Source organism: Piliocolobus tephrosceles, chromosome 5, assembly GCF_002776525.5.
Source record: "Piliocolobus tephrosceles isolate RC106 chromosome 5, ASM277652v3, whole genome shotgun sequence".
NCBI classification, from domain to species: domain Eukaryota; kingdom Metazoa; phylum Chordata; class Mammalia; order Primates; family Cercopithecidae; genus Piliocolobus; species Piliocolobus tephrosceles.
In genome coordinates, this window is record NC_045438.1 from 164,254,350 (window position 1) to 164,460,222 (window position 205,873).

Sequence of the window (205,873 nt, forward strand, 5' to 3'; positions counted from 1 at the left end):
AAGAAAGAAAGAAAGAAAGAAAGAAAGAAAGAAAGAAAGAAAGAAAGGAAGGAAGGAAGGAAGGAAGGAAGGAAGGAAGGAAGGAAGGAAGAGAAAGAGAGAAAGAAAGAAAGAGAAAGAAAGAGCTATAAACTCAGAATTCTGTGAAATAAATACATTCTTACATGAAGGAAAACTAAGAGAATTCATGACCAGTGTACCTACTTAAGAGATTTCCTAGATAAGTTTTTCAGGCTGAAAGGAAATGATCCAAGAAGAAATCTCAGAACTTCAGTAATAAAAGGGAACAACAGAAATGGTAAGTATCTGGGTAAACACAACAGACTGCTCTCTTTTTGAGTACTTGAAAACATATCTGATGTTTGAAAGCACAGGGTATAACATTGCCTGATGGAGTTTTCAATGTGTGCAGATGTAACACATAAAAAAGTAACGAAACCTAGTGGTAAGTTTTACACACTCCAATTAAAGTGATAAAATGGTGATTATAAATTGTCATTAAAGTGTTAAAGTTTGTATTTTTTTAAATACCTAGAGCAACCACTAAAAATGTTATATGAAAAGATACGGTTAAAATCAAAATAAATTCAGATGGAATGCTAAAAACAAAAAAGTTCAAATAATACGAAAGGCAGGAAAGAGAAGACAGACAGGAAGAAAACACAAATAATAAAATGGAAGACCTAAATTCAAACATATGATAATTACATTAAATGTAAATGGTCTAAACAACATCTAGTTTTTACCTCAACTTTGATCCCCATTTAGGGAATCCTAACTAAAAGGTTTTGGAGACTTCCAGAAACCACTGGACCATACTTTTAGAATCACTGCATTTGAATTTTTATCATTTAAAAATAACTAAAAGTGTTGAAAATGGTTGCCTCTGGAGAGTTGGCATTGTGATGGCTTTAGGGAGAGGTCGGAAAAGGAACTAATTTTTTGTTTAATCTACATGATCTGACATAGGTTGCAATACTTAAGTTAATGTCTTTTACTACCATACAGTTTTCAACTATTTCTCTAGGATGGTGGTGGGCACCTGTAATCTGAGCTACTTGGGAGGCTGAGGCAGGAGAATCACTCGAACCCATGAGGTGGAGGTTGCAACGAGCCAAGATTGTGCCATTGCACTCCAGCCTGAGAAACAAGAGTGAAACTCTATCTAAAAGAAAAAAGAAAAAAAGAAATCAGACTTAATCTGCACTATAGACCAAATAAATCTAACAGATATTTACAGAACATTTCATCAAACAGCTGCAGAATACACATTCTTTTTCTCAGCACACAGATCATTTTCAAGGATAGACCATATGTTAGGTCACAAAACACATTTTAAAACATTCAAAAAATTGAAATCATGTCAAGCATCTTATCTGACCACAAAGGAAAAATCCTGGAAATTAATAACAAGAAGAATTTTGGAAACCATACAAAAACATGGAAATGCAACAATATGCTCCTGAATGGACAGTGGGTTAATGAAGAAATTAAGAAGGAAACTGAAAAATGTCTTGAAACAAATGATAATGGAAACACAACATACCAAAACCTATTGGATACAGCAAGAGCAGTATTAAGGGGGCAGTTTATAGACATAAGCGCCTACATCAAACAAGAGGAAAAACTTCAAATAATCTAATGATGCATCCTGAAGAATTAGAAAATTAAGAGCAAACCGCATCCAAAATTGGTAGAAAAGAAGTAATAAAGATCAGAGTAGAAATAAAGAAAACAATACGAAAGATCAATGAAACAAAAAGTTGGGCTTTTGAAAAGTTAAACAAAATTGATAAACCTTTAGCCAAACTAAGAAAAAAGAGAGATGATGCAAATTAATAAAATCAGAAATGAAAAAGGAGACAACACAAATGATACTGCAGAAATTCAAAGGATCATTAGTAGCTACTATGAGCAACTATATGCCAGTAACTTGGAAAGTCCAAAAGAAATGGACATACTCCCAGATACATACAACCTACCAAGACTGAACCAGGAAGAAGCCTAAAACAGACCAACAACAAGTAACAAGATTGAAGCCATAATAAAAAGTCTTTCAGTCAAGAAAAGCCTGGAACTCATGGCTTCACTGCTGAATTCTACCAAATATTTAAAGAACTAATACCAATCTTACTCAAACTCTTTCAAAAATAGAGGAGCAGGGAATACCTCCAAACTCATTCTACGAAGACAGCATTACCCTGATACCAAAACCAGACAAAGACACATCAAAAAAAAAAGAAAACTACAGGCCAATAGCTCTGATTAGTATTGATGCAAAAATTCTCAAAAAAATACTAGCAAACCAAATTCAACAATAGATTAGAAATATCATTTATCATGGCCAAGTAAGATTTACCCTTGGGATGCAAAAATGGTCCAACACATGCAAATCAATGTGATACATCATATCAACAGAGTGAAAGATAAAAACAATAATCACTCCAACTGATGCTGAAAAAACATTTGATAAAATTCAACATCCCTTCATGATAAAAAAAAAAAAACCTCCAAAAACTGGGTATTGAAGGAACATACTTCAACTGTAATAAAGTCATATATGTCACACACACGGCTAGTGTCATTCTGAATGGGAGAAAAAATAAAAGCCTTTCCTCTAAGATCTGGAACACGACAAGGATGCCCACTGTCACCACTGTTATTTGACATTGTACTGGAAGTCCTAGCTAGACCAATCAGACAAGAGAAATAAGTAAGAGGCTTCCAAATTGGAATGGAAGAAGCCAAATTATCCATGTTTGGAGGTGATATGATCTTGTATTTGGAAAATCCTAAAGACTCCATACACACACACAAAAAAACTATTAGAACTGATAAACAAATTCAACAAAGTTGCAGGATATAAAATTGACATACAAAAATCAGTACCATATCTATATCCCCCACTATGAACAATGTGAAAATTTGAAAAGTAATACCATTTACAATAGCTACAAATAAAAGTAAATACCTAGAAATTAAAAAAAGAACTGAAAGATCTCTACAATAAAAACCATAAAACACTGATGAAAGAAACTGAAAAAGGCACCAAAAAAAAGGAAAGATAATCCATGTTCATGGACTGGAAGAATCAATATTGTTAAAATGTCCATACTACCAAAGCGATCTACAGATCCCATGCAATGCCTATCAAAATACCAGTAACATTCTTTACAGAAATAGAAAAATACAATCCTAAAATGTATATGGAACCACAAAAGCCAAAGTTATCCTGAGAAAAAAGAATAGCCAAAGCTATGCTGAGAAAAAAGAACAAAACTGCAGGAATCACATTACCTGACTTCAAATTATACTACACAGCTATAGTAACCAAAATAGCATCGTACTGGCACAAAAACAGACACATAGACCAATGGAACAGAACAGAGACCCCAGAAACAAATCCATTCATCTACAGTGAGCTCACTTTTAATAAAATCGAGATCATTACGTCAGGTAAAAGAAGCCAGGCACAGAAAGACAAACACCACATGTTCTCACTATTTCTGGGAGCTAAAAAATCAAAACAACTGAACTCATGGATATAGAGAGTAGAAGGATGGTTACCAGAGGCTGGGAAGGGTAGTAAGTGGCTGACAGGGAGGTGGGGTGGTTACTGGGTACAAAAACAAGTCCTTAGAAAGAATGAATAAGACCTACTATTGACAGCACAACAGAGTGACTACAGTCAACAATAACTTAATTGTACATTTTAAAATAACTAAGAGTGTAACTGGATTGTTTATAGCATAAAGGATAAATGCCTGAAGGGCTGAATACCCCATTCCCCATGATGTGATTATTTCACTTTGCATGCCTGTATCGAAATATCTCATGTACCCCATAAACATATACACCTACTATACACCCAGAAAAATTAAAAATAATTTAAAAAATAAGTATTGGATTGCCGGGCACAGTGGCTCATGCCTGTAATCCCAGTACTTTGGGAGGCTGAGGTGGGCACATCACTAGGTCAGGAGATCGAGACCATCCTGGCTAACATGATGAAACCCCGTCTCTACTAAAAATACAAAAAATTAGCCGGGTGTCGTAGCACGCACCTGTAGTCCCAGCTACTCGGGAGGCTGAGGCAGGAGAATCACTTGAACTAGGGAGGCGGAGGTTGCAGTGAGCCGAGATCACGCCACTGCACTCCAGACAGAACGAGACTCTGTCTCAAATAATAATAATAATAATAATAATAATAAATAAAAGTATTGGCAAGTTTGTGAAGAAATTAGACCTTTTGCGCACTGTTGGTAGGAATGACGCAGCCATTACGGAAAACATTATGACAGGTCTTCAAAAAATTAACAGTAGGTTTACCATATAATTCAGCAACTCCACTTGAGTATATACTTCCCGAAATGGAAAACTAGGAGTCAAAGAAGTATTTGTACACCTATATTCATAGCAGGTGGAATCAACCCAAGTGTGTCCATCAGCAGATGAATCAACAAAATGTAGTGTATATACATATATATATATGTAATCAAATATTATCTAGCCTTAAGAAGGACTGAAATTCTGGCATGTGCTATGATACAAATGAACCTTGAAGACATGCTAAGTGAAATAAGCCAGCCACGAAAAGACAAATACTGTGTGATTCTACTTATATAAGATACCTAGAAAAGTCAAATTTATAGAAACAGGAATAGAATGGTTTAACATTAAGAAATATATTAGTTTTAGGCAAGGCATCACTAAAAAAACAGAATCTTTTCGTGAATACCAAGAAAGTATTCAATAAAATCTATCATCCATTCCTGTTGAAAACTGTTCAAAAATTAGAACCAGAGTAATAATGCATTAATATGAAATGGCTCTCTCCTAAACCAAAAAACCAACATCACATTTAAAACCCTAGAGGATATCCTCTATAACCATTACTAATTTATGTTTTGGAAATTGTAGCCAACACAAAAATATATAAAACAAGTAAGAATTATATTTATAGTAAGAAAAAGAAAAAGAAAACATATATCATTGTTCGTAGGCAATATTTCTAGTGATCTAAAAGTATATTCTACAGTTTACAGAGAACCCTTCTTTCTGTTCGTCTTCACTCCTCCCACCTTGATTCCAGTTCATCTTTTATCTGAACATTTATCACCCTTAAATACTCGTTCTTGCTTTAATCCATTTTAAAATATTGCAGCCAGTTTGGACTTTTAAAGACATCTTTCTGCAGGCAGTTATCCAGGTGACCTTGAATCAACCCAGTTCTTCTACTTTTCTCACTTGTAGTTTTCAAGAATAAGTATAAAATGTTCTGGGAATGCAATGTCCTGAGATAGGGAGAGGCTGGCCACAACAGCCTGGGCTGTATTCCAGTTTCCCTCCAGAAACAGGATGTCCTTCAGTGCTTTGGTCCAGTGACCCCCCAGGACTCCGGAGTGTAAAACACAGAGCAGGGTGCTTTCTGGGATCCCTCACCTGCAGTGCAAGTGGAGGATGTACAGCCAAGACTCCATCTGCCTAGGGCAGCTTTCCTGAGCCTTGAGGGACCAGCTTTCAATGGACCTTAGGCTTCGGTTGTTCCTGGTTACCTTTCTGTGAGTAACGAACCCACTTTGTGTAACCTGATGTGTGGGTGGACGACAAGTTGATAACCAGTGTATAGTGAGCCTGCTTACACTTTCCACTTTAAATTCCCAGTAACTTCTCTTGTTCTTAGAATGAAATCCAAACTCTGGCCGGGCGCGGTGGCTTGAGCCTGTAATCCCAGCACTTTGGGAGGCCGAGACGGGCGGATCACAAGGTCAGGACATCAAGACCATTCTGGCTAACATGGTGAAACCCCGTCTCTACTAAAAAATACAAAAACCTAGCCGGGCGAGGTGGCGGCGCCTGTAGTCCCAGCTACTCAGGAGGCTGAGGCAGGAGAATGGCGTGAACCCAGGGGGGCAGAGCTTGCAGTGAGCTGAGATCTGGCCACTGCACTCCAGCCTGGGCGACACAGCAAGACTCCGTCTCAAAAAAAAAAAAAGAATGAAATCCAAACTCTGAACACACCCTATAAGGTTTTAAATGAGCTGGCCATTTTCTACATAATATTTAACAACTGCAATTATTTTATACATTTATCCACCTATTACTTTTGCCTTCCTCCACTGGAATGTGACCTCCACAGAAGCTAGGCATTTATGTGTCTGGTTCACCTCCATCTCCCTAGTACCCAGGACAGTTCTGGTACATAGTCACCACTCAATAAGCACCTCTTGGAGACATAAAGGAATGAATTTCAATTCTGAGCATCTATAATTTATGAAATAAAGTAAAACTTTTTCTCTGGAAAGTTTCATGAGGAAAGGTTTTATCACAGCACTCGATAGCCAAACATTTCAACATGAAATTAATGAAAAGAAATGAAATTACCCAGAACACAATGGAATATTTTTAAATGGGTTTGAGATCAGCAATTGTACTTAATATGAGTTTTTGAAAGTATGACAGCAACAGAAAAGTTGATCTTAGCTTCTGAAAGTTAATAAAGCTGAGTACAAAGTTTTAGAGATTACTGCCTAGAAATCCACAATTAATCAAATTAACTCCAGCCACATTAAATAGATTTGTGGCCTTAGGCATATCTGCCATTACTTTATTTAAGTTAGGAAGGAATTTATTGCGTTTCAGTAAGCAGGGTCAGTGACAGAAAAGCTGAAACATCTATGGATCATCTCATGTTTTTACCCACTATTTCTTTTGAATGAGTAAGTAGATGTTGTCAATTTACTGCTCCTATAGTTTGATACGGTTTGGTTGACCCCTCCAAATCTCATGTTGAAATGTGATCCTCAGTGTTAAAAGGGAGGTGTACGGATCTTGGGGGCAGACTCTTCACGAAGAGATGGAGGATGGGGGTAGTAGGTATCAGTGAGTTCTTACTCTGTTAGCTCCCAAGATAACTGGACATTAAAAACAGCATGGCACCTCCCACCTCTCTCTCGATTTCCCTCTTGGAAGAGATCTCTGCACAAGTCAGCTCCCCTTTCCCTTTCACCAGGAATGGAAGCAGCCTGAGCTGCTCACCAGAAGCAGATGCTGGTGCCATGCTTCTTGTATAGCCTGCAGAACCATGAGCCAAATAAACCTCTTTTCTTTATAAACTATCAGCTACATGTATTCTTTTACAGCAACAAAAACAGACTGCAACACCAACCTTGCCAAATGCTGCCAATACCTTAATGAAGTAGGTGATCACAGCAGATAAATGGCAGATCATTTTACATAATCATGTTGTATTATTTGTCTTAATCTCACGTGATTAATAGCAGCACTAATATATTAATTCCATCTGGCCTGGGTACCTGTGGAGTCACCGTAAGGCATATAATTAGATTTATAAGGGCTGCCTGCAATTATAATTTGGCTTAAAACATTTGGAGGTATGAAATGTGCACTACATTTCTACTCCATGAAATTCTACAGATGCTTTAGAATGAAAACAGTTATTCAAGACAATAATCACACTGTATTATTATAATGAAGTGTTACATTGGCTGAATTGAACCTGTGATTTTTCTGCAATTTTTCTATTAATGAAAGGAGTTACAACAATTTAATTCAGCTTGCCCAGCATGATCAAAGATACTGTTGAGGGAGAGGAATCAGCAAGGATCCTAGCCTAGCTGGGGACTCAAGACATGACTTTGACATGATATTGTCAATTGCAGGCCACAGCAGTGAGGGTGGGGAAGTCCAATGGACAAGTGGAGTCCCAAAACAGGTTCACTGGAGTCATAAAAAAATGCAAGGGGTCAAGTGCAAGAGACCAAATGCATAGGGGTCAATAATTTAAAGCAGTCATTATGACCTTCCTCTATGAGGTGAATGTAAGCACTTCCAAATATAAAAGAAAGACATGAGTAGTCAGCAAAGAAAGAGAAACTATTTTTTAAAAAGCCAAATAGAAATTTAAGAATTGAAAAACAGAATACCTGAAATTTAAAAATGCACTAAGTGGGCTCAATAACAGAATTGAAATGAGAGAGAATAATGTCGGTGAATTTAAAGATAGATCAGTAAAAATTACCTTTCCATAAAACAAAGAGAAAAAGGATTAAAAGTAGGTAAATAGCCACAGGAACTTGTGGGACAATCCCAATATCACTGGAGTCCCTGAACAAGAGATGAAAGATATCAGGACAGACAAAATATTTGACAAAACAATGAACAGAAATTCCTCAAATATGGCAAAAGACATAAATGCATAGATTCAAGAAGTCTAGAAAAAACAAACAAAATAAACTCAAAGGAAACCATGCTAACACACATCAAAATTAAACTGCTGAAAACCAAAGATAAATATCTAGAAAGCAGCCATAGCAAAATGATATATTTTGCATAGGAGAGCAACAACTCAAACACTAGTGAATACTAACGATTACTCATCAGAAACCATAAAGGCAGTGGAGTAAAATCTTTAAAGTGCTAAAAGAAAAAAAAAAATGTCAACTCAGAATTCTATATCCAATGAAAATATCCTTCAGGAATGAATGTAAAATAAGGATATTCTCAGACGAAGGAAAACAAAGAGAATTCATTGCCAATGTATCTAAGAAAAATTCCTAAAGGAAGCTAATGTGGAAGAAAAATGTTCCTAGAAGAAAACCTGAAACTTCAGGAATGAATAAAAAACAGGAGAAATCATAAATATCTAGTTAAATAATACTTTTCTAAGTTATTGAAACTATGACATTTGAAAGCAAAAATTGTAACACTGTTTGGGAGGGTGTCAATGTATCCAAATGTAATACAGATGACAACTATAACGTAAACAGGGAGGGTAAAGAAAGCTATATGGTTGCCAGTCTTCAACATTTTACTTGAAGTTGTTAAATATTAAATCCAGATAAACTATATATATGTATATATGTGTGTATATATATTCATATATATACATATGTATGTGTGTGTATATATATAATATCATAATATTATATATTCTTTGGAACAACCACTGGAAAAAAATACAAAGAGATTGATATGGTTTGGCTCTGTGTCCCCACCCAAATCTCATGTTGAACTGTAATCCCCATGTGTTGAAGATGGGCCCTAGTGGGAGGTGATTGGATCATGGGGGCAGATGTTTCCCTTGCTATTCTTGTGATAGTGAATTAGTTCTCAAGAGATCTGGTTGTTTAAAAGTGTGTAGTTCTTCCCCCTTCATTCTCTCTCTCCTGCTCTGCCATGTGAAGATGTGCCAACTTCTCCTTCACCTTCTGCCATAACTGTAAGTTTCCCGAGGCCTCCCCAGCCATGTCTCCACTACAACCTGCAGAACCATGAGTCAATTAAACCTCTTTTCTTTATAAATTCCCCAGTCCCAAGTAGATTGTTTGTTTGGGGTTTTTGTTGTTTTGTTTTGTTTTGTTTTGCTTTGTTTTGTTTTACAGAGTCTTGTTCTGTCTCCCAGGTTGGAATGCAGTGCCACAGTCTCAGCTCAACCTCTGCCTCCTGGGTCCAATCAATCCTCCACCTCAGTCTCCTGAGTAGCTGGGAGTACAGGCATGTGCCACCATCTCTAGCTGATTTTTTTGTATTTTTTGTAGAGATGGGGTTTCACCATGTTGCCTAGGATGGTCTCAAACTCCTGAGCTCAAGAGATTCACCTGTCTCAGCCTCCCAGAGTGCTGGGATTACAGTTCAGGTAGTTCTTTACAGCAGTGTGAGAATGGACTAATACAGACATAAAGCAAATAAATAAATAAATAAAATAAAATAAAAATTTTAAAAAAACCACCCTAATGGATAAATTAAAATGGAATACCAAAAATAATTCAAAGAAGGAAAGGAAGGAGAAGAGCAAAAACAAACAGAAAAATAACAAAATAGGAGGTCTACATCTAATAATATCAATAATCATATTAAATGTAAATGGTCTAAATATATCATTTAAAAAACAAAGATTGTCAGATTGGATTTTTTTTTAGAAAAACTAACAACAATATGTTGTCTACAAGAAACCTACTTTAAATATAATGATACACATATATTAAAAGTCAAAGAATGAAAACAGATAAACCACGCAAACACTAATCCAAAGAAAGTTGTGTTGTCTACATTAATATAAAAAATAGACTTCATATAAAGGAAAATTACTTACCAGGGATAAAAAGGGACAGTACAAAATAATAAAGGTCAATTCATCAAGAAGACGTACAGTCATCAGTTTATATCCACCTAACAACAGAGCTCCAAAATGCACGAAGCAAAAACTGATTGAACTGAACAGAGAAATAGTCACATTTACAATTACATATGGCGACATCAACATTCCTCTCTCAGTAATTTATGGAACAAGGAGACACAAAACCAGTAAGTGACAATGAATGATAGGATGCACACTCTTGTGACGACACATGGAATGTTCACCACGATAGGTCACATACTACTGGGTATAAAACTACTTTAACAAATTTAAAAGAATTGAATTCATACAAAGAATGTTCTTGGAATACAGTTGAATTAAACTAGAAATAAGAGAAAGATCATGAAAAATCCCCAAATACGGCCGGGCATGGTGGCTCACACCTGTAATCCCAGCACTTTGGAGGCGGATCACGAGGTCAGGAGTTTGAGACCAGCCTGGCTAACACAGTGAAACCCCATCTCTACTAAAAATACGAAAACTTAGCTGGGCATGGTGGCGGGCACCTGTAGTCCCAGCGACTTGGGAGGCTGAGGCAGGACAATGGCTTGAACTCAGGAGGCGGAGGCTACAGTGAGCCGAGATCGCTCCACTGCACTCTAGCCTGGGTGACAGTGTGAGACTCTGTTTCATTAAAAAAAAAAAAAAAAACCCCAAATATTTAGAAATATCTTACCTTTCCTCCCTTCAGGAAGGACACCTGAGGCACATGTTCTTCACTGGCACCCAGGATACTACAGTAGAATTGAGTGTCAGTTGTCCACAGAGGTAACTTGCTTGATGATTTTACCCTTTAATGCCTGCCTTTCCTTGCTCTTTTAATTCTCTACTCTTACAACAAGGTTTCCTGGAATCATTCCCCAAATAAACTCCTCTCTTGGGGTCTGCTTCTGGGAGACCCTAACCTAAGACAGCTACATATACAGTTAATTCTCATTATTCATGATAATTAGATTTTCTAAAGTCATAGCAAACACTGAGTAAGTCAATACTGAACCATTGTTTCTAGGGGTAATACAGGATTAGTTTCTTTTGAGTCTCTGGTTACATTTTCATCATCCAGTCAATACATAAGCTTATCTGATGTGTGTTTCTGTTGAAAGACACATCATTTAAAAAAAAAAAAAAATATATATATATACACACACACGCACACACACATATACATATAGTTGATTCAATAATACTGAATTTGCTAACAGCATTATAAACTCAGGCCTGAATGAAGTCTATCTCACATTTTTCTCTATGAGGCACATCACAGCCTTATTGCTTTTATACTAGATAGCAATTCAGCATTAAGCTTGCAGGCCATTTTAAACAGCAAATCACAAAAAAAAAAAAAAAAAAAAAAAAAAAGCACAAAAATATGAAAAGATGTGGCACTAAGTAAATCCCAACAAGGATTCCTGTTTACAGTGTGACAGTTGAAAGAAGAAGGCAGAAGGTCACCTTGTTTGACCTCAGCCGTGAATATGTGCTTCAGGCAAGTCAAATTTGCCAACACTCCGGACATGTTGCAAATGCCCCATGAGTATTGATTTAAAGTTTACAAATAGGCTGGGTGCAGTGGCTCACACCTGTAATCCCAGCACTTTGGGAGGCCGAGGCAGGTGGATCACCTGAGGTCAGGAGTTCGAGACCAGCCTGGCCAACATCGTGAAATTCCATCTCTACTAAAAATACAAAAAAATTAGACCGGCATAGTGGTGCATGCCTGTAGTCCCAACTACTCCAGAGGCTGAGGCTAGAGAATCACTTGAACCCAGAAGGCGGAGGCTGCAGTGAGCCGAGATCATGCCACCACGCTCCAACCTGGGAGAGAGAGCAAGACTCTGTCTCAAAGAAAAAAAAAAGATAAATAAAAAATAAAGTTTACAAATAAATTTTAGCAAGTAGGCAAATTCTCAAATACACAAACTGCAAAAATAAAAAATAAGGATTAACTATGTTTTCCTAACCTTATTTGAAGTCAAGCTGGTGATTTGTGGATGAAAGTTTAAATTTACTTCTTTCTTATACGGAATGGAGAAAGCAGGAGCACCTCTGCTGAGTCAATAAGGACACCATCTGCGTCTATGAACCAGGGATGCCATTCTTGAACATTCTTCTCAGCCCTTAAATGCATGTAAATTATATAACATTGTGCTGAATACATATAATTGTCTTTGTGGCTCTCTGTGGTTGATTACATTGTAGGAATTGTTCTTCTCCTTATGTATTCATTAGGACAGGTAAATTTATTTAAACTGTGGTGTAAACAAGAAAAAAATGGAATGACTCCAGAAAAAAAACAGCCATTTCTTTTTTTTTTTTTTTTTTTGAGGCGGAGTCTCGCTCTGTCGCCCGGACTGGAGTGCAGTGGCCGGATCTCAGCTCACTGCAAGCTCTGCCTCCCGGGTCCATGCCATTCTCCTGCCTCAGCCTCCTGAGTAGCTGGGACTACAGGCGCCCGCCACCTCGCCCGGCTAGTTTTTTTGTATTTTTAGTAGAGACGGGGTTTCACCGTGTTAGCCAGGATGGTCTCGATCTCCTGACCTCGCGATCCGCCCGTCTCGGCCTCCCAAAGTGCTGGGATTATAGGCTTGAGCCACCGCGCCCAAAAACAGCCATTTCTTACACAGTGTATCTATCAGTTCCAATCATTTTCAGAGGGAGAGTCCTCCAAAAATGACTTTTTTTGCTACAGAAGGATAGTTGAAAAGTAATCCTCAAATACAAGGTCAGGTTAATGCTTGTGCAACATACAGAAAGAGTGGATAAAAGAGCCTCGGATGAATGAACAAATCACACAGGTGTAAAGCACTCAGACAGAGGTGATAAAATGAGTCAAACGTTTACTTTTGAAATGACTTTATTCTCTGAATTATGACGATGGGAAATAAGAAAAATGCCCCAAAGCAGGTAATATTCCAGCATATTATTTTTAGTATCTCTGACATATAAGGTTGTGTAGGAAGGCGACACAAAACCTAGCTAGGAAGAAGAAAAGAGGATTAATTTTGTAAAGGAAGCACAATAATGCCACAGGTTTAATTTATCTCAAGCTGTCACCCAACTAAAGCAGGAAACAATTATGAGACAGAACGTTGAACATGGACTAATCATTTTAACGACTAATGAAAAAAGCTATAATAGATTTTTCACCCAGAAATTTATAGAGTTAAATATCACCATAGTTTCCTTCGTACCACTTTTCCCAGTTCATTTCGGCACAGGAATTTGGCAATAGTCAAAGTCCTTTGCTTTAGCTACCACTCACTGAAAGAGCAACATTTCAAACCACAAAAAACACTCAGGTTAACACCTTCTGACAACTTAATAAAAAAGTAGCAACTGACTCACGACTTATTATCAAATGTGGAAAGGCACGCTCTAGAAGGAAACTTTCAACAGCTCATCCATCATCCAACAAACCTTCACAGAGTGTTTCTGTCAAGTAGTGTGTCCGGAAATGAGAAATGGGGTTGGATATAGGGTAGAATTCTTCCCAGGATATGCCCCTTGTAATAAAAGAGATTACTAATCAGACATAAAACACAGTGACACAGGGGCCAGAAGAAACACCCAAGAGACTGCAGGAGCTCAGAAGAGAAGTAACCAGTGGGTGGGTCAGAGGAGATTCCTGGATATGCCAGTGCCTGGAACGAGAGAACCTGGAAACTCAGAGAAACTGGGCATCCCACGTTCACCTGAAATGGGAAGTTAACGTGTGGGCTGGAAAGAGGTGCCTGAGAAGGTAGGCAAGGGAAATCTTCTGGGTCTCATTTGCCAGCGCTAAGCAGCCTGGGTTTGTTTAGCAGGCAAAGGGGCTCACTAAGAGATGTCCAGTCTTGGGGAGAGACCGGGGAGAATCGTGTGGGGTGTAAGATTTAAAATTTAGGGAGACCAGCCAGGAAGCAGGGAGAGAATGGATTGCAGAGGTGGTACTAAATTAGCAACACTGGGAAGTGGCTGCTACAGGAATCCAGGTAACAGTAATCTCAACATCAATGAGGGCATGAATTAAGAACATGTAGAGGGATATGAGATGAGGGGGGGGAATTAAAAAAATATATTTAGGAGACAGAATCACTAGTATTTGGTGAATGATAGATGTGAGGCGTCAGTGAGGTAAGGGAATCAAAGACTCTTCCAGATTTCTAGCTTGCCCTGTTAATTGGACAGTATCAGAATAGTTCCTCAAGACTGAACGTGACAAACTTTGTATATGCTGTAATAACAGTATCTGATGATGGAAATATTGGAAATAAAAATGATCATGACTGACAGAGTCATCATGTAACATTCTACTCTGATATAATCTACTCTGTGATCTCAAAAAGGAAACATCGCACTACCACTGAGCACAACACTGTGAGGTTGATACCCTGACCCAAAGATTCATTGTAGCCGGAGACAACATCTCCCGCGCACCTGCTAAAAGAGTCTGAGATTCTCTGAACCCAAAGAACATCAACAGCCCTCCTAGGCAGCATCAGTCCCCTGTAATTCTACCACTTCAAGGCCACCGCCATGTTTCGGTTTTTTTCCCTATACACAGGTTAGACAGGATCTAACCAGACTGGAGGACCCCCTCCCCAAGGTTTTCATAAGCTCCAGAGGAAGCTGGTTATATAACAGGGTGAAGATTAGCGCTCTAGAGAGGTCTCGACTGAGCTTCTGCCTTTCGTACTTATCCAGAAGCATTACACCCTGAAGATGTATCTGGAGTCCAGGATTTCCCTGAGAACTGGACAGCTGGGCATGCCAACTGTATCTTCAATGGCTCTCTGCTTGCGCTCAGCACGGAATCCAAACTCCTTAGCACAGATACGAAGATCTTCAAGCTCAGGTGGAGCATCTACCCAAATCACAATGGTTCCCTTTTGCTGCAACTGGCCCTCCCACCCACAGGGCCATGGCAGCCATGTTTACAAGGCATAGTCTGGAGACCTCTTAACAGCTTAGTAAACCAAACATGGACCCAAGACGACCCTCTGCCAGGAATGTCTGTCTCTTCAACCATCTCCTTTCTCTCAAATGCTGGATATAATGGGACTTTAGTAAATGAAGCTGCTGGAGGTGCAAACGATTTACCCAACAGGAAAAACATTCCTCCCGAGGTCATGGTTTTATTGCTCTGTAGGATATTAACCAGTTTTGTTTCTAACTTTGCAATCTATTCCAGCATTCTTTTTTTTTACATTGACTATATATTAACTAGTCTTTTAACTTCTTCTTTAGCACCCTGTTGGTTCCCTAATTAATGAGCTAAGTAAATCTTTGACACATGCTCTTTCTATATTTTTTAAATTATACTTTGAAAAAGATAAGCTAATTTCCCACACCCCACTCTTTTCTGTGGTAGGTATAAGCCTGAGAGTAGTTTGCTTGTATTGCAAAAGGATTCACTATCAAAATATGCTTACCAGTACGAGATTTTAAAAATATTTCCATGACAGCCGTTTCGTCTTCTGGAAATGAATGAGTCTTGTATTATCTGCAATATCTGATTACTGCATTTCCATTACCTCTGAGGGTCACCTAACAGCCTTAGAGAGAGTCAAGGTCTCTGAGAGAGGCAGCTCTGCCTACCAGCTACCACTTTGTAGTATCTGGAGAGGCCAGGTGTGGTGGTTCACGCCTGTAATCCCAACAGTTTGGGAGGCCGAGGCGGGTGAATCACCTGAGGTCAGAAGTTTAAGACCAACAAGGTGAAACCCCATCTCTACTAAATACAAAAAATTAGCCAGGCCTGGTGGTGCATGCCTGTAATCCCAACTACTCGGGAGTCCGAGACAGGAGAATCACTTGAACCCGGGAGGTGGAGGTTACAGTGAGCCGAGATTGCGCCATCACACTCCAGCCTACGCAACAAGAGGGAAACTCCATCTCAAAAAAAAAAAAAAAAAAAAAATCTGGAGAAAGTCTTTGGGATAAGCCCAAATTGTTCTATGTGACTTTCGGTGTTGCCCCACCTACACTATTACCCAGATCTACCTGATGAAACTTAGTGCTAAAGTTACTTGAGACTTGGATTCTGCCCACCTGCAAGCCTCATGTCTTTGGAGAATTCACCAGGTTAATCTTTCTGGGTCTCAGTTCCCACATCAGCTCAACAGGGCATTATGCTCAACAGGGCAATTTCCACATCAGCTCAAACGGGCAATATCGTTTTCCTCACAGGGTTGTCAAAAGACTTACAATTAGCCTGGCTTACTATAGGTGGTCCACAAGTGTCAGCTACCTAACACTAAAACGCCTAGGCATGCTTGGATAGGACAACTTGGGCACAGAATTTAGAGGGGTGGTTTTGTTTTGTTCTGTTTTGTTTTTTGGTTCTCTGGGAACTGGACAAGGTGACACAGCCAAGGCCCTTCCAACTCTTAAGAATTCTTCCCCAAAGAAAATACTTTGCATATGCCTCAGCAGAACTCAAAAATATCCACGAACTCTTAGCTGACACTAAAAAGTTGGGTACCCAAAACTCACTTCTGATCCCCTGGTGTCCTACCAGGTCTGCGAACCTTCGATGTGGGGGTGCATGACCTAGCTGCTCTTAAGCGTACGCCCTCAATTGTTACCCCACCTCTCGGCTCACGGCTGGCCCTCGGGATGCAGCGACCCCTCCTTGCCAGGCTCCGCGGGACCCCGGGCAGGGCGCTCAGTGCTCCGGCAACCGCAGGGTTCGCACTGCTGAGGTCCGCTCCAGAGAACCGCCGCGCCTCCAGCTCGCAGTTCCTCGGAGCCAGGCCGGGGAGCATCTGTGCCCCGCCCCACGCGCCACGCAGATCCTCCCCAGATCACCGTCCCCGCACCCAGCTCCTTTCCTCCACTCCCGGGTGATACCCGGCCTCGCTCTGGCCCCGCCCCCGCATCTCAGCCCCGAATCCTGACCGCCTAGAGACCCCGCCCCGCCCACGCCCCGACCCCCGGCCCCACCCCCGAGCCCCCGCAGCCCCAGAGCCGCGCACGGGCTAGTGACGCCTAACGCGGCCTGGCTACGTTCTCAGCCTGGCCAAGTTCTCAGCCTGGCCCCGCCCCAACCCTGGCCCCGCCCATGCCCCCGGCTCCTGTCTGGGGCTCAGCTCTCGGCCCCGCCCCGCACCCAAGCCCTGGCCCCACCCCCAACCCTCCGCTTCCCTAGAGCCCCGGCCCCGCCCCCGAGCCCCGGCCCCGCCCCCGAGCCGCCCACGGGCTAGCGATGGCGTATTTGGCCTGGGGACTTGCACAGCGTTGGTGCCCGAGGTAAGCTTGGAGCCCCGGCCTCCCGGCCCAAGGTCGCCCGCAGGATACCGCTGTCCGGGCGAAGGCCGTCGCCGTTGGAAGACCCTCCTTCCCTATTGTCTAGGTGGCAACAGGACTTTCTTTGCTGGTTTTCCAGCGAGGCAGTACTAAAGGATATAACCACCTCACTGGCGCGCCCTCCTGCACCGATGGGCCCAGAGGGGTCAGGATGGGCGCGTCGGGAGGTCAGGGCTACGGTTCTCTGTCCGCTGTCCCCGAGGTCTCCGCCTGCGTTCGCGCACGCTCCCCTCCTCCTGGGGCCGGACTCCGGGCGGGTGAGCCGCCCCAGCAGGGCACGGTGGTTCCCCGGGCACCCGGGCCTGCACTTCCCAGCCGGGCTGCCTCTGGGATGCAAAGCGTTGCTTGCTCAAAGCGAGGTAAACGCAAGCCAGCCGTTACCACTCACGTGGACTTCACACTCTGCTCTTTGGAGAACTCGTATGCTATAAAGTGAAATGGCCGGGTACGCAGTAACGGCTGGGAAGCACGTTCCACCTCCCTGGGGTCCCGGGAACCCCGCGCGAATCTGTGTGTAGGGAACAAAACCGAAACACGGTGGTGGCCTTGAAGTGGTAAAATTATTAGTGATTTTCCCGACTTTATGTATTTCTTAAATGGTCGTGTTTTTGCTATTTGTTTTTAAAAACTCACGCTTTATTTAAAAATAAATAAATTTGTTCCACATTTTGTGGAAACTTGTACATTTCGGCTTTCTGTGGACATTTTAAATTTTTCTTTGGTTTTCTACTTGGAATTTGCCATATAAGATGCAGTTTTTCCCTTTACAGAAAATCATTTTAATGTAAAACTTACTGTAGGCTCATCTTACTGAATCAGTTACTAAAAGTCCAAAGTTTGAACCTAGAGTTCATTGTACCATTTTCGAGTTACGTAATTGTGTTTGTGTGTGAGGTTTGGGCTTTGTAACCTGTATTATTTTAATCATCTTTGATGCCATTAACTCTACTATTCCGGATCATCGTCATGAACATCCATTTTTTGCCTGTGGCCTGAGTCCTGTGCGTTGAAGTTTGCCACCCCACCCCCGCTCACTATGTGTGCTTGAAAACCTGCTGATCACCCCGCAGTGGTTGCTGTTTCTGCTCTGTTCCTGGCTGGCTGGTTAAACACCCCCACAGAAAGGGGCACGTCTGCTGAGCCTCCTTCACTGACTCCCTTCCACTGCAGGTCATTCCCTCCCGTCTGCTGAGAAGGCTGTGGCTCTGTCCGGAATGCCAGCAACTGTTCCTATGCCCTTTAGAATGTTTCTTGTATGTTCACATCCATTCTCCCGTCCTTCCACCTGTGTGTATGTTGGAACACCGGTTTTCCAGCAAAGAGACAAGAATTGACCTGATATAGTTTATGGCTTATCAGTGAGTGCAGAGGCTGTTTCAGGACTTTGGGACACTTTACAAAATTCTGTGCACTTTAGCTTTTTGGTCTCCTGCTGTTCACTGTCTTGCGTGCGCTTCACTTCTTGCCTTTGGCAAAATTTACATGGTAATTCCTGTTCTGGCTGTTTTTATCTTAAATTGCTTACAAATACCTCCCTGGATGGTTGTTTACTTTTCCTTTTATTTAAAGTTAGTACTGTTAGCTTCCGTATTGAGTTACTATCTTGGAATCCTTACAGCCAATTATTTGCAGCCAGTTTGCTGAGGCAAGTATAAAGAAAATATGGACAAACATGGCATTTTAGTATGTATGGGATGGGAACAAATAGAAATCAATCTGCCTAATTGTAGTTCTCTGCAGGTCATTAGTTTCCCAGTAGTTCAGCTGCACCTCAATAGAACAGCAATGAGACTCAGTCAGAAGGACTTTGAAAGTGCAATGAATCAAGTGAAACTCCTGAAGAAAGATCCAGGAAATGAAGTGAAGCTAAAACTCTATGCACTGTATAAGCAGGTAAATGCCTACGGTCTGACATTTAAATAATTTTGGGCAAATGACTCCTTAAGTAGATAAACTGTGTGTTTACTAAAATGTAGCCTTAATATTTTGGGTTTGTCTTGCTCCCTCTTAAGAGTGTATATATATACACACATATATATATGTATATGCGCACAAGTTTTTAAATATTAGACCTTGAAATATTATCAAGGCACAAAGTGCCTCAGTGTCACGCCAGAGTAAAAGAGACTTACGAGATGTAATATTCACATTTGTAGACCTTATTTAGCTCTTGATTAGAATAAATCAATTGAAAACGGTATTTTTAAGATAATTGGGGAAGTTTTGAATAAGGTCAGAGTGTTAGAAGATACCTAGAAATCATTGTTAATGGTGTCAAGGTTATATAAGAAAATGTTGATATTTTTAAGAAGTGCATACTAAAGGATACAGGGGTGAAACAGAATGGATAGTTGAAGTTCTCTAAGCGAAAAAAGAAAGAAAAGGATAGATGAGGCCAGGCATGGTGGCTCACTTCTCTAATTCCAGCACTTTGGGAGGCTGAGGCTGGCAGATCCCTTCAGGTCAGGAGTTTGAGACCATCCTGGCCAACATGGTTAAACCTCGTCTCTACTAAAAATACAAAAATTAGCTGGACGTAGTGGCATGCACCTGTAATCCCAGCTACTTGGGAAGCTGAGGCAGGAGAATCGCTTGAACCTGTGAGGTGCAGTTTGCAGTGAGCCAAGATTGCGCCACTGCACTCCAGCCTGAGTGACAGAGCGAGACTCTGTCAAAAAAAGAAAAGAGAGAGAGATGAAACAAGTAAGGCAATTTGATCATTGTTGAACCTGGATGATGGGTATTGGGAATTCATTATCGTATTCTACTTTGGTATGTTTGGAAATTTTTATAACAAAATTTAAAAACTAAAGCTTTGAAGTTTCAATGCCAAAGACTTCCCCAACATGTCTGCCTCTCTGGGCTCCTGGGTTATCTATTTTTCTGTTCTATGATGGGTATGAACTTCTCTTTCATATGGGTGTGTATAGTAAAAAATTTAACCTTGTCCCAAAGGAGGTGTGGCTTTGTCCTCAGCTTCTGGGAAGTGAATCTCTAAAGCCTGATAGGAGTGTCTTTATTTGCCTGGATTGTCTTAACAATGTGATTTAGGGTGGGGGCTTCAGGTTATACAGTCAGGCACAGGTGATGGAGCCCCACTGAAAACTCTGGACACTGAGACTGGATGAGCTGTGCGTCTCTGGTTGGCAGGACTCCCTGTGTACTGTCACATCAGTTCGGGGAGAGGTGCCCTGTCCTGACTCCATGGGGAAAGGACAGTGGAAATTCCATGTTTGCTACTATCCCAGACTCCCTCCTGTGTGTGTCCTCCCTTGGATGATTCTCATCTCTATCCTTTCCCTTAATAAACTATTAACTGTGCGTTTAACAACTTCATGAGTTCTAGGTGTCTTTCTAGTAAATCATTGCACCTGAGGGTGGTCTTGGGAGCCCTCCAGCCTTGCAATTGGTGGTAGCATTGAGGACAGTCAGGAGACAAGGGCAAGCCCTTATCCTGTGGGCTGTGTTCCCTCTAACTTCTAGGTTGGCTAACTCTTGCCAGATGACACTATCTCTATCTAAAGAAATTCATAGCCTCCTTTACTGCCTTTTTCTTTTTTTTTTTTTGAGACAGTTTTGCTCTGTCACCCAGGGTGGAGTGCAGTGGCACCATCTCAGCTCACTGCAACTTCCGCCTCCCAGGTTCAAACAATCCTCCTGCCTCAGCCTCCCGAGTAGCTGGAATTACAGGAACTCGCCACCATGCCTGGCTAATTTTTGTATTTTTAGTAGAGATGGGGTTTCACCATATTGGTCAGGCTGGTCTTGAACTCCTGACCTCAGGTGATCCACCCACCTCAGCCTCCCAAAGTGTTGGGATTACAGGTGTGAGCCTCCCGGCCTGTTTCCAAAGACTCTTTCTTCTTTCCTCTTTTAGCTAACTGTATTATAAAATTTTAAAATTTTAAGTGGAATTTTAAATTGCCATTTCTGAAAAGTAGCTGAATGGGATATAATTATTCATCTCAAAATACCCACTCCGTCTAGCCTCAAAAATAAAATTTAATTCCTTTTTGCATTTTACTTACATGTTTTTCAGTTAAGTTTCCTAAGAACCAGTGGCTCTGACAGCCCCACCCTAGCCCCTCAGCTACAGTTTCGTTGCCCAGGTACCAAAAGTCCACCACTGAATTCGTGGTGTTTTTTTGTACCTTTAGATGGGCTTTTGGAATATGCTGTGGGTTTCCAAATATTTGTTGGCTAGTTCATTTTAAAGATTGTTTGCTTGAATATTTTGGTTGTTTGTGGAAAATATGATTACCAATATAAAACTAATGAACCATTAGATTTTTTTAGAAAGTACTTCCCCAAAACCTTTATTTTCATAGACAGGCAGTTATTTATTTCCAGTCTTTATTCTGTTGTTTGTGCATTTTTGGCAATAACACCAAAAAGACTGGAGGGAAAAATTCAGATCAATTTACATACCCTGTGAAAGGATTTGGGGGAGGCATTCATGCGCCTGTGGATTTTATGGGTCTTAAATATTTAGGGGTCCAGTTTACATGGACACTTGACTATATTGCCCCTCTCCTTTTCACAGGCCACTGAAGGACCTTGTAACATGCCCAAACCAGGTGTATTTGACTTGATCAACAAGGCCAAATGGGATGCATGGAATGCCCTTGGCAGCCTGCCCAAGGTGAATTTACTAGTTACTCTGCTTTTATTTGCTGTAATTCTAAAGAAGATTGGTGCTTCTCATTAAGCCATTATAAATGGAGCCTTCAAGATCTTGATGTGCTTCTATTCTTTCTTCATTGCAAGGTGCTAGTTATTAGTATAGTAACTTTCTCAACGTCCTTATTCATTGACCATGGGCTGAGGCTGTTTGTCATCTTCCATTCAGGAAACTGCCAGGCAAAACTATGTGGATTTGGTGTCCAGTTTGAGTTCTTCATTGGAATCCTCTAGTCAGGTGGAGCCTGGAACAGACAGGAAATCAACTGGGTATGAAACTCTGATGGTGACCTCCGAAGATGGCATCACAAAGATCATGTTAAACCGGCCCACAAAGAAAAATGCCCTGAACGTGGAGGTAATGCTACCTGTCCTTGGAGTTTGTCCTGCTTTTCTTTTCTTCTTCTGTGTGTTTCACCAAAAGCTGTAGAGTTTCAGCATCATTCCTATTTTATGGTATGTCTTGTTTGATTTGGTTGGTAATTGTGGCTACTTCATACAACAGAGTCGAGTATTCATTGTTTAGAGTTTGTGAACTTCAGGTAGGTTCTGATATACCCAAAAGGCACCGTGATTTTCCTAATGATGGAAGCACAAATAAATTAATATAAATGAAACATGTTGCTGTGAGAGAATTCACATAGAAGCCATCTGTATTGGTGTAGACTGCTCCCAGAAGTACCTTCATGTCACTTAGACGTGACAGTAAGTCTTTCTGCTTGCATGGGGGCTTCATTTTTTACAAGTATAGGGAGAAAGGAGAGAAGGACTTTATCTTAAATCATTACCCAACTCAGCTTTAAAGTAGCTGCTTCACTCGGCAACTTCAGTCTTTGAATCTCTCATTGAACTAGATTGATAATAAAATAACCACTTTAGCCCCTTCTCCTTGAAAAAGATTATAGGGAATTAATTGGATGCTTGGTGCTCCACTGGGAATAAAATTTGAGAGGACTATAGCTGTTGGGTCAGTAACCTCCATTGTGGCAGAAAGAGCATACTCACTTTCAAATCATCTTCAGAATTTCCTGAAGTGGGATATATGTCATTCAACTCATAAGGCATTTAATGCTCAAACTTTATTTCCACTTTCCCCTGACTCATTTCTCTACAGCTATGGTAATAACAGCTGCTCTGTACAGAGTGTCTAATGAGTGGCAGTACTCTCCACACAAAGGTTTCTTTAATCCTCACAAGAAGCCTACTGGTATCATTTCTTAATAAGAAGATAATTAGATTAAGAAGTAACTTGCTCAAGTTCACATAACAAATAAGCAGCAAAACCTAAATTGAAACCCTGATAGCCAGTCGTGGTGGCTCACTCCTGTAATCCCAGCACTTTGGGAGGCCAAGGTGGGCAGATCATTTGAGGTCAAGAGTTCAAGACCAGCCTGGCCAACATGGTGAAACCCCATCTCTACTAAAAATACAAAAAGTTAGCTGGACGTGGTGGTGCGCGCCTGTAGTCCCAGCTACTCGGGAGACTGGGGCAGGAGAATCTCTTGAACTGGGGAGGTGGAGGTTGAGCTGAGATCACGCTATTGCACTCTAGCCTGGGCCTCGCAGTGAGATTCTATCTCAAAAAAAAAAAAAAGAAACCCTGATAATCCATCTTCTAATCCTGGTCTCACCAGTTGCCCTGCTGTGTTGTGTTATAACTATAATAATGATGGAGTGAGTTCCTTATCACTTCCCTCAGGAGAAATGCTTAGATGCTTATTCATGTACAGTCATCCCTTGGTATCTGATGGGGATTGGTTCTGGGACCTCCTTATGGACACCAAAATCCGCGGAACCTGTAGTGCTCCATAAAAAGGCATAATATTTGCATATAACCTCTATATACACTTTCATATACTTTAAATCATCTCTAGATTACTTATAATACTGCATACAATGTAAATGCTCTATTAAAATAGTTGTTATACTGTATTGTTTAGGGACTAATAAGAGAAAAAGTCTGTACATGTTCAGTGTAGACACAGAATTCTTTTCCAGATATTTTTGATCTGTGGTTGGTTGAATCCATGGATATGGAACCCGTGGATACAGAGGGTCAGCTGTTTTATGAAACATGAAGTCCATGTTTCTTTTGCAGTGTATTTGTATCTATAAGTATCCACCCTCTTCATTCTTTCCCACACTGAAATCTCATCTAAGGTTGAAACTGCACCTGTTTTAAATGCATGAAAAGCTATACAGCTGCGTGTCCAAGATTTTGAGAAATGTTGCTGATTTAAAATTCTGAGGCCCCTTCCTTGAATACCATTACAGTGTCTTGAAAATTCCAGCCAGACACTTCCCAGACTGCCAGGGGCTTCCTTGAGGTCACAACAGAGACACTGCTTTGTAGAAAGTTTTCTCTGACCACCTCTCACTCTGCCCACGCTAGATAGGCCTCAGCACCTCCTCTGAGTTCCCTGCTGCTTCAGGCTTTCCACCCCCCTCCTTATTTGAACATGATAGTCCTCTGTTAATTCCAAAAGCTCAAGGACTGTTTCTTTCTTGTTCCCTTTTGGAAAAAAAGTGGTTTATAGCCGGCAGCAACTACCATAGCACCAGGTACATAATATGCACCAAGTAATTGTAAAAGGAATGAAAATTCTTTCAGGTGTATCGGTCCACCTTTTTTGGTTATAAAATACAACCAAAATAAATGTTAGGCACTTTGCTGAGAGCAGGCTTCCAGCCTGACATTTGTGAGTCCATTGATTGATGATTCCTGTGTTCAGAGTTCTTTTCTTTTCCCTGTCTTCCCATTACACAGATGTATCATGAAATTATGCATGCACTTAAAGCCGCCAGCAAGGATGACTCAGCCATCACTGTTTTAACAGGTAAGAGATTCTCTTAGACATCCTAATTAAATTCCTATTTTGAGGGGCATCTTAATAGATAGGAAATTGAATTAAAAAGCTCTAAGACCCGCAGGCCGAGGCGGATGGCTCACGAGATCAGGAGTTCGAGACCAGCCCGACTAACATGGTGAAACCCCATCTCTGCTAAAAATACAAAACTTAGCCAAGCATGATGGCACACACCTGTAATCCCAGCTACTCAGGAGGCTGAGGCAGGAGAATCACTTGAACCCGGAAGGTGGAGGCTGCAGTGAGCCGAGATCACGAACCACTTTTTTTCCAAAAGGGAACAAGGAAGAAATAGTCCTTGAGCTTTTGGAATTAACAGAGGACTATCATGTTCAAATGAGGAGCAGGGTAGAAAGTACAAACCAGCAGGGAACTCAGAGGAGGTGCTGAGGCTCATCTAGTGTGGGCAGAGTAGGAGGTGGTCAGAGTACTGCACTCCAGCCTGGGCAACGGAACGAGGCTCTGTCTCAAAAAATAAATAATTAATTAAAACTCTAAGTTCTTTTCCAATACTGTCATACTCTGATTTATAAATATACAAAAAATATTTTTAAAAACCCACAGGTATCCACTTCTTTGCAATTACCCAACATAAATTAAGACACATAATGTCCACAAAAAGACTTTTACAGGCGCACTCATCGTAACCTGATTTATAACTGCCAAAACCAGAAACAACTCAAATGTTCAAAAACGCATGGATAAATAAACAAATTGTTGACTATTTGTACAATGGAGTACTCAGCAATAAAATAGAATAAATGATACAAGAATATGGATGCATCTTTAAAACGCAGTTCGGCAAAATAAAGACAGGAGTTTACGTATTTGTATGAGTCCTTTTGTAGAAAGTTCTACAGTAGGCAGAAGTTCTTCTCTATGGAAATTGAAGTCAGAAAGTGATTGCCTTGGAGCAGGTGGGATGGTATGGCTAGAAAGGAGCCTACGGGAAACTTCTGGGGTGATGGAGATGTTCCGTATTTTGTTTTGGATGGTGATCTTGTGGGTATTTAAAAATATTAAAACAACTAAATGAACATTTAAGAACTGGTTGTTTTATCATATATAAATTATATTTTAATTAAACACACACACTCAGAAGCACACTTTCAATGGCTCTTAGAATAAAGGAAAAACTTCCTCATGGGATCTACAAAGCACCGCCAGGTCTATTCTGCCAGTCCTCACCCTGCACCAACTTCCCCCTGGCTTTCTCTGAGTCAGCTACAGTGGCTCTTATTTCGTCTACACTGGGGATAACCTCTCCGAAGAGCCTTTGCACAGATCTCAATTCAGTTGTCCCTTCCTTGGGAAAGTTCTTCCCTGAACTCCCTGATTAGACCAACCCTCCTGGTACATACCCTCATTTCATGATGCACCTCTCCTCTGTTTCAACAGTGGCATTAGCTACATTTATCTGTGTGTTTTTATAGATCAGTGTCCAGTGTACTCACTAGTTTGTAAGTTAGGGCAGGAACCATCGCTGGTTCTCCAGTGTATTTCCCGTGCCTAACCATAGAGTTTTGCATGCAGTAGATACTCAAGAATTTTAGGATGAATGAATGAGGGATCTGTTGATTTTCTTACTTATAGGAAATGGTGACTATTACAGTAGTGGGAACGACCTGACTAACTTCACTGATATTCCCCCTGGTGGAGTAGAGGAGAAAGCTAAAAATGGTGCCATCTTACTGAGGTAAGAGTAACTGACCTTCCTGTGATCCCAGAGGGCCCGTTCTTAGTCATCAAAGTGGTATTTAGTTGAGCAAAAGTGAAATATCTACTTCCCTGTGTCAGTGCAGTGAATTGTGACTTTGGACAAGCATATTTCTCTAAACTGCCTCCATCCATAGGTGGGCATTCATTCTCTCTCTTTGACCTCTGTTACTTGTTCATCCTGCTGGTCTCATGAGATTTGACTGGAAAACATAAAAGAGCTATAGTTGTAAACAAAATTATCTTGCATTGAGGTAGAGGAATGTAGCAAATTCTCATCGAGCCAGAGGAATGGGCGATATCCATGAATGCTGAAAACATGAGACTTGGAGGTGTCTTATAAAACACAGGAGGAGGTCATGAAGGCTTTCCTCTTTTTTCCGGCCAAATCTATCATTCCCACTTGCTGTGATATTGCAGCGTGTGCTCAGTCATCCAACCTCATCTCTAAGACTGCGACTGGTTTACAGCCCTGAACTCGCTGTCCAAATACAAGATTCAAACCAGGGTTGACCCGTAGGTCTCTCTGGTTCGTCTTCCATCCACTGCCATTCAAATGGATGTCCTGGATGAATCTGGTGCGGAAGATCAGGGAAGTGGCAGGACAGGGAGGCACTGCCCGTGGTGGCAGTGGAAATACCCAGGCTGACAAAAGGCTTTATCTCAGAGTCAGACTGTCTTGCCCATGCTTCAGTCATGCTGCTTTGGCACATTTCATGATTTTGTGTTTCCATTTCTGCAGGGAATTTGTGGGCTGTTTTATAGATTTTCCTAAGCCTCTGATTGCAATGGTCAATGGTCCAGCTGTGGGCATCTCCGTCACCCTCCTTGGGTTATTCGATGCCGTGTATGCATCTGATAGGGTAAGTCAGCTCCCAGAAAGCAAGAGGGCAGGCAAGCAGCATGAGACGGGGGCCTTTGAATCCTCCTCCAGTGTTGCCAGTCATAAGCAGGTTGCATGTTGTTTGTGGTAGAATTAACTGAATTTAGATTTTTCCCAAAGCATTAGTCTAATTTGACTGATTTTATTTTTCCTTCATTATTAACTTGCAATTTGTTGTAAACATTGTTCCAACTCGGATTGTTCTAGATTCTAATCAAGTTCTACAACAGGTATTCAGTTTTCATGTTACTCTGAAATATTCAGGAGACACTTGAAAATTTGTTATGGGAGGGAGGAACAGCATCTTTGCAGGTTGTACAAGGGATTATTTAATCCTTTTTACTGAGTAAATGCATTTAGAATTTTAGAATGAGAAGGAACTGTGAGCATTATCTATTCTCACTCTCTTTGCAGGTAAGAAAACTGAAGCTCTGAGAAGTTCCTTGCCCAGAACACAATTCAGCCTTGTGTTCACCATTGCATTATATAGATTTTAGTTTTTATTTTTACTATAGTAGTAATATATATATATATATCATAGTGGAAAATAAAATTTTGAAAGATATGAAAAAGTACCAAGAAAAGCTACAAGGTAAAAATCACTCCTTACAACCTAGAAATAACCAGTCCTAACATTTGGGTTATTAACTTATCTTGTTTAACCAGTCCCTGCCTGCTGGAACCCTAGGCTGTTTCCAATTTTTATTGTTACAAGCACCTAATAACCACCTTTAGGGCATCAGATTGTTCCAGTGACTTATGCTTATGTGATGGTAAAATGTGCTGATTACAGCCTTCTAGGAAACATGGTTTTTACCACTGAAGAAATTTCTAGTTTTGTTCAGAGGTATTTTCCCCACTGATACACAGGACCATATTCTTTGCATTTTCTTTTGCTGAATTCCATTGAACCAGATTGGATGTATTGACAGACCTAATTCTTATGAATAATTTTCCCGCAAAAATAGCAAATGAGATTCTAGGTGCCAGGCTGCCCAACCCTTGTAGGTGGAGGTTTCTGTTAAAAGGCAGAAATCAGTGTCTTTGTTCACAGTCTTGTGTTAGATGACTGATTAGTCATTGACCTGCTTTTAACAGGGACTGGGTCAATAGTTCCTGACCTAAAATTGGGGATCTCTTTCTTTAATATTTGGAGGGCAAATATTGTATTTGAATCTCGTTCTGATTCTCCCACTGAATTCAAAATTACTTTCAATATACATCATTTTTTTTTTTAAGAGATGGAAGTCTCACTCTGTCACCCAAGCTGGAGTGCAGCGGCATGATCTTGGCTCCCTGCAGCCACCACCTACCGGCTTCAAGCGATTCTCCCACTCAGCCTCCTGAGTAGCTGGGATTACAGGTGCACGCCACCACACCCAGCTAATTTTTTTGTATTTTTAGTAGAAACAGGGTTTCACTGTGTTGGCCAGGCTGGTCTCAAACTCCTGACCTCAAGTGATTCGCGTGCCTCCTGACCTCAAGTGATTCGCGTGCCTTGGCCTCCTGAAGTGCTGGGAGTACAGGTGTGAATCACCGAGCCTGGGCTACATCATCCTTTTAAAAATTTTGATGACTTCCGTCTTATGATATAAATTATAATAAATGTTGAAATCAGAGAAGATATACACATAATATATATAAAACATATCTATTCTATATATTATAATGTATATTGCATATATATATTAAATGTTAAAAAATTTGGCCAAAAGTAAAATTTATTTGTCAAATAGTATCTGCTGATAAAAGTTTACCCAACCTAATAAACCAAGCATCAATTTAAAATAAAGGAAATTAAGGTGGGCAGATCACCTGAGGTCAGGAGTTCAAGACCAGCCTGGCCAACATGGTGAAACACCATCTCTACTAAAAATATAAAAATTAGCCGGGCTTGGTGGCGGGTGTCTGTAATCCCAGCTACATTGGAGACTGAGGCAGGAGAATTGCTTGAACCCCAGGAGGTGGAGGTTGTAGTGAGCCGAGATCGTACCACAGCATTCCAACCTGGGTGACAGAGCGAGACTCCATCTCAAAAAGGTATATAAGTAAAAAATAAATAAAATAATGGAAATATGCTAAAGGAAAAGGCTGTAGAAAAAAATCGTTTTATAGGATTTATCATTATTGGTTTCAAGAATAAATATATTAAATGATGGGTTAATATTTAACCCATATAACCAAAATATTAATTAGTACATTTTATCTATTTTGTACTGTGGGCAATCGTTACTAATGCCTATTAGCTCTGTCAGCAAATGATACATTTCCTGTATGAGTTAAGGAAAAGGTAGAAATCATAACGATAAGAAATCTTTGGTCACTGTTTAGGCACTCTGTTAACATGCATTGTATATAAGTATACGCATACATGCATACATATTCACGTAATGTACAGAGCAGCCCTATGAAAGAAGGACTTGGCTGGATGCAGTGGCTCACACCTGTAATCCCGGCACTTTAGGAGGCCAAGGCAAGTGGATCACCTGAGGTCGGGAGTTCAAGACCAGCCTGGCCAATGTGGTGAAACCCCATCTCTACTAAAAATACAAAAATTAGCCAGGCATGGTGGTGGGCGCCTGGTGGTGGTGGTAGTCCCAGCTACTTGGGAGGCTGAGGCAAGAGAATTGCTTCAACCCAGGAGGCAGAGGTGGCAGTGAACTAAGATCACATCGCTGCACTCAAGGCTGGGCAACAGAGTGAGACCCTGTCTATAAAAACAAACATTCTCCTCCAGTGTGGCAAAAATAATTTTTACAATCTAGGCTGGGCATGGTGGCTCATGCCTGTAATCTCAGCACTTTGGGAGGCCAAGGCAGGTGGATCACTTGAGGTCAGGAGTTCGAGGCCAGCCTGGCCAACATGGTGAAGTCCCATCTCTACTAAAACTACAAAAATGAGCTGGGTGTCGTGGCACATGCCTGTAATTCCAACTACTCGGGAGGCTGAAGCAGGAGAATCGCTTGAACCCGGGAGACAGAGGTTGCGGTGAGCCAAGATTGTGCCACTGCACTCAAGGCTGGGCGACAGAGTGAGACTCCATCTCAAAAAAAGAAGGTTCCCAGTTTACAAATGAGAAAACTGTGGCACAGAGAGGGTAAGAAACCTTCCCAAAGTCACTAAGTAGTCTGATGCCAGAGCCTAAACCCTTAACTCCATCTTCTGCTCTTTCTGAAAATAAGCATTTTAAATGCTGCTTATTGGCAACTTTGCATGTACCTGTTTGTGTCCCTTTAGCTGTTGTTGACAGTTTTCTCGGTTTCCTGCTTATATTCCTTAGGCTGTGTCTTCTGGGTACATTTTTTTGAATAAGTTTTCTTTTGGATAGAAAAAGAAGATACATGACATTAACAGAAACTTTTAAATACTTTGATTTTTTGATTATTTTTATTTATATGCTGCATACATTATAGATTTATATCTTCTAACAATTATGCATTAAAAATAACACATGTCTGGTTATAGGAAATGAAATCTAAATATTCTTTTACATATTATAAATTTTAAATTAACATTCTTTCATAATTCATCAAGAAACACAAAAATGTTTCTTAAATGTAAAAAAACGGAAAAAACGAAAAATGACTGTATACTGAATAACCAATATTGAATTAATTCCAGTAGTTAAAGCCAATCAAAAAAACCACTGGGGCAAAATCAAGACAAATGACAGATTGAGGGAACAGTTTTTCAACTCATGTAACAAAAGCTGATCTCTCTACAGTATTTTTTAAAGTTTGTCTATAAAGCTAAAATAAAAATGGGCAATGGTGAGGAATGAATAGGTTAGACAAAATGAAATGTAAAGGGCTATTAAAACCATATGAGAGAAACCATTGAGAAAATGAAAAGATAAGCCACAGACCAAGAGAAAAGATTTGCCTGAAGCCACAGAGCAGGAGAAAAGATTTGCCTGATGCTCTAATAAAAGACTTGCAACCTGAATGTGTATCTTACAACTATATAATAAGAAAGTAAACAGCCTAACTTAAAAAATAGTGAACCAAATATCTTAACAGTTGCTTCACCAAAGAAAATATACGTATGTCTAATAAGTACATGGTAAAAGACTTCATACCATTAATGGTTAGGGATGTGTACATTAAAACCACAGTGAGACCTCACTACACACCTACTAGCATGGTCAAAATGAAGAAGACTTTTGATAGCTAGGTTTGGTGAGGATGTAGAGCAGTTGGAACTTTCATACACTGCTGGTGGGAATGTCAAATGGTACAACCACTCTAGAAAACAGTTTAGCAGCTTCTAAGCTAAATATCCATTTACCACACAGCCCAGCCATTCCACCATTTAGGTATTTACCTGTGATAATTGCAAACACTCAGTTTTCACCCAGCGACCTGTACACAAGTGTTCCTAACTACTGTTTTGTTAAAATTATCCGAACATTTTTATTTTTTAATTTTTTTTCAGTTTCATTGAGGTATAATTGACAAATAAGAATTGTACAGTCAGGTGTGGCATAACATTTTAGTCAATGACAAACTGCATGTAAAACGGTGGTGCCTTAAGATTGTAACACCATATTTTACTATACCTTTTTCCCCCCCCGTCACCTAGGCTGGAGTGCGGTGGCATGATCTCGGCTCACTGCAGCCTCCTCCTCCCGGGTTCAAGCAATTCTTGTGTCTCAGCCTCCCGAGTAGCTGGGACTCAAGGTGCACACCACCACACCAGGCTAATTTTTGTATTTTTAGTAGAGACGGGGTTTCACTATATTGGCCAGGCTGGTCTCGAACTCCTGACCTCAGGTGATTTGCCCACCTCCGCCTCCCAAAGTGCTGGGATTACAGGGGTGAGCCACCACACCCGGCCTACCTTTTCTATGTTTGCTATATTTAGATACACAAATGCCATTTGTTATAACTGCCTAGAGTATTAAGTATAATAACATGCTGTCCAAGTTGGTAGCCTGGAAGCAGTAGACTGTACCACATAGCTAGGTGTGCAGCAGGCTGTAGTGTCCAAGTATATGTAAGTATACTCCATGATGTTGGCACAATGACAAAATTGCCTAATTAGACATTTCTCAGAACATATCCCCATTGTTAAGCAACACACAACTATGTATATTTAAGGTGTTCAACTTGTTTTTCATGGCAGCCTTCTAGTAGCCTTTCACACATTGCTGGTGGCAATGTGAAATGGTACAACCATTTGAATACTAGAAACACCACCTATGGCATTAACTGGTGAATGATAAACGTATTATTGTACCTCCATACAAAGGAATACTACTCAGAAATAGCAAGGAACAAACTACTTATGCAACAGCATGGTGACTCTCAGAAGTCAGACTCAAAAGGCTACAGAATGTAGGATTCCACTTACACAACATTCTGTAAAAGTCAGAATTGTGGGGACGGAAAACAGATTAGCAGCCGCCTGTGGGTGGGAGGGAGGGACTGACTACAGAAGGACCCCGGAACCTTTCGGGGTGGCTGAAATGTTCCACATCTCAGTAGCAGTGGTGGCTACATAACTCTGTATTTGTTAAAACTCATCCAACTATACACTTTTAAATGGTGAATTGTGTGTGCATATTAACCACATAATCTTAATTTTTAAATAAATATTGTTAAGTATTGTGAAGTTATAAGCAAATCGTGATTTTTTAAAATAACACATGAAACCAGGCGCGGTGGCTGACACCTGTAATCCTAGCACTTTGGGAGGCCGAGGCAGGGGGATCACCTGAGGTCAGAAGTTTGAAACCAGCCTGGCCAACATGGCAAAACCCCGTCTCTACTGAAAATACAAAAATGAGCCAGGCATGGCAGCACATGCCTGTAATCCTACCTACTCAGGAGGCTGAGGCAGGAGAATCGCTTGAACCCGAGGGGCGGAAGTTGCAGTGAGCCGAGATCACGCCACTTCACTGCAGCCTGGGCAGAAGAGCGAAACTCTATGTCAAAAAAAAAATCACACATGGAAAGATGGTTTTCTTTTCTCTCCTGCCCCTGCAGGCAACATTTCATACACCATTTAGTCACCTTGGCCAAAGTCCGGAAGGATGCTCCTCTTACACTTTTCCGAAGATAATGAGCCCAGCCAAGGTAACTTTTGGAATGTTTAAAAATACAATTTTATGGGTCTCTCCGTTCTTTCCCTTGCTAATACGGACAAAAGAGAAGCTAATTGTTTGCTCTTCAACTCTAAGAGTTTTACCAGTGGAGGAATCAGGCTATGGGAAGTATCTGCTATGCAGAAAAATTAGACATTCTCTCTGCAACTCCCAGAACTGGGATCCTCCTCTTTCAGCTGGCTGCTTAGTGCTAGCTGCATTGCAAGCAGCACAACACCTCAGCCTTGCAGCTGTGTGGCATTAGTCCCTTGAAGGACCAGGGCTGTGCCAGCCTCCCTTGGTCCCGAGTTTGGAGGCCACTCGGTTCGTTTATGGATGACCAGTGTCTCCTAAGGAGAAACATGATGTCTTCATTTTCAGAGTTATAGTGAGTACCAACAGATGGGAGGTGTTGGGGGCTCACTGCTGCCAGAGCCACTCCCAATCACCGCAGCCCCTCCCTCAGCCTGCCACACAGGTGTATTCTCTCCCAGGCTGGCTCAGTGGCTGCTCAGGTCTTTCACTGTGTTTCCTTGTTGCCAGTGCCCTGTGGCATGACTTAAAGGGGATTGTGACAAGACTAGAAGCTCAGTTATAGGAAAAGGCTTGGCAAATATGCCAAGATCGCAAAGTGGGGCAGTGGGAATTGAGCCTGTTTTCATTGCCTATTAGGATTCTGTTAAAAACTTGTATGTTTTTACTCTCCTTAGGCTATCACATACCCTGAATTGAACTTGGGAAGGGGGCAGAACTGACTCTACAAGTCTTAGAGCATTTAACTAATTAGAGCATTCCTTGGCTGGGTGCAGTGGCTCACACCTGTAATCCTAGCACTTTGGGAGGCAGAGGCTGGTGGATCACTTGAGATCAGGAGTTCAAGACCAGCCTGGCCAACATAGTGAAACCCCGTCTCTACTAAAAATACAAAAATTAGCTGGGCATGGTGGCAGGCACCTGTCATCCCAGCTACTCAAGAGGCTGAGGCAGGAGAATCATTTGAACTCAGGAGGTGGAGGTTGCATTGAGCCACGATCGTGCCACTGCACTCCAGCCTGGGCAACAGAGTGAAACCCTGTCTCAAAAAAAAAAGAAGAGCATTCCTTTTCTGGAAAAGAAATTGCAAATGTAGAGAGGATATCCACTTAATGTCTTCAGTTTTTTCGGAAACTTAACTATAAGTCTTTACTTTCCTTCAGTCAAATAGAACTAAGTTGACTACCAATGCAGGTAAAGAAAGCTCTCAGAGCCAGATCACTGGGTAGAGTTTCCAGAGAATGGCATTTTGAAAGTTTCTAAAGGTTGACCGAATGATCGCGATTTTTCTTTCCTTTTTGCCTCTTTAAAGTAATAGTTTATAGTATATAAAATGGAAAATCACAGTTGCTGTGGGTTATAGAATCAAGCATCTGCTTCAGATCATTTCTGTCCTGGGCCCCCGATCTTGCCCCTCCAACAACGACACACACAGAAGCAGCAGCCCTTCCAGACCTTCCCAGGAGCCTGTCTCAGCACACACTTTGCAAACCATTGCCTATTGAGGTCATCAGCTTCTCGCTTACTGAGAAATACCAGCAACCTCAAAAGACCATGAGTAAATCTCTCTAACGGAAGCCTTGTTTTATTAAGTTAGTATCTTAACCTTGCTTCTTGCTTTTCATTTCAGGCAACAGAGATGCTTGTTTTTGGAAAGAAGTTGACAGCAGGAGAAGCATGTGCTCAAGGACTTGTTACTGAAGTTTTCCCTGATAGCACTTTTCAGAAAGAAGTCTGGACCAGGCTGAAGGCATTTGCAAAGCTTCCCCCAAATGTTAGTATTTATCTTTTACTTCTAAGAACCTTGAAAATGATTTCCTAAGGGAAAAATGTATTTGCCTTCAGAGAATAAGTCATAAAAAACACAAGACACATCTTCAGTTACCTCTAAGCACATCGAAATTTGGGATTAAAAAATAACTGTAGTAGTGTTGGAAATACAGTACTGATTTTTACAAAACTTACCAAATAGACTTTCCATTTCTGTGTGAGGACGGAGGGGCAGTTCTTTGTGGGGATTACTTGAGCAGGATGCTAGGCAGTATTTGCTGAGCACTTTTACTTTGGAATCCAGGTGAGAAGCGTGGATTTAGCTACTTTAGGAGAGCCTTACTGTGTAGCACTTTTGTTTTTATATGTGGTAGCGAGTGAGTGACTGCTTTTATATTCTTGCTATTCAAAATGTAGTCCTGGAACCAGATGCTTGAGCAGCTACCTAAGGCTTTTTGGAAATGTGTTATCACAGGTCTGCCCCACGCCTACTGAAGTGATTTATATGCACACTGAATTTTGAGAAGCCCTGTCTTATATTACACATGCAGCTTAAGATTTAACAGCATGAGGGCCGAGAACGGTGGCTCACGCCTGTAGTCTCAGTACTTTGGTAGGCAGAGAAGGGCACATCACCTGAGGTCGGGAGTTCAAGAACAGCCTGACCAACATGGCAAAACCCCATCTCTATTAAAAAAAAAAAATACAAAAATTAGCCAGGCATGGTGGTGGGTGCCTATAATCCCAGCTGCTCTGGATGCTGAGGCAGGGAGAATTGCTTGAACCAGCGAGGTGGAGGTTGCAGTGAGCCAAGATCGCACCACTGCACTCCAGCCTGGGCGACAGAGTGGGACTGTGTCTCATAAAAAAAAAAAAAAAAAGATTTAACAGGATTCATTAAATGAAAATGGGAGAAACAAGAACCAGAATCATAGAATAATCCCACTCCTGTTAGATTAACTTTTTTTTTTTCTTTTTGAGACAGAGTCTCACTCTTGTCACCCAGGCTGGAGTGCAATGGTGCAATCTCAGATCACTGCAACCTCCGCCTCCTGGATTCAAGCGATTCTCTTGACTCAGCCTCCTGAGTAGCTGGGATCACAACCATGTACCATCACAACCAGCTAATTTTTGTATTTTTAGTAGAGATGGGATTTCACCATGTTGGCCAGGCTGGCCTTGAACTCCTGACCTCAACGGATCTGCCCGCCTCGGCCTCCCAAAGTGCTGGGTTATAGGCATGAGCCACCACCTCAAGCCTAGATCAACTCTTAACCTTATTGTTGGTTTTGTTTTTCCAGGCCATGAGAATTTCAAAAGAGATAATCAGGAATAGAGAGAAAGAAAAACTACATGCTGTTAATGCTGAAGAATGCAGTGTCCTTCAGGGAAGATGGCTGTCAGATGAATGCATGAATGCGGTGATGAACTTTTTATCCAGAAAATCAAAACTGTGATGACCACTACAGCGGAGTAAAGCATGTCCAAGGAAGGAGGTGCTGTTACCTCTGATTTCTAGTACTTGAACTAAATAAGCTTCATTGTGCCTTTTGCAGTACTAAAATATCAGTTACAATGATGATATTTCACTACAGCCCTGATGAATAAAAAATTTTGTAAAACAAGCTTAAGAATTCATATAGGTTTTTGGTAGCAGAGAGTCTTACGTCTTTTGACATGAATCGTTGTTGCCAGGAACACTGGAACATGGTGCCTGGGGTCCTACTTTGAAAAGCACTCACAGCATTACAGGCTGAAGTCATGTCTTTGAATGCCACTATAGCACTTTGACGTCCACAAACAGTGACTGACTGAATTGGGCCAAACGCGGACAGCCTACAGATCACTGACTTGAGGTCTTCGGAGGGTTGCATGTTCTTTTTCAGCCATCTAGCAAGGGAGCAAAATGGAAGGAATAGTATTACTAGAAAACAAGAATCTTAGTTAGGTTTTTTTTTTTTTTTTGGACAATTTAATAAAGAGGCATGAAGGGAAAATTGGGTCATTTCATTGGAAAGCAATGCTCTGCATCCGTGATTGTTTTCTTATTTGTTAGAGAGTCCCATTGTTTAATGTGGTAGTTTATGGAAGGCATACCTGCAAGCTCCCTTGCAACATCCTGTCTTGATTTCGTAGCTATCACTTGACAAGGACTGAGGGTGTAATTCCAAGGGCTACAGAAGAGGATGGGATATTTTGCTTTTCCTAGTCTTCCTTTTGACCTTTCCTTCAAGGTCAAAGTTAGCTAACTCACCAGATCTCTTAGCTTTTTAGTTCTAAATTGTTTATTCCAGTAACTATAATCCCAAATGTTCAGTTTTATCGAAAATAGAATAGAAATAAGCATTAGTTTCGATCGAGCAGTTACTAGTACTTAATGCCTATTATCATATTTTATCCACCAAAAACAATGCCAAAAATTAAAAATGAGGTAGGTCTGTTGCTGCTACCCATTTTCAAGTAGGCATCCTGAGGCATAGAGATTAGCTTCTCCAGAGTCAAATTTCCAGTGAATGTCAAAATGAAGATAAAAACCCAGGCAGAGTTTTCATTCCCCAATAGCAGCACAAGCCAACTACTGCCCATTCCTCCCACAAATTACAACTAAAATCTCTACATGAAATATGAAAAAGAACTACTTGAGCATGCTGAAATTAATCAAAAGCAGGTGGATTGTGGAAGGGTGTCAAAATACAGAGAAGCGACTGCACAAGTACGTTTCCCAGATTACAAGAAATAAACACAATTGCTGGAATCTGTCTCCTGAGCATGGCGTTAGAAGTAATGGCAAAAACTGCAATTACTTTTGCACCAACCTAATACTTTTGCCTCAAAGGCACACCCCTATTGTGGAGCAGTGCTGCAATGACCATGGAGTGGCCAGCTGAATAGAAGCTGAGGAAAACAAAAACACCTTGAAAAGGAAGAGGGCCCTCTGGGGGCTAAAGAGTGAAAGCAAGAAGAGAATCCCAGAGCAGAGAGAAAGAAGTTCTGATTCTGCGTATGAACCCATATAAGTCTGATTCATAAGTGAGACTCAAACCAGCATAGCAAAGGCTTTGTGAAGTGTACTGGGATTTTAACCACCACCCACAGAAGATCAAGACAGCTTGTAGTCAATCTAACCAGATTTGATTTCTTGCCAAAACAAAAACAGCATTTTCCAGATGATTGTAACATGATCCACAAAAACATAACTTCCATCCAATGCCACAATATAGTAAATATTAAACCTTGTGGATCCTGGGATCCCTGTGCAGTTGCTTCTCTGTCTATTATGTCATATGGATCCACAATCCATCCATACAATAGAATATTTAAGGCCCTAAGAAGAAGATCCAGGATCCATATGACATAATATTTACAAAATTATGTGACATAGAAACAAACATGGAAATGTGAACACTTGGGTGAAATAGACAATCTGCTCATGTCAATCCTGAGATGACCTGGACTTTGGAATTGTTACACACAGTCTTATAGTTCTTATTACTACATCCCATGAGGTCAAGAAAAATACACTAGAAATGATTTTAAAATATATGAATTTTCAAAAGAGAAATGTTGAAAAGAGAACCAAACAAAATTTAGAACTAAAAATGTAAAAAATAAAAATTCACTGAAGAGACTCACTAGATGCAAACTAGATGAAAAAGGAAGGAGTCAGTGAACCTTGAAGATATATCAATAGAATTTAATATGAAGAACAGAGATAAGGAAATACAAGGAAAAAATGAATTAACAGTGATATCAGCAAGATGATGAAAGAGGAAGTTCTAAGCCCTCATACTCCCATGGAAACATCAAATAAATACAGACTGACTAAAATAACTTTATGAGTTCTGGAAACTAGTCAAATACCTCCAGCAAACAAGTGAATGCCCAATCAAGAAAGTCACCTTAAAAATGGTAGGAATTGGCAGGGCGCAGTGGCTCACGCCTGTAATCCAAGCACTTTGGGAAGCCGAGGCGGGCGGATCACGAGGTCAGGAGTCCGAGACCAGCCTGGCCAACACGGTGAAACCCCGTCTGTACTAAAAATATAAAAAATTAGCCAGGCTTGATGGCACACGCCTATAGTCCCAGCTACTCAGGAGGCTGAGGCAGAAGAATCGCTTGAACCTGGGAGGTGGAGGTTGCTATGAGCTGAGATTGTGCCACTATATTCCAGCCTGGATGACAGAGTGAGATTCCGTCTTTAAAAAAAAAAAAGTAGGAATTTGTGGGGAAAAGAAAGATCAGACTATTACTGTGTGAAAAGAAATCGGGGAAATGTGGGGAAGAGAGAGATCAGACTGTTACTGTGTAGACACAGTAGAGAGATCACAGTCTGATCTCTCTTTTCCCCACAGGAATTTTTGTAATATTTGCTCTTGCCTTCGTCCCTGTGTGGCGCAGTCAGAGGCAACTGGCCCAATCCCCTGTTCCCTCCCTCAGGACAGAAGGAGCAGAGTGAAACTTGTTGCAACATCCTGGCCTGTCTGTGGGCTGCCTATGGAACTGGTGTCTATAATGTCCAACTCAGATATCAGACAGGAAACAGCAAATAGTTTTGATTTCAGGCTGGAAGCCACAGAAGGCAGTGGTGAGCAATGCAGCACATGAAAATTACACAGGGATTGCTGCCCTGTGGGCTTCTGAGAGCAGGAGATTACAAACAATACAATAGAGTATCTAAGGCCCTAAGAAAAAGCTGCCGTGAGAGTCTTTAGGAAATGAAAACCTTTAAAATCACCTGTGATGGGGAGGGGGCGAGCACAAACACATTCACAGGAAGGAAGCATGCCTAGAAAATACCTGAGAAGACCTGGACTAATCTCAGATTAGTGAAGGTCTCATGGGCTCACAAATCAGTGAGGTCTTACAAGCCAGTCTGCAAAGACTGGGAGAGTGGCCACATTTTTTTTAAATACCCAGTTTTCAAAAAGAGATCATAAGGCATGTTAAGAACCAGGAAAAGATGGCCCATTCAAATGAAAAAAAATACATCTCCAGAAACAGTTCTGGAAGAAACACAGGCATCAGGCTTACTAGACTTTAAAACAACTGTCGGCCAGGTGCAATGGCTCATGCCTGTAATCCCAGCACTTTGGGAGGCCAAGGCAGTCAGATCACTTTAGGCTAGGAGTTTGAGACTAGCCTGGCCAACATAGTGAAACCCCATCTCTACTAAAAATACAAAAAAATTGGGGCATGGTGCTGCACACCTGTAATCCCAGCTACTCAGGAGGCTGAGGCATGAGAATCACTGGAACCCAGGAGGCAGAGATTGCAGTGAGCCAAGATCCCATGACTGCACTCCAGCCTGGGCAACAGAATGAGACTCTGTTTCAAAACAACAAACAACAACAAAAGAACCCCACAACTGTCAAATATACTCCCAGAACTAAATAAAAAAATTAACAAAGAACCAAAGAAAGGAAAGCATATGAACAAAATGGGAATATCAACAAAGATAGAAATTATAAAAAAAAATTCTTGAGCTGAAAAGTACAATAACTGATTTGAAAATTTTATTAGAGGAGTTCAACAGCAAACTCAAGTAGAAGAAAGAATAAGCAAATTTGAAATCAGTTCATTTGAAATTACTGCATTTGAGAAGCATACAGAAGAAAAATACAGTGAACAGAGGCTTAGGGACTTATGAGATGCCATCACGCTGACCAATATATGCATAATGGGAGTCCCAGAAGGAGGTGAGAAAAATGAGAAGAGAGACTATTTGAATAAATAATAGCTGAAAACATGGCAAATATGAGGAAAGACATGGATATACAAATCCAAGCTCAATGGTCTTCAGGTAGGACAAACCTGAAGAGACCCATACGAAAACACATAATCAAAGCTGGCAAAAGTGCCAGATAAAGAGAATCTTGGAAGGTATCAAGAGAAAAGTTACTCATTATGTACAAGAGATCTGCAATAAGACTATCAGTGTATTATTTCAGTAAGAACTTTGGAGACTAGAGGCAGTGGGATGATACATTTAAAGTCCTGAAAATTTAAAAAAAAAAAAAAAAAACTGTCAACTGAGAATTCTATACCTGGTAAAATGTTTCTTCAAAAATGAGGGAGAAATTAAGACATTCCCATAAAAACAAAAGCTGAGGGAGTTTATTATTACTACACCTGCCCTACAAGAAATGTTAAAAGAAGTCCTTCGGTTTGAAATGAAATAATGCTAGATGGTAACTGGAAGACATATGAAAATATAAAGTTCTCCAGCAAAGGTAAATATATGAACAAATATAAAAACAGTATCAATGTAATATTTGTTTATAACTCCACTTCGGATTTTCTACAGGATTTAAGAGACAATTGCATAAAATAATTATGAATCTATGTTAATAAGTATATAATATTAAATGGTATAATTTGTGACATCAATAACATAAGGGGAGAAGAGCTTTAAGGAAGTAGAGTTTTTATATGCAACTGAAGTTAAGTTGGTATCAATTAATATAGATCATCATAACTCTAGGATATTATATGTAATGCCCAAGGTAAACACCAAGAAAATATACACAAGCAGAAGTGAGAAAGGAATCAAAATGTGCCATTACAACAACTTTAAACATAAAGGAAGGAAGGCAGTAATCAAGGAAATGAGGGAGAAAAAAAGCTGTAAGGGACAGAGAAAACAACAAAATGGCAAAAGTAATTGCTTTCTTAGCAATTACTTTAAATATAATTGGATTGAAAACATATCAAAAATCATAAGTTGGCAGAGTGGATATAAAACCAGAATCAATTGTATACTGTCTAAAAGAGTCTCACTTTAGATCTGAGGATATGAGTAGGGTGAAAGTGTAAGGATTAAAAAGATATTCCATGCCAACAGTAATAAAGAGAGAGCAGAAATGGCTATACAATTGATAAAATAGACTTTAAGTAAAAAACTGTTAAAAGAGACAAAGAAAGACATAATATAATGCTAAAAGGCTCAATTTACCAAGAAGATATGACAATTATAAACATATACACTAAATATTAGAGCTCCAAACTATATGAAGCAAACATTGACAAAATTGAAGAATAAATGGCTCTGCAATAATAGTAGAAAACTCCAATACCTCCACTTTCTTCAGTGGATAGAGAACCAGGCAGAAGATCATAGGAGAACATAGGACTTGAAAAATATTATAGACCAGCTGGACCCAACAGACACATACAGTACACTGCACTTAATGACAACAGAATATGTATTTTTTAAGTGCACATGGAGCATTTTCCAAGAAAGATCATACGTTAAGCCATAGGACATCTTAATAGATTAAAAATTGAAATACGAAATATCATTTCTGATCACAATGAAATGAAACTAGAAGTTAACAGCAAAAACCTGGACAATTCACAAGTATGTAGAAATTAAATAACACACTTTTAAATAACCAATGAGTCAAGAAAAATCACAAAGAAAAAATTTAAAATATCTTGACATGAATGAAAACACTACAAACCAAAACTTATGGGAGGATGTGAAAGCAGTGCTAAAATGGAAATTTGCAGCTGCAAACACATTAAGAAAAAAGAAAGATTTCAAATAAACAACCTAGATTTACACCATAAGAAACTAGAAAAAGAACAAACTAAAACCAAAACGAGCAGAAAGAAGAAAAAAATAAAGATTAAAGATAAATAAATACTAGCAATGAACATTCCAAAAAGGAAATTGAGAAAAACCATGCAATTTATAACATCAAAAATAACCAAGTTTAGGAATCAGTTTATCCAATGAGGCAAAAGACTGTGTGAAAACTAGAAAACATTACTGAAATAAATTACAGAAGACATAAATAAATGGGAAGACTTCACATGTGATTCATGGATTAAAAGACTTAGTATTATTGAGATATTAACACTACCCAAAGGGATTTGCACATTTAATGAAATTCTATCAAGATCCCAACAATGTGTTTGCAGATACATAAAATGTATTCTAAAATGCATATGGAATCTTAAGGAACCCCAAATAGGCATAATTACCATACGATCCCTCAATTCCACTTCTGGGTATATCTTAGTGCATTTTTGTTGCTATGATAGAATATCACAAACTGAGTAATTTATAAAGAAAATGTATTTATTTGGCTCATGGTTCTGGAGCCTGCCTGGGAATCCAAGATTGAGGGGCCACATCTGGTAAGGGTCTTCTTACTGCATCATATCACGGCAAAAGGCATAGCATTTCAAGGAACCACACATGCGAAACAGAAAAAGGAGGTTGACCTTCTGACATACTAACCCACTTCCACAATAATGGCATTAATCCCCTCATGAGAGCAGAACCCTCATGATCTAATCACGCCTTAAAGGTCTCACCTTTCAATACATCACATGGCAATTAAATTTCAACATAAGTTTTGGAGGAGACATTTAAACCACAGCAGAGAATATACCCCAAATAATTGACTAGCAGAGACTTGAACAGATATTTGCATACAAAGCATTATTCACAAGATAGAAAAGTAAAAACAACCCAAGTGTCCATCAACAGATGAATGGATAAACAAAATGTAGTCTATATGTAGAATGAAATATCATCAGCCTTAAAAAAGAATAAAACTCTGATACATGCTACAACAAGGATGAACCTTGAAGACATTATGCCAAGTGAAATAAGCCAGACACAAAAGGACAAATATTGTATGATTCAATAGGCAAATTCGTAGAGTCAGAAAATAGAATAATGGTTACAAGGTGCTGAGAAGATAAAGGAGTAGGAAATTATTGTTTACAGGAGAAACAGTTTCATTCTGGGATGATGAAAATGTTCTAGAGAAGGATAGTGATGATGGTTGCATAACAATGTTCGGAATGTACTTAATGCCACTAACTTAAATTACACTTAAGCACTTAAAATGGTAAATCTTATGTTATGCACATTTTACTGTAAGGAATATTTTTTAAAAAGCAATGCAATTCACCATATTAACAGAATAAAAGAAACATATTAGTCATAGATACAGAGAAAGCATTTGACAAAATTCTACATTCACGTGTGATAAAAACAACTAGAAACAGTAGGGAATTTTCTCAAACTTATAAAAGGAATCCGCAGAAACTTAGAGTAAACAAAACACTGAATTGTTTTTTCTGTGAGATTGAGAAAAAAATGAAAGATGTCTGCTTTTACCACATCTATTCAACACTGTGCTGAAAATCTTAGTCATTGCAATAAGGCAAAGAAAGGAAATAAAAGAATAAAGAATGGAAAGGAAGATGTAAAAATGTTTCTGTATTTGCAGATAATATGACTATTTACAAAAAAATCCCAAGGAATTATATGATCCAGCAATCCCACTTCTGGGTATTTATCCAAAAGAATTGAAATCAAAATCTTGAAGAGACATTAACACCTCTATATTCATTGAAGCACCATGCACAATAGCGAAAGTATGGGAAAAATGTAAATGTTTGACAGAGAAATGGATAAAGAAAATGTGGTATACACATACAATGAAATACTTGTCAGCCTTTTAAAAGACAGAAATTCTGTAATATGTGACAGCATAGACGCACCTTGAGGACATGCTAAGTGAAATAAGCCAGTCACAGAAATAATGCATGATTCCATTTATATGAGGCATCTAAAACAGCCAAATTCATAGAATCAAAGGGTGGAATGATGGTTACTAGGGCCTTGTGGGAGGGGGAAATGCGAGTTAATAATCAACCGGCCTAAAGTTTCATGTAATCAAGATGAATAAGCTCTAAATATCTGTTTACAACACTGTCCACAATAACGTATTACATGCTTAAAAATTGTTGAGAGTTTTGTGAAGACCTCATGTAAAGTGTTCTTATCACAATAAAAGAAAAATCCCAGAGAATCTAAAAAATAGCTACCAGAACTAATGCATTAATGTACAAGTTTGCAGTATACTATGATAATAAACAAAAATCAATTGTATCCTTATATTTAGTATTTTTCATTTACAGTGGTGCTATAAACTATAAAATACCTAGTGTCGAGGCTCAGAAAATGATACTCTAGAGTATGGCACTTTGGCATGTTGAATGCTTTGAATTAAATGGAAGGCCTCCAAACCAAGGTCTCTCTAACCTTGTTTCTTCCCACAAGTGCAGGAAGGGGCTCTCTCTAAAGTTCCCGGATCTGACTGAGGGAAGTTATTCTCAAAGAAAAACAATTGCCTTTAATATTATGTCTGAACTCTCATTAACCAGGAAAGATTAATCACCAAGGAAAAAATAAAGGTTGTCACCACACCCACCTAGACAGACTTTTCATATTCTCTTCTGAGGGCTATTCTGAGAGACTTTATCTGCATAAGGCAAACTTTGTTCATGGTGCAGTTCCACCCCTCACCTTCCCATAATGTTGCCATCTCTCCCAGAGCTCAGAGGGACTCTGTCCCAGGCTATTGTCTTTTTTTTGGGCCCAGTCATCTCCCCTAAATATAATTTACTTTTCCTCTAAAATTCCTTACATCCCCCACCTTCCTCTCCTCTATGAAGGGGGCATTTAGTCATCAACCACCTGGCCCTTCTTTGAATTTTCATAACTTGCGTGACTCTCATGCACTTGCACCTTAATAAATCTGTATGCCTTTTCTCCTGTTAATGTGTCTGTTGTTGAGTTTAGCAGACTGCTTTCATCAACCTTCAGAGGGAAAAAGGAAAGCTCCTTTTACCCCTGTGCTAGTAATAAATGTAACAAAAAATATCTAAGACTTCTTCACTGAAAACTACAAAACACTGTTAGGAGACATTAAAGAAGACCCAACCAAAGGGCAAATATATCCTGTCCATGTTGAAAGTCTCAATATTATTAAGATGGAAGGTCTTCCCTATTGATCCTGATTCAATTCAATCCCAAACAAATTCTAGTAGTCTTTTTGTAGAAACTAACAAATTGGTTCTAAATTTTTATGGCAATGCAAAGAACCTAGAATAATTAAAGCAATTTTTAAAGCAGAAGATCAAAGTCAGATAGATGCCTAACACTACCTTATTTCAGGACCTGGCCACAGTAAGAAAGTCTTGTTTGGGCAAAGACATATAGATAAATGGAGCAAAATAGGATCCAGAAATACACTCAAATATATGTGGAAAATCATTTTTTATGAATGTGCCAAAACAGGCTGGGTACAGTGGCTCATGCCTGCAATCCCAGCACTTTGAGAGGCCAAGGTGGATGGATCACTCTCAAGTGAGTTCGAGACCAGCCTAGCCAAACATGGTGAAACCCAGTCTTTACTGAAAATACAAAAATTAGTTGGGTGTGGTAGTAGGCACCTGTAAACCCAGCTACTCTGGAGGCTGACACAGAACAATGGCTTGAACCTGGGAGGCAGAGGTGGAGTGAGTCAAGATCGCACCACTGCACTCCAGCCTGGGTGACAGAGCGAGACTCCATCTCAAAAAAGGGGGGGGGCCAACCCCCTTTGGGTCTCCTGCCTTTGTATGGGAGCTCTGTTTCCATTCTATTAAATCTTGCAACTGCACACTCTTCTGGTCCATATTTGTCATGGCTCGAGCTGAGCTTTGGCTCGCTGTCCACCACTGCTGTCTACCACCATCACAGACCCACCGCTGACTTCCACCCTTCCGAATATGGCAGGGTGTCCGCTGTGCTCCTGATCCAGCAAGGCACCCATTGCCACTCCTGATCAGGTTAAAGGCTTGTCATTGTTCCTGCATGGCTAAGTGCCCAGGTTCGTTCTAATCGAGCTAAACAGTAGTTGCTGGGTTCCACGGTTCTCTTCTAATAGAGCTATACCTCTCACCGTATAGCCCAAGATTGCATTCCTTGGAATCCATGAGGCCAAGAACCCCTGGTCAGAGAACAAGAAGCTTGCTGCCATCTTGGAAGCAGCCTGCCACCATCTTGGGAGCTCTAAGAACAAGGACTCCCTGGTAACATTTTGGCGACCACAAAGGGACTCTCCAAAGCAGTGAGTAATATCGGACCACTTTCGCTTGCTGTTCTGTCCTATCCTTCCTTAAAATTGGAGGAAAATACCGGGCACCTGTCGGCCGCTTAAAAACTATTAGCGTGGCCACCAGACTTAAGATTCAGGTGTGAGGCTGTCTGGGGAAGCACTTTCTAACAAACCCCAAACCTTCTAGGTTGGGAGCGTTTGTCTACCTGGAACCAGCTTCCTCTTTCAATTTTCCTGGGGAAGCCGAGGGCCAACTAGAGGCAGAAAGCCATCATCCCGAACTCCTGGCATTAGCTGGTTGAGATCATGGCACAGCCAAAGTCTCTACTCAACAGTCTCTCATGTGTGTGCCCTACTTTTCCTTCTGACCCATACCTCGTGGGTCCCAACCACGAATTTCTTCAAAGTGTAGCCCCAAAATTCTCCTTACCTCTGAATCTACTTCCTCCGATCTCTGTCTCCTAGGTACTAATGCTTGAGACTTTTACTTCCTCTCCCAAGTATTAGAGCAAGTTTTATCTCCAAAGGGATCTAAGGAAGCTCTACGCCGTGTCCTTGGGCATCTAGGCTATGAACCCAGGGAGTCTTTTCCCTGGTGTCCCTCCCAATTTAGGCATATAGCTCTAGACATGGGCAGTTATGTGAGACCCATTCCCCACCACCCTTGCCTTAGAACTGATGACCCAGCACTTTAACAACTGGAACTGGGTCTAAGACAACATAATAGATCAGGATGAAAGCAAATTGAGCCGGGCGCGGTGGCTCAAGCCTGTAATCCCAGCACTTTGGGAGGCCGAGATGGGCGGATCACGAGGTCAGGAGATCGAGACCATCCTGGCTAACACGGTGAAACCCCGTCTCTACTAAAAATACAAAAAACTAGCCGGGCGAGGCGGCGGGCACCTGTAGTCCCAGCAACTCGGGAGGCTGAGGCAGGAGAATGGCGTAAGCCCGGGAGGCGGAGCTTGCAGTGAGCTGAGATCCGGCCACTGCGCTCCAGCCTGGGTGACAGAGCAAGACTCCGTCTCAAAAAAAAAAAAAAAGAAAGCAAATTGAGTAAGTCAAGGAGGGGAGAGACAGAGAGAAAAGAAACAAAAGAGAGGGAGAGAAAGAAAAAGAGAGAAGTAGTAAAGAAAAAACAGCATGCCCTATTCCTTTAAAAGTCAGGGTAAATGTAAAACCTATAATTGATAATTGAAGGTCTTCTCCATGACCCTATAACACTCCAATACTACCTTGTTGTCAGTGTAAACAAGGGTGTAGCCTGGAAACACGGAGACCACTGACAACCAGTAAACTTCCTATCAAAAATCCTTAACCCAGAAACCCGCGGATGGTCCAAATGCATTCAATCTGTAGTGGCAACTGCTTTGCTAACAGAAGAAAGCAGGAAAGTAACTTTTAGAGGAAATGTCATTTTGAGCACACTTCACCAGTTCAGAATTATCCTAAGTCAAAAAAGCAAAAAGGTAGCTTACTAACTCAAATCTGAAAGTATGGGGCTATTCTCTTAGAAAAAGGTGATTTAACATTAACCACTGAAAATTCCCTTAACCCAGCAGATTTTCTAACAGGGGACTTAAATCTTAATTACCATACAAAGGTCCAACCAGACAGAGGAGGAGCTCCCTTCAAGACAGAACAATAGATGGTTCCTCCCAGGTGATTGAGAAAAAAACCACAAGTGTAACTTAATTGGTAAGTGTAACTTACTCTTGTGGAAGCAGAGTTAGGAGAATTGCCTAATAATTGTTCTGCTCAAAAGTGCAAGCTGTTTGCACTCAGCCAAGCCTCAAAGTACTTACAGAATCAGAAAGTCTCTATCTCAAACCTGACTCAAAAGGTTACCTACACCCTCTCTGAAATGAATTTGCATAAGAATTGTTGTTTATGGGAATGCATCTTGATGGGGCAGCTGGGTTGTCATGAAATACTCAGGAACCCAGCCCAGGTCTAGAACTCACCTCTGAGAACAAAGGCAATGCTGGGCACGCTGGTAAAAGACCACTAGAATCCAGCAGCCCGGACCTCTTTCTTTGTGATCAAGAAAGGCGGGAACACAGGTGCAGGACTGCTACATTGGTGAGTGTAACTAATCCAATAAGCAGAGGTCCATAGGTGGTTACGCACCCTGGAAGGACCGTAGAGGATGCTCTAGGACTCATGCTCATCAGAAAATGACTAGGGGTACTGGCATCCCTATGTTCTTTTATCAGATGGGAAACATTCCCCGCCAAGGTAAAACGCCCCTAAGATGTAATCTGGAGAATTCGGCCCAGTCAGAGTGTATGTACCTTTTTCCCTGTCAGACTTGAAGCAAATTAAAATAGACCTAGGTAAATTCTCAGATAACCTTGATGGCTATATTGATGTTTACAAGGGTTAGGGCAATCCTTTGATCTGACTGGAGAGATATAAAGTTACTGCTAGATCAGACACTAACCCCAAATGAGAGAAGTGCTGCCGTAACTGCAGCCTGAGAGTTTGCCAATCTCTAGTATCTAAGTCAGGTCAATGATAGGATGACAACAGAGGAAAGAGAACAATTCCCCACAGGCCAGCAGGCAGTTCCTAGTGTAGACCCTCATTGGGATGCAGAATCAGAACACGGAGATTGGTGCCACGGACATCAGCTAATCTGTGTGCTAGAAGGACTAAGGAAAACTAGGAAGAAGGCTATAAATTATTCAGTGATGTCCAGTATAACACAGGGAAAGCAAGAAAATCCTACTGCCTTTCTGGAGAGACTAAGGGAGGCACTGACGAAGCATACCTCTCTCACCTGACTCTACTGAAGGCCAACTAATCTTTTTTTTTAGATTTGTGGAATAAAAATATTTATTCACATAATTTTAAATTAAAGTTGAGGCTAATAAATCTTCCATGGTAATGATTTAAGTGCAAGTGATGCTTGGCTTTCTTTAACATTCATTTCTTTTCTTCTGAGTGAAGGCATGTCAGTTATTCTTGAACAAGTCAATACAGCTTTGCAAAAGAGAGACATTGTTCTGTGGGGAAAAAAGTCAAGGCAGACCAACGAATTATTAAAACTTGCCATATACCTGTAATGACGCAAGTCCACCAACATAGCTTTTCACAGGAGATTTAAAGTCAGCCAGAGCAAGCTGGCCCTTCTCTTCATTAAATCCCAGATGAACTGCATCATACCACTCATCCCAATTTCATGTGGGAGAGCTCGTCTCCCTCCGTGGGTAAGGCCACCAGCCAAAGAGCTTACATTTGCTCCAGCACCTCTGCCCTCACCTGCTTGCTCCTAAATGTGATCCTGCTTACTGCAACTTCTTAGATGCTATGTCAGTGCGTTGTTTTATGAAGGCGAGGGCCTTGGAAAGATTGCATAAAAGTTGCTAGAAATTAGGGCTGGAAGCCGTAGCTCACACCTATAATCCCAGCACTTTGGGAGGCCAAGGCAGGTGGATCGCCCGAGGTCAGGAGTTCAAGTCCAGCCTGGCCAAAATGGTGAAACCCTGTCTCCTGGCATGTTTTATTTTCAGTTCAGACGTTTCAATTAGATTCTTTCTAAATGCTGCCACTCCTTTCCATTTGAAATTTATCAGTTCTTCTTCTGCAGATTCGGAAGGTTGTTCAAATTTCTGGCAGCACTCCTGCTGGTGTGCCTCAGCCAACTTGATGTCTTTGCTCTTTAACCAGACCTTATCCAGAGATTCGTTTGCATTACCATAGTCAATGAGGGCTTTGGTGCGTCTGTGTAAGAGATCCTTAGCAACTTCGACGTTGAGCGTGTAGTATCAGAGGAGCTCTGTTAGCTTTAAACCTTCATCTGATGAAACTCGACCCTCTACTCTCCTAGGTTTCTCAAATAGCTCGGCAACCTTCAATAGGTACTTTTTGATGACTGTGGCCTCTTCTAAAGCCAGGTTATGTAAGCAGGCTGCAGGGTGGATATAGCCATTGGCAGTATTTTTATGAGATCTGGTCATTTTGTCAGCTTTCACACAAGAATCTTTGATCCTGTTGTAATCGTTAATGAGGAAGTTCTTCTCTTGCTCAGAGAAGTCATCTACCTCCTTAACTCCAGTAAAAAGGCCTTCAGCACTTTTCACCACACTTTTGAAGAAGTCTCCAAACATCCCTTTAGTATTTTTCTGCCTAACACTTAGATCCTGATCATATTCTAGGAAAACACGGAAGTGGCGATCTTTACTGAGAACAGGGTGAGACGAAAGCCATTGAAGAAAGACTTCATGGGAGGACAGAGTCTTCTTAAAAATATCGAGCACTTGGACTGGTGAAGGGGAACATCACACACCGGGGCCCATCACGGGGAGGGGGAGGGGGGAAGGATGGCATTGGGAGTTATACCTGATGTAAATGACGAGTTGATGGGTGCAGCACACCAACATGGCACAAGTATACATATGTAACAAACCTGCACGTTATGCACATGTACCCTAGAACTTAAAATATAATAATAATTAAAAAAAAAGCAAAACATCGAGATACTCAGCTTCCAGTTCTTGTATCATCTTGGCAAATTCTTCTTTGGTCATAGACCCTTCACCTTCTCCCAGTTTCTGCATCTTCTCTTGAGGACCATCAAAGTCAGGCTTCGTAGGAGCAGTTGGAATCTGAAGCAGAGGCAGGAGCTCAAGAGCCTCTTGTCTCAGCAGTGATGTTTTCTAGTTGGTGCCTCATTCTACTCTTGCTGGTTCACAGGAGACAACCACTCCACACTTGTGGGGCTACTTAAAAGTCAACTCCTGCTTTTTCTTAACCTTCCTGATTTCTTCTGGCCGTTTAGAATGAGGTGTCTTCCTGAGAGTTGCGTATTCACTTTGACGGCAATCATTTGTTCAGTTTATCCATTACAGACAATCATTCCGAGCACAACCGTGTTTATACTGCTTCAGTGTTGGCCTAAAACTAGTACAACGAATGCTAAGCACCAACAATTAGCTGTCAAGATTATAAAGTCTCCAGTATTCCAAAGGAATTTTTTCCTAATCCTAAAGGATAATCGAGGGCTCTAATTTTGAATGAACAGAACATATCTAAATATAAGCTTTGGTACTAATTTTGTTTTATGATTAAGAAATCATCATTTGGACAGGTTCTTCAGTCTGCCTGGCAGGACAAAATGCAAGGAAATCTCCTTTAAAATCAGTTAAGACTCTGTTCCTGCAGCCAAGAATTAACAAACAAGGGCTGAAAACTGCCTCCTGGAGCACTTTTTTTGTTTTTGGTAGACAGACTCTTGCTCTGTCACCCAGGCTGGAGTGGAAGGCCAACTAGTCTTAAAGGATAAGTTTATCACTCAGTGAGCTGTAGACATTACAAAAAAACTTCAAAAGTCCACTTTAGGCCAGGAACAAAATTTAGAAACCCTATTGAACTTAGTAACCTCAGTTTTTTTATGATAGAGATCAGGAGGAGCAGGTGGAATAGGACAAACGAGATAAGAAAAAGGTCACTGCTTTAGTCATGGCCCTCAGGCAAGCGGACTTTGGAGGCTCTGGAACACAGACAGCCTGGGCAAATCGAATGCCCGATAGGGCTTGCTTCCAGTGCAGTCTACAAGGACACTTTAAAAAAGATTGTCTGTAGGCCGGGCGCGGTGGCTCAAGCCTGTAATCCCAGCACTTTGGGAGGCCGAGACGGGCGGATCATGAGGTCAGGAGATCGAGACCATCCTGGCTAACACGGTGAAACCCCGTCTCTACTAAAAATACAAAAACTAGCTGGGCGAGGTGGCGGGCGCCTGTAGTCTCAGCTACTCGGGAGGCTGAGGCAGGAGAATGGCGTAAACCCGGGAGGCGGAGCTTGCGGTGAGCAGATCGGCCACTGCACTCCAGTCCGGGCGACAGAGCAAGACTCTGCCTCAAAAAAAAAAAAAAAAAAAAAAAAAAAAAGATTGTCTGTATAGAAATATTCCGCCCCCTTGTCCATGTCCCTTATGTCAAGGGAATCACTGGAAGGTCCACTGCCCCAGGCGACAAAGGTCCTCTGAGTCAGAAGCCACTAACCAGATGATCCAGCAGCAGGACTGAGGGTGCCTGGGGCAAGCGCCAGCCCATGCCATCACCCTCACAGAGCCCCGGGTCTGCTTGACCATTGAGGACCAGGAGGTTAACTGTCTCCTGGATACTGGCGCGGCCTTCTCCATCTTACCCTCCTGTCCCAGATAACTGTCCTCCAGATCTGTCACCATCCGAGGGGTCCTAGGACAGCCAGTCACTAGATACTTCTCCCAGCCACTAAGTTGTAACTGGGGAACTTTACTCTTTTCACATGCTTTTCTAATTATGCCTGAAAGCCCCACTTGCTTGTTAGGGAGAGAGATTCTAGCAAAAGCAGGGGCCATTTATACACCTGAACATAGGAGAAGGGGAAACCAAGCCCCAGTACTCAGCAGGAGAAATAGAATGGGGAACCTTATGAGGACATAGTTTCCTCGCCTCAGGATGGCTAGCCACTGAAGAAGGAAAAATATTTTTGCCTGAAGCTAACCAATGGAAATTACTTAAAACCCTTCACCAGACCTTTCACTTAGGCATTGCTAGCACCCATCAGATGGCCAAATTATTATTTACTGGACCAGGCCTTTTCAAAACTATCAAGCAGAGAGTCAGGGCCTGTGAAATGTGCCCAAGAAATAATCCCCTGCACTGCACTGCAGGCCATACATTTCAATCCCTGTATCTTTAACCTTGTTAACTTTGTCTCTTCCAGAATCGAAGCTGTAAAACTACAAATGGTTCTTCAAATGGAGCCCCAGATGCAGTCCGTGACTAAGATCTACTGTGGACCCCTGGACCGGCCTGAGAGCCCATGCTCTGACGTGGATGACATCGAAGGCACCCCTCCTGAGGAAATCTCAACTGCATGACCCAAATCACCAGGAAGTAGTTAGAGTGGTTGTCAGTCAACCTCACCAACAGCACGTGGGTTTTCCTGTTGAGAGGGGGGACTAAGAGACAGGACTAGCTGGATTTCCTAGGCCGACTAAGAATTCCTAAACCTAGCTGGGAAGGTGACCGCATCCACTTTTAAACACAGGGCTTGCAACTTAGCTCATACCTGACCAATCAGGTAGTAAAGAGAGCTCACTAAAATGCTAATTAGGCTATAGCAGGAGGTAAAAAAAGAGCCAATCATCTATCACCTGAGAGCACAGGGGAAGGGACAATGATTAGGATATAAACCTAGGCAATGGCTACCCCCTTTGGATCTCCTCCCTTTGTGTGGGAGCTCAGTTTTCACTCTATTAAATCTTGCAAAAAAAAAAAAAAAAAAGTGCCAAAACAATTCAATAGGGAAAGGAAAATCTTTTCTTTCTCTTTTTCTTTTTCTTTTTGTCACCCAGGCTGGAGTGCAGTGGTGTGATCTCGGCTCACTGCAAGCTCTGCCTCCCAGGTTCATGCCATTCTCCTGCCTCAGCCTCCTGAGTAGCTGAAACTACAGGCACCTGCCACCACGCCCGGCTAATTTTTTGTATTTTTAGTAGAGATGGGGTTTCACTGTGTTAGCCAGGAGGGTCTCGATCTCCTGACCTTGTGATCCGCCTGCATTGGCCTCCCAAAGTGCTGGGATTACAGGTGTGAGCCACCGCACCCGGCCAGGAAAATCTTTTCAATACGTGCCAATGGATCAACTAGATAGCCAAATAGAAAACAGAAATTAACATTAAACCAATGAATATCAAAACCTATACAAAAATAAAGTAAAATGGCCTACCAACCTAAATTTAAAGCTTAAAACTACAAAACTTCAATAAGGAAATATAGGAGCAAATCTTGGCAACCTTGGACTTGTCAAAGGATTCTTAGAATATAAAATGCAAAAACTGTAAAAGAAAAAAAATTGATGAATTGAGAATGTAAAACCTTTGTTCTTCTGTATTATCATGAAATAATGAAAGGCAAGCCACCATCTGGGATGAAATATTTGCAATGCTTGTATCAAAGAATTTGATATTGAAAACAGGCAAAAAGCTCTCACAACTTAATAAGGCAAAGAAAATTTAAGCAGAAGATGTGAACCAGTCACATCACAGCAAACGTTTGAGACATCTTTTCTAGTAGGGGCGTGGAATGATGCTCCCCAAGATCAGAACACACAGGCGTCCCTTCCACTGAAATCAGCAGGGATATGTGAAAGTCAGCAGGGGTAGGAAGTGTCAGCAAGTATTTGCTAAGACCTGCCTCTAAATTCCAGAGGGATAACACATGACCAGCCCAATCACCTCCATCCATACATAAAATCCAGTGACAAGTCCCCAGAAGGAGGTTCCACACCGTACGCCAGGTCTTTTTCTCCACACCTGTCTCGGTTCCCTTGTACCGAGGCACCCAAGCGTTGTTTTCCTGCCTTTCCATGTAGATTGGCTTGCAGCTACTGCTGCAGGATTCCTGGCCCCACTTCCGGGGGAACACTCTTTTTATCGGGATCTAGTCTTTCAGAGTCCTTCTTTTCCTTCTGTATTTTATTTTCTCAAACACTTGTGATGCTACATTTGACTTCCCAGGACACCAGGACTCTGTTTCTAGGTTTTTTTTCCCTGGATCATTCTTCCCATTTTTGTGGGACCCCTTTATTCTCATTAATGGCCTTGAGGGTAGAAAAGTATTTTTCCAGGCTTACTTTTCCCTGCAAGTGGTCAGGCCAGCTGTGATTACTTGTGAAATGCTAAAAATATCAGACTCTACACATCACAGAAGAACGATTTCCTCCTGACTTGGAAGGGTTCAATGGTTCTCACCGCTGGCTGTGCATTATCATCTCAGCTGGGGAGCACTCTGAAAACAGCGAGGCCTGGCCACCGACCCTGAGATGATGACTCAGTGGGTCTGGATGGGCCAGCAGGCATGGGTGACGCTCATACGCAGCCAGAGTTCAGAGCCACTAGAAGGTTGGCAAAGAATGGCTTCCTCTGACAAAGACACTTTGCTTGGGCAAACTCTAGTCAGGCTTCGCAACCTTCTCCTAGGCCCATGTTCCCTGCCTTGTTAAATCCAGCTTTAGCAAATAACACTGCTAAGACAGTTTAGCGAGAATCCCCCACCCTCAGTACCCAATCACCCTCAATATTTGATCAAAATTCTGCAGTCCCCATCCTTGGTGTCTGATCACCCTGGCCTGCCTTCAGCAGGAATTCTGCGAGGCTGATTCAGCCAGAATTTCCCCCAGCCTTGATGTCTCCTCTTAGCAATTTTTCATCCACCAATCTCCTGCTCCTTGGCTATACATTCCCCCTAATCCCTGGTGTGTTCGAAATGGAGCCAAGTTTTATACCTGGTATCTCTCTTCCCCTGTTGCAATAGTTTTTAGTAAAGTTGCCTTCACAACTGTAACTTCTGTCCAGCTCTGGTTTTCTGTGACACCTCCGAGATCTTCCTGCACACTTCCTAAGTCGGGTCTGAGATATCTCATTACAAAGCATTATCCTGAGGCTGCTAGTTACTCTCCGCCTCCCCACGGTGCCCAGGGGACTGCTGCTGCCTCCAGGTGGACAATGCGGGTCATGGAGGCGGGAGGTGTCACAACAGAGTCCCTTCTTTCTTTACAAATGCACACTTCTCCATCATCAGTCTTCCCCAGACAATTTTGCCTATATGATTAATTTCCATCGTGAGCTCATTCTTCTTAAACTATGCAAAAAACTGTCCTTAAGTCCCTTTGGAATTCCACAAATGCTGAATGTATGGAATGTGTAAGAGTTCTCCAGAGAGACAAAACCAGTAGAATATACTTATGTATCTATATCTATATGGAGAGAGAAAAACAGAGGGAGAAAGGAAAAGATTTTAAGGAATCGGCTCATGCAATTGAGGCTGACAAGTCTTGACATTTGTAGGACTGATCAACAGCCTGGAAATTGGAACAGGGGTCAATGCTGCTGTCCTGAGTGCAAAGGCTCTCTGGAGGCAGAATTCCCTCCCCTTCAGGGGACCTCAGCCTTTTCTCTTACAGCCTTTAGTTGACTGAATGAGGCCCATCCACATTATGGAAGGTAATCTGCTTTTTTCAAAGTCTGTTGATTTAAATGTTTATCTCATCTGAAAAACATTTTTACAGCAATGTATTGGTTTGTTTGTTTGTTTGTTTTTGAGACTAAGTTTCGCTCTTGCTGCCCAGGCTGGAGTGCAAGGGTGCGATCTCGGCTCACCGCAACCTCCGCCTCCTGGGTTCAAGTGATTCTTCTGCCTCAGCCTCCTGAGTAGCTGGGATTATAGGCATGAGCCACCACGCCCAGCTAATTTTGTATTTTTAGTAGAGATGGGGGTTTCTCCATGTTGGCCAGGCTGGTCTCGAACTCCTGACCTCAGATGATCTGCCCACCTCGGCCTCCCAAACTGTTGGGATTACAGGCGTGAGCCACTGTGCCAGACCTACAGCAACATCTTTACTGGTGTTTGACCAAACAGCTGGATACTGTGGCCTAGCCAAGCTGACACATAAATTAAACCATCACATGGAATGTCCATCAGTGCAAGTTTAGCCTACAGATAAACCCAAGAACCTTGATGGGCACATCAATGTTGGTGAATCAGAGTAGACTAGGAACCCAGCATGTTCAAGGGTGGCTCTAGTCCTTGCTCTGCCACTCCGACATGTGCACCCCTGAGAAAGCATCTGTTTCTTCTGGACTCGGTTTCTTTTTCATTTCACAAGGACCACGTGGCTGTGCCAAGAGTTTTTCCAGCTCTCAGAGTGTATGTGTTCTGCCTCGGTTGAAGGAGCAAGTAACAAAAGAGAGGGAAAAGAGATGTGAGAGTCTTTCGTTTGGCTACATAGAGTCAGTTGTATTTTTAATTTATCTTATGATATTAGTTTAGAAAACATTAAATGTGGCCGGGTGCAGTGGCTCACACCTGTAATCCCAACATTTTGGGAGGCCGAGGCAGGCAGATCACGAGGTCAGGAGTTTGAGACCAGCCTGGCCAACATGATAAAACCCTGTCTCTACCAACACAGAAATTAGCCGGGTGTGGTCCCAGCTACTCGGGAGTCTGAGGCAGAAGAATCGCTTAAACCTGGGAGGAGAAGGTTGCAGTGAGCTGAGTCGCGCCACTGCACTCCAGCCTGGGCAACAGAGCGAGACCCAGACTCTGTCTCAAAAAAAAAAAAAAAAAATATTTAACCAGGTGTGGTGGCGCATGCCTATAATCTCAGGTACTCGGGAGGCTGAGGCAGAAGAATTGCTTGAACCTGAGAAGCAAAGGTTGCAGTGAGCCGAGATCATGCCACTGCACTCTAGCCCAGGTGACAGAACAAGACTCCATCTCAAAAAAAAAAAAAAAAAAAAGAAAAGAAAAATGGCCAGGCATGGTGGCTCATGCCAATAATCCCAATACTTTGTGAGGCTGAGGCAGGAGGATCACCTGAGGTCAGGAGTTCCAGACCAGCCTGACCAACATGGCAAAACCCCGTCTCTACTAAAAATACAAAAATTAGCTGGGTGTGGTGGTGCATGCCTGTAACCCCAGCTACTCGGGAGGCCAAGGAGGAGAATCGCTTGAACCTGGGAGCCAGAGTTTGCAGTGAGCCAAGATTGTGCCATTGCACTCCAGCCTGGGTGACAAGAGCGAGACTCCATCTAAAAAAAAAAAAGGAAACATTAAACATGTCTATGGCAGAGAGGTTGGCAAAGTAAAACCCACTGACTACTAGCTCCCGTCTTTAGTTGCTACCACACTGATGCAACAAAAACATTACAGAATCTAAACTAAAGTTCTCACATGGCACAAACAGCCCTCTTCTGTTCAAGTACTGCTTTTGTCACACTTACCAAGAGAAAAAAAAAATTAAGCCCTAGAGTTCATATAAATATGGCATATTGAGCCAGTAAATACAGTTTACAAGTAATTATAATTTACATGCAGTACCCAGTAGGGATTTACAGTACTATAGAGCTGGGAGTTGGAATCCTGCCAGGTTCACCAACAGGGATAAGACACCACCATCTGCAGCTCCAGACTTAGAAAATCTGTTTACCAGCATGGTCCCGGGACTCCTGGCTTTTGTGCCTGCTGATTTGTTTACATAGCATAGCACTGAAGGAACTTTGTCAAAGTCAGCAGGCCTCATGTATGGTCTGCCTGTTTTGTGGCCCTAAAACTGCTATTGCCATGTGAGAGACAGGCCTTACCCTCTCTGTGCTGGTGGATTAACAGCATAAACTGAGCAAATGTTTGCCAGGGCAGGTTCAAGGTTAGGACCTACAGTTGGCTCAATCTAACATGTGAAAATACTGTACAATGCATTCAAATAGTACTTCATACTTGTCAAAACTCAATTTCACAGTCATTGTTCTATCAGTGTCACAACTCTGATGCAATATGAGGTATTAGTAGCACCATTTTACAGGTGGTCAAGGACATGAATCAGTAGTGTTCAGTAGTTGTTAGATAAAAACAAAGCTATTCTTCTATTAAATTGACATAATAATTGCACATATTTATGGGCTACAGTGTGATGTTTTGATGCATGTTTACAGTGTGTCATGATCAAGTCAAGGTAATGAGCATATCACCACCTCAAACAATTTTCATTTCTTTGTGTTAGGAACAGTCAAGATATCCTCTTCTAGCTATTTGAAAATAAACAAAAAAAAATGATTGTTGGCTATAACCACCCTACAGTCTTATAGAACACCAGAACTTATTCCTCCTGTCTAGCTGTACTTTTGTATCCGGTAACCAACCTCTGGCTATCCACCCCTCGCCGTTACCCTTCTCAACCTCTGGCAACCACTATTCAACTCTCTGCTTCTGTGAGATCAGCGATTTTGGCTTCCACATATGAATGAGAGCAGGCAGTATTCTTCCCCACTTTTTCTCCCTGCCCCACTACCCTTCCCAGCCTCCAGAAGCCATTCTTCTACTCTCTACCTCCATGAATACAATTGTTTTAATTTTTAGCGTCCACAAACGAGTGAGAACAATGTGAAGTTTGTCTTTCCGTGCCTTGTTTATTTCACTTAATATAATGTCCTCTAGACTCATCCATGTTGCCTCGTATGACAGGATTTCGTTCCTTTTTATGCTAAAAAGTATTCTTTTGTGTGTATACACCACATTTTTAATTCACTCATCTGTTGATGGAAAGCCAGGTTGATTTCATGCCTTGGCTGTTGTGAATAGTGCTGCAATGCACACGGACGGCAGACAGCTCTTTGACATACTGATTCACTTTCCTCTGGGTTCATACCTAGTAGCGGGATTGCTGGGTCATATGGTAGTTCTAGTTTTAAGGACAAAGCTATTATTGATGATTCTTAATAATAGGCTTGCTTTGGCTAAAGAATGAATTCTCTCAAGGGTGTCAGTTAAGTCACAAAGAATTAAGAATGATAAAGTTATCAAATGATGATATTTGCTGTGTTACCAGGTAATAGGGGAAGAATCATTAATGCCAGGAGGCATCCTCAGAACTAGAACAGTTAATTCAGCAGATCCTTCAGGAATCTGGAGTCACAGCAACCACGACAAGGTTCATGATTGACTGATTGCAAAATGGGCCTAATCCTCCAACCTTTCCTGTACCCAAGCCCCCTGCAACACGACTTTGCAGCTCCTTCCACTGAGGCGAAGCCTGTTTCTCCACCTCTTGAATCCCTGCCCGATACTGTTTTCCCACTTCCACTTTGATGCAACACCACTCCCAGGAAACCTTTTGCATTCTTATTTCTGTCTCGGCGCTTGAGACTCCAACTTGTAACACTAGGAATACAAAAATAAATAAGATAGGCTGACAGTCCTTGCTTTTAAGGAAAGCAAATAAATGTTTGTAGAATAAAATGTTTTAAAAAAAAGAGTATCATTTCCAGTGTTCTGATACTCTAGCTATATTTTCAGAAACCAAACTAGGATGTAAACATCTAGAACTTCAAATGAAGACATCAGGACCTAAGATTGAGGTGTATGAACTTTCTATGGTTGTGAAACTTGGATTTTTAAAAATAGGCCTTGTGTTATTCTGTCTTCACATTGCTATAAAGAACTACCTGAGACTGGGTAATTTATGAAGAAAAGAGGTTTAATTGAATCATAGATCCACAGGTTTAACAGGAAGCATGACTGGGAAGCCTCAGGAAACTTACAATCAGGGCAGAAAGCAAAGGTGAAGGCAGGCACGTCTTACCGTGATGGAGCAGGAGAGAGAGAGCGAGCGAGCGAGCGAGGGGGGAGGTGCCACACTTTAAAACCAACAGATCTCTTGAGAACTCACTCACTATCACCAGAACAGCAAGCAGGAAATCTGTCTTCATGACCCAATCGCCCCCCACCAAGCCCCTCCTCCAACATGTGGGGATTACAGTTCAAAATGGGATTTGGGTGGGGACAGAGCCAAATCATATCAGGCTTCCAAAGCAAGGTCAAATAATCTTCCTTTGAGTAATCAGATATCATCACTTAATATAACCTTTATCTACTTCTGGACAAAAATGTAGTGTCTTTGCATTGTCCAGAAAACATCATGGTTCCACTGACCACCTTCTTTTATAATACATCTTTGCCTTCTTTGGCTACGAATATTTAAATCAAATTGGCAAATTATGCCACTGAGGACACTGAAAAAAATCTAGACAAGGACTCTATTTCACCAGTGCAATGATCCCAGGGGAAGCTTCCAGTTCAGGCAAATTCATGAGCTGGGACTGTCTCCCGGTTATGTTACCTTCAAGTCAGAAATGATCCTGTCTTTGTAGCAACGTATACATTTATCCTGTCAACCTGGCAAAATTGCTTGAATACCTACTATGTTAAAAGTGTAGGCATCATTGCATTGTACAGCAATACGTGCAGCAATATGAAAGAAACAAATATAGACCAGGCATGGTGGCTCACGCCTGTAATCCCAGCATTTTTCAGAGGCCAAGTGGGCGTATCAGCTGAGGTCAGGAGTTTGAGACTAGCCTGGCCAACATGGCGAAACCCTATTTCTACCAAAAATACCAAAAAAAATTAGCCTGGTGTGGTGGCACGCGCCTGTAATCCCAGCTACTCGGGAGGCTAAGGCAGGAGAATCACTGAAACCTGGGAAGCAGAGGTTACGGTGAGCTGAGATAGCACCACTGCACTCCAGCTTGGGTGACAGTGTGAGACTCAGTCTCAAAAAGAAAAGAAAAGGAACAAATATAGAAACACCATCTATCTGGCATAAGCAGGCAAAGAAGGGCACCAAAAAAGATAATTTGTCAAGGAACCGAAGCTTATGAGTTTGAGCACCAGAATCCAACCAACTCCGCATCCCCACTGTTACCACCTGGGCCACCATCCCTTGTCCGTAGATCTGTAAAATCTCCCAACCGCTCTCCTCCACCCAGGCATTCCTTGGGAGGCCAGAGAGGGTTTGAGTCAGATCATGCCAGTCGTCTTGTTAAGACTGTCCAATGGTGCTCCAGTTCTCTCCACGTAAAATCTGGCAGGCCAGGGATAAAGCAAAAGCTCCACTACATCCTGCTCTGGTATCCTGGCCCCTGGTCATGCCAACGGTGGGCACGAAAAACCAAGTTGCTTCTCAACGTATGCAGCCAAAAAGCCCCACAGCTCAGTGGTTGGGTTTCTCTCCAAGTATCCCACTCTGTTCTTGCTAGATTTCTGCTCACTATTCTAGACTGCAATGGGCCATGGAGGACCCCCACTCCCGCTCCCACCTCCATGAGTTTACTCCCAGTAAGGGCTCCTCTAGCAGCTTGGGGGTGGGTAAAAATGGGGCCTATGTGCTTTTATATAGAGCAGTGCTTATCATTTTTTAGCTAAGGCATGTAGAGATTTTGTGATCACCCTGTGTGTCTCTAAATATATCCACATAAGGCAGAAATTAGAGTCTACCTGACAACTATGGTGGACATTGGAGGCTCTTTCGTGTTTCTCGTCAACAAGTGACATTTCTTCCACCCGTCTGTTACATTGTTGATGATTTTTCTTTTCCACAGGGGCATTCTGTTCGGCTTTGGGGTCAGATTAATCTCTTTTGGCAACTGATGTCTTGCTAAGATTCTTTCCAAGCCAGAGAGTTCAGGATTCTCACCTGGTAATAGAATAAGCATTAATACATTCAATGTTCCTCTCCATCTTTGCATAGCAAGAGTAACAAGGCACTGATTTGAAAACATATATATGCAGCTTGATAATCCCTATTTAGCTTTGTCATTCCTTTATTCCAACAATATTACTGGGCACCATTTAGATCTTAGCCTGGTCCTAGACATCTAGCAGATACATTGTAAGTAAATAAAAGAATGAACAAGGCCAGGCGTGGTGGCTCACACCTGTAATCCTAGCATTTGGGAGGCTGAGGCGGGTGGATCATGAGGTCAGGAGATCGAGACCATCCTGGCGAACACGGTGAAACCCCATCTCTACTAAAAATATAAAAAATTAGCTGGGCGTGGTGGTGGGTGCCTGTAGTCCCAGCTACTCGGGAGGCTGAGGCAGGACAATGGTGTTAACCCATGAGGCGGAGCTTGCAGTGAGCTGAGATCACGCCACTGCACTCCAGCCTGGGTGACACAGCGAGACTCTGTCTCAAAAAAAAAAAAAAAAGAATGAACAAACAAGCAAACAAGCTGGCAGGCTGGGACCACACAAATAGAGTTGGTTATGTGTGCATTCTCAAACTAATGGCAAGTTACATACAATTATTATTAGTGTGATTCTCATTTTCCCTTTAATTGCATACTTAATTGGAGATGCACAGTTTCAAGCTTCCCGGAAGAAACAGGGTGACTGTTATTGTCAGGCTGCATAACTTGGGGCCCCCTTCTATTGGTGATTTTGCCTGAGCAAGGGTTACAACATGGATTGAACTTAAAACAACAGCATGCTCTGTCAGTTAGAATGTGGGAGTGTAACTTACTGTTCTTTTTGATTCCACAAAATTCATTTCTGGCCAGAAATGAACTGTTTTTTCTCTCTCTGTTATAAGTGTATCTATTTTCAGCTATGTCAGTGGGAAATGCCTTCCTTCTTTTGGGTGTTCCAATAACTGAGACTTGAGGTTTGGATTGCTGCAGCCTGCGTAGGAACTCTGGACGGCCAGTGGTACAGTTACAACGCATGGTAGAGCCACTTGGAGATGAAGTCAATACCAGAGGGGCTTAGATCCCGTGTTATCAGAAATGGACTAGCATCCCTCCCTGGTCAGCCAGCACCTCCATGAGAGCTCCAGGATGGAGTGCAGTGGTGCATTCATACCTCATTCCAGCCTCCACCTCCTGTGCTCAAGCGATCCTCTGACCTCAGCCTCCTCCGCAGCTGGGACTACAGGCATGCACCACCACACCCGGCTAATTTTTGCTATTATTTGCAGAGATGGGGGTCTCATTTTGTTGCCTAGGTTCATCTCATTCCTAACTTCAAGTGATCCTCCTGCCTCAGCCTCCCAAAGTTAACTTTATGTTTAAAATACAAAAGAAAAATCTGGGGTTTTTTTTTTTTTAATTATGGATGTTTAGTTCTTTTTCTTTCTTTCTTCATGTAATCATTTCTGGGTAACCAATATAGAGTAATATAGGCAAAGCATCCTTCAGGTGAAGAGGAGATTGACAGGAAAAGGAACGAAACCTATTTTTAAGGTCAAAAGAAATTTCTTCTGGAAGGAAGGTTTCGATCCAGCAGCAGCAAGACAGCAGCATCCATTTTTAAATTCTTGGTCTGATGGATGAAAGTCAGAGAAATAGGGCCATGTCTTCAGGATGCATATGCAAGGAAATCACTATATGTTTGGAAATGGCATCTTGGCAATGGAGCAAACTTTTAGTGATGAATTCAAGACCTCAAAGGCTAATGTGTTCCCAATGACTGACTGGACTCAGCCTGAGGCCAGGTCCCTGAAGGCACAAACTCAGGACTCTGAGGAGTCATTTCTTACCCCTTAATGCCGTTCACCTCAGCCCCATGAACCCCCTTAAACTGGCTTCCAACCATAGCAAAGAATCACTGCACCCAAATACCTCTGAAACAAAGGCACGCCGCTGCTGCTTGGCAGTTGCACATGGCAGGAATTACCAGCTGCTAAACCTGTATCGACGTCTATCACCGTCTACATTGGGAGGCTACGGAGACAAAATCTAAATCAATATAGAATGGGAATGTCTCTAGAAAATCGAAACCCATTTCTCCAACTTCACATAAATAATTACTGCATTTTTCAACGTTAATGTTGCATTTTAATTACAAAAGTAAAAGGTTTTCATTGGAATAATTAAAATGAAACAACTCAGCAAAGTCTACATAGTAAAAAGGGAAAGTTTTGCTTCGTTTTCCTTCTCCAAGCTCTATCCTTTCTCTGGAGGTAGCCACTGTCCTGAATTTCCTAAGTCTCCTTCAAAACTCTTTTCTATGCATTTATAGACACACATATATAGGTACAAATGTACAGTTTTCTTTTGGCATACATGGATCCATACTGTGTATCTTCCTTTGCAGCTTATTAAAACTCTATAATCCGTACTGGAGATATGTTAATGTCAACCTTCTTTTTAACAGTATTCCACTGTAGGGATATATGCCTTCATTTAATTATTCAGCTACTGAATGTCATAGGTTGTTTAAATTTTTTACTATTATAGACAATGCTTCAGTGCACGGCCATGTTTATCTATTTTTGTGCTCAGGTACAAGTTATTTCTGTAGGATAATAACTAGAAGTGGAATTGCTAAGTTGAAGGACATGTACATGTAACAGGATGTGAAAATATACATTTTTCTGTTGGGTCTGTTTTCTCCAAGGCCCCAAAGTCTGAGAAAACTCAAGTAGGTGCCAGACACCTATTCATGCACAAGATTATCTATCAATATGTGAAGAAACGGAGCATTCATTCAGGATTCCTTAAGGCACGTGAGGATTTCTTTAGGCACAGAGTCGGGGCAGTGCTGTGTACTATGTCATTCCCCTTCCCGCTCTCGGCTTTAAGGGGACTTTAGAGAAGTACCTGGGGAATGGGACTATGTCTCCTAACACCAGTGCGTCAGTCTCCTAGGGCCGTCCTAACAGTACCACAAAGGGGGTCGCTTAAAACAACAAATTTATTGTTTCACAATTCAGGAGGCTGGAAGTCAGAAATCAAGGTGGCAGCAAGGCCATGCTGAAACCTTGAGGGGAGAATCTTTCTTTGTCTCTTCCTAGTTTCTGGTGTTTGCCTGCAATCCTTGGTATTCCCTGACTATGGATGTATCACGCCCATCTCTGTCTCTACTGTCACAAGAGATGTCTCTTTCTTCTTATAAGGACACCAGTCATACTGGATGAAGAACCCTCTCTATACATATTATGACCTCATCTAAGTCTAATTACTTCTGCACCCTGTAAAGACCCTATTTCCAAATCTAGTCACATTCTGGGGCACTGGGAGTTAGGACTTCAATGTATCTTGTTGAGAGACAATATATGTTGTTGAGGGACATCTATGTGTTTTGTTGAGCCCACAACACCTGGAAACATAATGGTGAGTGGCTGGGATCACAGCTGCCTGTGGCCACAGAGAAAACAGGGCAGTGTTGGAAGCCAACTGTGCTTTCATTAACCAGGTGAAGGTATGGGGAGCAAGGGCACAGATTTTCTATGAGCTAAATGTAAACCCCAGCCAGGCTTGGTGGCTCATGCCTGGAATCCCAGCACTTTGGGAAGCCAAGGTGGGTGGATCACTTGAGGTCAGGAGTTTGAGACCAACCTGGCCAACATGGCAAAACACTGTCTCTACTAAAATTCAAAAATTAGCCAGGTGTGGTGGCACATGTCTGTAATCTCAGCTACTCGGGAGGCTGAGGCAGGAGAATTGCTTGAACCCGGGAGGCGGAGGTTGCAGTCAGCCGAGATCATACCACTGCACTCCAGCCTGGGCGACAGAGTGAGACTCTGTTTCAAAACTAAAGAAACTAACTAAATAAATAACTAAATAAATAAAAATGTAAACCCCTTAGAAAATACAGTTGACCTTTGAATAACATGGAGGTTAGGGGCTCTGGCCCCTGCCCAGTTGAAAATAAGCATATAAGTTTCTTCTGTTAAAGAGTCTTGGCTGGACTCGGTGGCTCATGCCTGTAATCCCAGCACTTTGGGAGGCCGAGGCGGGTGGATCACAAGGTCAAGAGATCGAGACCATTTGGCCAACATGGTGAAACCCTGTCTTTACTAAAAATACAAAAATTAGCCGAGAGTGGTGGCGCATGCCTGTAATCCCAGCTACTCGGGAGGCTGAGACAGAGAATTGCTTGAACGCGGGAGGTGGAGGTTGCTGTGAGCCAAGATCGCACCATTGCGCTCCAGCCTGGGCAACAAGAGCAAAACTCTGTCGCAAGAAAAACAACAACAAAAAAGTCTTGCTATGTTGCCCGGGCTGGTCTCGAACTCCTGGGCTCAAGCAATCCTCCCGCCACAGCCTTCCGAGTAGTTGAGCGTGGTAGTCTAGCACCTGTACCATGCCACCACATCCAGCTACTTTTTTGACTTTTGATTCACTCAAAACTTTTACTAATAGCCTACTGTTGACTGGAAGCCTTACTGTTAACATAAACAGTTAGTTGATTAACACATATTGTAAATGTTATATGCATTATACATCACATTCTTAAAGCAAGCAAAAAAAATGTTATTAAGAAAATCATGGCCAGGCGCAATGGCTCATGCCTATAATCCCAGCACTTTGGGAGGCCGAGGCAGGTGGATTGCTTGAGGTCAGGAGTTCAAGACCAGCCTGACCAACATAGTGAAACCCCGTCTCTACTAAAAATACAAAAATTAGCCGGGCATGGTAACGGGTGCCTGTAATCCCAGCTACTCGGGAGGCTGAGACAGGGAATCACTTGAAACCAGGAGGTGGATGTTGCAGTGAGCCGAGATAGCACCACTGCACTCCAGACTGGGAGACAGAGCAAGACTCTGTCTCAAAAAAAAAAAAAAAAAAAAAAAAGAAAATAATAAGGAAAAGAAATACATTGACAGCACTGTATTTATCAATACTACAAGCTTACACCATCTGTTTACAAGAAAAATTGTCTGTCTGAAGTGGCAGGCAACTATTCAATATACAGTACATATCAAGCAACTCAACTTTTTCTTATAACATCATGACTTTTCTCTGCTTCTTGGGAGTACTTCCAGCATCACTAATGGCACTTTTTGTGGGTCCCATGGTGTTATTCAAATTTTATGGTATTGCACTAAACACAAAAAAATGCATGAGAACTGTGAAATCACTTTACTGTGATATGTAATTTACTAGAGAGATGAGCTGCTCACACAGAGATGACTGGCATCACATGGCATTTTAAGAGGCTATTCACACCACTTGAGCTCACAGCAAGAGCAACGGGAGGTGGCTATGAAATTACCACAGCACTACGGTATTGCTACAGTTACTTTTCTACAGTTAGGATTTAATACTGCATCTTTTTTTTTTTTTTTTTTTTTTTTGAGGTGGAGTTTTGCTCTTGTTGCCCAAGCTAGAGTGCAATGGCATGATCTCAGCTCACTGCAGTATCTGCCTCCCGTGTTCGAGAGATTCTCCTGCCTCAGCCTCCTGAGTAGCTGGGATTATAGGTGCCAACCACCACGCCTGGCTACTTTTTGTATTTTTAGTAGAGACGGGGTTTCAACATGTTGGCCAGGCTGGTCTTGAACTCCTGACCTCAGGTGATCTACCCCCTCGGACTCCCAAAGTGCTGGGATTACAGTCATGAGCCACTGCACCTGGCCTAATACTGCATCTTTATTCTCATTTACATTTCCCTTGACTGTGAATGACACCAAATACAATCTGTAAGTGCTTGTGTAAGTTTTTATAAATTTTAACTTTTCCTAATAGGTGTGTGTACATTTTATGGTAGTAAATCATAAAGTAGACTAGTATCTACACATATTCTATGCAGTCACGACATCCCTTTCTCTCTCTCTTTTTTTTTTTTGAGTCTCACTCTGTTGCCCAGGCTGGAGTGCAGTGACACAATCTCAGCTCGCTGCAAACTCCACCTCCTGAGTTCAAGCAATTCTCCTACCTCAGCCTCCCAAGTAGCTGGGATTACAGGCGTGTACCACCACACCCGCCTAATTTTGTATTTTTAGTAAAGACAGGGTTTCACCATGTTAGTCAGACTGGTCTCGAACTCCTTACCTCAAATGATCCACCTGCCTCAGCCTCCCAAAGTGCTGGAATTACAGGCATGAGCCACCATGCCCACCACCTTAATTTTTTCTTAATTTTTTTGTTATTTCTGGACTATATGATTGGTCTACAAATTTTTTCAAATTGTGGCAAATCTTCAAAAAAATTTCCAATATATTTATTGAAAAAAATCCACCTATTGTTGCAGGATCAGGAGGACCAGAGAGAGACCCTGGGGTGTATACAGAAGGATATCTTTATTATTGAGTGCACTTAGACCTAGCAGATTTAACGTTCAAAGACTAGGTGCAGAACAAAGACAGTACTTGACTTTTATACTTCATAAGAGGGGGTGGGCTAGCTTGAAGCAAGCTTACAGTGGCGTGAAAGCAGGGATACAGAGGCAGGATAAAGACAGTTAATTAAGTTGTAACAGGTTCATAACTCAGGATTACACATGACCATTGCCAAGCAACCCAGATGTCTGTTATCTAGATTTTGCCTAGGCATGGGCTTATCCTATAACCTTCATTATGGTGCCCAGGTGGCCACAACTCAGGCCTGTTTAGAGGCTCATGACCTTCACTCTACTGCTTAGACAAAACAGAATTACTTTAAGTTACTATTTACAGAGAACAGGAATCTATAAACTTATTCCATAAAACAAAGGAAAATTTGTTTTTCTTCTCCCTGTGTTGAGGGAGTGCTGGGAGAGTTTCCAGAGCACATTAGATAGTATTATTAAAACTTTTTCTGGGTCTGGGCTGTGCCTGTTGCTGCCTTTGGGAAAAGTCAGCCTAATCCAGGAAAGTTTATTTCTTTTTTTCATTGATTTTATTTTTCTTTAATCTCCTGCCACACCATAAGTGGACCTGCACAGTTCAGATGAGCTGTTTAAGGGTCAGCTGTAGTCGTTTGGAGCCTGCTTGAATAGGAGGATCTCAGGAGGGTTTCCGTCAAAAGATGATGCAATTTCCGTTGAAATAGGATGGAAGTGAATCTTACAAAAGCTGGAAAAGGTGGTGCTGTGGTCTGAATGTTCATGCCCCTCCAAATTCATATGTTAAATCCTAACCTCTAAGGTGATGGTATTACATGGTGGGTAGGCCTTTAAGAGGTAACCAGGTCATAGGGGCGGTGCCTTATAAACTAGGCCTGAGAGAGATACCTAACCCTAACCCCTTCCACTACATGAAGACGCAGCAAGAGGTGCCATCTACGAACCAGAAAGTTTTCTCCAAACATGGTATCTACCTTGATTTTAGACTTCCCAGCCACCAGAACTATGAGAAATAAATTTTTCTGTTTATAAGCTACCCAGTCTATAGGATTTGTTGTTATTTTTGTTTTTGTGAGATGGAGTCTCACTCTTGTCGCCCAGGCTGGAGTTCAATGGCACAATCTTGGCTCACTGCAACCTACGCTTCCAAGGTTCAAGCAATTCTCCTGCCTCAGCCTCCCGAGTAGCTGGGATTACAGGCACCCATCACCACATCCAACTGCTTTTTGTATTTTTAATTGAGATGGGGTTTCACCATGTTGGCCAGGCTGGTCTTGAACTCCTGATCTCAGGTGATCTGCTCATCTTGTCCTCCCAAAGTGCTGGGATTACAGGCGTGAGCTATGGCTCCTGGCCTTGGAATTGCATCTTAATCTCTGTGGCAGCTGCTATTTTGTTTTCTAAATTCATGAGCACAGTTGGCTGCCTCTACCTTTGTCTTCCACTTAAACAGGAACAATTTAGGAAGCAGACTCCACCCAATGCTGCAAATTGGCCCCATTATCAATGACCCTGACAGAATTTCAGGAGTGGCAGGCCACTCCAAACTGCAAAAAGTACAGGTTGCTTATAATCCCCAGGAGAAAAGAAAATATCCAGCTTCTTCATGGTGCAACCATGGCCATAGGAGGAATGAATAGCAGGAAACAGAGCAAAGGAACAAAGTTCACAGCCTGCCCTCTTTCCACTTGGAAGTTCTCTCCCTAATCTTAAAATCAAATATAAAGCTTAAATTGTAAATTGAGCAGCATTTCCCTCAGTACCCTTTCCATTTTCCCACAGGTAAGCTTTGCCTAATGAAGAGGGTCAGGCCTGGCCATGCGCAGTGGCTCACGCCTGTAATCCCAGCACTTTGGGAGGCTGAGGCAGGCAGATCACGAGGTCAGGAGATCGAGACCATCCTGGCTAACACAGTGAAAACCCGTCTCTACTAAATATACAAAAAAAAAAAAAAAAAAAACTAGCCGGATGTGGTGGCGGGCGCCTGTAGTCCCAGCTACTCAGGTGCCTGAGGCAGGAGAATGGCATGAACCCAGGAAGCGGAGCTTGCACTAAGCTGAGATTGTGCCACTGCACTCTAGCCTTTGTGACAGAGACAGACTCTGTCTCAAAAAAAAAAAAAACAAAAAAAAGAAGAAGAGGGTCAGGCCTAACTTGGCTCACAAAAGACTATTTATGCAAAAGGAACATGAAGAAGCAATGGATAATCAGCACGAGTACATTCCGGAATAAGCTTGGAAGCCCATGGATGGGGACATGTGTCTAGAGGACCAATCACCCTGACAATGTAAAGAACGAGGCTTTGCAGACGCTGCCGCCGAAGAAATTCTTGTACTACTAGCCATGGTCAACCCTACCGTGTTCTTCGACATTGCCGTCGACGGCGAGCCCTTGGGCCGCGTCTCCTTCGAGCTGTTTGCAGACAAGGTTCCAAAGACAGCAGAAAATTTTCGTGCTCTGAGCACTGGAGAGAAAGGATTTGGTTATAAGGGTTCCTGCTTTCACAGAATTACTCCAGGGTTTATGTGTCAGGGTGGTGACTTCACACGCCATAATGGCACTGGTGGCAAGTCCATCTATGGGGAGAAATTTGAAGATGAGAACTTCATCCTAAAGCATACAGGTCCTGGCATCTTGTCCATGGCAAATGCTGGACCCAACACAAATGGTTCCCAGTTTTTCATCTGCACTGCCAAGACTGAGTGGTTGGATGGCAAGCATGTGGTCTTTGGCAAAGTGAAAGAAGGCATGAATATTGTGGAGGCCATGGAGCGCTTTGGGTCCAGGAATGGCAAGACCAGCAAGAAGATCACCATTGCTGACTGTGGACAACTCGAATAAGTTTGACTTGTGTTTTATCTTAACCACCAGACCATTCCTTCTGTAGCTCAGGAGAGCACCCCTCCACCCCATTTGCTCGCAGTATCCTAGAATCTTTGCTCTCACTGCAGTTCCCTTTGGGTTCCATGTTTTCCTTGTTCTCTCCCATGCCTAGCTGGATTGCAGAGTTAAGTTTATGATTATGAAATAAAAACTAAATAACAAAAAAAAAAAAAAAAAAAAGAACGAGTTCTGACCGGGTGCAGGGGATCCCACCTCGAATTCCAGCACTTTGAAGGCAAAGGCGGGCGGATCACTTGAGCTTAGGAGTTTGAGACCAGTCCGGGCAACATGGCAGTGTGAGGGGCTGGGGGGCATCTCTACAAAAATTAAAAAATTAGACATTGTGGTGGCAATGCACCTGTAGTCCCAGCTACTGGGGAGGTCGAGGTGGAGGATCACATGAGCCCAGGAGTTTGAAGCTGTGGTGAGCCATGATTATTGCACTCCTGCACTCCAGCCTGGGGGATAAAGCGAGAGCCCCATTTCAAAAAATAATAAAAAGAAACTAAGTAAAATAAAGAGTAAAAGTTCTTACTTACGGCTTAAAGTAGAGGCAGTTTGTATCAGGATAAAGTGTATGCTTACTGAAAAGAACTCATGCCTACCCTCTACCCACATACATTTTTTCTTGTCCTCTTCACTCCTGTAGGAATAAAGCGTCTCCATCAGGTGATTAGGAAGCAGCTTGTGGAGGTTAGACAGCATGTCAAAGGTGTGACACAAAACTTCTGGCTGGGCATAGTTTTTCGGCTTCTCACACTTGTCAAGGAGTGAAGATTTCATCACGCTGGAGCTGCTGCTGGCTGTTCTCATGATGCTGGTTGCATCACAGAGAGGAACAAACTGAGAACATGAGGAGTGGAGGGATGTGCGATTGTTCTCCTGGCGAGCTCTCCTCCATCTCAAAGATGCAGTGGAACCGGCTTTCTGATCTCTTATTGCCTGGCATTCTGAGAGTCACAATGGCCCAGGTATTGGTCCGGAACCCTGAGTGCTCATCCTACGTTTTCAAAGCAGAGAAAACCAGCCCATTGAAAATATTCTGCCAAGTCATTCAGGGATTTTTGGCAGAAACTCCAGTCTTGTGTCTGGACATGGACCATTTCTGGGGAAAACTGAGAGCTTTGCTAAAAGGAAGAGGGGAAAGTGGGGGCGCGCATATCCGGTGATATTTTCCCATCTGGTACTTTGTGGAAGCCTTGCTCCCAGTATGTACCTAGTTAAGGCTCCACAGACCTACCAGGCCCCAAGAGAGAGTGGTTACATCAGTGCAGTCCTCAGCATAACCGAGGAAAGAGCTTCATCATCCAAAACTGAGCGAATGCCCAGATTAACACAGGTAAGAAGCCAAACTGCTTCTTATGTTCTTATCCAAACTAATACCAAGAAAACAAAGTAAACAAATGCTCAACTGGAGCTTTTCCAGTGAGAAGCCGTTCTTCACTGCAGACCAAAACGCACACAACAATAGAAGTATTAAATAGTCTTAAATCACCACACTTGATAGCACAGCCCAGAGCAAGATAGAAGCTGCTAAGAACTACTATCAGATTTAGAACAAAAATGCAAATAATAGAGTTTGTTACAGCTACTTTTGGATTTCAGCATGCTCTACCAGGAGCCAGGTTCCCCATAATTGTTCTACTCTTTATGAACCAGCTGGAGAACCACACTGCAGGCTGGTGAGAAGCAGAGAAGGCGTGTGAGCCTAGCATGCTATGGCAAATCTGGGAGCTTGGACCAGCTTTTCACCAACCTTAAAAACATTTGGCCAAGACTATTAAAGTATCACTATTACACCATATGATACATTAGTGGCCAGAGCGGCAAATATAAAATTCCATTCATATATGCATATATAAAGATCTATACAAGTATTTATTATTTTTTTTTTTTTGAGATGGAGTTTTGCTCTTGTTGCCCAGGCAGGAGTGTAATGGCGTGATCTCGGCTCACCACAACCTCTGCCTCCCAGGTTCAAGCAATTCTCCTGCGTTGGCCTCCCGAGTAGCTGAGATTACAGGCATGTGCCACCACGCCCGGCTAATTTTGTATTTTTAGTAGAGATGGAGTTTCTCCATGTTGGTCAGGCTGGTCTTGAACTCCCGACCTCAGGTGAGCTGTCCACCTAGGCCTCCCAAAGTGCTGGGTTATAGGCCTGAGCCACCTCACCCGGCTTTCTTTTCTTTCTTTTTTCCCTTCCCCTCCCCTCTCCTCCCCCTTCCCTCCCTTCCCTTCCCTTTCGTTCTCTTTCTTTTTGAGACAGAATTTTGCTCTCTGTGGCCCAGGCTGCAGTGCAGTGGTGTGGTCACAGCTCACTGTAACCTCGACCTCCTGGGCTCAAGCAATCCTCCCACCTCAGCCTCACAAGTAGCTGAGTCTATAGGTGTGCACCACTACGCCCAGCTAATTTTTGTTATTTTTCTTTTGTAGAGATAGGGTCTCCCTATGTTGCCCTGGCTGGTCTCCAACTCCTGACCTCAAGCAATCCTCTTGCCTCAGCCTCCCAGAGTGCTGTGATTACAGGCGCAAGCCACTATGTCTGGCCTATTCCATCTCTTAACTTTCAACTTGCAAACTCAAAAAGTCAAACTAAAAAAAAAATACTTTAAATGCAAGGACATATTTAAAATATGTTATATAACTAACAAGAACCACTGGAATTCAATCTGATTCTCCTAAGTTTACAGGTGTTTTTGGTGGGGAGCAGTGGGGTAGAGTATTCTGGCAGCCGGAAGACATATCCCCGGCTTCTTTCTTCCAAGCAAAGTTGAGCGCATTCCTCTAAACCTTCATTTATATAAATAGCAAACAACAAACCATGTTTTAAGTAATTCAACATGCCAAGGAAGTGATCTACTAAAATGTAATTCTTTACACTTCATGTAAATGGACTCATATGTTCTTAGTCAATGCTCTCAATGACTATACCAATGCAACTGATGGAATGTTTATAGTTATCTGATGCATGCTGACCTTGGTTGAAATCTGAAGTCGGTCACAATTATTAAATTTTGTTTTTAAATAAACTATCAGATGGATATATATTTTTTACACACACATATATATATTTACAATGAATAACACTTTTAGGAATCAATCTCATTCATTTTCTCTAATTACAGTGTGATTAAAGAACACTGTTTAGGAGAGACGTGTCATGAATGACGCCTGGCAAATATTCTGCTGCTAACTAGCTGTGTGATCTTGATCTGTGCCAACCAGGCCTCAGCCCATAGTACTAATATTCCTGGATGGAACAAATGCTTTCATTTTGTATTCTGTTTTGTATTCCTCTTACTTCCAATTCTAGTATTCAGTGGCTAATATATTTACCTTTTCAAAACTGGACTTTTAACATATTATTATTTTCTCCTAAGTATTTTCTTGTTGTGATGCGAGCTGCTATGCCGGGCCAGCAGCCCACAGAGGTGCTAGCAGTGTGTTATTAACTAAATTGATCCCGCAGCGCAGCAGCTGCAAGACTCTGGGTTGTTTTTCTACTTAGGCTGATCTTTTATTCATGACTTTCAGGTAAACGCAATTCCTTTTTCTGTTCCTAAGAGGGTTTCTGTGTCTCCTGAATACCTTCTTCTTCCCCCCTGCCATGGTGGGTGTGACAAGATCAGCTGGCTTCCAGAAGGCAAGGTGTTCAGTAATGTTCAAAGACAGAAGATGATCTCCAAGTTTTTTAAGGAAAGCATTCTAAAGAAAGTGTTCCGTTCACAACAAATGAGGTGGGAGGGGTCTGACGACCAGAAAGGGACTTCAAGTTACACCTTTCCTGGCACCAGAAAGTAAGTTCTGACACTGAAACGTTAACCAAAATTTAAAGTGAATTTGTGATATAAGGCTAGGAAAATAGAGTTACAGCGTATAGGTATCTGAAAAATAGAAAGGCTTATGAAGCAATTCAAATGGCAGAAATCAAGTCTTAAATCAAAACAAAGGAGAAAATACATGATTGAGAATTTATTCAGAAGCACTAGCTGCAACATATGCAGATGTGAAATTCAGTGATTGATGTGTTTATTTTGCTTCCTTTTGGAAATATGTTCATATACATCACTATCACATGTTCTAGGAATAAATAGTTTTTAAACAATATTTCTTAACTATTTGCAACAAAACAATGGCCTCCCAAATAGGACATTGCTATGGGAGCAGAGTGTTAAAGGTTAATTTTTAAAACTTCAAATTAGAAATATTTGCATAGATATTTCTTAAAAAGGAACTATATAAACACAAGAAGGTATATTTAAGATGAATGCTCATAGAATCGAGTTCTAAATCAGGATAAATTAGCCACTACTGAAAGACAAAGCAGTTGCTCAAAAAGCAAAAACAAAAAAAAGACTAGATTGCTAAACCTTATGTGAAATACAAATTGCTCATAACTGAAATGAAATGTTTCCCACTGACTTAGCATCTTATTTGAGAACAAAACTGCATATTATTAATTAGAAAATACTGTCCTAACTTTCAGAAAATGTTACATAATATATTGAACAAGATTCTGCTGTAGGCTGGGCACAGTGGCTCACAGCTGTAATCCTAGCACTTTGAGAGGCCGACACGGGTGTACCACCTGAGGTCAGGAGTTTGAGACCAGCCTGACCAATATGGTGAAACCCCGTCTCTACCATAAATACAAAAAAATTAGCCAGGCGTGGTGGCATGTGCCTGTAGTCCCAGCAACTTGGGAGGCTGAGACAGGAGAATTACTTGAACCCGGGAGGCGGAGGTTGCAGTGAGCTGAGATTGCACCATTGCACTCCACCCTGGGCAACAGAGTGGGACTCTGTCTCAAAAAGGAAAAAAAAAAAAAAAAAAAAAAAAGACTCTGCTATACATGACCAGTCACTACCTTGGCAATTCTAAAGGGAACAGCAAAGGAAGATGAGGACAAATGCATGGGTAATATCAAAAGGTGAAAGATACTGAAGGAGGCAGACTGAAATAGAAGCCTTTTCCCTCCAGAATAATTAGAAACTAAGTAATGTTGCTACTGACATATCTTTACGTAATTCAGGACAATGAAAAGCAATGTTATCGCAAGGTGCTTTCCAAAGTATTTACATGGTAGTCAATGTCATCGCCTATGTTATAGGAGGAGAAACTGAGGTGGGCAGCAGAGCTTGCTAAATGCCTGAGATAGCATCTGCCTCATCCTGTTGTGTTTATGAAAGAATGGTTTCACTCAGGATCAGCTAAAGAGGTGCAGATTTAAAGTAAGGGAAGCTGAGGCTACCACTAAAATCTGAATCCTGGGAATGGCCACGAGATGGCTGGAGGTGCAGGGGCCAAGGGCTTGGCCCTCTGAAGATTCGCTGAAAAATCAACATGCAAAAGGCAGAGTAATTGGGGAAAAGGCATACAGATGTATTTAGCATGTGTTTATACATGGGAGTGTACAGAATGAAAACTCAGAAATACAGGCAAGAGTTTCCATTTTTATGCTTAGGTTCAACAAAGGATGGAGAGCTGTGTAAAAATACGATTGGACAAAACAGGTTTGATCTAATGCTAATAGCCTGAGTGGGGGCACCCAGCAAAGCCTGTCTCTCTAGACTATTCTTGGCCTCTCTGAGCAGTATTCCTTCCTTCTGGGTATGGGGCAGGGTACTCTCTGGAATGGGGGTCTTATGACCTACAGTCAAACAAGGTAGGTCAGATAATTTCTTTATGGCCAGTTTTTACACAGAAAGGCAAAGGGAAAATTAGAGTAATATTTTTAGGTTTCATGGCTGGCTTTGGGAAAAAAGCATTCTGATTTCTGTAAGTTGCATTGGAAAAGAGGGATTCTAGTTCCTCAGGCTAGCCTCGGAGGGAGAGTAGGACTGAGACACAGAAGGGCAGAAGGAGGTCAGAGAAAACCTTTTGCTTCTGAGGCTATTTCCTAAGGCTTCATTTTGGGGAACTGTTTTCTGAGCCCCAACAGAAGGAAGGTGCATTTTCTTGGCCTTGGGATTGATGTTAAGCTGGGTCTGAGCTGCTGTAGAAAATGACCCACTGTCCAACCCCCTACACTGGGCCAGAGCCAGACCACACCCAAGGGTTTGGAGAGGGCACCATTTCCAACTTGTTGCTTTCCTATTTCACACCACCACGGCCGTGCACATTGAGCAATGAGGGAAGGGCCAGCCATGATTTTGATGCTGATGTCAAAGCATTCAAAAGTCTCCAGAGAAAGGAAGACCAGTTGAGTGGGGGTGATAATATGAAAGGAACATTTTTAAGAATAAGTTCTGTTAAGGAAAAGAATCTTAGACGATGCATTTATGGATGACAAACCTCAGAAGGACTCTAAGGGATCAGGAATCAGTTTGAGTTCTGAAATAACAGAAAAAAGGCATGAACAGAAACATAAAGCAAGGAAGATGGGAAAAGTGTAAGCCAGATATGTGGAAGTCACACACATGCACACGTAATTTCTGTCTCAAGAGCGGGGAACATTTCCCAGCTAGATATATTTGTAGAAAGCAATAGCTGGAAATACATGAACCCCAATATTTCTAGTAATTGTAAATTGGGAAACATTACATAATACATCTAAGGCTCAGGTTACTCAATTATAAAATAGGAATAACTAGGCTGGGCTCAGTGGCTCATGCTTGTAATCCCAGCACTTTGGGAGGCTGAGCCTGGCAGACCACCTGAGGTCAGGAGTTCGAGACGAGCCTGGCCAACATGGCGAAACCCGTCTCTACTAAAAATACAAAAAATTAGCCGGGCATGGTAGCAGGTGCCTGTAATCCCAACTACTAGGGAACTAGGGAGGCTGAGGCAGGAGAATTGCTTGAACCTGGGAGGCAGAGGTTGCCATGAGCCGAGATCACACATTACACTCCAGCCTGGGTGACAGAGCAAGACTCTGTCTCAAAAAAAGAAAGAAAGAAAGAAAATAAAATAGGAATAACTAGTGGTACTTGCTTCATTAGATTATCAGGCATATACATTGGTTAATCCATTTAAAATATTCAGCACTATGCCTGGCATATAGTCACCACACCATACATTTCAGAGAATACTATTTTTGCAATAATTAAATCAATTCGAACATTTATTGAGTGCCTTACCTACTACATGCCAGGCACTCTTAGATAGAATATGGGCAGATATCACCTTCAAGATGTTGAAAAGAAAGTGATTGAGATGTTGTAAATGAATAATTATAATGTAACTAAGGGACTGTAAATAAATCATTATAATATACATACATATATTATAATGTATGTATATATTATAATGATTTATTTATATATACATTATATTTATTAATATACATTATAATATATCCCAAGTAGGGATCTTGGAGGAGATAGCAACTTACTTTTGTCTTCTTTTTCTTTTTCTTTTCTCTATGTTTTCTGGCAATTTACTGTTCCTGAACAATCAGGAAAAATGACTTGTGAGTTAGAACTGTATGACTAGAATTTAGGCAGGTTAAAAAAAAAAGGAGATAAAGAGGAGGTACTATGACAGGAAGAGTAACAACGATGTATGCCCTGGAGGAGAGTGTTAGGAAAACTGTAAAATGTCCGATGTGCTTGACATGAAGTGGGCGCTGGGAAGATGACGAGCAGATACCTAAAGGATGGCTGCAGAATTTAGGTTTCCTTCTTCAGGCATTAGGAGGCAGTTGAGCAGGTCTGTATTTTAGAGCAGCAGTATGGAAAACAGCCGAAGGAGGAGAGGGCCTAGAAGGGAAACCTCCAAGGAGCCTGCAAGGAATGAGGCCTGCACAGATCTTGTCCATTCACTTACATCGATTGTGCTTCTACGACTGTGCTTCTACTCTGCCCAGCACCGTTTGAAAGGGTTGGGGATGTAGAAATGAACTAGACAGGCAAGGCCCCTGCCCACATGGAGTCTGATATTCTACGGGGGAGAGACAGGCAATACAAAAACAAGTAAACAGCTACATTCTGAGGAGTACAAAGAAGAAAATAAAAACAGGGTGTCACGAAGTAGAGTAAGGTAGGCGGTAGGTGGGAAGGGCTTCTTTAGAGGGAAGGTCTTTCTGAGGAGAAAATGGAAATGCAGAGGAAAGAGTCAGGGGTCAGTGATCAAAGAACCTGAGAAACCCTTGAAATTGTGTTCAACATGTGGTATATAAGTGCATTTTTATGGGGAGATTCTCAAAGGGGTATGGCCGTGATCTCATCCCCGCCATATGATATTTAGTATTCATTTGCTGTACTTACATATAGAATTAATTTTGTTTTGAATTTTTCTGTGTATCAAAAGGTGGGGGAGATAGCTATGTAGATATATCTAACTAGATATACAGATATTCTTCCCCCACCCCTCCACTTACTTCATGGAGCTGTAATAAGAGATACGCACTTAGGGGTACAAAATTGGGCTCTGTGATTTAAATGTATCCTCTACATGAAAAAAGAAAAAAAATTATCTTTTGTTCTTCCTATTGAAAGGCGGACGACGGACCTGAAACTGACTGGATGGGCTTGGTGTCAACAAGGATGCCTCTTCTTCTATGTTAATTAATATATTGCATAAGCATAGACGTAACTTTTACATTTTAGCGTAGTCTGGAGGAGTACGTACGGGGCGGTGCCCCTGGCTTGATGGGAGTTGAGGCGGGTGGGCCAGGCCCCGGGTCCCGGAGGCCCACTGGCCGTCTTGCAGAGAGTTCAGCCTGGAAAGGCCCAGGGAAGGGCCCGCAGGCCTCCGGAAAGGCCCGGGGAGGGTCAAGGAAGCCCGAGGAGGCCCAGGAAGGCCCCAGAAGGTCCAGGACGCCGAGTGGAAAGTCCGAGAAGGCCCGGGAGGCTCAGGCTTTCCCGCGAGGCCCGGGGCGGCCTCCCCAGGCCAGGATGGCCGAGTGGGCTGCGCAGCCCCAGAGGGGGCCGTGCGGGGCGCAGGGACGGGGCCTGAGGCGTGTTGTCCTCCCTGGGCGGCGACGTGCGTCCCGCGGGCTCGGCGGCCGGGTGACCCCCGAGAGGCTCTGCGCCTGGGCGGCCGCCGGCGACCCCGCGGCCCGCGGATACCGGTGGACCTGGTGGAACGCGAGGCCTCCCGGGACGCCCCCGCTCTCTGGTAGTTGCTGGGAGACCCGGCCGGTGGGGGAGCCCGCGGAGCCGCAGCCCCGGCCCCGGCAGGTCTCTCTGGGCCCCGCCTGGGCCCTGGGCCCGACTCCCACCCCTGCGCCGGCCCGCGGGCTTCGCAGTCCCTACCCCGCCGACCCGGCTGCGCTGGAGGCCGCCCGCCGCCCTCTCTGTCCCCCGCTGCAGGAAGGCCGAGGCAGAGGGGGCGCCCTCCAAGCCGTCAGCCACGCACGCGGAGGCGCTGGGGCCTCGGGGCGGCGCACTAGGAGAGAACGCCGGGGAGGACACTTCGGCCTTCGGCGAGGTGGGGTAAGAGCCCCGGCACCGGGGAATCCCGCAGCCCCCTCCTGCTACCCCTGGAACTGGGCTCCCCACCCAGTCCGGCCACAGCTCAGGAGGAAACGGCGATTCCTCTTCCCGGGGGCCTCGCAGCTCCCTGAGACACGCGCCTTCACGCACTCCAGCCCCTAAAGCTCCAGTCCCCCAGCTCGCAGTACCCAAGGCGTCCTTTGTCCCCAGGGCCGTCCCTCAGGTGCCTTTTCCAGGAACTGGATGCCCTCCTCCTTGACACACACCCAGTGGCCCCAGGCAGCGCCAGCTGCTCAGCAACGCCTTCCTCCTGCATTCAAACCCAGTGTCTGGCACGCACGCAGCCGGTGGACCCATACCGGTGTTGGCTGAAAACCTACCTAAACTAAATCTTCCATTTCTTCCTACACTTTTCTGTAGGAGACAATCAATTGTAAACCATTAGCAGATAGACCGATTAGTGCGGTGGCTTTAATTTGTGAGTCTTGGCCAGACGCAGTGGTTCACGCCTGTAATCCCAGCACTTTGGGAGGCTGAGGTGGGTGTATCACGAGGTCAGGAGTTCAAGACCAGCCTGGCCAACATGGTCGATTGAACCCAGGAGGCAGAGGTTGCAGTGAGACGAGATCACGCCACTGCACTCCAGCCTGGGCAACAAAGCGAGACTCTGCCTCAAAAAAAAAAAAAAAAAAAAAAAAGTTATTCTTTCCAGATAGCCGTACCTTAATCCAGTGACTGTTTTGCTTGTTACCTTAGAGTTCTCTAATTCTTTTACCTTAAAGAGCAGTGGGTTAAAACGTTTTAGGTACCTTGACTGGTTGGTATGGAAAATATTGTTTGGTCAAGGGGGCGATTTGGTGTCTCCGAAATATGCACGAGGTGCTTGCCTGGCCTAGTTGTAAGGGCTCAATCCTGCTTTCAAATGGAGCAATTGTTTTGAATGATTAAAAGGAGACTTTGTGCCCCTGTTTTCTAAGTTCTGGATAATTCACCATGGTTTGTTCCAATTTGTATTTCATCTTCTTAGCTGGTATTTACTTTCTCACCTCTGATCTCGATTTCCTAATCTTCTGTTCTGAGATCTGCTAGTTTGCTGTTGTCTGTGCTCCCTTTGAGTCAGGCTTACCCCTTGTTTCTGGTTGGTTTCGTACTGTCACCCTCACCCTGCTCGCCTAGCCCCTCTCTTCTGCTTTCTAAGCATTCTCTTACCTCCTTTAGATGGGAAATCAAAACTCACACTTTTTCTTTTTTATAAATGTTGACCCTTACTCATAAATGTGCCTGTCCCACAATCTGTATAGGATTTTAAGGAAACAGAGCTACAACAAAATGGGGAGAAGAAATGAGAACTGTGCTAACAGCCTACGTGTGTCAAACATCTCTCAGGAGGTATGGCAGACGCTGTTGAACTTGAGTGGGCAGCGGCTCCTGTTGCTAAGACAACTCCCTTGGAGTTTTCTTGCAGTGATGCCCTTGCTGCTTTTCCATCGTGGGCAGTTTATCCTGTGTTTTCCTTTTGGCACGTTTGGAACAGCAAATGGAAATTTTCTATTTCTTTTAACAAAGGAAAAATTAGCCAGCTCTTCTCCAAATGCCAAACATTTCAAGTTGCAATTTGGCTTCATTAAAGGTGCTACCTTGTTATCCACCAGGCAGTGCTCACTTCCTTTGTTTTCACACACACGCCCTTTGAGAAAAATATTGGTAAGGCAGGTGGGATATCACAAAGCATGATCAAGTCCCAACTCTTAAGAAATTTGCACACTGTCAGACTTCATGTTTAGTTAATGAACCTTCTTTACCAGTTGATCAATTTGGTTATGTTAATTTTTTTGTTTTGTTTTGTTTTTGTTTGTTTGTTTTGGAGACAAGACCGTCTTCCCCTGTCTCCCAGGCTGCAGTGCTATGGCACAATCTCGACTCACTGCAGCCTCCATCTTCCAGATTCAAGCGATTCTCCTGCCTTGGCCTCCCGAGTAGCTGGGACTACACGCATGCGCCACCACGCCCGGCTAGTTTTTGTATTTTCAGTAGACACATGTTGGCCAGGCTGGTCTCGAACTCCTGACCTCAAGTGATCCACCCGCCTTGGCTGCCCAAAGTGCTGGGATTACAGGTGTGAGCTACGCATGCCTGGCCTGGTTACATTCGTTTTATTTTATAATTGCAACAACACAGTTTCATCAACTGAGGATGTTTCTTTCACATGTTCATTTCATACAAGAGTACCAGGATGTATATAGCTGAAAAAAGCTTAAAAATCCACCAGATACCGTAAAAAGGTTTGAAGGGGCACATCTCACACATGAACATAAAAACCCAGTCATCATGCTGTGAACTACAAAAGGATCTTTTAAATACAAATAACTGGGACTCACCCTCATGTTTTTTTTTTTTTCTTTTTTTGGAGACAGAGTCTCACTCTGTCACCCAGGCTAGAGTGCAGTGACACTATTGCAGCCACTGCAACTTCTGCCTCTCGGGTTCAAGCGATTCTCCCCTCAGCCTCCCGAGTAGCTGGGATTACAGGCGCCTGCCACCACGCCCAGCTAATTTTTGTATTTTTAGTAGAGATGGGGTTTCACCAGGTTGGCCAAGCTGGTCTAGAATTCCTGACTTGAGGTGATCTGCCCGCCTTGGCCTCCCAAAATGCTGGGATTACGTGCTTGAGCTACCGCGCCCGGCCCTCACTGTCATTCTTTAAAATCAGGATTTTTTTTTCTCAACAATTATTTTTAAAAACCTCCCCAGGTGATGATTCTCATGTAGAGATTAGCCCTTGTACATATCATGTCAGAGAGCAGAGTATTAGTTGTATTATATTTTTCATAAATCTGTAGAGAAAGCTAATCTGCAGCCTCCCTTCCAATGTTCAACTACCCTTCCTATCAGGAGATATCTCTTTGTGGATAAATTAAATCCTCAGGCTGTTTTGAAGCTTATTTCTCTCTGTTCCTCCTTAATGAAGAGATTGTATCTAATAATACCTAACATTTCATTTGCTTAGAGTTTAATTTACAATGCTTTTTTGAGACAGAAAACAATTGGGTTCATTCCTAAAAAGTTACTTTCTGATAAACGAATCACCTCTTCACTTTCTGTTTTCCAGAATGAATCGTTACAGTCTTCTCCACACCTCCCACATTTTCCCCCGTAGTGCTCTGCACAATGTCTGGAACATAAATACTCAGTTGTTATTAGTACATTTCCCCTTTTGATTTTTGGCTTTCTTCTGAATATTTCCTAAGTGTTTCTCCACACCTGGAAGCCAGAATGAGTAGTGGGCTGGTTAGTGCGGAATATAATGTGAGGGTTAGAGACTTCCTGTGGTTGATGGAAAGATTTTTATATGCTTTCATTTTTAAAATTTTATTTATTTATTTATTTATTTGTTTGTTTGTTTGTTTATTTATTTATTTATTTATTTAGAGACAGAGTCTCACTCTGTGGCCCAGGCTGGAGGGCAGTGGTGTGATCTCAGCTCACTGCAACCTCTACCTCCTGGGTTCAAGCGATTCTCCTGCCTCAGCCTCCCAAATAGCTGAGATTACAGGTGTGTGCCACCACCCCCGGCTGATTTTTGTATTTTTATTGGAGACAGGGTTTCACCATGTTGGCCAGGCTGGTCTCGAACTCCAGACCTCAGGTGATCCTGACCTGCCCCAGCCTCCCAAAGTGCTGGGATTACAGGCATGAGCCACCAGACCCAGCTTTTTATAGGCTTTTAGATCTGATACTCAGATATAGAAAGTTTGATTAATGCACGATTGTGTTCCAGAGACACACTGAACAGGACATTTTATTCCATTTTAAAAATCAATTTTGAAAACCTGTGTGTTATTATTTTTAACAAAATGTGAATGAAACCACAAATTATTGTAAAAGCCTTTCTAATTCCTCAACAATAGGTGTTATCAAGCTGATAAGGGCTTGGTTAAGAGAAAATTGCTTTCTCCTCAAAGATGCTGAGAAGTTCTTTATAATGAGGGGTGAGAGTCATGAAGCTTTGTGCCTTTTGTCATACTTTACCCAAAGAACGTGTGAAATTATTGAGGTTTTTATGTTTTCTTAATGTTAAGTTTATCCTAAAACAAATATTGTTTTAGAACTTATCTCACTGGAGTTTGGATTCAGAAGTACCTGTTCCTGAAAATAAAAACCTCCCAGCTGGAAGGGATAGAGCAGCAGGTGGTAAGAAATCGTAGCTGTGTCTACGTATACTGAAAGAATCACTCATATGAAAAGGGGGTTTGTTTTGAATATAATCAGTTTTACGTAAGTATTAATTGTCATTTTTTATACACATTTCAGGCAAAATTAACAAGGTAAGGATAAACGTTTGGTTTTAAAGTATTCATAAAACATACTATTTTAAAATTATAAGTATGTTCTTTAAAAAATTTTCCTTCCTGAAAGTTAAACTTTAAATTTCATTTCTGTAGAGTTCTTCACACAAGTCAAAGTCAAATGTTTTACAGAGTTTCAAATTGGTTATTACATTAATATTTTGTCATATTAAGTATTTTTATAACAATACTATAAATGAAACAGTACTATAAATGTATAACAATACTATAAATGAAAATTGAGTATAGTCTTTTTTAGTTATTGTCAAAAAGGAAGTAGTCCTGTCCTTTAAAATGTCTTGAAGCAGGCTGGGTGCAGTGGCTCACGTCTGTAATCCCAGCACTTTGGGAGGCTGAGGCAAGTGGATCACTTGAGGTCAGGAGTTTGAGACCAGCCTGGGCAATATGGTGAAACTCCATCTCTACCAAAAAAAAAATTAGCCGGGCATGGTGGCACATGCCTGTAGTCCCAGCTACTCGAGAGGCTGAGCTCAGCAGGAGGATTGCTTGAGCCCAGGAAATGGAGGTTTCAGTGAGCCAAGATTGTGCCCCTGTACTCCAGCCTGGGTGACAGAAGGAGACCCTGTCTCAGCAACAAAAACAAAAAGTCTTGAAGTAGTTGAAATGACCAATATCTTGTTCTGAAGTAGTGGAAAATTAATCTTTTTGTTTATCCTTTTTGATCAGAACATAAAACATTTAACTGCAAAATAAAGACAATTTTAATGATATTCAAGTCTTATTAACAGTTTAGTTGGTATTTATAATAAATAGGTTATACTAATTTTTGCTGAAATCAGTAAAAACAAAAGATTTCTTTATATATAAACAAAGTATCATTCAATTTTACCATGTATTCCTTGATGAGAACAAGAGCTATACATTGTTAGAACAAGAATAGGGAACAGAGGCCGGGCGCGGTGGCTCAAGCCTGTAATCCCAGCACTTTGGGAGGCCGAGACGGGCGGATCACGAGGTCGGGAGATAGAGACCATCCTGGCTAACCCGGTGAAACCCCGTCTCTACTAAAAAATACAAAAAACTAGCCGGGCGAGGTGGCGGCGCCTGTAGTCCCAGCTACTCGGGAGGCTGAGGCAGGAGAATGACGTAAACCCGGGAGGCGGAGCTTGCAGTGAGCCGAGATCGCACCACTGCACTCCAGTCTGGGCGACAGAGCAAGACTCCGTCTCAAAAAAAAGAAAAAAAAAAAAAAAAAAAAGAATAGGGAACAGAGATCTATTATGTTTAAAAGTCTTCTGCTGCCTTATAGAACTATTTGGAAATTCCAGTGGAGCAGCTGACGCCAGAACCTAATGTGTCGGCACATACTCAAAAAAGTACACAGGTGGGATTTGATTCATCATACCCTTAAAATATTATATTTTACAAATATATGCAGCTACTACACTATTACCCATTATTTTTCTGTCATCAGAATAGTAAACAAGGGATCTTTCAATTATGGAATTGTCCTCTTAATGAAGGAAGTACCATAGAGAAGAGGTAAGTGAATAGTTATTTCGTAACACCCTAAATTACTGAAATAAATTTAAATACACATGAGATAACTACTTGGAATACAAGGACCATGAACAACCAGAAGAAAATAGTATTCTGTGGGAATAGTGGGCAATGATAGAAATCCACCCTAAAACAGGAAGTGGCTGCAAATACCACGAGACAATTAGAATAGGTGGGAATCAAGAGTTTTACTATGGTCTGACAATGAAGATTTTAGATGGATAAAGTATGGGCTTCCTGTTGAAAGCAAAAGGAACTGTAATAGGAAAGTAGTATTGCATTCCAGGGACTATGTTAATTCCTTATATGTAGTAGTTCATTTAACTCACAACTGACCATGTAAGGAAGGTAGTTATCATCATCCCTGTTTTACAGTTGAGGACACTTGAGGCATGGTGACAAGTAACTTGCTCAGAGTCGCACAGTATTAATGAAAGGTAGAACCAGGATATGAAAGTAACCTGGCTCAGGCTCATAGACATTACAGTATGTCGCTTCTCAGACCTTACCTGAGGTATTTTTTTTTTTTTTTGAGATGGAGTTTCACTCTTGTTGCCCAGGCTGGAATGCAAAGGCGCGATCTCGGCTCATTGCAACCTCCGCCTCCTGGGTTCAAGCGATTCTCCTGCCTCAGCCTCCTGAGTAACTGGGATTTCAGGCATGGGCCACCATGCCCAGCTAATTTTGTGTTTTTAGTAGACACAGGGTTTCTCCATGTAGTCAGGCTGGTCTCGAACTCCCGACCTCAGGTGATCCACCCACCTTGGCCTCCCAAAGTTCTGGGATTACAGGTGTGAGCCACCACGCCAGGCCACTTTATTATTATTATACATTTTTAAGTTCTGGGATACATGTGCAGAACCTGCAGGTTTGTTACGTAGGTATGGTGGTTTGCTGCACCCAGCCTTACCTGAGTTTTAATTCTTTTTTTTTTCTTTTTTTTTTAGACAAAGTTTCGCTCTTGTTGCCCAGGCTGGAGTGCAATGGCATGATCTCAGCTCACTGCAACCTCCGCCTTCCAGGTTCAAGCAATTCTCTGCCTTAGCCTCCCGAGTAGCTAGGATTACAGGTGCCCACCACCACGCCTGGCTAATTTTTGTATTTTTAGTAGAGACGGGGTTTTACCACCTTGGCCAGGCTGGTCTTGAACTCCTGACCTTGTGATTCACCCACCTCGGCCTCCCAAAGTGCTGGGATTACAGGCATGAGCCACCATGCCCGGCTCCTGACTTTTAATTCTTATTTTTTGATTCTTAAACTTTACCTTGCATTAGGACTAGCTAGAAGGCTTCTTAGAAACCCAGATTACTAGTATTTGGAAATGAATGCTTATTGAGGACTGCTTTGTGGAACTTTTACATAGTGTCTTAGCTCATGGATCCTGAATTTCATGGTTCTTTTGTGTAGTTTAGCAGGAGAGTGGTTCACTGGATATCAGCCATGTCCTAGTCAGAGGATTTTACCTCTGTGAGGCCTGGGGTGAAGTTCACTTTATGTTAAAATTCAATGGGGAAATCAAGTTCTATGGCAGTTGTGGTGACTGATGACCTAAAGCAATGTTGGTGCTGATAGGGATAAAAAAAGGCTATTTTTATGAGAAAAAACCTCAGCTGGGAAAAAGTATTTCAAGATAAGCGGTCAAATGAAGTGAATTGAATTTTTTCACAGTAGCAGAGGAGTGAACAAATGGAGGCAGGAGAATGCAGTGGTTAGGACCAGGGGCATGGGAGTCCACCACGCGGAGTCACTTCCGGCTCTCCCACTTCCTAGATGTGCGACCTTAGCCACTCTACACCCCCGTTTTCCTTATCTGTTAAAGGTGGAAAATAAAAGTGCCTATCTCATGAGGTGGTGAGGACTAAACAGAACAATGTGTTTGATGGGCATTTGCTATTAATATTGGATAGGTTTAATAATGTTGCAGAAATGGAGGTTTGGTATCAATGAAAGATTTTTCTCCTCAATAAACCATAAACAAGTAAAAAGAATAAAAGTAGTATCTTAGTGTTTAACATTTTGCAAAGCACATTCATATAAATTCTCTTGCTTCTCAGACTACCTCCAACGTAGGTATTATCATTTCCATTTTGCTCACTCACTGGTAGCAAAGGGGTTCAAACCTAGGCCCTCCCCTTCCGGATTTCACACTCTTCATACTACATGTACGTGTCTATTAACACTTGTAGATTTAAAGTGATTTTCCTGTAGTTTTTCAAAGGCAAGGCAGTATACCTAGTATTAGCTACATGAGTATTTTTTCTTTTTCTTTCTCTTTTATTTTGCAACAGGGCCTCATTCTGTCACGCAGGCTGGGGTGTAGTGGTGCAGTCATGGTTTACTGCAGCCTCAACCTCTGAGGCTGAAGCGGTCTTCCCAACTCAGCCGCTGGAGGAGCAGGCACTACAGGCGCATGCCTCCATGCCCAGCTACTTTTTTGTAGAGATGAATTTTGCCATGTTGCTCAGGCTGGTCTCAGAATCCCAGGTGCAAGCAGTCTGCCTGCCTTGGCCTCCCAAAGTGTTGGGATTACAGGTGTGAGCTACTGCGCCTGGCCTCGAAAGTATTTTTCAAAACTTTTCCAGATTATTTTGTTATCTTTAATATCAACTGGCTTAAAAAGAAGCAAGAGGATATCAAGCCTATATGTCAACTAATGCATCAAATCTTTCAATCTCAGTATTTCTAGTTATCTTTAAAAAATCAAAACTAACTAGAAGCTCAGTATTCTATGGCTTTTTTTGTAGTTTTCATTTTACCATAATACCTAGAATTAGTCCTAAAATAGAAGAACATCATTACATGAAAATTACTAGGGACTATATCTGGGATAATTTTTGATAGACATTGTTTGCTTCCTTTGTTGTTACAGTAATTTTTAAAAACCACAGTGGCTAACATAGAAGGCTTTTTAAAGTAACCTAATTACATTCTTTGAGTTTCCTTTTATCTAAGTCTGGATCAATAAACATTTCATTTTAATTTCAGTTTGAGTTAGATATTCTCATTTTCAAACCTAAGAATCGCATGTACGCTATCGGCAAACATACAGTTATACACCTTTAACCTATTGTCTATCCACAGCCACAGTTAGCCATTTTAGGTATCATAATCTAGTCACCTGTGCTTGCACAAAGGGATGCCCAGTTAATATTTTAATCTATATTTTTAAAAATTTATGTAGTTGTATATTAGAGCATTTTTGGAAACTAACATATTTCTGTTACAGGTAGCTAGATTCACATATGCCATTGGGAACTACACATTAACCAGCCTTTGATAAAGGGTACTTAACCTTAACACATTTTCACAGCATTTTAATTCTAGTCAATAAACCATTCATTGAATTATTTTTTAAAGGGAATTCAAAAAATCTTCAGTGGAAACTTGCTTTAATGTAACCACTAATCCTATCAGGGTCTTCACTCTGAGCCACCCATTCACAAGCACTTCAGCTGATGAGCAGGTTGGTCCTTACCCTGGACTGCCGGTGCCACTAGGTCTCTGCTGGCCCCATGCTGATGGAGACTTTTTCAAGAACAGAAATGAGATTCAGTTTAGTTCATATTCAACTATAGAAAACAACGATGGTGAAACGTTACCTGCTCCAAATTGGAATTTGAAACACGGAAGCAGCAGTGTGGAAGAAAATTTAACAGATGGAAGTGACTTATCAGAAAATGAGAAAGCAAATGATACTTTACTTAGCTCTTTTAAAAAGGTGGACCTGAACCTGAAGCCAGAAACAATAAAAAATGTTGAGGAACCTTTCACTGAGGAGCCAAATGAAGTATTTCCATATCCTGATTTTCTCCCTCCTGCTTTCAGTACTCTAGACTTGCACAATTTAGCCCTCTCCAAATCTGACAATTGGAAAGCGACAGTGGAACCTGCAGAAAGCTCTATTGAACACTTGATAACTCGTTTACTGGAACTAGAACGATTACAACATATGACTATTCAAAAAGAGAGGCCAAGACTACCAACGACTTTCTGTACTCCAGCAGTTACTGAACGACCCTCTTCCTCCAAAGCTACACCAAAAGCGAGACAGCCAAAACTTTGTGACTCTTTGAGTCTTCAGATACCTTGTGTAGATAAAAGTCAAGAAAAAAGTAAAAACAACTCTGGTTCTTGCAAACTTGAGCAAAATACTTTAAAATGGAATTGGAGCAATGCTGGCAAATATAAATGGAATACTAGACCACCGTCTCTAAAAAGTTCTTCCACCACAAAACAATTGATTGAAACTTATGATAAGAATCCCAAAAGTTCTATTTTAAATCCATGCCAAGAACTTTCATCCAAGCCTACTACTGGCCAAACAACTCAATCACTGGTTAAAATGGTCTCCACAAGATGTCTGCCATCGAGGTCTCCAATGCCAGTTTCACCTATACCTCTGTCTTTTCCCGAAAATCAGAAGGAAGAAATTAAGGCACCAAAGAGAAACTTTGGGACCAAAAAGAAACTTTACCGACAAAATACAGTGTTGAATAGACCGTTCTCTATTCAGAAGCTAAACTGTTTGTCACCTTCCCTTATTGCTAAGGATAAGTGCTGCTCACCCATTGAACAAAAATAACTCTTTTCTTTCACACATCTCAATATGAACAGATCTATTCTAAGAAGCCCAACTAAGATATGGTTAATTATTCCAAGACACAGGTACTATTAACAATCCCCCCAAATTACCAAACGGTTGCTTGATGTGATATGGAGTGGAACTTGTGAAAAGCACTGCTGAGATGTCTATATAGAAACCCACAGGCTTCTATACTGACATATTTGACAATCTTTTGCATGTTGTGTTTCAAATAAATGGCTCACTTCGTAGACTATTCTATTCAAAAGGCTATTCTTTTTTCAGTGATTGTTTTCCAGTACCATTCCATCAATAAATGGTATAATTGACTTATTGCAGCTATAGTTCTTGTTATGTAGTCATGAGTTGATTTTTTAAAAGGTCTTTCTCACTCTGGTGTCATTTTTTTTTTCTTTTTTCCTGTGCCCTCATCTCCCCAGATCTATCATTTTGACCTATCCTTGGGGCATTTACTTAGCCCTTAAAAGCTAAAGTTGTTGTTCTATTAATGTACAAGATCCTCTAGATCCCCCTAGCTCCTCCCAAATCCTTAGAAATTTTCTATGTCCCCGGCCTTTCTTTGTCATATACATGAAAGATTGTTCTCTTTGGGGCCGAACTACAGGTTTAGGCATGAAATAACCCTCTTCCACTCAGACCCAGTACTTTTTAAATGTTGAAGGAAAAAGTGGATAAGATCACTGTCCACAGGGAGCCAAAATGTCATGTTACTAGAATTTTTTCCAGGCTCTGCACTGCTGGAAGTCTTAAGGCTGGTTGGTTGAAATTCATTCAGCCAACACATAACTCATTAACTAGTGAACAAGGAAAACTATATGACTGACAAACTTACTGCTCCTAAGAATCAAGGAAACAAAATAGAGTCCTAGCTTCTATTGCAGGCCCTCTGAAACACAGTCTTTGGAAGTGGGACCCATGGACACACATTATAAACAAACATTCCAGGTGATTTTAATGCAGGTGGTTCTTGGATCATACTTTGAAAGATGTGATGAAAGGATTGATGTAACATACATAAATCAGGGGTTCAGATATATGGGGATATACTGTGTTTGGGTTTTAAGTGGATGGTTGGTGAATTCAAATTAATTTTTCTGAAACTTTAAAATAAATACACTAAAACTTCAACCATTACCCAAAGGTACCAAATGAAAAGTAAAAGGCAGCTGGGCACAGTGGCTCACACCTGTAATCCCAGCACTTTGGGAGGCTGAGGTGGGTGGATCATGAGGTCAGGAGTTCAAGACCAGCCTGGCCAAGATGGTGAAACCTTGTCTCTACTAAAAATACAAAAATTAGCCAGGCATGGTGGCAGGTGCCTGTAATCCCAGCCACTTGGGAGGCTCAGATGGAGAATTGCTTAAACCTGGGAGGTGGAGGTTGCAGTGAGCTGACATCGCCCACAGCCTGGGCGACAGAACAAGACTCTGTATAAGAAAAAAAGAAAAAGAAAAAAAGAAAAAAAAAAGGCCTCTCCCCCCATAACCCCACAAACAAAGACAGCCACTAAATCTTTGGGTATCATCCCTCCAAATGAGATGGACTATTTGAGTTAGGGATGAGTGAATTAATGGATAATTCAAATAAATGCTGAAGAGAACAACTGTAGCTTTTCCAGCTTTAGTAGCTTAAGGCTTAAAGTTTTCTTAGAGGCAGGGGTCACAGAGAGCATGCTTAGTTTTTAGTTTAATTTCAAAGAATTTTCTAGAATCAAATAGCACAGCAATAGAAAACAAACATAATTGCATAATGAAATTTCACCTGTATGTATCCCACACAATTCAGTCTCATTAATCCAAAGTGGTATAATATCCCTCTCATAAAAGTATATGCCGAAGTGGACTTACATTTTCACTAAATTCCAACTCTCAATGACCCGTTTCCCACAAACCATCTTTAATTCTTACAATTCCTTCTAACTTGTGTACTGAACCTTTTCGACAAGCCGGCTGCATCCATTCTCATGTCTACTTTCCTTAGCTACCTGGATTCTTCCCCTCACCCCGAGGGTCATGACATAATTTTTATTTGTAAAACCTTCAGAAAGGACATGCCTGTTTTGCTCGCCCCTGTATCCGGGCAGGTAGTACTTGACTACCAATTGTCATGCATGACATAATGGTTACAAGCACTAGCTCTGTCGCCAGGCTAAAATCAAACCGACTCTTGCCACTGAACACCTCCAACACCTTCAGCAGTTTCCTCAACCTCTCTTGCTTCATTTTTCTGCTGTGTAAAGTGGGTAGACTGTCTTTATCTCATGTAATCATGTGAGGGTTACATGACTAGCAGCAAAAGTACATGGCATATATAAGTACTCACAAAATGATTAGGGAAGAATGACACAGGAGGGCAGACCATCTTGAGAATGGAGGTCCTTAGCATTAGTTAGGTGCAGGAACAATAATTCCTATCAATGTCCTGTTTCTTGCAAGGCATGTGCCAAGGACAGGGAAATGGCATGGTGCAACAGACACAAACCCTTCCAGTGAGACTAGGAGTGGGAATGGGCATGGGAGATGGGACTGGAACCAGAAGTGAAAGTTTTATAGGGATTAGAGATGTGTCATCTCCTTTATTCTGTAGACTGACGGGGAAAAATACCTGGTTCAAACAGGTGAAGTTGGACCCACTTGTCCACGTATGTAGTGGACAAAACTGGAGACATGAATACAAAATATATGGCTATTTTTCATTCTTGGTGGAAGTCAACGTCCACTATTATCTTCGAAGAAGAAAACATTTGGCAGTTTATAACACACATGTAAATTCTGTTCAGGAAAACTTAGACTTGGTTTGCTCGTAAATTCCCACGTTTAGGCCGGGTGCGGTGGCTCAAGCCTGTAATCCCAGCACTTTGGGAGGCCGAGACGGGCGGATCACGAGGTCAGGAGATCGAGACCATCCTGGCTAACACGGTGAAACCGTCTCTACTAAAAAATACAAAAAACTAGCCGGGCGAGGTGGCGGGTGCCTGTAGTCCCAGCTACTCAGGAGGCTGAGGCAGGAGAATGGTGTAAACCCGGGAGGCGGAGCTTGCAGTGAGCTGAGATGCGGCCACTGCACTCCAGCCTGGGCCACAGAGAGAGACTCCGTCTCAAAAAAAAAAAAAAAAAAAAAAAAAAATCCTACTTTTAGCTCTCCAGTCATTGATGGTTCTCAGGTCACAGGATCTTCATGAGGTTGAATCTTTCTAATTAGATAAAGTATGTGTGGCCGAGTGTGGTGGCTCACGCCTGTAATCACAGCACTTTGGGAGGCTGAGGTGGGTGGATCACCTGAGGTCAGGAGTTCAAGACCAGCCTGGCCAACATGGTGAAATCCTGTCTCTACTAAAAATACAAAAATTAACGGGGTGTGGTGGCAGGCACCTGTAATCCCAGCTATTTGGGAGGCTGAGGCAGGACAATCACTTGAAGCCAGGAGGCGGAGGTTGCAGTGAGCCGAGATCGTGCCACTGTAGTCCAGCCTGGGCAAGAGTCCATCTCAAAAAAAGAAAAAAAAAAAAAAAAGTATGTGTGAAAGGTCCTCAACCAATACATCCTGCGTACTATTTTCCCTAAAATGTATCAGATACGATAACCTCATAGCCACTTTGGATGGTTATGCAGTCCAAGAAAATTGTAACTGGGGCCTTTACATGAAGACTATCCAGAGCCAGTGTCATCTGACCATTTCTTAGCCCGGATTCAACCAGACTAGCTTCTACCTGCCACTGTGATGGTTAGCTCCAACAGGGTCGGGGGGTGAGTGCATTCTACAAGGTCATTCTGATTGCCTTTCTCCAATCCTGCTTTGCATGCACTAAGATTCACAAACTACACTGTCTTATTTTACTCACTATTTTGAAAAGCTGAAAACAGTTCCTTAAAAGAAGAAAATAAAGAGTAGGTAGACTTGAGGATAAGAGCCCAAGATTTGTCAAGCTATCATATGGGCAATGAACTAATTTATGTTTATCGTTATATAAAAGGGAGTTGGCTCATTTATCTGTTTCCATTACTAGGAAAATCAAAGCAGAAATGTATGTAACAGGAACATGAATATAATACACCCTGTGGGGTACACTGCACCTAATGCTCTGAAAATGTTTTAATGTTTGTGAGGAAAATCTGAACTCAAGCAAAGAAAAAAACCAGGAGACAACATGATAATAAGAGGTATATTTTATTCAGTTTCCCAGTAAGTCAATTAGAAACATGCGCTGCTAAAATGCAAGTTACAATTCAAATGGTACCACAAATAATTAGAATATACATTGAGCATTTTCAGAAATCAGCTTCCATATCTTGATCACTAAATGGAAAGGTTCTTCAGAACAGTCCCTTCCCCTATATACAGAAGGAGAAGAAAAATTAAGGATGCCATAATGACATCTATCAGAATAACTGGAAAACATTTTAATTTAGCATACATTATTGACATGTAAAAAACACAAATGAATTTGTCATGAACATTTCTATAAGGAAGACATTCCATTAGGAGGAAATGATAAAATTCATGTTGAATATATGCTGGAAATAGGATACTATTAAGAAAGAAACACATTTATGAAGCCCAATTGGAAAAGATGTCAATTATAACTAAAGGAGGAAAATTACATTTGGATATATGGCTGCTTTCCTATCTTCAACATTCAAAAGGGCCATTTCTTAACTACTTTGCCTAAATTTTATCATGTGTGATTCCTTTGATTCATCTCAGAGATTTTATTTCTATCCATATAGCTAGAGTTCTGCTTACAAATGATAAAATACAGGTAAAGCATAAAAGGAATGCAAATATGGAACAAAACTGAGAACATTACATTTCACTTCCTCTACCACATACCATAAAACATTACATAAATATTTCATATTGAAAAAAAGTCCTGAGTACTTATTTTTTTTAGGAATAAAGTGGTACTTAATAATGGCAAAACATTTCTATTATTTTAAAACAAAATTTTGAGAGAGTGAAATGAGATAGCTATTGGGGAATGAAGAAAACAGGATGCATTAATACCGATTTAAGGGTGAATATAAGATGCTCCCCCTGCTCAAAACCTCGAAATTCCAACCTCATTTCTGATGACCTTCAAGAATAAAGTCTATCCACAGTGTAAAAAATGTCTGTGCTTTCTAGATCTCAACTATTCTCCCAACCCTAGAAAAAAATGTAACATCTTTGAATAGTAGTCCATACCTAAGACTTTTATGAGTCCTCAAGTCTGACAATCACTTGATACCATTTTTGCCATAAAGTATACTATGGCAAAAACTTTACGGCAGACAGCATTTGAAAACTATGCCATAAAGTATAATAAAAGCAAAAACTTCATGGCAGATAGCATCTGAAAACTATACAGCTACTCTAAAAGATGAATGCAAATTTATTAAGGAGCATTCACTAAAGAAATTCAATCTAGTAGGTCTTTCAGAGTTCCAAATTGCACCTCAGCCAAATTACAGAGTGTAAGAAAATCATGTATACGTACATAAGACAGTTTATAGGGTTCCTTTCAAATAGGTAGTCTAGATATACTACATCGGGGCATAAAAAACCCACAGTATCATCTTCATTTCCCTTAAAAAATAAATAAATAAAACCAATGGCTCTGAATATTTTGTCTACTTTAAGACTGGAACACTGGTTAATAACGAGGTTCCTAAAGGGTAAGTTGGGGAATAGATACTAAAGGAGTTGAACAGTATTCTTAATATTCCAGTTTCTATTCTTTTGCATCTGCCTAAAGCTGAAGACTACTTTTAGATATATGCTATTCTGGTGGTTGCTGTTTTTCTAAGATCCTTAGGATCCAATTTTGACAACCATGTGTTAATGTGGAATCTCAGCATCCAACAGCCTTTTATATTACTAAAGGTGACCACTATTTTTATTTTAGGGAAGAAGAAACTGGGGGAGGGGGAGAGGCAGGAAGTATGATAAAACAAGCACTTTACAGATGAACACCACAATAGCACTACTATTCTAAATACCAAACACCAATAAAACCCAAATCATAATGCTGAAAACTAAAAAATTAGACAAAAACTAAATGAAGGATTGTTTTTTAATAAATCTTTTATAGGACAGAAACCTTAGCTCATGTCTTCTGGTTGTCATCATCTTCCACTGAGCTGCACCTAAAACACAAAGAACAAGTAACAAGCAACTTCGTTTTTAAAGAACAGGTAATAGTTTTGAAGGTATAAGATGAACTGTTTCTAGTGGAACTTACTTAAAAAATTATATAAAATGAAGCCATAAACATCACCAGAAGCATCAAATTGTCAACTACTTTGGGTGAAAATAACTACAAAAGACTTGAATATGCAGCATATTATCACCAAAATAAATAATGGTGGGAAAATCACTACCCGTTTCATTAAGGTAGAATAGCTGCACCTGTGACGCCTTATTTAAAAGGCTTCACTCTACCTGAAGATGAAAATCACCTTGCATTTATTTTAGTAAGTCTAAACCGTGAAGAGACGGGGTGTAGGTTCAGAGGTGGCTTATTATATCATCTATCACCTTCCTGGCTGTAGTTCATTTCATGTCTTTAAATGGAGCAAAACCCACCAGAAGAATGCTGCTATTCTGATTTTCCATTCTTGAATGCACCAAAATGTGCATGCTTGTTGTAATTAGGTGCCTGGGTGAATAAAAAAATCCCATTTACAATTTAAAAATATTATTTATACCCCTAAAATCTGATTATTTTCCATATTCCTCAGGGAGACAAGCAATAATTTTACCCCCCAAACAGAAAGGATTACATATATTTCTGAAAAATTCTCTTCTACCATGTTAATAATACAAATTCCTTTGTGTTGCAAAACCAAGTTGATTTACACGATTTTGTCTTAAATTGTTGCTAAATGTTTATCTACACATGCTGTCAGAAATAACCTTGTTAAGAAGGTGAAGCTGGTGTCTCAGCAAATCAGACCCCTTGGAGAAGGCGTTGAATGGCCTGTGCCCCGTTTTCCTTTTTCTCTTTCCGCACCATCAAAAGGAAAAGTGAGAAAATAGCAGAAACATTAGTTAAATCCTGAATTATACCCCATAACCTACAGGAATAATCTCACTACACTGAAAGCTGACAATATTTGTAGGATTTTTTGAAATAATTAGGATCCTAATTATTAATAAACTGATAATTTTGGCTAGGTTTACATCTTTAACTAATAATACTTTCAATTAAAAACTTTCAGGAAAAAAACAAAAGGTTGCTTTTAATAACTATTTATGGTTTACCTGACTTACCAGCACTGAAGACAAAAACTTTTAAAAATGGCTACAAATGCCTTGTTCACAAAAGACTTTATTATCTAGTGATGCATACTGAGAACATACAGAAATCTGCATGGTCCACTTCACATGCAGTAGAACAATCTTCACTTTACAATAAGTGAGTGTCAACTGTTTTATGCAATAGACAGCACTTTAAAGTCACATTCTTAAAGAAAAGCTTCATTTACAAAAGAAATAAAAGGTAAAGAAGCAATTACCGCTTTTAAAAAGCAGCTGCTTTGTTCAAGAGTGGAAGGTTTATGCCTGTATTGAAAGACAACATGATCACAAATAATGAAAACAATGAACAAATGAAAAACACTTTTACCATAAAGCAGTACACTTTCAAAATGACATACAAATAGTTAAAAATTTCATTACGTTGTCTATCTAGCCTTTAAATATGAGGACTTTCAGAATTAGGCCTCAACATCTGTAATTAGTAAATGAAAACTACGCATTGTTTCTATGTCACTAGGAACTATATTTAACAAAATGTATATAAAGTCTATAGCAAGTTGATTTTAAAAAAGTAAAGTTAATAAGAAACAGTACACTGAAGGCGCTCTATCCATCAAGCGCGTTCTCTTCCAATTTTAAATGTGATGAACAAACAGAAATTGTAACTATGCCACAGTTGCAATGCCAAAAAATAAAACAAGATCAGTTATCACACATGCAGGGAATTCTGCCACAAAGCTAACATCCCTCATTTGTCAGTTGTTCCAATAAAATAACATCTTAAAACACCAGAGATGTTGATGGTTTAGCTTACCTTCAGTGTACTGAATGCTGCACACAACCTGCTTTAAAAGGAGACCATCCCTGCAGGCAGGCTCAAGAAGGAACAGACCCCTTTCGGCACTGACTACACCAAGGGCATGCTGCTGTGGCCTGCACACACACACCTAGGAAAACGTGAATATAAACAGCATTTATGCTGGCCATTTTATCTCAAGACCAAAATGAAGCCAAGTCTGCTAAAAACAAATCAACCACCCAATATTACTACTCATTTTATAACAGATGCTTTTGTCTTTATGTGAACTGCAACCATATACATTAGCACTGTAATTTTGTGCAGTCTTGGCAATTTAAAACAGTTCTACAGTGAAATTTCACGTAAGACACAAAACAGATTAACTAACATTTCTAAAAGAAATATCACCCTTGGTGTTAATTCAAATATATCATGCTTCCTCAAATTTGCTGGAGAAATATTTATAAGTTTATATACATTAATAAACTGCTGTGAAATTTCTTCAGTCTTTGTATTTACTCAAACCCTTGGAGTTTCTTCATCTTGTTTAAATTTTTTCCTGGATGAAGGCATGCTGTAGGGCCTGGTTGATGCTAATTCGTTTAGCTGGGTCCAACATCAGAATCTGGTCCAACAAGTCCTTTAGCTGGTGTACTTTCTTACGTTGGTCTTCAGGAAGTCTCTGGCACCCAATCAAGTCAGCCAACAGGTCCTTAGTTGGATTAATGGTGCTCATAACAGTAACTTTCTCCTAAAAATAATTTTTAAAATGCGTATCTCTAAATAAGTTACTAAGCATATATAACTTAAATCAGATTGTTTTGGGGTCAGTCTACAAAAAATATTAAAAATATACATATATAAAAAATATATATACATAGTGCATAACAACATTTTGGATGACGACAGACTGCATATGTGACAGTGGTCCCTTAAGATTGGAATACCTTATTTTTGCTCTCCTTTTTCTATGTTTAGATACACACATACACTTACCACTTATAAAAGTGCCTATAGTATTCAGTCCACCAACTTACGGTTCAGGTGTAGAAGCAAAAGGCCATACTACATACCCTAGGTGTGTGTGAGTGTATTCTGTGGTTATGCGATGCATGACTGTGTATCATCATCATCTATTCATTTAAAACTTTGCTGTGGTTTCCTCTATGCTCTACATCTTTTTAAAAGGTAACCAAAAAACTTAAATGAAAAAGTTGACGTCAACTCTCGGCCGGGCGCGGTGGCTCACACAATCCCAGCACTTTGGAAGCCCAAGGTAGGTGGATCACTTGAACCCAGGACAGGAGTTCAAGACTGCCTGGGCAACATTGCAAAACCTGTCTCTACTAAAAATACAAAAATTAGCCAGGCCTAGTGGCACACAACTGTAATCCCAGCTACTCAGGAGGCTGAGGCATGAGAATTGCTTGAACCTGGGAGGCAGAGGTTGCAGTGAGGCAAGATCGTGCCACTGCACTCCAGCCTGGATGACAAGAGAGCGAGACTCAGTCTCAAAAAAAAAAAAAAAAAAAGGTCAACTCCAAGTTAGCAATGAAAATTAACAATAAGCATTTGCTGTTTACATTGTACTTTCCCTACCCTGCAGTGGTAAGTGACAGACATGCGAATAAGTTGATACCATGAAGGGTTATTAAGTGCTCCAGCAAAGACAGGGACATATGACATAATAATGGGACAAAAATAAGGAAATCATTACTTCAATCTGGGAGTTTTCGAAAGGCTCATACAGAATGTGTATTTCAGCTGAGGCTTGAAGATAAATTTTTTAGGGGGTTGGGGGTGAGGCAGCACAGGAAATGACTAAGCTCAGGGAGGTCTGTTAGCAAAGGCACGAAGGTCTGAAGCAGCATGCCTTCTGGCCAAATGTGGAAGGGTGGGGGTTCTGAGTGTACTGAAGAGAGGTTTGAAAACCAAAGAAGGAAGCGGGATTTGTCATTCTGAGGAACTTAAATTTTATTATTTCATAGGTAACAGGGAGCCAACAAAGGTTTTTAGGCAGGGACAGGAACATGATCAGATTTGTTTTAGGAAACATCACTCCAGCAGCAGTAAGAAAGCTGGATGGGAAGGAAGCCAGACCAAGAAAGTAATCCAAAGAAGATGTAACGAGGGCCTAAATACGACCTAAAATAAAAACAAATTCATTATGCTAGAAAAACATTTTAAAATCCCTCCATCTTTTCCATGGCCTAATGTGTTTTATTTAGGAATTGGTCAACAGCAAAAAGGAAATATTTACTTTTGTGTTTTTGTTTTTGTTTTTTTAATTCACCAGCTCCTAGTATGACTTAGTACTCAGTTAATTAACAATAAAATAACTACTGAATGCTGCATTTAAAACACTTACCCTCTCTGTTACTTTATCGACTTCTATGTACATGAAGTTGAGATTTTGATCAAAATGCTGATCTTTGAACACACCTTTTCGAATCATCTACAAAACAAAACAAAAACTTGGGTTTTGAACTATTATGAAACAGTCTGGCCTACTAACAATTTAACATACAATAAGTCAAGTAAGTATTTCGTCTCTGTAGGTTTGTTTGATCTCAGATTCCCTTGATCCCAGGAATTCATTAACATCTTTGGAAAAGCAAATACAAATGGTCTACCTAAAACTACTTAATAACATGAAATTATATTTGTCCAGGCAGTGACTTAAAACAATTATAACATCAAATTGTGCTTTCACTACTTAAAATTGGAGAGTCAACAAAGACTTTAAATTATTTGTTCCTAAAAATATTACAGAACTAAGGTTTTTTCTCCTTGGCAGTTAGGTAACCTAATGCCACTTTACAAATTATGTTCCAACGGCCCTAATGTGATACAGGTCAGACTTCATTACAATCAATACGAACATAGCTCATTTTTATGTAACTTATTCTAAAAAAAGTCCAACGTAATAGAATTTGGACAATATGTAAAAATCAGCCTGGTCAACGTAGCAAAACTCCACCTCCACAAAAAAATTATTAAATAAATTAGCTGGGTGTGGTGGCACATGCCTGTAGTCCCAGCTACACTGGAGACTGAGGCAGGAGAATTGCTTGAGCCCAGGGGTTCGGTTCGAGGCTGCAGTGAGCTATAATTGTACTCCAGTCTGGGACACAGAGCAAGATCCAGTCTCAAAAAAAAAAAAAAATTAAAAGCCATACAGGCTTCTGACCTTTACGAAAAACGTGTAAATCTTTTAGAAATTCAGCAAATAGGCTGAAATCTTAAAACGCTAAGTTATGGCCGGGTACGGTGGCCTGTATACACTTTGGGAGGCCGAGGCAGGCGGATCACAAGGTCAGGAGATCGAGCCCATCCTGGCTAACACGGTGAAACCCCATCTCTACTAAAAATACAAAAAATTAGCCGGGTGTGGTGGCGGGCGCCTGTAGTCCCAGCTACTCGGGAGGCTGAGGCAGGAGAATAGTGTGAACCTGGGAGGCGGAGCTTGCAGTGAGCCAAGATTGCCCCACTGCACTCCAGCCTGAGTGACAGAGCAAGACTCCTCCAAAAAAACCAAAAATAGTAATAAAATAAAAAGCTAAGTTATGGCCCTCAGACACTTTAATAAATGCTTAAATGCTTGCTTCATGTTAAACAGAAACTAGTATTATAGCTGAAGTATCAAGGGTGAGTTAGAAAGATATTAAATAAATTTTCTTAGTACCTTTCTCAAATAACCTCCAATCTTTAATTAATTAACATCAAGTTCCTCTTACAATATCTAATATTCACCTATTCATTCTCTGACCACTAAGCACTTTGTTATATTTAACCTAACTCGATCTACATCTTTTTCCATTCTGTCTTCCAAACATTTTGAAACTTTTACCAATAAAGGTGCATCCCCAAAATATTGCTGCTCTCTGTCCATCACTGAAAAAGTTCTCTTATCCTTAGCTCTCGGCTGATTAGAACCACTAATTTAAACACCAGAAAAGGGAAAGACCCTAAGAAATCATGATAGCCATCTACCCACCTTTCTGAAATCGTTGTTTTATAGTTCACTAGTGATGAGCAAGTGTCAGCAGTCTGTCAGTTTATAAGAAACTAAGACCTCAAAGCAGCTCCGGCTAATGTCTTACCTTATTTGGCATCTTTCCTTTGAGATCCATCGCAAGCTTCAGCATATGGTTATTGGTTTTGCCGGGGAATAAAATTTTCCCGGTATAGAGTTCGTATAGGGTGCAACCCACAGACCACATGTCTATGCCGTAGTCATAGCTTTTCCCTATAACTGGAAACAAAATCCAAGTGTTGACATATGAGGACAAGGAAAACCGACTACTATTAATTTTTATTTCCACTAATGAGGGGCTGCCTTAGCTTGGACTCTCATCACAATCTGAATGCCTTAGTTTGACAATTAGTTTTGTGTTCTTTCCCACTAATTCTTAACAGACTCAAACTTAAAAACCTTAAAAAATGGAGGTGTGGGGGAGGAACTTAAAGGGCAAAAGAAAAGATGTATTTCTTCTCTTTTCTCATTTCACCTTTGGTGGAGGTGCTAATCAGCCTCAACCAAGGCAACAGGAAAAAACAAAGGTCCCATACAATCCATAAATGTGATAATCAGACCTTGAATAATCAAGAGCAGTCTTCTAAAGTCGAGGATTTTCCACAACTGTTTTGCTACTCTTGCCCGACATGATCAAGACTCCTGTCACAACTACCTTCATTCCACCTGAGGAGGATGAACTTGCTATGGTTCCCTTCCTCATGAGTGAACTCGTGCAGCTGCTGAAGTGTGATGGAAAACAGTGCTTAGACATTAAGTATGCGGTTTCCACCACATATGATGGCCCAGGTCAAAGAACATTAAGAAACTTACTGATTTCAGGAGCACGATAAAATCTACTGACAAGATAAGGTGTTATGTCATTATCCGCAACATGTGAAGCCGACCCAAAATCGCAAAGCTTTAAAATAGTTTTTGATTCATTAACCTGCAAAACAGTTTTTCAAGGGAATTTAATTCAAGCCAGGAATAATTAATACAAATAAATAAAAATGATTGGCTTTTAAAAGTTATATTAATTCCAATACTGACAACAAAGACACTCATTTAAAAGTTCCCTGTCTATTTATTTTTAATTAAATTTCCTATGAAAAGTTAATATGTATCAAATATTCATTACATTGAGTAGAAACTGTTTTCAGTGAGGAAATGGATACCACAAAGTACATTTAATTTTAACAACTGCATTTTTAAAAGGGTGGGGTACTGACAGAAAAATCTAATTTTATGAAGCAAAGCATCTTCTAAAAAGACCCTGAATACCTGAATAAAGTAAAGTTTTATTACCAAGGACTCATATTTAAGTTAACTTTCAGTTGCCAGAGAATTACGATGGCAATGAAAGCAGAAGGGTGATTCAGATTAAACTTGGACAAAAACAAAACATTCTTCATCCGAAGCTGCTATATATCATCCCAAATTTAGCAATCACTTCAAGTCTAAAAAATATTAGCCCTTAAATATAAAGAAGGTATTTGTCAAGAAAATGTTAAATATATCTGGCAAAACTGATAAACACGAACTCTATATTAGTCATTTGTTTCTTTTTTCCTTTGTAAATACTTCAACATACACAGTAATAGTGACATCTGCTGAGAAAGGCTGGAGTTGCTCCCATGACTGCTGCCACTCATGAGTCAGAAGCATGTTCAGGATTAACAAGTGAAGATAATTCATATTCCAGAGTCCCTTCCCCCCTTCAAAAGAGACACACACAAATTCCGAGTTGGGACTTGAACTTGGCCTACTGCTCCCACCCCAAAGCAGCATTAACACTTTAGCCTTAGGCAGTCTCTGTGGGGAGATTGGACTATTATAAATGACACCCAGAGTTAAGCTATTAATAGCAACAGAAATGATTATTTTTAACTCCCACATTGATTACCATTCTTTTCGTCTTGGGAATCAGAAAAGCAACTTAAAATAGAAAAGTTCTTTTAAAACTTTTTAAAGTATAAGCTGAATTCAGCTACTTAAGCAGTTTCAATACCCACAGAAAACTTAAGCAGCATTTTAAAATTAGAATCTTATCAGTGGAACTCTTGGGCTGGCTAAAATGCCTTAAATAATAGCAGGGTATCCATACTCATATGCACTTCAGTTTGCTGCACAACTTCTACTCCTGCCACGAGGAATGTGGTACTTAAAAACCACACTGATGCCTGAAATCACGAGTTAAAGGCTTTGGATTTTCATTAACGAAAATCAGCTCCGTCACTGAGGTCTATTTTTCCCTTCCCCAGGAAGAAGGGAAAACATTTCTTAAATGTATGTGAAAACCTATACTAGTTTAGCATTAGGTTTTAAAAACAAGAGCTTCTTCTATGACACTGGCAAATGTGTTATTATTTTACTTCCACAATGGTTACAAAGATGCTCACTGAAAATGACCTTTTAAATTGTACATGTTTTGTATATTCTTTGACATGAACCATGTATTTTCACAATTAAAAAATGAAAAATCAGCCAGGCACAGTGGCTCACACTTGTAATCCCAGCACTTTGGGAGGCCGAGGTGGGCGGATCACAAGGTTAAGGAAATCAAGACCATCCTGGCCAACATGGTGAAACCCTGTCTCTACTAAAATACTAAAATTAGCTGGGCGTGGTGGCATCTGCCTGTAGTCCCAGCTACTGGGGAGGCTGAGGCAGGAGAATCGCTTGAACCAGGGAGTCAGAGGTTGCAGTGAGCCAAGATCGCGCCACTGCACTCCAGCCTGGTGACAGAGTGAGACTCCGTCTCATAAAAAAAGAAAAAAAAAATTGAGGTAAAAATCAACTATGAAATTGGCCACACAAATTTACAATTCATTTTTAATGCACCTACCATTTCAATGTAATTACTCAGCTCCCCTAACTCCCAAGTTACATTAGATGTACAATACAATAATAATTCAGACCAAACATAAAAATGGAATGCACCTCACTACTAATGTAGTTGTCTGGAAGGAAATATTTTAAGATATTAAGAAAAAAGAAAAAGAGAAATATGAATTAAAGAGCTTAGTTATTGATAAAAAGTCCTTAAACTTCAATGAGATCACCATTTTTTAAAGAATTTATTTTGGCCAAGTATGGTAGCTCACACCTATAATCCCAGCACTTTGGGAGGCTGCAGCAGGAAGACTGCTTGAGCCCAGGGGTTTGAGAGCAGCCAGGACAATATAGCAAGAACTCATCTCTAAAAAAATTTTTAAAAATTAGGCAGTCGTAGTAGCATATCCCTGTGGGTAGTCCCAGCTACTGGGGAGGCTGAGGCAGGAGAACTGCTTGGGCCTAGGAGTCTGAGGTTACAGTGAGCCATTATGGCATCGCTGCACTCTAGCCTGGGTGTCAGAACAAGACCTTGCCTCAAAACAAAACAAAAGAAAAAATAAAAAGTATTTATTTTGTTATAGTTCCAACAGTTCCCAATAAAGAACACCCTATTAGTCTTCAGGATCTCTCCTAGGCATCAACTGTAGGAGAGTTGATAAAAAGAACCCATTTTAAAAAAATGAAATGCAGAATGTTACCAGAAGATAAGCTGGAATTCTCCAATTTGTGAACACAACCAAAACTGAAGGCCACAAAGGAGGGTGAAGTAACGGGGCCGGGGAGGGGAGGAGTGTGTGTGTGCGTACATTAATCACATCACTGTGATAATATGTATGTATTTCAAAATTTCAAAAACATATACATTGTGAAATCTGCACATTACCACCAGAGGTCATTAGTGGAAGAGGATTAAGATTTCAAAAGGTGAGAACACACGGACACACAGGGGAACAATATACACTGGGGTCCGTCAGAGGCTGGAAGGTGAGAGGTGGGAGAATCAGGAAAAATGGGTACAAACCCTCCATGACACAAGTTTACCTGTGTAACAAGCCTGCACACGTACCCCTGAACTTGAAAGTTTAAAAATAAAATAAAAAAACTTCAAAAGCGATGCCTTTAAATAGAATACCTAACCACAACTGAGCTTTACAGTGTTTGGGCCCCCAGGAGCCACAGCTTAGGGAGCTATAAAATTAGCAAACAGAGGAGTAGGAACACTCTTTATTTCAAAACAGCAACACGTGCAGCATTTTTTTAAGATAACAGAAGAAACTCATTATTACTACATTAAAGAATTCCAGGATTGGTGCATCCTTTAAATCCATCAATGAAAAGAGAAAAAAAGGGACAACTGCACATTTCCTTTTTCTTCCTACTTGTCAATAAAATTTCACTGTCCGATTTCCAAGAAAGATAAAAATTATTAGTCACCTGAAATAGGTTATTAATATACTGAACTATGCTTCTGTCATTTCTCATAATAATCATATTGCTAGTAAGAAGTGATATGGATGTATAAGATGTACAATGCAGCTTGACTGTTTGACTTACCAGGATATTGTCTGGCTTGATATCTGCATGTAGGATATTGCATCTTTTAAGGAGTTTCAATGCCAGGAACAACTGCTGACTATAGGATCTTACAGCTTTAATATGAAGACCAACATCTTTACCATATTTTTTCAACACCTCTCGTAAGTTCATACTTTTAGGAGAAAATAAAACACAAAAAACAAAATAGGAGTTAAAATGCAAAATGGAAATATAAAAAGGCAAAAACATTTGCAAGCGTAAAGTACAATCAAGTGCAGAATACAAACAATAAAAATACCTAAGAACCGTCCCCACATTTGATAAATTATTTTATACTGAAAGGAGAGCGTATCAAATTGTATGTATATAACACAGTTTCCCAATAAATTCAATTTTCTAAATAAGTATGAAGAAAGATAGGCAAGGTAAAACTCCCATTTCGATTGCAGAATAGATTCACATTTGAAAACACAACAAAGCCATACTGTTGAAGATAAACATTCCTTGAAATATTTCATTTTAAGAGACTCTCTCTGTTGACCTATGGGCTCCATAAGAGTAGTGCCTGGTGTACAGTATACTCAACTAATGTTTGTAGATTCATGATTCAAAAGACTAGCTGGGATTACGATGGCTCACACCTGTAACACCAACACTCTGGGAGGCCAAGGTGGGCAGATCAATTGAGGTCAGGAGTTCAAGACCAGCCGGACCAAGATGGTGAAACCCTGTCTGTACTAAAAATACAAAAATTAGCCGGGTGTAGTGGTGAGCACCTGTAATCCCAGCTATTTGGGTGGCTGAGGCACGAGAATCACTTGAACTCGGGAGGCGGAGGTTGCAGTGAGCCAAGACTGCACCACTGTGCTCCAGGCTGAGCAACGGAGTGAGACTGTCTCAACAACAACAACAACAAAGACCAGCTGTTAACCAAAAGTTAAACAACAAAACCAGAGCTGTGTGGATAAAATAAATCAAATACCCAGAAAATCTGTCACAGCATTTATCCAAAATGAGATGGTAAAGATGAAGAAGTTAACTTTTCAATGTAATGCATAGGTTTTGACATTGTACCTGAGAGGCTCGAACACGAGACAAAGATGCTGTTTGTGATAGAAGTGCCTGAAGAGTCGCAGACAATGAAATTTGTCATCAGGATCAGCATCATTAAGTTTTTTCAAGAACTCCAGTTCTTTTAAACCAGTCTTTTGCCTAAAACAAAAAAAACAAAAAACTTGCGTTAAAATTGAATATATATAGAATTTAGGAGCACTACATAATATATTTGCTAGCCCCAGTCTGATGATCAGGTGATGTGTGGGAGGAGTCTGTGTATTTTTAACTACTAATAAATCTACTGAGAAATGATGTCTCTATATATCATTCACATAATACTTTGTATTTAGTCAACTATCATTATCATAGTTAATTTCCAAAATAATCAATGCACAAAACAGAAACATTGAGGAACAAACCCATCTTTATTTTGATTTTTAAAAAATTTTGATTTTGCCTGAAGGAATATCAATATTGTATATTTTATCTCAAAACAGGCCAGGCACAGTGGCTCATGCCTGTAATCCCAGCACTTTGGGAGGCGGAGGTGGGTGGATCACTTGAGGTCAGGAGTTCAAGATCAGCCTGGTCAACATGGAGAAACCCTGTCTCTACTAAAAATACAAAAATTAGCCAAGGGTGGTGGCGGGCGCCTATAATCCCAGCTACTTGGGAGGCTGAGGCAGAAGTGCTTGAATCTGGGAGATGGAGGGTTTGCAGTTGAGCTGAGATCGCACCATTGCACGCCAGCCTGGGCAAAAGAGCAAAACTCTATCTCTAAAAAATAAATAAATTAAAAAAACCCCACATCTTGACATTATTTTTAACAAAAATGAAACCACACTGCACACTAGTCTTGGTTCCTTTAAGAATGCAGTAATCAGCTGGGTGCAGAGGCTCATGCCTGTGATCTCAGCACTTTGGGAGGCCGAGGCAGGTGGATCACTTGAGGTCCTGAACTCAAGACCAGCCTGGCCAACGTGGCGAAATCCTGTCTCTACTGAAAATATAAAAATTAGCTGGGCATGGTGGCAGGTACCTGTAATCCCAGCTACTCGGGAGGCTGAGGAAGGAAAATCCCTTGAACCCAGGAGGCAGAGGTGGCAGTGAGCCGAGATCATGGCACTGCACTCCAGCCTGGGTGACAGAGCAAAACCCCGTTTCAAAAAAAAAAAAAAAGCAAAAAAACAAACCAAAACAGAACGTTGTAATGGACGCCTTATCAAATTTTAACACTTGGTTATCTGAGGAAATTCTTGTTACAATTTGTCAACAAGCCACATTTTATGGTGAGCGGCTAAATACAGAAGTTGGGGCTTCCCATCAAAACAAGGCCCTTTCTAAGCCTAGGGCAACCTAAACTTAACACTTATTTTTAACATTTCAGAAACATTAAGTTCATTTTAATACCAGCTCAGTGTGTGGAATTAAAACATACAAGTATGGCAATTAACTATTCTATTGAAGGAAAACAGGAACAAATTAAAAAAAGACAGATTCTCATCACTGGGATAAATTTTCACTTTTTTGCAGGTCACCTTAGTGACAGCTAATCAGTATGATCTTTTCATTTCTCTACTCGTCTTAAAATAAAGCAAAGGATGGCATAAGACAGGCAATAGAGAGGAGTTTAAGTTGTTATCGGTGCATATAGTAGGTACTACAATGCACTGAAATGAATTAAAAATAATCAGTCTATTGTTCTAGTACATATAACATATGGCTATAATTTTAAAATCCAGTCAAAACCAACTGTTTCCATTACTTTATAATGGCAATACTTGTTTTACACATTGTATCATGTATCACTTTAATAAAAGTTTGAAAACATGTTCATCCGTAATATCTGTACTGTTAAAGGTTTCCTCCCACGTCTTCTGAACTTACATGAGCTCATTGTTTCTGATGATCTTTACTGCCACTTCTTGGTTGGCTCTTGCATTATCTCTGGCTCGTACAACATTACTGAATACACCTTGCCCAGTGTAGCCATACACATTGTAACGCTTATCTAGGACTTCACCTATGTTCACACCTAAAAAAGCAAATTAAAAAATTAGAATTCTGACTATTAAATAGAATCAGAAAGGAGGAAACGCAGTGCAGTCACTTTAAAATTGTGTTAAATCTCTACTATTTGGTTTCCTAGACGCAATGGAGAATCAAAGCCATGCCTCCATGGATCACTCTATCAGAGTGTGGTTAGAAGCTGCACGCCCACTTCAGATCACTAGAAGAGTTCCTGTTGTTTCATCAACTGCTGCTGATTTTAACACTGAGTTAAGTTTTTCTAATTGTAGTCCTGCATGACAAATACTGCAAGACTGGCATCCAAAATTTTCTGTTTGTTGTTTTTCTTGGTTTCAGATCAAGACGAGTAAGTGACGTACCCCTTCCTTCTGGAAGACTATCTTATGGCTGAAAATAACTTTGAATAGATTTAGGTTGTACATCAAGACTTTACCTCACCTCCATTTGTGATGCTTCTGGGCTGCTTACAGAATACACATCAGTTCATGCAGCTGTTGGATGTGCTACACTTTTTAAGGATGGCACTGTGATGTGATTTTTCAGAGTTCTCCAATAATCTGTGATTGCATCAAGCAGCATGCTTTTTTGCAAGGTGTTACAATGAACTCTAAAGTTAATATAAAATGTGAACTTACGATAATAGCCTTCTGCATCGGTCCAGTTATCTCTGAGGTTGGGATTCTCTTTGAAATCTTTTCCGATGCCAGCGGCCCGAAGACGAGCACTCTGAAATTAAAGAGGCAACATGAACAGTTTACCCACTTGTCAGACATTTAAAGCACTTCCTAAAAAACACAAAAGGGTAACACCAGATATAATTTAATAAAAACATTTTATTCCAAATTAAATAAACTCTTACTATCACTTATGTAAATCCAACATAGCTGAAACATGAGACCAAAGTATCTTGATTCAAAATAACACTCAAAAAAAAAAAAAAAGCCCGGTGTAGTGGCTTGTGTTTGTAGTCCCAGCTACTTGGTAGGCTGAGACAGGAAGATCACTTGAGCGCAGGAATTCAAGGCTGCAGTGAGCCATGATCTCACTAATTACTGTACTCTGCACTTTAGTCTGGGACAGAGTGAGACCCTATCTCAAAACAACAGAGAAAAAAAAGAAAATTCAAAACCAGATACAATTTTCTATAGCTGCTATATCATTTGTGTTCTTCCCATACATGGATGAAATGTAGTAAGTCACTGGCTGCACTAGTTGACACTATGTGGAAAATTGAAAAATAAGAATATGTGGTACTTCTGATGATTCTTTACTGCACCTTACTCTCCGTGATGCCCAGAAGATCCTTCAATATCAACCAAGCAAATGGGTACTGACACCAAAATTGGGTCAATACTCATTTCATTCTCTCCTAATTCATCTATATGTTGGTGCTCCTGTTGCTCTGTGTGTGTGTATACACACATATACATGACTATTTATCTTCCCACATTTTTATTTTCCCTGTTATGTTTATCTTCTCTACCTCCTCTTATGAAGGCCTCTTATTTCTCAGGTCCTTTGAAATTTATATTAAAAATGTCCCCAAGTTTGACCACGTTTATAGTTTAAGACTTTCCCAACATAATGCATCGATAAAAATTTAAGAAAAAAATGGCAAAAGCACCAAAATTTCTTAATCTACTCCTTATAATATTTCCAATTCTTCAATAAATTCTATTAAACCCCAAATCTTTAAGTTCTCAATTACCTGTTAATACAATATAGAGGCCCCAAAGTAGAGTCTATTCTAATAAAGACCTAAAAAATATTGGTATCTCCTTATCTCACCTAACTACCATATGTATGTGTATGTATTTAAATACACAATACTGTACAAATAACTATGTTTATCATTTGGTGTTTGACTTTTATAAAGCTCTCAAATTGTTCTGCCATGCCTGTCTTAAAATTTGACATTAATTTTAGATTTATAAGATGCAAAACTAGTAGTTTTCAGACACCTTTCACCCACACTGCTCAAAATATTTATTACATTTGTTTTATCCTTCTTTCTCTGTATGTATATACACACCCATATATTTATTGTATTTTTTTCTGTTTAAGAGTTGATTTAAAATTACTTACATCAAAATACGCAGCAAACATATCATCAGATTCTGTAAACATATCAGGTGCCAACAACTTCTTCTGAGATGAACCTTAAAGGAAATTAGCATTAATGTTTGAAAAGTGAAGAGACGATTTAAAACACAAAATAAAATAAATGAATGGAAAGTCATTAATAGTAATTCAAACTTTTTTGCCCTCTTGCGCATCAGTTTCCCAATAGTATTCAATTTAGAACCACTTTATTAACATTTAAGATACATAAAGATATTCACTTTTTGGCAACAGAGTGCATTTCAGAAAGTTGAAAGACTGGCTGGGCATGGCGGCTCACGCCTGTAATCCCAGCACTTTGGGAGGCCGAGGTGGGTGGAACACCTGAGGCCAGGAGTTTGAGACCAGCCTGGCCAACAAGGCGAAACCCCATCTTTACTAAAAATACAAAAATTAGTTAGGCATGGTGGCAGCTGCCTGTAATCCCAGCTACTTGGGAGGCTGAGGCAGGAGAATTGCTTGAATCTGGGAGAAGGAGGTTGTGGTGAGCTGAGATCGCACCACTGCACTCCAGCCTAGGTGACAGAATTAGACTCTGGCTCAAAAAAAAAAAAAAAAAGTCGAAAGACCTAATGTTAACTTTTACTATTCTTAGTTTAAATGAATAAGCTAATAGCTAAGCAATGACTTTATATTAAAATAAAAGCTCACCTTTAAAAAATGTTATTCATTTGCACCTTAAATCCCAAAAGGTTAATATTTCCACTATAGATCTAAATCTCTATGTAACTTTCCCTTAGAAAGTCCAACAATCCCATACAAAACTTGGCTAAAAAATAAAAGGAGTTTCTAGAAAAAAAAAATCCAGGAGCTTTAACCAAACGAACGCATGCTCATTATCACTTACATTAAGGAAAATGCAAATTAAAACTACAATGAGGCATCATTTTCTGACCTCTGATACTACTAGCTAAACATCCAAAAGTACAACATTCTGTTAACAAGGCTCTGGATAAACAAGCACTCAGAAAGATGGCAAAATGGTATAACCCTTATAAAAGAGTGAAATTTCATAATATACAGCAAAATTATATATTTACTCCCTCTTCTGATCCAGCAATCCCACTTCTAGGGAACTATCCTAAAACACAGTGGCCAAGAATTAAAGAATGACTTAATGCACAATGCCATTATAATCAGTACCCAATGAATAGCCAAAAACTGGACACAACTCAAATATCATTAGAAGTCTGACTGAATAAACTATGGCATAGCCTATAAAAAGGAGTGAGGAAAAGCATACTGATCTAAGTGTGTGTAGTTTGGTTTTGTGTGTATAGGAAGAATACAACATACACACATACATGCAATAATGAAAGACAAATGTATTATTAAGAAAAAAAGATGATTCCTAAAAATCAAAAGCAAATGAAAATAAACCTAAACCTGTCAAATTTGTGGCATATCATACAGAGATTTCAAATGATTTTAAAAGACAGAGAATTGTGCCTATACACCTTAGAATGTATTCTAAAAACAAAAAGAACCACTGAAATTTTAAGCCAGTTAGTACATTTAGTAACGATAATCGTACTGATGTCTTATGTTTCAAGATAACCTATCAGTAACCATGTTAAGAACTAGATTTTTCACCGTAATAAGACAGAAATATAAAATTTAAATTAATAAGCCCCTATAATCTCAATTTTAAATCGGCAGTATCTGTGCAAATTCCTCCTTTCCAAAAGAGTATCTACTTCCTAACTTTGTCCAGTGAAAAGGCCCAGAAATAACAGACACTAGTGAGTGTCTTGTGATGTCTAAATGGCATTTCCTATTAAATGGAACCAGGGATCCTTGGAGAAATAGCTGATTCTGCTCTGGGCAAGACATGCACAAGATAAACCTGTGGCATCTTGCTAGAACAGGAGTCGGTAAACTATATACAGACTGTGGATGAAATCTAGCTGGCTGCTTCTTTCTGTATGGCCTATTTTTACATTTGTAAGTGTTCAGGAGGGGAAAACAGAATACTTTGTGGCAAGTGAAAATTAGATGAAATTCAAATTTTAGTTTCAAAGTTTTTTCTGGAACACAGCTATGCCCATTCATCAATGTATTGTCTGTGGCAGGTTCTGCCCTCCAACAAGTTCACTATATGGAACTATAGAGGAAAAGGCCAATACAATTACTAAAGGCTCAATATTTACTACCTAACCTCTTAGACAAAAAGTTTGCTGGTCCCTGTTCTAGAAAGTAAGAAAGCTATATTCAATACTAAAGGGCTAGGCCAAAAGGACATGAGAAATCAACTGAAAAAGGGCTGCTTTCCCCAATCCAGTTAGACCAATCTGAGCTTCAGAAAGAAAAAATAACAGCATCAGATAGAAACACATCAAGCACATAATGACACCAAACGATGAACACCTAACACAACAGTCAAAATCTCATTAGATATTGCTGGAGGTTGCTAGGGCACCAACTCTATTCTAAAAACTGGTAAATAAAGTAAATAATTAACATGTATTTACCCTGCCTTTCCTGTACAAACTATCTTTTGGGGTAACCAAAAAGTGGAAACTTCTTTTATTTAATGTTTTTAAATATTGATGTTCTTAACTGATAGAGATACAGACAAGTACTTACAGGGGGAATAAAATCATAATTGGATTTACTTTGAAATAGCAAGCAAAACAAAAGGTAATGAACATGTGGGAGTTCAGTATACTATTCAGGATATCTGAACTAATAAAAACACATTTACAGAGAACATTTGTAGGGACATATTTAATATTATGCTACTACAATACTGAGCAGAAGCAACATGTCTAATTCCTTTTACTTTTCCCAATCCCACCCCAAATAAGGTCCCCTATTATAAACTTATAGAGCTAAAAAGTCAGAGAAAAGCGTCGCCAGGACAAAACTCTATCTTACCATTATTCTGTTCAACTGTCATTAGATTATGCTTGGCTTTCACTGAGGCCTCAAATGTATCAACATTTTCCCGTTCGTACTCTTTAACATCAGCAGCTACTCGCTCCAGAATGTCATCTGGAGATGGTGAGCGTGTTCTCGTACTGCTCTGGGGGCTGCTTGGTTCAGACGGCACGGACATATTGCTATCTTCTGCAAGGTATTTATATTTCTGTAATAACAAGACAGAAAATAATACTTCCATAAAATCGGATGCCATCCAAATACATTAATTGCTAAGAGTTGCTGCAGTGAAAAGTTAAGAGAATGTATCAAATAATGTAACAAACCAAAAAGTATTTATACCTTGGGGTTCAATCAAATCCACAATCCCTTATGTAATTTCTAAATTCACAAAAATCTGAAAAAGTTTTTCTTTGGTGCACATTCATCAGGTGGCAACACTTCACCTTATCAGATGAGATACCATTTATTGTCTCATTTTCTCCCCAGTGTGACTATTATAGGATGCCTCACTGTAGAAATACTAATGTGTTTGATTATGGGGTCTGCTGCAGACCCCACTGATGGCACAAAATAGATGCACCGTAACACCTTTCTAAAGCTCAAAACGTCCGAGTTCTGAAGCACATATGGCCCCAAGGGTTGGAGGTAAGGGGTTGTGGACCTGAGCAAGAACAAAAAAAGATTCATCCACATCTTCAGGGATATGAGTTTATTAACTACAATTTTACCAGTGTCCCAGAAAAGTAAGCTTCCTCTGGAATTAGTTTTGCCCTACTTCCTTTCTGGTGATGCAAGTTCTCTCCTTCACTCCAACGTGGCATACTATTACCTGATTTACAGTTTGCTATGTGTGTTTAGGTAAGCTGCCACAGCTGTTTTCTCCTTTTCTCTTCTGAGGAAGAGCTGACAACCTTCCAAGTCAGCAAACTTTATAATTAAATGAGTATATCAAGATCTTTGTACAACATTCTTTACCCACCCAATCTTCTTCATCATCTGGCTCTAGTCTTAAAATTATTTTTCAAATGTTTCATTTAAACTACCACATTCACATTACAAAACTTGCCATTACTAGATATTAAAATATTTACTTTATTCATAGTAACATGCATAATTTTTTGTTAAATAAAATTCCTCCAGTTTATTCTATACTCATACATGTTCATTAACTTAAAAAGAAAGCAAACCTCAAATTCTTATTTATTACAGAAGAGGTTTATATCAGAATTCTATGTATAAACAACCAGAATTCTACGTATAACCAACAAAGAGCAACCATCTCAGTTTTAGTAACTAAAAAAATGATCATTTTTTCAAATCTCACGAAGATAATTTTATATATACTCTCCTTTTCTAAGGACCTGTTAAACTGTTACTAATGTTACTTTTTGGTTAAAGCAAAAAAATCTTTATTTTACAACAACGATTATTTTTCATTAAAATCACATACCTGAACAATTGCCTGCCTTTGGATTCTTCTCTGTTCTATCAGGGCTTCTTCGTCTTCTTCCTCTACATCAAAGTCTTCAAGGCTTAAAGAAAAATTCAAACACCCTTAGAGATTCTAAAACCATACCTCTTCTACATTTTAAAGACAGGAAAATGTAGGTATCAGTAAGTTAGAGCAAAAGTCTTAAGTCATATTACCCGTATTTCCAAACCATCTCAGTTAACTGCCGGTTTGGAATGCAGGGAAGTAACCTAACTTTGTCTCTGTCTTCTTCTCATCTATTTCATGGCACCAAAATCGGGAATAACTCCAGGTTTACAAAAGTTACCACTAGTTTTTCCATGACCTTAGTGAAGTCACTTTACCTCTCTAGCCTTAGTTTTCTCACAGCAAGGGTAAGATAAGTAAATTGCTACCTTTTCTGGATGTCAGAACTGCCTGAAAGCTCAAGAAAGCCATAGCCGTATTTCTCTATCAAAAATGCACATGCAAATATTTGCAAATAATCTTAAGGGGAATGTGGCTCTACTCCGAAACATTACCCTCAACCCTCCGCACCTATCCCTCAAACACCAGCCTCCACAATCTTTACGATCCTTCCCAGTGCAACGTTTTCAATGATCCTACTTGCTGAATGTTTGCTGCAGAATAGGCAAACTACACTCTGATTGTATCAGAAACTATGTAGAATGCCCCTCCCCAATCCAACTTTCTTGATCACCTGGTTTTAGTCAGGGGTTTTCATCCTCAGCATCCTTAGCATGATTTATTTTCGGATATGGATAGGTGTGTGTGTGTGTGTCGGGGGCGGTTATCCTGCGCATTGTAGAATGCAGTATCCCTGGCCTCTAGCCAACAATCGCAACAAGAAATGGCCTTAGACATGTCCCCAGGGAGGCAAATAACCTCCTGTTGAGAATGGCTCTACAGTTGTCCCATTTAGTTTTGAGATACTCCACTTAGACAATCAAGTTTGCATTTTATTTATTTTTGTTTTTTGAGACAGGGTCTCACTCTTTTTGCTCAGGCTGCAGTGCAGTGGTATGATCACAGCTCATTGCAACCTCCTCCCTCCAGGGTCAAGCGATCCTTCCACCTCAGCCTCCTGACCACAGGCGTGTACCACCAGGCCTGGCTAATTTTTTTATTTTTTGTAGAGACAGGGAAAAATGTCCCCACAATTGTAGCAGACACTTGAAATGCTTCTACATTTTCACATTGTTGACACCCACCACAAAATAGCCTCAATTGCAAAGTATGTATCATCTAACACAAACTCAAAGGTCTAAACTTTGGCCGGGCGTAGTGGCTCCCACCTGTAATCCCAGTACTTTAGGAGGCCAAGGCGGGCAGATCACGAGGTCAGGAGATCAAGACCTTCCTGGTTAACAGGGTGAAACCTCATCTCTACTAAAAATACAAAAAATTAGCTGGGCTTGGTGGTGGGCGCCTGTAGTCCCAGCTACTCGGGAGGCTGAGGCAGGAGAATGGTGTGAACCTGGGAGGCGGAGCTTGCAGCAAGCAAAGAGCGCACCACTGTACTCCAACCTGGGTGACAGAGAGAGACACTGTCTCAAAAAAAAAAAAAAATAAACTATTACAGAAAATTCCTCCCAAAATCTGGTAACTCTGGCTCTGCATTTTATTAGTGTTCATAATAAAAACAAAGGGTAGGTTCACAATAAAATGAAGGCCCAATATGCACTCCAGCCAAAGCTGAAACACCTAAATTCAGAAAACCACTTACTAACTCTGATACAACCTACACAATATTCACAAAAGACTAACTTTTGAATTCAGAGCCAAATTAATGGAGCCACTTATAATAATATTTAGGTGGAAATTAACAATTTCCAGGCCAAATAAAACTTCTCTAAACTGGAAAAACAAAGTTATGGGAAAGTTCTATTCTTACTTATCATCAGATGAAGATTCCTGCTCAACTTTCATTCCTTCAGAAAGACTTCCTTTAAATTTATCTTCCTTTACTTTGCTTCTGCTCCTTCGTCTACGACCACCCCGTGATCGAGACCGCCTTCTCAAGCGTGATCTGCTCCTCCGACCTCTGTCCCTATTTAAAGGAGAAGAAAAGACAGGTATACATTTTTTTAAATGTCAAAGTGGGAAAAGGCATGCATGTGTGGGCACAGGGGATACATAGAAATTCTACTTTCTACTCAGTTTTGCTGTAAACCTAACACTCTTCTAAAATAGAGTCTATTTTTTAAACAGGTCGTTTGAAAATTTTAAGAAAAAGAACAGAACATCAGAAAGACTGAGATAATCAGCTTAGCTGAAGATAACTAAAACATAACCATTCCTTGTCAAATTCTGAACTAAGAAATTATTCCCATGGATATGAACTTGAATTTAAATGTAAGCTCTATGGGGATAAATACCTACTGTTTCTTTGTATTCTTATAGCATCAATGTTGTGTACACAAGCACTGGAGTGAAGGGAGAGACTGAAAAGGGGCAAAAGGGAACCTGGAGCGATGAAAACGTTCTCTAACTTGAGTGTGACTTATGTGTCTGTCAGAATACACACAACTTTACACTAAAAAGCATTTTACTTTATGTAAGTTATATGTATGTTTCAATGAGCTCAACTTAAAGAAATCTTACTAAAATGAGAGCAAACGAGTACTTACAAAAACAAAACAAAACAAAACAAAACTGGGGGCCAGGTGCGGTGGTGCACACATATAATCCCAGCACTTTGGGAGGCCAAGACAGGCAGGGAGCTCGGGAGTTTGAGACCAGCCTGGGCAACATGGTGAAACCCCATCTCCACAAAACATACAAAAAAATCAGCTGGGTGTGGTGGCACATGCCTATACTCTCAGCTTCTTGGGAGGATTCCTTGAGCCCAGAAGGTTGAGGCTGCAGTGAGTCGTGACTGTACCACTGCACTCCAGCCTAGGCAACAGAGCAAGATCCTATCTCAAGAAAAAAAAGAAAAGAGAAGGAAGAGGGGAGAGGGGAGAGGGCAGAGGGAAGAGAGAAAAAGCAAATAAGGGAGGGCAGGGGTGGAGTGGGGTGGGAAGGGGAGGGGAGGAAAACCCTCAGGCAAGGAGAATGTCAAGAGATATGATAGCAGAGATGAGAAGAAAACCCTGGAATGTGCAGATTGGAGTAAAGAATAGTAACAGATCAAACTGAGCTGAATATTGGTCCAACATGAACACACAAGGTAAATCAGAAACAGAACATGTCACAACACTCCCAGAAAGCCTCAGGAATTGGAGACTCCCTATGCTCCGCAAGATGGTGTGAGGTAAGAGCTGAAGACAGAATTGGTTGAAAGCCTTTATAAACAGCCAGACTCCCCTCCCCAACTCAGTGGAAAACGTCAACCACTCCCTTCGCGTTCTAGCAGAACAGTTAAGATTTACTTTCTAGGGAAGTATTGGCCATTCCAGATGCTGAGAGGCACACACCAAAAATAGAGGGATTATAAGGAAGTTTACATTATGAAGAAAGAGAACTCTACTGGTAGCCAGGTCTATTTCCCAGGAGGAGATGAAAGGATTCTGGAAAACTCATAGCCTAAGAAAATACATCTACAGTCACTGATATCCAAAAATACCTAATTACTCTGAAGTGATAACCACTAGCTGACAAATTCTACACTGTCACAATAGAAGAAAAATCCCATTCAGCTTTCTGAGTACCTAAATATTAAGTCAGAAGAGGCAGCAATGAAGGGTCCAGCTGTGTGAGAAAAGTCTTCAAATGAAAAGGTAAACATGCAGCAAAAGGAATCTGGGAAGAAACAAAATATAGCAAAGAAAACCATAAAGAACAAAAATCTCACAAAATAACCTCGCTATTGTCTGAGAGATAAGAAATACTGTTTCGTGCTGACAAGTTGATGGGTGCAGCACACCAACATGGCACAAGTATACATATGTAACAAACCTGCACGTTATGCACATGTACCCTAGAACTTAAAGTATAATAATAAAAAAAAAAAGAAAGATAGATAAAGGGACAAAAATTGAAACATTATGCACACTTTTTAATATTTAAAAGTTCTAGATTATATTTTACTTGAATTTAATGGAATAAAAAAGAAACTAAAGTAAAAAAATAAATAAATAAAAAGAAATACTGTTTCTGGAAAACAAGAATAAAACATTAATATACGGAACAATACGGAAGGTCCAACTGGAAAAAAACAGAAAGAAAACAAAAAAAAGCACAAAAATTTCCCAGAAGGCCATAAACTCCCTACTTTAAAGGCCCTATCTAGTAATTAGCAAAATAAATGGGGATAAAGATCCACATATAGAGGCACATAATAAAATTTCAGAACACAAGAAATTTTTTATAAAAAGGGAAGAGAGAAAAAAGCAAGGTGTAAGATCGGCTTGGAGCCAGAAGACTAGCAGTCTCAGAAGGAAGGTCCTCTCTGCCCTCCTCCCCCGACTATTTGCTCAGCAATGAATACATACATGATCACAACGATTATACTGACTCTAGAAGAACAAAAGGTGCGATGAAAATAGGCAAAAGAGAAACATGGGTGAGGGGTGGTATTAAAAACCCTCACTGTGGCTGTGTGTGGTGGCTCATGCTTGTAATCCCCGCACTTCGGAAGGCCGAGACGGGTGGATCACTTGGGGTCAGGAGTTTGAGACCAGCCTGACCAACATAGTGAAACTCCATCTCTATTTAAAAAAATACAAAGACAAAAAAAAAAAAAAAATTTAGCCGGGCATGGTGGCACGTGCACCTCTGTAGTCCCAGCTACCTGAGAGGCTGAGGCAGGAGAATTGCTTGAACTCGGGAGGTGGAGGTTGCAGTGAGATTGCGCCATTGCACTCCAGCCTGGGCAACAGAGTGAGACTTTGTCTAAAAAAAATAAATAAATAAAACCCCTCATTGTCCAGAGTGTACTCAGACCATGCATTTCCACTTCTAGGAGTACAGCATACAAAAATTCTGAGAGATATGTAGAGATGACTATAATATAATCCATTGTTTTTTAAGAATTACATTCATTTATTACTTCAATTAAAAATGTTAAAAAAATTGGCAAATACCCATTTGTTTTATATCAAAATATTTCATGTATGTATGAATTTTAAAAAACGATTCCCTGCTTTATAAACCACCTTTTTAACCTACTACTGACTACATATGCTTCAGATAAAGTGGTTTCTATGGCAAATTAAATAGGCCTTGGCCAAAGTCTACAGTAACTATCAATATGCAAAATTAATATAAAATGATAAGAAACTGGGCTACATATTTACTACTATATGATCTACCTTGCTTGTTTAAAAAAAAAAAAATCCCTAAGCCTGGCTCATTTAGTATTTATCTCTTATAAAAGAGAGAAAAAAGTCCTACTCTTAAAAGATTAATTTTATTGCATCTTAAATGAGCAATGATTTGGTTAAAATTCAAAGGAAATGACATAAAAGAAAACCCACGTGTAGAGACTGCTGGTAAAAGGAAACTATGGGAACATAACTACGGTTTTTCAGAGAAAACTGGTCTAAAACAAAACCTACCAACTGAGCTCACTGGTGGTTTAAAAACATTCAGAGTTTAATGAATCACAAGGATGAAATGTCTTTACCTTCTCCGAGGAGATCTGCTTCTTCTTCTTGGAGACCTGCTACGTCTGAGTGGGGAACGAGACCTCCTTCTAATGGGAGATCTACTTCTTCGTCGGGTTGGAGACCATCTATTGATGGGGCTGGCATCTTTTGATCTTTCACGTCTGCTGAGGATATCATCTCGAGGTCGTGTTCTTAAGGAGATCAAATGCAAGTTAAAAGAAAAATAAATCAAAGTAAATGATTTTTTTCTATATGCAAGGCACACTAGCCTAGAGAGAGTGAACTCTGATTAATGTATTTTGTAACAAAACTTACTCAGATGGTCACAATGACATTTTGGTGTTATTGTAGGCAAACAATGAAAGGTCTTATTTCCTCTGGTCCCACAATTTGAAGAATTACTAAAGGTTATTCATACTGGTAAAGTCACTGATTCTAATTTCAAAGAAAGAACCCAAATAAAACCTGCCCACGTGAGTATAATATTCTATGTACTCAAATATCCCATTTCCATTGATGACTTTTTCTTTCTACATCTTGACATTTCTCCAATTAAGGATCTTTTTCTTTGAGACAGGGTCTAACTCTGTCACCTAGGCTGGAGTGCAGTGGCGCAAACATGGGTCACTGCAGCCTTGACCTCCCAGGCTCAGGCAATCCTTCCATTTCAGCCCCTCTGAGTAGCTGGAACCATTAAGGGCATGCCACCACACCTGACTAATTTTGTTTTGTAGTGATGGGGGTCTCGCTATGTTGCGTAGGTTGGTCTCGAACTCCTGGCCTCAAGTGGTTCTCCCTTGGTCTCCAAAAGTGCTGAGGTTACAGGCGTGAGCCACCATGCCTGGCCAAAAATCTTTTTAATGTCAAGTGTAATAGGCCAGGCACAGTGGTTCACACTTGTAATCCCAGCACTTTCAGAGGCTGAGGGAGGATCACATGAGCCCACGAGGTTGAGGCTGCAGTAGCTGTGTTTGTGCCATTGCAGCCCAGGTGACAGAGTGAGAACTTGTCTCAAAAAACCAAAAACAATAGCTAGGTGTGGTGGCTCACACTCCTAATCCCAGCACTTTGGGAAGCTGAGGCAGACAGATCACTTAAGCTCAGGAGTTTGAGACCAGCCTGGGTAACATGGCGAAACCTTATCTCTACAAAAAATATAAAAATTAGACAAGTGTGGCAGCATGTGAATATAGTCCCAACTACTAGGGAGGCTCAACTGGGAGGACTGCGTGAGTCTGGGAGGCAGAAGTTGCAGTGAGCAGAGATCATGCCACTGTACTCCAGCCTGGGTGACAAGAGTGTGACCCTGCCTCCAGCCTCCCCAAAAAACCCTACAAAAACCCAACTTTTCAGCACTTATCAAACAAGTACCTTTCAGTGAGTTTTACTCGTTTAATGTGATATTTGTATTACAATAGGCCTTTCTACAGCTTAATTTTTCAAAACAGGTTTTCAACATTTCTTAATGTTATTCCAGGTTTGGACACAACTATTCAATCTGAACAGTCAGACTGTAAATAGGTTTGTCTCCATAATCAAATAATAACATTACAGTATTTTCCTAATTTATTATTATTTTTTGAGATGGAATTTAGCTCTTGCTGTCCAGGCTGTAGTGCAGTGGCTCGATCTCGGCTCACTGCAACCTCCGTCTCCTGGCTTTAAGCGATTCTCCTGCCTCAGCCTCGAGTAGCTGGGATTACAGGCATGAGCCACCACGCCCAGCTAATTTTGTATTTTTAGTAGAGACAGGATTGCTCCATGTCGGTCAAGCTGGTCTCGAACTCCCGACCTCAGGTGATCCACCCGTCCCAGCCTCCCCAAAGTGCTGGATTACAGGCGTGAGCCCTGCATCCAGCCTTCCTCATTTAATAAAAACCTAAAAACACAACCCGTCTCGCATGTTTCAGCACAGAATACAGAACCCAAGAATCTTTCTCTGATCCAGCCAAAATGAGCAAGGTAGACTTTGACTCAGATCTGCAGTGCTTACTTCTTGGTAGTGCTTTCTTGACAGGGTCATCTGAGGAAACTCTTTTATTTAATCTGCTCACCCACACGCACAGTCTCAAAGACCAGTTAAAAAATATAAACTGGCCATGCACAGTGGCTCATGCCTGTAATTCCAACACTTTGGGAGACCAAGGCAGGCGGATCACCTGAGGTCAAGAGTTCGAGACCAGCCCAGCCAACATGGGGAAACCTTGTCTCTACTGAAAATACAAAAAAAAAAAAAAAAAAAAATTAGCAGGCATGGTGGCACGCGCCTATAGTCCCAGCTACTTGGGCAGGCTGAGGCAGGAGAACTGCTTGAACCCAGGAAGTGGAGGTTGCAGCGAGCCGAGACTGCACCACTGCACTCCAGCCAGGCAAAAGAGCGAGACTCCGTCTCAAAAAATAATAATAATAATGAAAGAAAAATAAAAAAAAAAAGAAAGAAAATAAAAATGTTCATCCTCACTAGCCATCTAAGAAATTTTGATTAAAACAATTTTTGGTTTTTTTGTTTTAAGGGTGACAAAATACTAATGGTATCCTGGTAATAAAGATCTTCCTAGACTTTCCTAATAAAGTTTCAGGAAGAAGGGCCGTTTACGTAGTCATAGAAGTAGAAATTGATCTAACTTTCTTGGATGGAAATTTAGCAATAACTTTCTAAAATGTAAATGTATATACCCTGAGACTTTGCAAGTCCACTTTTATGAATCTATTCTATAAAGAAACCTCACACATAACCAATGGACATCTTTGCACATAATAGTGAAAAATTGGAACCAGCCTAAATTTTTCATCAGTTTCAATAGGAGAATGATACTGTAATACATTTACAATGAAATACCAGTTGCTGTTAGGCAGAATGAAAAAGAATCTACGTTTTGTCACAGAAATGTTTCCTGAAAAAAGCCACATGTGAATATGAATGACTCCAGTTTCGTAAAAAAAAAAAAAAAAAAATCCCTCATATCCATGTTACTGTCTGTGCAAAGAAAGAGCTAAGAGAACATAAATTTCTAAGGAGTAGTAGTGGAGAAATGAAAAGGGAGCCAATTTACAGGCTTATTTGGATTTCTCTTTAATAAGTATGCACCACTTCTATAATTAAAAAAAAATTTTTGTTTCAAATACTCAGCTCTAGTCTTTAATAAACGCCTCAGAATTTGCTCTTCAAACTGAAAGCAAACTGAAAGACCACCAGGATAATTAAGAAGCACTTGAGATAACAGAACCAGTAAAACTAATAACTGCCTCAATCCAGGAAGCCAAAGGAAAAAGAGGCTATTTAATTACAGTGCCAACAAGACTCTCTTAAGACACAGTACTTGGAAATAAAATTTGAAATTTCTCTGAAAATATGATGACTTCACTTTCAGGGTCAGTTTGTATTTATACTCATTCACAGAAAATACTAATATGAACACAGTAAATGGCTAGGAATTAATAACATCCTTACACAGTATAAGCCAATATTCTTTTAATAAGCAAAACCTGGCTGGCAATCTCATAATATGTAAACATTAAATATAAAAGATATTAAGAAATCAGTTTCTAAAGTAGTTTAAGTGGTATAAACACTCCTCCCTGCAAATACTTTCGTTCTATGATCCTAGGTAAATTATATAAATTATCTGATTCTATTTCTTCATTTATAAATTAGGTATGAGAGCCCCTTCACCTGATGAGTTAAGATAATCACATGAGGACTTATAAGAACTAAGACAATGTATTATTCAAATAGTACAAAATAATTTTTATACTATTCTTCTTAAGCTTAAGAGATACTACTTGTCAACAATGAGATTATATGTATTACAAAATTTTCCATTTTAATTATACCTTGGGGACCAAAAAATGTTGGTATTGGTTTCTATTTATACTGTTAAAATTTAAAACTCATGCAAATACAAGAGAATGAACAGAACACAATTGTTAAACTGATTACCTTTCCCCCTTTTCAAAAAGTTTCAGCCTACCACTGTTCAATGAAGTGATAATCCTCTCTCTGCACGCTCCCAATGAAGATTTATCAGCCAAATTACATGGATTGAAAGGAGTGCCTTAGCAAACTAGGTATTAAATCAAGAATGTGAAAAAAAACCCAATTCTATCATCAAGCTCAGTATTTGTTAAACACCTATAATTACAATACTCATTGACAAAAGTGCAAATATTAACATGGTTAATGGACTGGATTACTTAAAATTATGAAACTCATTACTACTTCACTTATTTTTATTTTTACTTACTACTTCATTTTTAATTGTCCACAAGTTCTAGTTTTCCGTTTAAAATCTCATGCATTGGTAAAAAGCGTTAACATTTTGTAAACAAGTTACCTTGGAGAAGAAAGTCGTCTTCTCTCTGGTTCTCTTCGTTTTCTTTCTAAGGATCGGCTCTTGGCTCTTCTGCCAGGAGACAGTGTTCGAGAGGGAGATTTGCTCTGCTTAGATCTTCTATCATTGAAAAGTGGAGACCTGCTTCTTCTTGATTTATCACGTGGTTTCGGAGACAAACTTCTTCTTTTAGGACTACGACCAGGTCTTCTACTGGGTGACCGATTTTCCTTCCCAGATGAAGCATCTTTAGAGGGAGATTTAATTGGCTTCTTTTCTTTATCAGTTTCAGACCGTTTTGATTTTCTCTCTTTGGACCGTGACCTTCCGTCTTTGGATTTACCTCTTAAATCAATTGGGGATCTGGATTTTTTACATCGATCGCGACTTCTACTTTCATTTACAATTGGGGATTTTTTCCTATCTTTTGATTTACTTTTATCTTCAATTTTAACCTTATCATCAGCAGGAGATCTGGCCTTACCAATTTTCTCTTGAGATCGCCTTCTAAGGATAGGGGATTTTGATTTCCTTGCTTGATCTTGAGACTTACTTCTTTTGGATGGGCTTTTAGATTTTTTCCTCTCTTTTGACTTGCTCCTAGTTGTTTTCTCTTTAACGATTTCAATACCCCCCTTACTTTTCTTTTTATCAGACCTATGTCTAGTCCGTTCTTTGGATCTGCTTTTACTTCGTTTTTTTGTAGTATTTTTATTGTCCACAAGTTCAAGTTTCCCCTTTATACTTGAAGATCTAGTACTAGACCTATTTCCATTTCTTGCCTTCTCATGAATCTCCCCCTCTTCTTCAGAGCCAGACTCATAACCTTGCAAAATGAGCCCCATACCAGATTGGACCTTTCCTTCCATTAACTCATTATCAAGTTCGGCCTTAATCAAGGCTCTCTGTTTTTCCAAGTCTTCTAGCAAAGCTAAATCATCAAGTTTAGTTCTTTTTGCTGGAGACATACCCTCTTTATCAGAAGCATCGATAACCTCTTTTCTTTTGTGTTTCTTGTGTTTATGCTTATGTTTATGTTTTTTATCCTTATCTTCTTCTGAGGAATGTTTATGTTTCTTATGTTTACTTCTGTGTTTATGCTTCTTTTTTTTGTGACGACTGTGCTTATTTTGAGACTGGTCTTCTGATACTTCTCCATTTTCTTCATTTACACTCTTTTCAGAATTAGCATCTTCCATCCTATAAATATATCAAACACACTTTAAAATCATATCAAGTATTCAAAGAGTCATAACAAAATAACAGTAATGAAAAAATACATCTCAATGTAATACACGAAGTCAGTCACTAAAATTTTTTCAGAACAGCTTCAGACATTTTATTTCAAAGAAAGTCTATGCAAGAACTGAGTTGGATAGTGACACAACTTTATTGTGTTTCTAATGGTTGAACTCACCAAAAGTATTAGAGGAAATCACTAATGGAGTGAGCTTAAAAATTACAGGTTAGAGAAAAAGGGAACAACAAACCAGCCACAGCAAAACCTCATTAACATTGATTTAGTTCCAGGAGCCACTCAGTAACTTAATTTTTAAACCAACATTTCTCACACATTAACAACCAAAGGGCCCATTTTCTTTTTCAGTAAGACCTAATAACTATTAACATACACTGGAAGACTAATCTCCTTCTCCACTTGAAATTCATAAAACTTGGTGTTGCTACAATAAACCCAGCAGGTCACTTGTTTTGAGCGGATTTCATCTTATACCTTAAAAACAAAACAAAACTCTAGAGCCAATACTGAGCTATACCCAAAATAAGCACTCAATAAGTGTGCACTGGCAGCTGATACTGATGATGGTGATAATATAAACACATCCTCAAAAGTTAAATCTTCAAAGAGAACTAAACCAGAAGTTAGGACTTTAGATTTGTGGTTGCCACTAAGCAATCATGACATTTGGTTGAACCACATGGAAGGGTCTTTTGTAAGTCAACAAGTCTAATATCAGCAATTTAATATAATTCAACCCAATATTCATTCAGCAAGTGATTTAATCTCTCTGAATTTCAAATGAGAACTCAGTTTCCCCAAATACATTCACATTAACAGATGCTTTGGAAATAAATAATAAAGTGGGGGATTCTGTGCTTAAATGTTTGGCTTACGCTGAGTTAAAGAGTTTATGATTCTAAATTATTTTATCAAGTCCTTGGTGTTTAATAATCCGAGGTTAAATACTGGGTCAAAAGCATTATTTAACCTTCTCTTTAAAAGTTACTCCATAATAAACCATCATCCTAGAATATCAGACCAAAAGTGGCCTTAAATTATCTAGATTCAGGCCATCATACTATTTTTGGAGAAAGCTATGGCTTATTTTGTCAGGTCTTCATATTACATACTGCTATACTTTTAGTAAGTTTATCCTTTCAACCTAAGAATTCATCAGTCTACTCAGAATCTCTTTAACATTTGAAAAAATCTCACCAACCACAAGCAAGCATTAAGCCAAGTGGCAAGAAAACAAATGTACAAGCCAGGTGTGGTGACTCACGTCTGTAATCCCAGCACTTTGGGAGGCTGAGGTGGATGGATCACCTGAGGTCAGGAATTCAAGACCAGCCCGACTAACATGGTGAAACCCCGTCTCTACCAAAAATACAAAAATTAGCCAGTGGCTCGTGCCTGTAATCCCAGCTACTCGGGAGGCTGAGGCAGGGAGAATCGCTTGAACCTGGGAGGCGGAGGTTGCAGTGAGCCGAGATCGTGCCATTGCACTCCAGCCTGGGTGACACAGCACCCCAAACCAGTATTTGCCTCCCTCAAAGAAATTAATGTCTGGTGGAAAACCAAGTCACATATACTGGAGAAGTGCAATGATGAAGACACGACTAGGGGCATTATGGGAACCCTGAAGGATCATCTAAACTCATTTTGAGAACAGTCAGGGACAGCGTTTTATAGATCACAGAAAGAAACCAATTTGTTAAGCAGGGACTTTAGGAGGACAGAAATGTTTACTGAGAAAGGACAGGGATTAAAAAATAAAGATTAGCCCAGGCACAATGGCTCAGGTCTGCAATCCCAGCACTATGGAAGGCCAAGGTGGGAGAATCACTTGAACCCAGGAGTTCGAGACAAGCCTTGGCAACATAGTGAGACCTCATCTCTACTAAAAATCAAAAACATTAGCTAGGTGTGGCAGCGCAAACCTGTAGTCCCAGCTACTCAGAGGGCTGAGGTGGGAGGATTACTTGAGCCTGGGAGGTCAAGGCTGCAATGAGCCACGATGGCGCCACTGCACTCCAGCCTGGGTGACAGAGCAAGACCCTGTCTTTAAAAAAACAAAAAACAAAAAAAACAAAAAACCATGTTGAGTAACACTGCCCTAGAGAATGAGTAAGGAATTAACAAGAAGGGAAAAAGGGGCATTTCAGATAGAGAAAGACGGTGACAAAGGCAGTTATATATAGCAAACTTCAAGTAGATCAGTGTTGTGAAAGGCATTGAGGTTAAGATTCCAAGTGGAGCCAGGCACAGTGGTGCACAACTGTAGCAGCTACTCAGGAGGCTGAGGTGGAAGACCACTTGAGCCCAGGAGTTTGCAGCTGCAATGACCTATGATTGTACCACTGCACTCCAGCCTGGGCAACAGAGAGAACTCTCCATCTCTTAAAAAAAAAAAAAAAAAAGATTCCAAGTAGACAAAGTCTAGGAGATGACAAGATAGTATATGATTCTAGGAGTGGGTGGTTGAGAGAGAATTAAAGGTTCACTGGAGTCACAGAGGTCCACAAACTGCAAAAGTAGGTTGTCTAGCCAGGTCTCACAGTCTTGAATAAACTTGCTGGGAGAAGGGGGGGGGGGGGACAGAGAGAATGGTGGTATGATTGAGAAGTTATTAATTAGTTGACAGCAATGAGGGGGAGTGAAAAACACATAGCCACTACAGGGTATCACACTCAAAGAACTTTGATTTTTGGATGTCACATTGCCAACTTCCATTTCTGGCAGGAAAAGGTATTTAAGAGATGTGCAGGAGAAGCTACATTCTCCAGTGAAAGTCAGGTTTTAATTTGGGTTGACTTCTCTCTAACGGAGTATGAGAAGACACAGGACAAATACAGTAGTGTCCTCTGGATCATAATTTTTCTCAAAGAATTGGAAGAAGTGCAGTATCTTGGTATTAAAAAAACAACACCAGGCCATGTGCAGTGGTTCACACTTGTAACCCCACACTTTGGGAGGCTGAGGTGGGAGGATTCCTTGAGCCCAGGAATTCAAGACCAGCCTAGGCACCATGGTGAGACTCTATCTCTACAAAACAATTTAAATTAACTGGGTGTGGCAGCATGTGCTTATAGTCCCAGCTACTCAAAAGGCTGAGGTAGGATCACTTGAACCTAGCAGGGGATCACTTGAGCCCAGGAGTTAAAGGCTGCAGTAAGTCATGACCACGCCACTGCACTCCAGCCTGGGCAACAAAGGAAGACCCCATCTCAAAAACAAAAAACAAAACACCATCATTGCTTTAATATGGAAGGGAAAGAAGTCACACAGATTTCAGTAAAAAAGATTCCAAGGCATTTTAACTTTGTTCTTTATACAGGCTATATTCTCATCCTTTTCCCCCAGAAATCTCCCATCCCATAATCCAGAAAGTCTCTGTTTCCTCAACCTTGACTTACATGGGGAAAAGTCTGAGAAAAATTTAGGCTAATTCAAGTTATGAAGGTAGGATAGCCTTTAAAGATTGAGAATTATCTTTAGGCATATAAAATCTAGTGCCCAAAGCACAAAATTCTAGTCACTAAGCTCAAATTCAAAATTACCTAAAGTTTTGAGTTTTAGCTCAAGACCGTCCTCAAGACAAAGGATAGTCGAGTGGTTAAGCGTCTCTGGAGCCAGACTGCCTGGGTTCAAACCCCAGTTCCTTTACTTACTAGTTGTGCGGTCTTGGCAAGTGATCCTCAGGCATCTCATCTACATGATGGAGAAAATAATAGTGCCTACCTGAAAAGGTGTTACGAAGTTTACACAGTGAATAGATGTTAAATGCTTATGACAGTGTCTAGCACTGACCAAGTCCCCTCCACCCCCAGATAAGCTATTATTATTGTATAGATGCTAGATAAATATATTTATTTACAAAAATCCTGTGGAGCTGAAAGGACTGCTAATAAGAATGTTATTTTAAGGAATAGCATCAAAGAGCATAGATTCTGGAGTCAAAGTACCTGGTTGAAATGCTGCCTCCAACATGACAAAGCTATTGTAACCTTAGGCAAGTTGCTCTTCTGTGCCTCAGTTTCCTCAACTGTAAAAAATGGGGAAATAGTACTGACAAATCATAGGGCTTATGAAAATTAAATGAGTTCATAGTATAAAAGGCTGTCACACTAAGTGTTCAAGAAATTTCTCTCCATTTGAGACTTTTGAGGTTCAAGGGACTTGCCTAAGGTCACACACAACAAACCAGTGAGAAGGCCAGTATTCCAAGTCAGCCGAAAGATCTCCCATTTGATTAAGATGCTTTAGAAGTCAGATTATGTCACTATTCTTTGTGAAACTTTATTGCTTTCTACCTTATTCAGAGCAAAAGGTCCCATACTTACAGCCCCAAAATCCCCAACACTCTAAACCTAACACTCTTCTCCCACGGTCACCCTGCTCCAGCCACACCATGCTCCTTCAATAGGCATACTCACATCTCAGGTATGTGGTACCTGTTTCTCCTGCCAGGATCACTTTCCCCAGATACATGCATTCCTGGCTACCTTTGCCAACCTTAGGTCTTTGCTTAAACGTCACTTTCTCAAACAAGTTTTCCTGATCAATCTATTTTAAATGCAAAACCACCCCACTGCACACATACTCTCCTTCTGTGCTTAACATTTTTCTCCAAAGCAACTGTTACCACTAATATAATTATTGTTTGTCTCTCCCTATCATATTGTAAGCACTCTACGAGCAGAATTTTCATTTTAGTTCACTGTTCTGTGTCTAAGGGCCTAGATTATCTAATCTATAGCAGGTGCTCAGTAAGTATTGTTGGTGTCAATTATATACATAGAATTACATAAGGTCAGGCACAGTGGCTCACACCTATAAACCCAGAACTTTGGGAGGCTGAAGCAGGCAGATCACTTGAGGTCAGGAGTTCAAGACCAGCCTGGTCAACATGGTGAAACCGTCTCTACAAAAATACAAAAAACTAACCAGGTATAATGGTGGATGCCTGTAATCCCAGCTATTCCAGAGGCTGAGGCAGGAGAAGTGCTTGAACCTGGGAGGCGAAGGCTGCAGTGACTCAAGATTGTGCCACTGCATTCCAGCCTGGGTGGCGAACAAGACTTCATCTTAAAAAAAAAAAAAAAAAAAAAAAAAAAGCTGGGCAGAGTGGCTCACACCTGTAATCCTAGTACTTTGGGAGGCTGAGGTAGGGGGATCATCTGAGGTCCAAAGTTCAAGACCAGTCTGACCTACATGGAGAAACCCTATCTCTACTAAAAATACAAAAAAATTAGCTAGGCGTGGTGGTGCATGCCTGTAATCCCAGCTACTCGGGAGGCTGAGGCAGGAGAATTGTTTGAACCTGGGAGGCAGAGGTTGTGGTGAGCTGAGATCACGCCATTGCACTGCAGCCCGGGCAACGAGCAAAACTCTGTCTCAAAAACAAACAAAAAACACATAGAAATTGCTTAAAGATGGTTTACACTACCTATTATAGACTCTTAGAACTTGAAAGTTAAGATTTTGCTTTGCTCAGTTTTATCTCCAGTGCCTCACACAGTGCACACACATAGCACACACCTATTTTTGAATGAGTGATATTCAAAATTACTTGTATCTCATCAACCCCCGCCAAAGGAAAATCAGTTTTTTGAACCCTTATCTTTTCTAATGCTAACAAGTTACAAAAATCTTAGGAATTTCATTAAAAATTCTCAAGAGTTTACCCATAGAGGAATCAACTTCTATCAAAAAAAAAAAAAAAAAAAAATCTAGCTCCTAGAGCTTCTGGGAATCAGACATACATCATGATGACCAGTATCACTGTAGAAGGGTCATTCCCATGAGTGACTAGTTTCCATTGTAAATTAATGAGTATTATCTCAAGAAATAACGAGTAGGTTCCTGCTAAAAATGTTACCAGCTTGGTACAATTAGGTTAACCTTAATTATAGCGTTTTCTTATACAGGGGCTAGGCATACAATGGATCTTTACCAGTCTCAGCTCATCTCTCAATGCAAATGTCACTAAAAGTAACAACTAAAGTCTGACCAGGTCAATCTGGGAAACTTTCTGAAAGACTGAGTCAATGGCATAATGTATTACATACAATGGGCTTGTGCTAAAATAGCTAAATTAGGTTTATCATCAATGACTTTCTTACAAAGCTCAAGCAAAAGGTTTCCTGTTAAGATACCTAATGGTCCTCTTGGATAGTTTATACTGACAATAAATACAGGCCATATACATTTCATTTATATAAATTTACGCTTTAACATTACCATTTTACAATTTAACATCCCACATTTAGCCAAGTGGATGTGTATACCAACTTGGTCACAACAGGTTTATCACAAAACATATATTAATAGAGAACCTATTGAGTGGATAACATTCTTCGGATCACATTATTTGGAAGCATAGGTGAATGAGAAGTGCAGACAACATGCGGGTGCTTAACAGTATTTGTATATTTGCTTTGTTAAGTTTTACCTTTTAAAAAAGTCAAGTCTTGAGGCATCCAGAACAATGAATGAAAATCATGGAACGCCTTTAAAATAATATAGTCACAGTCAGGTGCAGAGGCTCACACCTGTAATCCCAACACTTTGGGAGGCCGAGACTGACGGATCACCTGAGGTCAGGTGTTCGAGACCAGCCTGGCCAACATGGTGAAATCCCGTCACTACTAAAAATACAAAAATTAGCAGGGCATGGTGGTGCATGCCTGTAATCCCAGCTACTCAGAAGATAGAGACAAGAGAATCACTTGAACCCGGGAGGCAGCAGTTGTAGTGAGCCGAGATCACGCTACTGCACTCCAGCCTGGGCAACAGAGACTCGGCCTCAAAAGATAAAATAAAATAAAATAAAATAAAATAAAATAAAATAGTCACCAATCACCAACCACCAGTGTTATTTTAACTTCCTCTTTCACATTTTTTTCCAAAGAATAATAGTCTTAGTGAATTTATTTGGTAGGCATTCAAAATATACAGAAACACAGAGAACTGACTGATTTCAATTTGTGTATGAATAAAGCCATTTTTAAGCTAGACAGTTCTTTACAAATTTTTTTTAGTGATGAGCAAAGTGAACGCCACTGCTACTTTACCAGGAAAGTAATTAAGCCTGTTTCTCTGACAAGTTAAAATATACACATCTTTTAAGGAACTGGGTCTGGCTATGTTGCCCGGGCTGGATTCAAACTCCTAGGGGCTCAAATGATCCTCCTGCCTCAGACTCCCTAGCACCTGCAGCACTTGAGCCCAGGAGTTCAAGAACAGCCTGGGCAACATGGGAAGACTCTGCCTCTACAACAATATTTTAAAATTAGCTAGGCATGGACGGGCATGGTAGCTCACGCCTGTAATCCCAGAACTTTGGGAGGCTGAGGCAGGTGGCTCACGCAGTCAGGAGATTGAGACCATCCTGGCCAACAAGGTGAAACCCTGTCTCTACTAAAAATACAAAAATTAGCAGGGCGTGGTGGTACATGCCTCTAATCCCAGCTACTCGGGAGGCTGAGGCAGGAGAATTGCTTGAACCAGAGAGTCCAAGGCTTCAGTGAGCCAAGATCATACCACTGCAATCTAGCCTGGAGACAAAGTGAGACTCCATCTCAAAAAAAAAAAAAAAAAAAAATTAGTTGGGCGTGGTGTTGCATACCTGTGGTCCCAGCTACTCCGGAGGCTGGGGTAGGAGGATCACTTGAGGTTGAGGCCACAGTGAGCCATGATAGTGTCACTGTACTCCAGTCTGGGTGACAAGAGCTCATGTTTCAAAAATAAATAAAATGAATAAAAAGAATTAATGTAGATATAAAAATCAGAACGGGTCCAAAAGACTAACTAGTCTTAAAACCTTCCCTCTGGTCCCTGCTTTGCCAAATCAGGTTTGAGAAATTAGGTCTCAATAAATTAGACATGTCACATCAAAAAATGGATCTTTCTGGGACAGTGGAAAAAATAAAAAAAATTCATACTTGAAAAGCAATTTAAAAAGAAGGCACATTGTACAGTGGGAGGCCGACAGTACAATAGTTAGCAGCAGGGCTTTAGAACTACACTGCCTGAGTTTAAATGGGTGTGCCACTTAGGGTGACCTTGAGCAAGTTACTCAATTTCTCTGTGTTTCACTTTCATCATCTTTAAAACAAGGAAAATAAAAGCATCTACCTCTATACGGTTGTTAAAAGAATTAAAGCCTTCAGGAAGCTTAAAAGCTACTTTTTATATTTATTCTTCCTAAATTTTCTATTTTGAATAGATTCCATGTAACTGTAAACTACTCAGTGTTCTCCAAAGAACTGCTGTAGACACTATATTCAAGGACTCACTGTGAGCACCAGGCACAGTGTTTGCTTTCATACCAAATGGTTATCGTCTTTGTTAAATACTTTCAAACTACTGAAAGTGAGACATATACAGACCAAATATTCCATTTACACCAAGTGTTCTGTGGGGAAGGGAAGGGAAATTAAACACTATCTCTGTTATTCATATAGTAGAGACCTGAATATGTATTTTTTAAATTATTAAGTCTAATATTATTTGAAAACAGTATGTGAATAAAATATGACTAACCCACTCCTCGAAATGAATCTCAAACATCCCTAAAATCAAATAAATGGACATAATACTACAGAAATTTTCAGATTAGTAGAAAATGTAACCACATAGCATGAGATCTGCACTGTATTGGCATAAACACTAACTGCCACACAATGAACTCGGTGAGAAACAGTAAGAGGTTAAAGCTAGTTTAAAACTTCAGAATCCATTTGTTCTCTGCTAAGTCAAATTATAACAATAATACAGCAGTTCTGAAAAGCCCTTAGTTAAAAATTCCGTGTTTCCGCCTAGCTAAGTAATGCAGATGATTGAGGAGCCCAAAACTGGACGCACAGCAAATAAGTGTCAGGTTTTCTGGTGGCAAAGATTTCTCCTATCGCTCAGTCACAACTTGCTGGGCGACTATACCTCTTTCTAAGATGGCTGGAAACAGATGAGAGACAGTGCAGATGCAAAAAAAACGGTCGCTATAGGAACACTGCCGTAAAATCCATTCTCTCTATTATGGTTCTTGTTTGAGTTTTCCTAACATAGACATGAAGAGCAAAATACTGCTTTTAGTTAACCAATGGTTAACCTTGCAGCATACACACGTATTGTTTTTTTTCATTTTTCATTTGGCCGCATGGATTCTTACATTAGCTTAATTACAGATATAAAGTGGTTTGGCAGTAGCTAGCAATTCCCAGTACTCCTTCCACTCGTCCTCGTCCTCCTAAAGGGTTATAAACTCAAACAAACAAACAAAAAAAACATGCCAGGCCTCAAAACCAAAGACTATCTTACTTTGCCTCAAGTTTACAAGTTGGTAAAAAAAAAAAAAAAAAAAAGCTGCCGGCAGGCACTCAAAAAAACAAAACAAAACAAAACAATACTGAGTGACTGCTGGACTAAAGAATACAAGGTGACGAGATCAAGTATCCTGCTAGCCACAGACTAGCGCTGGGATGGCCAGAGTGTGACCCTACCACCTCCGCTCTCTGCTTTCAGGTCCTAAACTGACACCAGTAAAAGGACGACTGCAGGTACCGCAAGAGGAAGAAAAGACTTCGGGCTTGCCCCGCCTGCTGCCACTGACCCTCGTGTCCCCAACACCGATGCCGCTAAGAGCTGCGGCCAGGGAGCTCAGATGGGTCCCCAAGGAACAGAAAAGCGCGACCTCACTGCCGCCACGCGCACCGGACCTGTAGAGGCCGCTCGCGCCTACGCCTCCCGGGGCAACGACGCGCTGCAGGCCGCGGCCGCCTTCACCCCAGCAGCCGCGGCCTCTGGGAGAAGGAAGCTCAAAGGCCGCCTGCTCCCCATGCCTCCCACCCCACAACGAATCGCGCCGGAAAAGGCAAAGTTTGACTCTCGCCGTTAGGCCCGAACTTTCCCGCCCGCCCGTGCAGCTCCCACTCGGCCGTCCCCGGGCTCCAGCCTCTGGCCCACTCACAGAGACTACTTACTCTGTCTGCTCCCGCAGCGACTGGGTCTCCGCGGCGGCCATCTTGAACTTCCTGACTCCTCGGCGGCGGTCGCGGCGGCTCCCGGACGGTGGAAGGTAGTGGAAGTGGAAGAAGAAGGAAAAGCGCTGCCGCGCATGTGCTGACCGCGTAGGGAAGAGCGGGGTTCTGAGTCCGCGCTAAGAATCCGGATATGAAACCCTGCGTCCCGAGACTGGCGCAGCGCGTAGTGTCGCAACTTCCGGGAGCATGGTGGGCGGTGCTGCTAAGGATTGAGGGAGCGTGTCAAACTTGAGCTCTTTCGTCAGTGCTAGAAATGGACGTTTAGTTATTGAAGCCCGCTGACGAGGGGAGCCAACAAGAGAGGGATGTCGGCATCGGGTATGCAGTTCCAAGAACTGATTGGCTATGGAGACTAGAAGTTGGGTGAAAATTCTCATAAACTCGGGCAAACGAATTGATGATTTTTCCCTGGTGGGTGTTAAGAGATACAGTAAATGCTTAACCATCTCGCTAGATAGCTCAACTGAAGTGGCATTAACTTCCCCGGAAAGTGTGTAGAAAGGCGTTTTTAAATACTGTAAATTAGGGTTGTACCTCGAACGTAAATATCTTTTAATGTGGAACTGCTACTGTATTTGACACGTTTTCAACTTTTACATAGTTGAAGGGTGACATGATTCAGGAGTCGTTCAGTTCGTCGTTTCCGTAATTGGAACGTTTAATGTTTTTTGCCCCAAGTTGCTTTATGTGATTTTGTTTTTTTTCTATAACGACGCTGCAGTAATGGGGTAGAATGGAATATTGTAGGGAAAACATTTACTGGCTCTTGGAGAGCTCTCAATACCAATTAGGTTCTTTAATTCCTCTTTAAAAAAATATTTCTAGGCCTGGCGCTGTGGCTTACGCCTGTCATCCCCGCACCTTCGGAGGCCGAGGTGGGCGTATCACCTGAGGCCAGGAGTTCGAGACTGGCCTGGCCAACATGGTGAAACCCCGTCTCTGTTAAAAATACAAAAATTTAGCCGGGCGTGGTGGCGCGCGCCTATAATCAATCCCAGCTACTCAGGAGGCTGAGGCAGGAGAATCGCTTGAACCCGAGAGGCGGAGTTGCACTGAGATCACGCCACTGCGCTCCAGCCTGGGCAACAGGGCAAGATTCCATTTAAAAAAAAAAAAGAAAGAAAATTATCCATACTTTGGAACCTAGAAGCAGCGTGACGATCACTTTCATTCTTGTAATCATCTTAGTTTGCCTTTGTCCTAGAAAATTGAATTCGGAATCTCCAGGCTCCGTACATATCTCTTGATTTCCAGGGGAGAAGGGTTTCAAATGTTCTTACAAAATGTCTCTTGCTGCCTGAATTCCCAACGTTTTGAAATGTTAGGGCCAGGCGCGGTGGCTCAGGCCTGCAATCCTCTAGCACTTTGGGAGGCCGAGGCGGGCGGATTGCCTGAGCTCAGGAGTTCGAGTCCAGTCTGGCCAACATAGCGAAACCCTGTCTCTACTAAAAATACAAATAATCAGCCAGCGTGGTGGCGCCTATAGTCCCAGCTACTCGGGAGGCTGAGGCAGAATCGCTTGAACCCGGGAGGCGGAGGTTTCAGTGAGCCAAGATCACGCCATTGCACTCCAGCCTGGGCAACAAAAGCAAAAACTCCGTCTCAAATAAAATAAGTACATAAATGAAATAAACTTAGTAAACTATTTTTAAATAAATAATGTTAAAATTAACAGTGCTATGTAGTAGAACTGTGAGATATCTCATCTTGGAAACAGAGTGATATACTTGAAGGCAAAAGATTGGATCAGGTACTATTAACACGTTTTACACATGAACAAACTGACACTAAGAGGTAAGGTAATTTGCTTATGATGATTGAGTTCCCAAGTACCAAGCTGATTTTTGAACTAAAATCTGACTCGAAAATCTGCTATTTTCTTATCAGGCTGCTTCCTACAAAAATATAAGCTCGCTTAGTATCTACTTATAGAGCATCCACCCTCACAGCTCTTTGACATTCAAATGTTTGTTGAGTAGCGGTAGTAGAGCACTACGTTCCAATCAGAAAATGCCTTATTTTTCCTTGTTTGCAGGAGCCTGTTATAAATAAATGCCTTGCTTTCGCTGTGTCTCTTGTTGTCCAGAGCTCAAGCTGGTCTCAATTTCTACAACCATAGTATTATCTCCCAGGTCTCCTTCTGCCCTATGTATTTTGCAGTTATGCTTTACGTGGAGATGAAGCATCCTAAGAGAGGGGAAGGATATATGGGGCCGGAACAATAGGGGCTGAAGCCAGATTGTGACTAAAGTTGGTATTTGAACAAACCAAGTCTTTTTTTTAAAGAGGATGGTAAAAACTAAGTTTCAAAAATCGATGCTGGCAAAAATTTCCTTGAAAAAATTCTCACCAAGTTCACTTGCAAGGTGCTACCTGGGGAATGAAATAGATTTGTCAAGGACACACCCAAAACTACATTACTGTTGTAGTTTTGAAAGACTGAGACCTTTGGAAGGGGGAGTTACAATTAAAGCAAACATCGGCGTATCCGTTTATTCATTCACCAAATGTTTATGAAGCAACAAACTTATGCCCAATATTTCAATCTTGCTGCTCTTCCTCCCCAAATTCAGGAACCTTTGCAACGGAAACCGGCCCCAGGCATGCGCCTTTTGAGCCGAGGAGCAAAAGGGGCAACTCAGCGGCGGCACCTGCCTCCCCGGAAATCCTTGGAGGGGGCGGGGCTCTGGGAGCGCGCTCTTCCCAGCGGGAGCTGGGGAGGCGCACGCGTACTTGCGTCATCGTGGGGGTGCGTCGCGGCGGCGTGAGAGAATCTGTGGCCTGCGACCGGCCTTGGTCTCTTCTGTCCCCGCCCCGAAGCCGCCTGCTCAAGCTGAGGGCCACCGGCTTCTATCCGTCGGTGTCGGTGCTCGTTGCCTCCCAGCCAGAGCGTCTCTTCCCTGGGCCCGGAGCCCCAGGCTCGCTCTCCTCAGCCCGTGCTGGCAGCTGCGCTCTTGCCGCCATTCCTGTGAGGTCGTTTTCCGGAGCCGGCGGGCTGGCGGAGGAGTAAGTAGGCGCCAGAGTCCTGGCCCGGGCATCCGCCTCGGGGCCCTGTCGTCGCCGCGCCCCGGATCCTGCGTTGGTCCTGTCCGATAAAGCGGAGGTCGGCCCTGGTTGCTGACGAGACCGTGAAAACCACAGCGCTTGGCGCTCTGCCGCCGCCGCCACACCACACAGAAGTGTACCGGCCCGAGGCAGGCTTCGGGCGCGAGCTTGCCTTTGTGACTTTCTCTGACCGCCTTTGCTTGCTTCCTTTTAAGTATTACTTCCAGATAAGGGACACATTTTCGAAATCCTTTGAAAATAATTTTGAATTTTGTTTCTCCCGTTGAGACTGATTAAATTTGGACCTTTCAAGCTACACTGTGCAATCATCAATCTTAATAAGCTCTTAATAGGCTCATTCTGCCGTAGGCTCCGAGCAAAATAAAGATGGTAACATCCTGCGGAGGAAGCCGTTGGTCCCTGTCGAGTCCCCAGATGTCATTTGGGAGTAGATCGCTTTTCAGAGAATACTTACCGCTCTGGTTTAGACCTGGACTGGGAACCTGGAGGTGTTAGAACACTGAGCAGAATTTTCCTTTGTTACAAAACCTTATGAGAACGTAATTTGTTTTTGTTGTTGTTTGTTAGTATTGAAGCAATTTTGGTGCAAACCAAAGGATAAAGCAAAACAATGAAAATGACCCAGAGTTCCATTACCCATACTAAACCAACTTGAACATACTGGTTTATTTTGGCTTTTTTCCCTATGAAATGTCAAATATTCTTATACTCAGGTTTAGAATGTGATAGTTTGCTCTTTCATGTAACATGTCCCGCAATTTTTACATATATAATTCTCATTTCAGTAAGCATTTTTATAACTACACTCTTTTTCCTTTGTTATTGTATGTCTAGGTTATTTCAACTGCACTATTGCATGTAACTACTATATGATGAGGCAGTGGCTAGGTTAGTATTTAGAACGTGAGCATTCAAGTCAGGCAGACCTGGGCGTCACAACTTACTGGGCAATTTCAAACAGTTTAACTTTTTTGAGCCTCATTTTACACAGTAACATGGGGATAATGATTCTGATTGCCTAGAATTATTAGAGTAAAATGAAATAATGAGGGAAAGTGCCTGCAGCATGTCTTGTTAGTAAATGCTATTACTGTAGGCAGATTTTCTTTTGTTGCGATTTTTTGGTGACGTATGATTTATTTCCAGATTTTGAATATACTTAAATACCACAGTGGGGGTATGGGGTTTGATACACAGCTTTTCATATATTTTATACGATATATTCTGTGTTGGATACACAGCTTTTCATATATTTTATACAATATATTGTGTGTTTGATACACAGCTTTTCATATATTTTATTATAAGTAACACACGAATTGAAAATAATTTTTCACAATAGGAGAACATTTAAAAAATTAAAATGTATAATCCTGCTAACCATAGGTGAATAGTCGCATTTTGGGCAGTCCTTTTTTATGCATATATATGTAGTGGTTTTATTTATTTATTTATTTATTTTTTGGAACAGAGTCTTGCTCTGTCGTCCCGACTAGAGTGCAGTGGTGCGATCTCGGCTTACTGCAATCTCCGCCTCACGGGTTCAAGCAGTTCTCCTGCCTCAGCCTCCCGAGTAGCTGGAATTACAGGCGCCTGCCGCTGCGCCCTGCTAATTTTTATATTTTTAGTAGAGATGGGGTTTCACCATCTTGGCCAGGCTGATCTCGAACTCCTGACCTCGTGATCCACTCTCCTCAGCCTCCCTAAGTGCTGGGATTACAGGCATGAGCCACTGTGCTGGGCCTGTAGTGTTTTTCAAAAATAGAATTATATTATAAATTGGGCTTAGTAACTTGCTGAAAATGGCAGAGGCCAGTGCGATGAAAGTGGGGTGATTAAGGGAGTAGGAAGTAATGCAGGAAAGGGAGTTTGTAGGATTTGGATTTCATTAAAAGTGTACTGGGCAGGTTGGGCATAGTGGCTCGGACCTGTAATTCTATCACTTTGGGAGGCTGAGGTGGAAGGATCCCTTGAGCCCAGGAGTTTCAGCCAGCCTGGGCAACATAGGGAGACCCCATCTCTATAAAATAAAAATAAAAATTATTTTGAAAAAAAAGTTTACTGGACAGAGTAAGTTCAGGATTGAGGAGTGACCTGATTTGTTTTAGAAGGTTCGTTTGGCTGCAGCATGGAGATAGACTGTAAGGGATCAGGGGAGGAAGATGGAATCCAATTAGGAGAGTATTTAAGTAATCTCTGTGAGAGATGATGGTAGTTTCGATTAGGGTGTAAGTAACGAAAAATGATTGGGTTCTGGATATATTTGGAAGGGAGAAGTTATAGGATGCACTGATGGGATGTGGAATTCAAGAGAAAGTGACTTAAAGAATTTTGGTTTGGGCAATTAAACAGATACAGTTGCTACTTACCAACATAGAGACTGCAGGTGGGGGGAAACTAAACAGTTCTGTTTCAGTCATGTTACCTGTTGTGGAGTCTAACTAACTGGAACAGGAGTATTAAAGACTTCATCTTCTATTCTTGAGGTATCAATGTGTCCCTTCATTTCTGTCAGTTTTTGCTGCATATATTCTGTGTTACTAGGTGCATGTATCCTTGTAAATTGTTTTATCTTCCTTATGGGTTTATCCTTTTATCATTAGAAAGTGTTTCTCTTTTTCTCTAGTAGCATTGTTTTAAAGTCTATTTTGTGTAATATTAATGTAGCTATTTCAGTTCTCACGTGATTGCTATTTACATGCTTCGCACCATTGAATCTAAAATGTGTCTCCTGTAGACTTTATATAGTTGGATCTTGTTTTTTTTTTTGTTTGTTTCTTGAGACAGAGTCTCGCCCTGCCGCCTAGGCTGGAGTACAATGGTGTGATCTTGGCTCACTGCAACCTCCACCTCCCGGGTTCAGACTATTCTCCCACCTCAGCCTCCCCAGTAGCTGGGATTACAGGCGCCCACCACCACGCCCAGCTAATTTTTGTATTTTTAGTAGAGACGGGGTATCACCATGTTGGCCAGGCTGGTCCCAAACTCCTGATCTTGTGATCGGCCTGCCTCGGCCTCCCCGAGTGCTGGGATTACAGGCATGAGCCACTGCGCCTGGCTGGATCTTGTTTTTCTTAATCTGATAATTTCTGCCTTTTGATCCAATTGTTAAATCATTCACAGTTAATGTTATTGATATAGTTGGATTTGTGTATGCCATCTTGTTTTTGTTTTCCTTATGTCTTATGTCTTTTTCTTTCCCTCTGTCTCTCCTTTACTGCTTTGTTTTGCGTCAAGTGAATATCTTCTAATGTAGCATTTTAATTTCTTGAGTGATTTTTTTCAGTCTTAAGTCTTTTTAGAGACCTTAGTGGTGCTCTAGGGCTTACCGTACAATTATAGGTTAACTTATTAGAATCAGCTTCGGATTTATACTCACTTAATTGCAGTGAGATTACTCCAATATACTTTTATTCCATGTCCGTGATTTTTTTTGTGGTTTTGTTGTTGTACATGTTATATCTTATAGCTGTTACAAACTCAACATTACATTACTACAATTATTACTTTTACATCATGTAAAGAAAATGAACAAAGGAAACCAAGTATATATTTGTCGCTTTTGTTGTAGTAACCTTATTTATAATTTCAGGTTTTTTGTTTCTTTTTCTTGTGGATTCATTACTATCTGGAGTAAGCTTGTTTTCTTTTTTCTCTCTCTTTTTTTTGGTAACAGCATCTTGCTCTGTTGCCCAGGCTGCTGGAGTGCAGTGTCATGAATATATCTCACTGTAGCCTCAAACTCCTGGACTCAAAGTGATCCTTCCATCTCAACCTCCTGACTAGCTGGAACTACAGGCACATGCCACCAGGTCTGGGTAATTTTTGTATCTTTTGCACCTCAGCCTCCTGAGTAACAAGGTCTATTGGCACACATCACCACATCCAGCTAATTTTTAAATTTTTTATAGAGACAGAGTCTTACTATGCTGCTCAGGCTGGTCTCTTAACTCCTGGCCTCAAGTGATCCTCCAGCTCTGGCCTCCCAGAAGTGCTAGGATTACAGCCATGAGTTCTTTGTATGGGTTCCTTATATATTTTGGATATTAACCCCTTTTTAGATACAAGGTTTTTCAGTATTTTCTCCCATTCCGTGGATTGCCTTTTCATTTTGTTGTTTCCTTTGCTGTGCAGGAACTTTTTTGTTTGATTTAGTTCCATTTGCCTGTTTTTGCTTTTATTGCCTGTGCTTTTGGTGTCATTACAAAAGAAAAAAAATTATTGCCAAAACTAATGTCATGGAACTTTTCCATTGTTTTCTTCCAGTTTTATAGGTTCATGTCTTACATTTAAGTCTTTTCACTTTTTTTTTTTTTTTTTTTTGAGACAGAGTCTTGCTCTGTTGCCCAGGCTGGAGTGCGGTGGTGTATGATCTTGGTTCACTGCAACCTCCACTTCCTGGGTTCAAGCGATTCTCATGCCTCAGCCTCCCAAGTAGGTGGGATTACAGGCACAGGTCACTGCACCCAGCTAATTTTTGTATTTTTAATAGAAATGGGGTTTCACCATGTTGGCCAGGCTGGTCTTGAACTCCTGACCTCAAATGATCCACCCGCCTCAGCCTCCCAAAGGACAAGGATTACAGGCAAGAGCCACTGCGCCCGGCCTCTTTTAACCATTTTGAATTGACTTTTGTGGATGGGGTAAGATAAGGACCCGGTTTCATTTCTAGGCATGTGGTTATCTAGCTTTTTCAACACCATTTATTAAAGAGACTGTCCTTTCTTTATTGCGTGCTTTTGACACCTTTGTTGATTATTAGTTGACCACATAAATTTGCATTTATTTCTGGGATTCCTATTCTGTTCCATTGGTCTATATGTCTGCTTTTATGCCAGTACAATGCAGTTTTGATTACTGTAGGTTTGTAATATAATTTGAAATAAAGAAGTGTGATGCTGCCAGCTTAGTTCTTCCTGCTCAAGATCGTTTTAGATATTATGGGTCTTTTGGGTTCTGTATGGATGTTAGGATTTTTTTTTCCCCTTTGAAAAGTGTCATTGGAGTTTTGCTAGAGATTGCATTGAATCTGTAGACTACTTTGTGTATTGCAGACGTTTTGACAATAATGATTCTTCTAATCCTGAACATGGGATAGCTTTCCATTTATTTGTGTCATCTCCAGTTCTTTCATATATGTATTGTAGCTTTTAGTGTACACATCTTTCCCCTCCTTGGTAAAACTTATTCCTAAGTATTTTATTCCTTTTGATGCTATTGCAAATGGGATTGCTTTCTTAATTTCTTTCTTGGATACTTCACTGTTGGTGAAGTGCAACTGATTTTTATATGTTGATTTTGTATCCTGAAACGTTACTGGATTCATTTATTCATTCTAACAGTTTTTAGTGGCGTATTTAGGGCGTATGTATATAAGATCATGTCACCTGCATGTATATTTAGTGGCGTATGTATATAAGATCATGTCACCTGCAGAGACAGTTTTACTTCTTCCTTTCTGATTTGGATACCTTTTATTTCTTTTCCTTGCCTAATTGCTGTGGCTAGGATTTCTAGTACTATGTTGAATATAAGTGATAAGTGTGGGCATCCTTGTCTGTGCTTGTCACATTCAGTTATATGTGCAGTACTGGAACCATCCAGCTCATAGTCACATAATTATTCTTTGTGCAGCCCATGTAAAATCACACCCCTGTTCACATTTTTTCTGTCTGTCTCCCACCTCTCCAGGCCCCTGCCCTGCAACTTTCAGTTACTTCAGACTCTCAGAAGACTGGCCTCTAAATACGTCAATTTATCTGCACTACTGTGATCTACTTGAAATTCTCTTCCCTCTTCTGCAGTTTGTAATGGCATTCAGGCCAAAAGCTGTAGTAGTTTTAGGGCTCTCTTCATTTGCTTCTCTACTCCTAGGGATCATAGTTCTGTGCTATCTGTTGTCCAGCATCTGACACAGTTGGTTTTATATTTTGTCTAGTTTTCTGTTTATTAAGCAGGTTAAGTGTGGTTCCTGCTATTCCATATAGCGGGAAGCAAAGGTTCTCTAATGAATTTTTAACATAGTTAATAACATAAGCATGGATTCTAAAAATTCATTACATAGATCCTGGAAATCTATTTATTATGTTTTATACTTTCTGTGAAAGCTGGAGAATATATATTTGTTTTGTTTTCTTTTTTTGTTTTTGTTTTTTTTTTGAGACGGAGTCTCGCTCTGTCGCCCAGGCTGGAGTGCAGTGGCTGATCTCAGCTCACTGCAAGCTCCGCCTCCCGGGTTTTATGCTATTCTCCTGCCTCAGCCTCCCGAGTAGCTCGGATTACAGGCGCCTGCCACCTCGCCCAGCTAGTTTTTTGTATTTTTTAGTAAAGACGGGGTTTCCCCATGTTAGCCAGGATGGTCTCGATCTCCTGACCTCGTGATCCGCCCGTCTCGGCCTCCCAAAGTGCTGAGATTACAGGCTTGAGCCACCGCGCCCGGCCTATATTTGTTTTACTATGTGTATCACAAATAAAATATCAATTTAATGTGCCAGAGAATTGAATACAGTATCAAAGGGTCATTTCATAACTATCGTCACCATCTATCCTGTAAGTCCTTTAAACTTTCTTTTCTATGGATCTAACATTTACCAATAACAAATTCCTAAATGTCTATATTAATTAGTCCGGTGTTTCTCAAAGTCCACTGTATACAAAATCATCTAGGGAATCTTGCTAAAATGTGGATTCTGATTTAGTAGGTCTGGGGTGAGGTCTTCCCTTTTGCAATTCCAGCAAGCTCCCGTGGGATGCTGGTGCTGGTTAATGGCCGTCACTTAGAGTAGCAAGGAGCCCGTTTGCCCAGTATTTACAATGAGCACATGTTTTGGGTATCATCAAAACAAGAGAATCGAAAAATGTATGGCGTGGGTAGAAGGTTGTGTTATTTGATATTTCAAAAAGATCATTGAAATCAGAAAATCTTAGAGATATGTTGCGTTTCTTCACATTTATTCTATGGCTTAATGTTTTATTTTGAATATATAATAAGAGAGATACCACAAATCTTTAGCTATTAATATTTAGGAATGTTAATGTCCTTAATTCATGTTGTCTCAAATGTGATTCATTCCCTTATACTAAAACAGGCAATCCTGCCTACAAAACCATCTTCCTAACTTTCTTTCCTGTTTTTAGTCTCTTCCTGAACCAGTGACAGTGGTTCTCAAACATTTTGGTCTGAGGACCCCTTTATGGCCTTAAAAATGATTGAAGAGCTTTTATTTATGAAGATAATACTTACTAATACTTGTTGTAATCTATTAACATTGAGAAATGTAAAAATTTTTATTAATTCATTTAAAATATCAATAATAAACCCATTATTTGCTAATATAAATTTCAATTTTTAATGAAAAATAACTTCAGTTTCTACTGTGTGCTTCTGCATTTTGAAAATATGTCTAGGATACAGTATGTATTTAGGAGATAGTTTCTTTTTTTTTTTTTTTTTTTTTTGAGACGGAGTCTTGCTCTGTCACCCAGGCTGGAGTGCAGTGGCATGATCTCGGCTCACTGCAAGCTCCGCCTCCCGGATTCACGCCACTCTTCTGCCTCAGCCTCCCGAGTAACTGGGACTACAGGCGTCCACTACCACGCCTGGCTAATTTTTTGTATTTTTAGTAGAGACAGGGTTTCCCCATGTTGGTCAGGATGGTCTCGATCTCCTGACCTCGTGATCTGCCTGCCTCGGCCTCCCAAAGTGCTGGAATTACAGGCATGAGCCACCGTGCCTGGCCGAGATATTTTCTAAATAAATGCATATTCACTTTTTAAAATGGGACAAATGTAGTATAGACATAATTTTGCTAACAATATCCATATAGTTGCAAATTTCACTTTTAGAATTTGCTTTCAAAAACAGGTTGTTTATTCTTCCTTGTTATGCCTTAATTAGTAAATCATGTTATAAAACTTCTTTGATGAAATTGGTCTTTGGTTAGCCATTGACATAGGAAGGATTAGAAAGGGTCCAGGGCTCCTTGGTACTGGCTGTGACTGGATAAATAACTTGTGGCTTAGTTTGTGTTTAGGTGTCATAACTAGGCTAGGTTTGGGCCCCGAAAGTGCTAGCCTTACTGTAGGAAAGGAAGTGGTATTGCTAGGTGTGTCTTCAGGTCAGGAAGTGGGACAAGTGCAGTATTGAAGCCCAGGGCGGGTCCTTGTGACTGGATGAAAGGTGAGATTCCAGTAAAGGATTCAGAATTCGGGCATGGTGAAGCATGCCTATAGTCCCAGCTACTTAGGAGGCTGAGGTGGGAGGATCACTTGAGCCCAGGAGTAAGCTGTGATTGCGTCACTGCACCCCAGCCTGGGTGACAGAGTGAGACCTGTGTCAAAAATAAATACATAAAAATAATTTTTAAAAAAAGGATTCAGAATTCTAGAATACCTACTATCTTTATATAATGCAGATCTGTTCTTAGGATTGTATTTTCCAAATCATGAATAAAATAATTTCCAAAATACTTACTGGGAAATCATATATTGGTACTGTATTACTTGGAATAAAAATCAAATCAAAGTCAAACTTCTTAATATGGCCTGTAAAGCCTGGATAATTTAAGCCTCGCCTACTTTTCAGTTTAATCTTTCAGCCACACTGGCCCTCATGTTAATCCTAAAACATGCCATGCTTTTTCCTACATTAAAGCTTAGGGTTTTTGATATTTCTGCTGCCTGAATTTCTCTGTTCTCACTCTTCCTCTTGATCACCATGACTTATTTTTCAAGTGTTGGCTTAAATGTCAGTCCCACAGATAGCCCGTATCTAAATAACAGCTTTCCCTCTGGTCCCTGTATAAATTAGGACCTGTTTTTTCTGTAACTTTCTTAAAGTATCCTGTTATTTTCCCTGTGATAAAACCTTGTTGGACTGTTTGTCAGTATATTTATTTGCCTGTTTGTTTGGTGTCTGTTTCTCTTTCTTTCCTGTGTGTTTTGGTTTGGTTTGGTTTGGTGTTTTTGAGATGTAGTTTCACTCTGTTGCCAGGCTGGAGTGCAGTGGCGCGATAGCAGCTCACCACAACCTCCACGTTCCGGGTTCAAGCGATTCTCCTGCCTCAGCCTCCCGAGTAGCTGGAATTACAGGCATGCGCCACCACCCCGGCTAATTTTGTATTTTTAGTAGAGACAGGGTTTCTCCATATTGGTCAGGCTGGTCGCAAACTCCCGACCTCAGGTGATCTGCCCGCCTCGGCCTTCCAAGGTGCTGAGATTACAGGCGTGAGCCACCGCACCCAGCCTGTTTGTTTGTTTTGTTATTAGACTGTAAACTCTCTGAGATTAGACCATGTGTCTTTTGTTTGTCACTCCGGCCTACCTGCTAACACGGTGCTTACACGTAACAGTAGGTGCTCAAGAAATAGTGTTTGATGGATGAACGTAATATTATAAGAACCAGAACTAGTGTAATATGGAACACAGGGAGGAAGACATGAATTAGTAAAGCGTTTGAAGAATTAGCATGTTCTGTGATAAAGCTACTGGGGGATCTAGGCAATATTTTTTGATACTTTTTAAAAAAAATTGTGATAGCTACCCAATATTTAGGAATGATATATATCACACGTCTCAGTGATGTATGTAGCCTTTTGTACTGGTGAAGAGAGCCAGGTGAGGTCTAATTCTAAGGATCTAAACACTCATTGTTGTAGAGAGCCTGGAGAAGTCCTCTTGCATAAGCTTGTCCATGTCAGACCATCCGTAACTTAGTGAAATAATTATCATTGCTGTTCAACTGCAAAAATCACTCACTGTTTTGACTTCATAAGTTTATCAGTTTTAGTGTTTGATCGTTCACAGCCTTGTCGAAACTGCAATGGATAGGGAGAGAACGATTTACCTACATTAAAACTTCGGGTATTGCTCTTCATAGGGTTTGTTTTGAGTTGTTTAGGCCTGCCTCAGAGTTCAAGACACTTAGTCTCTCCCAAGAGAAATTATGGTCACAACAAACAGAGATTAAATAAAGAGCAAGAAATTAGAAGAAACTCAAACCATTCACTTAGATTATTTGTCAGATTTTGGCCTTAAAAAGAGACAAAGGTGCTTGAAACAAGTGATTAAACTGACATTTTTAGATTATTGTTTTATTCATACCTTTATTGTGGATAAATTGGCTACATGATAACATTTTATAATTTTGAATAAATATATCTACAAATCTGTGTACCACAACAATTGGAGGGTGATTCGTCATGTAAAGCTAGGTACACCTGAAGTAGTTTAGTTATGGTGGCAAAGTTAGACTGCAGTTATTGGCTGGGGAATTTTTTGTGTATCTATGTACGTCTTCCATAAGAGGGCAGCAAAGGACCAGCATGATTTTTTACTTATCATGAAGTCATAGCAGAGATTGCCTCATATTGCAAACTTAATAGAAATCTTCTAAGAGTAAGGGCAAATAGAGGGCACGGTTACAGTTTTACTTAGTGTCTAGCCTGTCTGTTATGTGGTCTGATACGGTTTTTAGTATATAGATTATCTCACATGGACTGTGGTATCTGTGCTAGCCTAGGGATTAAGTGTTGGCCCTCTGGTCAGTTGTCAGGCTTTAAATCCTGGAAGCAAAACTTAACTAGCTTCGTGATCTAGAAGGACTACTCAGTCTTTCTGAGCAAAGAGGGTAAGGGATAACAACAATGCCACTTCACATGGTTTTCATAAACAAAATAAAATTTGTGTCCTGAAGAGGCTAAGAACAGTTAAAAGGTGGAGCTAGAAAAACCACCCTCTACCAGCCTTAGGTATATTCTATTTATTTAAGTTAAACTCTTATTAGAATCTCATAAAGAAAAATATAGGTCACTACTTTCTGTAGCTACTTATATTTTTAGTTAACATACATATCTGTGTACTGACCAATTATTTGTTCATACAGTTTATCAAACCAGTTAAACATACACTGTGTTGAAATTTTTTCCCCACCCCACAAGACAGCCTGGCTGTGTTGCCCAGGCCAGAGTGCAGTGGCACGATTTTGGCTCACTGCAACCTCTGCCTCCCAGGTTCAGGCAATTCTCGTGCCTCAGCCTCCTGAGTAGCTGGGATTACAGGGGCCTCCCACCATGCCTGGCTAATTTTTGTATTTTTAATAGAGACGAGATTTCACCATGTTGCCCTGGAGGTCTCAAACTCCTGACCTCAGGTGATCTACCTGCCTTGGCCTCCCGAAGTGTTGGGATTACAGGCATGAGCCACCAAGCCTGGCCTGAAAATACATTTTGATGAACAAAAAATTTTTTATTTTTATTTTTCCTGAGACACAGCCTTGCTCTGTTGCCCAGGCTGGAGTTCAATGGCACGATCTTGGCTCACTGCAACCTACACCTCCTTGGTTCAAGCAATTCTCCTGCCTCAGCCTCCCGAGTAGCTGGGATTACAGGCATGGGCCACCATGCCTGGCTCATTTTTTCTATTTTTAGTAGAGACGGGATTTCACCATGTTGACCAGGCTGGTCTCAAACTCCTGACCTTGTGATCTGCCCCTTTGGCCTCCCAAAGTGCTGGGATTACAGGCGTGAGCCACCATCCCAGCCGAAAAATTTTTTATTTTAAAAGTCAGTGTATATCATTTGTGTTTTATAGTTAGGGCTTTTCTTGTATTGTTTAAATTTTTAAAATTCTTCCATTAGTCTAAAATATTTTCATGTGTGCTTTCTACTAAAAGACTTTAAGTTTTGTTTTTGACATTACAGTTTTTAATACATTTGGATTTGGATCTTATATCTTGTATGAGACAGAATGTAATTTTCACCTTTAACTAAATGTATAATCATTTTTTTCACCTCCACTTATTGAATAGTTCCTAATTTTCCCATCAGTATCATGTGTTTCTTCCGGCATAGCCAAAGTCCCATAGATGTGTGGGTCTGTTGTAGTTTCCTATTTAATTCAGTTGATTTGTCCAATTTGTTTTATTAAGCCTTAATTACCACAGCTTCATAGTAGGTCTTTATATCTGATAGGGCAGCTTCCTCTAGTGTCTTCAGAAATTTCCTGGCTTTAAAAAAAATCCTTATTGTTCATGCTTTTTTAAAGAATTAGCTGTACATCATGCATGAAAAAGATCTGTTGGAATTTTGATTGTAATTATGTTAAATCTGTAGGTCAACTAATTACAATATTGAATCCTCTTGTGCACAAACATGGTATATTTCCCCATTTATTCAGGTCTTTATTTAATGTCTCCTAATGTCTTTTTGTAGTTTTCACTTAAAGATCTTGCATATTTGTTGTTATATTTACTCCTAGGTACTTGGTATTCTCTAAGATACTGAAAATGCTGTCTTCTTTTTAATTACATTTTTAGGTATTTGTCATTAGTATAAAGAAATGCATTTGACAATAATTTTATATTCACTTTCTTAAATTCTCTTATTTCTAATAATCGTACTTTTGGTTTTCTGCAAAAATCATATCGTCTACAAATAAAGTTAATTTTGTTTATTCTTCTGCATCATTTTGAATTCAGTTTATTATTTCATGTGCTATTAGAACCTTTAATTTAGTATTATTTATTTTTTTATTTGTAAAAGGAATGCTTTTATTTTCATTTAGGATGATGTTTACTGTAGGTTACTTAGATACACTCTATGGAAATCTCTTTTATTTTTTCTAAGACATTTTATTATGAATTTAATGTTGAATTTTATCAAATGCTTTCTCTGCATTTATTAGAATAATTATGATTTTTCTCTCTCTGTTATTGTAATGGGTCAGATTTATAGATTTTTCTCATACTAAGCCTATCCTTGTATTCCTTGGATAAATCCAACTTGGTAATGTTTATTTTTTTCATAACTTTTAACTCTTAAGTAGTTACCAAATTTTCTTTCAAGGTCAAGTTTGATAGTTATAAAGAACTAGTGATACTAAGTCATAGAAAATATACTTCATTTTATAAAAAGACTAACTGTAAAAAGTAAAAAAAAAAAAAAACCCTAGAATTTTAATTACTGCCTTTACTTTTAATTGAGTGGTTTTTAGTATATTCACAGAGTTGTGTAACAATCACCATAATCAATTTTAGCATATTTTTATTACTTCAAAAAGCAACTCTGGACTCATGAGCAGTCATTCACTCCCCATCTGCTCTCAGCCCCGTTGTTCCTATCCCCTCACCCAGCCCTAGGCAGCTGCTAATCTACTTTCTATCTCTATAAATTTGCCTATTCTGGACCTTTCATATAAATGGAGTCATGCAAAAGAAAGGAGATTTCAGTGCTCAGTGTTGCCAGGTACCTCTGCCTCCAGTTTTGCAGCTTGCTGGAAAGCTCATTTCGTTCAGATTGTCTGCCTGCCTCTTTTCTGTCCTGCCCTCCATGGATAGCAGATATTTTATCTCTTTTGTTTGCACAGCCTTGAAAGTTGCTTGATACAGAGATGCTTGGTAAATACTTGCAGAATAAATAAATTATAAAAGTAACACATATTCATAAAAATTTTAAAGTAAAAATATGTATAGTAACAAGAAACACTTGGTGCTTATTACATATCATCCAGTGGGATAAATGCTTGTAAGTATAGTCAGCTTTCTGTGTCTCTGGGTTCCACATTTGTGGATTCAACCAGCTGTGGCTTTAAAATATCTGGGGGGAAAATGGCATCTGTACTGAACATGTACATACTTTTTTTCTTGTCATTCCCTAAACGATACAATATAACTATTTACATAGCATTTATACTGTATTAGGTATTATAAGTAATCTAGAGATTATTTAAAATATGCTGGAGATGTGCATAGGTTGTATGCAAATACTATGCCATTTATTTTTATATCAGAGACTTGAGCATCTAAGGATTTTGGTATCTGCAAATTTTGATATTCTTGGGAGGTCCTAGAACCAATCTTTCACAGATACCAAAGAATGACTATATTCTCATTCCTTTTCACTAGCTGAGGTAGTACTATTATCTGCACTTAACAGCTTAAGAAAGAGGTGTAATAAGTAATTTGTTTAAATTCTGTGGTTGATTGAGTTACTTTTCGACTGTATTCTGTGCTCTTCACTACAGGAGGATTATTCATTCCTGTTTACTTGAATTCAGGCAACATCATGTAACTTGATTTAAGGAACCAATATATGAGTGGAAATTGTGTGTGGCATTTCTGAGCAGAAGTTTCATGAGGCAGCACATGCTCACTGTGTTACCTGTTCCTTCTGCCATGAGACTGACAGATGGACATTCTCTATCAGCCAGGATACCAGAATGAAGAAATGTAGAATGTAGACCAAGGCACCAGTGAGAAACAGGCCTTTGTTGTTTTAGGGAAAGCGTGTTACCAGAGCATAGTATAACCTATCCCGAGTGAATACATGTTCATGGAGTTAATATCTTTACCTGAAAGTTGAAACTCAGGTTGTCTGTGCCTAACTACGCCTGTATCTTTTCCAAAGGTATAAAGTAAGAGAAAGTTACCCATGATCCTACTCTTCCAGTGTTAACTACAGTTAAAATGTAGTGTAAAAATATCTAATACTTTTTCCTGTGTGTATGTCAATGTTCATTTTTTAAAAACTGGGACCACTTTATGTGACGTACTATTTTAGAGCTTCCTTTTCCTACTTAATAATGTAAGATGGACCACTGTCACAGGTTAGGTTTTCCACAAACAGACACTGAGTTTGGAATATAAGATTATTTTTAGGGATCAGCACCTTTAAAAGGAGAAGTGAAGAAGTAGGATTGGGGAGAGCAAGAAGTAGAGCTGTGATGCTGGCCCACAAGTCTCTCTGGGGTTCATACTGCTTGTCAGAGTTGTCCCGTATCTTGTTGAAGTGGCCATGCTTTTAAACCCACTCCTTGCTCAGTGGCCTGACGTGGGCTGCCCGGAGCAAGGTAGCTTTCTGCAGCTGAAGCAGACACTGAAGTTGCTGACAGCTAACTCCATCCCTTCAGCTGGGCAGCAAATCCTTTCTTGAAGTGGGATCTGGACATTTATATTTGTCTACCGCAGTCCATTATTTGCATTACTTGGAAACCCTTCTCTGTTTTCATTCCTTTTGTTCTTAATGTATATTCTCAAGCCTCTTGTCTAAAATCACTAGAGAAATTTGTTGTAAACCGTCTTAACTATAAAATGAAGAAGGTACAGTTAACTATAATATGAAGAATGCATTGGAGGTATAAATTTTAAAGGAGTTTGCTGATTAATAACTCTTTTGTTATAACTTTTGTTCAATGATGTTTGACAAAGACTGTTTTTTTTTTTTTTTAAATTTGAGGCAGTCTCACTCTGTTGCCCAAACTGGAATGCAGTGGCATGATCTCAGCTCACTGCAACCTCCACTGGTTGGGCTCAAGAGATCTTCCTGCCCCAGCCTCCTGAAGAGCTGGAACTACAGCGTTGGGCCACCACACCCAGCAAATTTTTGTATTTTTTTGTAGAGATGGCGTTTCACCATGTTGCCCAGGCTGGTCTTGAACTCCTGGGCTTATGCACTCCGCCTGCCTGGGCCTCCCAAAGTGCTGAGATTACAGGCATGAGCCACCGCGCCTGGCTGACAGATACTTTTTAAAAATATCCAAGTTTCTGGGGTTTATTCACCTCTACAGAAATGATTTAAATCCTGTAGAAACATGTGCCCCCAAATGACACAGTGATCTCCAGCAATGCGTTCAACAGCACATTGAGCCATAATTGAGTATACCAGACATTTTTAAATTTGTTGTCTCAAATTCCATTTAGATTTGGCTATTGATGCGAAATTAGGAAGGTCATTTTTCACTAGATTACTTTTAATGCTGGAATCCATACTTTAAAAAAAAAAAAAGAAGAAACTGGATTTAGTATATCTTTCTTTGCCATTTCAGGCTTTCCAAAGGAGAAAAATTCACGGATAAGTCATTAACTGTTACAAATGCATTGTCTCTTCAGTTGTGATGGTTATGATAAAACGTCTGTTTACTTTATATTTGTAAGTTAATAAAATTAGTTGATTCAAGCAGCTCTATGATAAATGGGAAGTAATAAAATGATAATAATGAAAGCAGGTTATTTTCCTCTGGTCATTTTTGCATTCTTTGTAGCTCATAAAATAGATTTGTTGCTTTCATCTGTGTCTGCCATGTAGCTAGGCAGGAAAGAAAGGAAGTAAGAAAGACATATAGCAGTGCGGGGAAAGGAGACAGAGGCAAGGAGGAGGAAAGAGAAGGAAGGAAATAAAATTAACCGTCCCGTTTTCTGCACTTTTCCTGAGCAAGTTCTTTTTTATTTGCGTGTACAATGAATCTTTGTGTTTCTCCCTGCCATGCCCCCTCCCAACCCCTTTGGCTAATAGAAAGCTCTGAAAAAATTTTGAAACTTATATCCAAATGCAGTGGATATAAATAAAGTTACTTATTTCCCCTGGCTTTTCAAAAATATGAGTGAGTGTTGTATATTAGAAAGCTGCCTTACTTTTATTGGAAAGAAATGATCTGTGTGGTCAGTATCAGTTTCTTCACAGAAAAAAAAAAGTGGCTTAGTAATAGTGTTTACTACGTGCTAGGCACAGTTCAAAGTGCTTTACATTTATTTACTTATTTAGTTCTCAAAACAATCCTATTACATAGGTATTATCCTATTTAACCATTGAGAAATCTTAGTCACAGAGAGTTAAGTGACTCCCCAAAGGTCACATGGCTAGTAAATTACAGAGCTCTGGATTTCATGCTCTGAACCAATGTGCTATTAAAAGCCACCTACTAAGGTTAATACACAAAATACATGTCATAAGATAGGCTCCAAATTGTTTTAGAGCTTCTCAGCAGTCAAACAGTTAAAAGGAAGCATGGTTATTTGCAAGACTTAGGATACATGTGATAAAAGCAAAGCAGTTACTCAGGGGATGTACACCTGTCTCAGAAATTGGGCCTGGAAGAAAACTTCAGATATTTATAAAATTGATGCTGTACAATGTTGTGAACACTATGTTTCAAAACAGCCCCCCAAAATAGTATGAAGCTTTTTTTTTACATGACAAATACATGAGAAACCATTATTATTATTATTATTACTATTTTGAGACAGTGTCTTGCTCTGTCAGCCACGCTGGAGTGCAGTGGCTCACTGTATCCTGAAACTCTTGGGCTCAAGGGATCCTCCTGCCTCAGCCTCCCAAGTAGGCGGGACTATAGGCACGCACCACCATGCCGGGCTAATTTCTTTGTTTTTTTTGTTTTTTTTTGTAGCGACAAGGTCTCACTTTGTTACCCAGGCTGGTCTCAAACTCCTGGCCTTAAGCAATCAGTCTTCCTGCCTCAGTCCCCCGAAGTGTTGAGATTACAGACCTGAGCCATCCTGCCCGGCTGAAACCATTAGCTTACGATTTCTGAAGTGTGACTCTTCGGTTGTACGGCACGACAGAGGGATAGATTATACATCGATTCAGTGAATGGATGGGCTCTGTTCTTCTGAGCAGTCCTCCATGAGTATGTGTTTTGAGACTAAACTTTTGATAAGAATAGACTAGCAAAGAATTTGATTTATTCTTTTTGTCAGGAATCTAGAGTGGAAATATCGTGTGTTGTCAGTTAAAGGCAGATCTTTGAATTTTAACAAACCCAGCAGAGGGCAGGATTAATACGCTTCCAAGGATGTCTGAACAGAAGCCTGCCTGACCACAGCCCAGATGTGATCTTCTAAGAGCCTTTCTTGGTGTAAAATCCCTTGGTGCTACGGAAGTGACATACAGCTTTCAGGTTTATTCAGATCCTAGTGTCTTAATGAGTTGATGTAAGAGTACAGTGCTATGTTCTATGAGAGTGTTGTTATTTGTAATAAAAATAGGGAGAACAATTACACATTCTTGCTTCCTTTGGATACGAGCTTCTTTACTGGTAAATGCTCCCCTTTTCGTATTTTTGTACCAGTCATCATAATTTCAAAAATAGTGTAATACTGTATTCTAAGTATAACATGTTAACTTGTGTTTATATTGCGAGAAGTTTAGAAAATATAATAAGAAAAAATAAAAATCCCCCACAATCCTACGGGAGGCTATGAATCTTCTCAGTCCTATCTGTTCCTGCACACATGCCAACGAAGTTAAAGGGTCAGAATATACACACTGGTATGTAATCTCCCTCATTCATGTAATAATGTATCATGGATGACTCGATGCCATTACATATTAATAGACATAGTGCCTGCAGAGTATTATGTGGACACGCTCAGGACTGATGCTATGGTAGTATCCTCCACGCTGTGGAATAGCCATGCTGGTTGCTAAAATATAGAAAGACTTCCATACTGTTTAGTAAATGGTGCTGCCCTGAGCCCTCTGAATGCCTTCCCATTGGATCTCCTGACCGTCACACTCCCCAGCAACTAAAGGGTTAACACCTGTCCCATGGGGGCCTCCAGGATCCTGCTCTAGTGCTGTGGCCAGCCTGCTTTCTGATTGATCAGTGCCCATACCAATGGTTAACGTTTTGGATATCATTCTTAAATGTATCATACCACATTGTTGGTAGTATTTCGTGTGCTTATTAGAAAGTATTTTTTTTGTTACATATATATATATATATTATGTTTAGATATTTTTAAGTCTTCCGACAGACTTCTTTGACATGTCTTCAGGAAGACACAGGCTTTCATGGGAAATTGGTCCCTGGAATTATCACTGCATTAATACAATATATATTTACTAGAACAGTGGTTTGACATATAAAAATCTAATTTATACACCAAGCATACCTGAATGTAGACTTTTTCTTCTCATAGACCAGAAACCATGCCTTTTAGTTGAAATTGTTTGATATCACTTTAAATTGAGACATTCAATCCATTCCTCTTTTGAATATGAAAACCTTTTTCCTGTAAGACAATAGTATATTAGACTTCACCATCCTGCCATATTGTTCTCTTATATTTCTTCGCGTTCTTTCTTCACTGATCCATTTCTGACACACCCATATAATTTTTCATATTTTTTTCATATTTCCATTTTCAGTATTCCACATAATATGGGTAATTTTTTATAATCGGGCTTTCTGCATTTGACCTCATACTAGTTACCAGCTTTTATCTGTTTTAAATGAACAGCTTTGTTTTTGTTAAAACAATTTGTTTTTTTAAGACAGAGTTTCGCTCTTGTTGCTCAGGCTGGAGTGCAATGGCACAACCTTCGCTCACCGCAACCTCCCAGGTTCAAGCAATTCTGCTGCCTCACCTCTGGAGTAGCTGGGATTATAGGCATGCACCACCATGCCCGGCTAATTTTGTATTTTAGTAGAGACGGGGTTTCTCCGTGTGGAGGCTGGTCTCGAACTCCTGACTTGAGGTGATCTGCTCACTTCAGCCTCCCAAAGTGCTGGGATTACAGGCGTGAGCCACTGCACCTGGCAAATTTTTTTTTTTTTTTTTTTAATTGAGTTTGGGTCTCTCTATCACCCGAGCTGGAGTGCAGTGGCGCTATCTTGGCTCACTGCAACTTCCGCCTTATGGGTTCAAGCAATTCTCTTGCCTCGGCCTTCCAAGTAGCTGAAATTACAGGTACGTGCTACCAAGGCTGGCTGATTTTTGTATTTTTAGTAGAGATGGGGTTTCGCCATGTTGGCCAGGTTGGTCCTGAACTCCTGAGCACAAGTGATCCACCCATTTGGGTTCCCCAAAGTGCTGGGATTACAGGCGCACACCAACACCCCCAGCTAATTTTTGTGTTTTTAGTAGAGACGGGTTTTCGCCATGTTGTCCAGGCTAGTCTTAAACTCCTGAGCTCAAGTGATTCACCTGTCTCGGCTTCCCAAAGTGCTGGGATTACAGGCGTGAGTCACCACACCCAGCCAAAAAAGCAAGTAATTCTTGCAAATTTTTTACCCAAATCTTTAGAATGTGTTCCTGTCTTTTTTTTTTTTTTTTTTTTTTTTTGGTTTTTTTGTTTGTTTGAGCATTTATGAAATGGCTGTGAACTTCTTGTAACTTTCCAAGTTGTCTCTTTTTGGCCCTAGGAGTGGAAATTTTCTTTAATTCTCAGCTGGTGAGATCTGTTGCCACCACAGTTTAAAACAATGATTAAGCACTGAGGCCAGCCCATGCCTGATCCTACAATGTTATTATTTTCCTAGACTAATTAATTTTGGTAGAAGGAAGGTGAACGCTTGGCTGTTCGAAAGCTTCCTTATTATCATTTCCAATCCATGCTCTCAGCTTCTATTCCTTTTCTCCCAAAACAACATTTCAGTGTTGTCAGTTCATACTCTGGCCTCTTTGGCAAAATAGATTGTTGTCTTTTTATGAATTTGTCAAATTTTAGTTGTTTCTAGTTTAGACCAAGTTGTTTCTAGTTTAGACCAATTTTAGTTGCTTCAAGTTTAGACCAAGAGGGATCCATGTCCTCTATAGGATTACCCCTACTTCAACCAGTAGATGTAGAATATCCAGCTTTAATTTGTCAGAGCAAAAATCCATTAATGTTTTCTCATTACTCATAAAAAAATTCCATCTTCTTACTGTGGCCTATAAACCTCTCCATGATTGGCCCTCCTTAATTTATCTCTTTTACTGTTGAAGTTTCAGGCACACCTTTCTTTTATTGAAATTCTCAAAGCCAGGTGCAGTGGCTCACCTGAGTTTATTCAAGTTTATTCAAGGCTAATCCATAATTAGGGAAATAAAGGTTACAGCTGCCTGTTAGTGACTCAGCTCGTATAATCACATTCCTTTAAGGCTCAAACTAAAGTTCCAATAGCTTTGATTTTGAATTATTTTCACAAGTTCTATAAAATTATAGAGTTCTCATCTATTTTTGCTGGCAGCTGTTTGCCTAGCACTTGAAAGTGCTTAGCACATGATAGGATATGATAAACATTTGTTTAATTTATTTCAATATTGTCAGTCCATATTCCAGCTTCTTTGGCAAAGGAGACTGTTGTTTTTATGTGAATTTATCCAAATTTTAGTTGTTTCCAGCTAAGTTTAGACCAAGAGCCTCCACAGAATTACTTCCATGTCAACTAGTAGAGGAAGAGCTTTAATTTAGGATTTAAATGCCACACCACAATTATCTAAAGTGATTGAATTGAGCTACTGAATAATAGTCCTTCTAAAGAAAATTTTAGAGACACATTTCATTTCTGTTATTGCTGACAAGTGTTTTATTTTTACGGCATAAAAGGCATCTTGCCTGGGATAAAATTTCAAAAGGCTGTGTTTTTGTGGCACTTTCTCTCTGTTTTGGAAAGGATCTCTTTTTAGCTACTCTGTGTCATGGTGATGTTTAATTCTCTGTTGGAAGCTAAGTTCCTGGGTTTTTTGATGTTTCTAGGCTTATGGGTTTTGTTTAAGATTTGTGTTTTTGGAAGGAACATTTCCATGGTTACACCCATTCCTTCTACCATCCTTGAAAAAACAAGGACAAATAGAGTAATCTGATTCCTGGATTACTACTACACAGATGTCTTTTGTATCTGCCTACACATGAAACTGTTGGGCAAGTTCCATTTCCATGCATTTACTTCCTTCAGTGGTTTTTAAAAATGAAACACTTTTAAGATTAGGAATGAAAGACTTGGATTGGCAAATTAAACAGGGATTGGCCTACATTATGTTAATAGTCTAAACTCAATGTTGGATGAATTTAGGGGTACAGTGTATGAATGGAGAGACTGTTTTGGGAACAAAACTAAATCGAAGCTGTGAGCAGAATTTGCACACACGTGAATAATTAATACTATATGCAGAAAGACTGCTGTATTTAAAATTAGTTTTCAGTTTTTTAAATATAAAGTTTCATGTTGGAATAGTAAAATAAACATAGGAACTTTTCCTGACATGGAGCAGTAAAATTAACTTTTCCTTGGAACAGCTTGCATGCTTATTGCTGCTCCACACAAACCTAGGGTAAAGATGCCCACGATCTAGCACTTTTCTTTGAACATTGCAGAGCATTTGCACAGACATGCTTGAATTTACACTCACCAGTCAATTTCAAGTAAGAAGAGGGAGTAAGAGAGGGACCTCCTTCTCAGGATTAATGGAAAGCCTAAATTATGAAAGAGTAGTGCAGCTTTTTTCCTAAATGGTAAATTTACACCACATTTCTCAATGAATACAGTATATGAAAAGTTTAATTTGCATATTAACTATTGTTGTGCAGACAGCTTGTCAAGTGATGATTCTCACAGCCTGGTGTCTGTTTCCATTCTGCTGGAACATCAGATGCCATTTCTCTTCCACCTGAGAAAACCACTTCTCATACTTTGATATCCTTCTAAAGTGTTTCAGTTGTAAATTATTGCTAATATATAATTACTATTAATTTATAGAAGCTTCTAGCTTAAACATAAAAATATACTAAAAGTGAAACAACCATAATCTTAACCTCTAGACGTAGATTATTTTTCTGTGAACACATTAACATATATGTCGTAATTACTATTGTTTTTTACAATAAAGGGCTCATACTATACATACATACAACTTATTTTTGTACATATTTTGGATCTCCATAATTGCATTTGTAGATATACTTTATTTTTTGTAATTTTGTTTTTTCTTTAGCCATCTTTGCAAATACTATGTATTTTGCTTCCTTAAATCAGTATTTCAGTAGGAAAAAATCTTAGAAATTAAACGGTGAGGGCAAGCAAATGTGAACATTTACATTTTAACAAGTACCAACAAATTACCTTAAAACGTATACCAATGTGTACTCTTAATAAAATGTAAGAGAGTGATTCACTGCATTCTTACTAGATCAGACATTATCAATTTTTTTATTTTAAATTATTGCCTAAGAAATAGTCATATATCTTGTTCTTTTATTTTAAATTTCTATTTGAGAAGTTATGTACTTTGTTTGTTTTTTGAGACGGAGTCTTACTCTGTCACCAGGCTGCAGTGCAGTGACGCAATCTCATCTCACTGCAACCTCCGCCTCCTAGGTTCAGGCGATTATCGAGTAGCTGGAATTACAGGCGCCTGCCACTATGCCCGGCTAAGTTTTGTATTTTCAGTAATGGGGTTTCACCATGTTGGACCAGCTGGTTTGGAACTCCTGACCTCAGGTGATACCCCGGCTCAGCCTCCCAAAGTGCTGGGATTACAGACATGAGCCACCACGCCCAGCCAGTTATGCAGTTTTTAATGTGATTATTAATCACCGTTATTTCTACTTATTTAAGCTGACTGTTCACATATTTTACCCTTTTTAAAACATTCTTTTTAAATGGTAATAAATGTTTTTGTCAAGTATTGCAGGTCTGCTCCCCTGCATTTATTGAATGCTTGCTACATGCTAGGCTCTGTGCTAAATACTTCACATACATCATTCCATTTAATCCTCACATTAATTTTGGGGAATGTATTATTTTCATTTTCACACAAGGAAAATGGGTTCAGGGAGGTTAAGGAATTTTCCCAAATTTACAGTTAGTTTTATTTTATTTTTATTTTGAGACAGGGTGTCTCTCTGTCACCCAGGCTGTAGTGCCGTGGCACAATCCTGGCTCAGTGCAAACTCTGCCTCCTAGGTTCAAGCAGTTCTCGTGCCTCAGTCTCCTGAGTAGATGAGACTATAGGTGCCTGTCACCACGCCCGGCTGATGTTTTGTAGAGGCAGGGTTTGACCATGTTGCCCAGGCCTGGTCTTGAATTCCTGAGCTCAAGTGATCTGCGCGCCTCAGCCTCCCAAAGTGCTGGGATTACAGCCATGAGCCACTATGCCTGCTCCACAGTTTTAGAAGTGGCATTCAAACAGAGCTCAGTCACAACAAAAGGCACACCACAAACGATGATAATCCCCCACCTCCCGGGTGGTCTTTTATCTCTTAACTTTGTGGAGGCTTTTTGCTTTGATTTTGCTTGTTATGTTATCGTGAAGTTTTAAATTGTTAATCATTCTGTATGGCGTCTAGGTTTTCCGCCATGATTATAAAGCCCTTCCCGAGTCCCACATGATACATTTTTTTTCTTGTAATACTTTGATATTTCGTTTCTTTTTAAGTCTTTGGTATATCTGACAGCAATTTATGTACGATGCAGATGTATATTTTTTTCCCAAAAGGTCCCAACACTTTTACTGAATAATCTTTTCCCCATAATTTGAGATGACACCTTTATCATATACTAATATGTCCTGTATATTTGAGTCTGTATCGGACTCCCTTCTGGTATAAAGAAGTGCAGCTGACTTTGGTATAACCTTATACCTGTCCACCTTGTTAAACCCTCTTACTATTTGTAATATCATGTCTACAGATTCTGATTTTCCGTTAAAATGGTTAATAATTCTCTCTCTCTGTTTTTTTTTTTTTTTTTTTTCGTTTGACATGGAAATTTGCTCTTACTGCTCAGGCAATGGTGCAATGGTGCAGTCTTGGCTCGCTGCATTATCTGCCTCCTGTGTTCAAGAGATTCTCCTGCCTCACTCAGCCTCCCAAGTAGCTGAGATTACAGGCACCTGCCACTACGCCCAGCTAATTTTTGTATTTTTAGTAGAGACAAGGTTTCACCATGTTGGCCAGGCTGGTCTTGAACTCCTGACCTCAGGTGACCCGCCTGCCTCAGCCTCTCCAAGTGCTAGGATCACAGGCGTGAGCCACCGCGCCTGGCCCTTAACACCCTTAACATGGTTAATAATTCCCTGATAAAGATTATTCTAGTCTTTTTCAATCCTTTCTCACCCTTTTAATTCAATTTATTTTTTTATGTGCTATTAAAGTCCTTCAAGTCTATGTTTATTTTTTTATTTCTGAAAACAAAACCAAGAATACCAGAAAACCCTAAGGCTGAAGTAATTGAAAGCCAAACTCAAAAATTGATCTGTAGGGTTGTTCAGTTACTCTGTCAGTTAGTCACCAGGTCGTGTTTAAGTGAAGTCCTAACTTAGAATCAGGAAAAACCGAGACTTGGTGAATTCGGATGGGGACACTCCCGAGGATTTGGAGACCTCCTTGACTCCATGGAGTACTCTGAACTCAATGCCTTGAGCCTCCTCTGCTTGTCAAAGAAGGCTTTCCTGGCTCCTACTCCTCCCGAGGGTGTTTTTCTCCTGACACCAAATGTGTGATGTCCATTCTAATGCCAGCCACTTCTCCAGTTCTCTAGACATAAACTGATGTCCAGTAATTCAATTAAATTTTGATACTATCTGCCTGCATTAGCATCCAACCCTACAAGTTAAAGGCTCAGTCCCACAATACTTCCTTACTTCAGATGTCAGCTGTACATGGAGTGCTCAGGTGATCCACATTTCTGCCCAGGTGACTACAAATTTGGGGGTTCCCATGGCCCCTTCCCCTCAGTTTCCATAATTTGCTAGAATGCCTCACAGAACTCAGGAAAGCCCTAAAGCACTGATGATTACTATTTTATTATAAAAGATGACAGCTCAGACCTGGCACGGTGGCTCACACCTGTAGTCTTAGTAACTTGGAAGGTTGAGGTGGGAGTATTAGAGCAGGTAGTTAGACATGAGCAGGGCAGAGAGGGCCCCTCCCCCACCAGGAACGTTAGGCAACCATCAGGTGATGGTCAGGTGGTTGTTAACTGTCTCTTTAAAATAATAATTGGTTGCAGCCAGAGCTAGGGAAAGGCAGTCTCTCGATAGATAGAAAACACCTGAAACGTGATTAGCAACTTCCCAGTATGATCTCAGGAGTTGGGTGAGTGGGCTCAAGCCTGTGCACTGAAAGGCAAAATGGCAGAGTTTAACGGGTATATGACCTTCCTCTAGGAACACTCAACTTGTAGGGAAGACCACCTCAATGTGCATTTGTTCAACTTCGGTAAACACACTGTGCATTGGCCCCCTCCCAAGTGCTGGCAGGCCACCGCACATGCAGAATGCCAGCATATAAAACCCTAAGTCAAAGGTCATACTGGGCACTTGAACTCCTCAAGACTCCTGCTTGGCTATCTGCCAAGTGTACCTTACGTTCTTTCATTCCTGCTCTAAAACTTTTTAATAAACTTTCACTCCATCTCTAAAACTTACCCCCATCCCTCTCTCTGCCTTATGCCCTTCAGTCTAATTCTTTCTTCTGAGGAGGCGAGAATTGCCACTGCTAACAGGAGGATTACTTGAGCCCAGGAGTTTGAGGCTCCAGTGAGCTATGATGTTATCACTGCACTCGCCTGGGCAACAGAGTAGGACCCTGTCTCAAAAAAGAAAAAAAAAGAAAAAGAAAAAGATACTGCTGAGGAACTGCCAAATGGAAAAAATGCAGAAGGGAAGGTATAGGGAGAAGGGGAGAGAGCTTTTACGCCCTCTGTGGGTGCACCAGCCCTCAGTACCTCCAAGTTTTCAACCCAGAAGCTCTCCAAACCCTGTTCTTTAGGGGTTTTTATGGAGGATTTACCATGTGGACTTCTTGCTTAAGTCATTGGCCATTGGTGATTAACTCAACCAACTCAACCTTCAGTCCTTTCTCCCCTCCCAAGAGATTGGGAGTGGGGCTAGAAGTTCTAGCCTTTAAAGATACCTAGGTCTTTCATCAATCCGTCCTCATCCTAAGGCTCTCCAGGCAGCCCCAGCCACCAGTCAGCTCATTATCGTACAGAAGATAATCTCATCACACCGGAGATTCCAAGGGTTTTACAAGCTGTGTACCTGGAACTGGCACAAAGACCAAATATGTTTTCTTGTGCTTTACCTCTCCTTTAAAAACATGTAACTCCTTGTTATGAGTTGAATTGTGTCCCCTGCTTCACCAAATTCATATGTTGGAATCTTGACCCCCACCACCTCAGCATTGTTGATGAAAAGAGTCAAACTCTGTAAAATACTTGAAGAGATTTATTCTGAGCCAAATATGAGTGACCAGTGCCCGTGACACAGCCCTCTAACATGTGCCCACGGTGGTTGAGGAATAGCCTAGTTTTATACATTTTAGGGAGACATGAGACATCAAATACATGTAAGATACACATTGATTTGGTCTGGAAAGGTGGCACAACTGAAAGATGGAGGGTGGGGGGCAGTTCCGGGTCATAGGTAGGTTTTAAAATTTTCTGATAGGCAATTGGTTGAAAGAGTTATCAATAGAATGTCTGGGTTACGATAGGGATTGTGGAGATCAACTTTTAAATTATGCAAATGAAGCCTCCAGATAGCAGCTTCAGAGAGAATAGACTAAATGTTTCTTATTAGACATAAGGTCTGTGTTGATGTTAAATGCTGGTTGACTCTGAATTCCAAAAGTGGGGATGGTATAATGAGCCATGTCCGACACCCACCCCCATCTGCATCGTGGCCTGAACCAGTTTTTCAGGTTAGCTTTGGAATGCCCTGGCAGAGAGGAGAAGTCCATTCAGATGACTGAGGGGTCTTAGAATTTTATTTTTGGTTTACAGAATACAGCCTTATTTAGGGATAAGGTCTGTAAAGAGGGAATCAAGTTAAAATGAGGTCATTATGTAACTGACTACTCTCATTTTTTCAGAGTTTTTTTAAAATTATTTTCTCTTCTTTTCTCCTCTCCCCTTTCCCGCGTCTTATGCCCCCAAAGCAGGCCTGCCTCAGAACTCCCACCCACCAGGAGGGCATGTCAAAAGCACGCCCACTTGGCCACTTCTACAACTTCTGCCCAGGAAGGCACCAACTCAGCTACCCAGTAGTTAAGGTACTGGGCCAGCAGGGGGACCCCTCGCCCTTGCTCACTCCCTGCCTGGCCTTTGATAAGTGCCTACTGTCTGCTCTGGGAGCAAAACGGCACATGTAAAGGCGCGACTAACGTTCACTACTGTTCCCCAGGCTGGCTTCGGAAGAAACCGATTTCTTTATGCCAGACCTCGCTCTTGTTAATTGGACTCTGCAGGCAGCAAGCAACTAACCCTCTGTTCGGTTACCGTCATGGAGGGGCCCTAATCCAGTATGACTTCTGTGCTTACAGAAAGGAGAAACTGGCCAGGCGCGGTGGCTCGCGTCTGTAATCCCAGCACTTTGGGAGGCACACTCAGGCGGATCATGAGGTCAGGAGATGAGACCATCCTAGCCAACATGGGGAAACCCTGTCTACTAAAAATACAAAAATTAGCTGGGCATGGTGGCGCGTGCCTGTGATCCCAGCTACTCGGGAGGCTGAGGCAGGAGAATCACTTGAACCAGGGAGTTGGAGGTTGCAGTGAGCCAAGATCGTGCCCCTGCATTCCAGCTTGGTGACAGAACAAGACTCCGTCTCAAAAAAAAAAAAAAAAAAGGAGAAACTTGTACATGGAGATATGCGTAAATGTAGAGGGACACGGAAAAAATGGCTCTCTGCAAGCCAGGGAGAGAGGCCTGAAACGGATCCTTGCCTCACAGTCCCCAGAAAGAGCTCACCCTGTCCCCGACACCTTGATCTTTGATTCCCAGCCTCCAGAACTGTGAAACAATACATTTATGTTGTTTAAGCCACTTTGTTATAGCAGCCAGAAGAAATTGATACACTTTTTTTTTTTTTTTTTGAGACGGGGTCTCACTCAGCTGGGCTGTGGAGTGCAGTGGCATAATTTCGGCTCAGTGCAACCTCTGCCTCCCTGGTTCAAACAATTCTCCTGCCTCAGCCTCCCAAGTAGCTGGGATTACAGGCGCCTGCCACGACCCCCAGCTAATTTTTTGTATTTTTAGTAGAGACAGGGTTTCACCATGTTGGCCAGGTTGGTCTTGAGCTCATGACCTCATGATTCGCCCTCCTCACCCTCCCAAAGTGCTGGGATCACAGGCATGAGCCACTGCGCCTGTCCCTAATACACTTTTTTATATGAGAAAGTTACATTGCAAGAGCAAGTAAATATTCCTCTATACATCCCCAACCACTTCCACTGTATATAGACCAACAGCTAGAGTTAAATCCCAGTATGCCCCAAGGGACCATTACAGGTTTAACATAGGAGAAGGCTTACACATCAAAAGACTTGTAAGACTTTGCTGATTTGTGTCTTCTCTTCCCTGAGATAATTCTTCCAAAGCTTAGTATTCACTGGCTTTTGTTTACCATGCTCATGTCCACTGCCATTTTTTGATGTACTTAGTTCGCAGGTCCCTTGTTGGCTCTTTTGTCCTCATTATTCATTTGAAAGCTTCGGGACTACGATAACGCTGTCTATGAGATGTTGGTATAGCGCCTCGAACATCTCTCTTATCTTACTTAGTACACTTGTATAACTTTAACTTGTCTTTTCCCCACTAGGCCCTGTTTTGTATGAGGATTGCCAGTGTCTAGTGCAATGCCTGGTACATACCACATGTTTAATACCTAGTTCTTAAAGGAAGAAGGAAGAAAGGAAGAGGAAGGAAATTCCATCCAAGAAATGCTATCTAGGAACAATGTGGATTTATCTTTCTCTTTAGTTACTTAGGGGCTACATTAGTACCCTTAGAACTTGTGCTGGAGAGATTAGTATTGGCAGTTTATAATTTGTTTACCCTTAGAAACTGCATGGGTATAACAGACTGTGGATAGTCTCATATGCTGTCTCCAAGTACTTTCTCCCTAAAACTAGAGCATATTGTCTTAAACACTGGCCTTGTTCCCCGCCACCATGCCCCAGACCCAGGCCCAGTAATCCTGGGGAGTGTTCCTGATTAGAACTCTGGGTCAGAAAGGATAAAGATGACTTAGTTTTGCAATCCCACTTTCTGCTCTGTTGTGATACTCTTGGTGTACATATATTCCTCTGCTAGGTGCTTTTCATTTCTTTGAGAGCATTCAGTCTTCTGTTCAAGTTTGCATGGTGCTTCTAAGCCCTCTCACTTAGTTTTCAAATTAGCATTCTACTCAGAATAGATAAATGCCAACTTGTAGTTCTTTTGCTTGGCCCAGATTCCCTTATAGTTTGCAGGTATTTTTCTGGGTCTTCAGTATGCGATTATGTTCATTTCCTAGTTTCAACACAGATGGTTTTCTTCTTTACTTTTGGTTCATTTCCGTGCATTTTGGGTAAAGGAGATAGATAAATGTGCACTTTTCAGCTACCTTTCTGGACAATATTCATATTTTCCCTTTACTTCTGAATATCCTTTGGACTCTCCTATATTGGAAAAAGAGGGTGATTTATGACTATTTTAATGGAAAACCAAAATCTATAGACAAGTTGTTAGATATAATAAGAGTTTAACAAGGTGAATGTTATAACAGCTATACCTTCACCCAGCTCCCCTTGCTGTTCACTGGCTTAGAACTTGCTAGGTTCTAACTCTCTCTCTCTTTCTCTTGTTGTTGTTGTTGTTGTGTTCCCCCATGGGTGAGTTCTTTATGGCAGTCTCCACCATTTCCTCATAATCATTTTCCATTTGATTTCTATATTCTGACATCCAGTCCCCATCATACTGCAGCAGCTGATCTCTCAAAATAAATTCATTGATTTTTTTTTTTTATAATTGCAGTTACATTTTTTTCCCTTTACTTTCCTTGCACATGGGACCGTATTTGATGCTGTTAATTAAACCTTCTTTAAAACTTTGTTTTTTCTTTACTTCTGTTTCTTTACTGATTTTGTACAGTAATCAGAAAAAGATATGATTTTCTCTAAATCAGGCCTTTTTCCCTCAAGGATCTTTGTGGCCAATTCCCCTGGTTTTCCTTGAGGAGAAAACTATCTCAGTTTTAGCTGTTGTTTCTATGCTGAAGGCATGAAGATTTATGTCTACATCTCCCTTTTAACCCAGCTTATGCTCCGCTATTTTAATAGTCTACTGGATGCTACTGTGAGCAATTTAAAAGACAGAAGGTCTGGGTGACAAACGTTAGGGAATTGGAACTAATGTCTGCATGTCTGGCTTGAGTAACAGTAGGGACAGCAGTGCTGTTTCACATATACAAGGGACATGAGGGAGAAAAGGGCTCAAGAGGATCATTTTGGTTACAACAAACAGGAACAATGGAAACCACCTGACACCAGTCCCAAACCACCAGTGACATTAGTCCAGCAACTTCAAGAGTCTGAACTAGGTAGAAAGGCAAACTGATAGAGGCTCTCAGGAAAGGATTAACTACTGAGAAGTCACAAGAGAAAAAGTAACTTGACAACACTGTTTTCAAACCATTGCAGCTATACTTGGAAAGATCCCCTTTCCTGCTCTGGGTGGCTGTTCCATCTTCAGCGTCAGCACTTCATCACAGAAGGCCTAAGCAGGGGAGAATGTTGCCACGGAAGCCAGAGGGAAAGTCTTAGTGAAGATTCAGGAAAGAAAAGTCTTGGAGAAATACTTTTTGGTATGGCAGTGAGGAGTGTGGTGGCCTTCTTGAGAGCACTCTCACTGCCTTGGTGATGGGGCCATTTTGCAGTGTGTTGGCTGCAGAGAAGGCAGCCTAAAGAACGCATTCATGAAATGCAGCCTGCTTCTTGAACGAACCTGGAGTGAAAGGCAGGAGAATGCACGGCAGCCTGAGGAAAGCCAGGATGCAGGAGGGCTTTCCTTAGGACAGCAAAGTGGACTGACATGCGGAGTTAGAGAGCGACCCAGAAGCATGAAGCATGAGCCAGAGCCCAGGGTGCTTTGGAAAGATTTAGACAGCGGGTAGGGCCCATCCTTCTCTGTTATAGGAAGCAGGATGTAAATGGAGTTTCTTTGGCTGGCTGGAGGCTGAGAAAGTTTGCTTCCTATGGCTTCTATTCTCATCTACGGAAATGTGAGAAGGGGCAGTGGGAGTGGAAAAGCTACCATGGGAATGAGAGGAGAAACTGAAGAAAAGTGAAGGAATTTCTGCCAGCAATGTGGAAAACTGCACTGAGGCTGGAGCCACACGTTTGGGGTGGGACCAGATCTTCAGCGGAGGGCTTTTTTTTTTTTTTCCCAACTTCACTTAATAATGTGGATAAAGATGATTTTGATGGAAATCAAAGGAAAGTGGAAAGCAAAGGAAAATGGGGTAATAACAGAGCCTGCCGTTTCAGAGAGTGATCAGACTCACAGTGAGGTCTAGACTAGAGAGGGCAGAAATGAAAGGACCAAAGAGGAGAAGATGGTCTCAGTGGAGATAAAAGGTAGATGGATGAAGAAAACTAGAGAACTAGAAGGTTGTGATTGGAGATCAGGTTGATGGCATTTAAGAGCCAGAGGTGAAGTTTAAAACTAGGGATTGTTAGCTGTCCGTGCTGGCACATGCGTATAGTCCCAGCTACCATGGAGGCTGGGCGGGGAGGATCACTTGAGCCTAGGTGTTTGAGGGTACAGTGAGCCATGATCATGCCACTGCCCTCCAGCTTGGGTGATAGAGCAAGATCCCAACTCTTAAAAAAAAAAAAAAAAAAGGAAAAATAGAGATTGTGCAATAGAATCAAACACAGAGGTCACTTACAAACAGGAATTTATAAGTAGCTTTTGTGTAGCTTTTTTTTTGTTTGTTTTTAGTTTGTTTGTTTTTTGAGACGGAGTCTCTGTTGCCAGGCTGGAGCGCAGTGGCACGATCTCGTCTCACTGCAACCTCCGCCTCCTGGGTTCAAGTGATTCTCCTGCCTCAGCCTCCCGAGTAGCTGGGACTACAGGCACGTGCCACCACCATGCCCAGCTAATTTTTATATTTTTGGTAGAGACGGGGGTTTCACCATGTTGGCCAGGATGGTCCCGATCTCTTGACCTGGTGATCTGCCTGCCTCGGCCTCCCAAAGTGCTAGGATTACAGGTGTGAACCACTGCGCCCGGCCTTTGTGTAGCTTTTTGAGCAACAACACAGTAGTGGATAGAGCTGTAAAGAACAAGGAGAGGAAGGGAAAATTCAAACAGCTGCGACTTGTTGATCTTTTAATGCTTGGTTCTTGATTTCGAATCCATTGCTGTCTTTACAGGAGGGCACTAATTTCCAGCAAAGAAGTGTAGGTTGCCTTGATAGTATCTCATTCTTACAAAATGTAGACTCACCAATGGCTGTTGTTTCTTTCAGTGGGCCTAACGCATATAGCTTCCAGATGTAAAGGTAAAGTACTCCAGTGGGTAATTCATTTTAAATTAGAAATTAGCTTAAAGGCTAATAAAAGTTGAAAATAAAATTTATCTCAAACCTAGTTAGGTTTTATTATTATTATTATTATTATTGGCAAGAGAAAATGGATATGAGGAAAGTATTCTTCCTCTAGTGGGAGATAGGGGCAATATGGTGATAACATAGCCATGGCACAGATAAAGTGGGATCTAATAATTTAGTTAATTTTATCTGTTTATTTGACTGTAGGTACCTGAGCATAAAGTTGTTGTTGTTGTCATTTTTTAAAGAAAAAGCATCAGTGTTCCTTTTTTTTTTTTTTTTTTTTGAGAAAGGGAGAGGTCTCGCGGTGTTGCCTCGGCTGGTCTTGCACTCCTGGCTTCAAGTGGTCCTCCCACCTTGGTCTCCCGAAGTGTTGGAATTATAGGTGTGAGCCACCACACCTAGTCAAGTTTTCCTTCTTAAGTGATAAGAGAGACACTTACAGAGATACTTGGAAGAAGAAAAATTAAAAATTTTAGCACTTTTCGTCCACCTAAAATAATTGCATGCAAAAGAGTGACCAAGAAAAATGCTGAAAAAAACCTTTTCTTTGGAAAAATATATATTCCTTATAGCAAAAATGAATAGAAAAAAAATGACACCCCTGTTGTGTTAGAAACTAGAAAAACAATGAATTGTAAATATTGTCCATTTTAATATTCTTCAGTTTTGATATAAAGTTTTCAATGACATTGAGATTTTGTGATGGAATGATTTCTTCTCTTTGTATGGTAGTTAAAGCTTGCTTATTACCACAATACTAGAAACTTGGCCATAAACAGGAATCTATGTGCATGGTCAGAAACTACCCCATAAACACATTGTTATATTAAAACCTTAAAGGAGAGAGGATATCAAAGTATACTCTTTATCATTTTCTCTTAGAAAATCTGACATTGTGTTTTGAGCTAGTAAATAGAATAGATATTTAGCAGGAAATTTATATGTAGGCCTTTGGGCTTCAAAAATACTTAACCTCTGGCTGGGCGCGGTGGTTCACGCCTGTAATCCCAGCACTTTAGGAGGCCAAGGCAGGCGGATCACGAGGTCAGGAGATCGAGAGCACCCTGGCTAACACGGTGAAACCCCGTCTCTACTAAAAATACAAAAAATTAGCCAGGTGTGGTGGCGGGCACCTGTAGTCCCAGCTACTCGGGAGGCTGAGGCAGGAGAATGGCGTGAACCCGGGAGGGGGAGGTTGCAGTGAGCCGAGATCATGCCACTGCACTCCAGCCTGGGCGAAAGAGCGAGACTCTGTCTAAAAAAAAACAAAAAACAAAAAACTTATCTCTGTGATCCTTCAGGCATATCTGTAATGTTCATGATTTTGACAGTGTCAGCATAGTTTATTTTGTCACATTTGTGCTTTCATGAACATAAAACCTTTAATTCGTTTTCTTTAAAAGGTACAGTAGCATCATTTTAGTTAAGCAGAACAAGTTTTACTTCATGTGAATCAATCAATGAGGGAAAATACAAATTTTGATAAAGACACCAGTGAGTATTTTATTGATTAATGGGATGCATTATTTAGCTTTATGCTTGCAGACCGGCTGAAGATTTAGATCTTAGTACATTGGGAAAAATTTCAGGTATAGAACATGTCCTAACTTTTGTTGTGTTAACATTCAAGCTAGAGTTTAATACTCCTTTGATGAAGATATTAAATAATGTAGGTTTCTAAGCTGTATGCAACTAAAGCATATTTGTTTCATGACCAACATCTATATCCTGTGATGTTATCCAGTGAGTGAAATGCAGGTCAACTCTACACAAAGCCTTTTTTTGTATTCCTATTTCACCTTCTCCATCTCTCCTTTCTTATTATAGCATATTTCTTTCACTCTCAGGGAAGAACATTTATGCAGGGCTTGCTTACCCCAACAAAGCATAGCACAGGCAGGGCTGACACAAAATCAAGGGGAGAAGTTTGAAAAAAGAGAACTGCTGGGTTTAAATGTTCAATGATTTACTTGTTGTATTAGTCTGTTTTCACGCTGCTGCTGAAGACATACCTGAGACTGGGCAATTTACAGAAGAAAGAGGTTTATTGGACTTACAATTCCACATGGCTGAGGAGGCCTCAAAATCATAGTAGAAGACAAGGAGGAGCAAGTCACATCTTATGTGGATGGCAGGAGGCAAAAAGAGAGCTTCTGCAGAGAAGCCCCCATTTATAAAACCATCAGATCTCATGAGACCCATTCATTCACTATCAGAACAGCGCAGGAAAGACCCACCCCCATAATTAAATCACCTCCCACCGGGTTCCTCCCACAGACGTGTGGGAATCATGGGAGTTACAATTCAAGATGAGATTTGGGTGGGGACACAGCCAAACCACATCACTTGTTGAATGTGCTTGGATTGTACGGAGTGGGGCTGAGCTGCTGACATGTGTGCTTCATCCACTTTGGGGCCATTTCCTTATTGTATAAACTGAATCATGCGCCTGTCCTCATTTGGCTTCACGTTAGAACCAAAAGATGAGAGACATGTGCCCTTTAAATGGACTTTTAGTCACATTTTGTAACATAATAAATCTGATTTTCAATGAATATACCAACGTATATATCTAGAATAAGCCATTTGCCTCAGGAAAATGTATGTCAACATACTTACATGCAATAAACGCCAACTGAAGCTTAACTTTTTCTAACAATTCTGAAGTCTCTCAAAACATTTAATACTTCTTTTTAGGAATTGTTTTCAGAGCCGTAAGCACGTTTTTACAAATACTGCCAACAGTGATATAATGTCTTCATCCATTAACATTCAATTGAATGTTTTGCAAATAATCAAAAAGTCATTCAGAGTAAATTCTGTTGTATAATGCAGATGATCAAGCTGAGTATTGGCCAGGTTTTTATTTTAGAAAAGAGATGTTGCTATAACATAAGTAAATAGATTCTTGTATGTGGCAGATAAATTTACTTGTAATCTGCTCTAGAGTAAAATTGTAAAAAATATTTATTACTTATAAGCATTGTCATCATTCTAAGGATTATTGAATAATGAATATAAAATGTTCTTGTGTATTTTGTGTATGTGTATATAATTTTTTGAAAGTTTCTTTATCCTATTGACTCTTCTCATAAACAGTAGCATATATATATTTTATTATACATAATAGAATTTATATAGGAACATTGTCTTTTTCCCGGTAATGCTGATTCTAAACTAGATTATGTAAATTTCATGAAACATGGCAGTGAACATTAAGAAGACTGGGTGCTAAAGAGATTTAGAAATGATTTTAAAAACTTATATTTCAAACTTATAGAAGGATATTGTCATTTTTAAATAATGTAAAGAAAGAATGCCCCAAACTATCTCTTTAATAAAGTTTTTAAAAAATAACCATTTGTTCAACACTTTATAATGTATATGGTATTTCTCATATCTGGTGAGTTTTTTTGTAACAACTAGAGAAAACTGCTATTATCGTTATTCCCATTTGAAGAGGAGCCTATGAAGTTTCATTAGAAGTAAATCATCTTGCCCAAGATCACAGAGCAGTGTGGGGAAGTGTTGGAACTGGAATAAACCTAGATTCTCTGACTCCAAATCTGTGCGTGTGTGTGTTTAATGTTTTAACTTTTATTTAAAAAATTCAGGGTACACGTGCAGGTTTGTTACACAGGTAAACTCATGACTCGGAGGTTTAGTGTACAGATTATTTTCTCACCTGGGTACTAAGCATAGTGCCTGACAGTTTTTTTTCCCTGAGCCTCTCCCATCTCCCATTTTCCTCCCTCAAGCAGGCCCCAGTGTCTGTTGTTCCCCTTTTTCAGTCCATGTGTTCTCATCATTTAGCTCCCACTTGTGAGTAAGAACATGCAATATTTGGTTTTCTGTTGCTGTGTTAGTTTTCTAAGGATAATGGCCTCCAGTTCCATCCATGTTTCTGTAAAGGACATATTCTTTTTTATGGCTGCATAGTATTCCATGGTATATATGTACTGCATTTTCTTTATCCAGTCTACTGTTGATGGGCATTTAGGTTGAATCCCTGTCTTTGCTATTGTGAATAGTACTGCAATAAATAGACGAGTGCATGTATCTTTATGGTAGAATGCAAATCCTGTGGGTTTTTTACTAAGATAATTTACATGTGAATAATTTGCAGTAGGAAAATGAAGTATAAATCAAAGAGCATTCAATAAGATCTAGTCCTAGCTCTGTCCCTGAGTAGCTCTGTGATCTTAGGCAGTTTATGCCATCTCCTTGGGCCTTAGCCTATTAATTTGTCAAATAAATCTCCTTAAAACATAGAACACAGGAACCATAACAAATAAGACAGATAATTCTGACTTTATAAAAATTTCTTGTGCCCAACACAGGAACCATAACAAATAAGACAGATAATTCTGACTTTATAAAAATTTCTTGTGCCTTAAAGTTAAAAGATAATAAACTTGGAGAAAATATTTGCAACGTATATAGCAGAGAAAAGGTTAACATGCAGAACACGTAGCCAATTCCAAAAGACAAATAATGCGATTTAACCATATAAAGTAAACAAGGAACAAATGAGTGAAAGCACAGAGAAAATCTGAGACAAGAAATGTTACCAGGCACCTGAGAGAAGCTGTTTCTTACGACTGACTGCTCATTTAATATTTCAGATTTTTAACAAGGCATAAGGAAAATACATTGTGGAACGAAGTTTTCATCATGTGACAAAAGAAGACATGCCCATTCTTCAGAAACAAATTTCCTTTGGACTTGATATGGTCTGGCTCTGTGTCCCCACCCAAGTCTCATCCTGAATTGGAATTGGAATCGTAATCCCCACGTGTTGGGGGAAGAGACCTCGTGGGAGGTGATTAGATCATGAGGGTGGTTCCCCCATGCTGTTCTCGTGATAATGAGTCTCATCAGATCTTTGGTTTTGTACGTGTCTGGCATTTCTTCTGCTGGCACTTCTCTCTCCTGATGCCATGTGAAGAAGGACATATTTGCTTCTCCTTGTGCCATAACTGTAAGTTTCCTGAGGCCTCCATGCACAGCTGTGAGAGCCAATTAAACGTCTTTCCTTTGTGAATTACCCAGTGTTGGGCAGTTTTTTACAGCAGCGTAAGAACAGACTAATACAAGACTCAATAGGAGGGATGTAGCATTTGATGATTTGCATAGGAAACATTGATTTCCTGATACAGTGAATGACATCTTCAGCAGTGCTTTTTCTCAGACATGGGCAACTCAGGTGGATGCTTATCTCATCCTTGTTTTTAATTTCAAATTTATGTATTCCTCTAATAGAATTAACATGTAATCAAGGGTTTAAGAAACATCTATCAGTACAGAACGGCCCCAGTCTTCCCTGCCAGTATTCACAGCTCCACAGACATAAATACTTTAAATATTTTTGGGTTATGTCCTCTCATAGTTATTTCCATAGCTTCCAATGATGACGTGTGTTTGCTGTGATGTTTTGCTTTATCCATATTAATCATTTTTACTGGGGCTTTCTGCTCTGAGAGATGAGGATTTACCTCATACTCTCAATGCAGTCATATTATTATTCTTAGCGTCTCTATTTTTTAGTCTTTGTAATCTTATACCTTTACTTTTCATCAACTTGGTTTCATCAACTGTTGACTTCTTTTTAAAGTGAGGATTTAAAGAAAAAAATAAGTTGGGCATGTTGGCTCAAGCCTATAGTACTAACATTTTGGGAGTACGAAGCGGGAGAACTGCCTGAGCCCAGGAGTGTGAGACCAACCTGGGCAACATAAGGAGACTCTGTCTCTACAAAATAATCATAATACTTTAAAAATTAGCTGGGTGTTGGGGCACGTGCCTGTAGTCTCAGCTACTCAGGAAGCTGAGGCAGGAGGATCACTTGAGTACCAGTGTTTGAGGCTGTAGTCAGCTGTGATTGTGCCATTGCACTGCTGCCTGGTGTCAGAACAAGACCGTAATGTTTCTAAAAAATTGTTTTCATAAATAAATTAAAGAATAAAATAAAAACATTAGTTCCGTATCTTTCCCTTTTAGCTCTCCTCCATCCTGAATCACAACTTCTGTCATCTGTTTTTTTTGTTTTTGTTTTTGTTTTTGTTGTGATAATTTTACTGTTCTATCACAATAACAAAATATTTTGTGCTTTGTATGTTGATTCTAAAAGTTTAGAGTCAATAACCAGTTTATATTTTAGTTTTCCTGGAATTTGTAATCACCTTTTCAGGACTTGTAGTCTCTTCTCTTATCATTGCCTAAAGTTACTTCTCAAGGGTAGGGCAGATCTCTCAACTCTCCATTTATTTGGCCACCTACTTCCAGTGTCCACTGACCAGTCTCCAGACACAGCAGTCATTTGACCATTTCTTTCCTTGCCTTCCTGGATAAAAATTCATTTCCTGGATCCCGTGTCTTTTTCCTTTCCTGTACTACACCCAATATTTTTTCTGGAGCACATCCTCAGATTCCTAAGAAAGGGTGTGTGAGCAAGTCCATCTTCTGATCCCTCATGTGTCTAAAAATATCTATTCTACCCTCAAACTCCTCTAATAATTTTGCTATATATGAAAGCCTGGATTGAAAACAATTGCCCCCCAGAATTTTAAAGACTCTTCAGTATCTTTTAGTAGCCAGTGGTGTGCTGTAGCCTGATGTAAGTTGCATGCTTGCCACTTTATATGTGAATTGGTTTGTTTTGTCTCTGGAAGGTGGTCTGATTTTTCTTCCTCCTTGGGTTCTGAAATTTTACCGTGATGTGTCTACTTGCACTTCTTTCCCATTCATTGTGCTAGAATTCCTTGGGATCACTCAGTCTGGAGGTTGACGTATTTCAGCTCTGGGAAATTATTTTCCATCACCCCTTTGAAAATATCTTCCTTTCACTGTTAGTCAAATAGTGTACTTCCCAGATTGAGTATTGTATCTCTTTTTTTGAGACTGAGTCTTGCTCTGTTGCCCAGGCTGGAGTGCAGTCGCGTGATCTCGGCTCACTGCAAGTTCCACCTCCCGGGTTCACGCCATTCTCCTGCCTCAGCCACCCGAGTAGCTGGGACTACAGGTGCCCGCCACCACACCCGGCTAATTTTTTGTAGTTTTTAGTAGAGACGGGGTTTCACCGTGCTTGCCAGGATGATCTTGATCTCCTGACCTCGTGATCTGCCCGCCTCAGCCTCCCAGAGTGCTGGGATTACAGGCATGAGCCACTGCACCCAGCCCAGTATTGTATCTCTTTTAAACATATTTTCTGTGTCTTTGTACTTTTGTTTTTCTTTCTGGCATATTTACACAGCATTTCTCCCACATTTCCTCCTTAGAATTATATATTTTTTAACTTGCAAAAGCTGTTTATTGGTATCTGATTGTAGTTCTGTTTAGCACCACCTTGGTGATTTATCACTACTTATGATCTCCACCAATCTCTTTGATGATGTTAGAGTTTTACGTTTTCAGTATTTGCCAGATTTTCTCCATGATCATTTCTTCTGCTTATTTACCATAGTGTCTCTTTTTTATGTTGAGGACATTTCTCAAATGCCTGGTGATTTCCTGGATATCTGTTCACATTTGAGGATAAGTTAATAAGAAGATGACTGGGAGCCAAAACCAGGCCACTCAAAACGCATTCACATTCGTCTGAAAATGATGCCCTGGTTGACATAAAACTACAAAGCATGGGCTGGGCGCTGTGGCTCATGCCTGTAATCCCAGTACTTTGGGAGGCTGAGGCAGGCAGATCACCTGAGGTCAGGAGTTTGAGACCAGCCTGGCCAACATGGTGAAAGCCTGTCTCTACTAAAAATACAAAAATTAGCCAGGTGTAGTGTCACACGCCTGTAATCCCAGCTTCTCAGGGGGCTGAGGCAGGAGAATTGCTTGAACCCAGGAGGCGGAGGTTGCAGTAAGCCAAGATCATGCCACTGCACTCCAGCCTGGCTGACAGAGCGAGATTCTGTCTCAAAAAAACAAAACAACAACAACAAAAAAAAGTACAAAGCATGGTCTGAAAAACCTGAAGCTGTGGCAAAGAGACTTACTGTCTTTCACCAGAATCTTCAATTTTTGACAGAAACATGGGCATAATCCCAATTGCTAACCCTGACCGCCCCCATCACAGCTGCCTTCTCCAGCCTTGCTTCCTCCTTGCCCCAGCTCCAAGCCTGGAGGGGCTCTGCAGAGATTCCATAGTGAATGAGCTGTTGTCTCAGGCTTTAAACAGTCATTCATGCTCTTTCTTCCACCTCTGTGGAGGCCACATTGGACTGTGACAGTGAGAAAGAAACATTTCTTATTATGCTAAGCCACTGAGATTTGGGGGTTGTTTGTTACCACAGCGTAGCCTAATTCACCCTGACTACTAAACTGCCCAATTTCCTCACCAGTGAAGTTAGCCTCATTGGTGAGGAATAAACTCTATAGCGCCTCACTCTTAAATATAAATGCATAAGCAAGAGTCATGAGATATTTGAGGAAAGTGTTCACATGAAGAACAGACTCTTAATAAATCAGAAGCAGAGAAACTCATGGGGAACAGAGACAATGCAACAAATAGAAGAAAATATTTGTTTTAAAGGCCGGGTGCGGTGGCTCACGCCTGTAATCCCAGCACTTTGGGAGACGGAGATGGGCGGATCACAAGGTCAGGAGATCAAGACCATCCTTGCTAACACGGTAAAACCCTGTCTCTACTAAAAAAAGTACAAAAAACTCGGCCAGGCATGGTGGTGGGTGCCTGTAGTCCCAGTTACTCAGGCAGCTGACGCAGGAGAGTGGCGTGAACCCAGGATGCACAGCTTGCAGTGAGCCGAGATCACGCCACTGCACTGCAGCCTGGGTGACAGAGCAAGACTCTGTCTCAAAAAAAGAAAAAAAAAAGAATGAAAAGAAAACATTTGTTTTAAAATTATAATTAAAATCTGCAAAGATAAGGAAAGATATTAAACCCATAAAACAAAAAGAAGGTGCTATCATAAAGAAACAATGAGAGAACAAGAAAGAGCTTTTGGAAATAAATAATATAGTAGAAAGTAAGGTAAATAAATCGATATGCAAATGTTCATAGCAGTTTTATTTATAATAGTTCCAAACTGGAAACTACCCAGATGTTCTTCAGTGGGTGAGTGATTAAACAAATTGTAGTACATTTATACTGTGCAAATACTACTAACAGTAAAAACAGATAAAATGTTAACACACACATAGCTTAGAAGAAATTATGCTGAGCTAAAAAAGACTAATCTTAAAAAAATGCATGTTGCATGATTTTATCTAACATTTATGAAACAACATAATTTTAGAAATGGAGAACATATTAGTGGTTGTCAGGGATTAGGAATGAGGGAAGAGGGAATGGGTATGTTGACTGAGTGGTAACATGCAGGACTCTTACGGCTATGGTATTGTTGCGTATCTTGATTGTGATGGTGGCTATCCCAGACAACACAAGTGATAAAATTGCAAAAAGTTATGCCAAGCACACACACAAACACACGCGGGCATGTGTAACTTGTGAAATCTGAATGAACTCTGTACTTTGTACCAATTTCAATTTTTTATAGTAGCTGTATGTTTAATATTGCTGTAAAGATACACTTTTCTTATACAGTTATTGTTAATAATTTGAAGATGTTTATTGCATTCTATTTTTGCTGGGAAAAAAATGTAACATACTTGTATTTAGCACAAAGTTGTGAAATACAAAAAACATGTAACTGAGTAAGCAGGATTTTTCTATTCCTAGCCCATTTCTGAGGACTAAATCATGAACTGCTCCCAATGTAATTAAGTATTTCTTGCAATAGTTGGGCACCAAGTTTAAGATTTATTAATTTTCTCCTCTCAGTATAGGCAGCAATTCACCATTTTCTTTCAGCTCCTTCACGATATCCAATCTTCCCACCAGCTCCCCTTTCACATAACAGCTGAGGGTATGCTGGCCAATTTGAATAAGCTTTTAATCCTTGCTGAACTCCTTCATCCTCCAATATATCGAATGTTTCATATTCAACACCAGTTCTATTTAGTATTCCCAAAATTTGATATGTCCTGGCTAACACAGTGAAACCGCATCTCTGCCAAAAATACAAAAAATTAGCCGGGCGTGGTGGCAGGCGCTTGTAGTCCCAGCTACTCGGGAGGCTGAGGCAGGAGAATGGTGTGAACCCGGGAGGTGGAACTTGCAGTGAGCCGAGATTGCACCACTGCACTCCAGCCTGGGCGACAGAGCGAGCCTCTGTCTCAAAAAAAAAAAAAAAAAAAAAAAAGTAAAAAATAAAAGAAATAACAAAAAAATAAATAAAAAGGAAATAACAAAAGACCTTGGAAATTAAAAGCAATTCACTGTCCTCCACTACAGCCATCTATCTCTCTGTTGCTTTCGTGGTGCTACCTGGGTGCTCATTAGTTGCATAGAATCTACTGCTTGTAATCGAGCAGCTGAGGAGATGCTGGTATACAGACTGACCGACAAACCCTAGCAATTAAGAAGCAGAGCAACCTTGTCAGAGTGACATCTGATTGCATTAACTGTCTGTATAAAATATTTTATGACTTCCTGATACTCTTGTAAATCAAAAATAAAATTGTAAGCCCCCCAACTGACTGAATGGACCTTTCTCTTGGCCAAGTGGACGCAACTAAACCTGAAAAACTAGTTCCCGCCATGAGGGGAAGATGGTGAGATGGAGGGTGATGGTCAGCCATGCCTACTGTCCTCCCTTTGGAGTTCAGGTTTTAAAATACCAGGATAGAAACGCGAAACATAAGCAACCTGGTCTAGAAGGGAGCTTTGCTTCACGTATGTCAGAATTTGCCACTGTCGCAAGTCGGTTCTGAGAGCTGTCCAGACAGCTTTTCAATAACTTGTCCCTAGGGTCTGCCCCAGTGCCTCTGCCTCCTGAAATGTCAGAGTACTGCAGGGCTGGGGAGTGGTCTAGGCTGTGACAACAGGACTCACTGTGTTTACTGTGTCACCTATAACAACTGTGCCTTGTTCATTCTGAGTAGCCTGATCCATTTTCTTCTAGGTCAGTAATAATTCGCACTTTCTTGGAACAACTGCCATGGCTAACAACCTGACTGCTGGATATCCTTCAAAATGCACTGGTAAAGCTCAAGTGCTTTCTTCTGCTGCAGTTCCTGGGAAAGATCTTGCAATTACCCACACTTGTGTTTGCCTTCCTGTGTTTGGGATCTATATAGTTGACTGATTTTTTTTTAAGGAGAAGATCTGAAGCAATTTATTTAGATGCCCAGCAATGACTCTGAGTCATGCTCACCCAGCATTTCCTTGGAATCAACATACGTATTGTCGGTAATGTGTTACATAGATTACCGCAACTCTTCTGCTTTTCCTAGAAGATGTATTGGGCTGTTCTTCCATTGCTGTAAATAAATACCTGAGACTATTTATTTATTTATTTATTTATTTATTTACTGAGACACAGTTTCACTCTCATCCAGGCTGGAGTGCAGTGACACAATCTTGGCTTACTGCAACCTCCACCTCCTGGGTTCAAGCCATTCTACTGCCTCAGCCTCCGGAGTAGCTGGGATTACGGGCATATGCCACCACGCCTGGCTAATTTATTATTTTTGGTAGAGACAGGGTTTCTCCATGTTGGTTAGGCTGGTCTTGAACTCTTGACCTCAGGTGATCCACCCGCCTCGGCCTCCCAAAGTGTTGGGATTACAGGCTTGAGTCACAGAGCCCAGCTGAGAATGGATAATTTGTAAAGAAAGGAGGTTTAGGCTGGGTGCAGTGGCTAACGCCTGTAATCCCAGGACTTTGGGAGGCCGAGGCAGGTGGATCACGAGGTCAGGAGATCAAGACCATCCTGGCTAACACGGTGAAACTCTGTCTCTACGAAAAATACAAAAAATTAGCTGGGTGTAGTGGTGGGCGCCTGTAGTCCCAGCTACTCGGGAGGCTGAGGCAGGAGAATCGCTTGAACCCGGGAGGCGGAGGTTGCAGTGAGCCGAGATCATGCCACAGCATTCCGGCCTGGGCAACAGAGCAAGACTCCTTCTCAAAAAAAAAAAAACAAAAAACAAACAAACAAAAAAAAACAGAAAAGAAAATAAAGGAGGTTTAATTGACTCATGGTTCTCCAGGCTATCCAGGAGGCATAAGCACATAAGGCAGCTTCTACTTCTAGGGAGGCCTCAGGAATCTTACAATCATGGCGGAAGGTGAAGGGGAAGCAGGCTCACCTTACATGGCTGGAGCAGGAGCAAGAGAGAGCCAGCGGGGTGGTGCCACATATTTTTAAACAACCAGATCTTGTGAGAACTCACTCACTATGCAGTACCAAGGCGGGATGGTGCTAAACCATTCATGAGAACTGTGTGCCCACTATCCAGTCTCCTCCTACCAGGCCTCACCTCCAACACCAGGAATTACAATTTGACGTGAGATTTGTTGGGGAAGCAGATCCAAACCATATCAGAAACAACTCTGAAACCCTGTGTGAATATAGTACCTCTCAAGGCTCAACGTAGATATTGAGATGTTTTCTAAATTAATCTTCTCTCAGTCTGTTCTTGTAAAGTTACAGAACCAAAAGAAAATAGAATTAACACTGCCTTAGTCTTTTCTGGCTGCTATAACAAAACAGCGTAGATGGTAATTTATAAACAACAGAAATTTACTTCTCACGGTTCCAGAGCCTGGCAAGTCCAAGATGAGGCTCTGGCAGATTTGGTGTCTGATGAGGGCCATTTTCTGGTTCATAGTGTTACTGGGAGAAGAGACCCAAGTTACCCCGAGTTACTCGTGGCGAATCCATGAGCGTCTGCAGCAACTTCAGCCCTGGCCTCCTTAGAAGAATGAATTCAACTGAGGGGCATAAAGCAGAAAAAGAGACTGAGGCAAGTTTCAGAGCAGGAATGGAAGTTTATTAAAAAGGCTTTAGAACAGGAAAGAACCCTTGGAAGAGATCCAAGTGGGCGCCTGAAGGTCAAAGAGGAAAAAGAAGAGTCAAAGTTTTAGGCTGGCCTCTTTCCCATGATTCTTCCCTTAGGCTGGGCTTTCTACATGTGCAGTACCCTCCTTACCCTTAGGAACTGAGCATGCACAATTTAGATGCCCAGCAGTCACTCTGAGTCATGCTCACCCAGCATTTCCTTGGAATCAACATACGTACTGTCAATAACGTGTTACATACATTACCACAACTCTTCTGCTCTTCCTAGAAGCTGTATTAGGGAGCATGTTTGGGGAGTTAGACGTATGCCCATCTGAGGCTTGCTTTCTTTTAATGGTAGCATGTACCTGGAACATCGTACTTTGCCATTTTTATGTCTTAATGTGCATGTCCAGGAAGTTGCTTCTCCCTGGGGTCGGCATTCAATTAACATTTTTATGTCAACAGGTGTGAACCATCAGGAAATGACCTCTCCCTGGTGCTGCCCAATTATTGTTTTTAAAGAGGCAATGCAATGATTGTCGAATCATCAAGCCGCATTCCTAGTGGGTGGCGGGGGAGAGCCCTCTCCTTTCCTGCCTGTCTATCTACTTGTAACAATAGTGGACACACCTGCTAGCTGTGTCGGCACATAGTGGAAGGGCAAATGAGCTTCGTAGGGTCTATTTTGTAAGAGCACTGATCCCATTGATGAAGGCTTTGCCCTCATAATCTAGTCACCTCTCAGAAGAAAGGGATTGGCCAGGTGTAGTGGATCACACCTGCAATCTTAGCACCTTGGGAGGCTGAGATAGGCAGATTGCCTGGGGTCAGGAGTTCAAGACCACCCTGGGCAACATGGTGAAACCCGTCTCTACTAATACATACAAAAATTAGCCAGGCCTGGTGGTGTGCACCTGTAGTCCCAGCTACTCTGGAGGCTGAAGCAAGAGAATTGCTTGAACCCAGGAGGTGGAGGTTGCAGTGAGCCAAGATTGCACCACTGCACTCCAGCTTGGTTGACAGAGCAAGACTCTGTCTCCAAAAAAGAAAGAGAGGGGGAAAGAAGGGGATTACCCTCTGTATATAATCATGTTAGGGGTTAGAATTTCAACATTGGAATTGTGGGGGGGACACAGACATTCAGACCATAGCAAACACCAAACACCAACTAGGCAAAAAGAACAGATCCCCCAGTAGCATCAGGGTCACACTGACATGTAGAAGCTCACCCACATCTGAAATTCTGAACTCCTATACCCCTGGGGTGGGCTGAGGGATCATCTTAAATGACCCAGACAAATGAATCTCACTTTCTGGATTGATTTATAGACCCCCTGTGTTGCAGAGCCATACTCCCTTCCCTCTGTGGCCACACACCCACCTGAACAGTATCTCAAAACAGCTTGAGGTATGGGGTGTGCTCTCCAGGATGACTCCTGTCTTTGAAATGGTCCCTAATGCCACCATAACCGCCCAGCCAGCTAAAGCTGAATATATTGGCAGTCTCAGCTCAGAACAAATTGCAGTTTAGCTTTTCCTACCTGAGTGTACAGGCACTAAGTCTAGCTTTGCTTTTAAAGTTAATTGTTCTGTCCTTTATCGGTCGGATATGGCCCTAATCTATATTAACACGTTACATTTGCTCAAAGGTAATTTTTATCCATTAAAAATAACTAGAGAACGTTCTTTTCTTTGAGATAATCAGCACTCCTCCATGACTACTTTACTAGTCAATGTTACATGTTCGCTATTTGAAGAGTGCCTCAATCACTCTTTTTCCCCTCAATTAACTCCAAACATCCAAGACTGAACTCATCATCATTGCTTTGGGAAGGCAACCCCCTATCCTCTGCCCCCGCTGCAAACCCCCTTTCCAGGAGTTCCATGATTCTGCTGTCTGCCAGGCTAGAAGACCTCTGATTCTTCTTACTCTCTGTGTTCACTAAGATGTATCATTTTGTTTTTCAATTTCCTCTAGGATTTTTTTCTAGTTGGAAAAAATCTAGAAAAAATTTTCTAGTTGGAAAAATCTAGATGGAATTTTCAAATTCCATCTAGGATTCAATCCTGTCCATTCTTGTGGTTACCACCAGTCCAGAGCTTCATCCCTTCACACATGTATCCGTTATGATTGTACCTCCTGATTATTTCCACAAGCTTAACAGTTGTATTCTCATCCAGCAAATACTAATTGTCACAGTGTGCTAAGCCTTTCCTGTCCAAATCCATCCTACACACTATTCCCAGACTAATTTTCTTAACATGTGCACTTATCACTGTGCCAAGATGGTCAGTTGTTCCCAGTCTGCTTTCTTTCCTTCAGACATAGAAAGATAATTTCTAGTTGGGCATTCAGTTAAAAATTTCCTCCCATCGATTTTTCTCACATGCGCCGCTTCTGGGACTCTGTGATTGGAGGTTGACCTCTGTATTGGGCCATTCATTTTCTTATTCTTCATCTCCTATTTTCTATCTCTTTATCTTTTGGCTCTACTTTCTGGGAAATTCTCTCATGATTATCTTATAACTCTAATACTGAGACTTTCTTCTTCTCACTTTGTTTCCTGTGTGTGTGTGGCTTTCATATTGGCTGTTCGCACATCTGGTGCTCCAGGCTATCTTCCTCTGTAAGAGTGGAGACTGTGAAGCTGATTGACAATTCTGTGTGCATGGGAAGTTTGTCAACTATGGTCTTCACTGCAGGCTGGCCTAATAGAGTCATTTCATTGGCGAATTTCCAAGGTCAATATTTGTAGGTCTTTTGCCTTGAGCTGGTCATCTTCCCCAGGGAAGAATCTTCCAGACTTCAACCTGGAGATAATAGGCCAGGCTCTCAGTTCTCTGGGAAGTTGTTGAAGGTCTAGACATCAGTTAGAGAAACTTCCCATCATTTCTCTTGTTTTCCATCTAGTATCTTCAAACTCAATTGTGCTTGCGCAACACTGTTTTATTATCTCCACACTTCTGCCAAAGTAGGCGAGGCCATCTGAGCAGGGTCAACAGACTTAGCAAATCAAAATGCAGGTACTCATTTACATTTAAGTTTCAGATAACAAGTAATTGTTTAATGTAAGTATGCCTCATGCAATATTTGGGACACACTTATACTCAAAAAGTTATTCATTCCTTATCTGAAATTCAAATTTAACTGGGTATCCCATATTATCTGGCAACCTCTGGGCGTCATACTCCTACTCAAATAGACTTTGTGCCAATCTTCCTGTTTTGGACCCCGTTTTTACCCCTACAAGAGATGCCTGGATCTGCCAGTATCTGATCCTTCAGGCAATGAGAATCAAGCTGTTTTCCAGCTTATCTTGGAGCTGACTTGGGAAGAGCTTTCTTGGGTCTGCTAAGTCAGTTCCCACTTGCCCATCTGCTTTCCAGCTTCCAAAATTGGGTGGCTGTTGGTTTTTCTCTTATAAATCTATAAAGCTTTATATGCTTAAGTCTTTGTTTTGTTTGTTTTGCTTTAGTATTGATTTTCGTTTCTTTTGCTCATAGTAATATTTTTGGTTTTTAAGCGTCTTAATTGAGGTGTTACATTTTAAGCCGTACAATTTGTTCTTTTTGGCAAATGTACATGGTGGAGTAGCCACCACCATAATCAACACATAGAATATTTCCACAACCTCGGGAAATTTCCTTCTGCTGCTTTGCCCTCATTCTCTTCCTCCACTCCCTGGCCTCTGGCAATCACTGATCTACTTTATGTTATTTTAGTTTTGATTTTTGTACAATTTCGTAAAATGAGATCATGGCATATGTAATCTTTTATGTCTGGCTGCCGTCACTTAGCATAATGCTCCTGAGATTCATCACGCATCACGCATTGCTGCATGTATCAGCAGTTTTCTCCTTTTACTGCTGAGTAGTAGTCCATTGTATGAGTATATACAATTTGTTTATCCATTTGCCAGTTGAAGAACACTCATTTCAGTGTTTTGGCTATTTGAATAAAGCTGCTTTGAACATTGATATACAAGTCATTGTGTGGTTACATGTATTCATTTCTCTCATGTAAATTCCTAGGAGTGTTTCTGAGTCACATAATAGGTTTATGTTTAGTTTTGTAAGAAACTGCAAACTGTTTTGCGGAGTGGCTGTACCATTTACCATTTTAAACTCCCACCAGCATGGGTGAGGCTTCCAGGCGTTCCACAGCCTCAAAAATACTTGGTGTTTTCAGTTGATTTAATTTTAGCCACTGTATTGAGTATGTAGTCCTATCTTGTTGTGGTTTTCATTTGCATTTCCCTATTGATTTTGAGTATCTCATTTGTCATTCGTATATTGTCTTTGGTAACATATCCGTTCAAATCTTTTGCCAAATTTAAAAAATCAGGTTATTTATCTTCTTATTGATCTTGGAAGAGTTCTTTCTATGTTCTGGATACATTCCTTTTCAGATAAACGATTTGCAAATATAGTTGACCCTCATTATTTATGGATTCCATATTTTTGAAATCACCTATTACTAAAAACTTTTTATAACTCCATGTAGGATACTATAAGAGACATATTGTGACTCTATGGTCGGTGATAGCCATAGGCCCACTTAGACATTTCACAGGGCTGACACTATGTGTCACATAGCAGTGTGATGCAGCCTGGTCCAGGCGTTTCCAGTCCTGGCCCTGGATTTCCAGGAGATGAGATCATCTCAGCACAGATGCAACTCTCATAAATCTTACAACAAATCTGACACTTACAGGACTAGCTTAAACTCTATGAAAGAGATACCTGGTGACTGACGCAGACTGAATACAGGTATAAGAAAGGAGAACGAATCCTCTCAACTCTGAGAATGGTCTCTAGATGGGGACCCTCCTGGTCAGGTGATCATCCAACCCCCAACTGTCTGTCCGGTGCCACCAGCCTGTCCTGTTATCTCTCTTAGAAGAAGAGTGCTGTGAGAATAGACTGAGCAGCGGATGGTGCTGAATACGCATCTTTAACATGAATCAGATGGAAAGGGAAAAGTCCCCCTGGGGGAGCTGGTTGACTAGGCCCACCCGAGAGTTTCCAAAACAACACCCCCAAATCAGCACTCGCAGCGCTTTTGTGGTCATTTGCAGACATGCACAGAGTGGTGAAACATCTGAATTACTCCATGTGCAAAATCTCAGCTGAGGCTGTATAGGACGATGCTCTGCCTTCTTGTTCCAGCTCTCAAACCGTAAACAAATGTCCATTCTGCACCCTATATAGTCATGCTTTTGCATTTCTGTACTCTTGCTGGTGATTCTGCGGTTTAAAATGTCCCCGGGCACGGTGCTGAAGTGCTGTCTACTGTCTCTGAGTGCAGGAGGCTGCGATGTGCCTGTGGAGACAATACCTGAGCTGGATGAGCTGCCTTCAGCGTGAGCTGCAGTGCTGTTGGCAGTAAGGTCAGTGTTAATGAATCAACAGCCAGGTACATCGAGGCAAATCACCTCTTCCTGCCAGAAAGTGCTAAAGTAGTATCTATAGCAGGCGACAAAACTATGGGAAAAATGGAAAAGCGGTTACATTTGTGGGTTTGTGAGACAATGTCTGATTAAACCAAAAAAGTGTGAGACTGAAAGCCAAAGAAGTTTATAGTCAGGACAATGTTAAGCCCTTCTCAGCTAGCGCTGACTGGTTCGCATGTTCCAGAAGGTGATACAATGTGAACAAGGTGAAACCTGCAGGCGAGGCGGGTTCTGCAGATCAGGAGGCTGCGGGAGAGTTGTGAACACACCGTCTGAGTGCTGTACAGGAAAAGGGTCATGTGGAAGGGCAGGTTCTCAGTGCTGACCAGACCTGCGTGTTCTACTAGGATGTTGATAAACAAACCTATGTAACACAAATGGTGCTTTAGCTGATGAAAACGTTGTGACCAGAAGCTCACAGAACCTAACCTGCCCTTTCCCCAGGAGAAATAGCTCAGTGTTCGTTAGTTCTGGGTTTGAGGCACATTCACAGGACATAACTACCTCGAATCACAAGAATCGGCTGTGCTTCCCACTATCCCTGCCCTGGGGACTCCAGTTCCATTGAACTCTCTGTAGTTGCCTGAAGTTGCTTTTCCTGGGGTGCCCTCTCCTCTCCGTCCAGTTACCCACATCCGTCCGTTAAGCCGCAGCCCCAGCCATGCCCGGGAAGTCTCCCCTGAGGCGGCTGAGAGTCTCCTCTTCGGCGCCAGGTGACACGCCCCGCACACACCTCTGGCTCAGTGCGCATCACAGCAGTGAGACCAGCCACACTCCTGCACCTTCCCCACCAGCCTCTGGGCTGCTTCAGGGCAGGCCTTTTCTTTCTATCTACACACACGTATGTGTATATATGTATATGTGTCTATGTGTGTACATGTAGACATGCATTGGGAGCTAGCAAAAACCAACACTGTAAGGTATATCCTATATCCTACATTACACTTTTATTTTATTATTTAAATTAATGTACAGTATCATGCCTATTTGATCAATTCCATGTTTTTATGCTCTGATACTTAGCACAAAGCCTGGCCCATAGAAAGGATCAGTAAATGTGAGTTGAAAACAGGTCTAAAAGTTAACAATATTTATTCATGCTACTTAACTGAGGCTTTCTGAGTTGTAAGCTTTTAATAAGTAGATAAAATAGTGTGAAATTCATATATAAAATTAACAGCTTGTTCCCTTGAATATTTTGAACAATTCCTCTGCCCCCTCTTTTTAAAAATTTGGGCTATCTATAATAAAATTTTGCTGAGCAAAGTTAAACTTCAGTTTAGTCTAAATGAAATAACTAGAAATATGGATAAAGCAGTCTGAATTAATGAGTTTTTACCATGCTCAGTCTAATTATAGAATATTGGAGCCAGAGAGATCTTCATGTACGCAGGTATTAATCAGGCTTTTCCAGGTTAGCTAAGGAGGTAGGAAGGTATATATTAGTCCATTTTCTCACTGCTGATAAAGACATATGCGAGCCTGGGTAATTTATCAAGAAAAAGAGGTTTAATGGAGTCACAGTTCCACATGGCTGGGAGGTCTCACAATTATGGTAGAAGGTGACAGGTACCTCTTACATGGCAGCAGCAAGAGAATATCAGAGCCAAGCAAAAGGGGTTTCCCCTTATGAGACCATCAGATCTTGTAGGACTTACTACCATGACAGCGTATGGGGGAGACTGCCCTCATGATTCAATTATCTCCCCCCGGGCCCCTCCCACATAATCTTGAATTATAGGAGCGACAATTCAAGATGAGATTAGGGTGGGGACACCACCAAACCATTTCGGAGGGGAAAGAGCAGAAACAGCCTCACCAACCTATGTGGGGTCTGAAAGGAAGGTCATTCACAGACAGCGCTGGGCTCGGCTTTCTGATAGCAGCTCCGAGAATCACTAACCAGCTGTCTCTGTGTGGACAGGAGTTTGCCGCTTCTGGAGCTGAGGCTGCTGCTATGGAAACCTAGCAAGTGTAGCCTTTTTGCCAGGGCTTGTCCTGACTCATTACTTCCACCACTACTCTCTCCCTTGTCTTACACCTCTGCCCATGCTAACAGGCGTCAACAGAGACTTCTACAGGTCTCTGCAGGGGGAAAACTTTATCCTGTATCCTCTTAGGTTAAGTGCTTGGGACTCTGCAATTTAAACTGACAAAAGGCAGGTTAACAGAGAAAAGCCACACAAATTATATGTGATGTTAACATTTTAATTTTTACATGTGCACAGGAAGGTCTCACACAAAAGGAAGTGAAAACCCAAAATGTGGTTAGGACTGAGAGCTTATATACCATGTTAACAAAGGACAGGAGATTTGTGCAGAAGTGAAAAAACGGAAGTGCTTGGGCTAGGAGCGGGAAACTGTGGGAAGGTAAATATATGGGGGAGATTATGGGAAGTGAGTGTTATGTTAATAAAGTTTGCTCATGCTGATTCAGATTGGTGTCTGGTAAGCATCTTCTCTTCCTGACATGGCAGAGGGCAAGGGGAATATCTTCACAAAGGGAATTTATGTTCTGCTTTTAGGCAGAAAGGGGGCAGGTAGAGAGCTTATCTTGTGTCTGCTGTTTCTCAATTTCCTTCAGTGAAGCAATGTTTATGCCAAAGCAGCATCTTATGGAGTGGCAAACTCTCATCCCCTTCATCTCAAATTCAAATTCCCACAGAGAAAGCATCCCATTGCTTCAGATAGTCACTCTCCTTCTTGCTGAGTTGAGATCTCACATCAGTTCCTCTTCTGATAAAGGGTCCACCCTCTAAATGAGCTGCCCTTGGGCCTAGCACCTCCTCCTTGAGCCTGGACAGTGAGAAGGCACAGTCTACTTTCTCAGAGGGCCTGTCTGAGTCACACCACTAGGAGCTCTTCTCTGAATCAACAGAGGCAGAAACTGATGCCTGAAAAGCTGGGGTGGGGGGTGTTTCCTAGGAGGGTGCCCTTCAACCCTGTGATCTAGGTCTCTGAAGCATGTCCTTGTCCCAGTATTGAAAAGTCTCGTCTAGTTGGCTTGTTTCTTTGACCTGCTCCAAATGCTTGGGGTAAGCTTGCAAAGCCTGATTAATAGACACATTTGGCTAACAGAATGTTTACACACATTATCAAAATAATTTATGGGTAGAATTTAAGGTTGTTTGATATCACTGGACACTGAACAAGTGGGGCCCACAACATAGTGTTTATTTTCATTTTTTCATAAACCTAGATAAATGAATTGCTGTTTTAAAAACAAATACGTTAACACTACAAGGGCAACTGGTATGAAGCTTACCAGAAGTCACGGTTAGTTAGAAGCGATTATTAATTTTTTTAGAAGTTTGAAGCAAGGCAATGTGGAACATGTATTTATTCCATTGATATTTGTTGAGAATCAACTACGCACCAGGCACTGTTCTAAGCCCTGGAGATACATCAGTGAACCAGATAGACGTATTTCTTGCTTTCATGGAACTTCAATAGTATATGTAACCAACCTGTTTTTCCATTTTTTAGAACAATGAAGAGTAGGGTAAGGAGTAGAAGGAGGGTCAAAAGTAAGTCTTGGAGTCCTGCCCCAAAGTTTTCTAATTAGATTATGAAGGAAAGACCTTATGCAACTAAACTATCCATTTGGGTCAGGCATGGTGGCTCATGCCTGTAATCTCAGCACTTTGGGAGGCCGAGGCAGGGGATCGCTTGAGGCCAGGAGTTCAAGACCAGTCTGGGAAACATAGGGAGACCTCATCTCTGTAACAAACTTAAAAATTGGCAGGGCATAATGGTGTGCACCTGTGGTCCCAGCTACTCAGAAGGCTGAGGTGGGAGGATCATTTGAGACTGGGAAGTCGAGGCTGCAGTGAGCTGTGATCATGCCACCGCACTCCAGCCTGAGTGACGGGGTCAATTGTGTCCTATTGATATTTGTAATAATTAATGGTCTTGTTGCCCCTTAGGGTTGCTTCCTTTTCCTTTTCCCTCACTCTCATTTTCCCTGACTAAAAAGGAAAAACACTCAACAAATAACTAGTAGCTGACATGTTAATTATTAGATCACTTTTAACCTTTAATAAACCCAGTGATGTATGATGAAACCTCAGGTCCCATAGCCTAAGTAGGTACCAGTTTTCATCACAAAAGACCCATTGTTGCCTCAGCCAGTGTTCATTCAGTTATGCAGCCTCAGGCTAGCATGAAGGACCCTGCCCTACTTCCAGCTCTGATTTACTTTGTCTGAGGCAGATTCATCACTGCTCACAAAGTAGTTCCTTGCAACCCATTAAAATCCTCAAAGTACAAAGCCATAAATGGGGCACTTCCTTCCGGCTACTCTCAGCAAATTAGCAACCTGATTCTAAAATTTATACAAGATGCAAAAGGCCAAGAAAACCCAAGACATCCTTAAAGAACTAAAAAATAAAGCACTCAAGAGAAACTAAGACTTAATATAAAGCCACAGGAATTAAGACAGTAATGTTGAAACGAGAATACAAAAGAGAGCAATGGAAAATATCAGAGTCCAAAACCAGAGCCACATATATGTAGGTGTGTGATCTATGACAAAGAAAGTATTGGCCGGGCACGGTGGCTCACACATGTAATCCCAGCACTTTGGGAGGCTGAGGTGGGCTGATCACGTGGGGTCAGGAGTTCAAGACCAGCCAGGCCGACATGGTGAAACCTCATCCCTACTAAAAGATACAACAATTAGACGGGCATGGTGGTGGGTGCCTGTAATCCCAGCTACTCAAAAGGCTGAGGCAGGAAAATTGCTTGAACCCGGAAAGCAGACGTTGCAGTGAGTCGAGATTGGGCCACTGCACTCCAGCCTAGGCGACAGAGTGAGACTCTGTCTCAAAAAAAAAAAAGTATATATATATATACATATATATATATACACACACACACATATATATATATATATTGTAAGCCGGGCGCGGTGGCTCATGCCTGTAATCCCAGCACTTTGGGAGGCCAAAGCGGGTGGATCACCAGAGGTCAGGAGTTCGAGACCAGCATGGCCAACATGGTGAAACCTCGTCTCTACCAAAAATACAAAAAATTAGCCGGGCATGGTGGCAAGCACCTGTAATCCCAGCTACTTGGGAGGCTGAGGTAGGAGAATCACTTGAATCCAGGAGGTGGAGGTTGCAGTTAGCCGAGATCATGCCATTGCATTCCAGCCTGGGTGATAAGAGCAACACCCTGGCTAACAAAAAAAAAAAAGAAAGAAAGAAAAAAGAAAATACAGTAGACTAGTGAAAAAAAATACATTTAAAAAATTAATGGTGCAAAGTCATTTGAACAACTACATAAAAAAAAAGAAAACCTTGGAACATATACCATCTACAACAATCAATTTCAGAAAGTAACTTTAAAAATAAATGTTTAGGTGGGCCACAGTGTCTCATGCCTATAATTCCAAAACTTTGGGAGGCAGAAGCAGGCAGACCGCTTGAGTCCAGCAGTTTGAGACCAGCCTGGCCAACATGGCAAAACTCTGTCTCTACTAAAAATACAAAAATTAGCGTTGTGGTGGTGCATCTGTGGTACTCAGAAGGCTGAGGTACAAGAATCACTTGAACCAAGGAAGTGGAAGTTGCAGTCAGCCAAGATTGCACCACTGCACTCCAGCCTGGAAGACAGAGACTCCATCTCAAAAAAAAAAAAAAAAAAAAAAATGAATGTTTAACAAATAGCACTTTCATAAGAGAAGATACATTATTTTTATAATATCGAGTTAGAGAAAGATTTCTTAAACAGATCACAAAAAAACAGCACTTATAAAGAAAGAGATTTGCGAATTGGACTACATTCAAATTAAGAATTCCTGTTTATCACTTCTATGCATACAAACTAGAAAATCTAGAATAAGTGGATAAATTCCTGGACACATACACCCTCCCAAGATGAAACCAGGAAGAAATTGAATCCCTGAACAGACCAATAATGAGCTCTGAAATTAAATCAGTAATAAATAGCCTACTGTCTACAAAAAGACCAGTCCAAGATAGAGTCACAGCCAAATTCTACCAGATGTATAAGAAGAGGTGATATCATTCCTACTGAAACTATTCCAAAAAATTGAGGAGGAGGGACTCCTCACTAACTTTTTCTATGAGGCTAGCATTATTCAGACACCAAAACCTGGCAAAGACACCACAAAACTATAAAGCTTAAAGCCAGTATTCTTGATGAACATCCATGCAAAAATCCTCAACAAAACACAGGCAAACCAAATCCAACAGCACATCAAGAAGCTTAGCTTATTCATCACGATCAAGTAGGGTTTATCCCTGGGGTAAAAGGTTGGTTTAACTTACTCAAATCAATAAATGTGACTTATCACATAAACAGAACTAAAGACAAAAACCACATGATTATCTCAACATATGCAGAATAGGCTGTTGATAAAATTCAATACCCTTTCATGTTAAAAACTCAGTAAACGAGGTATTGAAGGAACATATCTCAAAATAATAAGAGCCATCTATGATAAACCTACAGCCAACATCATACTGAATGGGGAAAAGCTGGAATCATTCCCCTTGACAACTGGCATAAGAGAAGCATGCCCACTCTCACCACTCCTATTCAACATTGTATTGGAAGAACTAGCCAGAGCAACCAGTCAAGAGAAAGAAATAAAGGGCATCCAAATAGGAAGAGAAGTCAAACTGTCCCTGTTTGCAGATGACATGATTCTATATCTAGAAAACCCTATAGTCTCAGCTCAAAAGCTCCTTAAGCTGATAAACAACTTCAACAAAGTCTCAGAATACAAAATCAATGCACTAAAATCACTAGCATTCCTATACACTAACAACAGTCAAGCCAAGAGCCAAATCAGGAATGCAGTCCCACTCGCAATTGGCACACACACAAAATACCTGGGAAGACAGGTAACCGGGGAGGTGAAAGAGCTCTACAAGGAGAACTACAAAATGCTGCTCAAAGAAGTCAGAGATGACACAAACAAATGGAAAAACATTCTGTGCTCAAGGATAGGGAGAATCAATATCATTAAAAAGACCATACTGCCCAAAGCAATTTATAGGTTCATTGCTATTCCTATCAAACTACCAATGACATTCTTCGCAGAACTAGAAAACACTTTTAAAATTCATATGGAACTGAAAAACAGCCCAAGTAGCTAAGGCTATCCGAAGAAAAAAAAAAAAAAAAACAAAGCTGGATGTTTCATGCTATGTGATTTCAACTATACTACAGGGCCACAGCAACCAAAACAGCATGGTATATTGGTACAAACACAGATACACAGACTAATGGAGCAGAATAGAAAGCCCAGAAATAAGGCTGCAGGCTGCACACCTACAACCATCTGATCTTTGACAAAGCAGACAAAAACAAGCAGTGAGGAAAGGATTCTCTATTCCATAAATTGTGCTGGGATAACTTGCTAACCATATGCAAAAGATTGAAACTGGACCCCTTCCTTACAACACATACAAAAATCAACTCAAGATGGATTAAAGACTTAAATGTAACAACCCCAAACTATAAAAGCCCTGGAAGACAACCTAGGTAATACCATTCTATACATAGCAATGGGCAAATATTTCATGATGAAGACACCAAAAGCAATTGCAACAGCAGCAAAAATTGACAAATGGGATCTAATTAAACAAAAAAGCTTCTGCACAGCAAAGGAAAACACCTACAGAGTGAACAGGCAACCTACAGAATGGGAGAAAATTTTTGCAAACTATGCATCTGACAAAGATTTAATAACCAATATCTATAAGCAACTTAAATAAATTAAATAAAAATCAAACAACCCCATTAAAAAGTGGACAAAATACATGAATAGATACTTTTCAAAAGTATCTGTTTCATATGTTGGCATATGAAAGAAAGCTTAACATCACTGATCATTAGAGAAATGCAAATCAAAACCACAATGAGATACCATCTCATACCAGTCAAAATTACTATTATCAAAAAGTCAAAAAATAACAAATGCTGGCAGGGTTGGGGAGAAAAAGGAACAATTATATGCCATTGGTGGGTATGTAAATTAGACCAACCATTGTGGAAAACAGTGTAGCAATTCTTCAAAGACTTAAAAACAGAAATACCATCCAACCCAGCAATCCCATTACCCAAAGGAATAGAAGTCTTTCTATCATAAAGACACATGCACACGTATGTTCATTGCAGCACTATTCACAATAGCAAAGACATGGAATCAACCTAAATGCCCATCAATGGTAGACTGGATAAAGAAAATGTGGTGCATATCCACCATGGAATACTATGCAGCCATAAAAATAGAACTAGATCACGTCTTTTGCAGGAACATGAATGGAGCTGGAGATCATTATCCTTAGCAAACTAATGCAGGACAGAAAAGCAAATACTTCATGTTCTCACTTATAAGTGGGAGCTAAACGATGAGAGCATATGCACACAAAGAGGGGAGCAAAAGACACTGGGACCTACCAGAGGGTGGAGGGTGGGAGAAGGGAGAAGATCAGGAAAAATAATTAATGGGTACTAAGCTTAATACCTGGGTGACAAAATAATCTGCACAGCAACCCCCCATGACATGAATTTACCTAATGTAACAAACCTGCACGTGTACCCCTGAACCTAAATTAAAAGTTAGAAGAAAACAGAATTCCTTTTTATCAGAAGACACCACTAAGACAGTGAAGAGGTAAGTAACAGAGTGGGAGTAGATACAACACATATAACTGACAAAGGGCTCACATCCAGAATATGCAAAGAACACTATGAATCAGCAAGAAAAAAATATCTGATGAAAAAGTGAAAAGATACCAAATTAAAATCAACGAGGCCGGGTGCAGTGGCTCCTGCCTGTAATCCCAACATTTCAGGAGGCCGAAGTGGGAAGATCACTTGAGGTCAGCAGTTCAAGACCAGCCTGGCCAACGTGGCAAAACCCCGTCTCTACTGAAAATACAAAAAATAGCTGGGTATGGTGGCAGGCACCTGTAATCCCAGCTACATGGGGAGGCTGAGGCATGAGAATCGCCTGAACCTGGAAGGTAGAGGTTGCAGTGAGCCAGGATCACGCCACTGCACTCCAGATTGGGTGACAGAGCGAAACTCTTGTCTCAGAAAAACAAACAAGCAAACAAAAAAACAAGTGGAATACCACCACACATCCTAAATAACTAAATAAAAAAGATAACTAAATAAAAAGACTGATAATTTTAAGTGTTGGTGAGGATATGGAGCAGTAACTCTTATTTAGTGCTGAAGGTATACTGTGCGAGGTGTCAGGTATTACATTTTAAAATTAGCATATTCAGGACCTACGTATTTTACTTCTGGGGTAACAGAAATGTATGCATCAGAAAAGACATGTACAATAATTGTTACTGGAGCATCTGGGGTTTGGTCTAGGGCCTGCTTCTCACAGCACAGAAAGTCAATCACTGAGAAGAGTACTGCCAGGGAAGGAGGCGTCAACTGAGTGCTGCAGCAAGAAGAACCATAAGTTAGTCTCAAATCTGTCTCCCTGACCAACTAAAATTGGGGGGTTTATATAGTGAGGAAGGCAGGAAAAGAGGAATTAGGAAGGGGTAAGGAAGCACTCATGATGGACAAGGAATCTGGCATCTCATTGTCTGGATGTGGTCATCTGAGGAGTTTCAGTTCCTTGTCTGAGGGTCAGTTTCCTGAGGAAGGAACTCAGATGGGACAAATATAAGTTTAAAATTTTAAGATCAGGGAGGATGAATTTCTATGTTTATTCAAAAAACCATACGTATTAGTTCTATGGGCCAATGGGGCTGGTTTCAGATGTGCATGTCATCACTATTTGTAATAGGAAAAACAAATCTTGAAAAAAATCCAGATGAGACTTCTGGTTTCCAGCTTGGAAGTTGTCACTCCTGTCCTCACAAGAAAAAAGCCGAACAAACTAAAAATCAACTTTTTTAAGGTTTATCAGATAATTGAGGTCACAGGGCAAACCACTACCTTTTTGGAGAGGCAGGTGAATACAGCTAATCATAGCTTACCAGGAGCAGAGGCCACTGGAGCCAGGACCAGGGAAAGAAAAACTAAACGACAATTGCCAAATTGCTGGAGGCTCAGTGCACACAAGCTTGAAATGTCAACATTAAGAAGGTCCCATTATAGGGGGCCCACACTTTCATAAGCCTAACTCCAGGGGAGCCCCCACCAGGTGCTCAGAGAGAACACCAGAGAAAGGCTCTCTCCTGATGTCCACAAGGAAGGGAAAAAGTAACCATTGTACAACACATCCAGGAGATTGTGTCTTAGCAAAATCCCTCCCTCAAGGGAAGCTGCATCATGGAGGCTAACTACCTTATGGTTTTCCACAGCCTGGCAGGCCCAGGGGATGGGAAACAGCCAACTCCAGCCCCTTCTAGCCATCCTGTCTCACCTAAGCAGGGATAGAGAAGGGTACTGGTTGGCTGAGAAGCAGCCCAAGGCACAGGCTCCGCAAAATTGAGATCTAATCATAGGTCTACAGAACACTTCCCTGCCCTCCACACCTCAGCACCACATCAATAGGGCTCTTGCAACACGAGAGTACAGCAGACAGAAATGCAAATTTTAGACCTTAGAATTCTCTGGGAAAACCCAAAGACAACAGAAGAGAAAAAACAAGAGGATCAGAGGAAATGTTAGCCTCTAACACCTATAGCTAGAGCAAACTGTAGACAGCTTAACTCCCAGCCAGAGAAGCAGCTTCACACTAAAGGCATACTTGCCTCAGTTCTTTGTACCCAGTCATGTCTAGCATTCAACAAAAAATGATGACACACGAACAGGTGAAGCAACACAGCTTCAAGAGCCAGACTCAGTTATGGCTGAGATTCTGGAATTATCAGACCAGAATTATCAGACCAGAAATTTAAAGTAACTGTGAATAATAGGCTAAGGGCTCTAGTGGAAAAAGTGGATCATATGAAAGAACAGATGGGCAATGTAAGCAGAGAGAAGAAAATGAAACTGCCTTTGCAGAATTATAAGGAGAGAAATGTAACATGACTAACTCCATCTTGCTTCTAACCTCGTGGGCTAAATTGGTTTTTTGCTTCATCTATTATAGAGGCCAAGATAACTATGAGAGGAATTTTGTTTATAGCTCAACTTTGAGGAAGGGAAAACTACTCATCTCCTTGTTCGGAGGCCGAAGCCACATTCTGAAGACAAAGTTAGCATTCTTTGTAGGGTGTTGAATTTTGCTAAAGAAGAGGCAGAGTTAAACAGTGACCAGTCATCATTCAGCTTGTTTTTCCATAAGTTGCTTCTGACCCAGAGTCACGGAACCCAGGGTTGCAAGATTTATAAATTTCCCAACTACTCTTACAGATAACATCGCTGTTGTGAAACTGAAGGGGAACTGGTCTTTGAGACATTTTTCAGATTTAGCACTTTGGTTGACCAAGAGCTGCCACCTACCTGATCCTGAGCCTCCCTCCCTGCTAGATAAAGACAGTTGTAAACAATTCTGTGATTTCCTCAATGTTTCAGTTTCCCAGCCCCCTGCCTGGCAAAGTACCATTAAAAAAAACCCTCGTCTCCAAATTCTTGGAGAGACTGATTTGAGTTATTTCTCCCTGTCCTCGTCTGGCTGGCTCTGCAATAATTAAACTCTTACTTCTGCAATACCTGTTGTTCTCACTGATCTTGGCTTTCTGGGCAGTGAGCTAGATGAACCCATTGTGCTGTTACGAAAACTCAAGAAAAGATCAAAAGGAAATGCTACAAATCAAAAACACTCTCACAGAAATTTAAAAATGCCTTTGATGGGTTCGTCAGTAGCTCAAAAATGGCTGAGGAAAAAAATCAATGAGCTTGAAGATATGTCAATAGAAACTTCTCAAACTGAAAACAAAGAGAAGAAAGAAAAAGCCTCAGAACAGAATATGCAAAAACTGTGGGAGAGTTTAAAAGACATGCATAGGCCGGGCGCGGTGGCTCAAGCCTGTAATCCCAGCACTTTGGGAGGCCGAGACGGGCGGATCACGAGGTC

General features: G+C 40.7%; 4 protein-coding genes and 3 pseudogenes across 16 annotated transcripts; 3 read left to right on the forward strand and 4 right to left on the reverse strand.

Moving 5' to 3' along the window:
• Positions 1-17,309: 17,309 nt before the first annotated feature.
• ECI2 (enoyl-CoA delta isomerase 2) lies at positions 17,310-37,118 on the forward strand. Of its 2 annotated transcripts, none has more exons than XM_023221119.1 (10): positions 17,310-17,389; positions 19,187-19,339; positions 21,990-22,088; positions 22,296-22,484; positions 24,894-24,963; positions 26,587-26,689; positions 27,452-27,572; positions 33,580-33,669; positions 35,341-35,484; positions 36,782-37,118. In XM_023221119.1, exons 2-10 carry the CDS (start codon positions 19,232-19,234, stop codon positions 36,935-36,937), a joined length of 1,080 nt encoding a protein of 359 aa, XP_023076887.1. In that variant the 5' UTR covers positions 17,310-17,389; positions 19,187-19,231; the 3' UTR covers positions 36,938-37,118. The 2 variants fall into 2 exon arrangements, with proteins under 2 accessions (XP_023076887.1, XP_023076886.1); XM_023221118.1 differs by having other exon boundaries at positions 17,323-17,389; positions 19,177-19,339.
• On the reverse strand, positions 21,914-81,650 carry C5H6orf201 (chromosome 5 C6orf201 homolog). Of its 3 annotated transcripts, XR_002733471.3 has the most exons (8): positions 81,211-81,650; positions 73,260-73,639; positions 63,205-63,403; positions 37,148-37,404; positions 30,812-30,909; positions 26,705-27,862; positions 22,495-22,705; positions 21,914-22,371 (listed from the first exon to the last, which is right to left on the reverse strand). XR_002733471.3 is itself a non-coding variant. In XM_023221124.1 (4 exons), exons 1-4 carry the CDS (start codon positions 73,342-73,344, stop codon positions 22,665-22,667), a joined length of 423 nt encoding a protein of 140 aa, XP_023076892.1. The 3 variants fall into 3 exon arrangements, 2 of the variants coding, with proteins under 2 accessions (XP_023076892.1, XP_023076890.1); XM_023221124.1 differs by lacking the exons at positions 21,914-22,371; positions 26,705-27,862; positions 37,148-37,404; positions 81,211-81,650 and having other exon boundaries at positions 22,665-22,705; positions 73,260-73,344; XM_023221122.2 differs by lacking the exons at positions 21,914-22,371; positions 22,495-22,705; positions 37,148-37,404; positions 81,211-81,650 and having other exon boundaries at positions 27,416-27,843; positions 73,260-73,543.
• Positions 50,344-51,992, reverse strand: LOC111548579 (annotated as a pseudogene).
• Positions 72,062-72,726, forward strand: LOC111548581 (annotated as a pseudogene). Its single transcript, XR_002733472.1, has one exon. The product of XR_002733472.1 is annotated as a peptidyl-prolyl cis-trans isomerase A pseudogene (transcript).
• A 105-nt stretch (positions 81,651-81,755) lies between the features above and the next one.
• FAM217A (family with sequence similarity 217 member A) lies at positions 81,756-92,794 on the forward strand. Of its 3 annotated transcripts, XM_023221116.1 has the most exons (7): positions 81,756-82,016; positions 83,318-83,405; positions 86,123-86,207; positions 86,328-86,341; positions 87,633-87,707; positions 87,798-87,865; positions 91,241-92,794. In XM_023221116.1, exons 2-7 carry the CDS (start codon positions 83,346-83,348, stop codon positions 92,463-92,465), a joined length of 1,527 nt encoding a protein of 508 aa, XP_023076884.1. In that variant the 5' UTR covers positions 81,756-82,016; positions 83,318-83,345; the 3' UTR covers positions 92,466-92,794. The 3 variants fall into 3 exon arrangements, with proteins under 3 accessions (XP_023076884.1, XP_023076883.1, XP_023076885.1); XM_023221115.1 differs by lacking the exon at positions 81,756-82,016 and having other exon boundaries at positions 82,988-83,405; XM_023221117.2 differs by lacking the exon at positions 81,756-82,016 and having other exon boundaries at positions 82,988-83,405; positions 91,298-92,649.
• LOC111548640 lies at positions 84,276-84,366 on the reverse strand (annotated as a pseudogene).
• Positions 92,795-96,634: 3,840 nt separating the features above from the next.
• On the reverse strand, positions 96,635-139,742 carry PRPF4B (pre-mRNA processing factor 4B). Of its 7 annotated transcripts, XR_004228971.1 has the most exons (21): positions 139,582-139,742; positions 128,362-129,558; positions 124,045-124,218; positions 120,370-120,525; positions 118,455-118,536; positions 116,999-117,209; positions 114,086-114,159; positions 112,636-112,726; positions 111,857-112,004; positions 109,988-110,125; positions 108,932-109,085; positions 105,374-105,488; positions 104,628-104,779; positions 102,893-102,979; positions 101,002-101,275; positions 100,540-100,672; positions 99,983-100,028; positions 99,381-99,467; positions 99,051-99,123; positions 98,566-98,611; positions 96,635-96,817 (listed from the first exon to the last, which is right to left on the reverse strand). XR_004228971.1 is itself a non-coding variant. In XM_023221114.2 (16 exons), exons 3-16 carry the CDS (start codon positions 129,555-129,557, stop codon positions 101,072-101,074), a joined length of 2,982 nt encoding a protein of 993 aa, XP_023076882.1. In that variant the 5' UTR covers position 129,558; positions 133,564-133,643; positions 139,582-139,721; the 3' UTR covers positions 96,635-101,071. The 7 variants fall into 7 exon arrangements, 2 of the variants coding, with proteins under 2 accessions (XP_023076882.1, XP_023076866.1); XR_004228974.1 differs by lacking the exon at positions 99,051-99,123 and having other exon boundaries at positions 96,635-98,611; XR_004228973.1 differs by lacking the exon at positions 99,051-99,123 and having other exon boundaries at positions 96,635-98,611; positions 99,983-101,275.
• Between the last annotated feature and the right edge of the window lie 66,131 nt (positions 139,743-205,873).

Excerpts from the sequence above, each read along its gene's own strand:
- ECI2 (XM_023221118.1), top strand. The coding sequence starts at position 17,346 with ATGGCGTATTTGGCCTGGGGACTTGCACAGCGTTGGTGCCCGAG. Across the intron at positions 22,485-24,893 it reads AAAATGCCCTGAACGTGGAG|ATGTATCATGAAATTATGCA; the intron begins GTAATGCTACCT and ends CCCATTACACAG. Across the intron at positions 35,485-36,781 it reads TTGCAAAGCTTCCCCCAAAT|GCCATGAGAATTTCAAAAGA; the intron begins GTTAGTATTTAT and ends TTGTTTTTCCAG.
- C5H6orf201 (XM_023221122.2), bottom strand. The coding sequence starts at position 73,452 with ATGAGAACAGCCAGCAGCAGCTCCAGCGTGATGAAATCTTCACTCCTT. Across the intron at positions 63,404-73,259 it reads TGAAGAGGACAAGAAAAAAT|GTGAGAATCCTGAACTCTCT; the intron begins GTATGTGGGTAG and ends TTCTATTACCAG. Across the intron at positions 30,910-63,204 it reads ATGTCCACCATAGTTGTCAG|AAAACTTATTCAAAAAAATG; the intron begins GTAGACTCTAAT and ends TCTATCCAAAAG.
- FAM217A (XM_023221115.1), top strand. The coding sequence starts at position 83,292 with ATGTGCCTGTCCCACAATCTGTATAGGATTTTAAGGAAACAGAGCTAC. Across the intron at positions 83,406-86,122 it reads TGTCAAACATCTCTCAGGAG|AACTTATCTCACTGGAGTTT; the intron begins GTATGGCAGACG and ends ATATTGTTTTAG. Across the intron at positions 87,866-91,240 it reads GGAAGTACCATAGAGAAGAG|GGAATTCAAAAAATCTTCAG; the intron begins GTAAGTGAATAG and ends TATTTTTTAAAG.
- PRPF4B (XM_023221098.2), bottom strand. The coding sequence starts at position 139,622 with ATGGCCGCCGCGGAGACCCAGTCGCTGCGGGAGCAGACAGA. Across the intron at positions 129,559-139,581 it reads TCGCTGCGGGAGCAGACAGA|GATGGAAGATGCTAATTCTG; the intron begins GTAAGTAGTCTC and ends ATATATTTATAG. Across the intron at positions 105,489-108,931 it reads TCAAGCCAGACAATATCCTG|GTTAATGAATCAAAAACTAT; the intron begins GTAAGTCAAACA and ends ACTGTTTTGCAG.